Source organism: Heliconius melpomene, chromosome 15 (assembly GCF_056956725.1).
Source record: "Heliconius melpomene rosina isolate 202511_hmr_F chromosome 15, ASM5695672v1, whole genome shotgun sequence".
NCBI classification, from domain to species: Eukaryota; Metazoa; Arthropoda; class Insecta; order Lepidoptera; family Nymphalidae; genus Heliconius; species Heliconius melpomene.
In genome coordinates this window covers 9,399,176-9,642,968 of record NC_140403.1, presented here as the reverse complement: position 1 = coordinate 9,642,968, position 243,793 = coordinate 9,399,176, and the positions used below count along the sequence as shown (strand labels likewise).

Genomic DNA, 243,793 nt, shown 5'->3' with positions numbered 1-243,793 from the left:
AACCATGCTTATGCCATGGGCTTCAAAAACTAAGTTTAGTTCATTTTGAAAGAATGGCGGAATCCTTACAATGCAGGTTGTATACAAAACTTGTTTGACCAGAATCGAGAAAGAAAAAAAAGTTACCGGCAAGTTCGCCTACAATAGCATTCCGGTACCGCCCGCGACCCGCCCCGCGCCCTCCCCCCGCGCCCGGCCCCCGCGCGCCCGCCCCGCGCCCCACGCCCCGCACTCTACTCAGTCCGCGACCGAGCGCGACCGGCGTGCGTTCCCTAATAAAGAAAATATGTGCTTTTAAACACAATAATAAATAAAACAAACTGAAAACAATTAATGTAAATTATAATTTAAATTAAATAAATATATCGTATTATTAACATACAATCACCTATTTATATTTATGATAGTAACAAAATCGTTTTAAATAGTTCAAAGTGTTAGTTACGTGTTTATCGAAATTTTAATTGAATAATTATTTTCAAGTGATTTCTTGTGTTAATTTGGTTTATTCTTCACCTATTATCAACAGTGGTTATCGATTTTGGACGTCTGTACACGAACAGCTGTTTTGATGATGCGGAAGATACTTGCTAGAACAATCGGCGTTTGAAACCGAGTTTCTTTTGATAAATAACCAGTGATTGTGCATAAAAAAATGCTTAAATACAAATTAAATGTTAATTCTAATATAGTATTATAGTCTAACATATTTATTTTTACTCTAAAACTATAAAAATGGTGCAAATTCTAAGTGTAGTGTAGTGCAGTGAATATACTCAAATACACTCAAATAATTATTTTAAGTGTTTATAACTATTGTGATCGAACATAGTTATATGTTTTAACAAAAATAATATCAAAATCACGCAATATACGTACTATAGTGTTTCATAAAAGTTTTTTTGTGTTTTATGTGCCTTGCTTTGGATTCTTTACGTGTATGTGGATTAAAACCTGTTAATAAGGTAAGATTATGTTTAAGTCTATTAATAAAACAAGAAATTTACTATTAAAATGGCTATTTATAGTTATTTCTAAGACGTATAGCGTTCAGTAGTTCCGATAGGTTGAATAGGCCTAATGTGGCGTTCTCCGTCGAAGTATACTGATACGTTTTACTAAACTATTTGAAAGTCATAGAAGATAAAGAAGAATATCTTTATAAGATGGGCACATTTCTAATGTTAATATTAACTTAACATAACATTTTAGTCAGTTTTTGTTGTTACATTTGTTAAACTTTCAACTTACCTAGTTGTTTTTATAAAAAAAGAGGTAATAGTTTTGACTTTATTCAAAGTTCACCAATTAAAATGTAAAGTGGCACAACAATTATATGATTACATAATTAACATTTAATAATTTATCAACCAGTAATTATACTAAAAAGAGAATATTTTCTGTTAAAAATGTGAAAACTTTCAGTGTCTAAAATATGACATGAAAAAGCTTAAATTGATGTAAGAATCTCTTAATCTTTATTTTAAATGAAAATACTTATAGATATTTTCAATATAAGCTCAGATTCATTCAAACATAACAAAGAATTATTACATATTTTGATATGTAATTCAATTTTAAGCACCAAACTCTTAATTTAGAGATTAAACCATATTTTTTTAAAACTTAAACAATAAAATATCTGTGAAATCCAATCACTACATGGGCAGTTAAATAATAAGTAGTTTTGTGTTAACTTACAATGAGCGTTTATATCAAAATTAATACAAGTAACATTTTTTTTTAATATTAAATAAATAATAATATTTATATGATATATTCTATTATTAAATTATTATCCCACACTATGTTTGGAAAATAATTTTTACTAAAACTTTTCTTAACATAATTATTTATTTAAATAAACAGTATTTAATAAAACCATGTATTCAATTCTATTTATTTAAATATCACAGATAAAATATATTTTATAAACTTCTTGCTTAATTCAAATGTTATCTGTGAAAGCTTTGGAATCAAAACAATTGTTCCTACAAGACTGAACACTTTCACTTTCATTGTTTGTATGAATTTTATATTGTTTTCAATAAACTCAATATTGTCATATATTTTTATCTTACTTAATCAAAGTAGAATGTATAATTTGCTTATCCGATGCAAAAGTTACATAATAATCTATACTACTATTCTATTATATTGGCTTAGCTTTATAACTCTATAGTAATTATTAGCTATAACTATGTTTGTGTTCTTGAATACGTTAATCTCAGGAACTATTGAGTAAAATTAAAAATGTTTTTTGTGTTGAATAGTCCATATATTGAGGAATGCTATTGGCTATATTGTACTGACTCTATTATTTCTGTACAACTTATTATTTCAACTTGTGCACTTGTGTGACGCCGCAGGTTAAAGCCAGTAATAGTGCCTATACTATAACAATATAAAAACTATTTACAAAGTTTTGATACTTTGCAAATACGTCATTGTTGCACCAAATTATACACCAAATATGGATAATAAATCTATACTAATATAATAAAGCGGAAGAGTTTGTTTGTTTGTTTGTTTGTTTGAACGCTAAGATCTCTGGATCTACTGATCCGATTTACTATGTTTTTGTTTTGTATGAAAGCTGCATTCTTCAGAAATGCTGTAGGCTACATAACATTACATTACACATATGTACTAATAAATTGAAATACTAACTAATTTGACATGCAATTTATTCTGCCATGTTAATAACAACCGTCGTTGCTAAGCAACGGTTTGCAAAGTTTGTTTGTTGTTTTAAGAAAACGTCACCCAAAATGAACTTATATTTTGATATTCATCCAATAATTTCATAAATATATTTAACTAGCGGCCCGCTCGCGGTTTCACCCGCGTGAACTATGTTATTATTAATTTCTGTCTCCATGACTACGTCCTAGTGACGTCTATGCGAAATTTGAGACTCCTAGCATTTGTAGTAACGAAGTTTCATACAAACTTTCGACCCCAAAAACAACCCCTTAGAAGTCGAATATTGCAAATTCCCGTCTTAGCGAGCACCTACGTCCTATAAGTAACTCTTATTCAAAATTTGCGATTCCTAGCACTTGTAGTTTCTGAGATTTCGTGATGAGTGAGTGACCTTTCGATTTTATATATATAGATAGATAAATATTCTTATAGTTCAAGCAGGCGTGCCCCGTCCGGGTCCACTAGTAATTAATAAGAGGCCGTCGTGGCACAGAGACACACGCGTAAAAGCGCGTTGTTATAGGTTCGACTTTTACTCGTGGATATGAAATATTTTATATTTTCACTTCCTCGCTCTAGTAACGACGCAAAAGCGCGACATTGAGTTTTGCCACTCAAGACACAATGCCTTCAGAATTCGGTGGATACTGAGGAACGGAAATGTCCTAAAGGGAATAGTGAACCTTAACACTAAGTTCCCAGTTTCCTCTGCCTACGCTGCTGTGCGGCATACAGCGTGAAGCGAACAAAAATAAATAATAAAACATAATATTTCGAGGATTGCACCCACTTACTGTTACGAATTGTTTTTATGTTTTCATATATTTTTTTGTATATTTTCTGTATTTCCTACATAAACTATACATTGGTAATAAAGGCTGTAAAGGCTAAGCCGTGCAGTGTCTGACTAAACATGCCATGGTGATGAATTCAATTCTCAATATAGGATTTTTCTTTATATAATAAGCCTTTTAAGGCTATATAGAACAATGTCAATGTCAATGTCTCTTATTGAGTGTAAAGTGGAATAGATATATGTATGAGACTTAAAATACTTACTACTTTGTTTATTAATGGATTATATAATTTTATATATATATATATTATATTATATAATCCATTTATTAAAGAAGATGTAGCTTTTCGGCTGTAGGTATAACCCACTGTACCTGCAGTCAAAGGTACCTTGGACACTTAGACTATGTCATATTACTCACAATTCTTATATATATTTACATTTGACAGGCAATCTAAAGTTAGTCACACAATAAAAATTATGACACATTCATATCAAGATCCTACAACCTGTCTATCATTGCCAATAATGTGTTGATGCCATTACATTAGGCAGAAAATATACGAGTACTATTATTATAAAGTGATAAATAATGTATATAGATATTATTATTATAAAACAGTTTGTTTGCTTGATCACCCACTAATCTCAGGAACCACTGGCTAGAATGGCTAGAATGTGTCATTCGACTCACGACTCATAGTCATCTCCATTCCACAGGCAAAATCGCAGAACAGAGCTAGTCTTACAATAAAAACAATGACACTCACACCATCCGTCTATCATCGCCAATATTATCTGTTGATCCCATTACATTGGACAGTAAAATATTAGAGTGCATTTTGGCTCCACTTTGAACCGACTATAACCGCCTATGTTTATAGGGCAACAGTATTTCAAATTTTATTGCCTCTGCCACATTTGAGTCATAATTATTCGAGATCATTTGCGTCATGATGCAACCTTTTGTTCTTCGGTGGATCCAGCTTCGTCTATATTATGTATGGAAGTAGGTCGCTTTGTTTGATATACCCATCAAAAGCTGTGTGCTGAGTTTATGTATGCTATTTTGCTGATATATGTAAACCTAGCTATATGCACTATGTATTTGTATGTAAAACTCATTTGTTTGTGAATGACGCGGTGTAGAACGCTTTTATATGGGTAAAGATCCCTTGAGGAGTATTGTGGAGCCTTAAAAGAAGAATATCCGAAGTTCTTAGGGGAAGGGGAAAACCAGATTTTTGTCTTACAATCCACAGAGACGAAGTTGTAGGCTACATGCGTATTTCTGCACTCGTATTTGTATTATATAATATAAGTATAGCTGGTATCTATCATGTAGCTTTTACATATAACTTCACCTCCTATTGTCAAATTCAAAAAAATAAAATTTGTGTATGACCCAATGTATTCGATAAGTGGCCTACGTAACTGACCGCATCAGGTTTCTTTGAAACAAATTATGTGTAGTTGTAACCGATTAATGAATGCTTCAACACAAGAAAGAATTCAAAATAGTAGTTCCTGAGATTAGCGCGCTTACTCAAACAAATTCTTTAACTTTATAATATAGCTTAGTCTTATCATTTCAATATTAAAATTAACATTTTCACACACTACTACCTTAACTTTATAGTAATATTACTAACTCAATAAAAGTTTCCCATATATAATAGCAAAGAAAATTGACTCGTCCCGTCCGTTTGTTTGTGAACTATTTAGACGACACCGACTGGTACGGCGTATAGCGTACCTACTGTAGATGTTTATAAAAGTGTTGAATGCATGACCTCATCGCGGTAACACTGCTGTACTATATGTATAATAATGTATGTCTAGAGAACTTAGAGAATATGGCGAAATTAAAGTTTAAAAAATGCGCTATTGGTTTTGTTCTTTTATTTATATTGGCACTTATTTGACTGACTATTTCTTGCACAGAAACTAAGGACTATCACCAAATAATCATACTTAAAACAGAGTAGTAAACATACAAAGACGTCAGTTAACACTAAATATAGATTATATTAAGAACAATGGATCCCGCCCTTCTTCAATTTCTTTTTATTAAGACACAATATTATGCCTAACTTTAATTTTAAATCACATCTAAACAGATATTGTTTTCGGTCGCGAAAAAATACCGATTCAATTCGAGTTTTTAGCTGACATAGCGTCACGGTAAGCAGTGGGAACCTAATGTTATGACACCCCGTTCTCCACTTTCTGCCCATTTTATGAGGCTTAATGTGTTTATTAATTGTTAAGTAGCAGACATAAACGCCGCTCTTTTCTACCGTAGAGGAAAAATGAAAATAATTTAAATACTATGAAACCTATTACCATTACATTTCCAATCAGATGCTATCCTACTGCACTACGTATTTTTTTTAGTAATATAGCTAATCTGATACATAAGAATAGGTATAGCTTACAATTTGTGTAAAAATTTTCTACAACTTGGATACAATATAATAAAAAGTTTAAGCAGGCGAAGCCGCTAGGCCGCTAGTCTCATATAAATCAAAAGTAAGCGGCCTTTCTAATCTCATAGTAAGTAGTTAAAGTTAAATTTTACGAACTTTTTCCATGTAACAAAATACATACAATGATAATTATATGAATTCAGTATTTATTACAATATGGCCATTCCAAATAGGAACTTAATTAACATAATGAGTTTTTGAATGTAAAGCTAACGTTATAGTGGTGCTAATAAAATATGAAAAAGTAACTGATTTGAATACGAATTAAGATTTGTTTTTAGTTTTTTTGTAGAAATATTTGTTACTAGTGGACCAGAACGCGGCTACGCCCGCTTGAACTATACGAATATTTATTAAATATATTTATTAAATTATTTTCAGTTTTCAATAAAGAGATGCATTAAGCAAGCTCATTTCGGGTGACGTTTTCTAACATCAAACTTTGCAAGTCGTTGTTTAGCAACGACGGTTGTTATTAACATGGCGAAATTAATTGCGTGTGAAATTAATAAGTATTTTAATATATTGATATATATCGAAAATATTACAAATATAAGAAAAAAAAGTATCCTATGTTCATCCCGAGACACTCAAGTATCTCTATATGAGTATTTTATCATAATTAAATTAGCGGTTTGGCCCTGATTGCGTAAAAGACAGACAGACAGACAGAGTTACTTTCGAATTTATAATATAGGTATGGACCCTCACATAGCACAGTAAGTAAAGGGAAACTGGAAACTTAGTGTTATGAAATAAAGTTTGAAATAAATAAAGCTTTTATTTACTTTTATGTACATATATGTTAGTACACATCGTGAGTATGTTTCAAAAAGCTATTTTTTTTTAAACTTTGTCTTTAAGACCGTCGTAGCACAGCGGCACAGCGCTGTAGCCACAACGGTTGTGGGTTAGATTCTCACTGGAGGGAATGAACATAACATAAATTCCACCATAAGACGCAAATCTTCTTCTTCAGCTTCTTAAATCTTTATTAATTTGTTTCTGTTGCTGACATTAATGTTCTGTCAAAGTCAAGTAGCTATTCAAGCTGTAGAAATAGAAAGCTCAAATTTATTTCATAGTAACGATTGCAAGTCAATTTTTTACGTATAATATATCTAACAAATCGTTGCGACCTCCCGCAGGTTTAGAGAATTTAATATTTTTTTCGACCGCTTAGAAAATGCTTTAATAGGTGTAATATTTATAGTAAGTATGTGATTGTGAAACTGTTGGAATTGACTTATATTTCAGTATGATGTAGGCTTTACCAGAAACGTCTCGGAAAGTAATAGTCCTATTGAAATGTTCCTTTTCTTACTTAAGTGTAAAAAAAGTCTCATCAAAATCGATTCAGTTGTTTTTCAGATATGGGTTAGGTACTGGTGCCATATATTTAAATATAGATCATGAAATTAGTTTATTTATTTTAATTACTTTTATAATTTGAAATTAGTTTTGCGTTTCTTTCTAGACTGTGCTAGACCCACTAGTATTATTATTACGTACATAAATAACATGATTATCTAATGCAAAAGATCATTTAGGTAGTAACTCCTACAACTCGAAGAATTAATTCATATCTAAGTTGTAAGTCTGTCAAGGCCATTTTCTGTCATACAATGCTATATTATAAATACACTTTTGCATATTAATTCTATTATTTCTGCAAAAAAAAATCCTAAAACAAAATTGTTTTCTGCATTCTTAGATTTAATTACCACTGTCGCTTAGTACTGATTGCCTAACCTATCTAACTAATAAGATTTCGTATCAGCTTCTTTATTATTTAAGTTGATCATTTTTGCTGCAATATGTCGTAAATTCGCGTAGAAAGTGGATAACAGAGCGTCCTAAGACAAGGTTCCGTCTGCCTAACTATCATGCTTTAAGCTGTATCATGCATATATCAAGATAGGCAGAGGGAATCTGGCGTTAAGACAGTTTGTTCCTCATTCTCCACATTGTTTATATCTCCAAATGAAATAAAATTAAATCATTACCCTGAGTGGGAATCAAACCCACAACGATCACGTTTGCAATCCAATGCTGGGTTGCTACGTTACAACGGCTATAAAAAATATACCTAAGTACATTCCGATTTTATGTACGATTTTCGCTGCTATTCTTTCATATTGCTTTGGATTGTACGAGCATATTTAACGGAAGTCCTATGGAGTATGGGTTTTATTGCGCGTTGATAGCAGTAAATATATCGTAGGTAGGTAGGTGTTCTCGCTTTATATCTTGGAAGTGGGTCAGATGCATAATATACCTATGTACTTATATGCATATATCTTTTGTATTCTATCAAGTCTGGTAGGAAGAGTACTGTGGGATTAAATTTATTCATTTTTGACCTTGACGCATCTCGGGCGTGTTGCTGGTAAATTGATTAATACTCTGTGATTAATACTATTAATCATGAGATTAGTACTCTTATTTATGCTTCACGCTGTATCCTGCACATAGCCGGGCGGGCAGAGGGAACCCTCACACATCGTCCCTTTTCGTTGATTTCTCAAGACATTATGTGTTGAGTGGCGAAACTCAACGCTGCGCTGTACTTCGTTACCAGAGCAAAGAAACTGCAAATAGACCAATAAAAGAGGTTGTGTTTGGCGATATGGCTTAATGGGAACGGCGTGCCTTAATTTATGTTATTTATCCATACCTTCCATACCTATATTATAAATTCGAAAGTAACTCTGTCTGTCTGTCTATCTGTCTGTCTGTCTGTCTTTTACGCAATCAGGGCCAAACCGCTAATTTATTTGTGATAAAATACTCATATAGAGATACTTGAGGGTCCCGGAATGAACATAGGATACTTTTTTTTTCTCATATTTGTAATATTTTCGATATATACCAATATATTAAAATATTTATTAATTTGACTTACAATTTATTCCGCCATGTTAATAACAAACGTCGTTGCTAAGCAACCTTTTGCAAAGTTTGTTGTTAGAAAACGTCACCCAAAATAAGGTTGCTTAACGCATCTCTCTATTGAAAGCTGAAAATAATTTCATAAATATATTTAATAAATATTCTTATAGTTCAAGCGGGCGTAGCCGCGTTTGGGTCCACTAGTAGATAATAAATTCTAAAAATGTACATAAGGCAAATAAAATGTTACATAAAGAAAAATGTTGTATGACAAGCATCCTTTATACTTACATTCTAAAGTAGGTAACAATGTTTCATATCGTACCTAGTCGGAATGTTAGAAAATTTAATATCATCAGATATTAAAACTTCAAGGAAAATAGTTTAAGTTTAATCATCCAATTTCGAAATTTAATTACAAGTAGCTAGGGAAGTTCTTCTTTAAATTTAATATCATTTGCATTTTAAATACTTTTTGTTAGAAGTTTGTAGCAACGAAATTATGTGATTATAATTTATTACTTAATAAATATATTTTTTAATGAAAACAATAGAAATCTTTATTTTGTACCGTACCGTAGGTATAATATATTTACGTTTGGTGCATGGGAACCCCCCTTAAATATTTATTTTTTAGTATTTTTTATTATAGCTGCAATAGACATACATAATCTGTAAAAACTTTAACTGTTTAACTATCAAATTTCATGAGATACAGCCTTGTGGCAAATAGACAGATAAAATCTGTCCTACTCTTAATCTCTATGTCATAGATATCCTATCCTATATCTTATAAAACAAAGTCGCTTTTCGTGTCTGTCTGTTGTTACTAACTCTTCTTCTTCTAAACCACCCAACGGATTTTGATGCGGTCTTCACCATTAAGTCGAGTGTTTTTCGTAGAAGGTTTATATATAATTTATTATTTGTACATTCTTATGTAAATTAACATAAATACGATAAATGTGTATAAAGTCCTAACCGTTGAGACACTTTCGCGCATGCGCTGCTCTAATGGTAAGTACTACATGAAAATAATGTACTGGAGTATTGTTCCTGTTAATAAGATCTACAAAAAAGTCCGCAAGAGCATATTCGTATCTTTTAAGAATAACGTGTAGTGATCATTTTTCTGTCTAAATATAATAATTTCAATATATTTTTTATTGTGAGGGATATTTTTCCATAATGGTATTAATCCTTATCCTTTAAAATACTTTATTAATCTTCTACGTTAAACGAAGATAAAATTTTCTTTTTACAATATTTCGAAATTGCGAATAGTTTTACAGAAAAACGCATTTAATTGTTGACACATCCCGCCGTTGACACATCAGCTGTATGTTACTCAAGTTTCACTTATCCCTTACTCTCAGCATATAAATAAGTAAATTAGTTACGTTGGCCATTTAATGTAGATCAAAACTGTCTTTTACTGTTTTTCATTTTAATAAGTACTTTAGAAGTTGTTACAATATCAAAAAAATCCTTTCTGCGAAACGACTCGCCACTCGCCATGCGTCCGCCGCGCCCGCCTGCCTTACACGCATCGGTGGTTCAGTGGTAGAATGCCCGCCTGCCACGCGGGCAGCCCGGGTTCGATTCCCGATTAATTATCTATTTAATTTTCCTCACAGGCAGCCACATCGTGCTTGCTTTTCATCAAGGACAGAATACCCCCTTCAGCATTAACCACAAGCTCGAAAAAAAAACCCGGCTGCCTCTATAGCAACGAAGATTTAGTTAGATGCGTTTGCATGTATTGGATAATTGGAGTTGAATGTATTATTTAAGTGCGATATATTTGGTTTCACATTTTTTGTAGTAGTTATTAGTAGGTAGGTTTTTGTTTATAATTTCTTCCGTTTAAAAATAGTCATTTAACTATCTAAAAATAGTCATTTAAATATATTTTAATAAGTACTTGAAAAGATTAGTAGCACAGATTTAAAATTACGGTACCTACTAAAAAATCCTTGCTGTGTAAAACAATTGGAAAATCCTTATTGAAACTACAAAAATTTGGTTTTTGTAGTTTCAATAAGGATTTGGGGGTTGCATTAGGATTTAATTAATTTTCACATTATCTTAAGTGCTTTGCAAACATACATTACATGAATAATCCAGTAGTTGAAGCGGGCGAAGCCGCAAGAGGGTCGCTAGTTTATATTATAAAGCTGAAGAGATTTTTTAGTTGAACGCACTCATCTCAAGAGTTGCAATTTTATTAAAATCTGTAACCGCGTTATAGGTTTTTATAAAATTGTCCATGAATGTCGGTGAACACAAACAATATTTGATATGAAATGAACTCATATTTATAAATACTATACATTTTTTATCTTTTTTCTACGAATAGATATATGAAGATTAGTTAAAGGAATGTTGCAAAAGTGAATTTTCGTGTGTTTAGTGCATAATGACAATAAAATTATCTACAATTGCGTCAATCGGCGTTATTCTTTTCATGATACAATATCGTCTAATGTGTCATATTTATCATTAAATTGATCTTTTATGCATATTCTGCTATTTATGTATTCGCATATCTTTCGCATAGTACCTACAATAAGACCGTAGTGGCGCAGTGGTATAACGTGTGAATGTAAATTTGATGATTGTCGGCTCCATTTCCACTTAGGGAAATTATGATATTTAAATAATTTTCATTTCTCCGCTCAGATAGATAAGGCGTACTGACTTTCGTCACTCAACACGCAGTCTGGAAAACTTGGCGAATCGTGGAGATAGGAGGGTCTTGACGTTAGGTTCCCTGTGTCTATCCTACTTTGCGGAGCGTAATACTTAGTGGACCTACATCTTCGAGTATTTTGTTAACCTAAAAATGTAGGTTTCCTCGTGTCGGGTGTACTAACAAATTTGACTAGGAATCCAGCCTTTTTAACTATTTAATATGGAAAAGACGAAAGAGAAGAGAGATAATGAAAATGACGTCCTCTTAATTTTAACGATATCTATGAATATCAAGTGGATATATTTTAGAAATAATGCTATAGATATCTATGAAATATAAATAACATTAGGTATTTCAGAAATTATATCTAACCTAGGCTGTCTGACTGACTTGTGATATACCACCAGGTAGGCACCCTGTAGCTCCCCTGGGTTCCCTGTGTCTACCCTGCTGCTATTTTATTACTAGCTTGTGATATACCACATAGGTAATAGAAATGGATTCAAAGCCAGACATTAGCATTTTGTTGGTACGATCTGATTACATTTCATTGTTTTTAATTATTTTAATGCATGCGTTTGCCTAACTCACGTTCCCACAGCGATTGTTGTCGGTTTGTTTTGTTATACCGGATTTGTGGAAACATTGATCGAGGTATAATACCTACCTGTGTTTGTGTGTGATAACTAATTATTAATTGATTTAGTTTCAATTAATTTACTGTGTTTTTTTTTTATCGTAAGGTGTTAAAGTGAACTCTCTCTCTATCTCTCTCTGTGTGTCTCTTTAATGCTTAGGGACGTTGTATACCGAATATATTTAAAGTCATAACCGGGATGCTGTCTTGGCGCAGTAAAACAGCGTCTGACTCCACTCCGGGAAATGAATTCTCGGGGAATCAACACATTATGTCTCAAATTAGGACTGAAAGAGGATTAGAGGATTAGACGCACAGCCCAAACTACACGGAGTAGAACGCCGTTTTTTAGCCTGTAGATTCTTTAATGTGAGTGTGACCACTAAGAGACGATTTCTTGAAGTTCCTACGGGAACAGGAAAAAGCGAGTTATCCGTTTATAGTTCACGATAACGGAAGCTGCGGCCAGTAGTGTAAAGGATAGTATACCTCAATAATAAAGTTTTCTTGAAATAAATCTTAGAAGAACTATGTTTTATAAAAGGTATACCTACCTGTTTTAATTTAACTTCCCTATATAAAGTTCCTACTTCCTGTTCTTATCGTCTACTCAAAGCTTGTAAGGTTTTTTATAGTCTTTGAAAGTTCTATGTTGATGGTAGATCGTTCTACCTTTAATATTTATGGACCTATCCATCTATACATATTTATTTTGTCAACACGATGGTCGTGGGTTCGAATACCATTCGGATTAATTATTACAGGTATTTGCCTAAATTATCTTCCTTTCTTCGCATTGTTATACTTAACTTAGTTTTTTCTTCTCTCTCTTTTTCATATATTTTAAATTTACCCATAATTATGATAAAATACTTAGAATTAATATTTGAACTATTATATATAGATTTTACACAAACTTCTAAAAATAGTCAAGCACACATCTTCGAAGTGAAATATTTTCATTTATAACATCGCCAAATGTAACCAAGACCGGGCACGCCACGGCCTCCAGCCAAGTGAAATGCACAAAATCCATTCGGTTTTATCTCGTTAACTACACCTTGTATTATAAAATAACTCTTAATAGAAAGATATAGAGTTGAAAATCCATCTCCAATAAATTTTTATACTATAGATGACGTGTTCAGTACAATTTTATGTTAATTGCATTTAAACTTTAATATTTTTAGCGTAGAGTCGAAAATTGCATGATGGAATTGAAATAAGGGTCGGATTTGTATTGCCAATGTGAAATATACATTAAATTATATAAAGATACAGTAGTTTTTCATTTGTATGGTGTTTTATAAGGTTTTTTATGGTGTACGGCCGGCAATCAGCTGTTTGGGCACGCGCCCCTCGGGAGCGGATGATGTCAGCTCCCTTCGTAACGCGACGAGTACGAGTTCTATTAAATTTTCTAAAATTGCGTCCCCTTGTGGTTTAGATTAGTAGGCATACGGTGTAGCTGTCGCTGTCAAATGTCTGACATTACTGCGTAGGTAGGTGCCGTCTAATGTATGCGGATAGTTAAGTTGGTGTGAAATGTTACGTGTGTATGGCAGAGTGATCTAGGCTTATGGTTTTATAATAAGTACTGATGTGTGTTTGTTGGTTTATGTAATTTTAGTTGTGTGGTGAGCAAATTATAAACGAAAATATGTATATTGGATTTATTCTTCTTTTTGACTTCCTACAGCACCCCGCAGGTAGCAGAGTAAGCAGAGGAAACTTGGGAACCTAGTGTTACAACACTTCCGTTTCCCACTTTCCACTGAATTTCAAATCTACAACACAGTTTTTAACTAAAGTAGTCATTATCGAACTTTAACTAAGTATTAAATCTAAAATAGTGTATCTCTATTAATTTTCAATAAAAAAAATATTATAAAAAAAAACTCGAAGGGTTGCGTGTTGAGTGGCGGAACTGAACGCCGCGGTTGATCTAGTTTCCAGAGCGAGGAAATTAAAATATTAAATATTTCTTTCCCGTAGTAAACGAACCCATAACCGTCGCATTTACGCTTTTTGCATCACGATGGCCTTATCAATTTATTATACATTTTCTAAATTAAGTTTCTTATTGAAATATTCATTAACATCAGCTCTAAGCTTCCATTTTTAGAATCATTAGTCATACCACACTTACTATAGAAGAAACACAATACATTACACGTCTTACGAAACATCTATTTGTAAACAGATCACATCACATTTTGTCAACATTACCATCTATCTTACTAACATAAATTATTATTTATTTTTGCCGCTTCACGCTGTATCCCGCATATAGGCAGGATAAGCTGAGCGTACATAGAGTTAAGACTCCGTCAACCACACACTGCCCAATATTCGAGACATTGAGATTGAAATGAACATTTTATTACTTTGAGTGGAAATTGAATCCACGACCGTCGCGTTTTCATCCAGATCCACCTTAAATATTATAATACAATGTAAAAGAATAACCCTTCAACTTACAAAGGTGGTAAAAACTTGTCGCACTAGATGTAGCGATAGGACGTCGTCCAATGAATAATTTATGTGCGGCCTGCCTTTTAATTCCTTTGTTGATACTCTACTAATTAACCTGCGATCACTTTGTATGTATGTATGTTAGTCTTATTTATATAAATATAAGGTCGAAAATACACAATTTAGTTTTGTATATATATTGAATATAACCTCGACCTTTTCCGCAAAACAATAATTTTCTAAGGATAACATAAGTTAGTGCAAATTGCTTGGTGCATCTGATTCTTATTCCCATTCTGTTCGACGGCCGCTAGCCGAGGTTCCGAGTCCCGCAGGGGGTGCCCTTACAGTCGTCGACTTCCTCACAAGTAGTTGCATTTATTCAGGGACATAGTACTACCTACCTTCAATAATAATATCTACATAATTACTTTATTATAAAACTTTTTATTTCATCAATGAATCTTGTTTGTGTTTTTAGCGGTAAAAAAGAATAATAAAGTAATTTATTATTTACTTTATTTTCTCTTTATAAAAAGACCTGTAGAGTTAGTAAAAACTCATAATTTATGGGGTTTAAAATAATAGAACAACAACAATATAATAATTCTTTTTTATTTATATTATACTAGCGACCCCCTCGCGGCTTCGCCCGCCTTAACTACTGAATTATTCATATAATGTATGTTTGCAAAGCACTTAAGATAATCTGAAAATTAATTAAACCCTAATGCAACCCGCATTTTCGTAATTCCAATAAGGATTTTCCAATTGTTTGAAGTAATACTCGCTAGGGTATTGTGATGTCATCAATGTATAGTGCGTGTTTGTCAGGTGACAACATTCTGACTGGGACAACGGCAGCGATCGGGTCGCTGCTAGACCTCGCACTCTCAACTCTCACGCAAAATGTCCTGTCACTTACAAAGCAGAGCATCAAAGACATGCGCGACGTGCTGGGGGGTGCCCGCTCTGAGCACTTTATGAAGTAAGCCCGGGTGCCAGACGCGGTCGAATACGCGCGCTACGTCAAGGAAGACTGCTATTGCACACTCACACTCTCTCTCGGTTGATCACTGTTGCGTAGTTTACCCAGAGTGGTATACCCGCTCGCCAAACTGCTCGCTTTGTGGGTGAATGTGCGACTGAAGAAGTGAGAGGAATAACTTCATGAACAGCTTAGCGACCGTGCTGAGGAGGATTATAGATCGGTATCCCTCAGCAGCATAATGAGCAGGCCCTCGTTCCATGCCCGGGGGAAAGAAGCCAGGCGGGTGCGGCGGATCCACTATTATAAGCAAAATGTTGCGGGGCACGGCGGACGCCTGGAGGGCGGCGAACTGTTAATCAGTAATGATTTTTTAGTACTGCGATTTTAAATCTGTGCTACTAATCTTTTCAAGTACTTATTAAAATATATTTAAATGACTATTTTTATAAATTGAAATTATAAACAAAAACCTACCTACTAATAACTACTACAAAAAATATGAAACCAATATCGCGCTGAAATAATACATTTAACTGAAAGTATCCAATATGTGAAACGCATCTAAATCTTCTTTACTATAGAGGCAGGCGGGTTTTTTTTTCGAGCTTGTGGTTAATGCTGTTAAAACAGCGACACCGGTTGGGTAGGCACTACGTGGCTACCTGTGAGGAAAATTAAATAGAATGCATCGGTCGGGAATCGAACCCGGGCCGCCCGCGTGGCAGGCGAGCATTCTACCACTGAACCACCGATGACTGCTCATGACGTGCTTGTATAAGCAAAACATCGCGGGGCGCGTTTCGCAGCAAGGATTTTTTGATATTGTAACAACTTCTAAAGTACTTATTAAAATGAAAAACGAAATGATTTTGATCTACATTAAATGGCCAACGTAACTAACATACTTATTTATATGCTGAGAGTAAGGGATAAGTAAAACTTGAGTCGGTACAGCTGATGAGTCAACGGCGTGATGTGTCAACAATTAAATGCGTTTTTCTCTAAAACTATTCGCAATTTCGATTTTCTGTAAAAAGCAAATTTTATCTTCGCTTAACGTAGAAAATTAATAAAGTATTTTAAAGGATAAGGATTAATACCATTATGGAAAAATATCCCTCACAATAAAAAATATATTGAAATTACTATTTTTAGACAGAAATATGATCACTACAAGTTATCCTTAAAAGATAAAAATATGCTCTCGCGGACTTTTTTGTAGATCTAATTAAGAGGAACAATACTCCAGTACATTTTTTTCATGTAGTACTTACTATTAAAGCAGCGCATGCGCGAAAGTGTCTCAACGGGTAGGACTTTAGACACATTTATCGTATTTATGTTAATTTACATAAGAATGTGCAAATAATAAACTATATATAAACCTTCCCTGAAAAATACTCGACCTAATGGTGAAAACCGCATAAAAATCCGTTGGGTGGTTTAGAAGAAGAAGAGTTAGAAAGTTCAGACAGACACGAAAAGCGACTTTGTTTTATAAGATACTAGCGACCCTATTGCGGCTTCGCCCGCTTTTACTACTGGATTATTCATATAATGTATGTTTATAAAGCACTTAAGATAATGTGAAAATTAATTAAACCCTAATGCAACCCGCATTTTCGTAGTTTCAATAAGGATTTTCCAATTGTTTTACACAGCAAGGATTTTTTAGAAGGTACCGTAATTTTAAATCTGTGCTACTAATCTTTTCAAGTACTTATTAAAATATATTTAAATTACTATTTTTAGATAGTTAAATGACATTAAATAATACATTCAACTCGAATTATCCAATACGTGCAAACGCATCTAAATCTTCGTTGCTATAAAGGCAGACGGGTTTTTTTTTTCGATCTTGTGGTTAATGCTGAAGAGGGTATTCTGTCCCTGAAGAAAAGCAAGCACTACGTGGCTACCTGTGACGAAAATTAAATAGAATGCATCGGCAGGGAATTGAACCCGGGCTGCCCGCGTGGCAGGCGAGAATTCTACCACTGAACCACCGATGCGTGTAAGGCAGGCGGGCGCGGCGGACTCGCTTGTATAAGCATAACGTCGCGAGGCGCGTTTCGCAGCAAGGATTTTTTGATATTGTAACAACTTCTCAAGTACTTATTAAACTGAAAAACAGAAAAGACAGTTTTGATCTACATTAAATGGCCAACGTAACTAATGTACTTATTTATATGCTGAGAGTAAGGGATAAGTGAAACTTGACTCGATACAGTTGATGTGTGAACGGCGTGATGTGTCAATAATTAAATGCGTTTTTCTCTAAAACTATTCGCAATTTCGAAATATTGTAAAAAGCAAAATTTATCTTCGTTTAACGTAGAAATTTAATAAAGTATTTTAAAGGATAAGGATTAATACCATTATGGAAAAATATCCCTCACAATAAAAAATATATTGAAATTCCTATTTTTAGACAGAAATATGATCACTACACGTTATTCTTAAAAGATACGAATATGCCATCGCGGACTTTTTTGTAGATCTTATTAAGAGGAACAATACTCCAGTACATTTTTTTTATGTAGTATTTAGCATTAAAGCAGCGCATGCGCCAAAGTGTCTCAGCGGGTAGGACTTTATACACATTTATCGTATTTATGTTAATTTACATAAGAATGTACAAATAATAAACTATATATAAACCTTCCCTGAAAAATACTCGACCTAATGGTGAAAACTGCATCCAAATCCGTTGGGTGGTTTAGAAGAAGAAGAGTTAGAAAGTTCAGACAGACACAAAAAGCGACTTTGTTTTATAAGATATAGGATAGGATAGGATGTATAGGTATGGATATTACATTTAAGTCTTGGCGCAGGCGCGCTGAATTCCGCCACTTAATACGCACTACCTCAGGAATTCGGAGATTCGGATTCCAGAGAAAATAGAGAGCGGAGTGTCTTATAACAAGTGTTCCTCTGCCTAAAAACGTAAAAAAAAACCTATGCTCAAGTAAAATATGCAAGTGATGAAGTCATATTTTCCATTGAAATGAAGACATCGCCATACATTATGCATGCTATTACATACGCAGTCTCTTCTAAGAGACTGTGTTTTTATTTCTTCAAGGAAAGTTTACCTCTGCTATTTACTGTAACTACACAAATAGAATTGTAAACGTATCGAAATTAAAAAGCCTTTATAAAGCTTTAAAGTTGTAGTTGACTTTAAAATTAGCTATAATTTAGATTACATTAAATAAAATTTCAGTATATCTACTTACAACGTGCGGCGTTAAGTTCCACTCAATACCGCTATGTCTCGAACAAGCGGAGAATCTAGTGGCTGACATTAGGTTCTCTCTGTGTATCCTGCTATGTGGGATAAAACGTAAAGGAGGATTCACACTATAGAGTAGTCGTTGACGGTCCGGTCTTAGTCTGTTTAAAATGTTCTCATATGAGAAACAATGAGATCATTCATATATTGTTTCAGTCCAATCACGCCTATAAGAATATTTCTAATACAAGAAAATGGGATCGCACCGAGAACCAACATGACCGACACTATAGTGTGAATCCTCCCTAAAGCTGCTATTTCTTAACTTTGATCTCTTTATTTAGATTCTAGGAAGATTTACACGTTTAATACGTAGTAGGTATAAACAGTTCATAGAGTTAAAATAACGTAACAATGACATGCAAAATTACATAAAAAAAACGCAAAAAACCAGATTACCTAAAAATAATATTATCTAGGTTCCTAAAAAAATCCAAAAAAAAACCGACTAATATAACATGAACTTGGCCCTTGTGTAAATTATGACTATCCAAAGATCTTACAATCAGTATATGTATACTTGGAATCGAACCGCTGTCCCTCGCCCGTAGGAAGCGATCCATCACTGCGTTATCTCGCAGGAAACAGGATTTACTATTCACCTATCTACTGTCCACGCAATTATACTCTTTCACTCGAGGAATTAAAGACTAAAATGCGGAAAGAACTACGTTTAACGTATTAGTTTGAATCGGTAAAGCTTAAGTTATAGGGATATGTAATTTTAAATGAGTAACAAATTTTACTGTTTTTGTAATCACCATTTGCTGTCAACATCGGCTTGTGCCTTATAAAATATAAACAATTTTAATATTTTATAAAGATTTATTATACTACGCTGAGAAATTTTAAAATATTTATAAAAAATGATCGTAAAGAGACTCGAGCTCGCGATTCTTAAATACCATGTCGTTGTCTTAAATATTACCTACCCATAGATTGCACCTTTGTATTTTCATAGCTAAAACTTTGATTCCGCTTTTTAAGCCAAACATTACTATCAGCATTGATTCGCTTTTGTTCGGTGTCCTATTTTTTTGCAAAATATCTAAAAGTATATGAGAAAATATCGTATTTTAAATCGACCACTAACAGATGCTTATTTTTTTTTTCATATTACGTGCACAAAAATAAAACAATTCACAACATCTGCTTACGTACTTCTATTCTATACTAGAATGAACGTAACAACAATTTTAACTCCAACTTAATAAGTACTCCTAAACTCTATTTCTACAACTTTTTCTACTTCATTGAATAAATTGAAAAAGTAATAAAAGGGTATAACTGGTTATTGTTATACTTGTATTGTAGTGCTTTAAATAATACGACTCGCGCTTGACTCGATGCGGGCGACTTGATGGGCAGAAGTTGTGAGTGTGGCCTGTGTTACAAGTGTATAGCGGATTTTTAAATAAATTTAAGATAATACAGGTTCAAGAAGATGTGGTAAATTAGCTTTCATTCTTTAGGGTTCCGTGCCTTAAAATGTTAAAACAGAACGTTTATAGGATAATTTACTTGGTTTTCCGTCTCCCAAGACCATTTATTTCGAGATACTATACGTACCTACGATGTATCAAATCAAGCTGCTAAATCAACGTAATCGTTTTTGCTGCATTTTAAATGAAATTCCGTTGACCTACAGATACGGTTATGAAATTTGGCACGAGGTGAGGGTTTATAATACAAATAAAAGAAAATTCGAAAAGCGAAAAATTATAGGTATTTATAGGAAAATTGCAAACTTATATTCTTTGTCGTTAATTTCAAACAAAATGGGTGCATATGTTTTTTTTAGCAAAATTAGTTCAAAAATCTAATTCACTTACGATTTCTAGCGTAGGTATATTTTTTGACATATACTATGAGTAATATTAGTAGGTGCATATAGAAAACTTATCTAAAAAGACGCCACTATAAAATGCGAACTTCCACCAACCACCAACACCAAAACACCAATCCACGTTTTTATTACCCCAAAAAATAATTATCCGCTCGTGCTTCACACCAAACGAGTTTAGTAAATAACTTTAGAGTCCCGACCGGGCCTCTAAAAACGTCGGGCTGTAAAAACCATTCCGCTTTACGTCGCTTATTGGCAGCTGCCTTTGCATATTATTTAGCCACCTTCGCGTACACACGGCGTTCATTTTTTTTTTTATTTTCTCTGAATAAATCTCTCCTCTCGTACTGACTGTAGAAAAAGTTCTCCTTTTGCGTTTGATTTGATAATACAAGTTCAGATCTTTTATTGCTTTTTTATTTTTATGTCGGTTGGTTGGTATGAATGTTATTTTGCTCCTTTGAATGGGTTAAAATTGTTTTGTTGAGTTAATTTGACTTTTATATTTAGGTGAAGATATAATTTGGTTCTTTGGTGCTAATTAATTTTTTTTAAGTCAATTTTCTTTTTTTAGCTTCATGTTTTATCACATAACCGATTGACTTGACGACGGAGTGTTTAGGCATTCCATCCCCCTGAAGACACCATTTCTGTTCTCCACTAAGTATAAGTTACTTTATCTTTATCTACATATTTAAACTTTTCCGTTACTGAGACCTCCAGACAATGCTTAAGCGAAGCTGCTGGTCTTATAAAGTTGGAATTCAGTAGGTATGTGGTTACTTTAGGGAGGAGAGGAGGAGAGGATTTCTTGAAACTTCTACGGAACGAGAGAAGTCGATAATACAGCTACAGATCTCCTTAGATTTAATGCTGAAACAAGTTTTATATAATCTGATAATTAAATCACTATAACGACAGACGTCGTTTATCTGTCTTTACTTACTTGATTACTTTTTTTTAAAACTTCACTTCAACTTCTATCTCGCACAGAGCAAGGTAGGCAGAAGGATCCTGAGAACTCAGTGTTAAGACACTCCGTTCCCATTAAAACACTTGTGTTCCTCACCAAGATTACTTTGTTTTTCTAAGTTCGTAATAAGTACGAACTTGTAAAATTAATCGCTCGTTCTTTAATAAGTATTGTGAAACAAATTACAAGTAGATACAAACAGACATTTCAATGTTATTTATATTACATACTAAAAAGTACTTAAGATGTTTTTCAAGTTATTTTTTTCACTCATTATTAATGGTTCAATTAAGTAGTACGCAGTTGCGTGCTTTCCCGTTTGCTGACATTTTAATAAGTGGTCTTGACGTGTTCACGGTGATAATTTTGTAATAGATATCGCTTATCGTATATCGCTTGGTGTGTCGCGGATACGTTTTTTTATTATCTAAATAAACCTACCAAGTAGATGTGGATAGCAGGTACGATCACGCTTAGATTTCTTCATCAGATTTTAAAAATTAAATCAGCTTCATGCTGTATCAAGCATGTAGCAGGGTAGGCAGAAGAACGTGGAGTGATTTCTGCATCAAGATGATTGAAATATTAATTTAATTTAATTATAATTTGTAAAAATTCAAATCAAATTTCCTTCTTATTTAATAACGAGACCGACGTAACACATCGGCGGTAATGTCTCGAAAAATTGGTTAGAACGAAATTTCTTAACACTAATTTCCCTCTGTCTACTCTCCGCAATATCTGCCCTATTTGCATACATACTGCCTAAAGCTACAAAAAATATAAATAACAACAAACGCTATTTAGCATTTACTTAGTCAGCATAAACTTCTTTACACGATTCGAACCCACTATAAACCGCCATAAAATCTAAGAGCTCCTAACAAGCTTCACGCGTTAGAATTCAATCAATAGACAAGTGTAATTCAATTACCACTTACATGTCTGTTTCAGGCTTAGATACAAGAAATAGTGACTAAAAGTAGAATCTAATTAGTGGTCCAATCGTAAAATACCTTACATACTGTATAGGGACGTAGGTTCAATACAATAGAGGCAAAGGCTTACTCTATCTAGTGCTTTTAAATTACTCTCACATGTGCTCTGTTTTGTGCTAGGGTTTTCGTACTTTGTGTGTTTCTTTTGATGACTTTACTGATGATTTCAATGATCTTTGGTGAACGTAATTAGAATTGTGTTTTTGTATTATTTATTAGACTGGTTTTTTAAGCTGTAAGTTGTATCCACATAGCAGCAGAGGCAGGGTAGGTGGGAATCTAGTGTTTGGACACTTCGTTCCCGTAGATACACTTCTGTTCCTCACTTTCTGCTGAATTGTAGAGACATTGCGTGTTGAGAGGCGGTAGTCAACGCAGCATAAGTACAGTTGACTACGAAATTTTTGTTTATTTAATTTAATCATAACCCCGAGTGGCTATCGAATCAACAACCACCTCGTTAAACACGGTTTACAGTTAGAAAAAAGAAGCTCATCCACTACGCCAACGCAAACGAATCCTAATTTTAATAGCAAGGTTTTATTAATACAAAAATATTCTAATATAAAACTTCAAAAAATCTTTAATTTCTTAAAATATAGATAGATATTCTCATTAATACATTCGTATTTTTAATTATAAATTGCGGTAGACTCTATTCATTTTGCTTTTTAATTTTTTTCATTTAGACATCTTAGTATTTCTCGTCGCGGCAACATTTAATGAGCTTCTGATTAAGAAACTGGAGATTGCGAAAGTTAAATATTTTTTGATTTGAATATTTTACTATTAGTTCTGATGTATGTAAATATGACGGTTGTGAGTTCGATTCTGAACTTGGGAATTAATTATTTTCCTTTACTCGATTTGGTAGTAATAAAGCACGGCGTTGAGAATTTTAGTTGCCCCCAGAATTCGGATCAAAGTGGGGAGCAAAGACGCTCAGTGGGAAGGGATTTTTTTATTATTCGGCTAACAGGTTTCCTTTGCCTACCTTGCTGATGGGCCATCAGGAAGCAAAATGAAACTGTGATGTATAGCATCACACTGTATCCTATATATACTAGGCTAGGGAACTAGGTTCCCTCTGTCTAAAGTTAAGAATTCTTCGTTCCCCAGTTCAGTTCACGTTCCCTTCGTTCCCCGTAACAGACTGACTGGTTCCTATATTTAATAGATATATTTTGTCAACCATCTCAACATATTATATCTATCTACATTATAAACTTAAAAGCAAGCGGGTCATATCTGTGCCATAGGGAGTAGGGACGGGGCCCGGTTACGTAACCCGAGGCAATTAAACGTGTAATCGCCTAGCGTGTGAAGGGACGACTCACGTTTGTCAGTGGATACTAATACTATTATACGAGTATGTCTACATTTATGTATAGATAAATAAAATTGAACAGTCTGTTTGTGTTATGTAAATAGTTTAAATGATGATGAAACAATGACATAACTACATGTTCCTCAAAATCAATGTACCTACTTTAAACTGCTATAGTAGGTGCCTACCTTATAAACGTATCAGATGTTAGTTAAAATTTTTGATCGGAAACTTTAAAATTAGATTTCATTAGATATCGAAAGGAGCTTGGACAGTGGAGGCGAGTGTTAATGAGCATTTTTAAACAACCCCTTAAAATAACACTTGGGTCGCAAGTCCCAGGCACTGCTCCTCCTCCAGCTTTTGTGCCTGCAACGCGATGGAATATATATCTACATTTTAATACAATTACAAATAATTTTAATAATTATTTTACTTCTTTTACTACTAAAAGCCGTATAATTAAATAAATAAGGACAACAAGAATAAATAAATGATTCAAAATAGATTATTATTTATTAAACGAGTTGTATTATACGATGAAATAGATTATAATATGCGTCATTACATTGTGCTTTATTTATTTAATTGATTATTTAAAAAAGGACTGACTTGACTTGACTGACTGACTACTCTGCTACATGCAAGAAAAAATAAAAAAGGATTGATAAGTAAATATAGCATAATAAACTAAATTCTTACACATCTTATTATTTTACATAAACATGAAAATAAACATTTAGTTTAGTATATATTCTAATCCGTACATACACATATACATTGTAACTTATTATATAAATTAAAATTCAAGACGAGCCACCATTGTAAATTTACACCACAGGGACGACCAACCCTTGGTTTGATTAGCCCGAGGCGAGCACGTCTAATCGTTTCCATGTTTATACTATACAAATTCTAGTTTATATAAAATGTTCATTTTATACTGTATAAATGTGGTACCTACAATGTATGCAGTTGCTTGGGTAATTTCATAAGATCTGTATCTATTTCACGTATTTGGGGGATCTTAGAAAATTTATATAGGTATATGACTTGCTTGCTACGATGCTTCTACATATATTTATTCTTTATTTGTTAAGTTTAATATTAAAATTTATCTTTATAGGTTCAAAACTACAAAAGTTAATTTTCAATTTAATTTTAAAATATTTTTTTTTGTTTAGGTAGGTACCTACATGTTACAATGTAAACTTACGCTTTTTAGTACAGTGGTATATGCTGATTATACACAAATGCATCAATTTATTAATTATTATATGCATCAATTTATTAATATAAAAATGCATCATTTTATTAATATAATACTGATTTGTGTTCACTAAATCAATTTTTTTAATATTATTTAGCTTCACGCTAGAAGGTTAAGGCACTTTGTTCCTTACTTTCTGCTTAATTTTAAAGACATTGCGCGTTGAGTCGGGGAACTTAACGCCGCGTCTTGTCTTGTTACGATTGAAGAGAGGAAAATAATGCTTTCCCCCGAGTAGTAATCGAACCCACAACTGTGACATTAGACGCTATGCCGCTACTCCATAATACTCTTCACACATATTAATAATATACTTTGAATTAACCTATAAAAAAACAAAAATTGTTATTTCTGTATACTTATATGAGTTTGTGCCAAACTTCATTACATACTCAGACTGAGGGGGACACGTTGAGAGACAACAATTACGGAGGAAAGCCCCCGTTTTCGCCGCCCGCGCTCGTACCTTTGACATAAGATCGTAAAATTTTATACGAAAATAGACTACAAGTCTGTGGAAGAATGGAGTGCCTAAAATGTCAATAAGTTAATTTAATATGTATGCTTGATAAGAACTACTATACTATACTATAGGGGTATGGTGATCAGAGGGCTTGGACGGTTGCCAAAAGGCGCTGGTTCGAATTCGGCTAGGGTCCAATTGTCATAGATACGTTTTCCGAAATATTAATACGCCTTAATAAATATGTAGGTACTATTCACGTTAAAAATCTAAATTTTAACCCAAGATCACCAATTTTAGCAATGTGAAATCCAAACAGCCCTATCAAAGTGTTGTTTAACTTTTCGTTATTTTCTTATAATAAAAATTATATTCGCATAATTAAGTGTAATACCGTCTATACTTTAATATGTATGCAAAATTGTTATAATAGTAAATTAGAGATCGTAAATTTTAAATTGAACTAAAAACCGGTTGTTCTGAACGTTGATTCGCGAATTTCCGATTTCAAATAAAGATGAATTGCTTTAGATCCGTAATAAATTGTAATAAAAACCAGTTATGTTACTTAATATAACTCACACGAAATAACGTATTGATTGGGGGCGTGAAGTATAAAAATAACTAGAAAGTATTATTTATTATTGTAGAAGCTGACAAGTTTTTTACGATTCTATAGAAGTATGGTAAAAAATTCTAGGTTCCAGGAATTACTTACTAGGAAAATCGATATTTCATTCTAGTGTCACATTTATATGGTTAAAATTAAATTATGTTGGTAAACGTTGTTTTTAGCTTTACGCAATATTTTGCATATAACAGGGTAGGTAAAGGGAACCTGGGAATCTAGTGCTAAAACACTCTGTGTCCCTTCACCGCTTTTCGCCGAATTCTGTAGGCATTGAGTGTTGAGTGACGGAACCTAACACCGCGTTTTGCCTTATTGGAGCGATAAAAAATATTTATTTATTAAATATTGTTTGGAAATTAACAATTATTAAGAGAGACATCATTACAACAGTCAAAATTCTTCTAGCAAAATTTACTATACCCATAAATATCATAAAATTGCACACCCATCTTCGCCCTAACTATTACCATTGCTTAACCAACTAAGCTACAACTAAACTCAAATTGCATAACAGTCGAACCCAACGCAACGTTTGTTGAAGTGTAGCAACTTTAAGCTTCATCACTATCAGACCAGCCGAGCGTGTACAAGCTCGTCACCCATTGTATGTAAATGCGGCAGTGATTAAGCGAACATGTAGATAAGACAACTTATTTATATTTCAAGTCGGTTCTACGTTTTTGCGGCTTGCGCTCCGTCAACGTCGCGCGTTGTAACGATGGTACTGATTTAGTGTATGGTAATGTATAGTGTGTAAAAATAGCGGTTGTATGAACATACAAAGGGAGTTTAAGAGAATTGAAGGTGACGGTTGTGAGTTCGATTCGTAATTGGGGAATAAATTATTTTCAATTTCTGACAAGAAAACGCTTGAAAAAAACACCTTTATGTTGAAATCACTGATTTGTACATAAGTTTTATTTATTTTATTTATATTTAATAGTTGATTAGACTCAGTAATGAAATTATTCAAATATTGTGACCATTTTCGTCTTATAGTCGATTCACAATATACAAATACAATTTTACATCAAAACATTTAAAAAGTTTAATTCACTTTTGAATTTAAAAAATGTAGTTATTTAGATATTACGACTCTCAATGACTCTAGACAAGCAGGCAAAGTATATTATAATTCAGGATATGTATTCTTTGCACTGCATTGTAGGTAGTAGATATGCATTGCGATAGCTGAAGTCGCAGGCGATTCGCCAAAATGTTACATCACGGACTCGCAATCAAACGTAAAATTTTGTTATAATAATATTTTTTGCGTCATCGTCTTACACTACATTTTATTGATTTTGTTAAATCTTTCACAAATATAAAGACACATTTATGTTATTAAATTAAAAATATTAAAAAAAAAAAACTGATTACAACTTACATGAACAGTTTTAACTTCCAACTTGAACGTAGCGGGATTTAATATAAGGGAATAAGAATTTCGATGTAGCTTTATAAAAACGTATGGCTTAATAGTCCAAGAGGCGTAGTTCGAATACCCACTTTTTATGAGTTTTCTGAAATATTTTTTTATTCTTATGTATGAAGTGCGCTTTGTAAATATAAAAAAAAATCTTGTCTAGTAATATATAAATGGGACTGAAATTCGTTGACATTGATTTGAATCTTAATACGATAGGTATTATATTGATAGTAAGGTCCAGCGGAAAATAAATAGGTATATACTTATAAGTAATTGAGAATAATATTCAAAGGAGAAAGGAGAGAGGACAGAATAGCTATAATTTAAAATAAATTATATATCTAAGTTTGTTTTCACGTTCATTCAGGCGTGGAATCGTAAAGCTTTTAACTAATCTTACCTTTCACCGACAGCTTCGCCCTTGGCCTTGTAATAAAGCAACGCGGTTAAGTTCCGCCACTCAAAACGCAATGTCCCGGAAATTTGGCAAAAATTGGGAAACGTAGTGTCTGAACACTAGGTTCCCCCTGCCTATTCTAGTAAATGGGATATAAAAAAAACAATAGTCAATAGAAATTTATGAATAATCCATGTGTTATTCTGCACACGTTAAATTAGACATGCGATTATATGATACGGAGTAAAGCCCGGTAGTGACGTCAGCGCACGCGCAAATAATCACTAAGCTTTTAGTTAACAATGGGTGTAATGGCCCTTACTTTATATTATAATGTATGTTTGTTTGTTTGTTACAATATAAGTACTGTTGATAATGTCTAATATAATTTTGTCATAATAGCTGTTATTGTTATGACGAATAATTCTAATTGTGTTGAAAGTAATATGTGTGTGAAACAAATCATTACGAGATTAAAGTTATACTCTTTTTTACCGGACTTCGCGACACAAAGAGAGTAATGTATTTATCAGTCAATATATATATTTGTCTGTGCGGCGTTGTATACTTATTATCTCTAGGAGCCCTAGAAAATTCTCAAGATCAATCTCAAACTTAAGAGCGATTTATAAATATGGGTCTATAAGATCCAGAGAAAATTTTTTACGTGTGATGTATTAGATCCTGGTACTGTCTAATTCTAATACGCAAAATTTACATTTTACATTAAACCTTCTTTAAAAATAATTTGACAAACCTTAGTTAATAGTTAAATACAAAGACGTAAATATGTTAAATTAACGCCGTACTGTCTTGTAACTTTGTTATAAGATGAAATTTGCTTCGTGAGATAGACCTAGTCAAAATCGAACCCTTAACCGTCGCGTCACACGCTGTGCCGCTGTTCCACGGTGGCTTTTACTTAGCAGGAATAAAACAAAGAAAAAGTTAGTTTGGACAATTAAAGTCTAAATAATAACAAGAACAATATGAAGAAAGTTAATACAATATCCTAGAAGTGCAAAGACTTGTGAGGTATAATTTCTATACGAGCAAGTTCTCGAGCGTGTGCCAAAGTTTCCTACTAAAAGTGGTTGAATGTCAGTTAAATGCTGGCCTTATGGCGACTTTTGTTATTGTTTTATAAATTTACAAATAAGTAAAATATTTGACTTCACTTTGACTTTTGTAAACGCGATGGTTGAGGGTTCGATGCCTTGTCAGAGAAATTAATTATTTTCGTCCTTTACTTTCTCGTATTTGAGTTCCGCTACTCAGCTTACAAGGAATGTCTGACATTCAATGCCATGACACATTTTTGATTGTGATACCTACTATTTATTGTTTTTAGAATGTAGGTATTTTTGATGCAAAAAATAAGTACATATATAATACTTATTAGTTTCACAGCACTTTCATAATTAATTTAGAAGTTCTGTAATATTATTTTTACAACTTATTTTCATATAACTAATGTTAAGTTTATCAACAAAAAAATATCAAAAGAACTAAACTACCGCTATAAACCAGCAAAAACCAAAACACCCGGCGTCATCATACAATTTATGTGAAACGAGGACATTTCGATCGCGCACAGCATCCCTTTTTGTCTCCACTCGTCAATCGTCACAGGATATGTGAAGTGCTTTCTCACTGGTGACTGGGGGACGGGAAGCGGTCAAGAGCAAAACTGTGGACTTGACATATCGTTACGAATGTATATGAAATAAAGAGAATTTTAATATAAGTATAGGTTTAGGTAGTTTTAAGATATCTTATTATCTCATAGATAACTTATTATTTTTTAATCGTATCGCAATGATTGTAAACTTGGTGGTTGATCTCCTCTCGGAAAATTAATTGTTTTCTTTTGCCACTCTGGAATTTAAATTTGCGGCGTTGAGTTCCGCTACACAACGTCTCCAATACGCGCAGAGTGTGAAGACGAATAGGAATTGAAAATTGAGGTTTTACATTTATTTTAGAAATAATAACTTAATATAATAAAGTTAACTAAAGTTAAGCATTTCAGTTTCCCTCTAAAGCAAAGTATGTAACCTAAAGTTAGATGCAAATGGCTGTCCAGATTTTATTTTAGAATTTTCTTACTTTTGTCTATTATTATCTTTTTGAGTGAAGATTTGCCTGTGCCACCAGCCACGATTCGTCAACCGTACTGTAATAGGGCGTTTGCCGTGACTCACTGATAACTGTCGCTTAATCATTCCACTGGGCTATGTAGTGTTCGTTTGTTATTGTTAGCGAAATTTAGAAGTCACCGTGGTTGGTGATAAAATTGCAAGGACATTGAAATAATGGTGGGATAGTCTGGTCCGCACCTACCCCAAAATAGTCTTCTGCACGATATAAAAAGTTATTATATAGACTTACTAGCGGTCCGCTCGCGGTTTCACCCGCGTGAACTATGTTATTATTAATTTCTGTCTCCATGACTACGTCCTAGTGACGTCTATGCGAAATTTGAGACTCCTTCCATTTGTAGTAACGAAGTTTCATACAAACTTTCGACCCCAAAAACAACCCCTTAGGAGTCGAATATTGTAAATTCCCGTCTTAGCGAGCACCCACGTCCTATAAATAACTCCTATGCAAAATTTGAGATCCCTAGCACATGTAGTTTCTGAGATTTCGTGATGAGTGAGTGACCTTTCGATTTTATATATATAGATAGACTAGTGGGCCCGGACGCGGCTACGCCCGCGAAAATATAAGCCTAAATCATTAAAATAAGTTAAAAAATAATAATAAGTGGAGATTTATTATTAGAAAAAATATCTGAGTAACCGAAATGAACAAACCAAAGAAGTAAAAGCAACTAAAGGAAATTCTTAATATTAGAAAAAAAAACCTAAAGTTTGCTGTGCGCGCGTACTAAACATTTTTCTATATTAAATAATTATTAATTTTTGCGAACAATATTAAATAAAATCTCAAATGATTAAAATTACGATATTTTAAGTGTATAACATCGGTATAGATAACCAAACTGAGATAAATTAATTATAAGCAGCAAATAATTACATAAAAAATAATAGTAATTCGAAAATCTATAAAAATTTACAAAATCATCAAAGTCATCCGCCCGTTCGCGTCGGTCATACTCATATTATGCCGCCCGAAGGCTAGGTCATTTGGAATCAGTCACATCTTAATTATTTATTAGAATGTTACACAGTAAACTATAATTTCCATCTAGATGAAATGCTAAAAGTGACTATTATATTTATTTTCATAAGGATGAATATCAAATTATAGAAATCATCTAATTTTTGTTAATGATTTGTATAAAGAGATTTGTATAAATCTATATCGGCGCGCACCATGTATGCATTAAGCAAACTCACTGTGGGTGACGTTTTCTTAAAACAGCAAACTTTGCAAGCCGTTGCTTAGCAACGCGTAGCGACGATTGTTATTAACATGGCGGAATAAATTCCTTGTCAAATTCATTATTTTAATATATTGGTATATAACGAAAATATTACAAATATGAGAAAAAAAAAGTATCCTATGTTCATCCCGGGACCCTCAAGTATCTCTATATGAGTATTTTATCACAATTAAATTAGCGGTTTGGCCCTGATTGCGGAAAAGACAGACAGACAGACAGAGTTACTTTCGAATTTATAATATAGGTATGGATAAAGCGAAATTTACAATTCTTATATATTTTATGATACCTACTTTTGATTTTATTGGCAATATATGGTGATGCTTACAAACCTTTATTTGAACCTACAACCGTAACACGACATATAAAACTTCTACAAAACAAAAGTTAAAAAAAATTGAACAAAGCAACATTTAGACAGTGATTTAAAAGTTACAATGGCGCGGTCTTGAAACACTAGTCGACTAACGGGTGTCGCGAGCTAGGTACCTACTACAAACTACAATGAATGAGTCAACCGGTTTTCATACGTAAGACTACAAAAAGGCAGCTTCACGCTCTTTCCCGCACAGCGCGGTAGGCAGGGGGAACGTAGTGCTAAGATACTCAACCACCAAAATTTTAACAGAGCGGAAAAATGAAAACTGTTCATTCCCCCGAATTGGAATCGAACTCACAACTTTCAGACGCTACGGCTGTGCCACTACGGCCTTTACCTTATACTAGCGCAGTCATTATAGGTTTTTGTTGCGTTTCTTTATTCTTCTATCTACAATAGTGAAACGACACGGCCCACGGTGCCCCTCGATTGGATTTTTTGTACATTTTCATTCAAAATCAAATAACTAGAGAGGATTTTATTAAAGTTTTTGTTAGATATCCCATTTTTTTTAATTTTAACTATTACTTTACGTTGGAAATAACAGTATTGGGTGGACTTTTATGGATATAAAGAATGTAACCACATTATTTTTTAGTTATTTGTTATTTTACTCTTAATTTAGAGACCATTGTGGCATCTTGGCAGTGGGACAGCATGTGGCTCTAAACGCGAAACGTTTTCAGTTTCGATTCCCACTTACTCAAATATATTATGATTTCAACCTGCTGTGGCAAGACAAAGCAATGGCACAAACGTGCAACTATAAACGCCACTCGGGGAAATTAAATATTAAATATTTTCATTTCGCTATGGTAATATGGCAAAACGCGGCGTTGAGTTTCACCACTTATCACGGAATGCCTTTAGAATTCGGCGAAAGGTGGGAAATAAAAGTGGATTAATGGGATCGAAGTGTCTTCACATTAAGTTCCCAGGTTCCCTCTTCCTTTCCTGCTAAATACGGAATACAACGTGAAGTTAAACAAATATAACAAGCACCGTCGTGTTAAATAGCTAGTCTTTTCGCTTTCCCCAACACACAAACGGTTTATGCTTGACTAGATTTAACTACGCAGAAATCTGACAAATACAACCCTGGCCTCTTATAAATCGTACCGGATGATTAACGGCATAAATTGCCTTCGAGATTGCCACCGGTTTTGTTGTGCCAGTAATTTATGGTAATATCGATTTTTACTTTATTAATGAATGTTGTTATTTTTGTAATTAATGTCTAAACTATAATTATAATATTTGCTTTTGTTTATGTTACTTATAAATAAAGTAATGAAAAAACTACACAGAATTCCACGAATTTACCGTGAGTTTTGGACTTCTAGGGTAAGCTAGAGTCCTGACCTTAGAGCAGTGCCTGGAATTTGCATAGATTTAAATGGTGTAACCTATGTAGGGTATATTGTACGAGTTCTCTCTATCATAAATTACCAGAATATGATTCTTTGCCTTTGCCTTCGAAATACGGTCTACAAATTATTTTATGTTAGTTGGATTAGTCGAGATCTTTTAGCAAATTCTAAAGAAGGCACCGGGTTATATTACAAGTTAATTATTTCTATGTACCTACTATACCTACCAGTTACATTGGGCAGTAAAACGTGTCATCTGTTCGTACTCAACTTTTCGAATTGACGACTTTTCGAATCAAATTTATTTGCAATTGTCCACAGAGCGAAGCCGCAAATAGATGCTTGTGATTCCAAAAATTGCCTTTACGCTGTATTCCGCATATAGTAGGTTGGGTAGAGGGAAACTAATATTAAGACATTCAGTTTCTCTCGCGCAGCCTAATTCTCGAGACATTACGTATTAGATAGCGAAATTCAACACTGTGCATTGTCTTGTTACCAGAGCAAGAAAATGAAATCTTAAATATATAATTCCTCCGAGTGGATATCAAATCGACAACTATCTCGCTTACTGTGCCACTAAGCAACGACCGCTAATACTAACAACATTGTATGATCTAAATTACGAGAATCAGTTAGCAATACACGAACTACGTACTAGTTTCCAAGCATAAAACTTACTATCTACATTCGGCGGTTAGCCAACGATACAAAGTGGTACTTCTGAACTTGTGCCGACAAAGTTGCAACTCCCAAGTTCCTAGCAGGTTCACTCGATGAAGTTTCACACGAATTTCTCATGGCCTAAACTTATTTGTTTTACGTTAAATCTTGTGTTTTAAAAAAGTTATATTTTATATCTTGTAATATAATATTATATGCTCGTACAATTGAGTTTGAACAACATTGAGAATATCCAATATCGATTATTCCGAATTATTTTTTATTTGGAATTGTAAAGATAATATTTTAAAGGGTCTTTCAGCTTCACAGTGTATCCCGCACATGGAATGGTATGCAGAAGCACATGGAAACCTAGCATTAAGACACTCTTTTCCCATTAAGACACTTCCATTCTCCACTTACCGCCGAATTCTGGCGATTCTGCGCTCCTGCACCACGACTGGTTCGACGGATCTTTGAGGTTGAATTGTTGGATGGTATTTTACTCCAATTACCTGTTTAAAATAAAAATTTTTTTTCTTACTCTTATTTAAATAATGTATCTACAACATTACATAATTAAGTATTAACATATTTTAGATTTAAATATATTTGGTATATAAAAAGACGAGACAATTACTTTAAAAATTGTTTTTGTTACTTTCACAGCTAACTAACCAATTTTAAACTATTTTTACCACTTCGCGATATAACTATTCTTAGTATAAGTAGAATTTACCTTGCTCCAAAGTAAATCATGTCCCAATTAACTGGGTTCCTAGATTTGTATCCATTACCATAAAAAATAAATTTTTGCATTCACTACACATTAAAGTAGTTCGGGACCTGGGTGCAATTCAAGAATTCTGTTTCATACAAAGAATGTTAAATCCCGCCTCAGCAGTGTTCGCATTCCGACCTTAAATGTAAAGTATTTAAATGTTTTAAGGCTTTTAGCGTTTCTGTTTTATTCACTCTTTGAACGTAATTCTGTGTGTCGCTGTTGTATGAGAAAACAGTGTTTTCTTTTACTCTAGGTACCTATATTGCAGTCGAAATTTTTGTGTGTTGTCTTTTTGTAGGAAATATTTTTTTAGATAGACTTTTTTGGTGTGATGGCTCTGACTGTGAAGGAAATAGTAGTAGATTCTATTTCCTAATAATAAATTCCTAGATAATGATTATGTATAAATTATTTTGATTTCTCAGCTCTGGTAAACAAAATGCAGCAGTTGAGTTTACACATGTTTTTTAGCCTCACAAATCGTATCTACTTCCGTCGCGTTACAGTCGCCCACTTGTGCTATGCGCCACCATAGGCACCCAAAAATAACTTAATTAAAAATGGTGAAAACCCTGATTATACACCTATAAGATTTTTTAGTGTAACTAGAATCAATTGTTTACTTTACTTTAAAAATAGGTAAATAATATATGTATTTCGAACTTGCATGTTATTTCCAGACATAACAGGATGTTTGATTTTACAAATATATATAAATAATAGGAATGTGCAGACAACATTCGTTTTATTTACACAAATATTGTTGAGACATGAAAATGAAATATGATACTTTTGCTATTTGCTTATTGCAATTGAAACATATTGAATGTGTAAGTATTCAATATGTTTTGTTGTCGATTTACAATATATATACCCATAGTATAATAAATCGAAATATAATAAATCTAAATACCTTTTCAAGTGAGCTATTTGTTTGTGGGAGAGGGAATCTAGTGTTGACCACTGTGTTCCCCACTTTTGGCCAAATTTTGTTTCTACACATTTAGTATTGAATGGTGGAACTCCACGCCGCATCAGCCTAGCATATAAGCATTTACTTATACATTTTCTACTTTATACTGCATATGCATTTAATTCATGTTCAAAAATACAATGACATTTTTATTATAACTAAATATTAAATAATCATCTTATAACTTTTAATTAAAGCATACCTTATAATTATTTATGGGACGTATGTATGTATGTTTATATTCGTGTAAAAACTATATCCATAATTGGGTATTCCAATCATTTTAGCTCGTGTTAGGAATGAACCGAATTGAACCGTACGAGTCCGATATCTGAATTTTGCATACCGCATCAACGAAAACGCTGCAAACTTAACTAATTTCCTAAGAAGCACACATATATTCCACTTCATTCTTATCAATAATGTCTTAGAGGCTACTTTTGGTTGACAAAGGGTGGGCGGTACGCATTTAGTATCGATGTTCTGACGGTAACAGTGCGCATGCGGATTGAACTCCGTATCCAACACCTGCGACCTTCGTGCGTCAGTGAGGCCCGGGATGCTGTGAGGGAAGGGTATCTGATTGAGATGGAATGTAACTGGATACAATTGACGATCCTAATTAGGACAATCTTTTTTTGTAGCTTAATATCTACTTTAATTTTTAGTTTTGTTTTGTTTTAAAGTATTGATTTCATTAGTTTTTTCCTTTATTATTTTCTATTGGGTATGCCTTTTCTAAATAATTTAAATTTTTTAAGTATGTTGAAATGAAACTGTTTGTATTAGCTAATCTTAGGGACTGCTGGTTCAATTTGAAAATTCTTCATATGGATAGTTTATTTATCGACCTTAACTATAGGCTCAGGTACATGACCTCAAAATTTAAACATTTCTGTGTAAACCATTTTACTTGCGGTTAAAATTACCTTGGACATTAAAAACGTACAATTCCTAGTTATTTCCTTTAGTCTATGAGGAAACGCTGCGGACAAAAGTTAGTAAAAAGATAAAATGACAATTTTTCCACATCTAAGAAATACGTATCGACGTTTGAGAGTTAACAGTAGAGATTTCGTAGAAAATTATTATTTAAGTAAAATCTAAAACTAGTAGTAGGTACCTATCACATAATATTTTCTTCAAGAAATAATACCATCAGAACCTAGTTACCGACGTTACCTACAGGTCAGCACCACGTCGGGCACGTACGTGGCCAATATTGAATTACGGTGTTTTATCAAGCGAGGCCTTTGATTCCGCCGCTGCAAGTTCTGTGTAATTAAAGTTTATGACTAGATATTGGAAACCTGATTGTGTTATGGAGACTATTTATTAAGGTGGTGGTTGAAGTTTATACTTATAAATATAACTTATATATAGCTTTGCTTCTTTAGATCAAATGCGGCGTTAAGTTACGTCATTCAGATCTACAATGTTATAATGTATAGATCTTAAACGAAAATACCGTTCTTAAACTAAGAAGGGGGAAGGTGGGCGATGACGGAGTATTGACGGAGTTTCTTCTGTCTAACCTACGGGAAAAGCGTGAAACAAAAAAAAATAATATTTTAAAAATCGATGGAAATTCATATAATATAAATATTAAAATTCAGTGAAGCATTAACATTTCTTAAAATGGTTACTTAATAATGAAATTGTTTTTATTTTCAGTTCTTTGTTTTGTCTTTTACACTGTGACTTGATAGAAGTAGCGTCCTTAATCTTTCTGTTTTGAATAAATCATGGACATTACACTGACTGATTAGGTTAATTAATTTATTTATGGTTCGTTCGGAGATTTTTTATTTTACAGCTATTTGTCACGAAGTTAAAAGGAAATCGGAATATAATTGATTTCATTAAAACAATTCTGGAGTTTTTCAAATCTGGAGTCGACTCCAAGCTCCTCGCTGGGCTACAACTAGCCTCTAGAAGATGAATATGATATGCAAAACTAATAAGTATTTATAACTTAACTAGTATTTAGTTTAAATTAACTAGTATTTAGTTTAGTGGATACAGGTGGAACATGACGCAGGTGTCTCAGCGGGGGGTCGTGAAATCGTGTCTTGACTTAACCTTTAATATTTCATTAATACATGTAAATCTAGCAATTTCGAATTTATTTTACGCTTGACAAATGTTCGAAAATGACTGTTTAGGTTTCGACTTTAGGTATTTTTGTAATTTAGAAACTATTTTGACATACCTAGTTAGAATTATCTTTTGAATTATCTTTTAATTGCGATTTTAGCCAGCGTGGTTAAATGGAAACAACTGTCAGTTATGTATGTTACATGTAATATGCTAAGTGCGTTCGGCTATATCGAAAACATTAATATGGTGGAACATAGCCAGCCTTCCTCGATACATGGTCTGTCCAACACAAAAAGATTTTTTCACTACAAACTAGTAGTTTCTGAGATAAGCACATCCAACCACACATATTCTTCAGCTTAACAATATTAGTACGTATAGATTTACTCACTAAAAACTGTTTAAATTGGTCTACATTGTAATATGTTTCCCAATTAAGAAATTTTGTTTCTTACCAATTGCCTTTAGACGTTAAATAGATCCATCAATCACTTTTAATTTATATTATTAAATAATGACAGCTTCGTGGTGCAGATGAGGAATATGTCAATAACAATAGTTACAAGTTCAATTATAGCTTTAGTTAAATAAAATATCAGTGTCTTATATGTTCACTGAACGAATATAAGAGCGAAACCTGAAATTCTGGCAGATTATGCATTCTATTCTCTTCCCTAAAATAGTATATGTTAGATTTCTCGCATAATGCTGTTTAGTACGGTAGGTAGGCAGGACACTCATGTGATAGTGTCAAGGCACTTTGCTTATTGAGTAGCGGAATCCAACGCCGCATGTTATTTTACCAGAGCTAGGAAATAAGAATATTTAAGAGATCTCTATATCGAACCCCTTTTCATCATTTTGTTAACCAGACGCTGTCCCATTGTGCCCAGGTGGCCTCATAGAAAAATTTCCTATCTCATAGAAACATTTCCTTTAAATAGCAACATTTGCATTAAACATACACTAAAAGTTTATTTTTGTCTGCAGGTAATTTTACTTACGTTTCATTCACAATATATTTATAGAGGTAACTTTGAAGCTCCAACACAAACAAACTTACTTGAATAAACACAACACATATGCGAATCCAACAGCGCTCGACCAGCTTAGATTGAAACAATAATATTATTCCTAAAGTTTTCATTCGTTTACTACGGAGCCAGATTACCTAGAACCACTCTTATCCACTCCCGATTTAGATCTATGCTATATCACGCATATAGCGGGTTCATTCCCGTTCTGCCAAATTTTTGAGACATTCCGTGTTGAGTGGTGGAACTCATCGTCATGTCTTGTTACCATAGCAAGGTAAGGCACGAACTCACAACCGTCGCGATTACAGTCATACATCGTTCCACTGCGCCACGACTTCCTTATGCGTTCATTTATCTATTATACCTAAAACCAGATTACCTAGAACCACCACTATTATCCAAGTGCTAACTATACCCTATAGGGTTATAAAGGTACTAACGTAGTCTAGGCAGTAACGAACGCTAATTTCGAAAAGGTACCGCCAGCATTCTCACTTTGGAACCGTGAAAGGATGTATTATGCTGAGAATGATAAAGATTTTCATACAAACACCGGTTTCTATTTTCTATAGGTGAATTGGATAAAATTTACAGTAATGAGTTGTTCTGTCTTCAGTTTTCGTTTCTGATTTTATTGTTCTGTAGCTGAGAGGCAAAAAACGAACTTATAAAATGTTCTGTTCTGTTCTGTTCTGTTCTTTCTATTATGGCGTTCCGAGCGTGCCAGTTGAGCACAAAATCACTTCGCCAGTGTAACGTTGAATGGAGAACTCACGCAAGAGGTTGTACGGTAAAAAAAGGAATAATATTATACAACAGAAAAATGCATGTTTAAGAGAGATAGTAACTGTAACTTATAAAATGGTCTTGTCTGTCTGTATGTCACAGCCAATTAAGCTGGAAAACTATTAGGAAAAATAAAGGTGATAATTTTAGAATTTGTGCTACTAATTCTATTGATTTTTGAAAATGACTTAAACGTAAAATAGTCTTGCGCGAGACGGACTCGCACTTGACCAATTTTTTATTATATTATAAGACTAACCATTCTGTAACCAGTAATTATTATTAAACAGGTATACTTACAAAATTTATGTCCACTTATAAAATTTAATGTTTATAATGTGAGTTCAAGTTATTCCGGCGTATGAATAGCATGTACAGCCATTTTGGTCACCTGCATTCATTCGTACTACAGCTGCCTCCACAGTGTGATACGCCACTTATCTATACTTGTAATAAAATCATAAGGGATCGGCGTCTGTACATGCAAGATATAGGAGAAAAAATGCTATTGGGACCTTTACTGATGTAATGGAACCCAAAACAATAATTTTAAAAATTTTGTCAGTTTGTTTGTGCGTATGTTTTTACCATTCTATTTTGGTAAACTTCACTAAACATTTAATGTTTTTTTTATTTCAATCGGCTTACAAATTAAAAAAAATCTTTAAAATAGTATCTAATTATATTAGATCATGAAAGTACTTATTTGAGATGACAAAATAAATAATGTGTAGTAAAAGCGGGCAAAGCCGCGAGCAGGTCACTAGTATATCATATACCTATACTATCCCTCGGATTTAAACGTTAATAAACATTTATTGTAGCAGATGTTCAATTTTTTGTCACTTTTCTGTCACTTCGTTATGATAATTATCATATCATAATAGCATTTTAATCGCGTTCTTCGTAAAAAAGTGGTAAAAATTAAAGGTGGATTTTTAAAACTTTATGTGAAATACATGTTTTTTTTCGTTTAACTGTAAATTTATGGTTATAAAGTAATTTATAAAATTATCGTTTATTTATGGCCATAAATGTCGTGCTTCGAAGGGTTAATCAATTGTATAGCAAAATTAATGTTTTGTGTTATTGTTTTATGAAGAGAATTGAAGTCCTAGAAGTAAATTCTATGTAAAACATTAAAATCAATAACGAACTGCTATAAAACTAAGATTTACATTCAAGTTATTTAGCGAGTTTAGTTCTTCGCCTTAGTGTTGAGGCAAAGCACGGCGTTCAATTTCGCCACTTAACACGCAATGCCTCCAGAATTCGGCGGAAAATGAGGAACGGAGTGTCTTAAAACTAAGTTGTTTCTACTATCTTTCCCTGCGAATGGGATATAGTAACGATGAAGCAAAAAATAGTTTATTAAACTGGTGGTTGCCCTCGCGGTCTAATAAAAATAATTATTACATACTAGCGATACTGACCACAATAGGTACAGTGGGTTTCATCGAAATGATTGCTGTGCAATGAAACTTGAGGTTAATGCTGTTTGCCCTATTTGTATTTAAAGAGATACCGCTTGAAAGGGGAGCAGGGTACTTGAGAGGATGTCGTAGTCGGCAAGGATGTCTCCTGCGGGACTTGAACCTAGGCTCATACCTGGCTGGTTGCCCTGATGTAATATAAGCCTTCTTCGATAAATAAACTATCCAAAACAATTATATTCCCATTTCGAACCAATGCTCCTGAAATAAGCGTATTGAAGCTTTTAAATAATATTTGATTGTCAGAGATGCAATGTTAATTTCAATTTGTTAACGCCAATTACTTCATTAATCTGCCTTTCGATAGTCCCTGACACTCTAATATCAAAATTATTAATAGCTACATAGTAGTGCTTGTGAGTTGTGACCCTCAAACTCGTGGCATTTAGATATGCCATCGGATAAAAGTTCAAGTTAACTTGCGTATAATGCAATGTCATTCTTTGTTTATGTTATGTTATTTTATAATGTCGAAATAACTTTACTTCGGTCAAATTGGTTATATAAATTACATTTATATAAATAAATAGATTTCTAGTTATAGAATATCTATCAGGATAGGCAAAGGGAACATGGGAACCTAGTGTTAAGAAACTCCGTTACCATTAAAACACCTCCGTTCCCTAATTTCCGCTAATTTTTTAAGTTAAGCTTCTCGTAACTCCGTGGTTCCGCCATAAGTGGCGGAAGAATGGTGAAAATATCCAAAAACTTAATTCCTCGAGTGGGAGTTGAACCCAGGACTATCGCGTTTACAGATAACATCTAATGATTGAATTGAGCTATACGTAGGTGACATTACAATAATATGGTATTGTCGAGCTGATCTGATGATGGAGCCTGAATAGTGGAACTCTTTAAGAGGCTCCAAAGACATTCTATAATACTTACGATAAAGGCCGTGTCTTTTTTTGTTTCCTTTAAACTAAGTATATAATTTATTTACTTACTTTGTCGAATTGCTCTGCATTTTCCCTTTTTGTTTGGTATTTCTTATTATAACTACACTTAAAATATTTTATTCCTTTTTAGGTATCATGATTAAAGTGTTCGAGCCAACTTAATGTCGGCCATAATTCAAGTTATAAAAATGTTGTATTTTTAAGTAAAATAGTTTACGACTGTTGAAGTTGTATAGACTTTTATATCATGCCTTTAAAATAAGTCAAATACGTTATGTATTCTTTATATCTTAGTAGGTGCTTACTTACTAGATTTATGTAAGTACCTAAGTTAGCAGCTTTTTATTAATATTATATTTATTAAGTACTTAATAATTAATTGTTATATTAATTAATTAATAACAATGAAAGTTTCATTCAATCCATTCTTCATTTTTAATATAAAAGACACACATAAAAAACCAAAATAATCGAACTCTCTTAGTCCACAAATCGGTTAAATCTGAGCTGAGCATCAGTTGTTTTGTTCTATTTCTCAACAGTAGGTACTCCTTTCTATACGCCAGCGGCGCCGCGTGTAAAAACAAATGACACCATACCGCGTACGTAATTGTTAATGCGTGTGTATGTCGTAGATGTGGATGTCTAGTGCTTGGTTTATAGGATTGGAAGGGTGTGGGTTCGAATAAGAATTGTGATCGTTTTTGTTTACGTTTGTGTACGTTTGTGTTTGATCGGCTCTATAACAAAAATTCTGCAAAGAAACCTGGAATAACGAAAGTTGTAACTATAGATATCTTTAGCCTTGGCAAGGTTTCAAAGCTCAATTAGACCTTTGGCCAACACTTATTTAAATGATATCCTAAATAATTATACAAATTACCTAATGATAACTTTTTTTATTTCATATACTGTACTTATGTACTTTATCGTTTTTAAGCAGTCGTCGTAGCTTAATGGGATAGCGTCGTCTGTAAACGCGACTTTTTTTTCTTTCATTTTTCCGCTCTGGTAGACGAAGCGCTCACGTGTTGTGAAAATTTGCCGGAAAATGGAGACTTATAGTGTTTTAGCACTAGGTTCCCTCTATCTCGCAATGGGGAGCGTAAAGCTGTTTTATCTATTTAATTGTTTATCATAATTGAATAAATAGATGTGTTGAATACCCTTTTGCTTCTTAGAATCTCTCCTCTATCAGTTTATTGGAAAACTACATTAATTCAATTGTAACTTGGTATTTACTACTGTTTTATGTCTTCACGGATCATTTGCTTTTCGCGCTAATATCTCACTACATATTATACACTAGCGGACCCGGACGCGGCTACGCCTGCTTGAAATATAAGAATATAATTTCTATAGAAATATAATTTCAATCTAGATGAAATGCTAAAAGTGACTATTATATTTATTTTCATAAGGATGAATATCAAAATGTCGCGGTAACGAACGCGGTCGCGTAGCGACGACGGTTTTTATTAACATGGCAGAATAAATTGCATGTCAAATTAGAAAGTATTTTAATTTATTAGTATATATGTGTAATGTAATGTTATATAGCCTATAGCACTTCTGAAAAATGCAGCTTTCATACAAAACAAAAACAAAGTAAATCGATCCAGTAGATCCAGAGATCTTAGCGTTCAAACAAACAAACAAACAAACTCTTCCGCTTTATTATATTAGTATAGAAGTATACATGTAGCTAATATGATTTTCACTTTTATTCATATAATAAACTTTGTGCGGTAGAGAAACTGTGCGACATTTTGTCTAATTAGACTGTTAAACAATAATAGAAATTATATGAACCTAAACTGGAGTAGTTTACTAGTAATCTCTGAGAAGACCGTCTAATCAGGTCCTGGCTGGCTAGTCTTTCATTAGACTAGCTCGTTTATATCATTTTATTGTATTATAACCTAAACTACGTATAACTGGCAAGCTTCGACTCTACTGATTTATTCAGTTTCTGAGATTTTATAACAAAGTTTATCTAGTTTTAGTCAGAGAGAACTGCTACGACACCCCGTTCCACATTTTCCGCCGAATTCTGAAGGCATTGCATGTTGAGTGTTCCTCGAATGGGAATCGAATCCACATCCTTTCCAATTAGATTTTATTTACCAATCAATGTCAAATAATATAAGTTCTAAATATGCCACGAATCTACTTTCATGTATGAAAATGTATGTATTTCTGATACATTTTTTAAAAACTCGTTTATAATGATCACCGTGTTGCTATCTGTAGACTACCTAAAAGTTAAGTAGTAAGTAAGTTGGACATGACGCATGGCCCACTTTATTTCACGCACCGTCTTAAGCGCCGCAATCGTTGCTACAGTTTTCTCACTACTGACTGTGTGGTGTGAGTGATAGGAATAATGGTCATTTTTTTATCTGTATTTCTTTGGCTTCACGCTACAGCGTGAAGCCAAAGAAATACAGAATTAGAAGGACAGAGGAAACCTAGTGTTAAGTCACTCCGTTACCCACTTTCCGTGCGTGTTAAGTGCCGGAACTCAACACTGCGCTTTGCTTTTTAGCAGAGCGAAGAAATGAAAATATTAAATATTTCTTATTTGAATTGAATTGATTGAAAGTTCTCGTTCGTAAAATGCTATAAATGTATATTTGTACTTTTTAGGGTTCTATAAAGTTGATACAATGAACAACACTCGAAATATGACTTTCGATTCGATTAGTAAGTGCAGAATCTATCTATGCATATTTTTGGTGTAATTATATTTATTTGTTCTAATGAATTGGAATTACGACAATCGATTGCAATTATGCATTTCGGAAGATGAATTTAGACAGACAGACAAAAGCTTTATTTTAACGTTCATTTTTATCTGAATTTATTATCTCTCTTGCAAAATTAGCAGAGATGCTATGGACGTTATATACTTTATAGTACATTTGTGTGTGAAGAAATTTTACGCAATATTTTTATCTTCTTTATTATTGCACATGAAATTCACAAGTCTTACAAAAACAAGTTAACTTATGAATTGTACCACACACCAGTCGGCGGGACGTCGTAACATTACTCATCGGTCAAATGCTCCCAGTGGAGGGGAACTGTAGCTAGCTATACAGTGTGTATACGTCGCTTTATCCTGAGATTTCACTTTTTTATCCTTTTAACGATCGAACTCCAATATTCCCTTTATTGTCTTAGAGCAAACGTGATTTTGTAGATTTAGTCTTTTAATGAGTGTCGTGGTGAATAAAGGCGGTGGTTCTGGGTACAATTCCCGATCGGCGGTATGGATTATTTATTTTTATTATTATTTTTCAAGGCAAAGTGTTGTTATTGTCGTTGTCGTTGTGCTTGTGTTCTACCCATTCAACACCAAATGTCTCGTGAATCCTGTAGATGGTGAGCATAATGTCCTACCTGTCTTGCCACTAGTACATCTTGCTAACACTACCGTGAAGGTTCTCTCATAATACCAAACTTCCGCTATAGACGAAACAAAAGTAAAAAGTTAAGAAATCTTTATTGATTTTTTGTATGACGTTTTCTGTAATTACTTCGTTTTGGATTGAATGAAGGAAGATTAAGTGTGACCATTTTATTCAAGCGCCCTTGATTGCATTGATTCGGGTTTTTTTATTGGTTCGCGTCGTAGGCAGAAGGAACTTGGTGTTAAGACCGTTCTCCACTTTTCACCGTTGAATTTCATATTGAGTGGCGGAACACAACGCCGCGTATTGTCTGAAAAATTTTGTTTTTTATACCATTTTGAAGCTTTCTTTTTCATCTCAATGAAAACGTTGTTCACAAGCTTCTATCCAAAACGAAATATGAAGCAAAATTTGAAATCATTATGATTTATCGTTGTATTGTTTATTTCTACGGCGTATCTACTATTCTATAGATAATAAATATAAATTGAGTAGTCAATTAACTGTTTTATCTATTTTATGTAAATGTTGGAATATTTCTATATATTTCTTTCGCTTCGCTTTTGCCGCACTTTTGAACCCGCACCGCTACCTTCAAATTTATATGCGTTTTCTAAATAATTATTTTTCTTTCCTTTGTGTGAAACAAAACCTTATAAATGTAAAAAATTATTTAATTTCTTTTTCTTTTTCAGGTAAATATCGTGGAGAATATCTATATCTGTAACAAACCTTTTTGGTAAGGAATTCATTATGTTCGAATAAATTGCTACAAATTAACTATTTCTTTGAATTGGGTATAAAAAACTTTAGTTTTCAATATATGGTTATTGTCTTTAAAATTATAATGTTTTTAGATGAAGAAAGTAATTCAGATAATATATAATAAATAAATATATAGTTCCAGCAGGCGAAGGCGCGAGCGGGTCACTAGTTGTGTAAATAAATATATATCAGTAGTACCTATACAGGATCTGTAAACACAAAGTTGAGAACTAATTTGGCTAAGTGTTATGTTAAACGAAATTTCGTTAGTCTGTTTGTTGCAATAATTTTTCTTTTCTCAATTTATGTTACAAGTTTAATTTCTTTGCTTCTATGTATTTGTTATAGTACTAACTATAGTTTTCTAGATTAAGTACGTAGGTACTACAGACGTATAGGAAGCAGTTATATTTTTTTAGAAAAAATATGAACATAGTGGGATTCAACCCGTTTAGAGGCTGTTTGAGAGGCCCAGGGTTAATTCCTCAACGGCGAGGCGAAATTTCTATAGCAACGTCTTTCTCGTTCTTAACATTATATTCTTTTTACTAATTATGCTTGAAATCATAATAAATATTCTTGAAAAACACATACCTATTTGAATAAACATCTTGCCACAGTGTTATCATTTCGCAGAAAACAATTACTGTCGGTTAGAAAATTGCTTCTGTGGAAAAATAACGAGGAAACAACCATTTTTATTTGCATTTTACGCATTCATTGAGTCAGTCATATTAGCTATGTCGGTTTTGAGTCATAGCTTCATAGGTCCAAAGTCAGTTAAGTAAGTTCCGTAACAATAATTATAGTGAATTATATTTGTGTGGAAAAATTGCTGCTAATAGGTTATAGGTTAATATTATTAGGCGATTTTTTAAAAAAATTGTTATAGAAAATACGTATAATTGCTATGTTTGTATATTATATTTTGTTGGAGAACACGCTATCTACCTATTAAAAAAAAATTTACAATAAAAAATGATAACAACATCGTTTCTTTTACTATTTCGTTAAAATATAAAATCAGATTCTTGCTGTTTACCATATATAGCAAGGTAGACAGAAGAAATTTAGTGTTAAGACACTCCTTTTCCGAATTTCCGCCGAATTTTTCGAAGCATTGCATTTTGACTGGCGATCCTCAACGCAGGGCTCTTCCCTTGATGCCTGAACAAATAAAAAATATTAATAAATCATAATTTATTTCCCCGAGGGGGAATCGAACCCACAGCCATCGCCTTACAATGACAACGTTTTGCCCCTGCGCCACGACGGCCTCAACTGGTAAAATATTCACCAATTAATAGACAGAGGATTATTGTTTCATCGAAAAACTCGCGGTTTATCTTTTAATGGCTACTTACTACGTGTTGGATTATAAAAAACCACGCGTGAATTATTTACATATTGAATTTTATAAATGAACATAAAGTGAGACTGTCTTCATCCACTTCATCCACGATTTTAATACATTTTAGATGAAAGTAAGTATTTAAAATAGTTTTAATTTGAGGCCTATCTATGATAGAAAATAAAAATGAAATATTTAATATTTTTTGTCTGGTAAGAAGACAAAGCAGTCGTTGAGTTTCAACACTCAACTCACAACTGGGAAAATATTTCTAATGACGTCCACCATTCTCTTCTATAATTACGAAAATATTTTTTTTATTGAAACCAGTTGTTTCTGAGATTAACACGTTCAACCAGACAAACACACTGACTTTATAACATTACTACTAGTATAGAAGTATAGCTATAGATTAATACATAGTGGTTGAGTCAATGCAATTAGAAACGACACGTTTCCTCAATAAATAAGTATGACTCAAGCTCAGTTCGCCTACTTTAGGCATTTTGGTACTATGTTGCATGATTTAAACGTATAAAGAATAATGTATTGGTTTTATTTAAAGTGCAATAAGAATGCAATCGTTTGACAACTTTGGTTAGTTCGTTCGTTCGTAGGGTTTCCGAAACAATTTTATGCTTTTTTGCCCTAAATTAATGGGGAAATTGGGATATTATTTTGAAATTCTAAAGTTATATTCTTCCGAATCATTTTTAATGTTGTTTTTAAAAGTTTATTTTTTAGTTTTACGCAATATCACACTTACTCGTACCTATAGCAGGATAGGTAGACGGAACCTAGTGATAAGACACTCCATTACCCGCTTACCGGCATTTTTTGAAGGCATTGTGTGTTGAGTGGTGAAACTGTACGCCGAGATTTCTATTTTTCATAGAGCGAGATTCATTCCCTCGAGTGGACATTGAACCCACAACGGTCGCGTTTACAATCACATACTGTGGCCAATGAGCCATGAAGGCCTCTTTAGTAAATTTATAGATAACATAAGCTAAAAGTAAGTTACTACTTAATATATACATTAGGTGTAAAATACATCATAAGTTTCATCTTAGGTCTTCAAAACTTGAATCATTATTGGTTTTCTAAGAACGGCGGGCAAGAAGCAGTTATTACATTTTATATCAAAGAAGTTCGAAAGTAACGAAGAGACCGACCACGACAGGTGGATTGGTGATTCGTATGCACTTTATTGCGTACTCACTTTTTATCTTAAAATACCTAAGGTGTTTTCTGAACTAATTTGTCTTTCATTATCTTTTTAGTTTTACTAGATTGTTTATGTATTATTAATTTAGATTGGTGTCTCTGAAATGGCAAAATGAAAACGAATGGAGAATGTATTCTTTCAATGTGTATAAATGCTAACATAATAAACATATTCTAGAAGCTCCGCTTTAGTTTCACGTTTTTGCCGCATTGCGACGGATGTGGGTTTGATTCCAACTCAAAAGACATTGCAAAATTGGGCGGAAAGCTCGAAACTGAGTGTCTTAACACTATGCTCACCCTATCCTTCTATATGCAGGATAGGGAGAGATTACAAAAAACACATTTTTTAACCGCACGCTTAGGTATTTTACAAACGAGACCGTTACTTATCCCACGAGCTTACCCAACGGTACCAATGCTATAGAGGTCCACCATCAATAATACATAAATTATTTATGAATCTGTGAGCAGAAAACTGGGGAACTCGATACCAATTTTTTGCTGTATCTCTTCTCTTTAAGAAACGTGACTTGATTAAAAGTTTGCTCGTTTATTATTCAACGACTTTGATCCTATAAACATTTTTAATTTGTTTACTTTAATTAAAATTAGACTTATTGTGATTCGGTGTGCTATGCTTTTTATTGGATGATTTTATTTGTTTTTACTTTTTTTGGTATAATACATTTAAATATTTATTGTTAAATCGCAAATGGATATGAATTGTTAACGCTATGGTTGTGTGTTTAATTCCCATTCGAGGGAATAATTAGGTATATATATTTAAATTATTTTCATTTCCTATGGTACATATTAATTAGAAATGCACAGCTCCAATTTCCGCTAATCAATGTCTTGGTGGGAAACGGAGTGTCTTAACACTAGTTTCCCACTACTCAATTGTAAAAAATCGTGCTAATATGGTAATCACAAAAAAATCACAACACAAATTCCTATGGAACTATTAGTTGCTGAGATTTCAAGTAAGACCTTGGCAACTCGTGATAAACACGAAGTGTTCATATTATATTACTGTTTTATTGCCTTAATATTTATTTGTTTATGTGTTATTTTATTAGGATAGACGGAGGGAACCTTGTGTTGAGACTTACTTTTTTCTCTTTCTTTCTTATTACATTGCGTGTAGAGTGACGGGACTCAATGCTGCTTTTTGTCTTTTTACATGAGCGAAGATATGAAAACAATTCAATGTTTTGAGTGAGAATGAAACCTACGAATATCACGTCTTCTACTATCTAACTAATGACTGACCAAGAATAGAGAGTAATAAGATTTAGCGTTTATTTGTTTGCGTTAGAAGTATTAATGGTAGGTATAAGAGATCTTTACAATATTTTTCTGAAGATCTCGGCTGTCGGGAACCTAGTGTCAAGAGGCTTTGTTCTCCATTTTCCGCTCAATTTTTGAGTCGTTACTTATTTAGTAACAAAACTCAAGGCCGCGCTTTGTCTACCGGAGCTTGGTAAGGAAAATATTTTAAATATATTATCTCAAATGAGGATCGAAAGCACTACTATGGTCACTATATAATCTAATTAAGAAACGTTGTTATACCACTAGCCTTTATACCAAATAAGGCATTAAACGTATTTTCCACACAATTACATAATTTATGATGCGTTTTATTAACGATTTTCTTGGTATTATAATAGCTTGGTATTATCGTCGATAACGGCCGGTGCATAGGTTGTAACGATTAGAACGTGCATCTTTGTTTATTTTGTTCTATAATTTACGAACAAATAGGTACTTTATGTATGAAACTAAGTTTAACCTGCGGCTTCGCCAGCGTGGTCAAATGGAAATGACACGACACATCCGGTGCTCCAAGTGCTCCAGACAACTCTGACCGCTGGTACAATGGGTCGCGTTTAAACGATTGACGTGATATCAGCTTTGATCGACTATAAAACAAAAAAAAAACTAATCAAATACCTACACTAAAACCCAAACAGATTTTGTTAATTCTGACCAGTAGTTTCTGTGTTTGCATTCACTGTGCATTCCACTTTAAAATCTCGTCCGCTTTATAATTAAAACATAGATTAATATAAACTATGCCATTCTTGTAAAAAAATATGAAGATTTTTTTATTCAACTGAAAAATTGGAAATAAGTTGTGTTCGTTATACTTAACTCAGTTACTAAAGTTAGTGATATATATTAACTCACTTTCGTTAGATTACCATCACTGCCACTTAAATATTAAGTTAAAATCTCAAAAATGCAAGAATCTAAAGAAAATTACTTTTAATTAAATAATAAAATGCGAAAAATGTCTTATAATGTCGCCTCGGAATGTTGATGGAATACATACCTATAATATATGAAGAACTTACTTTTTGCGTCGAGCTTACTTAGTCTTCTTATAAGGAAATGAAATTCTCTAAAGTCTAACAAGACAGATTTCCCACATCTAATATGTCTTTCAGGTTAGATCTTCGCCTGTTTTATAAAAGCTTTTGGAAATTTTGTAATTTAATATTGGTATTCAAATTAAATATTAATTAATAGATTTGATTTGAAGCTACCTCCCATATTTAAAAGGTGTCATACAGAATTCCTAATTTTCTTATTCACTTGTCTGCAGAAAAAGGAAATTTACATTAAAATATGAGATTATAAAACTGTATTAAACTAGAAAATATATTTATAAACGGTATTTTAAAAATACCTTTAGTGTGTATAGTTCAAGAATTTCCCATGACATTTATTTCCTTAAGAATTATAAATTACACAGTGTGTAACATTGATTCTATATTTTAAAGCCTTATCCGCTATCTTATATAAATGATTATGTAAATGATTATGTTTTATATATATTACAGTACACTTCATTTGTAAAGTTAACTGTTTATTAAAAGGTAAACAATTAAGAATTAGGACACTATTTTCCCTACTATTCAAGGGAATATGAAGCATTGTGTGTGAATTCAAACTCAAATTACCTACATATAGCAGAGAAAGCAAAGGGAACCTTAGAAGCTAGTGTTAAGACATTCCGTTCCCCATTCTGCCGAATTCTTGTGGCTTTGCGTGTTAAGTGACGAAACTCTACGTCACACTTTGCTTCGAATGGGCATCGAACTTACATCGTTACAATCTTGAGCCCCTACGCCACGACAGCCTTATTTAGCGCTTTAAACTCTAATATAAAACCAAAATATAAATAAATGGCTTTCAAATCCCAAAACGTAAATCGTTCACAAAGGTACCTTGATCTACCTACTACCTACTTACTCAGTCCAATTCGTGCCCCCCGGCGTTGTGTTCCGTGATCGCATGTAATTCAGTTCTTGTGATACGTTTGACAGGTACGTAATTTAACTAGGCTTTTCTACTAGCTATACTTGCTTACGAAACTTTGTAAACCATTTTTATGAGTTTTTGCATAAAAAAGCTAGTAGGTAACCCACATGTAGGTAACCCACCCACATCGCACACATAAAATTATTGTTATATAGCCAAATTACACTAAATTTTTACATAAATTTTAGCCTATGAGGTATTCTCTAAAAATTCTGATTAATAAACTAATTTATTGTATAGTTTTATCTAAATCCATTCAGTTTTTTTACGCGAAAGTGAAATAAACATCCATCCATCCTCACATACTTTCACATTTACTTATATAATATTAGTGGAGTAAATAACAGATTTTTATCTTCATATCATCCATATTAGACGAGATATGCAGATAAACTTACGATAAAGCCATTCCGTTCTCTGCTTTCTGTAATAGAATGGCAGAACTAAATGCCATGCAATGCAATGCAAAGCTTTAAACGATTTTTTTAACATCCGCCGGACATCGAACCTACAATCATCACGTGCTATCCTCAACTATACCACGATATACCTATAAGTTATTGACATATAGGTACGTAAATATCACAATTTGAATTCACATTTTGTATGAAAGACAGCAAAAAAAGGACTTTATTATGCAGCGGTAGTTTTGAAGCGAGGAACTTTGCTACGATTGTTATTCCTCAAACGTGCAGGTTTTGTTGTAAAGCTTCAAAATAGGAAGTTTTTTTTCTATGAATAACTTTGATAGGACTTAGGTGCTTTGCCAAAGCAAGCTTTGTTGTTTATAAGTTTGTAGAAAAGAGAACCTTATTCGTTCCTTATTCTTGGTACCAGAGAGAGCAAATAAAAATAATTCGTGCCACCCTTGGAATCGAACTCACAACTCATCTGTTGCGTTTACAATCAGATGTTGTGCTCCTGCACCATAGCCCAGGATGATATATTTTACTCAAATTTTGTTATACACCGATAAAATACTCGCATAATTTACATCTATCTTAACAATGCATCCAAATGATAAAAGATGCACTTTAGACATTTTTAGGTTTGTGTTTTTTGACATACCTACTTAGTAAAAGAAAGTTTTGAAAGACAATAAATAGTTTTCGAGATTTTACGCGTTACCTTAGTGGGAATAGAACCCACAACCGTCGAGTTAACGGTCAGAGACGTTGTGCCGCTACCATAAAGACATTTTTCCTAATCATGGATGCTAAGATTGCTTGTTCAAATGTTTATTTTGCAGTATACAAAGAAATGCTCAAGAAGTCAATCTGATTGGGACAAAATGGTCGCGAAAAACTTATCTTGTTTAATCAAAAAATGTATAACATGACATTTCATTAAATTTAGTTTATTAGTTATGTTAAATCTAGACCGCTGTGGACATAAAAATGACAGGTTGCATTTTATTTAAATGTTTTCGCCTTTATGATTTTATGTCTCAGCAGTTTAAATTGCTTATGTAGGCATAGGTACTACCTCCCACCTGCGATTTCGCTTGCGTGGTCAAATGGAAATAACTACTCGTATACACATTATACTCGTCGATACATTATAATATAAGCATAAGGTGCAATGACCGCAGGTCATATTGTGGTTTTGACGTAACATCAATACGATTAACATAATGTAACATAGCCTAGAGCTTCACGCTCTATCCCGCACATCGCATCCCGCAGGGTAGGCAGAGGGAACCTAGTGTTAAGACACTCCTACTTTCTTCCGAATTCTGGAGACAATGTGTGTTGAGTATAGCCTATAGTGTTACTAGTAAATTAAACTATTACACGAAAAGATTGTTTCTATACGATGCAACAGTTCCTGAGATTGGAGCGTCCAAACATACATATATTTAATTAATTCAGAACTATCCATACAAACACTACGCCTTATAACTATTGTTGACATACCAGAGCCTCCAGATAGAAGAATGTAGTAAAATGAGAAGTGTTCAGTTGCAATCGTTATCGAGTGGCGCTCGTTCTCGGAACCGTCTACCTAACGCCCAGGTAGCGCTCGCTAGTGATGCCGGTATGCGGTATGTCGATGTTTTTGTTTTATATTATTGTAATGTTATAGTCGTTTTTGGTGATACTTTGTGTTTTTTAGGAATTGTTATTGTTATTTTATGCATAAGATTATTTTTCCTTATAAGAATACAATTTACTTATATTAGATAATTACATTGTAAGACTAAAAATAAGGGAACTTTTCAATAAATCAGAATAACTGAAAAGGCCACTTACTTGTCTTATTTATTAGAAGGCTGCCTTGCACTTGGTTTAATATAATTTTACATAAATTTTATATCAATAATTTCAAACATCGTTAAATCTCTAAGAATAATATTTGTTAAGATATTGTGAAACAAGAAATAAAAAAGTTGCTTTGATTAATTACTCATTGTTAAATAAAGCGTGAGATATGTTTTTTTTTAAATCTTATGCATCACATTTGTGTTTCCGACGCTACGATAGTGCAGGAATGTTCCAGAAGCGATTACTAAGAAGCTTAAGCATTCTAAGATTGATAATTTTTGTATAAAATAATCCATTTATCTAAAATAGGCTATATTATATCACGTCACTTCGATATTACACAGGCCTGCATAATATAACATAATTACTTCAGTGACTTAACTTTAATTGAAATTTATTTTGACATGACAAATAAATTATATGTTTTAAATTGACTCTATCGATATCTATAATTTTAAACAATTTCCGTCCCTATTGCTAACACTTCCTTTATTTTCTACATTAACTTCGTCCCATGAAATATTGTATCAGATTTTTTTCATCTTTATCATCTTTGTCATTGTGGGTGAGCTTGTTAAGCGATTTTAACGTGCCTTACAAAATAATTATATATTAGAGGAAATAATATTTTAATTTGGATTTATACTCGTATTTTTTTATAAAGCCATTTATGTTATATATTTGTATATAAATGTGATCTAGAGTGCCTCCAGAATTCGGCGGAAAGTTCCCTATGCCTGATTTATTTATTTTTTTATTTTGTATGACAATTATCTCTGTTCTACAATATACCTACTCTACATTTTTAAATCTTTTCAAGGTCGAGTCGGTCGAGTATATTTTTGACGTTTCGAACATTTTGCAGTAGCCCGTCAGTCACAGGTGTTGGTAGACTGTGATGACATTCGTTGTCAGTTGATAAATCAAACAAAACTACATTTTTTTATACTTCACGCAGTATAGAAGAGTGGGCAGAGGAAATCTAGTGTTAAAACACTCTATTCTAACTGACCAAAACTACTAAAGCACTAAAGAGGACAAATTTATTTACTCAAAGAACGATTTTAGTATCTGTACTACTATTACTACTTATATTATAAAGTTGACTTGATTTGTTTGGTTGAATGTGCTAATCTCAAAACTATCATTTATAAAGAAAAGCTATAGGCTATATCAGGTACACCATGCTAATCGTGTCATGGTTATCTTAAAATATCAATGTCATGTGTGTGTCAACTCTACTCTACTCTACATGTGACCGCGGGCGGTCAAATGGCTGAGGCTTCGCCCGCCTAGGGCGAAGCCTCAGCTAAAGCATCAGGTTTGGCATGATTGTAGGTATAAAAACATTTTTTTTTTCATAAAATATACGTTGTACCTATGTAATATTCAGTTACGTTTAATTAATCAAATTTATAGCCTACAGGTAGACAAAATGTATATTGTTTTTTAAGTCGGGCGGAAAAATATCAAGTAAGAGGCATTAAAAGGGAAGCTAAAAGATGAACCTGTAAGTGAATGGTATTATGTAATATTTTTAAAGCATATTTATTTATTACTTAAATTTAAAAATATAAATATTTACTTTGAAATTTTAAATGAAACTCCTGATTGAAATGAAAAAAATAATTACTTAAGTAATATTTAATATTACCTATATAGGTACATTTGGAAACCCGACGTTTCTTTTGCAATATGCGCGATCACGGGAACATGAAGGTGGCGTTCGTCTGTCAGTTGACACAATTATTATATACGACAACAACCAACCTACCGTTAATAACAAGTGAGAATCGAACCCACTACCGTATCGCTACGCTACGAATGCCTTAGACAACTATAGTTAATATTATATAACAGACGACGTCAAAACAACATCTATAAACTCACTACTCATTTTAACAAAGTATACGTTTTAATTCGCTTACGATCCACTCAGCGTTCACTTTCCCTCTGGTATAAATCTAGGCAGATAATTACATCTGTGTACGGCAGGGGGGAACCTAAATAAACACCGCTTGGGTGACGGGTCCCTAGTAGGTTTGTATGGTATGTAGTTCTGTTTTTACTTTATGTTTGTGAATTATGATTTATTATATGCTTTGTCGGTGATAGTCCGTTCGAATTGGAATTTGATTTTAGTTTTTGTATGGTTAGATAGAAAATTTCTAGTATTTTGCTGTTTTATTTGTATCTTTATTGCATTTTGTAAAAGTAATAGGTAAATATAAAAAAAAAGAATCTCTATTCTAGATTTCTTCCAGTCAAACTATGGGTATGGGAACGGGATAAGTAAACCTATAGATATAGGTTTAGGTATTTATAATTTTGTTTAGCTTCGAATTCCTCCAACATCTATAAACTTATCATACTTATACCTAATACAGCCGGGTAGGTAGAAAGAATTTACTATTTATAATAGTGATACTCCCCTCGCAATTTAACACATATTGCGCTAACTATACCAACACAACGACGCTTTTTTTATATTTTAAGTATATTCCAAGTTGCATTTTAATTGTAAGTTTCATTGAGAGAGAGAGAGAGAGAGTCGAATGAGAATCGAACTCACAACCACACATTTACAGTTTAGCTTCCACAGCGCTATGTCGGATATTTAAACATAACATTACAGTTTACCAAAGTAATTATAACATTTATGCCTCTCGCTAGTACTAAAAATGTATAATATATTATTTAAATATGGCGCAAGTATCTTCGTTGGTATTAAAATTAAAACATTTGCATATATCCTCTCGTACCTATAACGTCCTAGGTACAATGTGAACTCTATTTTCAAGATAGTAAAATTTATATAACGACGCATTAGGCGAACTGCTCTTTCCATGTTATCCGAATGTCACCACTTGTACGGCCCTAGTGAAAAAGTGAAGTGAAATTATGTAGCGTCAGCAATTTAGTATGGGAAGTTAAAGATAAATTTTGTTCTCGATTTTTTTTTTGTTTAAATTTGAGAGTGTTTTTAGCTTCACGTTTTATCCCGCATATAGCGGGTAAGCAGAGAGTAATTTCTGGCTCCGAAATCTTGAGGCATTGCATATTAAGTGGCAAAATCCAACGTCTACGTGGAATAGGCTCTTTAGGAGAGCGAGAAAATGAAAATGTTAAATCATTTATCGTTGTGTTTACGATGTTAACTGAAACAGTTTGGTTATTTATCTTCCTAAAATTCTTTAGTATACCTAATTAAGTTAGAATTTTTTAACTTCATTATAAAAAAAAATAAAATAAATAACTTCTAGGAATTTAAACTTTATAGCGTATCCCAGCATTATTTACCATTTGAATTACGAGCCATTATACGAGCCTACGTTCAGTTTTAAAGTTATATTCGCGCATTCACGTCACTCGTCATAAAGCTGTCCGGGAAACGGTAATATTGTTGTGATTTGTGGATCTGTCGCACCCACTTTCAACTAATTGAATATATTAACAGGGGAATTTATTTTTACATTATCTCTCTTATTTCTTACTGTCGAGTTAATATTTTAAGTTCATCATTTCATTTGAGGTTGTCTTATGTTAAGATGCATTGCTTTACTTAGTGTTGAGAGTGGGTTCTAAGTTTGTAAAATAAAAGAATGTTTTCAATAAATAAAATCATAATGGCGTGGCGTCTCCTGTAAACGCGATGGTGGTGGACATGATTCTCCATGGAAGGAACGAATTATTTTCACTTCCACAATGACAATATTAGGACAAAAGCTTTGCATTCCGCGTCCTACTGAGTTGCAGTGTTTCGAAAATTGGCTGAAAGGTGGAGGACAACTAGGTTCCCTTTGCCTATTCTACTGTTATTTGTGGAATGCGAATTCAACTCATTTGTTATATATTTAATTTGGTTAATTATACGCTACAAAACAAAAGTGGAAAATAATTTCACAATTGCATTTGTAGCGAATAAATTTAGGGCGCTGATATAGCGTTCTTACAGTTGATATTTATAAATAATATTAATACTTGTGCAATACTCCTACATATATTATAAGTGTCTCTTAATTAAAAGAAAGGCGGAAAGTAAAAGATATAAATAGTAATGTATGGTTCTTTATCTTTCTGCAGGGTAAAGATGATGATGCTGATAAACGTTCTAAAGTCAATATTATCTAGGACATGGTTTTTTTTAATATTAATCATTGATTCACATAAACAGATAATACTCTACAACTATCATAAAAAAATAATATTTAAAAAAATATAATAATATTTCTTTAAAAAAATGATTCTTCTATCCGTACCTACCTGTTTACGTGAAGTGCGTAGTACGAGTTACGCTAGCGTGGTCTTGTTCAAACGCCCTTAGCTATGCCTACTACTACCTACTATATATCTACTACCTGTGTATTCTATACCTATAGGTGTACCTAGAGTAGAGACTACCTTCACTTGTTTTAATAAAACAACATCAAAGTAAACATACGAGATCCTCATGTAATAGTTCACGCGCCGTGCAAATAAATTAAGGAGTTTAATTAATGTTTAGATGGTATGGGATTAAGTTTAATGTTATTAAATTTGTATATTTATAAGTATTTGCTTTTTGCTTTGCTATTTTTTATAATGATATCTTTAGGTGAAATTTACAATTTATAGTTTTAGTTGAATCAAGCCCACAGTGCGGGGTCGATTTTCGCCATTCAACACGCAAAATCATGAAAATAAGTAAATATTTTAACATGTCTTTCCTTCTGCTTAGCATGCTATGATTATGCATATATTATGCACATATATGTTTTTTTTTTATTATTTTCTTTTTTTAGCTCCTGTCCTGCACATAGCTTTGTCTTTTTACCAGAGTGAAGTAATGAAAATATTAAATATTTTATTTCCTCGAGTGGGAATCGAACCTACGAGCTTGTTGCGCTTGTCTCACGTTTGTGCACCACGGCTAGCCTCTACTATATTATGTTTATACATTATATATTTATTTAATGAAAGAGTTAATAAGTTCGAAATTCCTTTAAAACATATGAAAGCTAAGTGTGTGAAGTATTTTAATTTATCGAGCATTATTTAAATTAACATCTGTAAGAATAATTGAAGAACTCGCCTCGAGGAACTTTTTAACCATAAAGGAAGTGCGTAAATACCGTGCATGAGAAGCAGATTATTACGATACTATTACGAACTACGATATATTGAATAAATACCTACGTATAAAAAAATTGTAACTGATCATTTTCTGTATGTGCATGGAAAATATATGAGTTAAAAAGTAAAAGAATACAAACCAACGATTTTTTAAATTCTTGTCTGGTTGTCTATGCGTTTGTGCACGCTAATCAGAAACAGATTAACCGATTTAAATGCACTTTTCACTATTGTATTTTGACAAACTTCTCAGTATTACTTTAATCGGTTGATAACGAAAAGTTAATTAAGTTCTAAAATCTCTCGATTAGTTTACCATTCCTCACTCTGTCAAAATAATATTAAGTTTATTTTTAGCAGTTTATAACATAGGTACATCTACTTTCCAAATTTTGACCATAAAAATGTGACATACGGACGGATAAACTGACGAACATGACGAAATTATAACGGTTCTGTTTTTGCCATCTGGCTACGGAACCCTAAAAATTTATAAGAAAAATGATGGAAATGAAACTTTTTGAAAAAACTATTGTGTGTGGGCAAATACACTTTCCATACAGGAGAAAGTATTTCTAATCATGACAAATAAAAAATAATTTCAACAATCATAATAAAATTTGAGGTATTTTATAAAAATATGTGTGTACGTAACGGCTCTTGACCCTGCTTCTGATAGCTGCTATCGTGCAGTTCCGGGAAGATAAACGTACGAAATGCCGACGCGTGCCCAATAGAACATTTATTATATAAAATACTTGTATAATACAATATACAAGTTAATGTTAAAATCGCATATGAGTAACGAACTAGGAATGGATTATTCTTATTTCTCGGCTTTGGTGTCTAGGCAAAGAGCGTCGTTGAGCTCCGCCACTTAACACGCGATGCCTCGAAAATTTTAAATCTCTTGCTATAAATACGACGCGCGACGGTTGTGAATTCGATTCATTTATATTAATCATTTGATTCGATTGACTCAAGGAATTAATTATTTTTATTTTTTAGCCCTGGTAAAAAGACAAAGCGCGGTGTTCGGTTCCGACATTCAGTACGTAATGTATTGAAAATTCAGCGATATGTGGGGAACGGAGTGTCTTATAAAAGACTGTAATTTTGTTCTTATAGAAGATTGATTGAAACTACCCACAATTTTAGTTAGAAATGTCTCAATTCCATCGCCATGGTGAAAATGAAACATTATACTATTTCTGTCAGTGGCGTACTTAATGTTAACAGTTTAATTAACACTTTGGCTCAGTTGTTCATTAAATACAATTACTTAATTGCGGCTTCGAAGCCGACTGGCTATATGGTGTAAGGATGTCCTAATAAATATAGATTTTTGTATGACTTTTATCTAATTGTTTTAGACATTTGTTTTGTGGTATTTTATATATGGATTTTTTTAAAAGATAGAGATTTTACCAAAAACGGTCAAAGTAGAGGTTTTATTCGAAGACAGAAGAGGATGAAGTCTACAAAAGAAATAATACACTTATACTTACTCTATAATACCTACAAGTCCCTCTTTTACTAGGGTTTCTTGATCCTAGCGATGAGGGGCGCTCCTAGCAACGTGTTCGGATTCGAATTATTTTCATTAGAAACTGGCTTAAGTTAAAGACGAAAGAACGAAGTAATTTTTGCCCGACAGCCTAGCCACAACTGAGATTACGCGGCGTAGAACGCTGAAATTTATCAATTTTGTTTCTTGGGGAATGTAGAGGAGAACTAAGAGATAATTTCTCATTTGTCGCACAAAACTTTTAGTTATTCCTATTTAACCATGGGGGCGAAGCTGCAGGCAAGAGCTAGAGAAAAATATTGATAATAGAACTTAAATAAAAGATAGCTTTAGGATTAACCGTGTATATATTTAGTATTTTTGGAAACTCGACGTTTCGTAGTCCATTTAGTGTCTTTAAAAATGTATAATAATCGCGAAAACCCAAGATCTTACTTTACACACTTTTTACTCCATAAACCGTCTAAAAATACATGAAAATTGTAATATTTCAAACTAAATTTAGGTTCCAACCAATAAACTGTAAGTCAACTGCCCACGTAACGTCAAATGAACACGATGAATAGACCATAAGGCTTTACGACGCACTGCGCGTATGCCTAAATTGCACTCAAGCTGAAAACGCAAGGCTTAACGTCAGTTTCCTTTTTTCTTATTAAATGAGGCCAGTCGTGACCCGAGGGCATAAGTGTGTGTTCGATTCCCACTCGAGGAAATGAAATATTTAATTTATTCATTTCTTCATTCTGGTGTCGAAGCAAAGCGCGGCGGTGAGTTCTGGCACTAACACGCAATCCCTCCAAAATTTGGCGGAAAATGTGGGAACGAAGTATCTTAACCTCGGTAGGCAGAGGGAACCTAGCGTTGCTATGTGTGCTAAACAGTTAATTTACATATATTATAGTAATTATGTTTTAATTAATAAAATACCAATGTAATACAAATGGTGAATGACCTAAGAGGAATTTAATTCTTAAAATTTTGCTTTATCGGTCGGACTGGTTTCATTGCATAAATTATTATACATGTATATTCGTATTTATGAATGAATAACTGTAGGGAATTAGCGAACATATGAAGGACGATAAGCGTAATACAATAACACAAGTGGGTATGCAATATTTATTTAAATGTACATATTCATTTAATAATAACAAAATCTGTATGTATTAAAGAGGTTGATGACAGTGGACGAGGCGAAAGGGTTACGTAGAGACCGTAGCGTTTGGCGCCCCGTTCTCTCTGACTACTCCGCTAGGGATAAGGTTCCGCTAGGTAAGGGCTCTGGTGTAGACGCAGGGCACGGCGTTGAGTTCCGCCACTAAACACGCAAAGTTTTCAGAAATCGTTGGAAACGAGAGCACGGAGTGTCTTAACAGTAGGCTCTATCTGCCTACTCTGCAGGATACAGGAAGAAACAGATTGATTGACCTATTTTGATTTATTTTTTACAGGTATACAGACCTTGTTTACTATCAATCATACATAATTGGAGATCTTTTGTTTAGTTTCACATTGTATCTCCCTTGTATAGCAAAAGTAAAGGGAACCTAATGTTAACTCAACGCCGCCTTTTGCCTTTCTTATCGCTTTTAAGCAGAATATTCAACAATACATCAAATTTAATTGGTTTATTTAATTATTAAGAAAAAAAATTAAAGCTATTAGGTAGGTACCTACAGTAAAACGATGCCTTGACGATTTTAATCTATCCACCAAAATTCCAAGAAGGTTCCATAGTTACCTGTAAAAAATTTGAAATGGGTCAACTTAATTTATTCCCACATCTCACACTTCGATAGAACACCGAACAGTCTTTTTTTACAGTCTGTTCTGACGTACTAATAAAAGTTCAATAGTCAAGTTTATAGTGATAGTATAAGGTTCAAATTCGTTCACGTGAACCCATATTGGTTATGTAAAGCTTCTTTTTGTGAAGAGAACGAAGGAATAGGGTTAGCATCGAATTTATAACTGCCAATTAGCTGGCAGTAACTTCGTGATGATTGCAGTCATATAATAATCTCTATGCTATGTATTTATCTATAGTTCTATACTTAGATGGAGGAGAGTCGTGGTGCGCGGGCACGAGTGTGTGATTGTAACGCGACTGGTTGTGGGTTCTATCCCCACACGAGGAAATGAAATATTATATTAATATTTTTTTTATTAAGTCGCTCTGATGTCCAGGCAAAACGCGGTGTTGAGTTACGCCACTCAACACGCTACTACTCTTCAAATAAGGGAAAACTGGAGAACGGAGTGTTTTAACTCTAGATGTTTATTATTGGTGCAACTAGATTTTATTCTTAATTTCGTATTGATATTTAGTCTCTATTAGCTCATCACCTAGTTTAGATTAGCATAATAGCATCACATAAAATTAAATTCAACCTAACCTAGTATAACGGCATATACGGACGCTATACGAAACTTAAAAGCCTTTGCATGTATCGGAGAAATGGTTTTATTATCTACTATATTAAACTGAAAGCAGCTATGTTGTGGTCTTATAAATTGCGCAGCGTTAAGTTCCGCCACTCAACACACAATGCTTCCAGAATTCGATTTTTTAGAATCTTAACACTAGATTCACGGGTTTCCTCTGCCTACATTACTACATGCGGGATACAGCGTGATGTTAAAAAATAGAAATAAAATTACATTACACGTTTATTGCAAATATATTAAAGTGATGGATGGTACTAGATGGATAGGCGTGTAACTGTCGATAATAAAATGGACGCTGGCAATATGGGTCATCATAGAATTGCAATATCGATAACATCATAGTTGCGCTATACTCGTATGTATATGTATCGACTAGCGGACGCGCGCAGCTTCGCTTGCTTATTTGAGAGTGAATTCTTATAAACCACGAAACATATGGTCAATGAAATATTTTTAAGAGTCTAAATTTCAAATTTTATAAAAATCGGTGGAGATTTAAAGATTTTTCCATACAAACTTTCAACCCCTTGTTTGCACCCTTAGGGGGTGAATTTTAGAAAACTATGTAACACATGTTCAATTAAATATTTTTAAGAGTCTAAATTTCAAATTTTATACTAATCGGTGGCGTTTTAAAGATTTTGCCATACAAACTTTCAACCCCTTATTTACACCCTAAGGGGAAGAATTCTAGAAAACCATGAAACATGTGTTCAATTAAATACTTTTAAGAGTCTGAATTTCAAATTTTATAAAAATTGGTGCCGATTTAAAAAAAAGTCTATACAAAGTTTCAACCCCTTATTTGCACCCTTAGGGGGAGAATTCTAGGAAATGTTGAAATACGTATTCAATTAAATACTTTTAAAAATCTAAATTTCAAATTTTATAAAAATTGGTGCTGATTTCATTTTTTTTCCATACAAACTTTCTACCCCTTTTTCACCCCTTTAGGGTTAAAATTTTTCAAAATCCCTTCTTAGTGGATGTCCAGATTACGAAAGTAAACATCTGTCCAAATTTCAAATTTCTACCATCAGCAGTTACGGCTGTGCGTGCGTCTTACCTCAGTCAGTGAGGACAAGTCCTTTTATATATATAGATAAGCATTACGTTATTACTTAGCATAATAGCTGTAGGTACAACACTAGTTTAATTATTTGGTGATCTGTTTTTATTTTTACAGTGTTCCTTATATAGATATGAACTAGTACCTACAATTAATTAATTATTAATTTAGGGGCAAGTGTAAGCAATAATTAATAAAATTTAAGCATCATTTGTATCTTTTGTGCGCAGTTGGTAACTAGAGTCGTAGGTATTCTATATATATATCTACTCCCATCTATAAATAGTATATAATTTCTTCATATAAAACTCCATTAATTATAATATAATAGAATATAAATAAAAACAATTAATTATAATAACAGTTAATTATAATATAAATAAAAACAATTTTCTCATTGTTCTCAGGTGGTGAGGTGGTGTGTGAGGGGCGATGCTGGGCGGGGCGGCGGGGGGCGCCCGCTCCCGCCCGCCCACTGACCTGCAACAAGGTATGTTATTAGTTTTTACCTTATTATTATTAAATTATCGTGTTTTTAGAGTTTTTGTAGAGATTCTATCTCTATGATGGTAGGTTCGATTTCAGTTCGAGCTAAGTAAATTTGTCATTTCTTCAATCTGGTTAGACAAAGTGCCGTGTTGTTCTGTCAGTGTAGACACAAGTTCACCAGATTTCAGATATGGCGGATAAAGATAATAGTTTTTGTTTATTATTATTAAGGTTTTATAAGTTTACTACAATTGTATTCGATCGCTTATTTGGTAAGGTATGTTGATTGAAACATAACTTATACCTATTAGGCACTTAGCTATAATATACAATTCTAATAAGAATAAATAAAAATATATTTCTTTGAGTTTCACATTTTACCTAAGCTACCTAGTAGGTACCTAATGAGACCAACCTAGTAAAACAATTCACAAAATTGTAGAAATAAATATCTTTACAATGTTCATTAAAACTACTACAATTTAATACAAAATGTTTGCAGTATTTTTTTTATTCTATTATAAAGATTTTTTTTAAATGTGCAAATATGTTCTTCTTCCGTTAAGTACATATAGCTAGTAATTTTTAAACCATTTCGTACAGGTGTCACGAGGTTCCCGCTGTATTCCTTGTTTCCGAATCAAGGCGGGCGATCTACACAGATTCATAAAGGTAAGTTTTTTGTAATAAACTACCTTAAAAAAATATTATTTTTAAACCAATTAACATGGGGAACGGCCCTCGACATATTCTGATAAATGTATGCGGGATACTGCGTGAAAAGATAAATATTTTTACCACGTTTTTTGTTATTCCGCAATGGGTAGACATAGGGAACCTTAGTGTTGATTCACTGTGTTCCCGTTAAGACACTTCCACTACTCATTCTCCACTTTCCGCTGAATTCTCATAAATAGTTATAGAGTATTTTTTTTGCAAAAAAAGGCTATATTGTATTTGATAGGTCGGCTTTTACTAGTTTCAATATGTTAGGATTTAATATCTACAAAACTGGGATTTCCGCGATGTACAAAAATTTAAAAAAATATCAATAAAATTTTTGTGCAAACATTTTATTTGATAGATAAAAAATGTATGTTGAATTTGTTTTTTCTATGTTTTTTTAGTTTTAAACTATTTTGTACTACGTTTTGGCTTGTAAAGTTTTCGGATATTTTATTCTAAATACGGGGTACAGCGTATACCTAAAAAAGAAAGGACAGAGTGACATAACACTATACTCTCTATCTCCACATTTACATAAACCATAACCTTAAATAGAAAAAATAAACTTTAATCACAAACATATTAAGCAGTAAGTTCATACCCATATAACTAGTAAGTAATTACTTTTTATTTCGCAGTCGGTTGTTACAGGCACAATTAGAACGAGAAGCCTCGGGCTCACTGGGTTACGTAAAACATACTCGTATATGAGTACTCGTATAGGACGTACGGACAGATAAATGTATTTTATAATTGATAGATTGGACTTACGTTGTACGCTAATGGTTTTGTAATATTATTCGAATTTTATATTAATTGATTAATAGTAACGTTAAAAATAACGTAATGTTTGGTATCGGAAGTTTTGTATAATGGTGGAAGAGTTTTACATTTTAAGTTTTAGTCTTGTTATTGCGCTTTTACTTTTAAAATATTGATAGAATCCAGTAGGACAATGTAGGAGAAGAGGGCAACTTATTATTCTGAAAACTATAGAAATTTGCTATATCCTTGAATTTATAAATGACAACTAAGAAGAAAAAATCATCAGCAATACGCGGACTACTTTCTATTTGAAAGATTCGAAAGCTGATAAGATAAGGGATTCTTTTTAATATCTAGAAGGTAGCCAATAAACTCGCTTCGTAAATTTGTCGTCCCCTAAAATCCATCGCCCTAAGCTACAGCCCATTCAGCCTGCTGGTAAATTTGCCTTTAATGGTAGAAATATTTGTAGGTGTTATTTAACTACCGGTACCTATAGGTACCTTAAAAGATTTCTTAGGATAATATTATTGATTTTTACCTACTAATCTGTGCGTAAGTTGCGTTAGTAAAATAAGATATCATGGATAGTTTAAAAGACATAATTTAGTAAAACCTGTTCTTTATTATTAGGTTCTTAAACTATTACGACGAAACACTTAACCATACGTATGGATAGTTTTCTTAATAGAACTTAAAAGAAAAAATCTTTGTAAATGCTCTAATCTCAGGAACTGCTGTTTCGAATTGTATAATTATTTTTATATTTGTCGAGGAAGGTTTTAATAGGCCATAGGCATTACGTTAATCATTTTACTGTAACCCACTGTACCTGCAAGAGTTACCTCGGGCACTTAGAACGTGTCATATAATTGCAATTCGTAGTTATTTCCATTTAACTATACAGACAATTCCACAGCTAAACACTAGTTTCACAAAACAAAATAAAACATTAAAAATATACAAGAAAACTATACATAAGGAGATAATTCAAAGATACTATCTCACAATTATACAGATCGGTGTGACTGACGCGTGTAACGCGACGTGACGGGCGGGACGGCTTCGCTTAATGTGCGCATCATTTGGATACAGCGTGACAGTTTATGCTAAAATACTTTTAATACCTAAATGTTAATTTTGGTGGTGTTTTTTGTTATTTGTTTATAAGAAATTATTAAGAAAAAATAATATATTACACCTAGGTATATACAATTTTTGAGGTTGTTTCAAAATCTCTGTTGTAGCTAGATATACCTACTAATATAATAAAGATAAGAAATTTTTTGGCTAAATGATCTCAGGAAATGCTGATCCCAATTGAAATAAGTAATGTACTGTCTTAACATTAGGTTCCTTCCGCTTTACCTGCTGTATGCGGAATACAGTGTAAAGCTATCTTTTTTTACTGCTTAAGTAGATATTAATTGAAAAATATATTCATTTAATATATACCTAAATGAGAGTCCGTTACCGTCCTATAAAAAATAAAATTTATTATAATATATAAAAACATATCAATTTTAATGGTTATAGATTTGATTCACATCCAGACAATAAAATTTTATTTTTAACAGTTTTTTCTCAGCCTGTACAAACCAAATACAGCGTTAAATTACGCCTTCTAAAATGTAATATCTAATTTGATTTCTTCTCCCGATTCTGGCGATGTCGTTAATATAAACTATGGCATAAATATTACACTAAATAAATTCACTTCATGTTATTGATTTGTGGTTATTTTGTGGTTTAATTATTATTAATGACGAAGCTCTTCCGAGTAATTTAGTATACACCGTAGTTGTATCCTATTTGACTTTATAACCTATCTTTATGGGTGAAACATTCTTTACTCTATTTCTCACCCTCTCAAATAATTATTTAGCTAAAGCATTTAAGATAAGTCTAGGCCAGTCATGGCGCAGGGGCACGAGCGAGGGGTAAAAGCGACAAGTTGCGTTCAACACCAGAGGAAAGAGTAGGCAATAAAATTAGTAATCTTAGCACTACCCCAAGTATTCTACAGGCCAAATTTGAACTTCCTAAGCCTAATAATTTGGTCTGTTCCTTGTCTTTCAGTCGGTTAGTAACGGAAGAGTTTTAAATATGTTTTTTTAGATTATATAAGATATTTTTAATAGTCTCCTTCAAGAAAATATAGACTTAAACATCTATAATCTACTCGTACCTATATGTAAATTTGACATTCTTGACAGTCTGCAAGAGGCCCTAAAACCGCGGCCGGCCATAACAAATGTAACTCATTAATGTGGTGGAACTGCTATATTCTATTTTCGGAGGGGATCTTAATTACTGTGTCATTCGACTCCCGCGCATGCAACATGTGCTCGCCCTCATGCTGTACTGTACGTACTTACTGCTTATGGATATAAGGTTAAAATTACAGGTTCCCATCGTTGTTTTTTTTTATATATTTTCTTTTAAAAGGTTTTTTTTGTACTGGATTTTTTTAAAAGACTACATAGAAATAATAGTTTTATAATGGTTTAGTTGTTTTATTATGTTAGCTGTAAATCTGTTAAAAACAATGAGTAGGTTCCCTCTGCCTACCCTGCTGTGTGCGGGATACAGCGTGAAGCTGATTTAATTAAATTTTTTAAAACACTTTTCTGGAAATTTCTTTAAGTGCGTTCATTTTGTTATTACGATTATATTGTCTCGTATGATTGATTGACGCAATAATAATGTGTCCACGCATCCATTTGGGGGGCGATTAAAATAGTTTATCCTAAATTTGACATATGAGAAGTATTTATCTAACTGTAATTCGTTTGGTTGAACGCGCTAATCTTGGGAACTACCGACTCAGATTTAGCAGTTGTAGGTGCTTTTTTGTTTTTTATTGAAGTTTATGCTGCTAACCCTACTGGCCTTTACAACAACACTGGTTAGGTGGAGAAGAGGGTATGCTGTCCATAAGAAAGTGTTAGCATTACGTGACTGCTTTAGAGAATGGCGTCGGCGACGAGGTGTCCCCTTCGGGACTCGAACCTAGACTTGCGGCGCGTCAAACGGACTCGAATTATATTTTGTTAGTAAGTTAGTCCATTTATCAAGTAAGGCATATATCAAATCACGTTGATCATTTGGATGCAACTCATCGTGCCTGTGGTCAAGGTCTAGGTATACTATATAGGTCTTGGATTGGTCCCTGTAGGTGTGGTGTTGTGTTTCTTGATTTTCGTAGTAGGTACCTACAGTTTGATTTTGGCGGAAAGTGGAGAAAGAAGTGACTTCACTATTCTGTTTGTATCTATCTAAGTAGCATGAAAAAAAATCAAAAAATCTGTATTAAACATTTATTCAATTTCAATCTGTAGGTATATCGCATATGACAGAGACGTGGCGGTTAGTGTTAAGATACGTATAGGTACGCGTGTTGATTGGCGGAATTCAGTGCGGCGCCTGTCTTTTTACGTTAGTGTGAGAAAATGAAAACAATTAATTCCACTGAGCGGGAATTGAACCCCGAAACCGTTAAATTTACGCTTATAACAATATAAAGAAATTTAATTCTTTTAAATTTCGATGCACATATGTTAACATTCGATAGGTAGTACACAATCGATAAGGCGTAGGTATCAACTATATACCTACAATATACAGGTACCTATGTAGGTATAGCACGATCCTGTCAATGCATTAATGAACTATGAATATATTCATATGACGTGAATAAAGATTCATCAAGAACTAGTTTTATTTGACGTTTTATGTTAAGAGTAACATACCGTACCATGTTCTACATAAAGAGTTATGTAGGTATTACCTGTGATGTTCTTAGTGTGGTTATAGTAGGTTCAATTTTATGTGCTACTATCAAAAAATTAAAAAATATATCTAGATATTTAAGTAGATACTATTTTCTGTAAGATCTTTCTAAAGTCGTTCAGAAGGATTTGCAAATAACAAAAGTATATACCACTTTAATTTTAATCGAATTTTGAAATTACGTCGTTTAAAATAAAACCCTCCTACGTGTGAAAATCGAACTCACTACCTTCGCTGTAATCAATTTCAACAGCGCCACAATATACAGTATACATATATACAGTGGTGCAATTACGAAATGCTGAATACAAAATGCCTGCCACTGCATCCATAATGATACGATCCTTTGATCGAAACACTGTATTTGTATGCACGTCGTACGTACGTAGATAATATATAAAAAAATTGAAGCTTCGAATAAATGAGAATCATTATTTCGGATACTTTTGATAATGCCAAATTTGTAATGAACACCATTCAAAAGTTCGCTGTGAAAATGAGGCTGTTTTGGCCTAGCGTGTGTGTGTACGACGGTTGGGGGTTCGATTTCTAGCAAGAGTAATACATTATTTTCATTTTCTCGCTCTCGTAAAAAGCTAAACCGAGCCGTTAAGTTCCTCTACTCCATACGCAAGGTCCTTTCTACCTATTCTGGTAGGTATATGCTGGATACAGCTAGAATTACCACGATCAGTTTTATATGGATTATTTGTCCTGTTGTAGCTTTGTAGATTGCCATTTGATTCCTGACAAGTGAAAAGTTATTTCAGTTGTTGGTAATTTGTATGGATCAATTAATGAGTGGCACTTGCTTATTAAAGGTCTGGCGACTGTTAATCGCTTCGTCTGCTTTAGTCATTGAATAAAATGGAAATGAGGAATTATTTTTTCAATTTAATAACTTTATAATAAATAGCTAGGTACTTAATAATTTGATATTTATTTTATTCCGTTTAAATTTGAGGCCGTTGCCGTTGTGGCGCAGCACGCGACACGCGATCGCGATCCAATAGGTGCGAGTTCAAATCCCGCTACTTTAAAATTTGTATACATTTTCTAAATAGGTTTTAAATAATTTTTTTTTGCCCACAGTGACAGAAAGTCTATTCTCTACGTCGCTATCAACGTTCGGCGTGCCCACACCGCCGCCAAATTCTCCTTACTCACCACTGCAGCTAGAACTGCTCAATTGCGCCCAAAGAGTGCTCGTCACAGATAAGTAAGAATTTGTTTATATTCTAAACTAGCAACCCGCGCGCGGATTCGCCCGCTTGCACTCAATTATTTATTTACTTACTTATATTACTTTAGTATCCTAATTACATTGTCATTTTAAGGACAATATTTATACATTGTAAACTTAACTTTAAGGCAAAGCAATAAAACAGTTATTTTGTAGCAATTTTGTACAACTGAATATTTTATATTGTTATAACTTTTTATCTATGAGCCGATTGAAAACAAACACTAATTGTTAAGGGAATTCACTGAAATACAATAGCGAAAACTGCATTTAAATCGGGTAAGCCGTTTTCGGGATTAACGGGCACAGACAAATTTTTAAACATTATTGTTTTAGGTTGAATTATTATAAATGTCCCGAATAACATATTTTATCATTATCTCTTTCACGTACAGACAGCGGTCATTTACAATTTCATTATACCTACCTATTATATATTATACCTAGGTAGACTTTCCCACATTTTCTTTAGTGCCATAGCTCTCAAACGGATGAATCGATTCTTATCTAGTTTTTTTTTATTTGAAAGGTGACTTAATCGAGAGTGTTCTTAGGCAAGTAGTTTGATCATCACTATTTTAAATTTTAAAAAATAATTTAATTTCATAAGCAGTAAGAATTTTGAGATCAAACGTTCTGCTCTCCACTCTCCGCCCCAAAAAAGGCACTAGTTATATCTTTCTATATTTGTGTATATCTAAATGTATAATCTATTTATCTATGCATTGTACCTATCATAAAACTATAATAAAACTGTGTTTTCTTTTGTCTCTTCGTCCAGACTAATTTGGGGCAATTTTGACAGGTCTTTCAAGGAAGGTTAAATATAGATTTATTCCATTCCTTTTGTTTTAGGAGTTGGTAAGATTTTAACTATATTTTAATCTATGGATTATGATATGTATCGGCTTTTGTAATAGTGCCTTTTTAATTTAAGGTGTTATTGATAATAAAATATGATTTTTTAAATATTTTTATGGCTAAAATGTTAATTTCTCTAATTTTGATTGTGCAGGGAGAGTAACAAAATGGAAGAGAGTAAGCTAGGTAAATGCCTTTCGGAATCCATGTGTTGTCCCGACCAGCGTATGCTGGACATGAACGTGATGCAGCCGCTGACGATCAAAACAGAGCAGGCGAAGCGAACTTGTAACACTTGTATTACGAATTCGCCTAAGAAGGTTTGTTTTTTGTTTTTTTTGGGTAGACCGAGAGAGTCTAGTATTGTAATGCGTCTTTACTTATGCCATCTATAAGTCAACGCCGCGCTTTGCCTCGACACCAGAGAGAATAAATGAAAATATTAATGATTTCATTTTCTCGTATTGGGAGTCGTGGTCTTATTCAGATCGGAGTGTTTTAACACTAAAATTTAAGACCCTGCAATAGCGAGATATAGCGTAAAGCGAAAAGAATAATTCAAACAACTACACTTTTCTACTGTTACCCAGTAAAAACATAATTTAAGTTTAATTATACATCCAAAAGAAATACAAATTCACATCTATTATATATAATCACACAATTATTCTTTAAAACACGAGTTTTATAATAATGTGAGCACCATGTATAATAATTTACATGTTTTATTTCGTAGACGAAATTAAAGCGCGTCGCTCGCTAGCTCATTGTTGCCTAAATTAGGCGACGTAACATTGTGTAATGGTTGCTGTGACTTTATTTTAATTTTAATGACTAGTAGACTAGTGGTTTTTAGTTTATTTGGTATTACTATAGCTTGTATAAGGTTCGATTCTCATTTAGGGGTGAACATTTTCCCATTTATGGTAAACCGCGTTAGTCCGCGTCGCTCGCTAGCTAACTCATTGTTGCCTAATTTAGACAATGTAACATTGTGTATGACTTTTAATTTTAATGAATACTAGTGGACCCGGACGCGGCTACGCCTGCTTGAACTATAAGAATATTTATTAAATATAATATAATATATTTATTTTTATAAGGATGAATATCAAAATATAAGTTCATTTTGGGTGACGTTTTCTTAAAACAACAAAGAAACTTTGCAAACCGTTGCATAGCAACGACGGTTGTTATTAACATGGCAGAATAAATTGCATGTCAAATTAAAAAGTATTTTAATTTATTAGTACATATGTGTAATGTAATGTTATATAGCCTATATCACTTCTAAAGAATGCAGCTTTCATACAAAACAAAAACATAGTAAATCGGACCAGTACATCCAGAGATCTTAGCGTTCAAACAAACAAACAAACAAACTCTTCCGCTTTATTATATTAGTATAGATTAGACTGGTGTTTTTTAATTTGCTCTTACAATAGCTTGATGTATAAGGTTCGATTCCCCTTTTAGGGAAGAATTTTGTGTGACTTAGTATGTAACTTGTCATCATATACTTAGAACAACCATTTTAAACTTTTGGCTTGTTATTTGCCATAACCAAAATAATTATTTTGTATTTCGTATCCATAATTTCGTTTTTAACAGTGTATTTTCACCTTAAACTACCAACATTTATGCAAAATTGATAGGAAATAATATACTAAATCTTCATACATCTGTTCTTTTTAATAAACCAAATACAATTTTCCCTCAGGTCATCCACACAGATGGTGGGTGCAGCCGCACCAATCCGGTCACCTGGCTCGGCGTGGCGGGTCAGAACCTGCAAGTGCAAGTGAAGAGAGAACCACAGCACGTCCACGTGTCCGAACTGGTTGCAGTCAAGCTAGAGCAAGCGAGCCCTGGGAACAAGCCTGAGCAACCGCCCATACCTGCGTCTTTGAATAATGGTAAGTTTTATTGTTAGATAAGTGTAAACGGTGTTGAGTTCCGCTATCTATATGCAATGTATGGAAAATTGAGCGAAAATTGAGTAACAGAGTGTCTTAACACAAGGTTCCCTCAACCTATTCTAATAATATTCCAATTTGGGTTTATATTACTCACAACCTTAATAAACGTAAATAAAAAAATGCTTTTTTGGATTAATTTAAAGTGTAAAATAAGACTTGACTAATACATTAAAGTACGAATTAAATTTTTAAAACGATGAATAAATAAGAAGAAAAACCTATATAAAACAAAAACACGCTGTCTCGAAAATGTAGTAGAAAGCCGAAAACGCCGCCATCTTAACACCAGGTTCCCTCTGCCTACTCCGCCATATGCGTGAACCTAAAAAAAAGCTAAAAATATATAAATTAAAAACGATGTTTATGAGACGTGAAATTGGTGTTGGCACACCACGGTCATTACCGGCTGTTAGGCGTGGCTTGGGCGATACTCAGATAAGCCTAGTTAGTTAAACTACTACTAGCTTTAAACTAGATACGCTCTTATTACTTTATGATAGCCTGGTACTTTAGAAGCAATGTTGCTTCGGTGTAAAAGTTTCAAAGAAGACTTGCAAGAAGTTTTTTTTAGCTCCACGCTGGTATCGTAAAGCAGACTCGGCATAGAAAAGATAGTTAGTGGTTAGACACTCCGTTTTTCAATTTCCATCGAATTTTCAAGACGTTATAGACGGTGTCTTGTTAGTAGACCTATCAGGGATGGGAAATAAGATAGATAGATATTGAATAATTTATTATTACTCCCAGTCGGAAACGAAAACACAACCGTCGCCTTTACAGTCATATGCTGTGCCACTATGCCACAACGTCCTACAATTTTATTTAAATTATTTTATTGTATACATGGAATGAACGGTCAATATGTGTATAATTAATACCAAATAGGCATTTCATTTTTTTTATTAGGAACTTCTTATCATTTTTAACTGGTTGATCTCTTATCTCAGAAACTACTTACTGGTTGGAATTGAAAAAATCGTTTTGTGTTTGCTTGTTACATTTACAGTGAACATCACGTTAACTATTCCGATATGTAGAAGTTATTTCTAGTTGACTGTGAGTTTTTAAAAGCTATTCGTTATATAAAAACAAAAAAAATCTCTATAAATTATAAAAGATAATGATGTCATTAATAATTAGCAAAAACTTTAAGCGTAATAAGGTAGTTGGTTCGAACAAACTCCTGTACACTCATGCCAGCCTAGTGATTTGAAAGACACAGCTGTTTGCGAAACTTTTCCTAACAATGACTGTATTGTATGGAAAATTTGTCATTTGAATTTCATTATAGACACTGCCCTTGAAATGGAGGAAAAATTAGTATTAATTATTATTTTGATTTTTTTAAAAGTTTAGTTTAATTAATAAGAAAACCCTTATCTGTTTTTTATCATTTTATTTTCCACAAAGATATAAATAAATAGAATATACTTTTATTAAATTAGTGAATCAATTTTACATTTTTAAATATAAATTATTATAAAAAAGATACATTTAAAAATATAAAAAAACCACTCTTCCGAGGGCGGGACAAGGGTCCAAGCCATCGGTGGCTAGGGCTCCAGGGAGAGGAACCTCCGCACAATACGTGCCGTCTCAAGTAATACTGCCTTCTGTATCCGGTTCTTGATCCAACAGCTAAGCGATAGCCTCTTAAGGTGTTGGTCGAGGCTTTTCGCTATTAGACCGTTAACCGAAACCACTATCGGCACAATGATAGTCGCATTGACATCCCACATGGCGGTAATCTCATGGGCTAGGTCCAAATTAAATAAATATATTATTATATACCAATACTACTCGAGTAATCTAGACTTATGACGTCAGTACCTAGAGGTCGTGATCTCTAATTCCTATTTAGATTATTAGCTCGGTCATCACTCAAATATGTATAACAGTAAATTATAGGTATCTAAGTAGATAAAAAAAGACATATTTTTAAAATATAGATAATAGCAATATGTGGAATTTGAACCCATAATTATCAATATCAGAAAACACATTTGAGCCAAGATAGCGTTAAATATCTTTCTTTATATACTTACAAATAACAAAGAACTTGCTACCACTTCATGTGTTCCTAGTACTTATAGGCATGATGATGCAATATGAGACAGAGGATGAAGGCGGCCTTGTAGTATAGCTATATATATATAGAAGTATAGTTTAGTTTTCGGTTAATAAAACACAGTGTAAATGAGGATTTTGTTTGAAATTATTTTATTTTTTTTCAGTTATTCTGATATTTATTTTTAAAAATCATGAATGTTTATTACTTCCAGAGTTTTAAGAATCAGCTTTATACTGTATCCCGCATACAGCAGGGTAGGCTGAGGGAACCTATTATTAAGACACGATTCCTCACTTTCCGCTGAATTTTTCCAGGCATTGCGTATAGCCTGCCTGCCGTTGCCTGGCGTTGAGTTCTGCTATTCAAAACATAACTTAAAAATTAGGCGATGCGTGGGAAACAATGTCTTAAATTAAGTTCCCTTATCCCGTTATGTGGGGAACCAGTGTGAAATTACATTTTTAAATATAAACTTATAATTGACTTGTCCTAGGTTCAATTCCTGTCGGAATAGCGGTGGCAAGGCAGAGGGTGGGTGACGCTGGGATCTACGCAGCGCTATCACAAAAGGACAATCAGAGATTACATGACATTGGTAAGTACTAACATTAATTACTATTATACCTATATATTTAGCACTAGACAAATTAATAATTTCTAATTATAAAATATGGTAGGAAAATGCTGATTTGCGGTAATATCTTCTTTTTCTACTTTCACAAATACATGGGATAAATTAGTTAATATTAATAATAGATATTTTTTTCTATATCACATAGTTCATTTGAAGCAACAATGTTTGCAATGCAATTACCTCACTGTTGCACCAAATTAGTGATTTTATTATTTAAGTAATCTCAAATAACTGGTATAAACTAAAGACACCGACGTTATGTTAATCAAGGCCGCCCTGAAGTTAGGGTTTCTGATCTTTTGAGCATTGTTAACTTGGCTTCCCAAATTAATATAAATACTTATCCAACACTAGGTTCCCTCTGCCTACCCTGATGTGTGCAGGATACAGCGTGAAGCTGAATTTTTTTTTTAATTCTAAAATTCAATCAGCGTAGCCATCTACAGCTAAAATCATGGCGGTCACTACTCGTCGAGCGTAGTATATAAATGAATAGTCCAATTTGTAACGCTTGTACCGGTTCGCAAGACCTTTCGGTAGTTCAGTGGCCGCTGTGACGTCACGGTAAACAGCACTCCTCACTACGTCTGTACGCCTGGTACCACTATGTATTTTACAACGGTGTGATTGAGGAAAAAAATAAACCTTTTTTTAAGTTGTTTAGTTAGATAGATAGATAGTCTCTAATATCATAGGAATAATGAACATTTTTGTATGACTTTTTGATCTGTTAATTAGTTTATTTTGTAAGATATTTTTTTGTTCATTCATTCATTTGCTGTTGATGTTTATTTATTTGTATTCATTGTAAAACTCGTTTTATGAAGATTGGCATTTCCATATAAGTTTGACCGATATATCATCTATTATTTTAGGAGAGTAAAAAAAAGCAGAAAAAAAAAAACATTCTTAGGCCCTTAATATCTACATGAACTTCTTTATTCTATTTAATTACTAAAGAAGTTTCTAGATAGAATAACAGTTAAAAATACAAATAAATATTTATAAGCCATAGTAGTGTATGTTCATACATAAAACTGAACAAGCATGAACACTTATTATCACTTAAGAGTTTATTTGTTGGAAGGCGCTAATCTCAGGAACTATTTTTTGCTTAGAATTGAAAAAAAAATTGTCTCAGATACTGCATTCATCAAGAAAATTATATATAGAAGTTGTTTTAAAATATATTACTATTTAATTGTTTTTATTTGACAAGGGCGAAATCACTGGTGAAAGTTAATCCCTTAAAAACTTTTTTAATTGTGAGGAGAAATAGAGATTCGCCTCTAAATTGTGAAATAAATAGATTCAATTTTCTATTCTATTTACTTCTAATTAATTGGTAAAAGCTAGAAACGTACGTGAAATAATTATAGTAAAACGATTGTTATCGTGTGAGTATTTTATTGCGTTAATCACTTTCGTGTCTAGAAATACTATTAGAATGTAAATGTAAGTTAACATTGTAGGCAGCTTCACTTAACGTTTTTTTAGCTTCACGCTATCCCGCACATAGCAGGATTGGCAGAGGTAAAGATGATATGTTGATAAGGTTATTTGTTTTTTGGACCAACAGAGTGTTTTGGCACTAGGTTCTCGTCGATTTAATTTCATGCACCTACCTACAACATAGGTATATCTAGGTATATGCAATCTTGCTTAGTCCACGTGTAAATAAAAAAGTTACAGTTTTTTTAATAAAAAATAATTAGTTATAGTAACACGCCACGATGTCACGTGACACACCTTATCCACTTGGATAAAGGACATGTCTTTATAAAAAAAAATATATAATTCATGTTAAAACAAAGTAACATAAAAATATGTTAAACAAAGCATAACCAATATTTTATTTAAAATACTATAGAAATGACTTCATTTATAAAACTTAAATTGTTTTAAACACCTTTACGTCGTAAATAGAACAACGGCTGTTTCCGCACTACATGCACAAAGACATACATACACATAAATAAATGATAAATTAGCTATAATTGTGGTTTTCCTCCACGTTGCCCACTGAAGCTTATATTTAATTTTGCATGTAAAAAGATCGTTAGCGATTATTTGCGATGCTCATGAGATTTATGGGTGTAACTCGTTTGAAACAATTACCTTTATGGTAATCGAGACAGTTGTGGCTCGGTGTGAATGTACACGCGATGTTTGTGGGTTCGGTTCCAATCTGGGGAATGAATTTTGTTAATTTCCCTGCTGTAGCAAGAGTTTCGCCAGTCAACTCACAATGTTTCGATTTGGGCTGAAAGGGTAGAACGTAGTGTCTTGGCTCTAGGTTCTTTTACTTACATTTCTAAAGTAAGAACAAATTATTTTAATTTAAAAGCAAAGTCTTAAGTTAACAGCTTTTTTGTCAGAACTGGACCACGACGGTCTCTGTCATTATACCTATTTGACAATGAATTCAATTCTTCCATTTTCTTCAAATATCGATTTATTTCTAGAACGCTACTAGAATAAATCGAAAGGCAGAAATATTAGAATCTTGTCAAATGTTGTTTTGTGTGCATATAAGCATATTTCTAAAGGACCCCCTTTAAATCTACACTTGGGTCTCAAGTCCCGAGAACAGCTTTGAACTCCTCACCCTCCAAGGCGTTGGGTTAATCCAAGGAATACTTAGTAACTTCTAGTATTCCTATACTTAATTATAACTGGCGTATAATATCAACTAAATGGCGATAAATCGATAACCACTATGTACCTACACGTAGAAAACATAATATGTAATTAATAAACTCACCTGTCAATCAGAAAGCAGATGTTTCTCCATCATTATAGCCTGCTTATACTAAGTAAATGTATGTATAAAATTTGCAATTATAGTGTTTTTATTGCCATTTATCGTACCTAATATAGTGCGTGGTGTATACAGTTTTTTTTTATTTTCAAGGAAATTTGGCGTCCATTTTGATAGCGTAATAAGTACTGAGAACTACTTATTAGAAAAAATGTATATATTATAAGAAAGAATTTAGGCTAGACAATGATTTTAATTACTAAAAGCTTAATTTATTTTTAAATGATAGCCGGTATGGGAAGTACGGCGTTGAATTCCGCCGCTTAACAAGCGATGTCTCAAATTAAAAGGAGCTAATTAACGTTTATATCTACATACTTATCTATTTTTATTTAAGTTAAAGTAACGGACATAAACAATTTTAGTCAGAAAAAAAATATTTTTATTTCGTCTTGTATGAATGTTCTTACCTATATGAAAGTATCCAATTAGTATTCATTAGATTTTACTATGATATAGTAAAATGTTTCAAATAAGATTTAAATTTAGACAGATTTGACAGGCACAATGCTAATAAAAATGATAATTTTACATTCTAATTACTTGTAGGAAAGAATAGCGTAACCTAACGCCGTGTATGTCTTACCAAACCGGGAAAATGGACTTTTTCTAATCACAGCATTTACAGTCCGACGTTATCAAGAAGGATAAATAAATTTTAGAAAAGCCATTTTTGTATAACTACGTAGGTACATCGTTCCCGTTCTAACTCGTAACGTGAAAACAAACAAAAAAACTACGATATTATCTAGAATTAATTCGCACAGCAAAAACGCACCTTACCAATTACATGCTAATCAGAGTTTTATAGTTAACTACCCACTGTAAATTGTACCGCTTTTATAGCTTTATGAATGCTCACTTTGGTGTACTGGCACAGCGTTTGACTGTGAACGCGATGGTTATGGGTTCGATTTCCTCTTGGGGGAATGAATTATTTTTCGTTGTGTTCCACCATTGAATGCAAGGTTTCGATATTTGGATGGTGCTCGTAAAAAATACCAATTCAAATTTAATTTCAAATACAATGTATAATCATTAAGCTATGGCATTCACTGGAATAAGGCCTATTAGGCTAGATAGAGTGTTAATACTCTGCGTGTTGGGTGGCAAAACTCAAAGCTTGCTTTTTCTCTTATAACCAGAGAGAGATAATGAAAATAACTCTTTCCACTACTATGCTTTCCCACGACTACCTATTAATTGTTACCGACTTATTTTAATAATTAACATATATTACCGGTAAATGCTTACAATTGGCAGTAAGGGGCAGTGTTCAAGATTGTGGTAGTTATAGGGGCATTAAGCTTATGAGTCATACCATGAAGCTCTTCGAGCGCATGATCGACCTCAGGCTCCGCCGAGAGTGTACTGTCTCTGAGTCTCAATATGGATTTCAGCCAGGATCGGGCACCATGGACGCCATTTTCGCCCTCAGAACTTTGATGGAGGCATACAGGGAAAAAAGGAGAGCTCTGCACGTGGCCTTTTTAGATCTGCAGAAGGCCTTTGACTGTGTGCCTCGTCAGTGTATCTGGTGGGCATTGCGATCCAAAGGGATCCCTGAGGCCTATATTGAGATTATCAGAGGCATGTACCACGATTCCGCTTCTATGGTTAGGACTGCTGTTGGCGACACTAGACCCTTCCCGATTACAGTGGGGGTTCATCAGGGCTCGGCTCTTAGTCCGTTCTTGTTCAATGTAGTGCTCGATACTGTCTCGGCTCACATCCAGGACCAGCCTCCATGGCTGATGATGTATGCCGACGACATAGCACTCATTGCCGAGAACCGACTGACGCTGGAGCGTAAAGTGAACCTCTGGAAGGGTACGCTTGAGAACGGCGGTCTTAAACTAAATGTGTCGAAGACAGAGTACATGGTCTGCGGGAGCCGGGACTCGAACACCATCCTTATAGGTCCTGAGCCAGCCGTTAAGTCGGAGAAGTTCAGGTACCTTGGATCCGTTATGCACGAGTCTGGAGGCATCGACCACGATGTCCATGGCCGGATAAGCGCTGCCTGGGCCAAATGGCGGGAGGTCACTGGTGTGGTCTGCGACCGCAGAATACCGCCCAAGCTCAAGGGGCTGATATACAAGAGCATCGTCCGACCGGTTCTTTTATACGGCAGCGAATGTTGGCCAGCACTATCTCGGCACACTCTGGAACTTCACGTCACGGAAATGAAGATGCTGAGGTGGATGTGTGGCGTAACGCGGTCTGACCGCATACGCAACGCATTCATTCGAGGTAGTCTTGGGGTCCGTGACGTAGCGGATAAGCTCCAAGAGCGTCGCTTGAGATGGTTTGGCCACGTTACGCGCCGGCCTAAGAACTATGTCGGACGCAAGTGCCTTGCTATACTAGTTCCTGGGGCGCGACCTCCCGGACGCCCAAGGAAGCGCTGGTTGGATGTCGTGATGCAGGACATGAGAGCCAATGGTCTAACCACCGAGGACGCAAAAGATCGTGCAAAGTGGAGTAGGTTAAGTAGGAAGGCAGACCCTGGTAATAGCCGGTATTAATGCCAGGAAGAAGAAGAAGCTTACAATAACGAAACGAGGAATCTATCTATGTATATAAAATCGAAAGTCACTCACTCATCACGAAATCTCAGAAACTACAAGTGCTAGGAATCGCAAATTTTGCATAAGAGTTACCTATAGGACGTAGGTGCTCGCTAAGACGGGAATTTGCAATATTCGACTTCTATGGGGTTGTTTTTGGGGTTGAAAGTTTGTATGAAACTTCGTTACTACAAATGCTAGGAGTCTCAAATTTTGCATAGACGTCACTAGGACGTAGTCATGGAGACAGAAATTAATAATAACATAGTTCACGCGGGTGTAACCGCGAACGGGTCGCTAGTAGGTAATATATGCGATATAAAAATACATGAAACAAACTACAATTATAATAAGATTCGTTATTAACTCTAGAATAACGAATACCTAACAACAATGGATTAGAAATTAACATTTGCATTTTACATATACCCACCCAATTATATGTTTTTTGTACTATTGAAATAAACATAGATTTTTATTACTTCAAAATTACTTAATTACTTTCATACAAGTATCTACTATAGCATAGATAAGAGCTCTTAAGAAAACTTATAATTATGAGGTACCGCCTGTTGTGATAATGTGTAATTAAATCTGATTTTATGAGGCGATCGCTGTATAATATATATATTTGAGGAAGTAAGTATAGTATTGTGCTAAATTAGCAATAAGAAGCTGCTCTGGTTTTGGTAGAGTGATTTTTACTACCTTAGATGTCTGTTTCCTTATAGCTTCAGCTTTATCCCAATTCTCGCATATAGCATTGTAGGGGGAACCTGGTGTTAAAACACTCCATTCCACACGTAATACCCGATTTTCGAGATAAGACATGTTGAGTGGCGAAACTCTATTTTTTTATTTTATACTCTACGGATTAATGGTCTGTACCTTTTGTATCTATTGTAATAAAACAGTTTCTCTTTTATTGCATAGCAGAGTAAACAAAGGGACCCTAACGTTAAGATATTTGATTTCCCAGACAGCGCCCTATTTTCAAGAAATTTCGTGTTGAGTAGCGGAATTCAACGCCGCACTTCTTCTAGTTATCTTAGACTCTACTAGTAATAAACACTTGTTAGCGATGGACACAAATACATCATAACGCTTTCATAATATTCTCTCCGCCAAATAAATAAATATCAATTCAAAAAGCAATTTAGACATATTAATAATGAATAGGTTCTCGTTCCGGCGAATAGAAAAATCGATAATCTATCGTCCTACCCCAAGCGACCCTTCTTCATACGGCAATAAACACGTTATTATTCACACTTACATACTGAATTACACTCTATCTAAATAGAAATAAAGTTGATTTTGAAGTTTACTAAAATCGTGAAATTAGAGAAGCATTCGGGGCTTCTTAATTAAACCATGGCATGACCAAGTATAGAAAAATCATTGTTATTTGTTATATATGTGTATGTAGGTTCAAATCGCTTAGGGGTCCACGTTGGGGTATATATAATGACAGAAAAATATATTATTTTTGATTTATATACAATACCTATACTAATAATGTTTTTATTATAATAGCGAATGGCAGTAAACATGCCTCTAATTATTATTTGGCTTTTTACCCTTTTAAGTACTTGGATAACAATGTGTATGACTAAATAATGAAGTGATATATGTATTGTTTAAAAAAAAGGCCAGTCGTGGCGTAGGGGCACAAGGGTGTGACTGTAAACGCGACTGGTTGTGGATTCAATGCTCACTCGAGAAAATGAAATATTTATTTAAATTTATATTTTCATTTCTCCGCTCTGGTGTCGAGGCAAGCGCGACGTTGAGGTCCGCCAAACGCATTTAAAATTAGGCGAAAAATGGGGCAACACCTACCAGTTTGTAAATCTACAACTGAATATTAGTCTCTAATACTTCTAAGCAATATATACAAATCGAATTTTAGTAACATTTCGGTTCGATTTGATCTTTTATTATTTTGAAGAATGAGTAAAAAGATTTATGAAGCAAGAGCGGTTGACATTCGATTGTTCTCGAAGATCGACCGATACTGGAGGCAGGTTATGTAAAAAGCATGAATACTCCATTGAGGGCATATATGAAGAGGTTGATGTCAGTGGACGAAGCGAAACAGATATGCAGAGACGTTGTTCTCCTTTGCTAGAGATAAAGATATCATTATATTGATCATTATCGATTAATTTGCACTATATGAGTTGGCTCTGTTCACCACCGAAGCGACGCTATATATTTTATATATTATAGCATAGGTACATATAATAAGTGCGTAATACCAACCCAGACATCGAGGGCCGTTGTAGCGTGGAGTATTTCTAATCACGTCGCGGCAGTTCGGCCCGAGCCCGGCCGCCCGTCACAAACATTTGGCGAACTTCCCGCCGTAGGGTTCCCGCTGTTTGGATAAAATTGAATTTGGTTTATATTTAGATGATTTCAGGTTAATTTAGAAAAAATATTATATCTTCAAATATAGTTAGGTTTTTAGTTCCGATCCTCATAATAAAAACACGGAATGCTTTTAAGATAACTTTTTTATCAGACAAGCAGACATCTCTAGATGGTGTGGAGGTATCGAGATAAAATTAATATCTAAGTAATATTCAATTCTGTGTACGGTCCCTCGGAGCACAGAAAAAATTAAGCTTCTAAGCCAACGCATATCCAAAGATACGATGATTTATACTTCGTTTTCGTCGGATTTTTAATAATATTCGCTGCTTAATCAAAACCTGGTATACGCTACTTCCCGTGGACCTATAATAATCTTCTTCTTCCTGGCATTAATCCCGGCTATTACCAGGGTCTGCCTTCCTACTTAACCTACTCCACTTTGCACGATCTTTTGCCGTGGACCTATAATAATGACATAATAAATTAGGCAGAAAAGTGAGTAATAACAAGCAAATAATTGTATTTATTAAATAAAACTTTACCTAAATGTGACATTTTACCAGCCCTATATAAAAACAAACGTGCAACAAGACAAAATTCTCACTCGGCAGCGACCCTCGGTGCTAGGGAGCGTTCACTCCCCCAGTGTATCTGCTTGTCTGTCTATCTTCTAACATTCTGGGTATTAAAGCTACTGACAAAATTAAATATGAGATATATTGGTATTTATCTATACTAATCTATACTAATATAATAAAGCGGAAGAGTTTGTTTGTTTGTTTGTTTGTTTGTTTGAACGCTAAGATCTCTGGATCTACTGGTTCGATTTACTTTGTTTTTGTTTTGTATGAAAGCTGCATTCTTCAGAAGTGCTATAGGCTATATAATATTACATTACACATATATACTAATAAATTAAAATACTTTCTAATTTGACATGCAATTTATTCTGCCATGTTAATAACAACCGTCGTCGCTACGCGACCGCGTTCGTTACCGCGTCATTGATTGATATTCATCCTTATGAAAATAAATATAATAGTCACTTTTAGCATTTCATCTAGATTGAAATTATATTTCTATAGAAATTATATTCTTATATTTCAAGCAGGCGTAGCCGCGTCCGGGTCCGCTAGTAATATAATAAAGCGGAAGAGTTTGTTTGTTTGTTTGTTTGTTTGTTTGTTTGAACGCTAAGATCTCTGGATCTACTGGATCGATTTACTTTGTTTTTGTTTTGTATGAAAGCTGCATTCTTCAGAAGTGCTATAGGCTATATAATATTACATTACACATATATACTAATAAATTAAAATACTTTCTAATTTGACATGCAATTTATTCTGCCATGTTAATAACAACCGTCGTCGCTACGCGACCGCGTTCGTTACCGCGTCATTTTGATATTCATCCTTATGAAAATAAATATAATAGTCACTTTTAGCATTTCATCTAGATTGAAATTATATTTCTATAGAAATTATATTCTTATATTTCAAGCAGGCGTAGCCGCGTCCGGGTCCGCTAGTTAATAGTATAAATATTTAGAAAATAAAATGAAAGTGACAGCAAACACGGTGATTGTGGATTTGATTCCCATTTCGGGAATAAAACATTTAATATTTTCATTTCCTCGTTCTAGTAATCAGACAAAGCCGACGTTGAATTACGCCACTTAACATGCAATGACTTGAAATTTCGGCGGAGAATGGGGAACAAAGTGTACCTATGTCTTAACGCTAGGTTCCTTCTGCTTACCTTGCTTTATAAAGTGAAGCTAAAAAATAAAAAAAATAAAAAGAGAAAACTAAATTTAGTTAACTTGAGAAAGATATTAATATAATACGATATTTTTAATGCCATTTCTAATTATCTTTGATATTCTAAGTAAAAGTAATGTATATTCTAATGTAGGGAATAGTCCAAGTTTCTTCATTGGTTCATTAATTTCAGAGCATTTAATTTCGGTATCAACATATTTGTCAATAGGACATATATACAAAAATAATAACTACAGGCAGTAGGTAGTTTGATAATTAACAGATATTTAAATACAAATATCTTCATTTTCCTGTCATAATAACTTTGATGTTGAGTGATGATGACAGAAAACACAGTGCGGACGAGCGATAGGCGACAATTGATGGCCGCCGTATGATTTAAAATTGTTATTTTTAAAAAAATATTGTCAAAGCAGAGAATATATTTTCAACGTAAACACTATTTTACCCATATTTTTACAGCTTTAATCTGTACCCTTTATATAACAGGTACACAAGGGGAACCTAGTGTAAAAACACTCCGTTCTCATTATGATACTTCCGTTCTTCACTTTCCGCCGAATTCTAAAGACATTGCGTGTTGAGTGTATAACTTTACTTCACTCAACACTTATTATCTCAAATTCTTATGGAAAGTAGTTCCCCACTTTCCGTCATGTTACCAATCGGAAAATGGTTCCCCAAATTTCATTTTGTCTTGACGCTAGTTTATCTTTGTGTACACTATTATAGAGGGATAGAGCGTGAAGCTATGAAAAATAAATAATAAACATACAATTTGTACCTACGTAATAATCCCCATTTAATCAGTTAATCAATTTATCCTGCATTAATTAAAAACGAAACCTGTTTAAAATGCATGCTATCGCCTATAAACTGTATGAAATAATACTCCGGTGACCTATTTTAAGGTTATACAACTTTAAATATTTAACTAAAAATGTAATTTAAAAAATTATATTAGGTTTTTATATGCATAGAATATGAAAACTAATTGAAATATATATATGTATGGAAATGGCTTTTCTTAATAACTAGTGTTTCGATGCAGTTGAGAAGTACTGAGTTTTGATTGTATCAAACTACACCTAAACCTCTGACGTTTACTTTTAGATACCTAGGTAGGTACATTACCTACCACTAAAGTTTTAGACGTAAAATACACTATTAGTGTATGCTATTATAGCACCGAGTCTACCATTTTTGTTTTATTCTTTAAATATAACGTAGATATTCAAAATTTCACTAACGAAAAGAATATTTTCCACCATACAACTTTCAATTTAGTAAATGCGTTTGTAAAATTTAGAAAATTTAATTTAAATTCGCACCCTATTCTCAACCTTATTGCGTACGAATAAGATAGATTTTTCATTTTCATCCATTTTCTAAGGGTGAAAAGTACCGCTATCTGCCCCACGGATGTTTACATAAAGAATGTCATCTATGCTGTTAGTTTGTTGCTTAGAAGTTGACGATAATTTGAGATTTTTTTTAAGGTCTTTTTTATATTTTTAAGTGCAAATGCTTTTTTAGTTAAGTCTGGGTATTAGAAATATGATGGAGATAAAATTTCAAATATTCTCCTTCTCTTATGATATTGGGCTTGGTGTTGATGCACAGCATATATTACCTAGGTATATTATTAATCAGATCAAAGATTTTTTTAGCTCCACGCTCTCTATCTCTCACATAACAGAGTAGGCATAGGAAACCTGGGCACCAAAATATTGAGTTCCAACACTCAATACGCAATACCTTCAGAATTCGGCGGGAAATGGGGAGCGGAGTGTCTAAACAACAGGCTTCCTCTGCCTATCCTGCTAAATGCGGGATAAAGTGTAAACGGAAAAAAAAACATTAGTAAAATTACAAAAATAAATCAGCCTCACTTTGTATCCCGCACACAGCAGAGTAGACAAAGCGAACCAATTGCCAAGACACTCCGTTCCCCACTTTCTGCCACCAGAGCGGTGAAATGGAAATATAAACGCAAATAAATATTTCACCGACACCAGAGCGAAGAAAAAATAGAAACATCAATAAATATTTCACTTCCTCGAGTGGGGATCGAACCCATAACCATCGCATTACTGCCGCTGCGCCACGACGGCCTCTAAACATTAGTAAACCCTTTATTATCCGTTACCTGGCAGCCGTCTAGTGCGCAGTTACCGCGTGAATGTCACATTGTTTTGTCTAAGCCCGCGTCACGCCACCGCCACCTCTATATGCCGCCCTGGTACTTTTTTGTGTAACCCCTCTCGCTTTTTATAAATGAAATTTGACACTATTTGGATATTTGAATTTGGAACTTATTGTTGTTGGAATAGTGTTGTTAATTATGTTATTGAGTTATTGCAAGTTTTGTTGAGTTTAATCGTCGCGTCCGTTTGTATGATTTAATGAAATTATTATTTGATAAATAATAATTTAATTTATTGAATTAAGTGACACTCTTATAAAAGTAGGTAAGTTTACGTAATGTGATTGTCATTATTTTGATTATAATTTTGTTATGATTATTTCTATCCCGCTCCTCTTGAACGGTTTTCAAGAGGCATGGGGTTAAATTCCACTATGTTAAAAAATATACGTTTCTTTAATTTTTTTTTCTGTATTATATGTGAAATATATTTAAAGAAAATTTGTAGGTGCAATTAGTTATGTTGCTTGTTAATTTTTACTGTATATGTAGATTCTTTGCTCTATATTTAGGAGACGACGGACGGTTGTATTTGTTATAAGTTCTGCGTTTGCGTTTTTTTATTTACTTATAAATACAACATTAAAATGTACCTTAAATTTTAGTATAGATATTATTTTTATAAAATTTTACATTTTATAAAATTTGAAAATTTGATACTTAATAATTTTTTAAACTATAATTATATTTTAAAATAATTGATTCCCAAATTTTATATATTAGTTAACTATACTTATTATTTATAATCAATATCGGTACAGTACCTACAGTAAATTCTGATTACCATCAGCTGATGCGGTACGTAGAATCGATACGGCATCGTTACAATACCGCTAAATACCGGGCTGCAGTCGGCCGATACCGTCATTCTATTTACGCTACGCCTCGCCACGCTGACCGCGCAACGACGGTCTATTTCTAGAATAGACATTCATTAATTTAACCTAGATCTAAACCTAAAAAAACCATTATTAATAAAAAAAACTAAATTAACAACAATACTTTGAAAATTTTATTTAAATTCGGTTACGTCACTATTGATTGGATTCGTGATATCGATTTTTCATTGACAATCGAAAGCGATAATCGCGGAAAATGTATTTTATTCGATACGTCGGAAAATCCTAGGGGAACGACAGTTATTCGGCGTCGGATAAACCCTTTTCTTCAGCGCGCGTGATACTAGGCTATCATCGGTTGTGAGGAGGTGTGTTGCAGCGAGGTGTGCGTGCGAGACAGACTTATGTGTGGAATGCTGGTGTTAGAGTGAGACCGGTGATGTGAAGGTCAACTGATAGGTTGCACAGAGTATGTTATTATAGAGATTTCTTTTTGTTTGATTATTTTTATAGTTATAAGTAAAATGTTTTATTACTATTTATCTTTATATTGTGAATTTTGACACATATATCTAAAATAATTCTAAAAATATAAAAAAGTAAAACAAATAGTTTGATGAATAAATAATATAATTGTGTTGTTTTAATACAAATTATTTATAATACAAAACTCATATTACAATCAACTTTTAAAAAATAATACAACAAGAAAAAAGACAAAAACACACTCACACTAAAACACTCTCTGAAAACATTTACTCTATGTGATTACAACTAACGACCAAGACAGCGCTATGCGTGCGAGCGGGAGCGACAATAGAGCACGTGCTCTTATTGCGTAGCGTTCGCTCCTCGCGCGGCTGCCGCTCCGATACATCTCATTGTGGGAATTTTGTTTGTGGAGTTTACTTATTTTTATTGTTTTTTTTAATTTTCTTTACAAATTATGTATTTTATTAATGTTTTGTGCGGTGTTAAAATACGCTAATCAATACGTGTTGTCTGGAATTCTTGTAATAAGTTGAGAACGGAGTGTCTTGACACTAGGTTGTCTCTATCTAACCTGTTATACCTACGCGGGATACAGAGTGAAGCTGAAAAAGATATTCTGTTTTAGCTTCACGTGTGCATCCTGCACATAGCAGAGTAGGCAGAGAGAACTTAGTGGTAAGACACTCCGTTCCCCACATAACAATAATACCTACTTAGGTATTTTTCAATTTTCTTTACTTAGGAATACCTTATATTCTACTATTTATGTTTTGTTTGTTTGATAGATATAAGTATACTTTTGAAGTTATACAGCCAATAAAATATTTCTTATCATATCACTTATTCTGGTAATAAAATAAAATGGAAGAAAGGAGTGTCTTAACACTGGGTTGTCTCTGCATTAATAATTAGCATCATTCATAAAATTCAATACGAACATAAAAAAGTAGGTAGGTACATTTTGAATGGAATCTCTAACAATTCGCGACGTTAAAAACAAGTCGCTGTTTACATAACAATATTGTATCAGTTCGCAGAAACATTACAAGGCTTGATAAAGGAATGTTTTTAAAACAGATTTCGTTCCAGTAGGTAGTTTATCTAATACTGACTCATTCAGTTGAGTAATTTTACCTAGGTATTAATTTATTATTTGTGCCTTTATTTATATTATACTTCATTTGAAACTAGATTTTAACTGCGGCTTCACCTGTTTTGGCAAAGACAATAAGTATCTGTATTCGTATTTACAAACCGCTCTCAACTTTGAGATGTTGAGAGCGATCTCGAGATGCCGTTTTAGTAATCTCTCTCTCACTCTCAAGATCGATCTCAGTGTTGAGGGCTATTACTAAACACGAACCTAAGGGTGATGTATAAAACATGACACATTTTTAATGCGCATGATAACTCTGACCGCAGGTAATAATGGTTTACACCGAATTAAGTAAATTAACGTGATTTAGGCTCGTGTTTATAAAACGCTTTCAACTCTGAGATAAATATATAATTTATGAATGAAAACGGCATCTCAAGATCGTAATCCTCTAGAACGCCTATACTAAACAAACATACGTAGTATCTTTTAAAAAAATATTCGATATTTTTTTCTTTTTGTCAAAATTATCCTAAACATCCTAATATAAAAGAAATAATATTTAGAAAATGAATAATATTATAGGAATGTTGGATAAACAATTAACCGGACACATGCTCATATCGATCATTTCGATTTTTATATCGATATCTACAAATATTTATTCTAACTTTGGTTACAAGAAAAGTAAATCGATTTATCAAATTTATTGGCCACTTATCTATAAAATAATAGTTATGATACTGTTATCTGGTGCTCGACTGATTATTTAATCAAATTGACTTCTGTGAGTAGTTCATTAAGTAGGTATGTAGGTATGTTTACGTTGAGCGTGGGTTCAATTCCATCGAAGTAATTTTAAGTAATATTCGATAGATAAGTGGACTATTCTTCTTCTGATTCTTCATTCTCTTTTTTAATGTGAACCAGTTGTGCCTGAGATTAAGGTTCAACTAAGTCAACTCTTCAGCTTTATAATATTATAAGTACCTACCTAGTAGTAGGGTACAGTGTATTATTACCTTCACGAGTATTTTTTAGTGATAAGACACTCTGTTCCCATTAAGCCACTTTCGTTGCCCACTTTCCGATGAATTCTGGAGGCATTACGTATTGAGTGGCGCAACTCAGCACCGCTCTTTGCCTCGTTTACCAGAGCGAGGAAATGAAAATAATATAGTGAATATTTATTGTTTCATTGAGTTTAAAAAATATTAGTATTGTATAATATCCATAGGTATTTCATTAATAATCACCTATTTCAGAAAGAACGACATCTTCTTTCTAAGTTAATATAATCGTCTTATAATCGTATAAGTACAATACTAACATTTATTATATGGGCTAGAAATTAAAAACCACTTTTTAAAACGCATTGAACAAACATAATTATCAACATTTTGATTTCAAAACCATAAAATCAAGAATAAAGATACCTAAAGCATAATTTCCATTATTATCGAAATTAGTTTTAAATTGTTCTACTAAAAGAGATTTATCGACCGTTTAAAATAACGGAAAACATTTTTAACTTACAATTGGGTTAGTCCGGAACTAAAACTGGTTTTATCACGTTCAAGCTCTCGAGTCTCGTACTATAATTACTGGTGACCCGAGAGTGTGGTGCAGCCAAGTTTTTTTTATGTAGGTAGGTACCTACTTGTTGCATTATTGAAATATTATGTTGTTAAGCGGAATACAACACCGCGCTTTATCATTAAAGAAGAGATAAGAAATGTAAATAATTCTGTCGAGTGAGAATCGAATTTCCAACGACCGCGACGACCTTATGGAATGCTTACATTTTAAAAAAAGTTTACTTATTTAAATAGATGCTTACAACTTAAATAAGTTGTAAGATGCGTATAAGAATTTCGACGTAGTTTGATGGGAACGTATGTCTTAAATGTCAGCACGTATTGGACGGTGTCCAAGAAGCGTAGGTTGAAATTCTGCTATGTAAAATTTTTTATTCGTTGTCAAAAAAAAATGATTTTTCTTTACTATATGTGGAATGACACTACTTTTCTTTTTTATTAATAAATAAATCTAAAACTGTCCTTGATTTTATTTTGTCACGTTTGATTTCTTGACACTAATAGTGACACGAAAGTGTGCCACAGTCAAATTATAACTTATTAGTTTATGAAAATAAATAAACTAAGGTTAAGTTAATTTCGCTTAGTTTGATAAGTTTTACTGAATGAAAACAGATTTCTAACCATTTTAGTATCTAATTTAACGTTTATTATACTGCACACCTTTATACTACCTATGTAGGTATTATATGTGCCTTTATATCTTTTCTTATATATTATTTTGAGGCCAGTCGTGGCACAGGGGCATAAGAATGTGACAGTGACTGTAAACGCGACTGGTTGAGTTACGCCACTCAACACACAATTCCTGTAGAATTCCGCAGAAAATGGGAAACAGAGTGTCCTATTACTACACTAGGTTCCCCCAGCCTACCCTGCTGTGTGCGAGATACAGCGTGTTTACGCTAAATACTCCGCTAGAGAAAAAGTGTTTTTATGAATAAGTGCAGTTTTTATGATATCTTACGAGATAATCAAGAATATAGACACAAAGACAACACAAAGCATATGCATTTGTTCCTTTTTTATTTAGAAGACAGCGTGGGTGGCAGAAGTTAAATCTATGCTTTATAAAACAAGATTTTATGAATACTCTGATATTCTAATAGGCACGTTCCCCCGAGATAGGATCAAACCCACAATCACGTAACTGTCTTTATTCTTCGGCTTCTGTGTTGTAATTTGTATCACGACGCCAAATGTTATAGGTACGTTTAGGTAGTAAGATTAGTTACTTTAATAAAGCCAGTGACAGCGCGTGACAGTGTGTGTTCGATTCCCACCCGAGGAAATGAAATATTTCGTATTTTCATTTAATTTCTTCTCTGATGTCAAGGCGTAGCGCGATGTAATACCTAGTGGGGAAAAGAGTGTCGTTACACTAGTTACCTTTCCAAGTACGGGACACATAGGTAGGTAGATACTTACTATGTATCTCGCTAAAAAGTATATCGTATGTTAAATGATTTCTAATTCTAGGTAGGCATTTATTCAACAATCTCTAGGTACATTATGTCATCAATGCATCTACTAATTTTCAATCTATTCGTGCCTATTATGTGTAAAACACCGCATTTATCTCATAGATCAACTCACGACCTATGATATACCTAGATATCACGTTTTAAGGAAGGAAAACACTTAAAAATAAACTTGAATTGACGTTAGGAAAGTCCTAATGCTTATGTTTGTGTATATTTGAGGTAATATTTTTTAGTAAGTACCTAAGTAGAATAAATGAAAGAATATTAGAGGTGCTAGGATTTTAGAATAAACAATATTTAGGATGTTAGAATAATTGCGATTTGGACTATGATTATAATTTATAATTATTAATCGTTTATTATGAAGAGATTTTTATAGTTTCTTTTGTTTTTTTTTATACTTAAAGGTTTTCCTATAGGTAAATCACTTCAAAAATTAGCTTTAAAACTTTTAAGACATTGTCCTTTGTTGTTTAGAGCTACATGTGTGTTTGAAGGTATACTATAATAAATTAAAATGCTTGAATAAAATAATATTATGTCCTATTTATTTAAGTACATATTTAAAATAATTAAATATGTTGATTTGTTTTGTAATAACATTTGAAAAATATCCATATTTGTTGAATTTTCTTTTTAATATGTTTAAATAAAAATTATTTCCAATAAACCTATCGATATACATAATATAATCATTAATTACTAGAAATATAAACCGTTGAAAACAACCACATTGTCATTGCAGACGCAGCGCAGGCGGCCATGACGGTGGGCGTGGCCAACGTGCTGTGCGACGACCGCCCCGCCCCCCTCGCGTGGCCCACCCCCACCCCCGCGCCCCTCTGGCAGTACCCAGGTAACGTAACCTCCCACGGAGTGATGCTCGCCTGGTAACTGCGCGCCAAGTATTGCGAGGCGTTTTAGCGCTCGCTTGCCGTTTCTCATATGATACAAATATCGGATAGATAGAAGACCTCCTAAACGGTTATGATGCTTTGGTGTTGTTGCAACCGAGTTTTGTGTATCGATTTTTTGGTTATCGATTTTTTTTTGATTAGTTGGTTAGCGTGGTGTACGGGCAGCGTTGGTGTTACGCTGCGTTTGTGGGTTCGATTCCCATGAGGGTGAATGAATTATTTGTATTTCCTCGCTCTGGTGACCACGGCACAAAATGCGGCGTTGAGTTACGCTCAACACGTAATTTGACGTGAATTGTGAATGAGGTGAGGAGTTAACACTAAACACTAGTTTCTCTCTACCTACACTACTAAATGGGAATACCAAAATAAATTTGAGTTTCACATACTTTAAATAGATTTTTTTTTGGTTTATTTTTTTTCTAACGGTAAAGGCCTAAAAAGGATCACTTGGGTTTTAGGTACATATTTAAGGTTTTTTTTTATTTTCATTTATTTTTGTTCTGCTTTCAAAATTTTATTTTTTTAAATATATCTTTAAATAACAAATAAAAAATGATTTTAATAATTTAATTTTTATTTTTAAATAATTTTTTAAAGATACATTTTTTAAAATTAAATTATAATGATTATAATTTCCGTCCTAAAAATGCCGTTACAGTTACACATTCGACAAAAATCAAGTTTACAGGACCACATTCCGTTGAGTCTTTAATTTGACCGATTATAAATGTAATCAGTCGACAGTAAACCATTGTCGATCTAATTTATTTTTTATACAAAAAAAAACAGTCGGTTTCATAAATTTACGGTAAATAATTTAAAATACAATTTCTTTATTTAAATATGATAATTTTTATATTATACCACATTTCCTTAAAAATAAATAAAATTCATATTAATATATAACTTCATTCCAAATGAAAATCCGTTACAGTTACACATTCAATTCCACAAATTTATAAAGTACAAAGTACTTTAAGTTTAGTTTCACATTCCGTTGCGTGTTCAATTTGACCGACTATAAATGATGTAATCAGCCTCCCACCACTGTCGGTCTAATTTGTTTTTTAAAAAAGCTTTTTTGGCCGACACTCGATCCCGTTTATTACGGCCACCGGTTTCTTTCAACGCTCTTATAATTTTATTTTTGTTTCGTAATGAACTAGCTTGCGCCTGTGGTTGTTTCGTCGACAAAGGATGTACTTTTTTTTATTTTCGCATAAATCTTTTGGTTATCTATTAAAGAAATTTGATAATGGCTCGTTAACTTTTTAATATATTATGGTCGTTTCTGTAAGGCATGTTGTTTTATTTTATTTGCTTTGTCTTTGTTAGGGTTTAGAAAAATGGTAATTGTATGAAAATATTTAAGAAGGTACATATATAAAATATTGTAAATATACACAAAAAAACTCATTCTAAAGACCTTTCAAAACTTAAAATATGTAAATAATCCACATGGGAAGATTAAAATCCTTTTATTGTTAATCCTTAGTCACAGAAAAGTGTAGCACTGTCTCTGAAGTTTAGTTTCACTTTTAGATATTGCAGGTAGATTCAAAGATATTAAAGGATAAGTTTTTAAACATACAATATCGTAAATTTATCAATAGGTCGTTTGTAGCCCTTCTGTTCGCTAAACTTTCTGTATAGATTTAATACATTTTACGCAAACTGATCATTAAATACATAAACCTAATATTAGCTTCTACACAAACAAAAGAGATTGGACCCTGCTCAACTGGTCTTAAACAATAACCCATTACGCTGTAAAATATTTTGAAATCTATATCCTAACAAAAAGTTATTTTTTTATGAAACCAAGATGTTTCTATCTAATGGCGTGTTCTTGTAACAGAATATGATACTACTACCTTGTATACGCAGATAAAACGTAACCCGAAACTATTAGATCCAACCTGTGACCATCTAGTCAAATGTAAAACTGACTGACTGATTCCATCACCCGGCAAATCGCTTCCCACACGCCAGCGGAACTCGTGTCACTACCAACCCATAAATTATCCATCATCCGAAAAAACATGCAAAAAATAATCGTAAAAACTCATTTATCGATAACTCCACTCGACTTAAGTCCTGCCCTAAATTTTAAGTCCCACCTCCTAAGCTCCGCCTATACAACGTCTCAGCCAATCAGAGGCGAGCGTGTTCTAAAGGATGGATCTAATTAGTTACCGCCCCTTTCGTTTTTAGTGTTGTGAATTAGTTCTTTTGTTTGTTTTTTTTTGCCGGCGATTATAGTTAGTCTTTACACTTTACGGTTATGAATTTGACACCTCACGCGATATTATCGTGAAAAAGATTAAAAAAAATTAAACTGACTTAACACGTCAAATTGATAATCTGTATTCCATAATAATAGGGTGAATATTTAAGTAGATATATTTATTAATGTCCTTTGTTTATTTTATATTTTACTTTCCTTAATAAGGCTATAAATAAATATAAGTACTTTATAATAACCGATTATGGCGCATTTAAGTAAAAACTATTTTATTAATAACCAAGACAAAAAGGAATTATAAAAATATATTGAGTCGTTTTAAATAGAATATTTCATTTATTTTACTTTTGACTGTAAGTAAAAACAAAATTAATAATTGGTAATAAAAATATAATGGCTATTAATATTCGATATATTTTTCTTTCCAATGATATATCCTAATTGACATTCAACTAATAACATGGTGTTAATTGACAAAACGTGACTAAACTACTAAAACGTAAACAATTCCTTAATCTGTTTAACTTATTTAAGTTAATTAACACGAAAATCTCGTTAATTGACTTAAATAAGGACTTACCTTCTAATCGTTGGCTAGACATTTTTGGTGACTCAATTTAGTGTAAATTTAGCAAAAATACATATGTGTAAGATTATGTGGTCATGAGGTTAGGTATGTGAGTTATTCTTTTTTAATATTTTCTTTTCTTCGCCCTGATACCAAGGAAAAAGCCCGGAGTTGTTCCGCCACTCAATACACGCAATGTGTGTTGAATGGCGTGAATAAATAACTGAAATATAGATGCCAATTATATCATTGGTAGGTAATATTAGCTTATAAGTATAATCGATATGGTAACCGACCTAATTTTTATTTTTTATCTTCCATGTACAGAATCGACTTTTCTATCATTTTATTATACAAAATCCATTTTTAAGCTTCCTTTAAATAAAACATTTAGGTAATATTTTCTTGTTTTCGCTTTGGTGTCGAGACAAAGCGCGGCGTTGAGTTCTGCCACTACGTTTTGTTACTGTAATTCGGCGGTAAGTGGGGACCAGAGTGTAAAGATTCCTTGTAAGTTATCAGTTATTGAGTAATAGGTAGATAATATGTCGTTTGGTTTGTTAAATTTTAATAACTCATCGAATATTAGGTATAGGTATTTAAGAAACTATTAAATTTAAGGAACTGAAATAAACTTAATGTTACCAGAATTACCTTAAATATTCTGAAAACGCTTTTTGACATTTCTTGTATCAACAATCACATTTATTCATTGCAAACATACCAACCGTCATTCCTTACGAAATTCCATTCCTTACAAATAAAAAATGTTCGATAATATTTAAATAGAATCAAAACAAAGAGGACATAAATAATTTATCAAAGAAAACAATCGTTTACAAAAATCGATTTGTATGCGATGCGTCATCCCTTTTAATTCTAATTCGGTAGATTAAAGAGGCGATTCCGGAGCCTCTCTATTATACACCCGTCTCTGTCTTTCATTAACAAATTATATATTGCTATCTCACTCTAACATAGGGACGCGAATGGAATACGTCAAAACGATTATCGTATTTCGTTTCGTTTTCACGCCTTGATGATTTTTTCGATGTTTGAGCACATGTGGTTGATTGTTTTGTTAAGAGAAATAATTGGTATGTTAGTATAAGGTTGGGGCCAATTAATTATATATTGCGTTAACTATTGTATGCGCAATTGACCCTAGGACTGGGTAGGACCTGCATTTAGGTAGGTAGGGTCTATAGGTAGTTATTGGATAAAATGTTTTAGAGTTTAAATGTAGGTTTATTCTTAATAGTACCTATATATTTATTTCAGTATTTTTTTAGAGAGAGATTACGTGTTGAGAACACTACGCCGCTCTTTTTCTACTAGGGTGGGGAAATGAAAATAGTAATTATATAAATATAATTATTATAATTCCACCGAGTACGAATCGAACTCACAACCGATAATGTATGTATAAGATATATTTACCTTTACTTAAGTACAAAAGATGATATCGTCTTATTGCGGGTTCGATTCCCAAACGCAGGAATGAAATATATTTTAATTTCCTCGCTCTGGCAACGAGGTAAAACGCGTTTTATTGGAGAACGCGGTGTTTAACACTAGATTCCCACCGCCTGCCTTCAACATTCAACAAATATACCTAATATGACAGCCCACCTTGAACTGAATATAATCTTTGAAAGATATCAACAAGAAACTGACTTACCGTAATACAGTTGAAGTTTGTTTATCTTAAGGAGAGGTAGCTTTCTACTAATGTACCTACCTATTAATGTTTTAATTAGTAGATTACAGATAAACAATACAATTTTATTATTTTTCTGTATATACCTATACCTACAGAAAAATGTTAAGAATGGCTCATCATTACTTGTTGGAATAAAAACAAAGATCTAAGGATCTTATTTTTTATTCCCACAAGTATTTTAGCATGCTCGCCGCCGGAAGTGCTTACGATGAATACAAATCGGAATTACCTTTACGAGTAGATAGTAAGAATGCTATGCAGGTATCTTATTATAAACCAGTGTATAAAAAAAATGCTTTCAATTAAATAACATTACATTTTTTTCCCGCAGATAAGGATTGGCAGAGAGAAACTAGTGTTAAGTGGTTCTGTTCTCCGCTTTTGACTTTTTGAGAGTCGTAAAAAAAAATAATCGAACAATTAAGAGAAATTATAGAATAGATATGTTCGTTATTTATTAGATACATAAAGTTGTATGAAAATGAAATATTATTATTAGTTATTACAATGCAGAATGATGTTTTTAGGTCAAACAAATTGTTATTTTGTTGTGGTATAAAGCGTTGATTTTAATTACTGTCTTCATTTTTTTAAAATGAAATAATTTCTTTCTCTTCAGCCCAAGTATCAATGGAAAGCATGATGGTGGGCGGCGTTGGGTCTGTCGGGGTTGGATCAGTCGGCAGCGGGGTCTCTTCCGGTTACCAGGTGGTACGAGAACCAGCGTCGGGGACAATACTCTTGTTGCCTACACCAGAGTTACCACACGCGCTCGTCTGGGGAGGAGTTCCTTACCCTTCTGCTCCTTTACTTTTACCACCTGCTCCCCATCCCTCTCATCATCTGCAATTGCTACCAGGTGACCTTCTAGCGTCTACTGCTACATTGCAACATACACACACGCATTCAACACGACTTGTAACATTAGCTCCCGCGCCACCGCAGCCCCATCCACAGCATACAATAGACAAAAGGAAGCCAATTATGCAACCTATGATGCCACCAATCATCCCACCACACACTCTTATAAAAATAGAACCTGGACAGCAAGAAAAACCGCCAACTTTTGCCCCGGAACCAGTGCCGCAGCCGATTTTAACAACACATTTGTATTATCAATCGGATTTTGCTGAACAAGCGTGTCGAAGTCAAGCTACGTCACCCGCTACACCTCCTACACCACCCCCAGAGGCACCTGAAGTACCAGCCCATAGGGATGCGTCAAATCAAACTGATCATATTGACGATGACGATGATTCTCCAAATCATGCGGATGAGGATGAACGTGACGTAGCTTGTGTTGGGGTTGCACATTCACCAGAGGATCATAATGTTATGCAAATTCAAACTTTACACGCCCCCCCTATAGATAGCGCTGAAGATTCTTCGTCAGAAGGTCTTGCTGCTTCTTCAGTGGCAGTAGAAAAAGCGATTGATGCAATTGAAAGAGATGAAACTATAGAAAACTCTAGTGGGGGATCGCATGAGTTAGTTATAGATACAATACGACCTTCAACTCCACCACCATCAATACCTCAACCACAAACAAGACCACTAGACTGTAGTGGATTAGAATTATTATCGAATTTGAGTATTGAATTCGAAAGAACAACGCCTGGTAACAATATGCCCAGCATGCCCACCTTAGAGACTACACCGTTAACAATTGACACGAGGACGGGTACGAAATTGAGTATAATGAAAACATCGCCTAAATCGCCACCACGCGCCGAAGTAGATGCTATGAATGACCAAGGACAATCAATTGACAGACTCAGTTTATTATGTGCTTTAGCTGAACAAAGGATCATGGAGGAAGTGAAAGAAGTGCCACTAGTAAATGTACCTTCAACGTCACGGCCGCTTATTAAGACGGAGCCACTTCTCAGTCCTACAGAAATAGAAAGAGATATTACTGAACCGAAAAAAGAAAGGCGAAATAGAGAGGATTCCTCTAGTGAAAGGAGAAGAAAAAGAAGTCGCGATAGAGAAGAACGCTTACGTCACAAATTAGAGAAAATGAGGCGACACAAACGTGAAAGAAAAGATGAAGAAGGAGAAGGTGGTGAATTGGAAGCAAGCTTACGTCGTGTAACGGCGTGCTCTTGTGGTGCAGCAAATTGTACACATTCGTCTACAGTCACCTCCGCGCAGGCTCTTGTTAATGCTATCGAAAAAGATATGCGAGAACGTTTACAAGACTTAGAAAGACAGTGTGACGCAAAAAGAGCACAATTGAATGCTTTAACGCCACCATTGCCAGTTTTGTCTGCACCGTCAACTCCATGCACTCCTGCTCTCTCTCCAGATTCAGATAGAGGATCATCCAAGAAACGTAAAGTTGGGCGACCGAGAAAAGTATCAAGCCCTGATTCTACTGAAACAATCGTAGCTAAAAAACCTAAGTCTAAAAGTAGACTTGTTGGGTACTTGTTAGCAAAGGGTAAATTAAAGGGTAACATTTTGTACTCAAAAGGAGAACCGTCCCGAGATGATATAAACAGAACAAGTAAAGTTCGTCCTAAATTGAAAGCTGAACCGATTGTAAAGATGTATTCTGAGGAAGAAGAACAAGAATGGGGCCTTAATAGATCAGCTAGTTCTTCAATGGAAAGTCTTAATGAGGTTCGTCAGAAAAATAGGGAAAAAGTAGACCGCCTAGCAAGGAAACATTCGAGAGACGATCTCTCAGAAATAGAATTGGCAATAAGACGTGCAAGCGCGTCAAGTGATAGCGACAAGGAGAGACGTCGTGCGAAAAAGAGGCGGAAGAGCACAAAATCAAAGGAAAGAAACGACGAAGAAGCAAAAGACACTTCGTCTGAGGCTCTACCACTACCCCAAATTATTTCAAAATGCACTCTAACAGAGGATAAATTGGATTTATCGCCTCGAGTGCTGACAGCGAGGGGTGGGTTATTCTACGCGGGGAAACTAAGTGCAGTGCAAGCACCAGATGTGTACGCTATAACATTGGATGGGGAAAGGGGAAACAAACCCCATATACTGTCGAGAGAGGAAACTTTGAAGGATGCGGTGAGTTTTTATTTTCACATTTGATATATGATGCTTATCTAAATTTATATTTAAAAGCTATTTTGAATCAAATAGGTAACGCTGACCAAATAATACCAATTTGACCTAAAAAACTGTGAATACAAAGAGCTACATGAATGATTTTCTGGGTAGGCAGAGAAAATCTAGTGTTAAGACACTTCGTTCCCCACTTTCCACCCAATTTTCGAAACATGGTGCGTTGAAATTGAACTTACCACCTTCGTCAATATAGTCAGACGCTTTTCCACTGCGCTACTATAACCTCAAATTAATGTTAATCCTCATAATTTACCAGATATTAGAAGTGAGTCCGACATCAGTAGCCGAATTACCTTCGGGCACACGAGTATGCGCATACTGGTCCCAGCAGTACCGCTGCTTGTACCCTGGAACTGTGGCCGTATCTTCTCCAGACCCTCATGATGATAAATTTGTGGCTGTGGAGTTTGATGACGGTGACTCTGGAAGAATAGCCATCGAGGATATTAGATTTTTGGAACCTAATTACCCGGTTGTAGGTAAGTGTAATGTATTATTAAATCAATTGGTTTCGTACAGTTTGTACCATAGGTAAATTATAATATTTATATCTAAAATATCTTATACAATGTTTGACAAAAATGTCGCGAAACTATTTATTATAAAACAAAATTTAAGTACTTATTTTAATATCAATGGTATTTAGACTCTTATTGTTTCTTTATTTGGCGTTACAGAATACGAAAACACATTGTTCACACTTGGCAAAAGAAGACGGAATACAAGTATGACAGAAGAGAAGAAAACTGCCTCATCTAGCGGCAATGAACAAAAAACAGATGTACAACCGATGGACACACAGACACTTAACGAAGAAGACAGGCATAGAGATCGAAAGAAGCTTAAGAAGCTCAGAAAAGAGAAATTAAGACGTTTAACAAGTGAAGACGATCCAACATTAATGGAATACGTGAAAAAGAAGAAAAAGAAGCACAAGTGTTGTGAAGAACACTGTAAACATAGGAAACATCACAAGAAACACCACAGAAAACACAAAAAACGACATTCGAGCTGCAAAGAGCAGTCATCATCATCGGGCGATGATCACAGACAGAAATCCTCATCTGATTATATCGATTCAAACAAATCTAATGAAGATTCAGTCGATTCTAATGATAGGTTGTCAACTTTAATAGCAGTTGAGAAGTCTCCAGAGGAGAAAATGAAGACTGTTATCAAAAAGGCAGTGTTATCTAAGAAAAGTTTGGTGAAAAATGCAGTTTTGGACTTTAGTAATATAGGCAAGATTGCTTTAAAGAGTGAAACGGAATGTAAAGACAATTTGAAAGACAGTGGCATTGGATTAGAAGTAGATGGTCCTTCTACGTCAGCAGCTCTTGAAGTATCTAAGAAGGTAAAAGATCAATTTATTGTTTTTCTAAGTGGAAACTAGTTTTTTAAAACTGTTAGTGACTTGTATTTGATGTGAAAATATTCACAATACTAATTAATAAATTTAAGTACAAAATTGAGGCCAGTCGTAGCGCAGGGGCATAAAGTGTGACTGTAAACGCGACTGGTTGTGGGTTCTATTTCCAACTCGAGGAAATGAAATATTTATTTAAATTTATATTTCCATTTCTTCGCTCTGATTTCGAGGCAAAGCACACCGTTGAGTTCCACCACTCAATATACAATGCTTCCAGAAGTCGGCGGAAAGTGGGGAACGGAGTGTAGTAATTCTAGGTTCCCTCTGCCTATCCTGCTGTTTGCGGGATACAGCATGAAGCTGATTTTAAGTACAAAATTTTAATCTCAAGGTTTCAAATTTAAAACAAACATTATATAGAAATAGAACAACACTATCAATACGTTATTTTAACACACAAAATCCCTAATTTCCAGAAAACTAAAAAGCGTACAGTGTCCTCGACGTCATCCGACGGCAATGCGGGCGTCAGCAAGATGGCGGCGTTCCTCCCCGGCGGCGCGCTGTGGCGGTGGCGTGGACCAGCATACAGGCGGACCGCGAGACCGAGGCACAGGAAGCTGTTCTATAGAGCCATACAGCGAGGGGAGGAGGTGTTGAGTGTAAGTTGTACAGGTGTTATGGTGGCCTGGTGCTTATGCGTTAAAAGATTTTTTTATACATGCTATTTTCATACATGTCCTGCACACCTCGATGATTCTAGTGTAGATTTGATATATTCGTACCACGACTAATAATTAAATAAGAGTATAGAAAAACTAAAAACGTTTAACCCGTCTCTGGTGCAGGTGGGCGAGGCGGCAGTGTTCCTGTCGACTGGTCGCGCGGACCGCCCCTACATCGGGCGCATCGCGGCGCTGTGGGAGGCGCGCGGCGCAATGGCAGTGCGCGTACATTGGTTCTACCACCCCGAGGAGACCGCCGGCTGCGAGGCGCTGCAGTATCCGGTTAGTTTAGTTATACAATTGATTTATTGTGTCAAATTTTTGCGACTTATTTTACAAAAATAATGAAGCATTATTTGAATTTGTATAATATCTTGCCATGTAATTACTTCAATTTTCAAACCACTTCTATTATTATTTTATTTACATATACTAAAACATATCTTACATCTATTCCAGGGCGGTCTCTTCGAATCACCGCACACAGATGAAAACGACGTGCAAACAATATCCCACAAGTGTGAAGTGTTACCGCTCGCTCAGTACAAGGAGCGCATGGGCGACGATCCGGTCAAATACAGCACTGTGTACGACAATAATGACGTTTACTACCTAGCGGGTCATTATGACCCCACGCAGCAAGCTTTGAGAATGGAACCGGATATACCTTTCGCGAAAACGGGTTAAACGAAAATTTTATTTAAGTTTAAATGAAGTTTCGCCTTGTCTTTTCATAAGGAAATGCGATCTACGTCACAGTTTGACACGAAGATCCAAGGAAATTGATAAATTACGTGTTTTATTTGAAGGACACGAAAACCATGACATTTTCGACCACAGTTCGAACGAAGTTTACATTTCGAACAGAAATAGACGGAAATTTAATTTTCGAACAGAACTAGGAAGAAATTTCAAAACCGAAAAGAAGTTGACAGAAATTTCATACAAGACAAAACATCTCGTACTATTTCAGAAAACCACCTAAATTAAATAAAAGTAGTATATCTGGTTAAAGTTCATATAAATTCGGCTTAATTGTTCTATGTGCCTGTAACTTTCCCAAAGTAGTTTTCTCAAGCTATGATAATCATAATACCTACACAAAAGTTCCCTTTTGCTTAGTAACTGAAAGAAATACACAAACACGCCTTCTATGCAATTATAAAGTCCTGGTACATAGAACGAAAACAATACAGGCAGGTCCTGCATACACTTATTTAATTTACTAAAAGTACTTCTTATAAAATCATGTTATCCTGGTACTTATAACATTTAAGGTCAGTTGTTTTGTTATTTATGCAAGAGCGTCGATTATCCGAAAAGACCGGGGGAACATGAGTTGTTTGGAAAATGGTTATTTTTGCATAATCCGAAATAAAATTATTTTCCGAACACTGATATCTGATCTGATTATATCTTATATAATTATATTAAAACAATTATAAAATTTCGTTCATATGTTAGATGGGATTAATTCGGATAAACAAACGGTTGTTCGATTAATCGACGTTGTACTGTACATCTCTTGTATGGAGATGCTATCCTGGTACTTTGCTGTGAACGCATAACGCGTGTATGATGTAACACGTCTGTGCAAAAATGGAGTAACAAACAAAATAATTTTATTAAAGTATAAATAAGAATATCGATACAAAATGATTGAATAACCTTCAATCATTTTGTATCGATAAAAAATTAGTTAAAATGTCGACAAAAATGCTAAGATATCGATACAATTAAATGCTATTAATTATGTTTAATAATTAATTATATATAAAATTTGGTTATTACAAAATGTTTGTTGTATGAAAATGATCATTTTAGGCACCCTCTGTTCGTAAGCAATATAAGTTTTTTTTTTAAATTTTATAGTAATAATATAAATGTAAAAAAAAGACAGACTTCGAACACATTGTCTTCGATAATAATTGCGTTAACATCTAGAATACAGTTTTTCTATTACTATTTCTACAAATATTAATATATATATACAGACAATCTTCAACACATATATTTAAAAAAAACAATTAAAAGCCTTTTTTATTAATAAAATAATAGTTACGCCACTTTTGCATCGACAATTACATTAACAACAAAATATTTGTTATACCTCCTACAGAGGTATACTATACCAATGTTGAATGTACTAAACATTGCGTGGTTATTGTTCTAATTTATTTTATCTGTCAAATTTTGAGTTTGATAGTTTTTCTTTTTAAAAATTAACTGGAAGCAAAGACATGAAGGCAAAAATCCAAAACAATTTTGCCATCTCTAAAAACGCATTCTATATTTAAAATAAATTTAAGCAATGACATTTAAAAAGGAAAGAACATTTGTAATGCTGTAGTGCAATGAAACGATTTTGGTCGTTGATATTTTAATATTTTTCTTTTGATATACATATTTATACGACTTTTAGTGTACAAATAAGAGAATCCCTATCTTGTAATAAAGACATTTTGTATTTTAAGGAAGGGGGGTGTTATATTTAATTATAGTGGTTTAAATCATTCGCAATATCGATGTTAGGTGCAGTAGATTCTTTAATGTAGCATTCAATCACTATACAGGTCTTAAAGTACAACATAGTTGAGGCTCAACGGCGACAATTTCACAATATTTCGATTTTCGAAGCAAACGTAAGTGTTAAAGTTACCTTGTTACGTTTTAGCGGTGTCCTTTTTGGAATGTTACGTTTTTTACCCGATTTTTTGGACGGGGGGCCGAGTTGGTGTTGTGTAGGAGTCGAGGTAAGGTGATATGTGATTTATTTTTTTATACTTGTAACGCTATAATCTCAGTGTATAGGTAGTTGTATGTCTAATGTATAATTTAATTTAGATTTCTATGTATACTTTTGTAGTTCTTCATATATACTATCTAAAATGCAATACTATTTCAGCTAGTCCCTTATTTCGTTTAAAATTAACCAGTGATGATATTAGTCATATTTTCAATGATTTCACAATTAAACATGAAGCGTGAAATTATATAAAATTTTCGAAACTGTTTGTTATAAATATTATTGTTTCTTTATATTTTTTACATATTTTTGATTGGTTGATAATATTATGTTATTTGATGTATACCTTATATCGAAATGGTGCTAGAAGCTTGATACTGTTCGTATAATTTCGCTATAGTTAAGATTTGTAAATAGTTACATTTCCAATATAGAAAGAAGCTGTCGGGATACATTAAATAGATATTCATTTAAAATTTCGCTTGGTCTAACGTTGCCATTGTTTTTTTACTCTTATAATAATGTACATTATAAATCCATTTGTATTATTTCTACAGGGTATGATCGATGCCCACTTTTTATCCTTTTTTATTCATATCGAATGTTTATTGAAGGGACTGAAAAGACAGGGATATAGCTAGGTCGACCAAGGATAGGAATGTAGATAGGTTTTGTACGAAGTGGCCAAACAGTTTATATAAATAAAAAAATGTTAAAAAATTGCCCTTACGTCAGAAGCTCTTCTTACGAATGAAGTTACGTCCTGATTTTTTTATATGAATTGAAAAATATTTACTTAATTTAATAATTAATTATGATATATAATGATGGATGTAAAAATAAAAAGAATAGTTTACTCTCTAAGCTCTTTTTCATATGAAACAATTAAATAATTATGAAGGTTAAAATAGTAATAACAGTTGCAGTTGTCTTTTTTTTAATAGATTTAAATGACGATATATTAAACGTTACAGACTCACTCTATAATCTATTGTATTTTTCAGTTTTATACAGAATATTAAAAACACTGTCTTCTTCCATTGAAAATAAATAAAAAAAAGAAAAGTAAAATAATAAAATAATGTGGAATTCGTAGAGTTTAGCGAACATTTACTTATCTAGTTTGTTGTAATTTACTCTAGTTTCTATTTAAGTTGATAATAAGTTTGTAGAAATAAGATTACATATTATTTTACATATGAAATATATATATTATTAAACGAATAATCGAAAAAAAAACAATATATTGGCGAGAAAAACAAAAAAATTCGAATTTGGATAATAAATAATCAGAGAAAGTGGTATTTTTATATAATGACGAATAATGATTTTAATTTAACAAAAAAAATGTATAAAATAAGTACAAATTCGTTGAACGCGAGTCTTAACTCGGCCCTGTGAGTGTATACTAACAATCGAAGGTATAATTCATCAAAATTAAAGCAAAATTATCGGCAATCGACATGTAAGAAATAATTTCTTCTGCCGAATATGCTTTTTTTAATGAATTATTCCTAACAACCTTAGAGTAAAAAGGGAAAGCCATAAAATAATTATTAGATTTAAAGAATAATAATATATCAGCATTGATAAATATAAAGATTATAAATACGCTTAAATAAAATATTTTTGGCTGAATTTTGTGTTTTATTTATTGAAAAAAATCACAATAATTAAATACACCCATTAATAATATTATCGTAAAGCAGTCGAAGAATTAAACATAATAAATAACCTAAAAAATATCTTAATCATACTTTTTTATATTAGGAACTTTAGCTTAAGCAATATCAAGGTTATTTTATAAAATAAACGTAATTTATATTAATTATCATAATTATAACATTTTAATTATATTTGTATCTATACTTATTATTTCTTAAAAATTAAACATTAAGAGCCATTTAAAATTAATTATAATTAACTTAAAATAATAAACATATAACTACAAGTGGCGGTCAACAAAGAATTTCTCGTTTCCCGTTACTTATTATTTCATAAGTATCATCATCTATAATTTTGTACACATCTTGTCTGTAATTCTGTAAGTTGTGAAGGAAACGGATAGAGCTTTCTTCTCTTATTTTAGTTATGACAGATGGCAAATTTTTCGTATTCGCTTCAACTGCAAGGGATGCGTAGTATTTTTCCTGTAAATAAAATAAAAAAAGCTACTCAGTACAGGTAAGCATGATATGTTCAGAAAGTTTTGACTGACTAATAAAGAAGGATTAATCGATTTCATATGTATGAACTCAAGCTGTCGATTTATTATTCTTAAGAGATACAAAATTTCTTAAAGTATACAAATATTTCCTTATTTTCCCTTCCTTTTTTGCTTGTAGTTGCTTGAGAGATGTATCTTTTTGCTTGTTTTAAGCCACCACAAGAAATAACGCACATATTTGTATAAACAAATGATAATGAAATTTTTTTTTGTTATGAGTCATTTATAAATAATATTATAAAATTACAATCAAACAAACCGTTGTTAAGTCAATATTTCTATCAAGGCTTCTTTTACGATAACCTTAATACGACAAAACGGCCTCCTTTTCAATACAAACAACTATTATTATCGATGCATATAATAAAAATGTAACTGACTGACGTCTGTAGGCATATGGAAGATATATGAGAAAAACGATTATTAAGGGAATTTATGAAAAAGAAATATATATAAATTTTATATTTATTAATTTGTGTGGTCGTGCACATTAACCTCAGAAACGGCTTAACCGATTAAAATGTAGTTTTCAACTTTATATTGACTTAGTTTGGTAAACTGCCCTTAATATTTAGTGTTTATTTTATTTAATCGGTACATAAATAAAACAATATAAATTAACTTTCCCACGCAGACAAAGTCGCAAGCACAGCTATTATGAATAATTTACTTTATCATTTAATATTATTCCAATACTAGTCACGTTCTTCAAGTGAAAGGATCAAGACGTTGCGATCGTTGTATTGAACGAGACAACCAGCTCCTACTGTGTAATGAACTCCTGGTACTTTGGTAAATAAATAAAATATATATTTATGATTTAATTGGATTATGTGACATTTGAAATAAAATATATTTGTTGTCTGTGGTTTTATTTTTAAAAAGTTAAAATATTGTACATGAAAATGAAATTTAAAAAAAACTCTCTCTCATTCTCTTGACTCATTCTTGACTCATTTTTAGCATTCGTTTTTAATAGTAAATGTGGGTAAAAATGATATTAGAATTATATATATATATAAATTAAATTGAAGTATCTGTGATAAATAAAAAATGACTGTTCAAAATAAGTAAGTTTTTAAATTCGATTTTTTAATAAGAATTAGATAAATACTATAAATAACCAAATGATTACAACATTTTTAATCATTTGTTATTTTTTAATCGACTTTTCTAAGAAAAGGAGGTTATCAATTCGATTGTATTTTTTATAGGCTTAGAAAAGCTTAGCCCTTCAAAAAGTTAACAGTCGCACTTTAGTGCTAAAGGTGGTATGTTGGTGGGCCTTTTTTCTTATAATGAACAGAAATTATAAAAATTGAGATTTCAATTTTCAGCTACCTAAACAATTATTATTTGTCAAGATACAAATTGAATCAGCGGTCAGTCGTGGTGCAGGAACGAGGCAAAGCGCTGCGTTGAGCCTCGCTATTAAACGCACAATGTGGCCAGATTTCGGCGGAAAGTGGTGAACAGAACAGTGTAAGTGGGTACGGAGTGTCCTAGCACTAAGTTTAAAAGTTCTTTCTGCCTACCTTGCCATGTACCGATGAAATTGAGGCAAGAGAAGCGTGTATGAGAAGGTTTCCTATACTAATAAATGAGGCAAAAAGGTTGGATTACGATATAGAAATTTTAAAAAATTACCTTGCCATCTACGGAATAAAGCATAAAGCAGCATAAAGCTAACAAATAGAATTATTATATAATTTGTAGTAACTAGTGGTGTAGTATACAATATATAATAAATAAATAACAATATATTTTCCACTATATATGATATATGACATACATATGACACATTCCAAAGCGTCGTTATTAGATATTTCTATTCGAGCCGGTGGTTCCCGAGTTTAGCGCGTTCAACCAAACAAAATCTAAAGCTTTATAATAATAAGTATAGTTGTTTTTTTTGCTTACATTTTATTTATTCAAATACTTAATTAAAATAAAAGTTGATTAAAACTTGTTTATAATATTTAAAATTATGTAGAATTGTTTTATTTATTTAATTGCTTTTATTATTTTTATTATTTTATTTATTTATTTAATTGTTGGTTAATTTTAAGACATTTTTATTTCAATGTATTCATGATTAAATAAAAAAAAATAGTTTAAAAGAGATGTTTTTACTTGTTTTATTTTTTGTTCATAAAGATAAGATAAAGATATATTATCTTTATGTCTGAATGCAGACAATAAAAAAGAAGAAGAAATAGCAGAAAAATAAAATTTTACTATAGTAAAAAATCAATTAGTATCTTAATTTAATATTACTTTTAGGTTAATATTGATACATTTAGTATTCTAATTTTTGTAACTTATGAAATTACACAAAGTTGTATAATCTTAAGCTGAACATCTGAAAAAGCTTTATATTTTCAAACCGAAGGCCGATAACACACAAAGCTCTTATCATCGACTAAAGAATACACATCGTATCTAAAACCCGCGATGTCGTCCAGGAACTTCTGGCTGGAGTGATTGTGGATGGTCGTGAAGACGGCGGGTAACGCCTCCGCGCCGCTCTCGAGGGCGAGCGATACGTAATATCCTGCCTTTTGGTCGATGGGAGTTAATATTAGTAGGCAAAACTATTTAAAATTGATTCGCAAGCATATTATATATAGTACTAATATATATTTGTAATAAAATTGTATAATTATAATTGGATAGATAGATCCCAAAAGAATGACTTATAAAATGTTTGTCTCTTTGTCTGCGCGTTTGTACACGTTAATCGTAGAAACGGGTTAACCGATTTAAATGCAGTTTTCACTGTTGTATTTTAGTGAAATTTCCTTAACATTTTGTCTTTATTATTATTGTTTTATTTCAATGGATTCAAACAAAAAAAGATATATAGGGCTCTTGCCGACGTAATTCAGGCAAGAGAAGCACGAGGGCAAGGAGAGCATGCATGAGTAGGTTTATACTAATAGACGAGACAAAAAGGTTGGATTACGATATAGATATTTCACAAATTTACAAAAATAAGCTCAGTAATTTGATATTGTAGTAAGGTTATTGCAGCATTAACTTGACACATTGTAAGCATTAGCTTACAAATAAAAAAATCAATAAAATCGTTTGGCCTAGTCGTTAGTTGTGAGATAGCAAATATAAAAAAATACAATCGAATTGAGAACCTCCTCCTTATAAAGAAAAGTCGGTTAAAAAGTCGTCTGACATTACAAAACCTTGGATTAAAACGCAACATGGGAAATACTGCAATTTTTTTTATCACGCTATATAAGGGTTAATTAATTCTAACTATCCATTACGAGTCGAGTAATGGTCATGAAACGTCAACAGAATGTAGAAATTGTTTTTAAAACATATTTTACTTTGAACTAATGTGTCGTTTATGAGATATTTGTAACATATAACCTGTCTATACCTGTTTATACGTATATAGTTTTTTTTTAAATAATGGTACGTTGTTGCTAGCAAAAGTAGCAGATTTTAAATCGAATTTGAAATTTAATTTATATTCTATACATTTTTTTTATAATATAAATAATCATATATATTTTTTTATTTAACAATAAATATTTTTCTAATGGATTTAAGAAAAAATAATTTATAATTTAATTACTCGTGTAGTAAGGCAGAAAGAACTTAGTGTCATAACATTCCGTTCTCCAGCTTTCATTCGACTTTGTATACCATTGTAGCGTAGTGGGAATAGGTAATAACTGTAAGTGCGATGATCGTGGATTCGACTGGATGCATACAGCGTGAAGCTATAATCATTTTTTTTAAATAAATACCTGATCAGGCCCCATCATATGTGCTTGTCGTTTGGTATAGCCGCGAGCTGCACGATCTCGTTTCTCTTCTTCCCAGTGCTGCATCATTTCTTCAGATGACGGTAGTTTGAAGGTACCGTTCATAGATCGCACGTAGTACCGTACCTGTATAATGGGTAAAATACAATAAGTACTATCTTTTATTCGCGGCTTTGCCTGCTTAGTCAGGTTATCTAGTACCTATAGGCTATAACCTACAACTTTTCTCGATAAAGGAACTATTCAACACATAAATATTTTTTCAATTCGTTCCAGTGTAGTTCCAGTAGGTACCTGAGATTAGCGTGTTCAAGTAAACACACTTTTTTTCAGCATCATGCTATATCCCGCACACAGCAGTCAGAGGAAGCGAAGAAACTAAAAAAATAATAAATAATAATTCATTCCTCCGAGAAGGAACGGAATCCATAACCACGGTGTTTACTGCCACTTGTCCTCGACCTCAATAGTTAAAACTACTAGCGCATTTTTTTTGTTATTATTAAAAAAGACTAATCTATAGTTAAAATTTATAATTTATACCTGTAAATCGAACATTGAGAATGCGCACACGTAGTACGGGACCCCAACAAAACACATCGAGGGGTGCTGTATATTAACGAGATGCTTGTACAGGGGCTCCACGCAGTTATCTTCTACCACGATGTCGCAGGAGTCGTGGAGGAACGGGAAGTTGTAAAGGTAGCCTGGGGACATTTAGAAAAATTCATTCATTGGAGAAATTAAAATTGAATAAAAAAAACAGCCTAAATTAGTGTTTCATTTCTTTATTTTTAGTTTCGCGTTGCATCCCGTTTAGAAGATTTACTTACCAGTACAAAGAAAAACAACATCTACATCCTCCTCGCTGCCATCTTTAAACACAGCGGTGTGACCGTCTAATTTCATCACATCTGGTTTCTGAACTAAGTTGTCAGGGAACACAGATTTAGGCTGTTCCTTGAGATGATGGCTGAGGATGACTTTCTGGGTGACGGAGGTGATCTCTAAAGCTATGTCCATCCCTGAAGGTCCAGCTCCGATCACGAGGACGCGTTTGTTTGTGAAGATCGATGGTACTCTGTAGTCGTGGCTGTGCATTACATCGCCTGTAAAATTGTTTATATTTTAATAATGCCCAATGGATTAAAGATATTAATTATATCATTTAGGTATTATATTTTTACACAAAATTTTAGTGTATTTGGAATTTTAACAACCCATACATGTCAAATGTTATATTTTTTATTTTTTATTTTTTACGTCATATCAATATAATTAATTCAAAGATATTATAGGTATTTAAGGAACAAACTGTTTTATTAAAATTTAGTACAATAAAAAAATATCATATACCGAAAGGGTGGAACAGACCTCATTAGCGTTTGTAAATTCATATAAGCTTAAATAAAATTAAAAAAATGATTAAAAAAATTTAAACCAACCTTTAAATTCCTTCAATCCCGGTATATTAGGTATGAAAGGAGTATTATAATGGCCGTTACACACGAACACATAGTCGTATTCCTTAGTAGTGGACACGCCAGTTGCAACATCCTTGGCCGTCACGTCCCACAGCTCGCGAGTCAATCCTTGTTTCGGTATTATTTGTTGGACATGGTGTTTGAACTGCAAAAATAAAGGGTTTTGAATAAAAAAACAATAGGCGTAAACGCGACAAGTTCTGGGTTCGATTCCCCCACAAGGAAATTAAATAATTAATATTTTCATTTTCTCCCTCTGGTAAAGAGACAAAGCATGGTCTTAAGTTCTGCCACTCAAAACGCAATGCCTCCAGAATTCGGCGGAAAATGGGGACGGAGTATTTTAACACTAGGTTTCCTATGATTATCCTATGACTGTGCGATTTAATACCATATATCTTTGTATATAAAAAAATATATATATTGTAAGTAGGTAAATGAAATATCGACAAAATAACATCCGCCTTTGATAACTTATTGTTTTTGCAAGAGAATCGAACGAGAGACAAACAACATGTTTATGTATTCGTAGATCTTTAACGATTTTACGTCAAGGTGATAATGATAGCGCTTCTGGAGTTACAAGGAATATTGTACAACCTTCAAATGAAAATAACTTTAAATGTAAAAATAGTATTTTCATACTATTTTGTGAAATGTGGTTATACTAAAATATTAGATTAGCTTTACTTGCGACTTTGCTCCCGTTGTTAAATCAAAACCTAAGAAATAAAAATTCTTAAACACTGTATCTCGCAATCAGCAAGGTAGGCAGAGGGTACCTCGTGTTAAGACACTCCGTTTTGCATTTTCGCCGAGTTCTGGAGACATTGTGTGTTAAGTGGCGGACCTCAACAACGAAAAAATGAAAATAAATATTTCATTCTCTCGTGTGGAAATCGATCCTACAACCTGTCGCGTTTACAATCGCACGCGTGTGTATGTGTGTGCGCAATAAATGGCCTCATAAATCTAGATATATCTAGATTAGAAATAAGAAATTTTACTTACTTTAATATGTTGAGTTATGCCATTTTTATCTGAATACAGCTGTAAGAAGGAGAGCATATCCTTAGCAGGTATGTAAGATTTCTCACTGTCGGTAATAGGGAAGTCTGGGAAGCCCATTATTTCTTTTGGAAGATTGGTCCTGTAAAAAATTTTATAGTTTTTTTCACATGGTTTTCTCAATAAATCTACCACCCACAAAAGCAAGCTCCAGGCAGCTTATTTTCCAAAAAAAAAATCTTGGATTGGGTACAGAAGTCAAACATTAGTAACAAATAGTTTAGCCTTTTCCATTACTAAGCTTATTACTTTTTTTTTTTATTTTTATTTTCATGTAGGTACTAAAATTAAAAATTATGAATCTTTCTAGAATGATCTATGTCAATCAAATGAACATTCTCACGCAGATGCCCTCCGATCTGTGACGTAAGCTTAGGTGAGATAAAAATCGTCTGGTGTGGACTGCTTGATTCATATGTTTACAATTATAGATAAAAAAATACCGGCCGATTAACAAATAAAAAGGATAGAATACTAGAGGTCCTGACGCAGAACTACAAGCGTATGAAAACTGCGACAAGTGACGGGTTCGATTCTCATTCAAGGAAATGTTATGTTGTGTTGAGAAAATATATAAGGTTTTCATTTTTTTCGCATCCAGAATTCGGCGGGAAGTGACGAAAGGAAGTGACTTAATGGAAACGGAGTGTCTAACACTAGCTTCCCAGATTCCCTCTGCCTATATACCTTGCTATATGCGGGATACATAGTGAAGTTGGAAAAAGCTTATATAGCCTCTTAAATTAATAATAACAAGTATGAGTATAATACAATATATTGAACTGATAAGAATTACGTTAAGAAAAGCTATCAATATGTTAAGATCGAAGTGCAATTTCTATCTATTTTCGATAAAATTTCTTTACATCACCCACTGTACGTACATACTAAATATTCAGGTCATTTAAGATAATGTTGCTTGAACTAATTTCTAAGATTGTTTTTCACTTAAGATTCTATATATTTGGTATTTAAATAGAAAGCATTTATTTTTAAAATATTTATTTTATTGAAAAGGTATAAAAAATTATATCTTAGCAGGATTAAGCCATACGACCCCTGCATCAAGACTGGCTTCGTATATTTTAATTATATGCGTTATTTCTTATCTGATTCTATGCTTAGATAAAGTAAAATTATGTTAGCAACAATATAAAAAAAATCATGTTTTGGGGATAGATCTATATAGACTTGTTTTTAGAATAGAAGAAGAAGAAGACTTATTCGAAATTAGTTTATTTGTTTTAACTACTTATTATATAAGAGTATGTTTTATCTGCCATTTAATATATTGCTTTTTGAACCTAACAAGTTAGCAACTATTAATTGTCGTATATTAATATAACAATTAATTATTATTTGTATTTATTACTATTAGATAAATGTCGCATGGTTATTGTGCATCCGGTCAGATGATGTTCCCCGAGCACGTGCACATAAAAAAAGTTAAAAAAACTCTGCTTCACGCTGTATCCCGCACACAGTAGGCCGGCAGAGGGAACCTAATATTAAGAAAATCTGGTCCGCCCCCACTTTCTGCGACGGTTGTGGGTGGGATTCCCACTCGGGCGATTAATTTTTTATGATTGTGTAAAGCGCGGCGGAACGTGGGGAGTTCCCAGGTTCCCTCTACAACCCTGCTTTGGTTGGGATACACTATGAAGCTACGAAAAAAAATAAAAAATCTATTCTTACCTCAAACTCTTATACATGCTAGTGTGGATAGGTAAGCCGAAGTCATCGTAGCCCACGTTCTCAGTGTAAACCCAGGTGCCGCCCAGCTGGGCGGACTGTTCTAGAACATCCACATTTGACACGCGAGGTTCCACAAGGAGGTGTCTCGCTGCGCACAGACCAGCTGCGCCCGCGCCGACTATGCATACACGCATTTCTGGAATTAAAATATTATAAAATATTATTTTAAGTCAAAAAACAAATTACAATTATTGAAATTAGCACATAGGTAAAACAGGGTGTATACGGTATACCTATCCTGGAAACTAACCCTAGGTTCCCCAGTTAGACACTCTGTTCTCAAGTTTCTGGCAAATTTTCGGGACATTTTGTGTTGAGTGACTAAATTTAACACCGCATCTTGTATTAGAAAATGATACTGATTCATTCTATCGAGTTGAAATCAATGAAACAATTTCTTCCTATTTAGAATATTAATTTAATATAAAATTACACCTGATAAGATGCGAATTCGTACTTTAATTTTAAGTCAAACACATATCAACTATCGTACGAATTACGAGACGCCACGCCGGTATTATTTTTATTATAAAAACATAAGCGCCCGTACTCTTATATAAGGTCAAAATACTTGAAATAAAGGCAAATGACCGTAAATAAGATTAGATTTAATTAAGAAATAAAACAATATCTATATAATACATTTTGTGTATATCAGTCTAAACTTAGAAGTCATTGTACTAGAGTAATATACCTATCTATCATAACTATTAGTTAATTTTGTGAAATATCAAGTAATTTTTTTTCCAGCTTCATTTTCAGCCTTGCAGAGTAATCAGAGATAATGTAGTGTCAAGACACTATATTCTACACTTTCCATATGAATTCCAGGAAATTCTACAATTTCCATTTTGAGCGGTGGATCTCAACGCCGCGTTTTGCCTCCTTATCAGAGCGAGGAAATTAAAAAAATAAATATTTAATCGAGTTAAATCAAGTAGGAATCGAACCCATAACCGTCGCGTTTACACTCACAACCGAGTGCCACTAATAGATATTTCCCTCATTTAAATTTTAAAGTTATCATTCAATAGATGCGTAAGTCGAGAAACAGTAAAGATCACTAAATAGTCTGTTTATTGTAAAACATAGGAAATAGCCTCTAAAAAAATAAACAATTATTGATAGATACAATTGATTAAGAATATCCGGTAACATTGTTTCCTCGTGAAGAAACTAATATATTTTTGTTAGCTTCTCTCCTATACTTTCTTTTTGCTCGTAGTAAGTTAGACAGAGCGAACCCATTGCCAAAAAGTTCATTTCCACCCGAATTTAAGACATAGTGTTATGCGTATTATCTTTTTAGAGCTATAAAAATAAATAAATCATTACACAAGAGAGAATCGAACCTACAATCTTGTCATTTACAGTCAATCGCTCTTCCACTAGGTCAGGATGTTTTATCTGTATTGTATTAGGAAATATTAAATGCATTGGTGATTGTATCTAATTGCATCTTCTGGTCGATTGAACGTAAATCTATTTGCATAATAAGGTCATAGATCGAGATCCGCTATTAACAACTTGCACATAATTTTGTATACCTTACTAATTTTAAAGTTTTTTTATTTCCTTTAATATTCGATGTCTGTACGTTCAAGGACTTTCCTTGAAATGACATAAATTGTTTGAAAAGAAACGAAACGTTTTTTCGAAGAAAAATTAAACGTTATTTCCCGCTTTTCACCCAATTTTCGAGACATTCCTCGGGCCTCAAATTCCGCGTATGGGTTGCACATTTTGAACGTAGCTGGATGAACGTGAGCTCATGTTCTTTTACCAACCAATAATTATAAGGGAGACATATGTTTTCCGTTTTTGGCTCGAATTCAAGATACAGCAAGTTGAGTGGCTGAACTCAACGCCGCACAACCAACATAAACAGATTAATCGCGTATATTTTGTAATTTAAAGTAAAAAATTGTTAAATTTAAAATTAAATCGATCTAATATAATCTACCCGCGATTTACATTCCTTTACATATATAAATCTTACAAGCATTTTACAAATAAAAATAGTCAAGAAAATTTTCTAAGTTTTAAGAAAACTGTTTATTTATATATATTTTTAATTTAATAAATTGAATGTGAATAAGTAAATAGAAATACGGTTATGAGGAGTTACGTACCTTTTTGTATAACTTTGTCTGATTTGATGTTTAAAGAAGAAAAACAAAATTAAAATTATTATACATAATAGGATTTCATTTACAAAAATATGTTATATATATACAAAAATATATTATAATATTTTTTACAAAATTTTATATTTTTTATTATTTATAATTTACCCACAGGTTAGCACGAAAAAAAAATGTTAGTAGTATTGAAAATCCATTAAAGATAATCTGATGTAAGCTTAGCTATTTGCAATTGCAGTTATTGATTTTTCGTTATATAAAATGGAATTATTAAGTTACTCCTACTTATTAAAACAAAAAATAATAAATATGAAAAAGCCTAAAATTATCTATTTTCATACGATTATTCTTTACCTAACAAACACATATATACGATTAATAAATAAAATACTCACTTATAATTTATTTTCCAAACAAACAAAAACAATTTAAAAAATCACGGCACAACACTATTTAGTTAAAACGGGAACAATGTAAACCTTTTTATTGACTATCGATAGTGACGTTCAGATGTTGAATGGTCGCTTGGCGTGCGCATGCGTCTTTTTATGTTGGCCGCGATATTACTTTTCCTATTGGCTCTGTAAATCTTTTTTAAACGAAAGAATATATCTTTTTTCGTTTATAGAAATTAAAAATCCTTGATTCAAATTATGAAATTCGTCAATGATTACATACTATTTTTTTATTAATTTATTCCCTTAGACTTCGTTGTCTAGTATTTTCTTATATATTTGAAAAGAAAGAAAAGATTTTACTGGGTTTTTATTCTGTTAAAATGTTTGAAAAGAGAAACTTTTAATTTTTTGAATTGAATTGAATATTATTAAATATTATATTTTATCGAAAGTGATTTTATTTAAAAGTTTTCTAATTACCACCAAACCACTCAGTCGGTGGAACTTTCGTTTTCATTTTCCCGCTGTTCCGTCTTGCTATATAGAAACAAAATAAGTAGATGGATGAATTTACATCCCACGTTGCACTTAAGTATTATTACATGAGATTTGAAGCCGTGACCCTTATATAGTTTTTCTTTATAATATACATATTTATGAAAAATAAATTTATCACTTCCTTAATCGAGATGGCGTGACACGATATGAAAAATGCAACTGCAGTATTTATTTTAATAGTGATATCATGTTATTTAAAAAAAAACATAAAAACATATTTTAATATTTTTATGTAAAATTAAACTTATTTAAAAAAATATATTAATATTTTTACCATATTTTTCTTATGTTAAGTTCATTGTTATTGTAAACCATTTTCAAGGGCAAGATCGATAAAGCATAAATACATTGATTTACTTATTTATTTTGTATCTCGTTGTTTTTGTTCGACAAATAAATTTAATTATAATAAAAACAAAGTATATTATTATTATTAATAGGCCAGTGTGACTGCAAACGCGAAAGGTCGTGGGTTCGACTCCTATTTGAGAAAATGATATATTTAATATTTCCATTTGCATCTTCTGTCTGTCTTTGCTCTGGAGGCAAAGTGTGGCAAGAAGTGGTAGAGTGTTCATTTCCCACGTTTAAATTAAAGAAATATTTTTTATATACTTTTGTTTAAAGCGTGTAGTTTAACTATAACTAACTTAAATAACCAGATTTCAAGAATCCCTGTTAAGGTCTTAAAAATATTACTCACACAAATGTATTTTTCCGTTATTTATTTATTATGATATTTTTCCGTAATTAAAGAAAAATTAAAACATTTTAGTAAGAATTTAATTTTGTTGTCAGGTATTTACCTTTACCTGCAAGAAATGCATCAAATGAATCATATTTAAATAATAATTTGAAATTTTAGGAATTGTGATGAGGATATTTCAATAAACTTTGGCACCTTCTCATTTATTCACTTAAATTCAAATAAAAATCTTTAAAAAAAGTTGCAAATGATATTTTTCATTATTTTTTTGATCTGAAATTTTGTTTATTTTTGTATTTTAAATTTTTGTTAAATTTTGTATATTTTTTTATATATAAATAAAAATAAATAAATATTTATAATTATAATATTTTACATAATTATACACGTTTTATGCTTTCATAGAAAATTGATAGCTGCAAGTAGTAACAGGTACATATAATTATATTGTGTAAGAAGTTGTTTGTAAATACAACCCAGTAGCATGACGAAACAAGATTTGTTACTTGCATTAGATTTACTTTATTTATGTATTAGAAGATTAGCTATAAGTAGTGGGGAACAGAGTGTCTCAACACTAGGTTCCCTATGCGTACCTTGCCATCTATGGGATACAGGGTGAAGTTGAAAAAAGGAAAGAGCTGAAAAGGAAGGAGAAATTTGAAGGAGCCAATGTAATTTTTAGGCCCCGACGAAAACAGAGGTTTGATGTGTCTGTGTATGTGTGTATATGTATGTCTGTCTGTGCGGAGAATAGAGTGAAGAAATGAAAATGATTATTGTATATTAATTTCCACGAGTGGGTAATCGAACCTACGACTGTCGCTTATCAAGACGGTCTGAAATATAAGTAATATTTTTTATAAGTAACCTCTGACGTCTAGATAACTTATACTATTTGCTTAAGATATTTTTAGTTTTTTAGTAAAGATGCCCATCGCATTACGTAAGTACAGGTTGAGATCAAAGCAGTGCCTTGACTTGCGACCAAAACGTAGATTTAACTCTTCTTCTTCTATCTCATTGTTCTCTTTTCTCTTCCAAATCGATTTAAAATGATCTTACTAATAGCCCATTTGAAATAGGTTCAAGAAAACAACGAATATTAATAAAGAATAAACAAATTATTTCTTTCTCTAAGCTAAAGTTTTCAAGCAAATCTAAATTAATTATCTATTATATGTGTTTACATGCATTTAATACAATGATGCAACAGACAGTCGGCTTACGTCACGTGTCGCAGAGAGTCACGCCAAGAAATGCAGTTTAGAATGTGTTACTGAACCCGTAGAAGGTCAGTTATGTCAGTCAGATTTTTAATTGTTAGTTAATTTTATTTGTTTGACATATTTAATTAAAAAATAGCAGATTCGTAAACGGAAATAAGTTGAGAATCCATTTAAATTTCCGTTTTCCGTATAAACAGACAGAAATGGCTAAGTGTAGGAATATTTCAAAGTCTTGGCACCTTATTTGTTTAGATATTTTTCTTAGAAACGTTAGACTGTGAGGAATTTTACGTCATAACTACTTCCATAGATATGCATTCATCCACAGCGGTGCTGTGCCATGACTGCGAATATTAGCGGGAATTGAACCTACAACCGTCACGTTTACCGTCGCAGTCTTGTGCTCTTGCACCAGGACGAAATCAAATATAATTTCCCTATTTATAATTTTCAGATATGAAAAATTTTAATAAAATCTAGAAAAACTGAAAATGTATCTATATTATATTAGATAAAGAATAGTTTTTTCAGAGCATGGAGAATATTATTGTATACATTTAACCTACACAAGATAGAATTTTTTAAAAAGAAATAAAAATAAACCAAATAACAAAAATATGTTATTAAAAAGAATTAAATTTATACCTATCTAATTTTAAATTTAACCTTATAAATCGGCATTTATATTAAAAAAATAAAAATATTTATTTAAATGTACCTATACATAAAATTTAAAGGACGATGCCTCATCTATTCTCTCTGTCTACCTCATAAAGACAGAGCGAGACGGCAATACAACTGTTAGTAAACAAATATCTAACCGTCTAATGCAATAGGCTTCAAAGATTGCTGCGCGAGCGCACGCTAATTAAAAATGCACGTTAGAAATATCTGATGTAATATGAAAAGAAATTTACATGAACATTTAGGCTAGTAATGTATTTTTTTAGTTATTTCAGCTTTTTGTAGTGGATAATTGTTTTATTAATGTATTTAATTAAAGTTATTTGTAGGCTTATAATTTATCTAATTATTGCTTATATAGGTTCTTTAGATATAATTGGCGTCGAACAGTCTTCTGAATAAGTAACTTTAATAAAACTTACTTTTTCACATTACAAAGCTTGAGACTTCGTCGGGTGGAATACGCTAATCTAAGGAACTACTTGGATAGAAAGGTAGAATGCTTTTTTGGAGGAAGGTTAAAGGTTATCACATCATATTTATTACCCACTTTATCTTGGAATCTTACAATGGCTCATGCTCATATATAACTCTTAGTTTTTTCCATTAGACCTCGAGGCAGCAAGTAAAAGCTAGTATAAAAAAAAATATACTATAGAGGCACGGATCTAAAGAATTTTCCACTTTTGGGAATACATAACATTTGGTTTATACATAAAAATCTTTTTGTTTCTGTTTAAATAGAAAGTTCAGTTTTTTTTTAAATACAAATGAATTGGCCAATGAAATTTTTTTATTTAGCTTTTATTATAAACTTGGGCCTTTATATACCAACATAAAAACAATTGAAATGTGGGCAAAAAATAAAAAAAAATATTTGGAAGGATTAATAACCTTACATAGCATGCTTGTGAAGAATGCTGATCTACTTAGGCGTTACGTCTGATGTAACTCTATTCGATTTTTACGTTTGGCATACTTATTCCTTGACCCGACTATTATAACTGTTTTTGTTTGTATATTTTGTACGTTCATCCCGCACCCAGCAGAGAGAACCTAGTGTTAAGACACTCCGTTCCCCATTTTCTGTCGAATTCTGGAGACATTGCGTGTTAAATAGCGGGATACAGCGTGTCGCCCAAAATAAAATATAATATAATTTATCTGACGGATTCATTTTTCAACTAGTTCTAACCTATTCATTGCAGGTTATGATAACTGCAGGTTGAAGGTTAAATAATATATCACTAAGTATATTCATATTATGTACTTCAAGTACATGTTATGCTACTGTGATTTACTTCTTGTCTCAGCATCACGCCGTATCCCGCACATAGCAGGATAGGCAGAGGGACCTTGGGACTCTAGTGTCAAGGCACTCCGATCCTATTGAAGCGCTTCTGTTCCCCACTTTCCGTCGTATTCTCGAGGCGGAATTGGTGGAATTCAACGCCGCTTTTTACCTCGTTAGTATACTAGTATAGTTCAATTTAAATAAAAATAAAAATTGTTCTTTATTAATATTTTGTAATTAATATTTAAACAAACTGTGTATTAATTAAAACAATAAGCTTACTTATCTAAGTCTACTTATAGCGGAGAAAGCAGAGTGAACCGTACGTAGAAAAACGTACAGCTAAATACCTTCTGGCTAAGGGAATTTTCTCGGTCTAGTAAAGAGGCAAAGCGCATAGTTGAGTTCCGCCATTCATACACAGTGATTGAAGAATTAGGCGGAAGGTGGGAAACGAAAGTGTCTTAATGGGAAGTCTTACCGTCTACTTACCCTGTTATGCGGAAATACCTATTTTTACAAGTATATTAAACTAGCGGACGCGCGCAGCTTCGCTTGCGTATTTAAAGGTGAATTCTAATAACCCATGAAACATGTGTTCAATGAAATATTTTTAAGAGTCTGAATTTCAAATTTTATAACAATCGGTGGCGATTTAAAGATTTTTCCATAGAAACTTTCAACCCCTTATTTGCACCCTTAGGGGGTGAATTCTAGAAAACCATGAAACATACGTTCAATTAAATATTTTAAGAGTCTAAATATCAAATTTTATAAAAATCGGTGGCGATTTAAGAATTTTCCCATACAAACTTTCAACCCCTTATTTGCACCCTTAGGGGGTGAATTCTAGAAAACCATGAAACATGTGTTTAATTATATACGTTTAAGAGTCTGAATTTTAAATTTTATAAAAATTGGTGACGATATAAAAAAGCCTATACAAACTTTCAACCCCTTATTTGCACCCTTAGGGAGAGAATTCTAGAAAACGATGAAACACGTATTCAATTAAATACCATTAAAATCTTAATTTAAAAATTTATAAAAATCGGTGCCGATTTAATTTTTTTTCCATACAAACCTTGAACCCCTATTTCACCCCTTTAGGGTTAAAATTTTTCAAAATCCCTTCTTAGTGGATGTCCAGATTACAAAAGTAAACATCTGTCCAAATTTCGCGTTTCTACGCACAGCGGTTACGGCTGTGCGTGCGTCTTACCTCAGTCAGTGAGGACAAGTCCTTTTATATATATAGATAATAAGCGTTTCTAGAATAAAAAAAATGATGTAAAGAGAAATGTAACAATGTCAATTATAGTTGTTTTTTAATATAATCATTGCTATCATATATAACCAATACGTGACCTACATAATATATTGACATATTTGTGTGACTTATTTGACGTAATTTTGTGACGTAGTTATTTAGTAAATATAACAGTAATATAAGTAATTATAATAACAGTTAATAATAAATAGTGACGAAAACCTAACAGTTTATTTATTTTCCTCATAAAATCGGCTTCACGCTATACCGCACATAACAGGGTAGGCAGTGAACCTACATACCTACCAGCGAAGCGAAGACAAGCGAAGCCGCGGTCTCGCCGCTGTTATTATAATATACTTCTATGTACAATAGAAACTCGATTATCCGGACCTCAGTTTGACTATCAACTGCGATAATTATTTTATACACCCTACTACAAAGAAACCTAAGAAAATTTATATGGATGTAAATGCCTACGTAAATTATATATTTGTAAATAGTATGTAGGAAAATGTTAATAGCTTCTTAATAATAATAAATGTTGATTTTCGTTGATAAGTACTTGCTTTTAATAGACATATAACAGTTTTATTTATGCATTCGATTATCCGGATTTTCGATTATCCGAATCGATCTAGTTAATCGAGTTTCTACTGTAACTAAATAAACATATTTCATCACCCACAGTTACAATGTAACGAATTCTTCAATGAATGCATTTTTATCTTTGATCCAGTTCACTATGTTCGAACACGGGTTAACTTAATGTAGGTTTCGCGGTAAACGATTTTAAGCCTTATTTCTTTAGGAATATAATTTCAAATTGAACTACTTAGATCTGGATTTAACTGTAAAATAATAAAACACATATGATTGAAAGTTTACAGGAATAATTAATTAATATATGAAAGTTATGTAACTTGTTTTTGTGATTATACTTATTTTTTTTAGTTCACGTTGTGACAGCCTATAGACAAAGTTACTTCATTAATATTTTAATTTTTATCAATTTTTTTCTGTTTATTCATAAATTATAACTTTATTCTGAAATATTAAAAGCTAACATTACTACTGGAGCTGGCCACTAGTTTTATTAAATTAACTTAATAACCTTATTAAAAACATCATTTTATTGTTATTAATTGTGTTTGTTTCTTTTGTTTAATCTCATTGCTCTCTTGCGCTTGAGATAATATTAATTTACGAATTATTTACGTTAAGCGTAAATTCATATAAAGAAAATTAAATTGTATGTCCTTCATTTTGTTTAACACCCATGTGAGTTTATTTTCCCGTTTCTATATATAAATAATGAAACAATTTTGAGGTCAGTAGTGGCGCAGCGATATAAGTGTAATTGTAAACGCGACTGGTTGTGGGTTCGATTCCGACTCGAGAAAATGAAATATTTTGATATCTAAATTATTATTTTCATTTCTTCACTCTGGTGTCGGGGCAAAGCGCGGCGTTGAGTTCCGTCACTCAACACGTAATGCCTCCAGAATTAAGCGGAAAGTGGGAAACCGAATGTCTTAACACCATGTTACTACTCTCAGGTTCCAAACACAGTGAGCTAAAGATTTTTTTTGATTTCTTAAACAATTTTTGACAAGTTCGATTTTAGCAAATATTTTCTATGTTGTGAGAATGCTCGATATAACGATTTAATAAGTGTAATAATGTCATGTTTTGTCTAATACAAAAAAACCTATTGTTTTTCCTATTGGTTTTCCTTAAAATATTCCGTTCTATGTTTTCCATTTAATTTTGAGAAATGACGTATCAAGTGGTAATAAAAATAGGGCCTGAATTTCTATTAGAATAACCGTATTGAATTATTTATATTTAATTATTTACATAATTTAACATAAGTACTATTGCAATCGATAAAGTAATTAGAGAAATTTTATCGTTAAGTTGAACCGATTTGATCCGCATATAATCTAGATTGTAAGGTTATCTGTCTGTCGGGTCCCGTGCTGTCCTATCCTATTTCACTCTTGTTGATGAATAAAGATTGTCTATGTATACAATATATATACATATTTATTGAGGAAAAAAATATAAAAAAATATAAATAATTAAACTTCTAGGTAGAAACATATGCCTACTTAAATAACAAAGATGCTCTGTCTGTAAAGATATTATATAAAGTAGGAATAACTGTAATTTTGAGTGACTTGAAATCGAACTGTCCATTTAGCTTGTACAAAGATTAAAATATAAAACAGATATATAATATACATAATATAATAAAAGTATAAATAATAATGTAAAATATACAATTTCACATTAAAATATTATTTATACTATACTATACTTTTACAAATATTTATACTATACTGGACGCAACCATTATAATCGCAAATAAATATAAAAAACAATGTAGCATGAAATAATATCTTTTAGTATTATAAAAAATGGCCCGTTTTGTTATAATTTTTTTTCTGATCCGTGTTTATGGCAGTCCGAACGTGCCAGTTATAAACTAGTGCGCGCTAAGGCTAAGCCTTAGCGCGCACTGGTAACTTTTGTCACGGTGACAATAAATTTTTTGTCACTGACATGTCACCATACTTTTCGCCACTGCGCGCACTTGCGATGACAGTGACGAAATTTTTTACATTTGATAAAATGGATCTCGAAGAGATGGTTGCCTGTGCACTTATATTAAGAAATAGAAAAAAAAGCAAACGTAGAAAATATTGGCTTTCAACTTTTCATTTGTCTTAGAGCAATGGCCTCAACTCAATTTCGTCAATCAGTATTGTCATTGTCTATTTCATCTTCATGAAAACACACGTATTGCCTTGGTGATGAACTTGACGCCATTCTTGAAATAAAAATTCGATGCTGCAATGCAACACTCTGCTGTTTCATGTTTATGCGAAAGACGACTAGTATGGAAACCGCAAGGGGGAGGTGACATTTAGTTGCTAATGCGCGCACGGGCATACAAATCTATGGACGCGGTGACAGTTGCGTCACCGGCGTGTTGCCGGCCTCCGCGGACAAAAAGTCACCCAATTGTCACGTATCCAAATGCGCGCACCTTCATTAAGTGTAATGTACACGGTGACAGTCACGCAACAGTCACGGTGACAAAAATCACTAGTGCGCGCTATACCTTAAGCAATTATTTCAAAATAAAGTATAAATTAGTATTTTAAAATTCCTCATTGTCTATGGTATAACACAACCACTGACGCTTACTATATCTGTAATATTTATAGACAATTTCTTTTGACATTGACATTTAATCACATAAATGTCAGTTGCAAAAAATAAATAAACAAAGAAATATCGGCAATGCAAATTAAATTCATCATGTAATAGATCAAAGCTTATCAAAATGGAAGTAACTCAGTACAATGGACACTGATGATCCGAGGCAACCGTTATTGGGTATGTCTTATTATTGTCATAAAGAATTTTAGTAAAAATACACAATTTTTTAGTATAATGTCATAATTTTTTGATATATGTTAGTAAATATACTACATAATCATGTAAATTGACATATGAAGATACCTTAAGCCATTCTGAAATATTATAATAAATTGTTACCATGAGTCATTTAATTTATAATGTTAAAGATTTTTTCTTATATTTCTGACACGTCCAAAAGTTGTAACTATAGAATGGAACTGAATAGTAAAACTCATGGTTTCAAGTGAGGTATGTAATAATTTAATTCAAATGTAAATAGATTATAATTATCTATGAAATAATCTCATATTATCTTTATTATATTTACTATGATAACAAACATGGTAGAGTTGAACAGATTGGTATATGTTGGATAGAAACAAATGTACACATTGTAATCAGAATCAATCCTTCCTTGCTGGAGTTTTGTTGTTGTTCCGCACCCCCTGCCAATTTTTCCAGGCATGGAGAATGAACTAAAAGCCACACTTTGTCTCATTAATAGAGTGAGGTAATATAATTGATAAGTAATTCCCTCAAATGGGAAGCGAAACCACAAATGATGCCTATCCAGTCATATGCTATGAAGGTGCGAGATGGCTGCTAGGGCCTACAGACTGCCTATAAGTACAACTTATAAGTATTAGAGTAATAAAATATGTAATATGTTCCACCACTCAACATCTAATGGTTCAAGAATTCAATGGAAAGTGGAGAAAGATAGTGAATATGTAACATAGTATTCTTAATGATGAATGGAGTGTCTTAACATTAGGTACCTAGGTTCCCACTGCTTACCCTGCCAGGAACACAGCGAGAAGTTAAAGAAATAATATGAACTCCTTCTGGCCAAAGTTAAAATCTAGTTATAATCAAATGTGCAAATAATTAAAAAAAAAAACAAAATTTTCATGTTGTTTGCTGTTAAATGTCATTGACACTGACTTTTACAATATTTTAAGCCTTTGATGTCTTATTTAAATGATGATAGAAAATATTTATTGTTACTATAGATAATCTTAGTTAACTATAACAAGAACTTGCATGTTAGTTAACCATGAACTGTATTTTCTTATTATCTTTACACATTTTGCTAATTTAGTGAATTAGAAATAAGATATTTAAAAAAACACAATTTTTCATATTATTAGTATTGAATTATGGAACTTTATCTGACAATATAAAAAATAAATACCTTATACATCTATTCACATAACAAAATTGTAGCTTGTGCAAGATATATGATAATATTGGTGATATATTTTCATCCTCTCGCCATTCAATGTGCAATGCCTTAATTCCAAGTAGAAGTTACCTCCTTACCTGCTTTGCGAATCTTCCGAGTTTAATTTAAAATAATTTCACTATAGTAACTAAACTTAAATAATGTGTTTTTGCATTTTAAAGTCCTTGAAAAGTCAAGTGGTACTCCACATGAGAGGTGACGATAAAGAATATTAAAATGATTATTTGATGTTAAACAATTTAATCTTAAGCTACTGGCAATTCCTAATGTACCAAAATTAGATAAAAATGTCGCTAATAATAGAAAAAACGATATCTAAGTCAATATTCTTTTATTGAAATTTAACTTAACCTAGCTTCACGCTGTATTCTTAGTGGGGTACTCAAGGAGAATGAAGCGCCAAACGTTACGGCTCTCCATACCTCTTTCGCCTAGTCCACTGTCATCAACATCTTCAAACATGGCCTCCAGGGAGTCTTCATTCTTTTTACGAGACCTTCCTCCGGTATTTTAATACTATATTTTGAAGGATAACCGACTCGTTTTGACCGGTTATTCACCTGTATCATCTAGTTGCAAAAAAAAAAAACGCTAAAGAAAGTGGTCATTGCTTACATAACTTTATTTAGGTATTTTCCTAATTTCATTTTTTAAATTAGCAGTGGCGTAGCTAGGGTATTTGCTGCCCGGTGCGGCTTAGGGGACTTGATGCCCTTTAAAATGGTCTAAGGTCTAAAAAAAAAAAAACGAAGTGATCGTCGACTTTGATGCCCCTTTTCCTTTTGATGCCCGGTGCGACCGCACCGCTCGCACCCTAGCTACGCCACTGGAAATTAGTATTTTTTTAATTAGGTATTACTATTATAATATTCCACTATCGGACAAATAGTAGTAGTAAGTATTTATATCTACATAACAATTAAAATACTTAAGGATTATTATCAGTTATCTGATTATCACGGAAGGCTTTGTCTAGTTACGACTCAACGATGTGTGAATTTTCTGAGGATATTATACTATTTTAAAAAGTTGTATAATAAATTGTAGTGTGCGTACTCAAATTAAAGTTCCTTCCATTTTTGCGGTACAATAATCTCGTTCCTATGAGACCAGGTATAACGGCGAAAAGTTAGGGACATAATGTGTCAAGACATTCCGTTCCCTAATTTCCGCCCAATTTTCAAGACATTGCCTACGTATACGTATGTGTAACAGATCTTATCGCCGCCCTTTGTCTTCCAGAGCGGGGAAATGAAAATAATTGAAATACAACTATTCCCTCGACTGGGCATCGAACCCATAACCACTGCGCCTCACTGCGCCATTCGACCTAAAATATAGGAAACACGATATAAAATTTCACGCAGCTAGCATTACGAATTGCGATATCTTTTCTACAGCGCTGTTTATACTATAAGTTTTAAGTACGTTCGTTCACATTATATTACAGACCGGCGTTAGAGTGTCACGTTTCAACCATTTTTTTTAAATAAAAATATGTGATAAAAGCAAAAACTATTCGAAATGAATGGATCAAATGGTAATAATAATGAAATTTTATTTTAATTTTCAATGTTTGCTTTCATTTATTGTAAAACATTTAAAAATATTGTTGACATTTGTGTAAAATTATGGAGAATTGATTGATTTTCTTGTTTTTTTTTCTCAAGGAAAATCTATAAGGTACTGTTAGTCTTGAACGAATATCGTGCTGAATAAACATTGACTTAGATTGGTACAATTGATTGAACTACTGCCAATTTATGTTTTGAATTTCAGTATAAATACGACAAGTTTGTGTCGGGATGTTTTTACAGAATTGTTTTATTTATATATTCTAATAATTAAGGCCATATATTACATGATATTTTCTCCATGTTATTTTCAGGTTGCCCACCCAAAAGCAAATGGCGCGATGTAGCAACCAGGCTTTGTAACCTAGAATCGTGGAGACGACGTATGCCGATAACGATATGGTTGCCAAATTATTCTTTTCATTATCTCTTAAGAGATGCTATTGCGGGTAAGTTAGGTTGTTTAATGTGAAATAATTTATAACTATGTTTAAATATGATGAAGACAGTCGTGGAGTAGTGTCTGATAGTAAACACGACGTTTGTGGGTTTGATTTTTACTTGGGGGAATAAATTATTCAATATTTTAATTTCCAGGCTCTGGTAACAGGACAAAGTGCCGCATTGAGTTCAGTCACTCAATACGCAATGTTCCGAAAATGGGTGACAAATTTCTTAACACTAGGTTCCCTCCCTCTGCCTACATAACTATATAGGGTGTAAAGTGTTAAGCTATAAAAATGTATAGGTGCTTATCAGGTATAGTTCTGATATTTACAGACTTTACTTATAAAGAAAAAATAATTGAATGAAATAGCTAGCTATTTGGCTAAGATGTTCTTTAGAACTTTAAGTAAATAAATTTTGCTTTACAACAATTCTTATATTGTCGGCTCAGTGTTTAATTTACTAAATCTGTTTTCAAAATTCGCAAGCATAAAAGAATTAGTAGAATCCCGCCACTCAACACGTAATGCTTGTAAAATTTGGCGGAAAGTGGAAAAAGGAAGTCTTATTGGGAGCGGATTGTCTTAACACTTGGTTCCCAGGTTCCCTTTACCTACTCTCCAAAGCTAAAAAAGACTTTTGTATGACCTTTCGTTGGTTCCTTACAACCTTGACAGTACTAATACTGACTGTCATATAAACCTATATGTTATTTTAAGAAAGAGATAAAGCTGTTAATATTATCTAAAGCCGATCTCTTGAAATTAGAAATGTCTAGCGAATGAGAAAAGGTACTTCAAGTAATTCAAGAATGAACTTTATTTTTCCTCAAATTTATGATAAAAATATTATTTTTATCTGTATAATCTTCGTACACACGTATGTATACATATAAAAATAGAATAAAACGAAGTGTTGGGGCTTTTAAAATGGTACGTCCTTCAAAATAAACAGGCTTCCCTGTAGTAATAAACTATTAACATTTTTTTCATGGTGTTAAAACATTCCGCTTCCCACTTTCCGTCGAATTTTGGAGGCATTGCGTATTGAATGGCGGAACTCAACCCTGCGCTTTCCCTCGATACTAAGGCGAAGAAATTAAATATTTAATATTTTCATTTTGAGAAGGAATCTAATCTACTACCTGTCGTGTTTCCAGTCACACGCTCAACAATTTGCAGTGTTCAATATTATTTATTACTTTGAACAAGTTTTTGTATTTATTAGGTCGTTTTATATTTCAGGTATCACAGTAGGCTTAACATCAATCCCACAAGGTATAGCATACGCTATACTAGCTGGTTTACCGCCACAGGTAAGATCGATTGTGCCATACCCATACAGTACGGTTGACGAGTCGTGGCCGTCCAGAAATTAGGTTTTCTAAACTTTTGTGCATTGTTCACTCGAGAAGTTAATAATGAAAGGTTTAAAAATATCCTAAAATTAAATCGACGGCTAAATATTTAACTATAAACTATATTTAACTATAACTTTGGGTGGCCATCACTTGTCGGTCGCAATGTACTGCTAAGTTTTTAAGACTATCTTATTCTAATTTCGTAAAAACGATTTTTCTAATAATAGCCTAAGATCCCAGAGCCGCCAGACCTACGCATTTTAGCAAATTTGAGGACTCTTAATCTAAGCAGAGTTCCAGAGCGAGGAAATTAAAATAATTGATTCCCCCGTGTGTAAATCGAACTCATAACCATCGCGTTATATTTACCACGCTATGCCGTGACGAACTTAATAATTATTATTTGACAAAATTTATAATAATAATAATATATTATTATATGTTTATACTTATATATTAATGTAAGTAAACAACGATATTACCCACTTCAATTACAAGCGACTACAATTTGACCCACTTTAGATAGGTGTATTATGTACTACACACGTGTAGTACATAATACACCTATCTATAATAATAATAATAATAATTTATTATTTATTTTATTTTTTATTATTAATAATTATTAAAGTATATATTCTGCGTTATTTGTTATTAATTAACATAAACACAATGTATATTTAAATAAATTTAATTTTTAGGGTTCCGTACCCAAAGGGTAATACTGGATTCTATTACTAAGGTCCGCGGTCTGTCTGTTCGTCTGTCACGGTGTCTGTCGGGCTTTATCTCTTATAGTTAGATAGTTGAAATTCCACTTGTTGTATATTAGTTTGCCCCTATAACTACAAATTCTAAAAAACATAATAAAATGAATGTTTAAGGTTACACCCATATACCAGATATGATTTTACATATTGGAACTATTCTTTAATTACATTATGCATTACATGTTTTTTAAAGGTATATAGGTAATAGCCATTTTTAACTTCAATTACTTGAATATTCATAATATTTAGGGACTGTTATGGTGCAGTGGGATGTGGATACAATCATTTTACTCAACACACAATACCTCGAAAATTGAAACACACACCGTACAGACAGCAATCAGTTACAATTTTATGATATATGAATATGTATAGATATAGAATATAAATATATTAGTTTGAGAAAGTATCTAGTAAATTTTGTATTAACATAAACTATCGATTTTTATAATTACATAAGTAGAAAGTGATCTGCCAATATATTAGGTTTCATAACAGTGTGATATTTTTATATTTGTTGGTTACATACATTTGGTCGTCGTGGCGCAAGTGCACAAGCGTGTGACTGTAACGCGACGGTCGTGGGTTCGATTACCATTGGAGGGCAGGAATTATTATTATTAATATTTTCATTTCTTCACTGTATTACCAAGGCACAAGCGCGGCGTTGATTACCGCCACGAAATGCTTCGGAACTTTGGCGGAAAGTGGGGAACGGAGTGTCTTAACAATATGTTCTCTCCGCTTACTCTGCTATAATTCTTTCTTCTTTCTTTCGAATTTAATTCTTAACAAGCATTTTTGTTTTTGTGTAACGTTATAAAAATTTTATTACTAAATACGTCGTTTAGTTTTTTAGTACTTGCAGCTCATATATCAAACATACTCGAGTTCTGCCATACTATATGTATATAGGATTAAATGACAAATAACTTTCTATTTAGTGTATCGATACGTTTATAAAAATAAAATTAAATATCGACTTCAGAATAATATTTTAATATTTATTTATTTCAAAGCAAAGAAAATAAAAAAGGCACATAATATTTGCTTATAATATTTTAAGGTTTCTCTCGATTTATCTGGCATTCCATCATCACACACTGACTTGGTGGTAATGGGACCAATGTGAAAGTACACGCTTTCAAATAAAAATATATTTTATCACACACTTTGAAAAGCTATGTTTTTTTTTTCTAAACTTTTTTGTCTTATTTTCAGATAGGATTGTATTCCAGTATATTCCCGGGGATAGTGTACGCTATATTCGGTAGTTGTAAAGACGTGACTGTCGGGCCAACAGCTATCTTAGCGGCACTTATAGCTAAATACGTAGCCCAGTCTCCTGATTTTGCTTATCTAGCTGCTTTTCTGTCTGGTTTTGTTATTTTATTACTGGGGATTCTACAGTTAGGTGAGTATATATATTTTTTGTAGTTATTATTAGTCTTAAATTACGGTGTTGAGTTACGCTACCCAACGCGTAATGTCTCTAATTCGGGCGGAAAGCGGAGAGTGAAACATATTAACTTGGTTCTCTCCTCTCTATTGATTTATATATATTGTTAAAGAATGTGCGCTAAATAATAAATATATTCATGTAAAATTTAAGTATACCTAAGTATAACAATTTTATTTTAAGTAAAAGATTAGTGAAAGCATACATAATAGGAAACATTTTTTATTTTCCTTTTACTTTTTTATAAGAATAACATGCGATAAATACATGATGCTTAACTATCATAAAAGTTTGAAGCAAATGTTTTAATTATTTAATTTATTTATTTTAGGTTTTTTGTTGGATTTTATATCTAAGCCAGTGATAAGCGGTTTCACGACGGCGGCCGCACTTCAGATATCGGCGTCTCAACTGAAGTCACTCTTCCGGGTCACGGGTACGTTTGTGATGCTGTTATATACCTGAGGATCCTGAAGTTAGGAGGTACTCGGGTAGAAAATAAGCAAAATTTCTAAAATCTAAGAGAAATTTAGAAAGCCTGCTTGGGCACATTGTGCGATGGTAGACACGACGGTTGTGGGTTCGATTCCTACACGGGGAATGAAATATTTAATATTATCATCTCGCTATGGTATTGAAGCAAAGCGCGGCGTTGAGTTCCGTTTGTGGAATTCGGCGAGAAGTGGGGAAAGGGTCATAACGTAAGGTCCCCAGGTTTAATCACATGGCATTCCCTTATACAGCGTGAGACCAAAAATATAACAATTACACATTTGAATTTTTTTCTAGAGTATAATATAATAATATTCCTTTTTGTATTTTTTTCAGGAGCTTCGGGCGGTACATTTATAAAGTCAATGATTAGTTTCTTCAAAAACATACACACAGTGCAACCGTGGGACACTCTACTTGGAATATCTAGTATACTAGCTTTGTTATTACTAAAGGTATGAATATTATATTATATTGATTTTTTTTCAACACAAATATATATATATTTTTAAAAAGTATATTTGTGTTTTATAATAGGGGACTAACACTTGAAAAAATTGATTAAAATCTATAAATATATTTGTCAGTACTATTCATTTATTTTAACCTGTTATCGTTAAATGAAAAAAAAATGAAATGTTAGTTAACATCTCCTTTTAACAAGAATTTTTGTAAACATTAACATTTATGAGTATCATTTTAACAAAATTTAAACTTACTTTTAATTTATAATATTTAAAAATAATGTTTATTTTTTTTATAATTAAGACAATTTTTTTAATTTTACGATTTAAATACCTTTCTTATATATTTTTATACTTTAAACATATTTTATTTATAATTAAAATTTTAAATATTTTTTTAGCGTACAACAATGAAAACTCATGAAACTGATAGTAGGAGAAGAATTTTATTCGCAAAATCTTGGCTTTACGTAGTTAGAGCTAGAAATGCTTTGGTCGTTTTCGGTGGCTTATTATTAGCATATCTATTGTATTTGTATGGAATACAGCCTTTTGCTCTTACTGGTAAGAAATTCTACTTGTATAATAAAAATGAAGATATATTTATATGTATGAGAAAAAATATTTTTGTTTGTTACAATTTTTTATGTTTTAAAATTTTTTTTGCTTCACATTATATCTCGCACATAGCAGAGTAGGCAGATGGAACCTCAGATTCTAATGTTAAGACAACCCGTTTATCATCATCCCTGGATTCATGAGGCATTGCAAGTTGAGTGGCAGAACTCAACGCCGCGCTATGTCTCGTTACCAGAACGAGAAGATGAAAGAACCCGCAATCGTCGTGTCTATAGCCTCGGAAATATGTTAATTATTTTGTTTATAATGTACTTATATATTTGTTATAATTTCCAGGTACAATAAGAGGTGGTCTACCAAATTTTGGTCCGCCACCATTTTCTACGCTCGTAGGAAATAATACGTTAAATTTTGAACAAATGTTAGAAACATTTGGACCGGAGGGCTTCGCTATGCCATTGGTCGCCATATTGGAAAGCATTGCGATCGCTAAGGCTTTTGGTAATTTTTTTTTCTAGTATTATAGGATATTTGATGGTTGTAAGATCGGCTATCACTTTCTGTTACCCTGCTATAAAACATTATAGTATCTTATTTAATAGAGAGATAATGCTCTCTTGAGATTTCTTCCTAATTTTTACAATATTTTTGTAAAAAAGTTTTTTAAGTTTTTTCTTTTCTAAGTTAGAAATTTAATTTCTCTCATAAATCACTACTTTTATTTCAGCAAAGGGTAAAACAGTGGATGCTACACAAGAAATGATAGCAATAGGCGCTTGTAATCTATTATCATCGTTTGCCCAATCCATGCCGGCAACTGGATCGTTTACGCGCACGGCGTTAAACCACGCGAGCGGCGTTGTTACACCCGCTGGGTGTTTGTTTAAAGGTCAGTGGAATTTTGTTTTTTTATTTGGGATTTTTTTATAATTGAAAAATGTATTTGCCTTTCCTAAGATATACATATTATAATATTAGTAGTATTTCCGTCAACTAATACAAAAACATACTAAAATTACTTAAAATTACTTAATGTGACAATTATGTGAATTAATGGGGCGTCCTCGCTCTCAAAATAAGACAACGCGTGGCGTTTAGTTCTGCCACTGAATTAAAGATTTCATGCCTCCAAGTGGGAATCGAACCCACAGCCGTCGCGTTAACATTCGCACGCTTGTGCGCCAGTGCTATGACGGCCTTATAGTTTATTCTAATAAATTGTTTAATTTTTCAGCGGCCACAGTGTTGCTAGCGGTGACTTTACTAGCGGAAGCCTTCTTTTTCATCCCGCGCGCGACTCTCGCTGCCATTATAATGGTGGCCATGTTTTCTCTCTTAGACTTGACTATTGTGAAGAAATTGTGGATTAGCAGTAGTAAGTATTGTTTTAGTTTATTTTTAATTTATATAAGAACAGCTTTTTTAAAATGTTCATTTTTTAAAATGGTCATTTTTTGTACCCAATATCTAAGTAACTCACTCCTAACTCTCTACGTAGAAGCGGAGCTCCTGATCTGGCTTCTCACTATCGTGGTGGGCGTGTCGGCGGGGCTCGAGTACGGAATCGCGGCGGGCGCGGGCGCGGACGCGTTGCGCGCGCTTGCGGCCGCCGCGAGACCGCAGTTATATATGGAGTTTTATAAGGTTTGTGCTTTATAGTTAGCGTTGTAATTTAAATTTATATGTTTACTTGCGAATGAAAATTAACTATTTCATTTCTTCGAGTCGAAATCGAACTTACGCAGCCGCAGCTGGCCTCAAAGTTCACAAAAAATTATATAATAAAACAAGATAAAAATTAAAGACAGTATTTTATTTTTTATCTTGTACACTTACAATTAATATATTTAAAAATAATAAAAATAAATCTTTATTTTAATGTTTTCTTCATAGGTGGGTGTCCATGACGTCACCCAAGTGCACCTGCAAGGCGCGCTCACCTACGCGTGCGCGGAGCACGTGACGCGCGTGCTGCGCCGCCTGCACACCTCCTTCGTGGTGCTGGACGCCGGGTACCTGCGGGGCGTAGATATCGGGGTCGCAGAGGTGGGTAGAAAGAAGGTGTTCTATGAGGGTTTGGTAGAAATTGTTTATTTTATATACATTCAATGGAATGGAACCCTTTTTCCCTACATCTTTTTCTGTTAATTACATTTCGCCCAATATTCTAGATATTCTGTGTTAAATCCCTTACCGTCGCTCCTTGCCTTATTATTATGACATGAAAATAGAAATAAAAAAAATCTTGTTATTATGAATGAAAAATATATAATGAACGAATATATGAACCTCAGAATTAACTTTCTTTTCCACGACACCGAATTGGTATTGTCTGATTGTCATCAACAATCTCACGCACTGCTTTTATATGAAAATTAGAACGGCTTGTCTTTAGATGACCACCGTGATTCATTCATCAGGCATCTCCAACGGATCCAGTCTCCCTGAAGTTTTCAATTAATCTCTTCAAAGTTGACGACGTTACAGATATTTTGGAGACTCCTTGGTCTATCGTGTGTTATTACTATTTTTACTAACCTTTTAGCCAACAGCTGACCTTTATTTCATTTTCTCGAGTGGGAATCAAAGCGACAATCGTCGCGTTTTTAGTTCATTCTTGTCTTCGTCCGCCACGACGCCCTCAATAAAAAGATGATAACTAATATATTTATGTTTCAGAATCTAATAACAGTAATAGAAGAGCTAGAGAATCAAAAGTATAAATTCCTACTGTGGAATTTTGACGTGAAACATCAGAAACTGTTTGAAAGCTTACAGTCTAAAATGGCAGATAAATTTATATCAGGAACGGATATAAAACCTTATATATTAGGTAATTTATTTTATTTATTTAATTAAGATTAGGCAAATGTTTGTTTATAATATTTACTAATAATACGTTTTTTTTCAGGTCTTAATGATAGAAATGATTCAACACTAGCTTCTGTGATGTAGTTTTAATTTAATTAGTGCAATATTATAAACATTTAACGTATAAATCGATTTTAGAAATCGATTTTAAAATAATAAATCCAGTAACTCGTAATTCGTTATTACAGATTTTATATATTTTTATATTATACTTTGACCAAAATCGTACATATCAATTATGTATCTACTTATAAGAAAAAATAATAGTTCTATATTCATGTAATGAATAAAATGTTTATTAATACAATTTTGTTGTTTTTTATTATATCTAGTGACCCCCTCGCGATTGAGTTGCACAAATATCTATTTATTTACTAATTAGAATTACTTTAGTGTTCTAACAACATTATACTGGTAAATACAATATCTCTTCATTTTTTTAGCTTCACGCTATATTCCGCTTGTAGTAGGGTAGACAAAGACAGCTTTAGTGTTTAGAAACTCAAAGGGGAACTCCACGTTTTCAATTTTTCAAATCAAACCCATAACCTGTCGCGTTTATAATGACACGCTTACACCAGGTTCTCACTAACTCTGCTAATTGTGGGATACAGGTGAGGCTAAAAAAAATTTAGCTTCGTCGTCGTCGTTCGTTCGTCGTAAAATAGACAAGTGTCATTTAAGGGTTAGTCATATTTGATTTTATATTTTACAATTTCATTATTCTATAGCAGATAGCAGTTCGTAAATATGTATACTTCTTTATAGTGGATTATTGAGAGGACGTAGTGTCAAGACACTTCGTTTCCCATTTCTGTCAAATTTTCGAAACAGCATTTAGAGTTAAGGAATTGAACTGTAAAAGAAAAATAATTTCTTGTTTGCTTCGATTCCCAGGGCGGGAATCGAAGCCATAACCACTGCTGTCCTTCCACCTTTATAGCCTCGAATAATCTGTAAATTAAGCTATTCAAGACAAGTAATACTACCAATATACGATGACCCTACTATAGGCAATCTAACAATAATCCTATACCGTCTTAACCTACTTGTTAACATGTTATACACGGAACCAATTTGACTTACCTGTAACATGCACCTCCTGAGCATGCATGAGATTCCGTTAATTGGTATATTGGCCCAAAAATTGTAAATTAAACAGGAAATGGGAAAGTAATATATTATTAGTATATTTAGCTTGTTTTTTTTTATTAAAATAAAATGTTTGGCTATGTATATGTCAGATACAAAAACGTATTAAATCTCCGAATACTTCCAATATTTAGCTCCTGGCTTGAAGCCAACACGCAGCAACAGCTGTTCCGATGATGAATCATCAGAAAATGGGGAACGAACCTTAACCCTCTGCCTATCCTGCTGTATGCGGGATACAGTGTGAAGGTAATTTAATTTATTTTTCTCACTTTCTTGTTTAAGTTGTGTCTCCTTAACCGATCAATGGGTAGTTTATCTTTATTACAGGCGGAACGGTGCGAGCACGTGGCGCCTTATTGCTTCCTTCTTTATATGAAACTCGCATATTTCACTCATCACCTACGAACGACACTAACGGAAATTATATAGAGATATTTATGCATTAGTGAGAAGAGAAGTATTAGGTCGTTGTGGCACTGGGGTACAAGAGTGTGACTAACTCGATGGTTGAGGGTTCGATCCCCGCTACGCCGAATGAATTATTATTTATCGATAGCTTCATTTCTTCGCACTGGCAATAAAATAAAGCCTGATAATTAGATTTCCATCGCTAACACGAAGTCGCTAGTTCAAATTTCAATACTAAAGTAAATATTTTTTCTTTACTTTCACTCTTTATCTCGCACTTACCAGAGTAGGCCGAGGGAACCTAGTGCGAAGACACTTCGTTTCCCGTTTTCTGCCGAATCTTTCGAATGAGTTGAGTGTTGATTTGTGTGGCGGAACTCAACGCCGGGCTTTTGCTTTGATGCCAGAGTGAAAAAATAAAAATATTAACAAATAATAGTTCATTCCCCGAGTGGGAATCGAACCCACAACCTGTCTATTTATAGTCACACGCCTGTGCCCTTGCACCACGAAAGTTAATATTCCTTGTTTAATTATATTATATTTTAAGGGTACATTCACATAATGGTGTTAAATAAAGCTTCTTGGCCTCGAGCGTCGCATTACATACATACCTACAGAAAGTAAACAAGCGTTGCGTCTTATGATGTCTTTAAAATTACTGAAAATTATTGTAAAGTATGGTTTTTAAATGTTTTTTTTTCTAATATGATACTGTTTACTTGGGAAGTCGGGAACGGAGTGTCTTAACACTAGGTTCCCTCTGTCTACAAACAATACAGCATTTACAATACAGCGTGCATAAGTGGTTTTTATCGCTTGCATCTTTTTCAAAATAATAAATAACAATAATTCCAAGTCATAAATAATAATATACACTTACTAAGAAAATGTCAAATGGCTATATTTCATATACCTACATTTTTTCACTTTCTTTCAATTAACTTCGTTTTAGTATTTAGTAAGTAGCTGCGAGCAAGTATCTAAACAAACAAATCCAAACGCAGCACCACTAAATCCCAGTTAAAATTGAACGAGTTAAGCCGCTGAATAATGGCCGACGAACCCCACGCGACATCCATGATGTTCCGCAAATATACCATAAATATTTAACCATTTCTTGCTTTGCTGGTTAAGCCTATCTTATACAGATAAACGTATTTAAAAGTTTTAAAGCTTATTTTGGCTTCACTCTGTATCACGTACATAGCGGGTTAGGCAGGTTTTCAGAGGCTTAATGTTAGAAAACTTAGTTTACTTATTTTCCGCCCAATTTTCGAGATATTGTGTGTTGATTGAAGGAACACAACGCCGTCTTGTCTTTATAGTAGAGCGAGAAGAAGTGAATCATTTATAATTCACTTCTTCGAGTGGGAATTAAACATATGACTATTTCATTTACACTCACACGCGCTGCTGCTCAGAACAATTTAAATAACAATAATTCAAAATAAAAAATCAAAAACCATTAATTATTTTATTTGTATTTTAAACAAAAAAAAAAACATCATCAACCCCTATCAAACACCACCTATCTTCCAAGTATTTTAATTCCCACAAGTATTTAGGTAGCGGGGTGCGTGCCCGAAATAGAAATGGTGTCAAATATTCACAATACGAGAGTTTGCTAGTCCGGCCACGTCCTTTGTAATTTACGGGTTGGATGCAACGGAAAAAAAAGTTAAAGGCACCGGAAAAGTTGGCAAACGGAAACGGTGGTGGTATCGCGAGGGGGGTATTGTGACCGGTTTTGTTATCTCTTATCATCACATCCGGTATTTGACACTCAATGACTGAAATTTGGATAAAAAGAGAGCAAAGAGCATCTACCTACTATCATAAATTTAATATAACATTCAACACGAAAACATAATATTTATAGTAATAACTTATTTATTATTAGTATTTTATAAGGTTTTTTAAGTATCGTGCACACAGAGGGAACCTGGGAACCTAGTGTAAAGACATTCCGTTCCCATTAGAAACTTTCGTTTCCCAATTTCCGACGATTTCTGAAGGCATAGCGTGTTGAGTGGAGGAACTAAACGCCGTAAATATATGGATATCTAGATAGGAAGTAGTACAGAAATTACCTACACACAATATAAAAGGCATTCACTTCCAGCCATAATTGATATATCGATGTTTTCATCAAGCACCTATCGCTTTAGAAAGTTTTCATAGAAATATATTTATGAGATAAATAAATCGCGATGAACGTCTATTCAATAGAAAACCGCTAACGAGTTGTGTATGCTTTTATAGTTTGTAATTGAACCCTTGGTGTAAGTGCTGATGACATCATTTTATGATATATATTTTTTTAATTTATTTAACATTGTACGTTGCCTTGGTACAAGAGCGAAGAAATGAAAATTTTAATAAATAGTTATACATTGCTCCGAGTGAGAACCAAACTTGCAACCATTACAACCATTACGTTTACAGTCTCATAGCTCCGAGTGGAAATCGAACCCACAGCCGTCGTGTTTATAATCGCACGCTTGTGCGATGACACCCTGCGCGACCACCACCTCAAATACAATTTAATTGTAGAATATTTTAGAAGTCATTTTTAACACAATTCTTCATAATTAATCATACTTATCTTTATTTATAATCTGCTATTATGTGTGGACAAATTTGGAATTCTGTTGAGAATAAATTAATTTAAATTAATGTGACTTATGGAATATAATATAGTTCATTCTGACTGATGGAATCATAAAAATCATATATATTTGCTTATTTTCTAAGAAATGAGAAGTTATGAATATTAGTAGACCACAGATATGTCTCTCGACTCGAGATAAAGTGTGGCGTTGTATTCCACCTTTCAACACGAGTGTTTCGAATACATAAATGTTTTCACACTGGGTTCTAGACAATTGATTTCTGGGTTTTTACATAGTTTTGTGGTAGGTATTTGCAGTAATATTAAACGCTTTACGTTAAAACGTAAATGAAACTACCACTCGCATTTATATTGCAGTGTGATTCTCGGAGCTTGGAAATTTGTTATAATTTTGCTTCACATACCAGAAAACGCCGGTGTAATGACCGTTGTTGGAATGCAGTTCTACAATTTTATTTAGCTTAATCATACTTAATATAATTACATATACATAATTTTTAGCCCCACGCCTGCTATATGTGGGTGTAGCTCACAGCAGAGGGAATCTGGGAACCTAGGAACCTGGGAACCTTCGTTAACATTGAGAGACTTTCGTTTACCACTTCTTGCCAAAAGCGCTTTCAACCAAACAAATCTTCATAATATATTAGTATAGAAGTTTAGACAGTAAATACTATAGAAATATAGAAGATATCTAAAACTTTTTTTTAAAAATATCTAAAAATAAAGATTTTCTGATTTTTACTTAAACACCTGCATTTCAACTTGATGTTAAACGTGCTTAAACTTTGTATGGAGGAAATACGTTTCTCGCGAGACATATTTACGGCTGGTGCGGGGTTATTTACAGTTGCTTCATGCCTAGCCGATCAGATGATATCTTATAATAGGTATGTACTAGCGACCCACACGCGGCTTCGCCCGCTTAAACTTACCCCTTGTCGGCTTTTATTTGTTGTAATATTTTTAAAATATATATACACTGGCATACATCAGCCTTAATATAAATGTATAAGCTCTATCATTATAAAGTTTCATTTAAATTCGTTCAGTAGTTTTTGCGTGAAAGAGGAACAGATATCCATCCTCACAAAATTTCACATTTTAATATTAATAGGAATAACACCAAATTATAGGAAATCTTTACATTAATTATATCATATGTATTATTCTGTCGTATAAGTTATATTACTGTAAAATTTTTTTTTTGAATTCGTTCATTAGTTCGTCACAACGTTGATTACAAACGTGATGTTTGTAGGTTCGATTCCCAATCGGGGGAATGATTCTTCTATAAACCAAGCGCGGCGTTGAGATTCGCTACTCTATTCGCAATATATCGAAAATTGTGCAAAGTCTGTGGAGCGAAATATCCTAACACTAGCTCTGCTGTGTGTGTCTCTTTCTTCTGCCTGCTGCGCGGCTGCTATACGCGGGATACTGCGTGAAGAAAAAAGGGCAACTTAACGATTTCAAAAAAGTGTTTCATATTCTGATATATTCCCAATGTTTTATTGTACTTTTTAAAAAATTTAAAACATTAAACATTAATTACTTATTTATAATCAATTTATCTAAGATTTATTTATTCCCTTTCTAAGAAATAATGAGTTTCAAGATCAAGCAATAGGACTCGAGACAACGGGTTCATTATCTTTGTTATCCTTTAAATTTTTAAGTGAAATAAATATTGTATTACTAACTACCGCACTCAGAGATGTCAATTAGTGTTGCAGTGATTTTATACTAATAGGTACATTTGTGTCGATTGGTTGTAGATTTAAATAATAAATTCTATTAAATTAAAATATTTAAAGACGTGATATATAAAAAAATATTTACAAAAAAATATATTCACTTATCCAATTAATTCAATATAAATACAGTTTTTTCAGCACAATTTTCGCCCAGTTTTTGTTCAGTTCAGTGGTGTAACTCAACGCCGCGCTAACCAAGCGGTATAAAACCAAACCAGTGAACAAATCTGAAGACATCACCTAGTATTGTGTTGTTCTTATTCATAAGCTTTATAGCACTATTAGAGGGTATCTCTCGTATTTTTATGTCCTCCACAATTGGGAGGGAGTCCAACATTTTGATATACTGTGCCAGCATATTACATGGAAATGGACTTTGTATTAACATATAAAACAGTTTAAGTGTTCTAACTATTATAAATGACGTCGAACAGTTCCTGAGTAATGTGATCTAGGAGTTTAGTTAGTTATTAAGTGCCATTGTCGATCTGATAGCTCAGTTTTGTGGCCAAATTGGATTTTTATTGAGAGGAAATTTATTTTTGTGGTTTTGTGGGAATAAAGAACGGTACTGCAATAAAATGGTTGGAATATGATGTTGTAATTTGTCCAAAGATAAATAATTATAGTATCTAATTTTCTTTTTGATATTTACTCTATTATATTAGTAGTTTCATCCCGCACAGAGCAAGGTAGGCAGAGGGAACCTAGTGTTATTATACCTGTCGTATTTTACCTGTCGTATTCACATTAACACGCGTGTGCGCCCACACCATGACTGGCTTCGTCCTCTCTTACATTCATTACAATTTATAGTTTTATATTAATTTACATGACTTCACCATACATCTTCTAGCCTTGTAAAGCTTAACCGTACCAAATTCAAACTATAATTCTAAAATTATAAACAAGCTGTCATAGCTGGCCAGTTAATTGTATATTAAAAGCATTCAGTATATAATACATAATGCTCGTGGTATTTAATAATATATATATATTGTAAATATTAATAATCGGTAACAGGAATTCGACCAGAGAGTAAAGTAAGAATAAATATAAACTTTTTATGTCAGTTATATTATGCGCTAAATATACACTGGCATAAAATATAATGCTTATTGACACGTTCATCAGTTCGTGGTATTTATTTAATTTTTTCAGTTTTCAGTTTCAGTAAATAAATAGGGTTTTTCTAAAAGTGCGTGTCAAATCTGATATTTGATTTATTTAATAAACATATAATAGACATAATTTAATAAACATGCAATAAAGCAATTATAAAATTTGGGAATTATACACACATGTCCTTCGTCTCTTCCCGCCATATTGGCAGCCATGTTGGCAGCCATATTGCCCCGTCATCTGATTAAGTTGGTAAATCGAGTGGAAGGATTGATGGATGGCCGGATCGTTAATTATGTTTTAACGTAGTGCCTTTGGGAAAAATCGTGACTTGAGTAAATATGTGCACTGTGCTCCAGTGAGTGAGGAATGTCAAGAATTCTGCGAGGATACTGGTGCGTGCTTTTATCTAAGTTTTATAAGAATTGTGGCCATTTTTGTTGAGAAAAAATAAAGCTTAGCATTTACATATAAAATTAACAATATTAATTCATCACTTTATATACCAAATGATTTTTCGAAAGTTTTGTTTTTAATATAATTTATTGGTAACAGTAAATTTTTTAACCGACTTCTGTAAGAAAAGGAGGTTATCAATTCGACTGTATTTTTTTTACAGAAGTTTAATTTTAAAATATATTTAAAATTCCATTACTTAAGTTATTAGGATTCCCCATAAAAAAATATATTCATTCATATCTATGTTTGTATAACTTATTAGAGTTAGTTTTCCTGTATTTTATATGAACAACTAGTCTTTTAGTATTATTAACGTTTCATTAACAAAAAATATTGTGTAGTTACATGTAACGGTTATGGGTCCGATTACCTTGCGTAGAAATTAGCCTTATAATTTTTTTAGCTCTGGTAACAAGACAAAGAGCAGCGTTGAGTCCCGCTATGTTAATCTGTAATGCGGGATAATGCGGGAAGTTGCTTATCAATACTATGTATGTATAGAATATAATCCCGACTGATTTTAGTACTTATATGTTAAATTCAATAAATGGAGCCAATTACAAGTAATTACATATTATATACAAAATCACCGAATATTATAATTTGATTAACCACACCCTCTAAGAGCTCTCAATAGCGTGTTGTCATACTGAGCCCATTAATTTATTTAAATAAGATTGAAATTTATCCTTTGATGTTATAGTATACTAGTCATCGCCCGACTTATTCGTCGTTGTAAAATGGAAAAATCTGTTAATAAACATGATCGTAGGAATTTCTGGAAATTCTCCCTTAGTTATTCATTACAGTCCCTACCCTACCCACCTTAACAGCAAAATTTTCAAGTTTCTAAGCATAGTAGTTTCGCTTTTTTTCCTCGTCTCTAGTGGGAACCTAACCGACAACCCGCAACGTTTGTGACTGGCCTCTATATATTTTCGTTTGTATCTTTAATACATTTCGTATTATAAGTAACACGTATTTATTCATATAAGTTGAAACTGGGATTTGAAACCTACGATTCGTCCAAGAGCTTTGCCAATTAAGCTATAGGTAGGTACATTCACATTCCGCTACGACGAAACTTTTATACGGTTGTTTCGAAAATTTCACCAAAATTTCGTATAATTGGTATCGTGTAATTATGTCAAGAATGTGAATGCTAGCGAATCATAAAACTTAAATTTTATGTTACACCTACCGTTCTTTACACGAAAAATTCTAAAAAAAAATTGCTTTTCAAAGCTATATAGAATCTGGAAATCTAGTGCAAAGCTAAACACCGTTCCCATTAAGACACTTTCCTCTGAAGTCTGGAGGCGTACTGAGTGGCGTAGCTCAACGCCGCGTTTTGCCTCGATATCATAGCGAGGAAAATGATAATGTTAAATATTTAAATTGTTTTACACAGTAGTCTAATATAAAAAGAAGCTTTCAGATCAAAACCAGAATAATTTCTAAAATTAGCGCGCCATAGTTATAGTAAAGAATAGTGTCTAAGCATAACGTTTCTTGCGTAGCTCGCCCTGCGAGAAAATATTTTTTTTATCAAAGGTTATATTATATTAAACAAAAAATGTATATAATATATTTCTAATGTATATAATAGTTAATATTGGCATCAATATACAAATTTCCAGTATATTCAGTTATGTACAAGTTTATTTGTTAGAAGGTTCATAACAAAGTGAGCGAGGCTGTCCGTCCGTGCGTCACGCTATCTCATAAACTAATAATCACATTATGCCTACAACCGCCCTGTATTAGTTGAGGCGAGCCCTGAAATTAGCGTTTTAATCATAAAATAAATGTAATTTAAAGTTTTAGGGGTCCGGGTTGTATTTAAAAAAATCTATATTTTCTATAACCTTATTTTAATTGACAGACTCACGGTGGCTGTGAGTACGATTTCCACTCGTGGAAATGAATTATCTTCCTTTCTCTCCCTTATTTTCATAAAGCATAGCAACGACTTCTGTCACCCAATACGCAATATCGGACGTGATAGTGTCGAGTTGCAATTTTCATTATTTTTTATTTTTTTATTTTGGTATTTAAAGAGGTACGATAGTAGTTTCTATATTCTAGCAGGCAAAGGTTTGCAAGTACAAATAATAATTATCGCAAATAATTTCTCAGTAGATAACAGAACATAAAAAAATAATGAATCCAAGCAAAAGATAAAAAGATATCAATTTAATAAATTAACTACCTATTTAATTAAGAATAATAATAATTAAAGAAACTTCTCTATTATAGTAGAATATCGTTAAACCGACGCCAGTTCCGAAGCCCTTGACAGCATAAAACTTTTACTAAGCCATTTAACTTCGTTATAAGGTCTTTATTTCGTAGCCGCGGCTTTTTGCTTAATAGACTATATTCATAACCTCATATCCTCGACCGGCCGCCGGCGTTTTCGGCTTCCCTCTAAAAGAATATCTCATTTTCAATTACTTGTAGGTGAAAATTCTTACATAAATATAAAAGGTATATACTATATACCATACATATTTTGGTAATATTCCTTTTCTTAGCAATTTTGGCGCTGTAGGATTGTGTGCGGAAAATGTGATGGATGTAGGTTCGATTTTTACTTGAGAAAATTAAATAAAGGTCCATTGCACAGGAGTACAGTTAATAAGAGTAGAGCTAATTGACTCTGTTTTTCAGTATTACCTTACTAAGAGACGTGGCTATTCGCCATAGTTGTGAGTTCGATGTCCGCTTAGGATAAAGATTCTTCATTTGCCATAGTAAAACAAAGATCCACATATTATGAAATATCTCCAATTCGTAAAAAGGATCAAATAAGGGATCCATTTCTAAAAAGCTGGAAATTTCAACAAAAATACAAAAACCCCAACTAAACAAATAAACAGATTATTATATCACAAGGAAACTTTTAAATACAATACACGAACTTCCGCTCGTTTTTCAACTTGACTTCATATTGAATGGGTCTCGTAAAGCCCGTGGGGGTGTACACTCCCTGTCACTACATATATCCGCAATATTTGACGTTAGCGATCTCGAAGTTTTTACGATTGTTTTTATTGCGTATTCTCATCATATTTCTAAAGTTTTACGAACTTTCTTTATGGTGGCCATGTTTTGTGGAGGATAGAATATGTAATTTTTTTTTAGCTTTACGTTGTATTCTGAACATAGCAGTGTATACAGAGGGATGGAGAGTGATAAGACACTCTGTTTCCTAAATATACGTAAGTTATAATTTTGAAATAATTATTACTTATTTTTTTATATCACTTATTCGGGCTGCCTCGAATAGTTAGATAAATACGTGAAATTAAAAAAAAATCTTTTTATTCGTATGATTTGAATTACTAAGCAGTTAATTTAACTTCCCGCCGATAGCAAAGTAGGCAGAGGAGACCTTGGAAATCAGTTTAAGACTTATTCTCCATTCCTAATAAGACATTTCCTTTCCCCACTTTCCGTCGATCTTGCATGTTGAGGGTCCGAACTCAACGCCGCGATTTTCTTCGTTACCAGAGAACCTCGAACCCACCACCCGTCGCGCTTACAGTTTCACGCTTGTGCTCCTGCGCCACGCCTGGCCTCAAATTAAAATCTTGTTAGTCTTCTCTAATCTTGAATTATGGTAACACTACAAGCAAAAGTTCTATGTATTACTTGCTGTATCGCGATATGAATCCAGGACCTCCCTTCAGTAATTGCCCCCCTCTAATATCATTTGCATGGATTCAATTACGACACGATTGAATATCAGCGATTTTAGGAAGAAGTCTCCTTAAAAAGACATTCTCGGAACATACAAAAGGAATAATTAAGTTTCGTATTAAGAATATATTTATGAGTTTCTTTGACGCCGATATATTTATTTAGATTAATTCATATATTCAAAATTTTATTGGAGAGGTGATGAAATTATATTGGCCCTGTCGTCGCGTGATTCACTTTGCAGGCATTGTTGATTTTATTCGGTTTCACGCTTTATCCTGCTTATAGCGGGATAGGAAGAGTGAAGTCTAGTGCTATATTTTTAGTTTTACATTTTTTGTTCTCCTGTTAGATTGCTATTGGGATTATTTGTGTTTGCAGTTATGCTTTAGCAAGAAATGTTTTTAGAATGGTTAATATATATACGGATTGATAAATAATACTATAGGATAGATAACGAATCTTTTAATTGCCTTTTAAAGTTAGGCTTTTGAAGCCTATATATAGAAAATGCTTATTATTAAAAAAATATAGTTTTTGATAATAAGCATGCGTTGGTTTGAAATTGTAACACGTAATGCCTTCAGAGTTCTACGGAAATTGGGAACGGAGTGTCTCAACACTAGGTTCCCTCTCGTGAAGCTAAAAAATATAATTTCCTTAACTTTTCTACTATCTTTAATACTTACATTGTTAGAATGCCGATAGCGCTACGACAGCTAAAATAGACCAGCTGTAAGCTCGCGACGTACCAGCAACTAAAAGGTAAACCAATTAGCACTTTTTAAAAATTCAACACGCTCCAAGCAACGAGGCTCTTTTAAAAATGAACGAAGAAGCTATGCAGGAATTTAGATGCGTTATGTATTTATTATTTTTTTGATAGGTAGGTACTTAGTATTTTTTTTTTTACAATACGTATAAAAATTGATCGTAGTGGGATTAGAACCCAGGTTTTTTTAAGACTGTTTAAGCATTTTGGCCACTAAGCCAAGTGTTCCAGAAAGAGCCTAGAAACTTAGTGTTTGGACACTCTATTCCGAATAAGACATTTCCGTTCCCACTTTCCGCTGAATCCTAGAGTTTATCTATATATATAAAAGGACTTGTCCTCACTGACTGAGGTAAGACGCGCGCACAGCCGTAACCGCTGTGCGTAAAAACGTGAAATTTGAACAGATGTTTACTTTTGTAATCTGGACATCCACTAAGAAGGGATTTTGAAAACTTTTAACCTTAAAGGGGTAAGATAGGGGTTGAAAGTTTGTATGGAAAAAAATTTAAATCGTCACCGATTTTTATAAAATTTGAAATTTATATTTTTAAAAGTATTTAATTGAACACGTGTTTCATGGTTTTCTAGAATTCTCCCCCTAATAGTGCAAATAAGGGGTTGAAAGTTTGTATGGAAAATCTTTAAAACGCCACGTATTATTATAAAGTTTTAAATTTAAACTCTTAAAAATATTTAATTGAACATGTGTTTCATGGTTTTCTAGAATTCACCCCTTAAGGGTGCAAATAAGGGATTGAAAGTTTGTATGGAAAAATCTTTAAATCGCCACCGATTTTTATAAAATTTGAAATTTAGACTCTTAAAAATATTTCATTGAACACATGTTTCGTGGTTTTTTAGAATTTATCCCTAAATACGTAAGCGAAGCTGCGCGCGTCCGCTAGTTTAAATATAAACGTTCTTTCGTTTTCCTGCTCTGGTAAATTTAAAATTTAACGCTTAGCTTCACCGCTCAAACACTGGTAGAAAGTAGAGAAAGGAGTATGTAAACACTACGTTATCTCTACCTACCCCACTAACAGAGTACCACAAAAAAAGCCTTAAAATGCCTTGTCCAATTATTTTGCAACCTCGTAACATTTTAAAAACGCGATCATCTTGTTCCAGTATGCGGCGGCACGGCATCTTCTTGTAACACTCAATAGCAGGTATCGATTATACACTAGCGGCTAATTGGAAGAATTCCAATAAACTATATTTAGTAGCCTTTTTCTATACTTTTTTTGGTTCACACTGTATCCTGCATATAGCAGGGCAGGCAGAGGAAACCTGGGAACCTAGAGTTATATAAAGATTTTTCTTATTTAGAGATAGTCCATATTCAGTATTATTATTAAGATAGCTTGATGAATTAAAAGGTAGGCAGAGGGAAACCTAGTGTTAATACGTTCCGTTCCGAATAAGGCACTTTCGTTCCCCACTTACCAGTAACGCGAACTGAACCACCAGAGTGAGGATAAATAAAAATAAATATTTCATTTCCTCGAGAGGCAAACGAACCCATAACCTATCGCGTGTACTATTACCCCTGCGCCAGGACTGGTATCACTAGTTTTATATTAAACTAATAGAAAAAAAAGTAGATAACTAGTAGATTACCTAACAGTTACCTTGAATAGACTAAACAATATCTAGACTGTAATATCTGATCTTACACTGTAATAGCGATATTGCGCTCGGAAGGTACCTCATTAACTTCGTTTCCGCGTTATTGGAGATTTCACACGTGGGCGCATATCACTAGTAATAGCACCCCACCTTGTTTGAGTTACATCAACTGTGATACGTAACTATGGCTATCGTTGTTTTAATTATGATAATGTTATTACGAAGCTTAGGCTATTGTGACTGTAAATATGACGGTTGTGAGTTTGAATCCCAATTGGGGTGGTGATTAGCTTTAGTGTATCCTCGGGGAACTGAAAATTTATTGTTAGGATACTTCGTTCCCATTAAGACAATGGTTATCTCTGTGGATTTGGGCACCTAGTGTTAGGATATAATCGTTTTATAAGGACACTTCCGTTCCCCACTTTCCGAACAATTCTAGAGGCTTTGCGTGTTGAGTGGCGTAACACAACGTCGCGATTTGCTCGCTACCAGAATGAGAATTAAAATATTAAATATTTTATTTACTCGACTGAGAATTAAACTCACAGACTTAGCTTACAGTCGCACGTTAGCGCCACTGTGCTGTCACTGACATCTTGCTTGTAGTCCTAAATTCGAATTTATATGATATATATCATATAAATTTTAATTAAAGATATATCCTTCTATTTTTTAACATTATAGAATATCCATCTGATATCTGATAATATATTTTACAGAGCAGCGGTTTGAAAAGTTTTTTTATTACGAAAGTTGGGGATATATAAGAGGCCTCGTTTGAATTTAATGAACAGAAAATGTGGAAGTGTGATAATATAATGAATATTATTTGTTTTTTTATTATATATTTTACCATATATAACGACAAAAATATTTTATTATATGGAGTCAGTTTAGCTAACCGAAACCTCAATGACAAGTACTAGAGAATGAAGAAGTACGTGCTAAAATTGTTTGGACACATTGAGAGAATGAGTGACGAAAGAATAGTAAAATGGTTTTATAAAGACCTTAAAGGACTTTTCAGGTCACAGTATCGGTTATACTGAAGGAAGGTCGCGTAAGGAGTATGAGGTGATCCGGGGGGCATATATACAGGATTACTTGTTCTCCGGAGGTCCTCATGCTGTTGGCGAGGCCTCATAATAGTGGGCGAGGCAAATAAGGTATAAAATGACCGAACTGCTTGACTCAGGATATTAAGGCCAGCTTTGACCATAAAATATTTTAAATTTCCTGGCTCTGGCAGCGGGCCATATCGCGCCGTTGAGTTCCACCAGTCAATATGCAATGCCTCAAGAATGTAGCGGAAAGTGGAAAACGAGAGTGTCTTAATGGGAATGGAGAACCAAACATTAGGCTACCAGGCTCTCTGCTCATCCCGCGTGTGTGGGATTCAGCGTGAAGCTGAAAAAAAAACATATGTATAATATATTGTTTTGTAAAAATACAGCCTAGAGAAAGGTAAAATGCAATTTTACAGAATTTTCTCATCTCTTGTTGTTTTTCAGTTCCAGAGTAATGCCCGTCTCATGTACTCGTCCTTACAAGCTTTTAGAAATGTAAGATATATACAGTATTATGAGAGCCATTGTTTTCAAATGTAAAATAAATGTAACTGTGAATAAATTTCCAACAATTTTCGAGATCTCCTTGTCTTGGAAATTCAAAAAAGTTTAAGTTACAAGTAGCTCGTTAGATGCATTATGTCTTTGAATATTATAAACGTTGAATGTGGAAAGTCGTGGACCAATGGCGTATAGTATGCTATCTAATAGGTGTGGGTTCGACACCCGTCAAGGGGATATTGATAGTTAAAATATTGTTATTTCTCCACATTGGTTTTAAAAAATGTAATGCTTTTACAGGATGCTTTAAAGGGTGGAAAATAGTAAGTAATATTTAAATTTTTTAATCCTAAATCGTTTCAGTAGTGTATAAATTCATAAGACCATCGTAGCCAAGCGTGTGACAGTAAACGACAATTTCCACAATTTTTTTCACGAATTTTAAAACGAATAAAATTTATTCAGAAAGTAGTGAAGCGAGTGTCTCAACACTAGGTTCTCTCTACATCTGTTGAATCTGCTCAAATCTGAACACAGCGTGAAGCTTAAAAAAAACTTTTTCAATTAAAGTTAACTTAAAAAAAAATTAAAACCCAATGAAACGTAAAATTACGCATCCAAACTTATCGAGTAGAACAAGCATTGATTCAAAAGAAATGATTGATTGAATCATGATTTATTGGGGCGATATATTTATCAGTCTTTTTAGGATTTAGGATGCCATAAATCAACGTGTCTTTGTGAATCTAATGGTGCGTTAAAATGGCTGGCCGTCCACCGGAACTGTGGAGCTACTCACTTAAATACATGTATCTACACATGCTATTACATTGTTATAGGAGAAAAGAAATTGTTGTTTTCGTTTTCAGGATAGTCTGTGCCCCAATTTTCTAGACATTATGGATTGAATGGTGGAACTTCTCCACGTCGGGCCCAATTTTCAAGACAGTGTTGAGTAGTTGAGTAGGTGTTGAGTAATGGAATTCAACACAGCGCTGTCTTTCGTTAGAACTAGGAAATGAAAGTAACTCGACAGGTGAAAATGGAACCAAAAACGGCAATTTTTTCCTCCCTCTAGTAACAAACCACCAAACACGCACTGTCACGAAAATTGAGCGGAATATGGGAAAAGGAGGAGGACACTGGGTTCCCTTTGCCTACCCTGCTGTGTTAGGAATATACTTAACAGATATTTAAAAATAATGCTTAAACGTATAAGTGGAAAGCTAGCATTATGTTGATAAAAATATTGAATTAGGTTGTGGCTTTCATGCCAATATTTTTACGCTGTGTTTAACATCGAAACGTTTAAATTAACTCAGTTCTTATAAAATATTGTTACTTCACCCCGTCGTATGTCTCATACGTCTCTAAGGAAAATATAAAAATGATGTCTGACTGTTAGTCCGATAGTTATGAGTTCGATACCCATTGTGTGAGTTGGTGGGTGAGTTTAATATTCTCTAGGAGGTGTCGGGAATGATTTACATTACTCTCTCAGATAAAATAAAAGGATAAAAGGCAGTGTTGAGTTTTACCACCTAACACGCAGTGTTTCGTATTAGAAAACGAGATACAGAGTGTTAACGTTAATCTGAGATTAATAAAAAAATTATGTTGTCTTTAACGCAAGGTTTATATCCCACTTGGGTAAATATCTATTTTCACAAGAGAATACTACTTCCCAGTCTAATTTGCCTAAGCAATGGCCCTCAGTTTACCATGACTTAAGTTTCATCTTCAACTTTCGCGTTTTTGCCTCAACACCACAAGGAAAAAATGAAGATATGATATATTTCATTGCCTCGAGTAGGAATCAAACCGACAACACACGATTGGGCCACTGCATCATGACTAGCCTCTTACAAGATTGCATACTACATATAAAATCAAACCCCACATCGTCAAAAAAAAAGAACAATTTGTACTAGCAGTAGTATTAACAACAATTCTATAGTAGTTTTATATTAAATTCAAAATACATTTTCGGGTTTCTATGAAATTTATATAAAGTAGCGTCACCCCTATAAGAGTACATCTCCAACCCTTTAAATGGAGTAAAAATGGCAGCAAGGTGTCATTTTGTTGTGATTTTCATATTTTATTATACATTTGGGGGAGTGTCAACGTATTTTACGGTTAAAGTAGATTTTGCATCATAGAAGCTAAATAAATAGATATAACAAGTCAGGGGTAATATTTTGCGTGACGTATTTTGATGTGATAGCGTGACGGAGCTTATCACGTTCCCGCTACGTCATTTCTTATAACTAAGAGAATGATGAAATGTACTTTCTTTTAGGATTTTCAGGGAAGTTATTGTGTGGTTATTTATTTATATTGTTTATTTTGGGGTGTTTTTTTATAGAATAATATAATTTTATTTAGTGTTATGTCAATGTATATTAGTAGAATGAAATGAGCGGCGTTGAGTTTCGCCACGTATCATGCAATGTCTCGAAGTTTGGACAGAAACTGGGGACTGGGGACTGTCTTAAGTGAAGTGACGCTATTTTTTTGTTTCTTTTTTAATATGTTAATATATAATTGATATTATATTATTGTTTTTACATAAAATCTGTTAAAAAAAAACAATTTGCACATTAAATGCTATAGATTAGCAAATTTGTAAACTTAAGTATAATTTACTTAGTAAACTATATTTTTAGTAAAACATAAAAAAAATAACAAACAAAAAAAAACAAAAACGAAAGCCAGTCAAGAATATTCGTATACAAACAGAATATTCGCTTCGCTAATTATTTATTTGATCAGTTATAGTAAATTACTTCGGATGAGGAGGATATTTTTTGTGGCACGTACCCACCCTTAGATTTATGTGCGAAGTTCATTCGTTTCTAACTTTTGTTTCGTATTTGGACTCATAAATATGCGTTGTTATTTTACTATAGATATGTATATATTATTATTTACTTTTAAATTAAGCTGCTCTTAGCTTTTTTTTATCATGTGTGAAAATGCGGGAGTGGATATTTAAAGAGCCCTTTCAAACAAAGGATAAATTAATAAAAATATATTGAAAATATTTTCTTATATTTTTTATTTATCACGTGTCATTTAAAACATATAAAAACTTGAACGTACCGGGAGTCGAACCGGCATCTCTAAACTCGCGTCGCGTTCATATTTTTAAATACGTTTTGTTTTTTTTAAACAAAGAATTTATTTCAAGATATATTTTTAAAAAATCTTTATTTTATCTCATATCACCGAGAACGGTATTCAATATTAAATTAATAAATATACAGCTATTAATATTTTCCAAATATATACCACAAAGAACTTATTAAAGCGAATTTATTCGAAAACCACGCGAAGGCTTATTACAAATTCCTTTGGAAATTACTTTGTTCTTCCAATTTATATGTGACGTTACATTTTATATTGTAAAACTTCTCATTCTGTTATATGTAGATTGTATAGTGATATAGCTGCTTGTATTTTTTTTTTCTATTAATAAATTCTTTAACCAGTACTAAAAAGGTTACATTGACTGATTTAAATAATTACCCCGAGCGGTAACGGAACCCACAATCGTCATGTGTATGCGCACAATTGCCCCACGAGTCTTATTTAAAATAAATTCTTTTATAGTTTATAAACTTTATAATGCAATTTACATATAATTTATCTAACAATTTTGTTCAATTATTTAAATTCTGTATAGTAAATAATTCTCTTATACTATTAAAGCTTGTTCGAGCTTCATACATTATAGACTCATTTAGTGACAGCCATTTCACATTAAAACGACATTGATATATTATGTTACAGTTGTTTAGGAAGTTCAACTTAATTAAATGATCGTTGCCGAGACCAGTGGCATAGTGTGTGACTATGAACACAACGGTTATGGGTTCGATTCCCGCTCGGGGGAATGGATTATAATCATTTTCACACAAAGATGCACGATACGTGGGGGACGGAGTTTTTAGGTTAAGGTTTCCTAGTGCAACTCTGCTCCACCCGAAATTAAGCGTAAAGCTAGGTACAATTTAAATATGAAAAACTTTAAATACAAGCCGTAAAAATTCGGTGTAATAGATTGCGGCCATTTTGGTAATAATTACATTTAAATTACAAAACAAAACGTTGTTTTCTACCAATCAACACGTAATATCTCGAAAAAAAAAATGGACAGAAGGTGGAGAAAAAAGAAACCACTACCATTTGGGTCAAATAGAATAAAAAAATATCTGCGACATTCATATTTTTAACGTACTGGATTCGAAAAGTAACAGTCGTAAGTTCAATAAAACGACGTCTTCAATATTTCCTTTCAGTTAAAACACATTTGAGCCGATAAATCCATATTTATAGAATGATCTCATATTCAGAACTACAAAGCTTCTGATACTAGATTATTGTCGCCAAAGTGGTATAACTAATGTTCTAAAAAATACCAGTCAATTGCAATTTTTTTGCTCAGACTTTAAGAAGTAAAAAGATAAATTTTGAGGAACCTTCTCTTTAGAGCTCGCTATACGTTTCTACTTACAAGCTAAATTTCAACTTTGTGAGTCCAGTAATTCTGTCCGTGTGTTGTACATCAGTCACTCAATGAAGGAAGAGTTTTATTTTAGGAGTTTATACATATATTCTATATTATGTTTCAAAAAACTATTGGAAATCGCCGAAAAAAATTTTGTTCTGATAAAACTAATTTCATAATGTAATTATTTTTGGGCGAACAGCTATAACGAAGTATGACATTTACTTTGAAAGGTCTTGGTTTTATATTTTTCCATATATTGGGCTATGTCACTTTGCCTGGCTGCTGTTATTGAATATTTATAAAGGCTACTAGCAAATAGTCTTGTATTCTCGTACGAACAAGGGGTATCTATGAAACAGTGACGGTCTGTGACAGCTTATTCTGACAGAACTACGCTGTGGCATATCTGTCTTGTAATAACTTGTATTTCTATTTAAGTACTCCCTTTATAAGGGTTATAATTATAAATATTTATTACTATAATAAGGAAACAATAAAAATTATATAATGACAATTGGTATAGAAACAAAATGACCTTTTTTTTGCAACACGCCCCATCCCGCATACAGGATAGACATAGATATTAGATAAGCGATTGTTAAAACAAATCTTTTTCCATTTTCCGCTCAATTTTTAAGACATTGAGTGTTGAGTCAACGCCGCGCTTAGTTTTTATTTAGGTATAATCATTCCTTTAAAAGGATTTTGAAATTTACTGTTCCCAAAATCGGTTACAATCGGACGCTGTGCCGCAGGGCCAAAATGGCTTCATTCAAATAAAAAATATCCAACGCATATATAAATTAAACAATAGGTACTTTTATTTAACTTAAAGCATAAAAAAATCCAAAAATATATTTATTTTAAATAAATAGTGATGTTATAAAGTTACAGTATCTGCTAGTGACGTCCCTCGTCCGTAAACACCGGCAATCGGCAGTTATTGACAGCACTACAAAAATATTATTCGTTATTCCATGCGGATACTCGCGTTGTAAACGGCAGATCTGACAGCGTTTAAAAAAAATGTTATTACTAGATATAAAAAATATATATATTATTTAACATGAATATTTTGGACTTATCGGGCTTTTCTAACTCAGATAAATATAGCTTACTTGTTTTTTCAACTCACAATTTTTCCATATGGCGGAGTAAACAGAGGGAATCTTCTGATAAAACACTCCGTCCTGCACTTGTAGATGGGACGCGGGGCTTGGCTACAGAGGGTACAGGATAGTAATGCAACGGGAAGTGTAAAATTTGATAGACATAATTTTGTGGGTTTTGATGAAAAGGACAATCATAGGAACATAAGCTATCTTTTTTCTTTTCGGATTTTTTCCTTTATTTGTACTGTATGTTCTCACCAAATTTTATATTACCTCCAGAGGGTGCCCAGACTAATATCTGTCCGATATTGGTTTGTGGGCATACGGGTACGCGACCCCGGATCCTCGAGCCGCCACTCTTATATCCTCATCCAGTCCGTAAGAATGGTGTCCCCCCCCTCTCCTCCTTCCTTAGCTCCCTCCTTCCTTTTCCTATCCTACCCTTCTATTTTCCTCTCCCTTCGGTTTTCCCCACAAAGGGGTTTGGAGGTCAGACGGCAGTCGCTCCACGAAAACCGCAAACCGCCAGTACATGAAACGGAATAAGAAAAGACTGGGTACGGCTAGGGCGTCGCCGCAAAACGACGCGCAGGCACATCGCCCTACACCTGCGACAAGTGGGCAAGGGCTACCGTGTCAAGTACGGGCACGGTTAAAGACGCAAGTACCCAGACGAAAACTCCGCTTTGCAACGTGGAATATTGGCTCTCTAACCGGACGATGCAGGGAACTCGCAGATGTACTCATGAGACGTCGGGTCCAGTGTGCTTTCCTCCAGGAAACTCGCTGGAAGGGCAATAAGTCCCGTAACATCGGACAGGGTTACCGGCTTATATACACTGGGTCACCTTCGGGTAGAAACGGTGTAGCGGTAGTGCTTTCTGAAGAGCTTCAGAATGGGCTCCTTGAAGTTGACCGTCGCTCCGACCGCTTGATGCGAGTGAGGGTACTGATTGAGGGCGTTATCACAAACTTAATCAGTGCCTATGCTCCCCAGGCGGGATGTAGCGCGGCCGAAAAGGAGACATTCTGGGAGCAGTATGAAGGGGTGCTACTTGCTGTGCCGTCTACCGAAGTGGTCTTAGTTGGGGGGGACTTGAACGGGCACGTCGGTAAGGCTGCTGAGCCGTATGAACGTGTTCACGGGGGTTTTGGGCACGGTCTTCGCAATGCAGAGGGAGAAAACATTCTGAGAACCTGTATTGCGTCTGATCTGGCCGTCGTGAATACGTTCTTCCAAAAGAATTCTCAGCACCTTATCACGTATAAGAGCGGGTCCCACTCAACTCAAATAGACTACTTATTGACCAGACGGTGTCATATGGGCAGGGTAACTAACTGTAAGGTCATTCCAGGCGAAAGCCTAACGGCCCAACATCGTCTTCTTGTCATGGACTTTAACGTCACTCCGAAGAAGAAAGTAGCCGAGAAACGTAGGCCTCGGATCAAGTGGTGGTTGCTGAATGGACCGATGCAGACCGACTTCCTGGCAGAGGTGAAAAGTCACGATATTTCGACGAACACCGAGACTGCTCAGGATGCTTGGGATCGGGCGCAGTCGGCAATCATTGCGGCGGGCAGGCGAGTTCTTGGCCTTTCTAGGGGAGGACGTGTCATCGACAAGGAGACATGGTGGTGGAATGACGAGGTGCAGGAGGTGACTCGTGAAAAGAAGGCTGCCTTTAAGAAGTGGCAGGAATCCAACTCTCCTGAAGACAGACTGGAGTACACAGTAGCTAAACGTGCCAGTAAAAGAGCTGTAACCAGAGCCCGCAGTGAAAGTTTGTCACCATTGTATGATAAACTTGAAACTGTGGAGGGGCAGAAGCTCATTTACAAACTGGCACGTTCCCGGGATAAAGTGACGCAAGATATCGCAAAATGTCTTTGCGTCAAAGATTCCCAGGGCACGCTGCTCTGTAGTCATGCCTCTGTGAAGGAGAGGTGGAGAAGCTACTTCAAGGAGTTGCTGAATACTCAGCACCCATGCAGTCTTCATCACGACCCACCGCCTAACCTCGGACTTATTGCCCCAATAACCCTTGACGAAACACGTAATTGCCTTCGACGCATGAAGAACGGAAAAGCGGTGGGACCTGACGACATTCCGATCGAAGCGTGGAAATCGTTGGGCTCTCTTGGTGTGCTCATGCTTACTGACCTTTTTAACCATATCTTGAACACTGCTAAGATGCCGCATCAGTGGCGGCTTAGCTTCATTACCCCTATTTACAAAGGAAGGGGCAGTGTTCAAGATTGTGGTAGTTATAGGGGCATTAAGCTTATGAGTCATACCATGAAGCTCTTCGAGCGCATGATCGACCTCAGGCTCCGCCGAGAGTGTACTGTCTCTGAGTCTCAATATGGATTTCAGCCAGGATCGGGCACCATGGACGCCATTTTCGCCCTCAGAACTTTGATGGAGGCATACAGGGAAAAAAGGAGAGCTCTGCATGTGGCCTTTTTAGATCTGCAGAAGGCCTTTGACTGTGTGCCTCGTCAGTGTATCTGGTGGGCATTGCGATCCAAAGGGATCCCTGAGGCCTATATTGAGATTATCAGAGACATGTACCACAATTCCGCTTCTATGGTTAGGACTGCTGTTGGCGACACTAGACCCTTCCCGATTACGGTGGGGGTTCACCAGGGCTCGGCTCTTAGTCCGTTCTTATTCAATGTAGTGCTCGATACTGTCTCGGCTCACATCCAGGACCAGCCTCCATGGCTGATGATGTATGCCGACGACATAGCACTCATTGCCGAGAACCGACTGACGCTGGAGCGTAAAGTGAACCTCTGGAAGGGTACGCTTGAGAACGGCGGTCTTAAACTAAATGTGTCGAAGACAGAGTACATGGCCTGCGGGAGCCGGGACTCGAGCACCATCCTTATAGGTCCTGAGCCAGCCGTTAAGTCGGAGAAGTTCAGGTACCTTGGATCCGTTATGCACGAGTCTGGAGGCATCGATCACGATGTCCATGGCCGGATAAGCGCTGCCTGGGCCAAATGGCGGGAGGTCACTGGTGTGGTCTGCGACCGCAGAATACCGCCCAAGCTCAAGGGGCTGATATACAAGAGCATCGTCCGACCGGTTCTTTTATACGGCAGCGAATGTTGGCCAGCACTATCTCGGCACACTCAGGAGCTTCACGTCACGGAAATGAAGATGCTGAGGTGGATGTGCGGCGTAACGCGGTCTGACCGCATACGCAACACATTCATTCGAGGTAGTCTTGGGGTCCGTGACGTAGCGGATAAGCTCCAAGAGAGTCGCTTGAGATGGTTTGGCCACGTTACGCGCCGGCCTAAGAACTATGTCGGACGCAAGTGCCTTGCTATACCAGTCCCTGGGGTGCGACCTCCCGGACGCCCAAGGAAGCGCTGGTTGGATGTCGTGACGCAGGACATGAGAGCCAATAGTCTAACCACCGAGGATGCAAAAGATCGTGCAAAGTGGAGTAGGTTGTGTAGGAAGGCAGACCCTGGCAATAGCCGGGATTAATGCCAGGATGAAGAAGAAGAAGTTCTCACCAAATTTTATAACTGTAGGTCCACGGACATCTTTCCTTTTGAGGTACAGAACCTTAAGGAGTAGTTAAATTAAATTTTTCACATTTTAATATTCTATTCCATTTAAAGGAAAGAATAATAAAGAATTAAATGAAGCAGAGCTCGAACCCGCGCCTCTCGGTAACCGTTTCGAGACATTATATATTTAGGCGTCGGAACTCAGCGTAACGATTTATCTTGTTACCAGGGCGAGGAAATAATTTATTCCCCCGCGTGAGCGTCGAACCCACAACCACCGTGTTCACAACAGACGCTGTACCACCACGATGGCCCCATGATATAAAAAAATAAGAACGCTAGTAACAAAGCACTATCAATATATTAGCATATAATAAAATTTTAATAACCAAATCCTATTCCTCTCCCCAGACAAAAGCGAAGCTCTAAAAGAATTAAGGCAAAAAACCCTAAAGTTCCCAAAGCTTCCCTTTCATAATACAAAACCAATATCCCAAAGAGAATAACTCATTCGCGGCCAAAGACAAAGGGTGAAAAGATAAGTTTAATAAAGTTGTAGTTACCTAGTAAACTAAGATTCTCGAGTCGCGCCAAGTTTCGACTGTCTGTCTAAAATTACACCCATTTATAGTCAACGCCGTGTGAAATTGGATTGCCGCACTTAAATTGAAATTTCGAACTCAGATAATATTCATTTTAATCTATCGTTTATGTTGTTTTGGAAGTTTTGTCAGTGATGCCGCACCACAACGTTAAGTTCAAAGGTAGATTCTGATCTGCATATATTTGCATATTATATTTACTGTAGAATCCATTGGGGCGCAGTGGAACAATGTGTGCTTGTAATTGCAATGGTAACGGGTCCGAATCCCACTTGGGGAAGTTAATAATTGTCATTTTCCCATTATGGCTAAACAGGGTGGGTTTTTGACTACCACCATGCCACACGCAACGACTCGAATTTAAGCAGAAAGTAAAAAACAGAAATTTCGTGATTTTTTTTATTTTATCTTAAGACAGTTTTAAGACCAAGGCAGTAAACCGAACGAATTGCTCTCCTCTGCAGGACAAATCATTTATTCATTGAATATTATCACTAGTGATAAAAAGAAATAGGTTTCTGGAGATGTGTAATTTTATAGCTATGCACCTGCAGAAACCATTCTGTAAAATCTATTTCCTTTTTTTATTTCGTCATTAAGTTATCTCCTTTTTAGGGTACCTACCGTACCTCAATCAGGCTAAAATTAATATGAAATATAATAAATAATAAACGTCCATAATCCATTAAACACAGAAAAAATAGGGTTCTAACTCAACGCTATCAAAAAATACGAGCATTTACGAATCATTGTTGCGGCATTTTGTATGAAAATTGCCTCTCCTCAATTAAAATCTGGAAACTTCCCGTGGACCTACAATTAAAAAAGTAAGAAGTGAAAACTACAAGTAAAGGAAAATTCTGAAAAAGCTAGAAAAAAGTAAACAATTATTATAATAACCATAAAATTTTTAAAAATATTCATAAACTTTTCACAGCTTTGCAGGAATATATGAAGCGTATATCGGATATTGGGCAGCGATCTACGTGCCGTTTGGACGCAACGTGTCTAGTATATTTAAATTTTATCATAGAAATTTATATCGACCGTGTGTTGCAGGCACCGTAGCAATATATTTGAATATAGTGCAATATATCAAAATATTTATGAGCTCTCGTTCCAGTCAAATGAGCCGCGGCGTTAAATTCCGCTACTAAAACTCCGTTTTTCCATTTTCCATTAAAATTCGACATATTGCACTTTGAGACGGTAGTCAACGCCGCTCATTGTCTTCCCAAAGCGGAAAAATAATAGCTAATTGATAATCGCGATTCAGGATTCGACGTATGAGCCACGATAAACGATAATCGATTTAAACGTTATTTTCTCTTAAAGAAACTTACGTTATTTTCTCTTAACTAAATTTTCTTGAAACACTCAAACCAGTCGATGTGCAGGAGCACAATCGTGTGACTGTAAAAGCTACAGGCCTGAGTTCTATTCCAAGTTGACGAAATGAAATATTTAATATTTACATTACTTTGTTCTGGTGTCGAGGTAAAGCGTGGCTCTGCCACTTATCACGCAATGCCCTGGTGTCTGCTTGTGGCCCTGCATCACGACGGCGTCAAAAAAAAATTATATTTTTAATTTGAAGCAGTAGTTCTTGAGATGATCGCGTTCAACCAAACAAACTCTTCAGTTCAACAAAATTAATATACACCCCACAGTCCATTCCTACGTGAACCATACAAAAACCACAGTGTCGCGTAAAACCGTAGCAGAATATTCAATTAAAGCCGTCCATTTCATCGTTCACAATATTTTTAACAAACTGTACTACATTTCAGCGGGTGTTTCGTTTAGAGTGAACAAAAACGTCGGTCGGCGCTTTCAAAATATGTGGTATGGGCGAATAGAATAGCTTGAAATTGGAATAAAAGCGTTATTATTTATTTATCTATATATAATACTAGCCGGCCTGGGAGGCTTCGTCCTCTAAAACTATACGAATATTTATTAAATATGTTTATTAAATTATTTTCAGTTTAGTTCAATGAAATATTTTTAAGACTCTAAATTTCAAATTTTAAGAAAATCGGTGCAGATTTTTAAAAAAATCCATACAAACTTTCAACCCCTATTTCATGCCTTTAAGGTTAAAATTTTTCAAAATCCCTTCTTAGTGGGTTACATTGTAATAATAAACATCTGTCCAAATTTCACGTTTCTACGCACAGCGGTTACGGCTGTGCGTGCATCTTACCTTATTCACTGGGAACATTTCCTTTTATATACAGGAGAATCGAATCCACAACCAAAACCACTCCAAAAACTTGTCATATATTACAAATATGTATATCTGAATCCGTTTACACATACATATCAACTGATCTCATCTTAGAAAACTTTCATTCCCCCAATAAAACCACAACGTCGTACTCTATACGATGTGGACGGACGATATGTCTTTTATTACAAGATTGCAACTCACTTTTATATATTTCCACTGTTGAGATGACTCTGAGATGGTTATAGGGATGCTGGGATGGGCTTTATGGCTGTGTGATCTTTTCGTGCTTTTAGAATTCTGTGTATATATAAATCTACGTATTAATATTATACGGTAATAAATGCCATATACATATAAGCCGTAGTGGCGCAATGGTGTTGTGTGTAGCCTTGAAAGCGATGGTTCTGTGTTCGATTCCTCTTCGGGGGAATTAATTATTTTGTTGTGAGAACATGTAAAAAATCATTCCTTCATCGAGGGGAATCGAGCTAACAATATTTTTTTACAGTTATGTGCTATGTTGGCCTTCTATTCTTCATTTAAGCTTCACGTTATATCTCACACATAGCAGGATTGACAAGGAACCTGGGAACACAGTGGTGAGGTAATCCGTTTTCGATAAAGATACTTCATTTACCACTTTCTGCTGAATTCTGGAACATTGTGTTGCGTGGCAGAACTCAACGCCGGGCTTTGTCTTGTTACCAGAGCAAGGAAGAGAAGTGTTTTATTAATAACTAGCGGACCCGGACGCGGCTACGCCTGCTTGAAATATAAGAATATAATTTCTATAGAAATATAATTTCAATCTAGATGAAATGCTAAAAGTGACTATTATATTTATTTTCATAAGGATGAATATCAAAATGACGCGTTAACGAACGCGGTCGCGCAGCGACGACGATTGTTATTAACATGGCAGAATAAATTGCATGTCAAATTAGAAAGTATTTTAATTTATTAGTATATATGTGTATTGTAATATTATATAGCCTATAGCACTTCTGAACAATGCAGCTTTCATACAAAACAAAAACAAAGTAAATCGATCCAGTAGATCCAGAGATCTTAGCGTTCAAACAAACAAACAAACAAACAAACAAACTCTTCCGCTTTATTATATTAGTATAGATAAATTCCCTATATCTACCCTAATCCCTATATGTGGAATACAGGGTAGTGTTGCCGATCGATAGTCGACTATCGATAGGCTATCGATATTCTATCGATAGTTGTATATAGGACTATCGATATTTTAATCGATAGTATCGAAACTATCGATAGTTCAAAAGAGTACAATACTATCGGAGAAATGCAATACTATCGATACTATCGTATCTCCCAGTCTATATCGATAGTTTCGATATCATCGATTGTCCTATCGATCGCATAGGCTTTTTTAGATTAAAACTATCGATTGTGCAACAATCGATAGTTCGGCAACGCTAATAGAGGTCGATGATTGTTTCTTATATAATATCTGTCACTGAACTTACCTTTCGGCAAATTAAGCGATTCAAAAATCTCTAATGAAAGTTTCATTAAAATCTTATGTCCAGTAAGAAATTAGCGCAAAATTCGAATTTTCATGGTTACTTATGCTTTCACGGACAACCAAACCATAGCGCGATGTAGACAACAGCTAACGCCATCTATGTTACCCCATAGAAGTTTGGAGTCCCATGCTTATTATCCTTTGATGAGACTACATACATTTTATTGTTATATTCTCACATTGTATTTTGTATGGACATTCTTATAAGAAACGATGAAAAAATATTTTCTAATAAGAATTTGGCAAAAATTATTAATTAAAAAGCGTGTGATCGCCATAGATTGTTGATTCGATTCTCATTCGAAGAAACTAAATATTTAATATTTTAATTTTGCTCGCTCGCCGTTGAATTCAGTGGAAAGGGAGGATACGAATTCAGTGTTTAAATGGGAAATTGGAACTGTGAACGTTCCCAGGTTCCCTCTGCTTACCCCGCCATGTGCAGGATACAGCGTGAAGTTAAAAAAAATAAGAATGTGAGACACTGAAGAAGCCTATTTAATGACGTTAACGTTTAGTCGATTGGAAAAAATACTACAAAGTAACAAAAAATAATAATAAAAAGTATAACCAAAATAAAATATCCTTATAAAAATTAGAAAAATGATTTTAATAGACGGCCAAGAACAATAAAGGAAAACGTTGAAATACCTAAGATGTAATTTCAAGACAAGAATTTGTTATTTTAAGTCAAATTATAAAAAGTACCCTACGGTTGAATATTATAATTAAGTCGTTGTGTTTTTGTTATTATATTAAAAACATTTTGTAATATGAACGTTGTCATAATAGTGCAGTCGACAAAAATTTGAGTGGAAGCGGCAGTTTCAAGTTTAAAATCCACTATTAGAAATATTTCGATTTTTTATTTATATAATTATATTAAAATCCGTTGTGGTGCAGTTGTACAGCATCTGACTCACGTGATGGTTGCAGTTTCCCATTCAGGGGGCAAAGTATAAAAAAAAAGTAACCATTTAGTTTACATTTTCTATTTCTATTTCGTTTTTACCCATCATAACATATAACATATTGTATTCATTTGATTAAACAAATGCAGTGTTAGAATATGCCTTATAATGGGGATGCCATTTAAATACTATAAAGTATAGAAACGGGAGATACCTTAAATTCAATATTTTCAAGGCAATGAGCGTTAAATATAATTATAATTAATAATTCCAAGCTATTTATGTTGCAAGGGCACAAACGTGCTTCTGTAAAGTGGGTTTAATTACCATTCGAGAAAATATTAATTTTTTTAATGTCCATGCTTTGATAACAAGGCAAAGCGCGGCGTTGAGTTTCGCTATCCAACACGTAATGTAATTCAAGAATTCGGCAGAAAATGGGGAACGAAAGTGTTTTGATAGGAACAGTATATCTTAATACTATGTTCCCAGGATCCCTCTGTCTACGCTTCTATGTGTTACAATATTAAAACGACAAGTATTATTTTACATATAAAAACAAAAAGTAATAAGAAATAAACATTACATTTTTCCAAGTAAACTTCATAAAAATAAGATTTCCGTACGTTTCCACGAAGCTCTGGAACAAGCAAGGATTATAAGAGGCAACAAAGCGGTGACAACGACAATTTATGGTCTGCGGTCGCCGTCGCCGGCACTGAATTAACATTAAAATAACTTACAAATTGCACACCGACCACTGTAGTAACTCCATTTTGTATTTTAATACACATTTTTTTTTAAATAATAAATAAATAACTTCACGCTTATGACGGACGTTCCCGCTGCTCGTGCCGCATATAGTGGGATAGGCAAAGGTGTTAAACACTCCGTTACTCGCGCACCACAAATTTTAGATGTGTGATGGTGTTGAGTGGAGGAACTCAACGTCGCGTTTTCTTTTCTTAGGAGAAAATGAAAATAATTCATTCTCCTGTATGGGAATCGAATCTATTTAGGGTATTATTTATTTTTATATCCGTGTTTTGGTAAGACAGAGAGCGGAAATGAGATAGCTGTAAATTTTCAGTTTTTTTTTTAAATTCTCACTTCGTAGTAAATTTCACAACTGTTGGTCCACGGAAAGTACTTAGGCAGACAAGACGATGTATACATGATTGCGTTGATTTAAGAAGTTTGATTCTCTTCTGTGCTGCAAGGTATCGTAGACCTGAATATTTCATATCAATTTCGAGACATTGCTTAGTGTGTGGTACAACTAAATGTTGCTCTTTGTTAATGTTCCAGAACAGTGAAATGAAAATAAATAATTATTACCTTGAGTGGGGATTGAACTCACAACCGTCGCGTTCACGCTAGACACTAATTATTTTTATTTTTTCATTAACATTTAAGAGTAAAGTGTTGTCACCCGACGCCATCCCGCGGCAAGTTAAAATGTGCTTGTTCTAAAAACACGGTGAAAGCCTGCCAAATGTACGCAATTTAAACAAAACAACATACGGGAGTAAATTATGGGCGTGGACGTTTCTATGTTATGCCGTTAAACGTAACATAATAGATTTTTTACCTACCTGCACAAGGCAATGTAGGCAGAAGGAACCTAGGGAACTTAGACTTGAGTCACTACGTTCCCCACTTTCGAGATATTGTTTTTTTTATTTAGTAGAATGGATAAATGAAAATAATTGAAATATAATAATTGCCACGAGTGGACATTGAACCCAAAGCCGTTCTATGACAGTCTAGTTTCTTTTTAAGGAAAAGGAAATTATTCTATTCTACCACGTATAGGATTTGTTATTTATTCGTCACATTATTTTCTTAGAGATTTTTTCTAATTACCCATTTTTTCTCAGAGATACACTTAATTGGAATATTACCACAATGTAAAAATATTTATAATGGACAATGCATGGAATGAATACATCTGAAATATAAAAATACATCTTAGTGAAATTAGAATACAAATCAAAAGAAATTATTTTTGTTTAGTAGTAAAACCTAATTGTAATGAATGAAAATCGAATCCACTAATATAAAATAACTTTTTCATAACAACGAAACCGTATCTATCGCCAGTTTCATTAAAAATAAAAAATTGCGTCTTCAATAGTATGAGCATCCGTATATTTCAGTAGAATACCGCGTCGGATCCTATGGGGCGTGGTGATTTACACATTGGAAGGTTCGATGTAAGATAATTCTCTCATTTGTCACATTCTACGTCCTGAATGGGTTAATTTGTATATACATTGGCATATTTAAACTATTTTATTGCATTGTTTATGGCGTTTAATAGAATGTTAGTAATTTTATGCCAAAAAAATATTATTATAATATTATATTCGTTTGCTTGAGCTCGGCGCAGCGGTACAAAGTCCGTAAATGCTACGGCTCTGGGTTCGAATATTTCCTCGCTTTGGTAAAAGTGGGGCGTTGAATTCCGACACTAAACTACTTTACTTTTAATACATACATTTTTTTTCTCCTGAGCTAAAAATTAATACTGTTAGGTATACACTCTACGCCGATACACGAGCCTACGTTCCTCCGTACCTTCGAACCTATTATTATTAGACTAGCGGACGCGCGCAGCTTCGCTTGCGTAATTAGGGGTGAATTCTAATAAACCACGAAACATGTGTTCAATGAAATATTTTTAAAAGTCTAAATTTCAAATTTTATAAAAAACGGTGGCGATTTAAAGATTTTTCCATACAAACTTTCAACCCCTTATTTGCACCCTTAGGGGGTGATTTCTAGAAAACCATGAAACACTTGTTCAATTAAATATTTTTAAGAGTCTAAATTAAAAATTTTATAATAATCGGTGGCGTTTTAAAGATTTTTCCTTACAAACTTTCAACCCCTTATTTGCACCCTTAGGGGAAGAATTCTAGAAAACCATGAAACATGTGCTCAATTAAATACTTTTAAGAGTCTGAATTTCAAATTTAATAAAAATTGGTGCCTATTTAAAAAAAAATCTATACAAACTTTCAACCCCTTATTTGCACCCTTAGGGGGAGAATTCTAGAAAACGATGAAACACGTATTCAATTAAATACTTTTAAAAATCAAAATTTCAAATATTATAAAAATCGGTGCCGATTTAATTTTTTTTCCATACAAACTTTGAATTCCTATATCACCCCTTTAAGGTAAAAATTTTTAAAAATCCCTTCTTAGTGGATGTTCAGATTAAGAAAGTAAACATCTGTCCAAATTCCACGTTTCTACTATCAGCGGTTACGGCTGTGCGTGCGTCTTACCTCAGTCAGTGAGGACAAGTCCTTTTATATATATAGATTATTTCCAACTATTATAAAAATAAAAAAAAAAACACTTAAAAATAATAGCGTTTATATTTGTTTAATAATAACAGTTAGAAGTAAAATAAAACTGTTAAATGAAGTAGCTTAAAAGTTCTAAATTATATTTTATTAATATTTTATATGAATTACTTAGGTAGGTATATATTATTTAAAATTTAACGATTAACAATCAAAACCATCAAAATAAAATATACAAAACCATATAAAAAAATTAAAAATTATATGTATAAGACAAAAATGTAGCATAACTTATATTCTAGGCTCTAATCGAACCCACGTCCCACCTTTTACTTTGATGTTGAACTCGTGTGGTTTCAACACAATAGGTTCTACGGTCTTCTCGCATTTTACTATCTTGAAGTTAAGTACGAGATTGTATAAAAGGACTTTCAGTTCCATCATGGCGAATCTTGATCCTGTATAAGAGTTATTGTTATATTATAGCCTAATTATGGAAATTATTAACATAAATGAATAATAATAATAATAATAATTTTTTATTGTACACCCAAGAAAAGATACAAAAATACAATAATATTATATAAATGTACAAAAGGCGGCCTTATTGCTTTATAGCAATTTCTGCCAGGCAACCTTAAGGCAGAGGACATAGCAAATTAAGATATGGGTAGGGTGCAAAAAATATAATTAAGGGTTAAATTGTTACCTATGTGCTATTCTTATTTATAAGCTATATTATTGTTAATTTTCTAACAAATCTGGAATAGAGGAACGAACGTCCATCCTCATAAAGTTTCATATTTATAACATTAGTAAGATTTTAATTTCTCTGCTCTGCTAGAGCGTGCATTGATTTCACTCAACTCACTAAGACTATATCCCGTTTAAGCAGTTTCAGGGCTTTTAACACATAATAGGTTGACCAGAGATTCTAGTGTTAAGACATTCAGTTCTTACTCTTTCTCTTTCCCGAAACATTCAGGACATTTCCCGAAATTTAGGTGAAACACACAAAGTCGTGAGCGAGAAAATGTAAGCAATGAAATAAAATATTTTCCCCAACAATACAACCATCGGGCCTAGAATCAAATAGTCTTTTAAATAGAAAATATTATGTACCATATTGTATATATAATATTATGCCTAATATAATATTCGATATTAACTTACCAATACAAATCCTAGGTCCCATCCCGAAAGGCATGAACGTGAAAGGCTTTATATTATGTTTGTTCTCATCGGAGAATCGTTCAGGGTCGAATTTCTCTGGATCAGGGTGATACAGAGGGTCCATGTGAATGGAGTTTACCATGTTGTATACTACATCTCCTGGGTTTAGCTGTATAAATAAACATAATAATTATAATTAGAAATCATCAGCGGTAGTTTAATATAATAATTATGTCAATTGACAGACGAATGCCACCTCAGTCTATCCTGATCATGGGCTGCAAACGTGGGGTTTCCAAAAAGTAAAGTATTAAATAATGTGCAATTTTTTATTTAGTAATCGCAAAAATCAAAGAGTTTATTAATCATAATCACGGCGGAAAGTAGGGAACGGAAGTGTCTAAATGGGGACGGAGTATCTTAACACTAGGTTCCCAGTTTACCTTTGCCTACCCTCCTATGTGTGTAATACAGCGAGCTATACAAACAATATAGTAGAGATACAAAGCCTGACTGTAAATGGGTGTAGGTGCGATTGTCAACCACAGGAATTAATTTTATTATAATTTCTCGGTTTTGGTTAGATAAAAAGCTATGAATATGTTTTATATGACTAATAAGTTACTAAAGTGCGGCGATGAATTCCTCCACTCAACACGTAATGTCTCCAGAATTCTGCAGAGCTCAACGTCACCAAGAAATGAGAATAACTAACCTAACCCTCGTGTGAGATTCAAACTCACAACTGTCGCCTTCCAGACAGAGACTGTACACACACACATATATATATATACATGTGTGTACAGTCTCTGTCTGGAAGGCAAACAAACAATATAATGTATATATATATATATATATTAGATTGTATAATGTATATATATATATATATATATATATATATACATTATATAATAAATAAGATATTGAGTATTTTCGAGATATACTCGAGATATTGACTCTCAACAGGATATGTAAGTATTTGTATTGATTGCATACTTCTACATAATTAAGTCGTTTTAAAGAGAATTGCAAAAATATAGTGCGTGGTAATTAAGTTGATGTTAATTAAAATATCCAGGACTTGTATACGATATCTTATATGAATAGCTATAGCATTATAATTGAAAAAAAAACGCTTTATTTAAAATTGCAATTGTACATATTTTTTTAGCATTATACAATCATTGAGAAGACATCATGTCTAGTGGCGGAATTTAACGCCGCCCTTTAAATACTATATAGTGAAATTAAAAAAATACATCGAGTAGAATTCGTGTGTACATTACTACACATGTATATGCACACATACGCTTTAATAAGCCACACGCTGAATGTTAAGGGAAGATGACCAAAATACAATAGTTAAAACTGCATTTAATTTGGTTAAGCCAACAAACAGACAAACACCTTATAAAATAAATTTTTAGTGTTCCTTCCTACATTAAAAAATATCCTCAATAATCACAGCGATGAGTTACAATTTTGTTATATGTTCCATACATTATAAATACGTTGATAATTGTTTTTTTTAATTAATTGATAAATATATAAGGTACTGCCTTAAAAAATATTATTGGATATTATTAGAAGAACTCACTTTTACAGGCTTAGCGCCTTCCCTCGGCGGAGGGAGTTCATATTCTTTATTGCATACTCTATCCATTATAATGGCACCAGCCCATTTTCTGGAAGTTTCTGAAAAAAATATAATTAAATATTATTCATATGTTAGGCATAACAAGTTATATTCCACTATTAAAATACAATAACAAAAAAACAACATACATACCATTCAAAACACATTCCAAATATTTCAACACGTTCAAATTGTCATACGTAAGCTCCCCATGTTGCTCCTTAAAGCTTATTATCTCCTGGTATAATTTCTCCTGAACTTCTGGGTGTAGGGCAAGCTCGTGCACGCACATTACGACAGCGTTCGCTGACGTCTCGTAGCCTGCGACGAAGAAAACGAAAACTTGGGAGGCCAAGTCGCTTTGTGTCCATTCTGAAATGTATAGTTTTTTTAGTTAGTTGTTGTCTGAAAAAAATAGTGTTAAGACACTCTGGTGGATTCAAACTCATTAGGAGAAATGACATATTTAATATTTTAATTTTCTCGCCCTGATAACAACAGGAAAAGTGCAGCGTTCAGTTCCGCCACTCAACATACAATGCCTCTAGAATTAGGCGGAAAGTGGGGACCGGAAAAGTCTTAATGGGGGTCCAACATTAGGTTATCAGGTTTCCTCAGCCTGCTATGTAAGCAGCAGCGTAAGGCAATAAAAGAGTAGAAACAGAGAAACTAGTGAACCAATGCATCCCTTAGTTAGGACTCTTCAAATGGAAGAAGAGGTCGTTGAAAAAAAAATCCCCCGTACAGGGATCGAATCCACAATCATTCAGTATACATTTATATATTATTCCACTGTACCTTAAAACTTAATTTCAATATCTAATGCAATGCATTTAACTAATAATTCATATATCGATGATAATTACAGCAATATTTGTTAGGAAAATGGTAAATTTGATGAATTTAGATTGAAATTGGTTTTACTAGAACATAATACATACATAATATGTATGCTCTTAATTACGGCCAGGTAATTGACTACTAAATAGCATTTTAAATGATGTAGTTTTGCCTTTAAAACGTGGTTTTTGCTGGTTCATATCCAATTCGGGTAAACTTTTAGGTATATAAAGGAAGCCATCCTGGCTTAGAGGGACGTCGTCTCACTGTAAACGTGATGGTAGTGGGTTCAATTTCTATTAGGACAAATGATAATATTTAAACGTTATTTTTATTTTCCTCGCTCCGGTAAAAAAAATACGAAGTGTGGCGTTAAATTCCGTCGCTCAGCACGTAATGTCTCAAAATTTTAAAAGGGATTGGGAAAATGAGGATCACAGTGTCTTAACACTCAGTTCCCTACATGCGAGATACAGCTAGAGGCAAAAAAATAAGAAATTAAAAAATACAGAAAATAATTTACCACGTTGTACTGCTTTTGGTTTAAACGTATCTCCTTCTAGTGTAAAGTTGTCGTTTCCTTCGTTTTCAGCCTTTAATGATCCTAAAATATTAAATAAATTATAATAAATATAGTCATAGGCAATTGTACCGCAATAGCTCAGTGGCCACCCCTAACCGAGTAAGTTATAGGTTCATATCCACTAAAGGCAATAAAGACAGTATAGGATAAAGCGTGAAGCTGCAAAAACAACTTTCTTCATATAGAACTCAGCAGTACAAGAATCATTAATCAAACCAGGATCAGAAAATTATCCACTTATAATTTCTTAACTCGGATTTGAATCCACAACAATCGCACTCAGCCTTTATAATTTAATTCTACAATGTGTCATACTTCTATATCTTCTATTATATTCATATTTCCTTTTAACATAATATCTTATACATTTATATAATAACAAAGGTTTTACACCGAAAGCAGGAAAATCTGTCACGATCATGCCACAGTATTAATTTCCACGCAATGAGCGCAAAGTACGGCGGCGGCATCCACAGTGCTATATATTATGACAAAATAATAATTATTACTGAATATTTTCATTCCAGTGTCACGCCGTAGGGTCACGTCAGGGTATACCCAGACCTACTCCGTTCTCCTCTTTCCACCGAATTTTAGAGGCATTCCGTGTTGAGGGACACCACAGCGAAGAAATGAAAATATTTTATTAAACATGAAATATTTCCCGGAGTAAGAATCGAACCCACAAGCTGTCCCTGCATCGCAACTGCGTAGTAATATCAGTATAAATTTACCTTTGGAAGCTTCCATGAGCAATTGGATCATGTCTGGTCTTTCTATATTGTTCTTCTTTCGGTGCTCTATCGTACAGTTCACCAAGTCCCTGAAGAATTGCGTCGTTTTTTGTGGGAACAAATTTATACCTAATTTCTGTAAAATTTTTAATGCATTAAAATATTAATTTACTAGGAATTGTCCTCAACAAAGATTATGAAATGAAGTTAAATTGAGGCCGTCGTAGCGCTGTGGGACACAGCGTGTGTGAACCTGGTGGTTGTAGGTTTGATTTCGATTCGGGGAATTATTATTATTTGTATGTTTTTTTTATTACAGCAGGATAAAAGAGGGAATCTAAGGAAAATATTAATAAATAATAATTTATTCGCCCGAGTGGGGAGCCCTTGGCCACTATGGCCTCTAATTGAAAATATACAAACCTTACTAAAATTGGGGAATAGAGCCGTAAAAAAGAAATAGAACCGTTGTAAAATGTTGAATTTAAATAAGTTCAGGCCAGTTTTGTAGAATTCATTGTCCTTGTCCTTCAAGGAGTCTATTTGGAGGCCGAAGCCCGCTGAAGCGATGACGTCATTGGTGTAACGACGTACGACGTCTTCGACATCGACATCTTCGCTTGAGTGTTCTGTGGTTGAAAAAAAATCAGTTAAGTGCGAGTCGGCGTTCCAAATGAGGATTATAATAGACCTAAATATTTGATAATAATTTAAGCTTGATATCGATCTCGAGATAAATGGTTTTGACCGACGGTCAGATTGACTACAAAATGATCTTATAAGGGTTCAGTTATATCTTTTGACGTACGGAACTCTAAAAAAAATAAATTTATATCTAGAAAATAACAATAAATAACTTTGGAAACCATAAAACCGTGTCAATATGGCGTCTACAATAACTTTCACATAGAAAATGTAATCAGAAAATTCGTTAATTCAAATTTCTCATTATTATAATTGCTTAGAAACCAAACAGGGGCCAAAATCATACGTCGAGTTAGCATTAAACGTAGATAGCGTTCACACAAAGTTAAATTAGATTTAAATGTCATTAAAAGTTTCATAGCGTTTAATTCAAATTATAGCAAGTAAATGTGTACAAGTTGATTAATTCCGCAATTGCTTTCTTTGTTTGTAATTTTCATATTTGGGTTTCAGCTTCAGGTTACTTGGAGCTTAATTTGTTTACTTCATTTAAATACTGACTTCGAAGGTTTGCTATTTGCAATGGTTGTGAGTTCATGCCACACATGCCACAAGCAGTGTAGGCAGAGGGAACCTGAGAACCTTTTGTTAAGCCACTCCGTTTCCATTAACACATTTCCATCCCCCACTTTCCGTCAAATTTTGAGGCTTTGCGTGTTAAGTGGCGGGACTCAACGCCGCGGGTTGCCTCGTTACCGTTATAGCAAGAAAATTAAAATATTAAGTATCTCATTTCTCATAGTGAGAACTGCACCCTCAATTCTGCCACCAGGCCACGATGGTCTCAATCGTATTTAAAGAAATATTTATCCCGAAGGCAGGGTAGGCGTGGTGACCTTAGAATCAAGACATTTTGTTCTCTTTATTGCGACAGGCATTGCGTGTTTAGTACCAACAAAAAAATAATAAGACATAAATATAGCTTAGAATTTTTTATACGTCTGTCCCAAGAGTCACAGAGTCACATTCAAAACGCTTATATGTAATTGGCCTCTGAACGTCGCAATTATTGATACAAGGTCAACCAAAGGACACGTATAATGTACGAGTATATTGATTACACTTGTTATTCAAATCTTTTGTTTTTTTGGTTTAGTTACGCGCTGTAGTAGGATAGGCAGACGGAACTTGGGAACCTAGTCCATTCCCATTAATATTTGTACCGCCGCTATACCTACTCTGGAGATTTCATAGACATTCGGAACCACAACCGTTGTTTGTCAAAAACCTCTTGCTGTGCCTTGTCTGTCTGGGATTTGACCGAAATTATTAAAGGAAAAACGGAATATTAAAAGAATGAATAGAATATTAAGGAAAGCGTGGTATTGAGTTCCACAAAAAAGTGGGCAAGGAGTTTTAACACTAGGTTCCCTCTGCTTAGCCCGCTGTGTACGGGATACATCGTGAAATTAGTAAATGTTTCAATAATTTACGATATTAACTAATTACCTTGCAAATATTTAATAATATTGCCGCTAATTTCCGTCATGAAAGGCATCATACGTCTCATCTTTGATCCTGTGAAAGCCGGGCTTAGTGTGGTGCGCATGTCGTGCCACTTTTCACCTGTAAAAGGAATCAAATGTTATATAATATTTATATTTGAGGCCGTCACCGCAGCGGCTCAAGGGTGTGACTGTAACACGACGGTTACGGGTTCGATCCCCACTCGATTTCAAATAACTATTATGAGAGAGACGAGAGTATTCTTTATGTGAAGTTTATTGTGCAAAATATTATTGTATTAATTACTAATTCAAAATAATAGGTGATTTACTGATTATATTTAAAATACGTTATTTTTGGAGTTGCTCGTTGTCCCACAATTATTATTCGGCGCTGTCCTTCTCACCGAAACGAACCAAAAAAAGTCCAAACAAAAAAAAAATAAAGAACTATACGGACTGTCCTAACACTAGGTTGCCAGGTTCCCTATACTTACCTTGCTATGTTAATCTAAATAAATAATTAATTATTAATAAAATAAAAACAAAAAATATAGATATTTGCTTGTAAATGATAATACTATAATTATAAAAACAACATGTGCTAAAAATAACACACTGATGTACGAGATATGAGCAAGCGAATGTTTTTTATTTCATTGTCGATGTTTTTGTTATTAGCCTACTATATAGGGTATGCAGAGGTCACGTAGTGTTAAGACATTCCATTCGCCACTTTTCGCCCAATTTTCGAGACATAGCGTGTTGAATAGCGGAATTCAACGCCGCGCTTAGTCTTCTTACTAAAATAATGTATTTACTTGAGTGGGAATTGAACCCACAACCGTCACGTTATAATAGTAGTAAAGTTAAGAAATTACCTTTCAACATAATGAGACTCCCACCAAAAAGTGGTTCGGTTTCTTCAGAAAAGAATTGTTTGTGATCAACGAAATGATCGAAGTCCTTAATAGTGATTGCCTTAATTAATTCAGGGTCCCTTATAATATATATTGGTGTGGTTCCTTCAATGTAACCGACATATCTGTAATTTAATAAATGTAATAATTAATTACTCTAACTTTAAGCACTTTTAAACTGTTTTTCCATGTTTAAGAAAGAAAAATAGAATAGAAAATAGATTTGGAAAACGTATAAAAATTTTGTCGACTGGTAGTGGGTTCGATCCTCACTTGAGGAGATGAAATATTTATTTAAATGTATATTTCTATTTCTCAGCTCTGGTGTCGAGGCAAAGCGAGACGTTGAGTTCTGAGACTCAACGATTATGAGTAAATATTAAATTTTTAAGTTCGTGATATTGAAAAATATTAATTGTTATTTGTTTGAATAAAAATATTAAAGATATGGAATAGGATATTCGGTCAAAGTTCGAGACGAAAACGACGGGAATGTTGATTATTTTCTTTACTATCAATATTTTGACATTATGTGTACTTGTCTACATATTTATCTTGGTTTATTATGGAATTATTAAATAATAAATGAAATTATACGTATTTAATATGTACAATCGTTATTGGTGGATTCGATACTAACATGGATATTTTTTAAATTTTTTGTCTGGTGTAGTTATTTCTTAATTATTTATTTTTGTTGGGGCTGGCATATAACCTAATTCTTTTTAAAAAAAAAAAAAATGCGAAAATTATTTTCGCTTAATTTCGTCCAATTATGTACTTCCTGTCAAATTTTCGATCGAAATTGGCAACAGTCCCTAAACCATGTTGATTAATTAACATTTAAATTTTAACTACTGTAATATTGTTGTATATTTTTTTTGGTATTTATATATATAAATATATATCTATACTAATAGAATAAAGCGGAAGAGTTTGTTTGTTTGTTTGTTTGTTTGTTTGTTTGTTTGTTTGTTTGTTTGTTTGAACGCTAAGATCTCTGGATCTACTGGTCCGATTTTCATTGTTTTTGTTTTGTATGAAAGCTGCATTCTTCAGAAGTGCTATAGGCTATATAACATTACATTACACATATACAGGGTGTCCCAGGAGCCAACGATAAAACGAAACCAGGTGATAGACCAAGTCGTGACAGTTATGAGAAAAATATAAAAAAAAATCTTTGTCATGTATTTTTCATATTATATTGATTTTAAAAAATATCGCAAAAACCGACACCCTGTGATGGTTTTTCACGTCCCTGGACTACAAATATTACTCTTTCTTCATTTTTTTTTCTGTAATGTAATCATGAGTAACCCTTCTATGAATTACAGTTTAAGATTTAAACATACCTGCATCAGTTTTCAATAAAATGTGGTGTTTTTGCCAAACATTAAATTCAAAATATTTACTACACCCAACTTTAACCGATTGTACTATAAAAAAAATGTACTACACTGTTTTTGCAAGTAACTTTAAAAGTTGGCGCATTTAATCTGGATTCCGAAATGGTACGACACTTGCTGGATTACTTCTTTGTTGAAGAGAGAAAAATCGAAATACACGATAATCGGGATGACGTTCAGCTTTTTGGTATCTTTTCCGATACATTCTAGCTGCAGCATTTGCGTTACATAACCATTCTCCATGAATGAAATGCATATTGGCAATGTGTCAAAGACCGAGTATATGGCCTGCGAGAGCCCGGACTCGAGCACTGTTCTTATAAGTCCTGGGCCAGCCCCTAAGTCAGATAAGCGTTGCCTGGGCTAAGTGTTTAGTTTAGGGAGGAGACTGGTGTGGTCTGTGATCGCAGGATACCGTCCAAACTCTTATCCGTCTTATAGAGATCGTGATCGATGCCTTCAGACTCGTGCATGACGGATCCAAGGTACCTGAACTTTTCCAACTTAGGGGATGGGGACCCAGGACTTATAAGGACAGTGCTCGAGTCCGGGCTCTCGCAGGCCATATACTCGGTCTTTGACACGTTGCCAATATGCATTTCATTCATGGAGAATGGTTATGTAACGCAAATGCTGCAGCTAGAATGTATCGGAAAAGATACCAAAAAGCTGAACGTCATCCCGATTATCGTGTATTTCGATTTTTCTCTCTTCAACAAAGAAGTAATCCAGCAAGTGTCGTACCATTTCGGAATCCAGATTAAATGCGCCAACTTTTAAAGTTACTTGCAAAAACAGTGTAGTACATTTTTTTTATAGTACAATCGGTTAAAGTTGGGTGTAGTAAATATTTTGAATTTAATGTTTGGCAAAAACACCACATTTTATTGAAAACTGATGCAGGTATGTTTAAATCTTAAACTGTAATTCACAGAAGGGTTACTCATGATTACATTACAGAAAAAAAAATGAAGAAAGAGTAATATTTGTAGTCCAGGGACGTGAAAAACCATCACAGGGTGTCGGTTTTTGCGATATTTTTTAAAATCAATATAATATGAAAAATACATGACAAAGATTTTTTTTTATATTTTTCTCATAACTGTCACGACTTGGTCTATCACCTGGTTTCGTTTTATCGTTGGCTCCTGGGACACCCTGTATACTAATATATTTTAAAGTACATTCTAATTTGACATGCAATTTATTCTGCCATGTTAATAACAACCGTCGTTGCTACGCGACCGCTACCGCGACGTTTTGATATTCATCCTTATGAAAATAAATATAATAGTCACTTTTTGCATTTCATCTAGATTGAAATTATAGTTTACTGTATAACATACTAATAAATAATTAAGGAGATGTCACTGATTCCAAATGACCTAGCCACCTAGCGGGCGGCACAGTATGACCGACGCGAACGGGCAGTTTTTTTTTTTTTTTTTTTTTTTCGGACTTGACTTTAATGCTGTTAGCCTTACTGGCCTTTACAGCGACACCGGGTGGGTAGGGAAGAGGGTACTATGTCCCTGAAAATATGCAGGCACTGTGTGGCTGCCTGTGGGGAGTGCCGACGACGCAAGGGCGCCCCCTGCGGGGCTCGAACCTCGGCTTGCGGTCGTCGAGCGGGCTGGGAGTTTCCCTATTCTAAGCAAAGCCGGCCGCGACACAGAAGCCGCGACCGGGGGATAAAATTAGACTAATCTAAGGGAGCTAACGGTCCCTAACCGCTGGACCCGACGGCGCCGAGGCGCCGCCGGGCCGTGAGATAAGCTAGACTACGTCGTCGATTCCGGCGACGACGGTGTGTGTGTCGTGCGTGTGTAGTGTGTTTCCTACCTACGTACGGGCCGTTTGCTACGGTAATGGCGTCATCGGGGTCTAAGAGGACGCTACGCGGGCGTCTACGAATCGCGTGAGGCGTGTAATTACACGCCTCAGCGACGAGGGGGTTCGCGTGCGAGCCTGCGCGCTCAAAGTAGCGCTTCGCTAAGCGTTTGCAGTGCTCGTGAATCGATTCCAGTTCAAAATCTCTATGTAGGTCGACATTACGCACGTACCAGGGGGAACCTGATGCGATGCGCAGGAATTTATTTTGCACTTTTTGCAAGGGAGCAAGCTTGGTGTGCGCGAACGCAACGCAAGCGTAAGTAAGGACAGGTCTAATACAAGCTTTGTATAGTGTCAGCTTATTTCTAAGTGACATTTTACTATTCTTGTTTATGAGATAATATAATCTATTGAGAATGTACTTTGCTTTATTGCAGACTTTTGTAATGTGGGGTTTGAAAGTTAATCTAGAGTCTAGAGTGACACCTAGATATTTGACCTGTTTTTCCCAGGGAATGGGTTTGTCTAAGAGATGGATGGTAGAGACTCTTATATTTTTATTGAGAGGGAAGAGTATTGCTTTACTCTTCTCGGGATTGACTTCGATTCTCCATTGGCGGAACCACTCACCGAGTGCGCGGGCCGCTTTCTGGAGTCGATCTTTTAATAGGATAGTACAACGCGAGGTTGTGAAGAGGGCTGTATCGTCGGCGTACATAGCCAGGTGAACACCCGGAGTGAGCGGGATATCACTGGAGTACAACGAGTACAGGATAGGACTTAGCGTAGAGCCTTGTGGCACGCCTGCGCGGAGGAGGCGGGGGGAAGAGAGAGTGCCTTCGACTTTATAGCGAAAGTATCTATTCGAGAGAAAGTCCCGCAGGATGTGTACGAGACAGTCTGGCAAGCCGTAAACGGCGCGCAGCTTGTAAATCAAGCCGTTATGCCAGACTTTATCGAAAGCTTTCGCTATATCGAGAAAAATAGCAGCTGTATTGCTGTGAGAAGGATCCCTAAGGTTGTATCGAGCTATATGCTCTACAACACGGTGGACTTGATGTATGGCGGAATGTTTCTTTCTGAAACCGAATTGCTCATTGCAGAGCAGAGAGTCGGCCTCTACCACCTCTGAGAGTCTAACGAGAATGATTCTCTCGTAAATTTTACCTAAACAGCTGAGAAGGCTGATAGGTCGATAACTGGACGGGATATTACGCGGCTTATTAGGCTTGGGAATGCCTATGACTATGGCCTCCTTCCATTCGTCGGGGAATGAGCACGACTTAAGAAGGGAATTGAAAATAATGACCAATAGAGATATAAACTGAGCCGGTAGGGACTTGAACATTCTATTAGACAATTTATCGGGCCCCGGGGCCTTCCTATCTTTGAGGTTTTTGATGATGACTTTGACCTCGTCTTCGGAGGTCGGGCGGAGCGGTTCCCCTTGCGGGGGCGTCAGCGCCCATTCTGCGACCGCGGAATCCACACGCGCAATGTGGCTCGGATCGCAGGGCTGACTACTCGGGGTACATTGAGCCTCTAAACTGTCAGCGAGACATTCCGCTTTTTCGGTGTCATCTGCGGCAATTGAACAATCTGGCCTAACTAGAGGAGGCATAGTCGAGAGACAATCGACTCTAAAAGCTCGCGACAGCGCCCAGAATGCCTGGTGCGATGGAGCGAGCCCCTCGAGCTTCTTATCCCACGACTCACCGCGCAGAAGTTCGAATTCGAATCGAACTCTCCTCTTTAATCTGTAAAATTCCCTACGATTGTTGTCAGTCGGGTAAGTATCGTGTCGTCGCATAGCTACGTTCCTGCGTCTAATCAATCGCCTGAGCTTTTCTGAGATATCAAACCTACCGTCGGGCAAGTTTGTTACCTCTTTCGAACAACTCTGGATTGTATTTAAAATATAATCGGTAAATTTATTCGCCGCGTCTATCGCTAGCGCCGCGGAGTCGGCGATGCCAGGTATTAATTCCTTAAGAGGGGATTCATTCGAGCGGAGGAGCTTTGCAAATCTCCTCCAGTCGACCACAGTTTTGGTGGGAGGGCCAGAGGGGCGCTCGTCACCTAACTTGAGAATGACAGGACGATGGTCCGAATCTAGGTCGAGAATGGTATCTATTGAACGTTGCGACAGTGCAACGTTCGAAAGTATGGCAATATCGAGTACATCGCCTGTGCCGAGGACACTAAAGCGAGTGGGAGAAGGCGGGCCTATAACACAAGCGTTATATTTCTCTGTGAAGGCTAGAAGCCTCTTGCCGCTGACATTAGTCACCGACGAATTCCAAAGTCTATGTTTGCAATTGAAATCCCCGATCAGAAGGACCGAGTCTCCCATACTAAGTAGCGCCAAAATGTCGCTTTCTAATAATTGCCTAGACGGCGAACGATAAACTGAAGCTATAATTAAAGGCTGATGGCCTGTGAGGAATACCTGACACACCGACGCCTCGGCTGCTTCGAGAGACGGAGGGTCGAGTGGTATACAGTGTAAATTCTTCTTGTAATAAATCATAGTGCCTCCACCGTGGGTGGCTCTATCATTTCTTACAATCCTGTAGTTCGCAATGCCAGGACTACGAACAGCAGGTTTAAGAAAAGTCTCCTGTATACATAAGATATCTAATTGATGGGCGTGCGCGAAGGCGCTCACAGCCTCTTTTTGGCGTTTGACACCGTTTGCGTTAAAGGTCGCTATTGACAGGGCTCTAGGTTTAATACGCGCGAGTTGCGAGTCAGCGGGCCGTGGGGTAAATCTATTTATGACCGCCATTGGAAAAATTTAAACCGCGACGAAGCCTTGAATGGCTTCGATGAGATCTATATGATCTATAATAACTTGAGCGCGATCGTCGGAACCGTTCGTGTTCCTAAGTTTCGCCGCGAGGACTTTGATTTCTTTGAAATCAAAACATCTAGCGAATCTTAGCACAAGTGCTAAGTCGCTAGCGTTAGAAGAGGGGGCGGGCGCGGCGCGGGAATGCGCGGGTGCGGGCGCGGGCGCGGCGCGGGAAGGCGCCGGGCGCAAGGGCGCGGTCGCGGTCGCGCCGGAAGGCGCGAGCGCGGGGCGGGGAGCCGCTACCTGAGGGGTAGGCGGCTGTACCGGTGCCGCGGCGAGGGCGACGACCGGTGTAGGTGCGGGTTTAAACCACGCATTCTCTTTAGGGAGAGGGGCGGGCTCGTATTGAGTAGGAGCCGGCTCCTTTTTATTGGAGGTGCGCTTTTTGCCTCCGCGCCTAGTGCGTCTGCGCGGCGCGCGGGAGCATCCGCGATAGTTCGCGGGATGGCCCTGCGTCTCGCATAGCACGCAGCTTGGGGGCACAGCGGGATCGGGGACTTTGCGGGGACAATCCGCAGTCGCGTGATCGTCTAGGCACTTAACGCACCTAGGCCGCGCGAAACAATTGCGGGCAGAGTGCCCGTATAATTGGCAGCGATGGCACTGCCCTATGAGACCCCTCGTATGTGGGGGTTCGACTCTGATGCCGGTGAGAGAACACACCGACCTCAGGTTGAAAATTTCCTTTCCCTCCTTAGTGAGGTCCAGGATAACAAGAACAATGTCGAATTTCGCTTTAGTGCGAGAATTGTATAGACGGTGCGCCTGGCGCACGGGGAAGCCCTTGCTTTTGAGATCGTCAAGGACGAGATCGACTTCGATCTCTTTTGGAATGCCCTTAAGGACGACGCGCAGTTGGCGTTCGTCCTCCAGGGCGTAAGAGTGGTACCCTATCTGGTACTCACGAAGGAAAGAGGTGAGTTGTCGGTGTTCCGACGAAGACCTGACTTGGATTTTAATACCTACCTGCGTTAAACGCGCGGTAGTGTATTGAATATTGTGGCTATTAAGCCACTGGGATACTTTTCCCCATTTGTGCTTCTCTTGCACATAAATGGGTGGCGGCGGTTTAATACGGGGGGCGCGGGGCGCGCGGGGGGAGTCGTCCTCTTCCCGCTCAACCGCGGAGGCGGGGGCAGGGGAGGGGGAAACCGTTAAGTCGTTCGCGCGGGAACGGCGGCCGTCGGGCTTGTTCGCCTTTTTGGGCGGGGGGGGGGCCTTAGGGGCCCTGGCCTTACGCTTGGCCGAGCGGGATCCGACGGTCTCGAAACCGTCATCATTTTCCGTATCAGAGGAAGGGCAATTGCCCACCTCCATCTCTTCACCAGACTGGATCGGTGAGGGGTCGCGGGAGTGCTCCCTCGGCGGGGCGACTCCGAGGTCGCAAAGCCCACCGGGGAGCATCTGCTCTTCATCGGCGCTCGGGCCGGCAGCTGAAGGCTGCATATCGGCATCTGGGCCGAAATCGGGCGCGCTAGGCGAGCTAGGCGCGTCATGGCGCGTTTGCGCGAACTTGACCACGGCGTTATACGTATCGCCGTGGAAGGTCTCTAAGTACCTCAGTAGCTCGGAGCGACTGAGGCCGGCCATACTTTGTCTCTCCCCTCACCTTGCGGCGAGGGACGGGGTGTGTATTTTAAAACTACACTATATTTGGCAAGCAAAATCTACCGTCGGTGAACGGTAGGTGAGTACCTAACTAAAAACAACTGTGTATCCACTTACTGAACAAACAATCCGGACGCTGGAAACGAGCGATGCGGGACTCGGCAACCACAGGGCAACGCAGCGCAGCAGGACGCCACGCAGCTCAGCAGTCGCAGGAATCCGCAGCACAACACTAATATAAATACAGTAGCACTTCGACAAGGGATCGAAATAAATATAATAGCCCAATTGTGCAACCTCACCGAAGCAAGGCCGAATCGGATCTGAACGGGCAGATGACGTTGACGGTTTTATAAATTTTCATACATTTTCGAACTTTATTTGTTGTTTATAATTAATTTAAAATACACTTTGATTCTCTTCTTATTTTATTTGATATTGCCCGCTAAAATTATCCTACTTAATAGAGAGAAATGTTTAGTTATTTCGTAGAGTCGATATCTATGTACGCACGTACGGAAAACTTTAGGTACTTTTTCTAATATTAAGAATACCTATCCTTTAGTTACTTTTAATCCTTTTGTTAGTTCATTTCAATAACTCAGATATTTTTTTCTAATAATGTGTATCTACTTATTATTCTTTTTGATTATTTGAGCTTATATTTTCTTACTAATTCTATTGAGAATTGAAAATAATTTCATGAATATATTTAATATATATTCTTATAGTTGAAGCAGGCGTAGCCGCGTCCGGGTCCACTAGTATATATATATAACAATAAATATACGAGATACAATACAAATGAACTGATAACCATTATAATTACGAGCATATAAATAATATCTTAATTAACGAATAACAACTTTGATAATGTTATTAATTAGAAAATTAAGTTATATTATAAAATAATAATATAGATAAGAACATAATGATTGTCAAATACATAAACAAATACAGAATTTTTTAATTAGGTTCTTTTGATTATTTTAGGAAAACTTTTTTGAACATTTTTATGATGCTGTCGCAAGCTTAATCTATATACAAGTAGATATTAAGAATTACCAGTAAAAACTGTATTAAATTAGTTATCTTACCGCACATTTTTCTATGCCAAATCTTGACCAGAACCTTGCCTTAATTAGATTTATTAAATTTTTCAAGAATTCTACATAGGTACCAAAATCAGCACCTAGTTTCGTTTAGCCAAGCAAAAATAATATTTAATACAAAATATCCTTTGACCACTTGAACCCAGAACCATAGTGCTTGGTAACATTTGGTGTAACAATGACTTGTTTGTACTTTTTCAAATATTGCAGGAGACGCTCTCAAAGTTAATAAATAACATTTTCACATCTATTAACATATGTAACTTAAAAAAATATACAATTTCGTCGTTATTGCTTCAAATAAGCGATTATATACATGTTAATTTTTTTTCTAAGAACTTACTTTTCATCTGGGAAAGCTTTATACACAGCGTCAATATCTTCAATCATATGATTTCTTACGAAAGTACTTTTTAAAATATTGCCAAAAATGGGAACACCGGGTATATATTTCACCCCTTTCTCCTCAAAAAAGTTTTTATTTTTTTTATGTAAATACAAAAAGTAAACTATCAAGGCCGTTAAGGCAAATATAACTATTTCAACGATCATTTTGTATGAACACCCGAAATGTACTGATGCTATGACAAAATCATTTCATACAATCTGTGTTAGTTATCATTGCTGCGTAATTTGTGGTTTTGATTTATAAGCGCTTAGCGATTTTTTTATTTTTAATTATTTTAAGCCAAGTACTTGAAGCTTTTACCTTAGATAGATAGTTTTACCTTAGAAATGATGCACATACATGTAAAATTATTATATAATTAATAAAGAGTTCAGAAAAAACTTACTTTTCATCAGGGAAAGCTTTATAAATTGCGTCAATGTCATCTACAAAATGATTTTTGTGGAATGTGCTTTTTACAATATTACCAAAAATGGGAACACCAGGTGTATATTTCACCCCTTTCTCCTTAAAAAAGTCTTGATTTTTTTTATGTAGATACAAAAAGTAGACTATTAAAGCCGTCAGGCCAAATATAACTATTTCAACGATCATTTTAGAAGAACATCCGCGATGTACTGATCCTATGACAAAGTAATATTACACATATGTACATACATACGTACGATGTGTATTCGTTATCATTGATGCGTAGTTTGCAATAATAATTTAAAAGCGTTTAGCGTGTTGTTAACGGCGTCACGGTTTTTGCTATTTATGGCTGTATTATTTAGGATTCAATCACAAATATATAGTTTTCAGATATTTGTCTGAACTGCCAAATTTTCTAATTCTAGGTTAACCAGAAGTACCCAATTAATTGAGATTACCCTTATAGAGTCGAAATACGCGTTCTTTGCTATACAAACAGCAATATTTTTTTAAGTAAATGTAGATATACGTTTTCAGAAAATCATGGGGTCTTAGATCTATGTATATAGTCTGGATTTCACCTCGATATCTGCAAGAGTTCCTGAGATAAAGGCTCTTGACAGATACACAGACAGACAGACGGACGGCAACAAAGTGATCTTATTACGGTTCCTTTTTTCCTTAAAAACATACTTATAGATTCTTTTGGCTTCTTGTCGTAGGATCGACTTTTAATCTAAATAAAATTTGTCACAATCTTGTAACTTAAAAATTCTATTCAATTGATAAATTTATAGCGTCGGCTCAATGCTCTTGAACATCCTTTTATTAGTTAAGAGTTTTGTTTCCCCTCGAGATTTTGTGATTGTTCATGCGCTGACCGTGTGAGGGTAAAAATAAATATAAATTGCTTTAGTATGTATAAAAACAATTTTATTATTACTTTTTTATTAGTCAACTATGTTAGAAAAATATAAAATATATATATGTTAAAATTTCGATAGAAATCGTCTACGTACTATATAGATTATTACATTTCTGTCAATTACTTCGATATCATATCTTTAGACAAGCACATGTTAAATAATTTCCTCTACAATATTAATAAACGAAGGATTACCAGCTAGAAGTGCAATATCTCAAGAGGCTTTGTACTTTAATGTCTCAATTAATCAGTGCTCGTACGATAAGATAATAGCTTCGTAGTTTTAGTGGCTAAATTGTACTATAAATCATAAGATTTTAGGTTCAAATTTTGTGGTCTACAAAACTTAGGTAATTGTTAGTGTGATTGACATCAATCACAATTCTACACAAAAATCTACAACTGCTATAGATTGCGCTCGGAGCTGTAAGTTATATATGATTAGACTCAAGCGGTTTAAGAGGCTACTAGCCTCGAAAGAGGACACATCAGATCCTGACTCCATCATCAGATCAAGTCCATGATACCATATTATTTTATTGTCTCCAAAGCTACATATAGTTATCATGTGTATAGTAGTATAATTTTTACACGCTTGTGTCCTTGCGGGCCTTATTATTATTCACTTTGCGATAAAGAAAAACTAACAACTAAAACAACGCTACAATACTTTTATTTTAAAAAAGGTCACATACTAAAGGAACATCTGTACCAGATATAATCCTTGCTTCCTTTTTATTATAGACACTTAATTCAATTGAATTTGATTGACACCACTAACGTGAAACAGAGACGCATTCACTACGCAATGTTGCGGAAATTGGATAGTGAATGGATGGAGTGTCTTAACAATAGATTCTCTCTGCCAATCCTGCTATGGGAAGTGGGTGCCAATTGATGTAATATTATCATTTCTACACTGACAACTTATAAAACACTACCTAAAAACATATATAAAAACCTGTATTATTTATTATAGTACAAAAAATTATAAAATTTATTTAAACGACATCGAAACAAAAATAAAACTTACAAATCGAATCCACGACCCACCTCAATAAAACACCACCCTCTATAACCGACGTACGCTGGTCCGTTGATTTTGGTCCGTCCACATAAACACAGGTAGTTTACTCTGCGCTACACTCTGTATGTATATTTTAAACCATAAACCAATAGTTCATACATTTATTCATGAGTGCCGCATTTTGCTGAAATGTATGTACTAGTTTGTATGTAAGAACATATTATGTTTATATGTATGCTAGTAATTGTTCTTTGAATGTCTTGAATCATAAAGGGAACCTGGGAACCTAGTGTATAAGACACTCCATTCCTATTAAGATATTTTCCCCACTTTTCGCCGAACGCTAGAATCATTGCGTGTTGAGTGGCGGAACTGAACGCCGCGTTTTGCTAGAGTTACTTATTATCTACCTATATATATAAAAGGACTTGTCCTCACTGACTGAGGTAAGACGCACGCACAGCCGTAACCGCTGTGCGTAGAAACGTGGAATTTGGACAAAAGTTTACTTTCGTAATCTGGACATCCACTAAGAAGGAATTTTGAAAAATTTTAACCCTAAAGGGGTGAGATAGGGGTTGAAAGTTTGTATGGAAAAAAATTTAAATCGGCACCGATTTATAAAATTTAGATTAGATTAGATTTAGATTTTAAAAGTATTTAATTGAACACGTTTTTCATAGTTTTCTAGAATTCTCCCCCTAAGGGTGCAAATAAGGGGTTGAAAGTTTGTATGGAAAAATCTTTAAATCGTCACCGATTTTTATAAAATTTTAAATTTAGACTTAAAAATATTCCATTGAACACTTTTTCCATGGTTTATTAGAAGTCACCCCCGAGGGTGCAAATAAGCAGGCGAAGCTGCGCGCGTCCGCTAGTAAAACAATATAACTCCATTAAATATATTGTTAATCAAGAAGCTTACACGATTACGTGATGCGGAGCTCCAAATATCATTATTTCTGTCTACCATTAATACATTGTGTAAGACGTGTTATCGTTGTAATGTATGGATATGACTTTACAGCGTAAACTGAGGTTAATTGTGATATAAATCGATCAAATTGATGTATTTGTATTATAATATAAAAATTAGGCGCAGTTAGTTGACTGGTTATGTTAAGGCAAAGCGCGGCGTTGAGCTCAGTTCAAGTTCAGTAAACGTGTCAGTTGTAGGTTCGATTCTCATTCGAAAAGATGCATTATTTTCCTTGTTCTAATAATAATTATATTATCTGGAGCCCTAGCCACCGATGGCTTGGACCCTTGTCCCGCCATCGGAAGAGTGGTTTTTTTGTGTTTTTAAATGTATCTTTTTTATAATAATTTATATTTAAAAATGTACAATTGATTCACTAATTTAATAGAAGTATATTCTGATTATATTAGTAGAACAAGGAAAATAATGCATGGTGCGGCGTTGAGCTCCTCCACTGAACATGCAATATGTGAAATTCAGGTGACAAGTAGGAAACGGAGTGTCTTGATTTTATCTAGATACCCTGCTATATGCAAATAAATAACCTCTACATTCAGAGTTAAATAATCCTTAAGAAAATATTCATTCAACCAAACATTCATCTTAATATATTGCTTTTTAAGCGTCTAATCCCTAACTTAAACGATTGACTTCTTTTGAAAAAAATCTTCCTTCATATATGATGTGTTATTTTCACTCACAAATATATCCATTTATTTACAACATATTCGTTATTGGCGATATAACTGTAATATTACTTGGTTATGTAGAAAGAAGATGAAGTGAGCGTTAAAGAAAATTTAAACGGACCCCTTAAACCTGCACATAGGTTGGGTCTTAGGTACTGATCTGTAACTCCTCAACCTGCAACAGCACAAGTCTGGCTCTCGCCAGAGATTAAGATAAGATTAATGTTAAGTAGTTTCTTCTTATTATGTTATACCAATACAGTTTAAACTTTATGATGCTGCTAATAATGCTAATACATTAAATTAAATTAGCTTAAGTAAATTCGATTTTGTATCTTTTCTAAAAACGTATTTTTATTTCCTAAGTGACATAAGTACAATTTTTACATAGTACGCAAAGATAATCTTGTATTAAGACATTCAGTGACGTAATAATAAACAACATTGAAAGTAAGTATATTTATTTAAAAAAGAATATAATATAATTAAGAAGTGGAACTCCCTGCCTGGTGAACTGTTCCCCGACAAGTATAACCTGGCCCTCTTTAAAGAACGAGTGAATAGGCACTACCTAGGCAAGCATGCTCCACCTCCGTTCGCATCGTCACTTACCACCAGGTGAGATAGCGGACAAATGCTAGACTATCAACAATAAAAAAAAAATTAAAAAAATTAAACAGCTAAGGCATATCCATATATTGTTAATGTAATGAGATTACTCTTTATTACGTTATTACCCTTTACTTAGAGACGTTTTGGTTTATATAATATTGACAGTCATGGTTTCGCTTTCACTCATTAAGCTCGCTTTTAAAGTAACGAAATTCTAATCCACAATCTTATATACTCGTATAATAATATTCTCACTCAGAGACGTTAATTAGTGTTTAATTGCGTTTAGTACATTGCCAGTGACTTTACTTATGGGGTAGCTTTAACTGGTTCAGGGTGCAATGTTTGTCTTCATATTCGACTTAAGAAATGCTTTCATTAAAATAGTAATACTTACTCTTAAAATCGGTATTTTAATGATTTTATTATTATATTATCATTTGTGACGCTTTTAGGCCTTAGGTTTTAGATTGAAAGTAAAAGAAATTGGTGAACGGAGTTTCTCCGTTCTCTCTGACTTTCCCATTACGGATAAAGCATGACGTTAAGTTAAGTTAAACATACATACCTATATTTGGAAGTAGGTATATCCACAAAATCAATACAAAAAAGATACCAGCGGGATATTGTATTTCAAAGAAAACAAAATGTCCCCCAAGATTGTTGGATGTATAGATAGATGTTTGTTCATTAGATGCCGCTTGTTTATTCAATACTCGTATCAGATGCGTCAATATCGGCTTATCTGCAATATTATATGGCAGTTATATTTATGCCGCCAGCACGGCGCTTTTGATATTTTTTTTTTGGGTATTTTTCATTGATTTTGATATTGAAATAGCGTAACTTAACGACGCGTTTAATATACATCTTAATAGAGTGGGTAGTGGTAAAAACCACTTTGAGTTTGTCGTAATGTAGGCACAGCGAGCGATTGTAAACGCGACGGATATAGGTTTGATTCCTAGTCAAGGCCTGTTTTATCGATTAGGTAAGTAAACGCCAACACGCGGTATCTTGAATTTTAAGGGGTAAGTAGAAAAGCTCAACGTTTCAAGCTCAAGGCTTCCCGACATGCGAGATATAAAATGTAGCTAAAAAAAGATTTTTTGTACTAAATATCTAATTTATTTATGCCATAAACTTATATATCTGATATTTAATATGTGAAACCTTATAATACTTTTTTGAAAGTAAATAATGAAGTTGTCATTTTCATACTACGAGGCAGCCTTCTCAAAATATGCCTCGAGCTTTTATATCTATGATTCAAATACACGTGTGACATCAACCTGCCTCACTATATTTTTCCTCATATAATTGACTAATATCTATATATTTCATGACTGCAAAAATGCTATGTTTATTATCTTATTGATAGTATATTTTATTTTAATTAATATATTAGAGAGAAAGTAGAGAACCCATTGTTTCAGCACTACTCCAAAATAGTCGCTTACCCATCTTTCCTACGAAATGCATAAAAAAAAACTGTCTCAAAAAATCACAGCAAAGTGGAGAACAGAGTGTCTTAACGTTAAGTTTACGCTTAAATTTTAATAAATTCTAATAAATGTATTCTCAAAAAAATTGGCAGTTATACTTTGATGACAATATAAGATTATGATATAAACGGACTGGAACGATGATGGAACCCGGAACCTCTGGAGACCTATATATTGGAACTCTCCAGAGGTTCCTAGTACAATTTATAGCTTCGAACACATTCTATACTACCGATGTCACTAACATAGACAGTTTACCAAAAGTCAATATAATAGCCAAACATTTTGTTATATCAACAAGTAATTTTGATAAATGTTATCTTAGTATCTAACCCCGTAGTGGGGTTGGGAAATTGTTTTCTGGAGCAGATAAATATGTCTCGTGTCGGCTGAAGCTTGGGCACATCGATCATAATACGATTACAAGTCACCCGACTTACTGTGGCCAACATTTATGTATTATGGGGAAAAAATCTTTTATCAATTAAGGGGTAGTAAGATAAGGGGTCAGGTAAACATGACAGGTTCATCGAACTACACTCGAGTGATATATTTAAAATTTACATTTTCTAGCTCTGGTGGCGATAAATTCCGCCACTGGAGTGTCTCACGCACTCACTCACTATGCTTTCTCTGCCTAATCTGCTATGTGCGGGAAGCTGGGAAATATAAAAAGTATTTAGGGTAGTGCATCTATATATACTGTATGTTTCCTCGATCACGATTTCAAACTTAGTATTAGTAAATATTTTTATTTGATTAAAAATATAAATTGGGCGTTGGATTTTATAACCACCGTTGGATTTTTCAGTGAACATGCAAAAATTGAATAGCCTAAAAGAAACGTCTAATCTTTTTCAAATTAACATAAATGGAAAAAGAAATATACGAGTATTTTTTTATATTTATCCTAATTGTATCCTAAATACACGACACCCTAATCTCAACAAAATCTGTCTTCAACAGGAAAATATAGGGCGAGTTTGTAGATAACGAAAAACGTTGTGAGTCACCCCCTGGCTGGGAACTGAATCTACACCCTATCAACGAGTATATTCGACTATAAGTATATTATTGATGAATTTAGTTAGCTTGTTAAACAGAGATTTGTACTAACAAAATGTCAACTTTGCTGACATGTGACCAATTAATTTGGTTAGTTTTATGCTTGTTTGTTTAAATAATAGTGGATGTCGTTCTGATGTTGGATTTAAAGGTAATGATGTATACTATTCGGGGGATTATTTTTTATTAAATATAGTAATAATATATTATTTTTATATTAATAATCTGGAATATTTATTTGGGGCCGACGTGGCACAGCGTACTGCTGCTGTACTGCTGACTCTAAATGCGATGATTATGGGTTCTATTTCCAATGTGGGGAATTAATTACTATAATTTTCTCGTTCTAGGAAGAAGACGAAACCCGGTACGTTTTTTATCGAAAATTAGGCGGAACGTGGAGAACGAATGCACTTGTAGCTCTCTGTCTGCCTATATTTAGGGGATATATTGGAAACACGTTTCTTTAAAATCATACGGATCTTTAAAATGTTATTTGACTTTATATAAAGGAATATACATTTTTAACATAATTTCTGCAAATAGGATTTGAACCCAATACCTATACAATATAACACAAATCAACCACTACACGAACTGGTATCCCCAACTATTCCAAGTCAGCAGTGGGTACATGCTTGCTACATTATTGAGTTATGACACTTGATTGTAGTTGATGGCCGTTGTTTAGCTGAGTTATGTGAAACTTCTACGTAGTTCAGAATACTAATATACAGCCATTTAATTATATAACCCTTTGTGATGAAATTGTTTTATGTGTTAAGAGGATTTGACAAATATTTAAATGTTAATTTTGCATTGTTTTATTTTAACCGACTTATAAAGGGACGGTTCTTAATTTGGTCGGTTTATATTTAATGCTATTCTCGAACTAATGACGCATTATAAATCGAACAGTTTGTTCTTAGATTCGTTTTAAGCTAAACGTAAGTTTTATTATAGCTTCAGCATTTTCCTATACATAGCAGGGTAGATAAAGGGGACCCTTTGTAAATGTACTATGTTTCCAATTTTCCGTAAAATTTTTAAAAAATGATTTAGTCCCTTGAGTAGAAATAGAACTTACTATTGTTGCGCTTATATGTAGACGTTGTACCACCACTCCACAAAGCCCTTGAAATCAATTTAATTCAAACATTAAGCGTGACTTTAAAAGATTTCAAAACCGGGATTCAAACCCAGACACCTCACAGTACAATAAGCATTACATACTCACACTGGCGTTAGTAACCAAAGCGATTCGGCAAATAACAGCAAAACTCGGAAATCCGTGACAATTGACCAGTCTCAGAGATGAAATTAAATCGCGGGACACTTCGCACCTGCCCGAAAACCGATTAAAATGATAGAACGATGGGAGCGGATTTGATGAAGATACTGAACTGCTGGAAGTAACTGGACTTATTATTTTTATTTAACGCCGAATTTTCAAGGAATTGCATATTGTGTGGCGGTAGAGTTTCTCCGTCGTTCTATTAAAAAAATATATAAATATTTTTCACAAAAAGTATTTAACTTAAAAATTTGGGGACAGTCGTGGTGCAGGGGCACAAAGTGTGCTGCAAAATCTACTGGTTATGGGTTGGATCCCCACTTGAGGATATGAAATATTTATAGCTTGAAGAAACATTTTTGATTCTACTTAACCAAAGGGAATACATATCTTAATAAAATATTTTTTTAAAAGCTGCACGCTGTATCTCGTATATAGCAGCATAGGCAGAAATAACTCCGGAACCTAGTGTCATGACGTTCCGTTCCCATTAAGACACTTCCGTTCCCTTCTTATCGCTGAATGCTGGAGGGATTACGTCTCGAGTGGCGGGATTCAACGCCGCGCTTTCCCTCGTTACCAGAGCAAGGTAGCGATTACAGTTGCACGCCCCGACACCCTCAAAAATATATCCCCATAAATAACTCTTACAATTTCTAAAATTATAATAAACAAATGAAATTAGCTCACCCGCAAAATAACCAATTTTGCGCAGAAAATTGTATCTTTGTTCTTGATTTAATCTTTCACTCTCCGTATTGCGCGGGTGAAATTTTTCAAACGTCACCGTTTGACAAATGCTCCGCGGGGACCCGCCGCAAATTACAATCCGGCCATTTTGCTCACTCTTTTTTTTTTTAATTGGCACAGATGTAGGTTTAGGTGTTACGTCGTTCTGCCTTTTGGTGATTAAAGATTCTTTTTTTACGTTGTGATTGCAGTGAAGTGTTTGATTTGTGGTTTTTCATCAAATTGACTGGTGGAGTTCAACGACGCGCCTTGTCTTGTACTAGAATGAAGAAATAGGGACATTAAATAGTTTATTCCCTACTATACCATAAGATTTACTTGTTCAATAATTAAATAGAATCGATTGACAGAATCAGTCTCAAGTAACATTGTTGAATCACCTTAACAACACTACAATTAGTGTATGCAAACAATAATTTATTACAGCCGAAGGGTTCCATTTCGCTTGCAATTGTTTCATATATTTGTTTATCATTACGCCTTCATATCTTTTAATTGATAAGAGCACTGACGCGGAACCCATTGTTGATTTTGAAGGGGTCTTGGTAATTGGGTACGGGGTCGAAATGCACGTAAATGAGATGTGCATGTGTCGTGATGTTTTTTTATGTTTTGTTATTTTTTGAATTTTTTTCTTGGTCTTGGTCATATAATAATATGTGGGTGGATTTGAACCAGCAGCCTTTACTCGTGGAAAACGTTATACTCAATTAATGTATGTGTTTTTATATTGAATTAAATTTATGTAGAAAAAATAGCAATATAGAGCTTTTTTTGCGCAAAATAAATCTATTCATCAGGAAAATCCACGGCGACGACGGGAGAACGGAGAGGTTCTCCCCTTTTTGCCGTGTAACTGGGCGCATTGTTATGTTTTACAAAACGAAGGAATGAACTTAATTTATTCTCATGGCTGGTATCGAACTCACAGCCATCGTATTATAATGTGGACCCATGAAGCTTTTGTTATTAACACCTCTATAGACATATTTTTTTATCTTTATGCCGTTTCCCGCATGCAGATAGAGCACGGTGGGCAGACGATTCCGGGAAATTAGGGCTAAGACACTCCGCTGTCACTAAAACGCTTTAGGCATTCTGTAGGCATTTTGATTGGTGAAACTTTGCCTTGTCTCTAGAACAAAGAAATAAGAAATATAGAATATTTTATTCCCCCAAATGGGAATCGACCCCACACTGGCGCTTTTACAGTTGCACTATGCTGCCCCTACGCCACGACTGGCCTCTTTAGGCCTTCTTTAACAACCTTTACGTATCTATAAGTCTAACTATGTAAAAGACTTAATATATCATATTTGATTCCTCAAAGAGTAAGAGAGTAAACTGCCACATATCCGGTGTGAATTGAATTAGTGAAACAACAGAGAGACCGGAAATAGTAAATACTTTGTCAGATTTCGTGACGACATTGTGTATCGAACACCTCCGCCTACCCTAAGTTAGGGGTGAAAGCGTTATATTGATGTTATTACTTTTTTTAAGACATTACGTGGAACCCATAATCGTCACGTCTACAGTCAAACGTTTGAGCCACTCCGCCATGACGACCTCTCCATTTTTTGGATAGAAACGAAGAATTATTGGTTTTTAGCTTTACGTTTAATCCCTAGTGGGATAACAAGGAGATACCGAGCGCCAAACGCTCTTACGCCTTGTCCACTGTTTTCAACCTCTATATTTGTGGTCTCCGGGGTCTCCTGATTTATGAGAGACTTTCTTCCAATATAATTTTTGTCACCATTGCTAGTGCCAGTTTTATCTTCTGTTACTAATAATGCAAGTATATACATGGAACGACGAATGCGAAGTGTAGAATTCACGCTGCAGGATAGGCAGAGGGAACCTAGTGTTAAGACACTCCATTTTTCATTTTCAGCCGAATTTTGGCGTAACGCAACGCCGCGCTTTACCACGACGCCAGAGTGAAGAAATGAAAATATTAATTATTTCATTTCCTCTAGTGGGAATCGAATCCTTAACCTGTCACGTTTACAATCATACTTTTTGTGTGTGGCGACAGACAGAGTACAACCGGTGTTCATCGATTTATAAGAAAGATTATATATTAAGTTATCACGTCAAAAAAAGACAACAAAAACCTTTTCCCAATATAAATATTAGTAATTTCCCAGCTTTCCACTTGGACACAGCTATAGCAGTCGAGTCACGTGCCGTCGCGACTCCGTCACGCGGCGTCAACGACACTGACTTCAGCTCAGTTATTGTTGTATAATGTCCTTTGATAAAACATTTGTATTGTTTATTAAATCAATACTAGATTTGTCTTATGTTGAATCTATATATACTACTAGCTGCCCGCCCGCGGCTTCGCCTGTGTGAACTACGTTACTATTAATTTCTGCCTCCATGAGTACCTACGTCCTATAAAAATTTGAGAGTCTTATCATTTGTAGTAACGAAGTTTCATAGAAACTTTCATCCCCAAAAACAACGCCTTAGAAGTCGAATATGGCAAATTCCCCTCTTAGTGAGCACTTACGGCCTACAAATAAGTTCTATGCAAAATTTCAGATTCCTAGCAGATGTAGTTTCTGAGATTTCGTGATGAGTGAGTGACCTTTCGATTTTATATATATACTAGCGGCCCGCTCGCGGTTGCACCCGCGTGAACTATGTTATTATTAATTTCTGTCTCCATGACTACGTCCTAGTGACGTCTATGCAAAATTTGAGACTCCTAGCATTTGTAGTAACGAAGTTTCATACAAACTTTCGACCCCAAAAACAACCCCTTAGAAGTCGAATATTGCAAATTCCCGTCTTAGCGAGCACCTACGTCCTATAAGTAACTCCTATGCAAAATTTGAGATTCCTAGCACTTGTAGTTTCTGAGATTTCGTGATGAGTGAGTGACCTTTCGATTTTATATATATAGATTTATATTTATATATATGAACTTACAGAATTTATGTATGTATATCGATTTATTTATAAAATGGTAGTAATCCCCAATTTTATTTACGTAGAATTTATGACGTAAAATGTAGGAATTCGAATGAACTTTTCTTATTGTTCCCTACTGCTTAACATACCAAATTAAACAAACCAAAAATTATAACTTAAGTCCTGTTGTTATATTATACGTTGTCTGTCAGCCAAGGAAATTAACAAAGGAAATCTCTCAAATTCGAGGGGGAAAAAAAGAGAAAAGTGTCTTAACTCACTAACTCTCAATAATATTGTTAAGACCGTCGTGGCGCAAAGACACAGCGTCTGACTGTAAACGTTTGTGGGTTCGATTTCCACTCAGGTGTACAAATTACTTTTAGATCAAGTTGGCGAAAAGTGAGGCACCTACTGGTACTAGGTTCCCTATTACTGCTGTATGCGGAATACAGCGTAAAGTTAAGGAAAAACACATAATAAAAAATTTAAAATTTGTTATTTATAATATAAATACTACCTAGAAAACGCTCATCCTCCAAAGTAAATAAACAGATGTTAAATAATGTATAGTATTTATTGTTAACTAGCGGACGCGCGCAGCTTCGCTTGCCTATTTAAGGGTGAATTCTAATAACCCATGAAACATGTGTTCAATGAAATATTTTTAAGTTTAAATTTTAAATTTTATAAAAATCGGTGGCGATTTAAAGATTTTTCCATACAAACTTTCAACCCCTTATTTGCACCCTTAGGGGGTGAATTCTAGAAAACCATGAAACACGTGTTCAATTAAATACTTTTAAAAATCTAAATTTTAAATTTTATAAAAATCGGTGCCGATTTAAATTTTTTTCCATACAAACTTTGAACCCCTATTTCACCCCTTTAGGGTAAAATTTTTTCAAAATCCCTTCTTACTGGATGTCCAAATTACGAAAGTAAACTTTTGTCCAAATTTAACATTTCTACCATCAGCGGTTAAGGCTGTGCGTGCGTCTTACCTCAGTCAGTGAGGACAAGTCCTTTTATATATATAGATTACCAATACATATTACATAAGTAATTTATAATTAAAGAAGCACAATCCAAATACTAAATATTGACGAATTAAATAAAGCGAAATGTAAATAAAATTTCAGAATAAAATGCAACAAAATGGAAATGTTTGTTTTCCTTTTAAATTTTACTTTAGTAATTATTAAATTGAGGCAGTCGTGGCGTAGGAGTACGACTGTACAAACGATCGTTGTGGGTTCGATTCTCACTCAAGAGATTTAAATATTTCATAATTTCATTTTCCCGTTCTAGTAACGAGGCAAAGTGCAGCGCTGAGTTCCACGCGCAATGCCTCGAGTATTGGACGGTAGTTCGGGAACGGAAGTGTCTTAATGGGGACAGAGTGTCTTAACACGAGGTTACCAGGTTCCCTGTACCTATCTTGCTTTTGATTGAGACCCATTGAAAACGCGATAGTTGTTTAGGTTCGCTTTTCCCTCATAGAGACAGTCATCCTTTGTACGCATATTACTATCATTAGGTATATATTTTCTTTATCTTTTGTTTATTAAAAAAATATATATTTGAAAATTCCTAAAAAGACCTTCCAAAGTCAACTTCGTATAATACAACTGAGTGAAGATAAGGTTACCCCTAGCTCTTTTTATTGCTCGAAACGACACACGATCCTAAGAAAATACTTGAAATACTTAAGTTTATTACGCTCACAAATTTCAATGCCGTCGAATCGAGACATCGTAAAGAACGCGAGAAGGATCTCCGTCATTAGGCCTCATCAGATTTTTACTGCCAACTCCAATGAATGTGGGGTTCAAGTTATAAAAGTATATTGTTTTTTTTTTATAGCTTTACACTGTATCCCGCTGATAGCAGGGTAGGTAGAGGGCACCTGGGAACCTAGTGTTAGGACATACTGTTTCCATTAACTATAACTTGTACTATTAAGAACTATTTACACATGTAGCACTGAAGGTAGAGGGAACCTGAATTAGGACCAAAGAATTGCGGTTGGCGGAACAAAAGGTCCTGCTTTTTCTTGTCTAGAAATGAAGATGATTCATATTTTCGAATGGGAATTGTATCCACGATCCTTGCATTTACAGTCAGATGTGTTACCACTAAATTCTCTTTAAAAACAAGAAAAGTAAAATAAAAAGATACCTCTTACAACTTGTACTAAAACGGTAACAATAATCCTACGGACTGGAACTTGCAAGTTGATTCTCGACGCGAGACCGAATTCCTTCGTTCCTACATTTTTTAAGTGAAATAGAAAACAGGAAATTGCTTGGATCCTGGCCGGGGGAAGTTAATTTGGATTGTTGTAGTTTTGATTTTTAAAACATTTATACTTTTTTCTATTTTTTTTGTTTTTAAGTGCTATCGTGAGAAGAGGTTTAAATTGATTAAATTTTGTATGAATTAAGTAGAATTTAAATAATTTTAAGAACAATTAAATTGAATTCCCTACACGCTGTATCCCCATATACTTCATTCATTTTCCACCTGGTTTTCGAGATATTGTGTGATTAGTGGCGGAAATTAAGGCCACGCTTTGCTTCGGCACTAGAGCGAAATCAAAAAATAAAAAATAAAGAAATGAGTTTCACGCTATATCCGCACGTAACAGAGTAGGAAGAGGGAACCTGGGAACCTACTGTCTAGTAAATATCATACAAAATACAGTAAAAACTTGGCATAAACACTCATGTTCCGAGGGCACCAGACATTGGCAGTGGCGAAACTCAACGGCGCGCTTTGCCTCGTTCTCAGAGCGTAGAAAAGAAAATATTACCTTAAGATTTCATTCCCTCAAGTGGGACTCAAACCCACCCAAACTATCACAATTAAGGTCTAATCACGATTACCTCAATTTCTTATATACTTAGACAAACTATGTCTATTTATATACAAACATATTTAAAAACTCTTACTATCTGGAATAATGGCGAATATAAGGCTATAATATACGACTGTTCTTATTAAAATATAGTTGCTATACATGTATTCTAATATTTAGTTAGAAGCAATATGAGGCGATGTATGCATTTCGCTAGAATATTTGTTTTAATATAACATAGCACTCGCTTTAGTATACACATTATCTAAGAGTATGTGAAAATAATAATTGTGCATTAAAATTAGTCTGTAGTGGTGTAAGGAAACAGTGTTTGATTGTTAGCCTAATACATATAGTACCTTAGCTCGTACTTTGGGGGAATGACAGTGGCGTAAGGTTCCAGAGGTAACAGAGTAGAGAACCTGGGAACCTAGTGTCTAGTAAATTTCATACAAAATATAGTAGTAACTTTGCATAAACACTCATGTCTTTTGTGGTTGGATTTGATATTAGTTAGCCTAAAGACTAACATGTAAACATGAATAATTTAGTTGAATAGACGGACAAACATACGGACAGGCGGACAAGGTGATCGTATATGGGGTTTTTTTAAAACTAGACAAAAAGTGGAGAAAATAGTACTAATAAGTAACTAGACTAGTAATAGTGGTAATAAGTAGGTTCTTACTAGGTTTATTTGCTAAATGAGATAGACGCGAGAAGCTAAAAATAAATAGTGACAAATCTTTACGTTCTCCACTAAAATCCGTTGTATTTTACACTTGGGTCGAATACAATCAATACATAACATGTACACTGCAATTGAACCACCAATTAACTAGAATGGTTACTGAAATTACTTTTGTGAAGCGAACATTCGCTCGACAAATAACAATATAATAAAAGTCAAAAATATTTTCAATAGTAATGTGTAAAAATTGTCCGTCCGTTAACACTTATTGGATCTATCACTCGTGAAACAAAAGGTGAATGACAGTTGCGGAATTACTAAAAATTAATAATAGCCCAATTTCTTTATTCATAAAAAAAAACTATACAATTTACAATTTTAATTTAATAAAAAACAAAATGGCTAACGAGGATTTCATAGTGAAGAAGGCACGTCAAGAGTGGGTCACAATAGCAAAAAAGACAAGGAAGGCGAAAATAGCTTTTAGCGGTATCTAAGTATAAAAGTAATAACTTTGAATAGATACACTTTTTATACTTTGGAATCGAACCCTCTACCATCGCATATGCCAAACCATTCCACTGCGCCACAATAGTGGTATGAATCAAATTTTAATTGGTCTAGGGGACTGTTGTAAAACAAATAAAACAAAGGTGTAACGAGGTTATTTCGGATGTTCCTTTAGCGTGTGATATATTTGGAAATAAAAGTACCATATAGTGTTAGCAGCTTGTTTTTTGTATCACAAAGTGAATTATCACTCCATTCTCTATTTTTTAACATGCTTATATTAGGCGACTTGTAATTATGAACAGTTTAAAAAGTAATACAATAAAATGGCATCATTGAGCTGGTCTGATGATAGAGACATGACCAATAGTGGAAATATCCACCACCAACCATAATATACGAGTATATTTTATAGCATTTGTAGCATTTGGCGTAAAAAGTGTAATTTTTAAATCTATATCTACGCGAAACTCTAAAATATTGGATAGTCCACTTAACGAAGAAGACTATAGGCTATAATTACATCACATATGAGTTTTTTATTTTTTCAATACCACTACAGAAACTTGGTCCATACTTTTCTTATGGTATTATTATGTCTTATTTCCTTACCATACTGACTGACTGACTTAAATCCTACACTAAAATAACCAAATCATTCAACAATACACCCAAACACAAGCCCATATAAAACAAAGTGGGTACCACACTCTAACTAATATATCTCTGGAAGTTTCCAGTAATAAAGAAGTTGCCGTGTGAATATATCCCTGTAAGAGTAAATAGTAGCGTAATCTGAATTTATGACGCCTCTGACGATGGCAGCGGCAAATGAATACTAAGTTCCCTTTATGACGTGCGTGTTGGGAATGGAATGACAGCTTTAAAAATTGTCGCTAACGTTGGTATACTTGTTTATAGTGAGATATATGTAATTTTACTGTTTATTTTTGTTTCAGCTTCTCGTTCTATCCCGTTTATAGCAGGATAGGTAGAGGGTCGTTTTAAGGCACTCCGTTCCCAACTTTCTTCTCTTAATTTTTCTTCTTTAGGAAGCTCTGAAATCACTTAAAGCCTGGCTTCCACTTCTAAAGATAAATTAGAGGATAATGTTTAGGTGGAACGGACTCTTTTTAAATAAAAGGAGAAAAGAGTTTTATATTTTAACATGACTACGCCTCGCTCCATAGAACTGATTCACTTGCTCTGCTTTTCTCGCTCTTTCTCTTTTTGTTCGCTAGTACCTCTCCATCCAACTACTTTTAGGTGGAAATACATATATGCAGTTACTTTTGCTAGTTCAACGTAGTCCTTAATATATAGGTCCGTTCAGCTCGCGGTAGAAATCAAGTTTTAAGTTTAAACTTAGTTTTAATAGTGTTGAATATTTACTGAATTCTGTCTTAAGTTTCTAACTTTATATATTTCTTAGGCGTTATGAGGCAGACTGAAAACTGTGTAACATTGAGATTTTCATCCAATTTTCATCCATTTTATATAAATTATAACTTCAAAAAACATGTGTACAGTTTGTCATATTGTATGAGATATTGTTGGAATTGGATGATTTCAGTTTATAATAGTATGTAACTTTTTTATATACTATGGATTGATTGAATATAAAAATTATTTTGGGTTCTCGTTGATAAATTCTACCAATAGTAGTTTTTGTTTTTCATTCTTCATTTCTCTTCCATACTACATCAAATACAATTTTTTTATATGTATTGAATACAAAAATTAAATTGAATTAACTCGCGAGCTTTCTTCTATTTCCGCTTTCTCCGTACCTGTTTATTATACTCGAAACAGAAAGTTGTGGCCAATTAAAAGTTTTTAACAATTAGCGAAACGAGCGGTTCGGCCATAGCGCGAAACTCATTCATCGCGATGCACAACTGTACTGTCACACTATTTTGTTCGTAGTTTGCCATTATAATACAAAATCTTGATGTGGGTAGTATGGTAATAATCTGTTAAATTATAAATTTAAGTTATTAACTGACTTTAAAGAGGATTCTATTTTGTTTTTATTTTTTGTTTCTATCCCGCCCATAGCAGGGTAGGCACATTAAACCGAGAAATCTAATATTAAAACACTTCGTTCTCATTAAGACACTTCCGTATTCCACTTTCCGCGGAATTCCGGAGGCATTTTGTGCTGGGTGCCGAAATTGAACGCCAAGCTTTTGCCTTGTTGGTGCCAGACTCAAGAAATGAAAATATTAATAGTAAATAACTCATTCGCTCGAGTGGGAATCGATCCCACAACCGTCACGTGCCACTGCACAGATGCACTCATATTCATATTATAAGAATATACAATTTATATGTATATCTACGTATAACTTAATTTCAAACTTTCTTATAGTGTCAGAACAAACTGGTTAACTACTTACTTCTACTTTTGAATTATTAAAAGTTACTTGCTGAGGTTGCTGGTGTTAATAAATTTTGTTACATTTACAATGTTTAATATATAGTTAATTAAAAATTGCACATTGTCCTGGAAGCGGAATGTTAACGCGATGGTTGTTAGTTCGATTCCCACTTGAGGAATGAAATATTGTCATTTCCCCGCCTTGGCAAATCTAAAACAAAACTTAAAAACTACGGAATATACGAAAATTTTTGATGTTTGTTATGTTTCTCGTTCATAGTATTTTTCTGAAAAAAAAAGAATTGATAGTTTATTTGGTAATAAGCTTAAACAAAAGCTAGCATGTTAAAATCAGCTTAGTTATCAACTAACTAATGTAATATTGACTATACTCAACAAACTTTGTCAACTTTGAAAATGAAAATATTAAATATTCCATTTTCTCGAATGGGAATTGAACCCACAACCAGCATGTCTGTGAACTTAGCAGAGCATTTTCCAGCAGATCAAAAAAAAAATGGAGTTCTCTTCGCATGCACCTGAGTTCTATAGTTCCTGATAGGTTTTATAAATAGTTCTGCCGTTTTTACCCCTGAAAAAGTTATGTAAAAAAATGATCTGCTAACTTCCCGTAGCAGATCATTTTTTTGCAAATAAAAATCGGGGCGAGATCTGCACTCATAGGGATGAATAAAATAGTTCCTGATAATTTTTAACAATAGTTCTGTTAATTTCACGAAGAAAAAAATTTTTAAACAGAAAAAAAGAACGTTCGTTTCGAAAATAGTTCGAAAGGTAAAGTAATTTTTAAAATTAATAAAATGATACTCAGACGCGAGAACTCTTTATTTTACAATAAAATATAAGTAGTTCTACGATATTTAGCCTGAATGAAAACCAGAACTCTGAAAAAACTGCCAGCAGAGCATAGTTTAATGTATGAAATATTGAAAAATGTCTATTTTAAGTCTTCATATGTAAAAGTACTAAATATTTTTTTTTGAAAGTGTTCAGACACGGGAACTCTTAGATTTCTAACAGAATATGAGTTATTCTATTATACAAAGCCAATTACAAAACTAGAACTCCTGTAAAAATGCCAGCAGAGCATAGTTGAAGATTGAATTTGTTGAAAAATATCAAATTAATTTGTTGAGATGCAAAAATATTTTTTAAAAATATGAATATCTTGCTCAGAAGCGAGAACTCTTCAGTTTTCATCAGAATACAGGTAGTTCTACGATATTTAGCCTGAATGAAAACCAGAACTCTGAAAAAACTGCCAGCAGAGCATAGTTGATTGTATGAAATGTAGAAAAATGACAATTTTAACTCTACATATGTTAAAGTACTAAATATTTTTTTTGAAAGTGTTCAGACACGGGAACTCTTGGATTTCTAAGAGAATATGAGTTATTCTATTATACAAAGTCAATTACAAAACTAGAACTCCTGTAAAAATGCCAGCAGAGCATAGTTGAAGATTGAATTTGTTGAAAAATATCAAATTAATTTGTTGAGATGCAAAAATATCTTTTAAAAATATGAATATCTTGCTCAGAAGCGAGAACTCTTCATTTTTCAACATAATACAGGTAGTTCTACGATATTTAGCCTAAAAGAAAACCAGAACTCTGAAAAAACTGCCAGCAGAGCATAGTTGATTGTATGAAATATTGAAAAATGTCCATTTCAACTCTTCATATGTAAAAGTACTAAATAATTTATTTCTGAATGTGCTCAAACACGAGAACTCTTGTATTTCTAACAGAATATGAGTTGTTCTATTATAAAAAGCCAATTACAAAACTAGAACTCCTGTAAAAATGCCAGCAGAGCATAGTAGAAAATTCGATTTGTTGAAAAATATCAAATTAACTTGTTGCGACGAAAAATATTTTTTAAAAATATGAATATTTTGCTCAGAAGCGAGAACTCTTCATTTTTCAACAGAATACAGGTAGTTCTACGATATTTAGCCTGAATGAAAACCAGAACTCTGAAAAAACTGCCAGCAGAGAATAGTTGATTGTATGAAATGTAGAAAAATGACATTTTAACTCTACATATGTTAAAGTACTAAATATTTTTTTTTGAAAGTGTTCAGACACGAGAACTCTTGGATTTCTGACAGAATATGAGTTATTCTATTATACAAAGTCAATTACAAAACTAGAACTCCTGTAAAAATGCCAGCAGAGCATAGTTGAAGATTGAATTTGTTGAAAAATATCAAATTAATTTGTTGAGATGCAAAAATATTTTTTAAAAATATTAATATCTTGCTCAGAAGCGAGAACTCTTCATTTTTCAACATAATACAGGTAGTTCTACGATATTTAGCCTAAAAGAAAACCAGAACTCTGAAAAAACTGCCAGCAGAGCATAGTTGATTGTATGAAATATTGAAAAATGTCCATTTCAACTCTTCATATGTAAAAGTACTAAATAATTTATTTCTGAATGTGCTCAAACACGAGAACTCTTGTATTTCTAACAGAATATGAGTTGTTCTATTATAAAAAGCCAATTACAAAACTAGAACTCCTGTAAAAATGCCAGCAGAGCATAGTAGAAAATTCGATTTGTTGAAAAATATCAAATTAACTTGTTGCGACGAAAAATATTTTTTAAAAATATGAATATCTTGCTCAGAAGCGAGAACTCTTCATTTTTCAACAGAATACAGGTAGTTCTACGATATTTAGCCTGAATGAAAACCAGAACTCTGAAAAAACTGCCAGCAGAGCATAGTTGATTGTATGAAATGTAGAAAAATGACAATTTTAACTCTACATATGTTAAAGTACTAAATATTTTTTTTTGAAAGTGTTCAGACACGGGAACTCTTAGATTTCTAACAGAATATGAGTTATTCTATTATACAAAGTCAATTACAAAACTAGAACTCCTGTAAAAATGCCAGCAGAGCATACTTGAATATTTAATTTGCCGAAAAATATCAAATTAATTTGTAGCGAAGAAAAATATTTTTTAAAAATATTAATATCTTGCTCAGAAGCGAGAACTCTTCATTTTTCAACAGAATACAGGTAGTTCTACGATATTTAGCCTGAATGAAAACCAGAACTCTGAAAAAACTGCCAGCAGAGCATAGTTGATTGTATGAAATGTAGAAAAATGACAATTTTAACTCTACATATGTTAAAGTACTAAATATTTTTTTTTGAAAGTGTTCAGACACAGGAACTCTTGGATTTCTAACAGAATATGAGTTATTCTATTATACAAAGTCAATTACAAAACTGGAACTCCTGTAAAAATGCCAGCAGAGCATAGTTGAAGATTGAATTTGTTGAAAAATATCAAATTAATTTGTTGAGATGCAAAAATATTTTTTAAAAATATGAATATCTTGCTCAGAAGCAAGAACTCTTCATTTTTCAACAGAATACAGGTAGTTCTACGATATTTAGCCTGAATGAAAACCAGAACTCTGAAAAAACTGCCAGCAGAGCATAGTTGATTGTATGAAATATTGAAAAATGTCCATTTCAACTCTTCATATGTAAAAGTACTAAATAATTTATTTCTGAATGTGCTCAAACACGAGAACTCTTGTATTTCTAACAGAATATGAGTTGTTCTATTATAAAAAGCCAATTACAAAACTAGAACTCCTGTAAAAATGCCAGCAGAGCATAGTAGAAAATTCGATTTGTTGAAAAATATCAAATTAACTTGTTGCGACGAAAAATATTTTTTAAAAATATGAATATCTTGCTCAGAAGCGAGAACTCTTCATTTTTCAACAGAATACAGGTAGTTCTACGATATTTAGCCTGAATGAAAACCAGAACTCTGAAAAAACTGCCAGCAGAGCATAGTTGATTGTATGAAATGTAGAAAAATGACAATTTTAACTCTACATATGTTAAAGTACTAAATATTTTTTTTTGAAAGTGTTCAGACACGGGAACTCTTAGATTTCTAACAGAATATGAGTTATTCTATTATACAAAGTCAATTACAAAACTAGAACTCCTGTAAAAATGCCAGCAGAGCATAGTTGAAGATTGAATTTGTTGAAAAATATCAAATTAACTTGTTGCGACGAAAAATATTTTTTAAAAATATTAATATCTTGCTCAGAACCAAGAACTCGTCATTTTTCATTAGAATATAAGTAGTTCTACGATATTTAGCCTGAGCACAATATTCATTTTTTAAAAAAATATATATTCGTCTTAAATAATTAATTTGATATTTTTCGACAAATTGAATATTTGGGTATGCTCTGCTGGCATTTTTACAGGAGTTCAAGTTTTATAATTGGCTTTGTATAATAGAACTACTCATATTCTAATAGAAACTTAAGAGTTCCCGTGTCTGAACACTTCCAAAAAAAAATATTTAGTACTTTAACATATGTAGAGTTAAAATTGTCATTTTTCTACATTTCATACAATCAACTATGCTCTGCTGGCAGTTTTTTCAGAGTTCTGGTTTTCATTCAGGCTAAATATCGTAGAACTACCTGTATTCTGTTGAAAAATGAAGAGTTCTCGCTTCTGAGCAAGATATTCATATTTTTAAAAAATATTTTTCGTCGCAACAAGTTAATTTGATATTTTTCAACAAATCGAATTTTCTACTATGCTCTGCTGGCATTTTTACAGGAGTTCTAGTTTTGTAATTGGCTTTTTATAATAGAACAACTCATATTCTGTTAGAAATACAAGAGTTCTCGTGTTTGAGCACATTCAGAAATAAATTATTTAGTACTTTTACATATGAAGAGTTGAAATGGACATTTTTCAATATTTCATACAATCAACTATGCTCTGCTGGCAGTTTTTTCAGAGTTCTGGTTTTCTTTTAGGCTAAATATCGTAGAACTACCTGTATTATGTTGAAAAATGAAGAGTTTTCGCTTCTGAGCAAGATATTAATATTTTAAAAAATATTTTTCGTCGCAACAAGTTAATTTGATATTTTTCAACAAATCGAATTTTCAACTATGCTCTGCTGGCAGTTTTACAGGAGTTCTAGTTTTGTAATTGACTTTGTATAATAGAATAACTCATATTCTGTTAGAAATCCAAGAGTTCCTGTGTCTGAACACTTTCAAAAAAAAATATTTAGTACTTTAACATATGTAGAGTTAAAATTGTCATTTTTCTACATTTCATACAATCAACTATGCTCTGCTGGCAGTTTTTTCAGAGTTCTGGTTTTCATTCAGGCTAAATATCGTAGAACTACCTGTATTCTGTTGAAAAATGAAGAGTTCTCGCTTCTGAGCAAGATATTCATATTTTTAAAAAATATTTTTCGTCGCAACAAGTTAATTTGATATTTTTCAACAAATCGAATTTTCTACTATGCTCTGCTGGCATTTTTACAGGAGTTCTAGTTTTGTAATTGGCTTTTTATAATAGAACAACTCATATTCTGTTAGAAATACAAGAGTTCTCGTGTTTGAGCACATTCAGAAATAAATTATTTAGTACTTTTACATATGAAGAGTTGAAATGGACATTTTTCAATATTTCATACAATCAACTATGCTCTGCTGGCAGTTTTTTCAGAGTTCTGGTTTTCTTTTAGGCTAAATATCGTAGAACTACCTGTATTATGTTGAAAAATGAAGAGTTCTCGCTTCTGAGCAAGATATTAATATTTTTAAAAAATATTTTTGCATCTCAACAAATTAATTTGATATTTTTCAACAAATTCAATCTTCAACTATGCTCTGCTGGCATTTTTACAGGAGTTCTAGTTTTGTAATTGACTTTGTATAATAGAATAACTCATATTCTGTCAGAAATCCAAGAGTTCTCGTGTCTGAACACTTTCAAAAAAAAATATTTAGTACTTTAACATATGTAGAGTTAAAATGTCATTTTTCTACATTTCATACAATCAACTATTCTCTGCTGGCAGTTTTTTCAGAGTTCTGGTTTTCATTCAGGCTAAATATCGTAGAACTACCTGTATTCTGTTGAAAAATGAAGAGTTCTCGCTTCTGAGCAAAATATTCATATTTTTAAAAAATATTTTTCGTCGCAACAAGTTAATTTGATATTTTTCAACAAATCGAATTTTCTACTATGCTCTGCTGGCATTTTTACAGGAGTTCTAGTTTTGTAATTGGCTTTTTATAATAGAACAACTCATATTCTGTTAGAAATATAAGAGTTCTCGTGTTTGAGCACATTCAGAAATAAATTATTTAGTACTTTTACATATGAAGAGTTGAAATGGACATTTTTCAATATTTCATACAATCAACTATGCTCTGCTGGCAGTTTTTTCAGAGTTCTGGTTTTCTTTTAGGCTAAATATCGTAGAACTACCTGTATTATGTTGAAAAATGAAAAGTTCTCGCTTCTGAGCAAGATATTCATATTTTTAAAAAATATTTTTCGTCGCAACAAGTTAATTTGATATTTTTCAACAAATCGAATTTTCAACTATGCTCTGCTGGCAGTTTTACAGGAGTTCTAGTTTTGTAATTGACTTTGTATAATAGAATAACTCATATTCTGTTAGAAATCCAAGAGTTCCCGTGTCTGAACAGTTTCAAAAAAAAATATTTAGTACTTTAACATATGTAGAGTTAAAATTGTCATTTTTCTACATTTCATACAATCAACTATGCTCTGCTGGCAGTTTTTTCAGAGTTCTGGTTTTCATTCAGGCTAAATATCGTAGAACTACCTGTATTCTGTTGAAAAATGAAGAGTTCTCGCTTCTGAGCAAGATATTCATATTTTTAAAAAATATTTTTCGTCGCAACAAGTTAATTTGATATTTTTCAACAAATCGAATTTTCTACTATGCTCTGCTGGCATTTTTACAGGAGTTCTAGTTTTGTAATTGGCTTTTTATAATAGAACAACTCATATTCTGTTAGAAATACAAGAGTTCTCGTGTTTGAGCACATTCAGAAATAAATTATTTAGTACTTTTACATATGAAGAGTTGAAATGGACATTTTTCAATATTTCATACAATCAACTATGCTCTGCTGGCAGTTTTTTCAGAGTTCTGGTTTTCTTTTAGGCTAAATATCGTAGAACTACCTGTATTATGTTGAAAAATGAAAAGTTCTCGCTTCTGAGCAAGATATTCATATTTTTAAAAAATATTTTTCGTCGCAACAAGTTAATTTGATATTTTTCAACAAATCGAATTTTCAACTATGCTCTGCTGGCAGTTTTACAGGAGTTCTAGTTTTGTAATTGACTTTGTATAATAGAATAACTCATATTCTGTTAGAAATCCAAGAGTTCCCGTGTCTGAACAGTTTCAAAAAAAAATATTTAGTACTTTAACATATGTAGAGTTAAAATTGTCATTTTTCTACATTTCATACAATCAACTATGCTCTGCTGGCAGTTTTTTCAGAGTTCTGGTTTTCATTCAGGCTAAATATCGTAGAACTACCTGTATTCTGTTGAAAAATGAAGAGTTCTCGCTTCTGAGCAAGATATTCATATTTTTAAAAAATATTTTTCGTCGCAACAAGTTAATTTGATATTTTTCAACAAATCGAATTTTCTACTATGCTCTGCTGGCATTTTTACAGGAGTTCTAGTTTTGTAATTGGCTTTTTATAATAGAACAACTCATATTCTGTTAGAAATACAAGAGTTCTCGTGTTTGAGCACATTCAGAAATAAATTATTTAGTACTTTTACATATGAAGAGTTGAAATGGACATTTTTCAATATTTCATACAATCAACTATGCTCTGCTGGCAGTTTTTTCAGAGTTCTGGTTTTCTTTTAGGCTAAATATCGTAGAACTACCTGTATTATGTTGAAAAATGAAAAGTTCTCGCTTCTGAGCAAGATATTCATATTTTTAAAAAATATTTTTCGTCGCAACAAGTTAATTTGATATTTTTCAACAAATCGAATTTTCAACTATGCTCTGCTGGCAGTTTTACAGGAGTTCTAGTTTTGTAATTGACTTTGTATAATAGAATAACTCATATTCTGTTAGAAATCCAAGAGTTCCCGTGTCTGAACAGTTTCAAAAAAAAATATTTAGTACTTTAACATATGTAGAGTTAAAATTGTCATTTTTCTACATTTCATACAATCAACTATGCTCTGCTGGCAGTTTTTTCAGAGTTCTGGTTTTCATTCAGGCTAAATATCGTAGAACTACCTGTATTCTGTTGAAAAATGAAGAGTTCTCGCTTCTGAGCAAGATATTCATATTTTTAAAAAATATTTTTCGTCGCAACAAGTTAATTTGATATTTTTCAACAAATCGAATTTTCTACTATGCTCTGCTGGCATTTTTACAGGAGTTCTAGTTTTGTAATTGGCTTTTTATAATAGAACAACTCATATTCTGTTAGAAATACAAGAGTTCTCGTGTTTGAGCACATTCAGAAATAAATTATTTAGTACTTTTACATATGAAGAGTTGAAATGGACATTTTTCAATATTTCATACAATCAACTATGCTCTGCTGGCAGTTTTTTCAGAGTTCTGGTTTTCTTTTAGGCTAAATATCGTAGAACTACCTGTATTATGTTGAAAAATGAAAAGTTCTCGCTTCTGAGCAAGATATTCATATTTTTAAAAAATATTTTTCGTCGCAACAAGTTAATTTGATATTTTTCAACAAATCGAATTTTCAACTATGCTCTGCTGGCAGTTTTACAGGAGTTCTAGTTTTGTAATTGACTTTGTATAATAGAATAACTCATATTCTGTTAGAAATCCAAGAGTTCCCGTGTCTGAACAGTTTCAAAAAAAAATATTTAGTACTTTAACATATGTAGAGTTAAAATTGTCATTTTTCTACATTTCATACAATCAACTATGCTCTGCTGGCAGTTTTTTCAGAGTTCTGGTTTTCATTCAGGCTAAATATCGTAGAACTACCTGTATTCTGTTGAAAAATGAAGAGTTCTCGCTTCTGAGCAAGATATTCATATTTTTAAAAAATATTTTTCGTCGCAACAAGTTAATTTGATATTTTTCAACAAATCGAATTTTCTACTATGCTCTGCTGGCATTTTTACAGGAGTTCTAGTTTTGTAATTGGCTTTTTATAATAGAACAACTCATATTCTGTTAGAAATACAAGAGTTCTCGTGTTTGAGCACATTCAGAAATAAATTATTTAGTACTTTTACATATGAAGAGTTGAAATGGACATTTTTCAATATTTCATACAATCAACTATGCTCTGCTGGCAGTTTTTTCAGAGTTCTGGTTTTCTTTTAGGCTAAATATCGTAGAACTACCTGTATTATGTTGAAAAATGAAGAGTTCTCGCTTCTGAGCAAGATATTAATATTTTTAAAAAATATTTTTCGTCGCAACAAGTTAATTTGATATTTTTCAACAAATCGAATTTTCAACTATGCTCTGCTGGCAGTTTTACAGGAGTTCTAGTTTTGTAATTGACTTTGTATAATAGAATAACTCATATTCTGTTAGAAATCTAAGAGTTCCCGTGTCTGAACAGTTTCAAAAAAAAATATTTAGTACTTTAACATATGTAGAGTTAAAATTGTCATTTTTCTACATTTCATACAATCAACTATGCTCTGCTGGCAGTTTTTTCAGAGTTCTGGTTTTCATTCAGGCTAAATATCGTAGAACTACTTATATTTTATTGTAAAATAAAGAGTTCTCGCGTCTGAGTATCATTTTATTAATTTTAAAAATTACTTTACCTTTCGAACTATTTTCGAAACGAACGTTCTTTTTTTCTGTTTTAAAATTTTTTTCTTCGTGAAATTAACAGAACTATTGTTAAAAATTATCAGGAACTATTTTATTCATCCCTATGAGTGCAGATTTCGCCCCGATTTTTATTTGCAAAAAAATGATCTGCTACGGGAAGTTAGCAGATCATTTTTTTACATAACTTTTTCAGGGGTAAAAACGGCAGAACTATTTATAAAACCTATCAGGAACTATAGAACTCAGGTGCATGCGAAGAGAACTCCATTTTTTTTTTGATCTACTGGACAATGCTCTGCTAAGTTCACAGACATACAACCAGCTGTGTTTAAAGTCACACGCTTGTGTTTCTCTGTCATGACTGGCCTAATATTTAAGAAAACATACAAAAAACGTAAGGGGATTTCAATTACCTCTTAGAAACCACCAGACACGGGTTGAAATACTGCGTCAATTTTTATATTGTTTTTTTTTAAAGTATAATCTTTCCTAAGAATAAAGTGGACATTAAAAAAAAATATATATAAAAATTCTTTTACACAGTATTTTATTTTAGTAGACGAAAGATATATAAATCATATTTTCGTGAATCCTCACGTCTCGACTAAATCGGTTTACCGCTCAACCGCCTTAACTTACGTCTCAAGATAACGAATGATGTCCACATGTAGACAGAAAAAAATAAGATTTTACCAACATAATTCATTTTATTTAACTTCTAACACTAAAATAAGATAATAAATAACTCAACTGTACTTTTTTTTTGTTAAATCTTTTTTATTAATATTTATGGTTTTTTAGCTTCACGCTATGTATCCTATAAGAATATGTATCCTCCACATAGAAAGGTAGAGGGAACCTGGAATTGTAAGTAGAGCGAGGAAACAAAAATATCAAACATTCCATTTTCTCGAGCGGGAATCGAACCCATAATAATCGTGCCCCTGCGCCAAGATTGGCCTCAAGTAAAGGATATAATGTAAAAAATAAATAAATGGAGATAATAACTTGTAAGTCTTAGACAAGATACGGCGTTAAATGCCGCCACTCAACATTCAGTATGGGAATTAATATCTTAGTAAATTACCTATATACCTTTTAATATTTATATTGAACTCAATTAGGTATTCAGCCCATGGAACACGTATAAAATATATTACCGGCCGAGGTGTAACGTTATCCCGTTCAAATTCACCAGTACCCCGGGATTGTAGGGGATTAGGGGGAATCCCGGCCCGTCATCGCGCTGGCTTATCCTGGAAAATATTTTTACATTCAAAATACTCTGTAATGGCATAGTGGGGATAGTGTTTTATTGTAAACAATGGATTTGTGATTCGATTTTTAAATGTTGATACTTAAAAAAATATATAAATTTATTTTAACATAGGTGATAAGTGGAGAACGAAGTGTTTTAACACTATTATCTATGAAACTACGGTGCTGTATACGAGTGATTGTAGAAATTAAATAAATAAAATAAAATTAGCTTCACGATAGATATCGTTTCCCAATTACCACTCAATTATCGAGACATTGCGTTTTGAGTAGCAGAGCTCAACGCCGCGCTTTGTTTCTTTAAGAAAGAAAGTTCACTCCCACGACTAGGAATCGAACCCGAAATCTGTGCCATTTTGCCACGACCGCGTCGAAATTCTTTCTCAAAACTAAGCTGCCAAAATTAAAATGTGTTTCAAAGAGAGCAGAGAAAAAAGGATATTTTTTAATATTCCTTTGTACTATGTTGAAAGTGTAGTTAAACAGGCTTGTAATATAAATGAAAATTTTTGAAGGCGCAACGTTCAGGGAAGACTGTAATTACGTTGTAATTGTAATTAATGGTACGGTATGGATGCGATTTTTTAAACATTATGGTTGTAGGTTCGATTCTTTAATACGGCATATATAAAACATTAATCATAAAACAGGTCTCCCAGGTCGCTCCTCAAGGGCAGCGTTGGGTTCCTACCGTTGGGTTTCTATTTTTGAACGCCATTTTAAGAGTTCCGCACCTATTAAGGAAAAAAGGAACCCTTATGAGATCATTTGTTGGGCGTTTATCTATCTGTCAAGAGTCTTTGTGTCAAGAAGGCTTGGAGATATCGAGTTAAAATTTAAACTATATACTCAGATCTACGGCCCCATGATTTTCTGAATAAATCGTCTTTCGACAATTACTTAAAAAAAAGATATGTCCGTTTATATCGCAAAATACGCGTAATTCGACCATGTAAAGGTCGGTCTACAATTATGAAATATAGCAGGTAGCATCTACAGGTTAAATCCTAAGAAATATTAGAATACTAGGAAAGTAGAAAATGTGTCTTAAAGCAGTTTAGGCAGAAGGAACCTCTATGCTCCCTCTGCCTTTACTGCTAGTAAAAAGCGTAAAGCTTATTTCCATCCCACGAGTATTTAGAGGTGTTATTTAGCATTCATAATATTGAACCAGTAATAGTTCCTTAGCAACCGTCGACGTTCAATCAAACATACTGTTCAGTTTTATAATATTAGTAAACATTACATATTAAAAAATAATCAAAAATTAAATGTCACATAGCAATTTTGTAAAAATATAACAATCTCTCAAGTAGGTATTTCATTCAATAAGTTTTTCTCAGACCTGCGCCAGGCTGGAAAATGAACGTCGTAGGAACGCTCCTTTCATCGCGTACCTTTTACAGGAGTTGCTTTTTATAATATTTTTGTAATTAATTTAGCAATTATGTTGGGTTTTCTTTGGAAAAATATTTTATATACTTACTTGTAATGTATAGAATATACTCGTAGTTATATGTGGGTCATAATCAGAAAAGTGGACATTTTCGAATTCGTAACGTAACTGATAAGTAACAACACTGATAATGTTTGTTACGAAACTGATGATATAAGGCATTATACACAACAAAGTAAGGATATTATACGAATAAAACTACTGTTGTTTTTATTTAATGAGACACAAATTAAAATTTTAAAGATTCAATCGTTGAATTAACAGATTATAAATGTAAGAAAACATAACAAAGTGACAATATTAACAATATAATAATGCTAGTTCGTAACGTAATAAACTTATATAGAAATATACTAGAAAGAAGAGAAGAAGAACTTTGTGATCTCTAACTAGAAAGTTAGAGATCACAAAGTTAATGATAAAATTAAATCCACTTTGAAATATATCAAAATTTGAGTCGTTATCACGGGAATTAAGTTTAATTCTTTGTAAGTGTTTATTCCGCATATCTTCATATTTAATAGGATTGGTCTTTTTAAGACGTTCTCTATATCTTTTATGTGTTTCAGCATTTGACATAGGAGCCATGACGCTTACTGAAAATATAAAAATATGTATCAATAGATATTTAATAATATTTTATGTTTATTGTTTAGATCTTTAACAACGCTAGTACAGAAGGTATTTGTTTTTAAATAAAAGCTTCACCCACTTGAACTACATATTTATTAATTCACTATCTCCAGAGAAAAAAATAGTAATTACAAAATCACAACTAATTTCAGGAAGAATAAAAAAATGTTTTTAACTAAATCGGTTAAGCCGTTTCTGAGATAAGCATGCACAAACACATTAGACAAACAAGCAAACAGGCAAAAAACTTAAAAATCATTATTTTTGGTTACTTTACGTTATCAAAAGTCACCAATTATTTTTTTCATATACCAGCAATTTTTTTTTATATACATATCTTCCGATGGTAACGTAATTATGAACTAGGCTTCATATTTTCTCAGTTTCGTTACGTAACGAAATATAACGCAATTGAGAATAAAGTCTGAGAAATTCTAACCTTTTTAAATATTTGCTCATAAGCCACGTGTTGCATGTGCAAGTACTGAAGTTCTTTTTTGAGATTTTGTAAAAAGAAGCAAATAACATAAACAAGAAAACGAAATTATAGAATACTTACCAAAATAAAAGCCGTTTGTAACCCTGAGATGTAATTTCACGCATTCCCTCTAAAACATTTGAACCCCTCAACTGCTGCGAGAACACTACTTATTGTAGCTACGACAGCATTGACTTTTAGAATTATGGTGCCACAATAAAAACTAATATTAAACACCATCCAAAATAATTGCATTCATAATTTAATTGTACGTTACTAGCCCTGAGTAACAAAAAAGACAATATTTTGGGACAAATTTACTTAATTCATATATATTATTTATTAAATAATGTATCAATAAAAGTACTTTTATTTAATATTTTGCATAAAGTAAAGTAATATAAACATATCTGAAATCAAATAAAACCATAAACATTCGTAACAAATCAATTTTTAAAAAGTAAAGTGGTGAATGGGACACGAAAAATTGTATGGAAGCATTTTGAAAAGTTTTTTGCAAGTAACAAAAAATACTATTATTTGCCATAATACATTTAAAACATTACAAAAATCTTTAAGTTAATAAGTAAATTTATCTTAAATGGCAAAATATTTAAATTATCTTTAAAATTGTATTTTTAAAACGCATTCAAAGTAGCGGGACAAGAAAAGACACAAAATGTACACTTTTTCTGATTATGACCCATGTGTATTAAAATGTTATTAAATAATATAGAAAACTCCTAAATCAAACTAAATCAAAGCGTAGCGTTAAGTTCGCTACTCAACATGGATACAGAAATTTGGACGGAAAGAGAAGAACGGAGTGTCTTAAGTCTATTTTGTCTTCGCTTACCTTAATTTACGTGGTAAATGGAAAGGAAATTTCTATGAAAATAATTACTTTACAAGTTTTCTAAACAACTTCTATTAAGAAATTAATTTTGGGTATCAGGACTATCAGGATATGCTAAGAATAAAACAATAAATTGCAACAAGTATATCATTAGGACGTAATTTGAAACGAACACAATTATCTAATTAAATATGTAAATATAAATTAGCTTTATAGTCATAGCTTTGTCGGCGTCTCAAAATAAGAAAAATATTTTTATGTTAGGAACTCCTTTTATCGAGAAAAGCTATATCATATAACGCTGCAGGCGAAGCCGCAGGAAAAAGCAAGTATTTCATAAAAGTAATTTTAACTTAATAGAAATATAAAAGAGCGCAAGGGAGTAACAATAATCAGAACAAATGACATGAGGGTTGGATAATGTGGGTGCCTTAAAACTTCGCGCGGCATATTAAAACCATTACTTGGTGAGCTTTAAATGTTATATATTTTATAATGACGTTGAGATTTTTTTAGCTTCAAGCTTATAGCAGGGTAGGCAGAGAGAGAGAAAGAGGAGAGAGAAAGAGAATTCTACCACTCAACACGCAATGTCTCAAGAATTGGGACAAAGTGGGGAACCGACTATCTTAATACAAGGTTGTCAGGTTCCTTCTGTCTTCTTGCTATGTAAGGAATACATCGTGAAGCTATAGCAACTAATATATTTATAATACACATAGATCATTCCCCAGCCTACTAATAGAAACAACGGTGTCAAATTCCGTCACTCTCCATATTATCTTTATATTTTTTCTATATTTAAAAAAAAGATAGAATAGAACAAAACTCTATTTATATATTATTCCTTCAGTTCTAGAATATTCCAGAGAGTTAAATAAAAACAAATATATATAAAACTGAATTCAACGCAGCTATCTCCATTATGTGGTACGATTAAATACACACCGTGCCAGTTATTCACAGTTATAACCTCGATGTGTCGTTCTTTGCGATTACCGCTTGTCTTTATGCAGGTAATGCTCTTTTATTATTTATTTTGAACCCTTGCGGCTTAGTGGGAAATGGTATTTATATACGCAAAGGTAGTGAGTTCAATTACCAATATTTTTTATTCTAGTTAGATAAAGTGCAGATTTTTTTTAAAAAAGGTTTCTTTAATTAATAGCTTCATTTTATTTTCATTTCTTCGCTTGAAAATAAGTAGTGCTGGGAACGTTGGGAACCTATACAAGGTTCCTTCTGCCTATTCTGCTTTGCGAGACACACGTTGCATTTACAGAAACCCGCATCTGTCAAATTTACTCGATCATCTTTATTTCTATTGTAAAAGTAAAACAATCTATGGGTAAAGTAGTAAATATTAAGAAACATAGGGGACATAAATATAAACTTACCTTCTTATGTGCTACATACAACCAGTGTCCAACGTACACATATGGGGATAATAGCGTGTCTTATCCTTGTATTACCGTTTATTTTGATTACCGCCGCCCCACCTTGGTAATCTATATTATTTATTTTATTATTACACACGTGCCCCTAATGGCTGTACGGAACACATATATTATTGTTTCAGATATCACTTTTTAAGCTTTAGATAAATTGATGATATGATTTGTTAGATCTAGAGACCAAATATAGGGCTATTAGTGTGCTGTAAAAGTAACAGTTGTGGATTCGATTCCAATTTGAGGGAGTGTATTAAGGCACTCCGTTCTCTACTTGCTTGTTACCAGATCTAGGAACGATGGTTCTGACGTTCACGGAAAACGACTTATGGTTTGATATAATGATTTTGATATCATTAATTTGATTTCTTTGACTAAGAAGCTTGTTTTTTTTGTGCTCCGAGGAACTATAGACTTCAATGTTTGGTATTAATTGCACGAAATCTAGGATTAAATAGTCTTCAAAGACGGACAGATGGACAACAAAGTGATGATAAAAGGGCACTGTTATTCTTTTGAGATACGGACCCTTGAAATTGAACGCTAATCTATTTTAAACTTGTAAGTTATATAATTTGCTTTATCTATAGTATTGGCTGACCTACTACCAACGTGACTGTCGAATACAAATAGTTTTACTTCCAGACTTCAATTTAAAAATATATTGTGCCTTTATAAATTACAAGAGATTTGTAAGAATAGCCTGTGTATATAGTTACTAAATAAGCAGGAAAAATAATAATAATAAGGGCATGGTAGTGCAGTAGAACAGAATTTGACTGTAAGCCTCATGATTGTGGGTTCGGCTTCCACAGACGTCCCTGATGAATTACTTTAGTTTCCTAACTCTGGAAGGACAAATTTTAGCGTTTTGTTCCGCCACTCAAAAAAAAAAACCTTATAAAAAGATAATATAAATATTTAATTAAGAAAAAATATTAAGAATATTTTAGAACGTTGTTGGGCTTGGAACCTACGTTTCCTGAATATTAAGTTTTAATATTAATTTTGTAAATAATTTCGATCGATTTATTTTGATTAATGATTAGATCCCTAAAATTAAATATGGAGCCCAAATGATTACTATTATAGTAAATTATATACCCATATCATTTTCTTATAGAAAAAGAAACTAAAACAGAAAAAATTCTATTAGCCAAACTAGCATAAGAAAATTTAAAAATACAATAAACACGCATAGAGGAAACTCCACTCGATCAACCGAAGCAACACGTGAGTTGCTGACTCACAGGCACAAATTACCCCATCCCGTAGCATCGTGTCGGTCGTGCCGTGTCGGTACACTATTCGCTATTCTCCATCTTTCTTTTCTTTACTCTGTTTTTTCCGTGTTCCCCTATTTTAGGGTTCCGTGTCCTTAATGGAGGTAAAAACGGAACGCTTTTTTAGATTTGAACGGTTTGTCGGTTTGTTTGTCTGTCTTTTAAGACTATTTATCTCAGGATCGCTTGGAGGTATCAAACGAATATAAATATCAAATATTATCATATAAAAAAAAAATATTTGTAGTTAATTTCATACAAAATAAGTAAAGTATGCTGGAGTCATGCTCAAGTTTATTAATTTCTATAGATCACGTTCATTTAGAATAAGGAAAAAATTCCTACCGTACGAACAGACGCTTTGAGGCTACATTCTTTATCCGCACTGCGAGAGATTGGAACTCATTGCCGGCATCTGTATTTCCTGTGACTTACAATATGAAGGTCTTCAAAAAGAGAGTCAATAGTTTCTTACTAGGCAAGCGTGCCATACCGTAGATCACATCAACGCTCACCAGACTTGATGCGGTCAAACGCAAGCCTATTCAATTTTAAAAAAACCTTACATTTTAGTAATATAAAAGTTGTTACGGAACCGTCGGTGAGCGAGACCGATTCGCACTTGACTGGTTGTTTTTCCTCATTTATCTCTCTTTTTTACGTTGACTAATGTTTGCGGATGTGCGACACGGCGCGACGTGTGATTTGCCGTGATAGCGGTGTTAGTAGGGTTGTGTAGTCTTTCTTCTTATTGAGGCTTTTTTCATGTATAATTTGTATTCTTAAAGGTTCGAGAATATGATAATTTATAACAATAAAAATATTGTAATAGATCAGTGTACATATATCAATATTTTACATATATTAATATTAATTTATCCATACAGAAAAAGGTTGTCGTAGTTGGGCTATATTCTGCATGTACAGCAGAGTTACAGAGAAAATCTAGACTTAAGATACTCTGAGTGACACTATTAGCTTAATTTTCGACTTCGTCTTATTACCAGAACGAAGAAATGAAAATAATTTATTCCCACGTGTGAGACCGGTTCCACTACCGACTCGCTTACAATCAGATATTGTCTGTTCGTCTAGCCACTCTAGAACTAAAGCCTCATGTAAAAATATGTAAATTTTATATAAAAAAAATTGTTTTCACAACCCTACATCGCATAGGTGAGTAACACCTACAAATATAATTTTCGCCAGCCGATATTTTTTCTTCGTAACGTGTTTGTTATGGTTGACTTTGACAACTGCCTATAGATTTGTTATTACATTTGCGTTCATTCTCCCCATACGAGTGTACTCGTACATATAATATATGTAATTTCACAGATGTTATACTAAAGAGACAATATACCTTCCAACTTGTATATCAAATTTTATATATATGTAGAATGAGGGACGGAAAGATGATTTTATCTATATTATATTTTATATTTTTAATTATAAACTTCTATTTTCTCCGTTTCATACTTATTTTCTTTTAATAGACTTCTCGTGGCGCAGATGTACAAGTGTATTATTGTAAGCGCGATTGGTTGTGGGTTCGATCCCTACTTGAGGAAATTAAATATTTATTCAAATTTATATCTTCATTTCTTCTTCTTCTTCGCAGTTCCGCCACTGCAATGCCTCAGAATTCGGCTGAAATTGGGGAATGCAGTGTTTTAAGACTAGGTCCCTCCGTCTATTCGATTATGAGGAAATAAGCGTGCCAGGACCAGCGTGAAAGGGAAAGTAATATGTGTGAGAAAATAAATAAAAATATGAACGAAAATACAAAATATTAGCTGAATAAATAATAACTGCATCTCTAAGCCATACAAATAAAATACCCATATTTCCCATATAAATCTTCTACGAAAGAAAACTATGAATTTTATTTTGCTTCTAATAATATAAGGCTAGATCATAGAAAATAAGACGCCTATATAATGCAAAACCGCTGGCTATAAAACTTAGAAGTTATTTAAAGTTCCTTCTATAGAAGTTCATTAAATATGGAGTATAGATCGTGAAATGAAGTTTGTCATGCATGGTTTGTAATGAAATATACTAGCGACTCGAACTTTGTGGCAGCTTTAAACTAAATAATACCTTTAAAATTCCTTTAAAATTATTTTTTAATTTAAATTAAATAAGTTATAACAAGCGTATAAGAATTTCGACGTAGCTTGGTGAGAACGTATGACTTAGTGGTCAGAGCCCCTGATCGATTTCCAGGAGGCGCGGGTTCGAGTCCCACTACGTTCAAATTTTAATGTTCTCTTAATACATCTCCAGATTTCTTTTATTGTTTTAACAATAAGCTTCAGGGTTCATCTAGGGTTCCTCTGCCTACCCTGCGAGATAAAGCGTGAAATTAAAATAAAACATATTCATCCATTCTCCACACTCTATTCTAGAACCATTATATAAAAAAAAGTTATATTTAGCACAATAGTTTCATTTCCGTTCTAAATGGACATATTTGATGTCGGTATATGACAGAAAAAATATATGAAAGCATCGAAAGCAACGCACATTTATTAGGAAAGTGGGGCGCGTTTCGATAGATGACTCCCATACTGCGAGCTGTCATGTACGACGCACTAACTTATTATGTTAGCATAGTTAATATAGTATTTCTGCTATATGATGGTAGTGGGTTCGATTCCAACTTGGGGGTAAGGTTTATGTAAATTACACTCAGGTGAACAAAGCGATGCAGTAAATTCACCACTAAATACTACGTCTGGAACGGAATATCTTAATTTTAGGTTCCCTCTGCCTACCATGCTAAATGGAAAAAAGCTTGAAGACTGCTAAAAATAAAAAAATAGCTATATAAAAGCAACATTATAACAAAACTAGAGCACGTTATGATCGACAGTTTTCTCATTGTGATCTGTCATGTATGTGTGTATGTTTGTACGTGTGACAGGCAGATACGATGTTAGTATAGTTAATGCTTCATCTTTATTCGTACACATATTGTACTGTCGTATTGGTTTTCGCGGGAGAAAGAATTGTAGAGAAATCCATTTATTATTGATAAATTATATGAACAATAATATTATATTTTAGAAGAGTTTTTCCAGAGCCTGTTGTGGATTCAATTGATTCTACCCGCACTAAGATGCGGGATACAGCGAATGAAAACACACAGTAGGCAGAATAAGTATTAAGAATTTCTGTTTCCAATTTTCTGCCAATTTACAACATTTTGAAAACAATTCATTCGGCCTAGTGGAGATCCATCTCACAACAGTCGCGCTTACAGACAGACGTTGTGCTGCTGCGTCACAACGGCCTCAGACGGCAAAATTATTCTATATATAGTTAGTATTATTAAGTGATCTCTTCAATTGAGACAAATAGAGAGATTTTATGTACTTTAATTCGCAAATTTTATTAAAAATAAATATCTTATTTTTTTTACAAAAGAATACAAATAAAAAAGTACATTGTTAAAGTCAATTAGTAATATCATAATTACAATATACGCTGTGACAACGACGCGGGGATTTACCAAAATTTATTCCCGCCAAACATAGCCGCCATGATGGATGACGCCATTTTGAATGTTACTTTTGTAAATAGTACGGACGTTTGGCTGACACTTTTTTATCCTCAATGGGTCAAGCTTTATGTGAATTTATGTAACAGCAAAAAGGTTTTATATTTATATTTATATTTTCCATAAATTTCACAGATTATGGCGTATGCGAGATTCACTTAGAGCATAGACTAGTTTAAAATTGTTTATTTTTAACTAACAGTGTTGCTACCTTTAATTTTATAAAATATCTCTTTATGATTTAGTTTAGTATATATTATACTTTTTTTTTTCAGGTAGTCTGTAATTTAGGAGTTGTACAACTTTCATCAATAATCTATTTAGTATTGAATTTATTATGTTAATTTATATTATGTTACTAATTACAATTGAGTTTAAAACTTTTACTCAATTCAGTTCTTTAATTACGACATTTCAAACGTGCCAGTTGAGCACAAAATTATTTCACTAATGTCACGTTATATAGAAAAAATATATCCTGAAAACCACCTAAAAATTGTGAATAACTTATAAGAAAACGCAGTTCAGATGATCATAAAGTAGCGTAAAAGAGTCTCTTTATCATAAGCTCATTTAAAACTTTGGTCTAGGTATCTAGACTTGGAAAACTTAAAAGTACTAATTCAGAAATTCAACTTTAAAATGACACTCATTACAGCCAACGCCGTGTGAAATTGGATTGCGGTACTTAAATTGAAATCTTTCTCGCGTTGAACTATAAATCTTAAAATTATTTTAATTTTAGCTATTAGGTAATAGTAGTGGGTTCGATGTCAAAATTAAAAATTTTTTAGTGTTTTATCTGCCGCATGTCAACTCAGAATAATTTCGTCATTTCGTTCGTTCGTTTCGTTCGAGCAGGAAAATTTAAATAATGTTATAGATGATCTCTCCCTGAGAGGAGATCGAACCCACTATCGACACGTTAATAGTTCGACTCTGCCCCACTGCGTCACTATGGGAGAAGATATTCATCAAGAGAAGATATTAGGACAATTTCTAAAATAATATACAATATACATATATGCACATAACTTTCGTTTTTTCTCATTTCGGTCGTGTTTCGTAGAAGTTAAATTGCAGTGGAAATTTATAGTTTATGCAAGCATTTAATAGCGATAGTTGGAATTTTGTTATGTATTTTGCATTCGGATGACACTGTGAAGTTTAGTGGCGGTATGATAAATGAAACGGTCGGTTTTAAATGGAGTTAGCTTGTTGATTTTACTTACTATTTAATGTTTCACGTCACGACGTCAGATAGATTTATTGTTTTATCTAAAGTTTTGTGGAATATTATAACTATTATGTATTGTTATATAATATACTAGCGACCCTCTTGCGGCTTCGCCCGCTTTAACTACTGGATTATTCATGTAATGTATGTTTGCAAAGCACTTAAGATAATGTGAAAATTAATTAAACTCTAATGCAACCCGCATTTTTGTAGTTTCAGTAAGGATTCTCCAATTGTTTTACACAGCAATGATTTTTTAGTAGGTACCGTAATTTTAAATCTGTGCTACTAATCTTTTCAAGTACTTATAAAATATATTTAAATGACTATTTTTAGATAGTTAAATGACTATTTTTAAACGGAAGAAATTATAAACAAAAACCTACCTACTACTAACTACTACAAAAAATGTGAAACCAAATATATCGCGCTTAAATAATACATTCAACTCCAATTATCCAATACGTGCAAACGAATCTAACTAAATCTTCGTTGCTATAAAGGCAGCCGGGTTTTTTTTTCGAGCTTGTGGTTAATGCTGAAGGGGGTATTCTGTCCCTGATGAAAAGCAAGCACGACGTGGCTGCCTGTGAGGAAAATTAAATAGAATGCATGGGCCGGGAATCGAACCCGGGCCGCCCGCGTGGCAGGCGAGCATTCTACCACTGAACCACCGATGCGTGTAAGGCAAGCGGGAACGGCGGACGCATGGCGAGTGGCGAGCCGTTTCGCAGCTAGCAAGGATTTTTTTGATATTGTAACAACTTCTTAAGTACTTATTAAAATGAAAAACAGTAAAAGACAGTTTTGGTCTACATTAAATATCCAACGTAACTAATGTACTTATTTATATGCTGAGAGTAAGGGATAAGTGAAACTTGAGTGACATACAGCTGATGTGTCAACGGCGGGATGTGTCAACAATTAAATGCGTTTTCCTGTAAAACTATTCGCAATTTCGAAATATTGTAAAAAGCAAATTTTATCTTCGTTTAACGTAGAAAATTAATAAAGTATTTTAAAGGATAAGGATTAATACCATTATGGAAAAATATCCCTCACAATAAAAAATAAATTGAAATTATTATTTTTAGACAGAAAAATGATCACTACACGTTATTCTTAAAAGATACGAATATGCTCTCGCGGACTTTTTTGTAGATCTTATTAAGAGGAGCAATACTCCAGTACATTTTTTTCATGTAGTATTTACCATTAAAGCAGCGCATGCGCGAAAGTGTCTCAACGGGTAGGACTTTATACACATTTATCGTATTTGTGTTAATTTACATAAGAATGTACAAATAATAAACTATATATAAACCTTCTACGAAAAACACTCGACTTAATGGTGAAGACCGCATCAAAATCCGTTGGGTGGTTTAGAAGAAGAAGAGTTAGAAACAACAGACAGACACGAAAAGCGACTTTGTTTTATAAGATATAGGATAGGATACGTTTGTAATTATATATTGAATAAAAATAAATGGACTAAAGATGTAATAGAATGGTGGATGTCCTAGAAATAGAAAGAGGCAAAAAGGACGTCAAATAAAAAGATGGGAGGACGATCTACCAAAAGGATGGAGAAGGTTAACGTGGAACAGAGAACAGTGGAATAGGATGGGGGAGGCCTACGTCGAGGGACAACCTGACCAGAAAACTGGCTGCTAGAATTAATTACTTTTTAAATGTTTTTAATTTTTAAGTCTTTTAAATTTTTATTGTATGGTTTATTCTGAAATGGTCAGCAAATAAAGGCTTATTTTTGGCCTCCAGATTTCTTCAGAAAGTTGGAACAGGTTGTTTTAGCAATAGGTTCCTTGCCTACCGTGCTAAATGCGTGATACAGCGTGAACCTAAAAAAATATATTAAAAAACAAGCAGTAACGGTTACAAGAATATACTTTATTTATTACTCAATATCTCGACGACAGTGGCGCTGACGGCCGGAAACCAGCCACCGTATCACCGGATATCACGTTAGCATCGGAAAATGTTGCCAATATTGGGTATTAGTGAGAGTTTTTTAGTTAAGATATATTTTTTATTAAATATTATTTATACCGTAATAGTTGAGTAGTTGAGAGTGTGTGACTGTAACTGCATTATTGCACGGTTGTGGGTTCGATCCCTACTCGGGTAAATTAATTATTATTTATTAATATTTTCATTTTATAGCTTTTTTTTTTTTTTTTTTTTATGGTAAAAGGACAAGGCAAACGAGCGTTAGGGTCACCTGATGGTGATCACCGCCGCCCACGACCCCGTGCAGCACCAGAGGAGCTACAGGTGCGTTGCCGGCCTTTGAGGTGGAGATAGACGCGCTTTTTAAAGGTACCCATATCGTACCAACCTGGAAATACTGCCGCGGGTAGACCATTCCACAGTTCGGTGGCGCGTGGAAGGAAATTTCTATGAAACCGCACAGTAGTGGAGTGCCACGTATCCAGATGGTGTGGATGATATTTAAGTTTGTGACGTGCTGTGCGGTTAGAAAATTCGGCGGCAGGTAACAGTTCAAACAGTTCTTCAGAACACTCACCATGATAAATGCGATAGAGAACGCACAGCGAGGAGACGTCTCTACGCAGAGCCAAAGTGTCAAGCCTTTCACAGCTTACTGGGTCCTTAATGATTCGAACAGCTCTACGTTGTATGCGATCAAATGGGTCAAGCTGATACTGGGGTGCACCAGCCCAGAGATGAGAACAGTACTCCATGTGTGGCCGAACCTGGGCCCTATATAGGGCCAATCGGTGTTTTGGCGTGAAGTACCGTCTCGCTCTATTGATGACCCCCAGTTTCTTCGAGGCCAACTTGGCCTTGCTTTCCAGATGATCGCGATACTGGCACTCACTCGAAACATTAAGGCCCAATATACTGATACTGGGCGCGGCTGAAAGGGGAGTGTTCTGAAAGACTGGCGATACGATAAATGGGGTTTTTTTAGTGGTTAACGTGCAAACCTGTGTCTTCAGGGGGTTAAATTGGACCAGGTTCTTCTCACCCCATGAAGAGACATTCTCGAGGGATGCCTCAACAGAAGACACAAGTTTATTTCGGCACTGTTCAGCGTTTTCCCGAGAAAGACTTGCGCAGCCGGAGTAAACAGCGTCCACCGTGCTGTCATCTGCATAGCAATGAATGCTAGAATCTTCCAGCATGTCATTGATATGCAGAAGAAACAGCGTGGGGGACAGCACGCAGCCTTGGGGAACGCCAGCGTTCACGGGCATATGTTTGGAGCAAAAACCGTCGACAGCGACCTTGATGCTACGCCCAGTGAGAAAGCTGGCGATCCACCTGCATAAGTTCTCGGGAAGCCCATAGGATGGAAGTTTAGCAAGGAGCGCCCCATGCCACACTCGATCAAAGGCCTTCGCCATGTCCAAACTAACTGCCAGGCCCTCTCCCTTGCTTTCAATAGCCGCAGCCCAACGGTGGGTAAGGTAAACCAGAAGATCACCGGTTGAGCGACCATGGCGGAAGCCATATTGACGGTCATTAATCTATCGGTGATCCTCTAGATAAACCAAGAGCTGGCTATTGATGATGCTCTCCATGACTTTTGAGAGTAGGGAGGTGATGGCAATAGGCCTGTAGTTAGATGGATCGGAACCATCGCCCTCTTCGCCTTCTTCGCCTTCTTCGCCTTCATCGCCTTCTTCGGGATCGGGTGGATAAGAGCGCTCTTCCATGAATCTGGGACTACGCCGACTGAGTAAGAGTGCCGAAACAAACGCGTTAGCACCGGTGTCAGCTCAGGAGCACAAGAACGAAGCACTAAGGGGGAGATGCCATCTGGCCCGCTCGACTTATGGATGTCCAAAGAGGACAGAGCTCGCCTTACAGCTTTTTGGCTGAACTTAACCTCAGGCATTGAGCTCTGGCACCGCGGGATGGTCGGTGGCGTTGATCCTTGGTCATCCAAAGTCGAGTTCGAGGCAAAGAGAGCGCACAGGAGATCGGCTTTCTCTTTCGCCGTATGGACCAGGATGTCATTCCCCTTACGTAAAGACGGAAGCGAAGGCTGGCTGAAGTTGCCGAGTGCCGCCTTTGAGAGCGCCCAAAACTGGTGAGTTCCGGACGGGTAGCTCTCAAGCTTCTCGCCGATTTTGGCGATATGCTCGGACCTTGCTTTGGCAATTTGCCGCTTAAAGGACCTAGAGGCCCGGTTATACTCTCTTTTTGAGGTTTTCACCTTCGGATCCTTAGTAATCAGTGCCTCGGCCCAGATTTGATATGCCTCGCGTTTGCTAAGGGCAGCGAGTTTGCAAGACGTATCAAACCAAGGCTGTGACTTGCCACCGATGGGCACTACAGTGCTAGGAATATAAAGTTCCATGCCCTGCAGAACCACGTCGGAAACAGCAGCGGCACAGGTACTAGGATCATCAGAAGAGAAGCAAACCGGCCCCCAGGGATAAGATGAGTAAAATGTACGCATCCCATCCCAATCTGCTGACTTGTAGTGCCAGACGCGACGAGTTGCGGGTGTTCTGCGACTGCCGCGCTTAATGGGCACGACACTCCGTACCAGGCAGTGGTCAGAAGACCCCAAAGGAGCATCGACGACAACCTGGTACTGTTCCGGGTGCGAAGTCAGCAGAAGGTCCACTAAGGAGGCATTGTGGTTGTCCACGTCCGGGAGTCGAGTCGCGACTCAACCAATTGGGACAATCCATTCGCCGTAGCAAGGTCAAAAACGGCCCTCCCAGCGTGGTCGGTGGTGCGTGATCCAAGCCAACTGGCATTGTGCGCGTTAAAATCGCCAAGTATCACGACCTCAGCAGAGGGGATCTGTGAGAGCATATCGTCGAAGGCCGATTGCATGTGCTCCATGAGCCGATCCGTTTCCGCATTGCCACTGTGGGACCTGTAAAGGCATGCGTAGACTCGGGTTCGATCGTCCGAGTCAACACGGAGCCAGATAGTCGACAGATCCCGACCTTCAAAATTTGCAAGACGACGGAAACATAGGTCCTCCCTTACGAACACAGCGACCCCGGCATGAGGCAGAAAGTTGTGTTCAATTTTGTAGCCGGGGTATTGGAGGTAGGCTGTGTCGCTCGGTCGGATAATTTGAATCTCCGTCAGAAATAACAAGGCCGGCCGTGCCGTCTCAAGATGGTGGTGGACGGCATTCAGGTTGGAATGAAGACCCCTGATGTTACAGAAGTCCACGTTTAGTGTGGAAGGGGTTGCCGTGGAGCGTACGTCTCGTTTGCCTTGTTTGCGAATTTGACTTGTGCGCGGTACTGTGCCCTCCCCAGAATTCGAAGGGCAGCCTGAGTTTGAGGACTCAGGGAGGGATTCTCCAGCACCGGAGGTGCTGGTACCCTCCTGGGGTAGTTTCTCTTTAAGTGCCGCTTTCATATTCTAGGGAGGGGTGGGGGTTGGGCTCCGGAGCCCGGCTTTACCTAATGCGAAACGCAGTGGCATAAAGCCACTACTTAACGCCGGTTTTAAATGCCGGGGGTGGTAATGATCCGGTCGAGTCTGCCCATGCGTATTGCCATTGCTGGCGACGTGACTCTACCACACGTACTTTAGTCGCCTCTTACGACACCATCAGTACCAGGGTGATCCTATTCTAGGCCGGGATCACACGGCATAAAATATAGCTCTGGTAACAAGGCAAAAGTCCGGTGTTCAGTTCCGCCAGTCAACACGCAACGTTTGGAAATTTAGCGGAAAGTGGGGGACGGAGCATTATGTTCCATCGGCTTAACCTTAGCAGGATATAACGTAAAGTTGAAAATAATATTGATAGTATTGCCAAGAAATTATTATAGTTTTGGCCACTGTAGGAATCGTGACGGTTATCATTACATATGATTCTCCATATCGGCGTAACTGAACGCCACGCCAATATATCCGCGTCCTATTTTCCACCTAATTTTTGAGATATTGTTTCTTGTATGTCTAGAATTAACTCTCTCAAGTGAGGACTAAAACTACTATTTTTAGTACAATTTTTTGTCATAAAACGAAAAATTTCTAACTTAGCGAACGAGTATAATTTTTATAAAGGACTCTTGTTTTGAAAAAATATATTACATAAACTTTTAATGCACGCCGCCGTTACATATGCAAATATGAAGTGTATAAAAACAACCGCGGCATTCGAATGTGAGTTTTCATGAAAAAACTAGTCGTAACTAGATCGTAGAATATTTTGTCGCTATACAAATTTATACATATGTATTATATTTCTTTTGTTTTTGTCTCTTTTATGTTAGACACAATGTATAATCTGTAAATATATATATAAAAAACTCTTATGTGTAACTGGCAGACAAATAAAATCCGAAAGAAAGAACCGGTGGAACCCTGAAATTTTACGTTTAGTTTAGGTTCCTTGGGGAGTGTAGACGAGGGGGAATATTACAATTCCCCTTTGGATGTATGATGTATCTCATGAACCGTCATAAATAAACAGTTGAAATTTTCACAGATAGCGTAATTCGAAGAAGTACTAACAAATAGAATAAAATAAATATTCAAGAGGGCTCTCATATAACAACGTGATTTTTTGCTATTTTTATAGATAATTTATGGATATTTAGGTTTAATTACTATTATTATGCACAGAGAATAAAAAAGTTTATTTTTAATTACGACATAACTTTCTTATTTATTTGTCTGTCAGTCGCGCAGGTGCCTGGAGGAATTCTCCTTAAATTATTTTCATTTCTTTGATTTTAGTACTAGAAAGACTGTTCTTCTCTTTGTTAAATTTTAAAACTATGCATATTGTATGCACAAGTAAAATAATAATTTCAGTTTAAAATCGTAGTAGTAATCTAATTGTAAACGTGATAGCTGTGAACTCAATCCTGAAATCATCTCACGCTGAGAAAATCATAATTTTCATTTTTCGCTCTCATAGATGAAACGAGAACTCTGAACGTCACTCAACACACAATGCATTGATTAAAAATTGAATGGAAAATGGCGTAACGAAGTATCTCAACTATGTTTCCTTTGCCTGGAAAAACCTGATGGAAAATGTGAACACCTATCTTTTATTTATTTTGCTTCCCACTGTATTTAGCAAATAGTAGGGTTGGTAGGGAACCTGGAAACAAAGTATTAAGATACACCATTCCCCACTTTCCACCTAATTCTAAACACATTGCGTGTCAAGAGGCGGATCTTAACGCCGTGATTTGCCTCCTATTTGATTAAATATTTCCATGTGTAGAAATCGAACAACCACACCACAACCTATAGCAATTACAGGTGCTGGCCTTTAATTTAATTCGCAGCCTATTTAATTTCATCGGGAATCGAACCCTTTACCCAAAACTGAAAACTTTCTAAAGCAAACAATGATTTCATCTGTATGTATCTCAGCTAATAAGTAGGTAAATTCGTTACATCTCATTTCTCCATGTTAACGAAGGCTGGAATATTCATGTCTCATACGTTATGTCATTTGCATTTCTCACAACGATCGTCACGTAGCAAAGTTTTGTCCTTTTATATAGTAGATATTGTTGAGAATATAGAGATGGAGATAATAATAATGGAGAGAGAATAATAACATCATTATTTAAGTTTAAGGCTTCAAGTATATAATATTATAGGTAATTAGTTTATTTTGTATTATTTTAAGGGTTTCGTAAACCTACACTAGGTTCTCTTCTCTCTGCTTACATTATTATAAACGGAATAGAGAGTGAAGATAAGAAATATTACCTCATACTGTATAGTTTTTAGTATCAATAATCACACTAGACTCTCAATCCATTTATGAAAATCTAATTTCCCTTATACGAGTACGTATAACATTATCTTATTTTACTTATTATTCTGACATTCAAACGTAAGCCTAATGGAGATATTATTCCATTTATCTCCCTTTGGACCGTGTATTTACTGCGTACTGTTAAAGAAGGGGTGTCTGTTCCATAATCATTTTAACAATCTTATTAAATACGATGGTTGCGGGTTCGATAACCATTCGGGGAATATATCAATAGGAAAGTAGGGCTCTATCAAATAAAACAATAATTTTACAGTCGGAGGAATGCATTACTTTAATTTCGCATCTATGAAAGACATAATGCGGCGTTACGTTAGACAGTAGAGAATGAAATGTATTAAAGCTGGGCTTTTTCAGCTTCTTACTACTGATATATGCGGGGTATAGTTTTAAGAAAAAAAAAGAGAATTACCAACATCACTATTCTAAAACGCACCTTCGGGTTCTGCTGTTCAACACGCTTGAAGAATTCGGCGAAAAGTGGAAAACGGAAGTATATTATACTAGGTTCTCAGGTTCATCAAATCTATAAATATAAAATCGAAAGGTCACTCACTCATCACGAAATCTCAGAAACTACAAGTGCTAGGAATTTCAAATTTTCCATAGGAGTTACTTATAGGACGTAGGTGCTCGCTAAGACGGGAATTTGCAATATTCGACTCCTAAGGGGTTGTTTTTGGGGTTGAGAGTTTGTATGAAATTTTGTTACTACAAGTGCTAGGAGTGTAAAATTTTGCATGGACGTCACATATAGGACGTAGGTACTCATGGACAGAAATTAATAGTAACGTTTACGCAGGCGAAGCCGTGGGCGGGCCGCTAGTCATCATATAATTTATTTAACACTAACTTATGCTATATTTCTACAAAATGAAAATCAAATCTCATTGTATTGTATTGTATATCTCAAAAGACAAATAATGTCATAAATCAGGAAGATAAGGCGAGTGCGACAGCGGCCATACAGACGGGGATGTCTTGGCCGATTTCATTTCCTCCTCTGCCTTAAATCTCCGGTTACATAATTCACAATATACATAGGCAATGCTTAGGCTTTGTTTGTTTTTGGATTAATATATAAATGCTACTTACCTTATCGTCATTATTATTTGAACGTAAAGAAAATGTTAGTAAAAAAAACATATTTTATCTTATTTTTCAGTTTTGTAGCAGGGAAACATAAGGAACCTAGTAACAGGACACGGTATTGCACATTTTTCGTTTAATTTTTAAGATGTAGCGTGTTGATTGGCCTAAAGTTGCGGTTTTTGTACCAGAATAGAAAATTAAAATAATTAATTCCTCTGAGAGGGAATCGAACCAACAAACTTTGCATTTTGCAGTTAGTTACACTGCACCATGACGGTCTCAACAAATACAAATACTGTCAACAAAATTTGTTTAATTTAATTGATATTAGTAACAGCATTTATAACTGTAAGCACAACGGTTGTGAGTTCGAGTCCCAATTGGGGGAAGACATTACATTCATTTCCTTGCTCAGATAAAAAGACTAGGCGCGGCGTTAAAGTCAGTCACTTAATGTTCAATATTCCGAGATTGGGTGAAATAAAGAATGATTTTTCACTACACTTCGTTCGCTCACTAAGATAAACTTGCAAGAAGAGCATACGTGGAAATAAAACAAACACTATCACTCCAACGAATGTTATGAAAAAAAAAACTAAATTGTATGAAAAGCTTTCGAAAATTTAAGCGAAGCAAGCTTTTAGTTTACCTTGATAATATTTCATAAGTACGGAACAACGGATAGAATATTTCAACGCTAACCTTTTTACGGGCCAACATTAAGTTACACTAAGTGGCGCTACACTATTATATACATTTTTTGAACAAAAAATTCTAAAAGCTGTGTATATGTAATTTTTTTGGCTTCACGCTGTGTAGCAGGGTGGATAGAGGGAACATTAGGTTCCCAGGTTCCTTCTGTCTGCTACGGAAAGCGTGGCTTAAAGCTATATTTTATAATATTACCAGAGCGAAAAGAGAATATAATTCATTAGCCTTAGTCGGAATTGAACCCGTAACAGTCGCAGTTACAGACAGACCCCGTGCTACTGTGCCACGATGATACAATTAATTTCATAAATATATTAATATATTTGAACAAAAATACGATTTGCAGATTATAGTACATGAAAATAAACACAACCAAAATTAATAGCCGTGCAAATAAATGAATATAAGTTTAAAATATTTATTAATTATATAGTTATTTGCTTTAAAAATATTGCTGAATTTGCAGAGAGTTTGTATTTAAAAATAGCTTAATAAGAAATAATATATTTACCAATTAATATGTATTGTTGTTGTTGATTTTATTTACTTTGTAGAATCATTAATGATATATTTATATACGAACTTATGTATATATGGACTGTTGGAGCAAAGGGCCGGTATCTGGTAGTAAAATGGAAGGACTGAAAGTTCGATTGCCACCAGAAGGAATCATTTATTTTCATTTATGCCCTCTGGTAACATGACATAGCGCGGCGTTCAGTTACGTCACCCGATACGCCACATCTCAAAGATTGGGCGAATGCGAGCAAAGGATTTTTTTAACTCTTGGTTCCCTCTGTTTTCCTTACTATTTACGGAATATAGTGAGAAGTAAAAAAAAATATTAATTCTAATTTTTTTTTCATTATCTAAAACTATCAAACGTTAAAACAGATATACAAACGTTCATCAACATTTTCTATTATTTTATATTATGTAATGGATAAGCTCCACGGCTCGCTGGCTTTGACAGAAGGAAATAAGCCTTCCCGTAGACACGTCACTGCCGGATATATTAGGCATCTAAACGATTTTACCGATTCAATTCATAGGTGTTCTTTTTATTAAATTGGTTTTCTTTTATTTGGGTAGACAGAGGGAACCTGGGAACTGTTAATATATAAGAAAGAGCTGGATCTGGATGCGTGGCACTACACTACTGTGCGGTTTCGTAGAAATTTCCTTCCACACGCCACCGAACTGTGGAATGGCGTACCCGCGGCAGTATTTCCAGGTCGGTACGATATGGGTACCTTCAAAAAGAGCGTCTATCTTCACCTTAAAGGCCGGCAACGCACCTGTAGCTCCTCTGGTGCTGCACGGGGTCGTGGGCGGCGGTGATCACCACCAGGTGACACGAACGCTCGTTTGCCTTGTCCTTTTTCCATAAAAAAAAAGAAGACAATTAATATTTCATTACTTCGAGTGATAATCGAACCAACGTGTAAACCCCTAGGTTCTCTCAATGTACTGTAACATGCAGGAAAACGTCTTTAGCTCTATATTTTTATTAGGTTGTATTCAGCATGAAGCAAGGCAGAGGGGGCCTAATGTTAAAACACTCCTCGCCCTACTTTCCGCTTAATTTTGGAATAGAAATGAAAATATTAAATATTTTTTTACTCAAATGGGAATCCACAACCTGTGGATGAATGGAAGTCACATGCTTGTGCCAGAATGGAAGTCACGTTTAAAAATAAAAATACCTGTTAAAAAGTATATTTTGAACCACAGCCTCCGCGTCTCAAGAATTCGGTGGAAAGTGGGAAACGGAAGTGCCTTAATGGGAACACACATTCTTAACACTAGCCAGGTTTCATTTGCCTACCCGCTACGAGTGGTATACAGCGTGTAGCTTAACTCTGCCTCTTCATATCGAAATAATTAAAAAACAAAACAAAAAATAATAAACACCAAACGAGAATTTCAAGTGAATTTTTTCATACACACCGAAACTCGATCAACATCACCCTGTGCTTTAGACAAAGCTCCTAGTCACAAAATATAGTATACAACCCTATTAAAAACCAAAACGCCTTAACTACCAACCAAATTCACTGGAATTTAAATTCTAATTTTATACGAAAAAGGTATATTTTCTTTATTTTTTCCAATTGGAGGTACATTTCTGTGGTGGGGGTTCGTGCCCATTCACCACAGACATTCGGCACGTACAGTA

The 243,793-nt window shown here is 34.0% G+C and overlaps 4 protein-coding genes across 8 annotated transcripts; 2 read left to right on the top strand and 2 right to left on the bottom strand.

Moving 5' to 3' along the window:
- The first annotated feature begins 250 nt into the window (after nucleotides 1-250).
- On the top strand, nucleotides 251-109,182 carry wge (BAH domain and coiled-coil containing protein winged eye). Of its 2 annotated transcripts, XM_085197902.1 has the most exons (14): nucleotides 251-965; nucleotides 65,133-65,215; nucleotides 65,818-65,886; nucleotides 71,590-71,716; nucleotides 72,756-72,921; nucleotides 74,322-74,517; nucleotides 77,145-77,246; nucleotides 95,297-95,407; nucleotides 100,627-103,043; nucleotides 103,360-103,582; nucleotides 103,781-104,457; nucleotides 104,949-105,134; nucleotides 105,321-105,479; nucleotides 105,657-109,182. In XM_085197902.1, exons 2-14 carry the CDS (start codon nucleotides 65,158-65,160, stop codon nucleotides 105,882-105,884), a joined length of 4,719 nt encoding a protein of 1,572 aa, XP_085054028.1. In that variant the 5' UTR covers nucleotides 251-965; nucleotides 65,133-65,157; the 3' UTR covers nucleotides 105,885-109,182. The 2 variants fall into 2 exon arrangements, with proteins under 2 accessions (XP_085054028.1, XP_085054029.1); XM_085197903.1 differs by lacking the exons at nucleotides 251-965; nucleotides 65,133-65,215; nucleotides 65,818-65,886 and adding an exon at nucleotides 72,546-72,601 and having other exon boundaries at nucleotides 71,648-71,716.
- Nucleotides 109,183-109,764: 582 nt separating this feature from the next.
- On the bottom strand, nucleotides 109,765-120,965 carry Fmo-1 (Flavin-containing monooxygenase 1). Of its 2 annotated transcripts, none has more exons than XM_085197904.1 (8): nucleotides 120,808-120,965; nucleotides 118,209-118,404; nucleotides 116,457-116,595; nucleotides 115,407-115,590; nucleotides 114,795-115,070; nucleotides 114,505-114,668; nucleotides 113,944-114,087; nucleotides 109,765-110,093 (listed from the first exon to the last, which is right to left on the bottom strand). In XM_085197904.1, exons 2-8 carry the CDS (start codon nucleotides 118,400-118,402, stop codon nucleotides 109,902-109,904), a joined length of 1,293 nt encoding a protein of 430 aa, XP_085054030.1. In that variant the 5' UTR covers nucleotides 118,403-118,404; nucleotides 120,808-120,965; the 3' UTR covers nucleotides 109,765-109,901. The 2 variants fall into 2 exon arrangements, with proteins under 2 accessions (XP_085054030.1, XP_085054031.1); XM_085197905.1 differs by lacking the exon at nucleotides 109,765-110,093 and adding an exon at nucleotides 112,537-112,728.
- An 8,836-nt stretch (nucleotides 120,966-129,801) lies between these two features.
- On the top strand, nucleotides 129,802-141,552 carry LOC146531652 (sodium-independent sulfate anion transporter-like). Of its 2 annotated transcripts, none has more exons than XM_085197900.1 (14): nucleotides 129,802-129,959; nucleotides 133,118-133,252; nucleotides 134,495-134,565; nucleotides 136,602-136,794; nucleotides 137,171-137,275; nucleotides 137,668-137,786; nucleotides 138,197-138,359; nucleotides 138,711-138,875; nucleotides 139,102-139,263; nucleotides 139,609-139,749; nucleotides 139,873-140,018; nucleotides 140,268-140,420; nucleotides 141,054-141,207; nucleotides 141,286-141,552. In XM_085197900.1, the coding sequence occupies exons 1-14, from the start codon at nucleotides 129,926-129,928 to the stop codon at nucleotides 141,327-141,329; spliced, it is 1,785 nt and encodes a 594-aa protein (XP_085054026.1). In that variant the 5' UTR covers nucleotides 129,802-129,925; the 3' UTR covers nucleotides 141,330-141,552. The 2 variants fall into 2 exon arrangements, with proteins under 2 accessions (XP_085054026.1, XP_085054027.1); XM_085197901.1 differs by lacking the exon at nucleotides 129,802-129,959 and adding an exon at nucleotides 132,622-132,769.
- A 32,736-nt stretch (nucleotides 141,553-174,288) lies between these two features.
- LOC146531651 (cytochrome P450 9e2-like) lies at nucleotides 174,289-192,124 on the bottom strand. 2 transcript variants are annotated; one of them, XM_085197897.1, is made up of 10 exons: nucleotides 191,882-192,124; nucleotides 182,233-182,396; nucleotides 181,356-181,472; nucleotides 179,625-179,830; nucleotides 179,202-179,337; nucleotides 178,408-178,488; nucleotides 177,198-177,416; nucleotides 177,006-177,103; nucleotides 175,409-175,577; nucleotides 174,289-174,693 (listed from the first exon to the last, which is right to left on the bottom strand). In XM_085197897.1, exons 1-10 carry the CDS (start codon nucleotides 192,088-192,090, stop codon nucleotides 174,527-174,529), a joined length of 1,566 nt encoding a protein of 521 aa, XP_085054023.1. In that variant the 5' UTR covers nucleotides 192,091-192,124; the 3' UTR covers nucleotides 174,289-174,526. The 2 variants fall into 2 exon arrangements, with proteins under 2 accessions (XP_085054023.1, XP_085054024.1); XM_085197898.1 differs by lacking the exon at nucleotides 191,882-192,124 and adding an exon at nucleotides 191,431-191,669.
- Nucleotides 192,125-243,793: the final 51,669 nt, after the last annotated feature.

What these genes read in the sequence shown, in the direction of transcription:
- LOC146531651 (XM_085197897.1), bottom strand. Translation starts at nt 192,090, where the DNA reads ATGATCGTTGAAATAGTTATATTTGGCCTGACGGCTTTAATAGTCTAC. An exon ending in GCTCATGGAAGCTTCCAAAG is followed by an intron (nt 178,489 to 179,201) that starts GTAAATTTATAC and finishes TTAATATTTTAG; the next exon opens with GATCATTAAAGGCTGAAAAC. An exon ending in AAGGCGCTAAGCCTGTAAAA is followed by an intron (nt 175,578 to 177,005) that starts GTGAGTTCTTCT and finishes TTATTTATACAG; the next exon opens with CTAAACCCAGGAGATGTAGT.
- Fmo-1 (XM_085197904.1), bottom strand. Translation starts at nt 118,402, where the DNA reads ATGCGTGTATGCATAGTCGGCGCGGGCGCAGCTGGTCTGTGCGCAGCG. An exon ending in GCATAACTCAACATATTAAA is followed by an intron (nt 115,591 to 116,456) that starts GTAAGTAAAATT and finishes TTATTTTTGCAG; the next exon opens with TTCAAACACCATGTCCAACA. An exon ending in GGGATTGAAGGAATTTAAAG is followed by an intron (nt 115,071 to 115,406) that starts GTTGGTTTAAAT and finishes ACAATTTTACAG; the next exon opens with GCGATGTAATGCACAGCCAC.
- LOC146531652 (XM_085197900.1), top strand. Translation starts at nt 129,926, where the DNA reads ATGGACACTGATGATCCGAGGCAACCGTTATTGG. An exon ending in TAGCTTTGTTATTACTAAAG is followed by an intron (nt 137,787 to 138,196) that starts GTATGAATATTA and finishes ATATTTTTTTAG; the next exon opens with CGTACAACAATGAAAACTCA. An exon ending in GAAATTGTGGATTAGCAGTA is followed by an intron (nt 139,750 to 139,872) that starts GTAAGTATTGTT and finishes CTCTCTACGTAG; the next exon opens with AAGCGGAGCTCCTGATCTGG.
- wge (XM_085197902.1), top strand. Translation starts at nt 65,158, where the DNA reads ATGCTGGGCGGGGCGGCGGGGGGCGCCCGCTCCCGCCCGCCCACTGAC. An exon ending in GCCCACTGACCTGCAACAAG is followed by an intron (nt 65,216 to 65,817) that starts GTATGTTATTAG and finishes CATTTCGTACAG; the next exon opens with GTGTCACGAGGTTCCCGCTG. An exon ending in AGAGTGCTCGTCACAGATAA is followed by an intron (nt 71,717 to 72,755) that starts GTAAGAATTTGT and finishes TTGATTGTGCAG; the next exon opens with GGAGAGTAACAAAATGGAAG.